The sequence below is a fragment of the Nycticebus coucang genome, chromosome 4 (genome assembly GCF_027406575.1).
Source record: "Nycticebus coucang isolate mNycCou1 chromosome 4, mNycCou1.pri, whole genome shotgun sequence".
In the NCBI taxonomy this organism is placed as follows: domain Eukaryota; kingdom Metazoa; phylum Chordata; class Mammalia; order Primates; family Lorisidae; genus Nycticebus; species Nycticebus coucang.
Genome location: NC_069783.1, coordinates 87905704 through 88127603, shown reverse-complemented (window position 1 = coordinate 88127603; position 221900 = coordinate 87905704). Strand labels below are relative to the sequence as shown.

Genomic DNA, 221900 nt, shown 5'->3' with positions numbered 1-221900 from the left:
GCTTTTTAATGCTACCATTAAAAAGTAAATACCTAAGAAAAATATGAGAAAAATATCCAAGACTACTACATTTAAAACTACAAAGTTTTATTGAAAGAAATTTAAAAAAGATCTAAGTCTTCTTATATTATAAAAATAGGAAATCTCCCAAATGGATTTATAAGTTATGTGCAATGCCATTTGAACCACTATGAGGCTTTTGAGGAAATTGAAATGCTCATTCTCAATTTTACATGGAAACACAAAGGACAATCAACAGCCAACACAATCCTAAAGAAGAAAAACAAAGCTGGAAGAGAGGGTTGGAGTCCCTACAGCAAGACCTACTTTTTTTTTTTTTTTTTGTAGAGACAGAGTCTCACTTTATGGCCCTCGGTAGAGTGCCGTGGCCTCACACAGCTCACAGCAACCTCCAACTCATGGGCTTAAGCGATTCTCTTGCCTCAGCTTCCCTAGTAGCTGGGACTACAGGTGCCCGCCACAATGCCCAGCTATTTTTTGGTTGCAGTTCAGCCAGGACTGGGTTTGAACCCGCCACCCTTGGTATATGGGGCCGGCGCCCTACTCACTGAGCCACAGGCGCCGCCCTAGCAAGACCTACTATTGAGCAATAATAATTAAATAGTATAATATTTGCACAGGGTTAGAAAAACAGACCAGTGGAATAGAATAAAAATTCACTAAACAGACCCTTGCATAAATGATCCCACGAGGGGACAACTGTTGTGGAGGAGGTAGCAAGTAAGAATTGGGTGTCTCAACTAAGTGGCATGACCTCTGCCCTCAGCCATCCTGGGGCTTCCATGACGACCCCAGAAAACAGCCATGGGGGTGTGAGGGGAGGCTACAGACAGTCCTCTAACCCAGACTCATGTGCCGTCCGACCCATCAGCTGCAGCGATGGGTGCTGAGTCACCTGTACTCTTCCTGTGGAGACCCAGCAGTCACTCGGTGGCTGGTTGATCACAGTAGACCCTCTCTACTCTGCAAAGGGCAGCAATTCCTCCTGACTGGGGTTGAAACAAATTCTGGGTAAGGGTTTGCCTTTCCTCACCACAGAGCCAGAGCCAGCACTGCTCATATTGGGAGTGATTTACTGAAGTGAGATCTCGCATTACCTTCCCTCAAATCCAGGGATCCCCATCATGACAAAGAGGGACCCAAGATCATGGGATCTACTGTTTCTGACACATACTGCGTGACCTAGAGTTTCCAGCCTGCCACGGCAGTAGGATGGCCCCTTAAAGATGCAATTGAAGTGCTGATCTGGAGAAAATACCCTATGAAGCTGGAATGCTATCCTTCAAGATGAAGGGCACACCTTAAGCTGACAGGCATAATGTACGCATGTTCTTTACTGGTAGAATTCATTGATATGGCAACCAAATAGTGGAAATGGGAATGGCTTTTCCCACCATTCCAATTGGAGGATTTGAGATTCTATTCCTTACCAACTTCAGATTCTGTGGGCCTAGAAGCCCTGCTTCCCAAAGCCCTGCTTCCACCAGGGGGTATAGGAAGAGTCTCATTAAATTCAGGGCAGTAGATGACAAGGTGCCCACCCGGATCCCTTCGCCAGCCAATGTACCTAGTGCTGTAATAGAGGCTGTTTACAGCTCACAGCTGCCCCCTTTCCAGGGGATTGCTCTGAGATGACAGAGACACTTTCCCTGGGGGATAAACTTTCCTCTTAGGAACAGATCACAGCCAGTGACTGAATGATAGCTAGTATAAACATCAGCCCCCTTTTTCTGGGGGCTATGACACAGTTTGTGCTCCATGGCTGTATCTTGTGGATCAGACCAGGTTAGACTTGACCTGATACCACCCTTGTGTAGATCCTTTTCTCTCCATCCCCTATAGTCTTTCTGTAAAGGACACTCTTTAAATATATCATTTACCCTCCAAATACTGTCTCAGGCTCTGCTTCCAGGGAGCTAAGAACTTTCCTGTGGCTACGTGGGTTAAATAGGAGTGGTAGATGATCTCAGCCAGTCCAATTAGGGCTGACTTCAAAAAACTTGTTGAGCATCAGGTTATATGCCTAGAAGTGCTGACCGCCACTTTGCTCCCAGAATGAAGGCATGCTATGGACAGAGCCAGCACTGAGGAAACTGCAGTGAGGGATGGAGAAGGACAGTGGGACCAAGTCCTCAGGACACTGCATGAGCCCTTAGATTCAGGTAAGCATCTGTCCCTTAACGCACACTTTTTTTGTTCTGCTTAGTAAACCATTTTGATTATGTTTGGGAGGCCCAACTGGCACTCTACGGATGCCATCTCCCTAGGGGCCTTCCCTTCTGCATAGGCACAGCACTCTAGCCTGGGCAACAGAGTGAGACTTTCTCTCAAAAAAAGTAATTAATTAATTGTAAACTAATACAGCCTTTATGAAAAGAAGTATGGAAAGTTCTCAAAGAGTTAAAAGTAGATCTCCACTTGATCCCATAATCCCATTACTAGGTATCTACCCAAAAGTTAAAAAAAAAATTATTTTACCATAAGGACATTTGCAATAGAACCTGCAGCTCAATTCACAATTGCCAAAATGAGGAACCAACCCATGAATGGATTAATAAACAGTGGTACATGTATAGCACGGAATACCATTCAGCCACAAAAAATGATGCAGAATTTACATCTTTTATATTTACCTGGATGGAGGTGAAGAACATTCTCCTTAGTAAAGTATCACAAGAATGGAAAAGCAAGTATCCAACATACTTAATACTAACATGAAAACTAATAGATGAACACCTACAAGCCTACATGAGAGAAAAATACAATTAAACTCAAGTGAGGGGGAGCGAAAGGAGGAGAGGGTAGAAGGGAGGTAAGCTGGTAAGCTCTCGCCTAATGGGCACAATGTAAGGGTATGTGGCACACCTCCTGGGTGAAGGGCTCAACTACAACTTGGACTTTACCTAACAAATGCAAACAATGTAACCTAATCATTTGTACCCTCATAATAATCTAAAATTTTAAAAAATAATAGTTAAATAAAATTAACTATCCCAAATAACAAAGAGTTTAACACATAGGAAAATGGGGTGTAAGATTACTCTTGCTTCTTAGTACATCTAGAGATCAGCCAACACCATCTTACTCAGGGCATAAAGTTGTAAAAATCCTATCCTTCATCTTTTAAGACAACCGTGAGAGGATAGTTGCTCAGGGAGAACCAAGAAGGGGATGAACACGAACAGTTTTACTTACCTTAATGGGAAGAAACTTTCCATCCTCCAAACAAAATTACTCCAGGTAATTGAATTCACCCTGAAAGCCAGCAAACCAATTGGTTTACCAGCCACAGAAATCCATCTCCATCTATACTACAATCCAAGACTGTGGCATCTCCCAGCAGCCGGTATCTGACTCCACTGCTGATGTCCCAGACAGTACTGTGAGCGGGCAAACATCATAATTTATGCATGGAGCTATGGGCAGTCTGCTGTTTCTGCTGTACTGAACGTCCTGCTTATTCACAGGAATAAGAATTGCATTAGAGTCTGAGAAAGAAGCAAGAAGTTTTCATCAATTTAGACATACAAATAGGACTCAACTATGGAGCTTCAAAAAGTTTTGTTGTGGGAAAACTGAAAGGAAATTAGGCCCTGGCACTAACCACAGCCAGATGATGAATTGCTGAGCAGTTTAATTAATTTGGCTTCTTTTTTCCAGTTCCCTCATGTGTGGATGGATTGTCATAAGAATTTGGTTGTTGACTGAATATCCAGTCTGGCTTTTCTCTCTTCTACTGGAGAGAAAGTAGATTTAAATACATACTAGACATTGCCCCAGGTGTTTTCCATACATCATCTCACTTATGCCCCCCAATAATTTCATTAGGTAAGCATTTTTTATTTCTCTCTCTCTCTCTTTTTTTTAGGACACATTAAAATTTGCTTTAATACTGCTTTGAGGAAAAAAAATCACACTTTTAGTGAATGAACAAGAAACATTTTTACGTTACCATGCCATGAATTCATAGGGAAGACGTTCCAGTAGCTCAGGGAGGCACCTTGCCATTGAATGTGACAAAGTGTTGATTGACTTTTGAATTCGTGGGAAATAGGTTCCAGCACCTTGCATCACTGTTACATGGGGTCTATTGGTTATCCTGTGTGCTGTGCTGTACACCTATTATGCCATGAGCTCATAGGGAATAAATAGGTTCTTGCACCTAAAAACATGGGTCCACTGCTACTCCTGTGTGCTATGTTATATCCTTATTATGCCATGAATTCATAGGGAATGGGTTCCAGGAGCTCAGGCTCCTTTCCATTAGTTCTCACAAAGTGGGCTTCTCTGGGTGGCGCAGGCTGGTGCTTTCTCTTTGGCTTCCTTCTTTTTCTGATCATTTTCTTTCACATGTTTGAGGAAGCTATCTCGGCTCTTAGAATGCTTAATATGCTCAATACGAACGTTAAACGTTAATCCTCTTGGCAAGGATCTTGCCCTTAACTTTTTTTTTTTTTGTAGAGACAGAGTCTCACTGTACCGCCCTCGGGTAGAGTGCCGTGGCGTCACACGGCTCACAGCAACCTCTAACTCTTGGGCTTACGCGATTCTCTTGCCTCAGCTTCCCGAGCAGCTGGGACTACAGGCGCCCGCCACAACGCCCGGCTATTTTTTTGTTGCAGTTTGGCCGGGGCTGGGTTTGAACCCGCCACCCTCGGCACCCTACTCACTGAGCCACAGGCGCCCTACTCACTGAGCCACAGGCGCCGCCCTTAACTTGTTTGTTTACAACAATGCCAACAGCATGCTGGGTAACATTGTAGACTCTCTAGTTTTGCCATGGTAACATTTGTGTGGCATGCCTTTTTGAACAGTACCCATTCCCTTGATGTCTACAATATCACCTTTCCTGTAGATTTGCATATATGTGGCCAAAAGAACAACTCCATGTTTTCTAAAAGGCCTAGAGAACATGTATTGGGTGCCTCTCCTCTTTCCCTTTGTGTTTGTCATTTTGGTGAATTACTGGAAGATGGTGTCTTCTTGAATTTTTTTTTTTTTTGAGACAGAGTCTCAAGCTGTTGTCCTGGGTAGAGTGCTGTGGCATCACAGCTCACAGCAACCTCAAACTTTTGGGCTTAAGTTATTCTCTTGCCTCAGCCACCCAAGTGGGACTATAGGTGCCCACCACATGCCCAGCTATTTTTTGTTGTTGTTGTTGTTTTAGCAGGCTCAGGCAGGGTTTGAACCCGCCAGCCCGGATGTATGTGGCCAGCACCCTATACTCTGGGCTATGGGAACTGCCCTATTTCTCTCTTTTAAATTGACAAAAATTGTATATATTTATGGTGTGCAATGTGATGTTTTAATATGTGTATACATTGTGTAATGACTAAGTCAAGCTCTTTAGCACATGCATTACTAGTTAAATATTATTAACTTCACTTTACAGGTAAGGAAACCAAAGCTCACAGAGTTTCAACATTGTGCCCACAACCTCAGAACTAAGTGGGTGGAGACTGGACTCAAATCTACACCTGGATCATATCAAAGAATAGGAAGCAAGAGGAGAACATGACTTGGGTAGGATGTGAGAGTTTTCAGAAAGTATTCCTGTTTCCACTATGGTCACCCAACTCAGAATCCCGGCAGCTGAGACTGTGGGAATATGTGCTCCTTCAGTTAAAAATTCTTCTATCTAGCATTCTTTTTTTTTTTTTTTTGTAGAGACAGAGTCTCACTTTATGGCCCTCAGTAGAGTGCCATGGCCTCACACAGCTCACAGCAACCTCCAACTCCTGGGCTTAAGCGATTCTCTTGCCTCAGCCTCCCGAGTAGCTGGGACTACAGGCGCCCGCCACAACGCCCGGCTATTTTTTGGTTGCAGTTTGGCCGGGGCCGGGTTTGAACCCGCCACCCTCGGTATATGGGGCCGGCGCCAGCTTTGTGAGGGCAAGGACTTTGTCTTTTATCCTCCGTGTCTAGAACATTGCCTGCAACAAGTTCATGTCAAAACGTTGAATGAATGATTGATCCCTTGAGCCTAAGTCATTTCTGGTATTCAAAAGTCTCTGCATCAGTGATCAGTGCTGCCAGGAAGGACAACATGGCCAGTCACTATAATCTCAGCATTAATAAGTTCAGCCAAATGGAAAATCTTTTTGTTATGGTTTTGAGAAATACTTGGAGGGCCATAAAGTCAAGGCACCTGCCTCGAGGTACCTTACAACCTAGTCCATCTATCTGATGTCTTTTGGCTTCCAGAGTGAGATGGCTGAGAGCAGTGGAAAAGTGTGACACACACAAGCAGGGTGGTTCAGCAAATATGTATGTATTACTGAACATTGTATGTATTATATTAAGCAGCAGAGACATCTTGGCATGAGTATTGACATGAAATGAAATGAAACACCCAATCCTTGCATTACCATTGATAAAATTTGTACCTTCTTCCAATCCTTCTGTTCCACAGACATAATTGAGACAAACCATCCCAAGCTCTGTTATAGTCTTGCCCAGGCCTAGTCTGTTATGTAAGTGCAGCATTGAATCGTGGTAATATCCCATTATGGAGAGCTTATTAGATGCCAGAAATGTGCTAAGCTTTTTACATGTCATCTAATTCTCACAATTGTCACATTATTATTCCATTCTTTAAAGATAGAATTTGAGGCCCAGCAAGGTTGGGTAACTTGTCTCAACCCACACAGAGAGTAACTGCAGTTCTGGAATGATCCAGGCCTGGCTGGCCCCAGAGCCACAGGGTCTTTGTCCCTATTACACAGCCTGTGCAGAGTCCCAGGCTCAGAAACAGTCACTTTCCAAAGTTCTTTTTCTAGTTATCAATGCTTAGATAATTGATTCTCAGTCTGTCTTCTTTTTTTAACATATGTACTTTAGGATGCAAATGTCCATTTAAACATAGCTTTACCTCTATCCTACCAGTTTTGATATAACATTATCTTTACTGACATTAAGTCAAAAAATACTTTCTCATTCTGTTGTGCTTTCTTCACTGACTTATAGGTTATTTAGCAGTCTCTAATAATGCTTAATTTCCAAGCAGTTTAATTCCATTTTTGTCCAAGAAAGTGTTTAAATTTATTTCAATCTTTTGAAATTTGGGGGGTTTTTATAATTTGTCACATAGCCAGTTTGGGGAAATTCCTTACACCTTTTTCTTCCAATATTATTACTGTGGCTGTATGTCCCATCTCCAAGAGAAGGATAAGGCACAACTAAATTCCAGGGATGGTAGGAAGTAGTACACATCACTCACTTATTAGCAAGAACATAATAAGAGCATCACTCACTTATTAGCAAGAGCACTATTACCAAGAGCATATTCACATATCCACATGCCAGGCCTAATACTAACCGGGATGGAAAGGTGAATTCTCAGACATGGTTCTCCCTCTGTAAGATAACAAGAAAGGGGCAAGCTGTCCCACACAGATGGTGTTCCATCTAAGCAAATTCAGTTGAAATTAAAAAATGAGCCTTTCTCTATAGTCCTGGTAGAAAACTCCTATGGAGAATCAGATTAGCCTGATTTGGATCACTTTCCTATGTTTTACCAGTCACTATGGCAAAGGGATGTACCACTCCCTCTTGGACCAAGCTTAGATGTTCATTTTCCTGTGTCCATAATGCACAGCATTCATCCCACCAGAGCTACTTAACATGGGTTCCCAGGGGAAAGATGAGTTTTATTACCATGAAAAGGAGATAAGGAATACAGTACAAAACCTAAACAAACAAAAATGGTACTCATTTCAAACAGTGAGAAAAATAGAGAAAAGCAACCCCTGGATTTGGAAATTCACAAGTCACTGCAGTTCCTACTGAGATCCATGGCTATGGAGAGGCAGAGAGGAGCCAACCATGGTACAGGAGTGGGTGGAGAGGAATGAACCCAGCACCGTGAGAGCAGATGTCACTTTCAAGATGATGGCCATCAACAGCAGCAGTATCTTGGGTGGAGTTCCCCAAAGGCGACCATGCAACAAGGATTTGGGGGGAAGTGCAGTAGTTCATTTGGGAGGTGATCCCAAGAAACAGCAGAGGAGTGGTGTAGAGAGTCAGGAAAAGGAAGGAGGTCAGCAGAGGTATAGCTGAGCAAGCTGCAGTTGTGGACAACAGGAGCTTTACCCTACAAAGAACCACTGAAACATGGCCCGGATACCTGCCTTCCTGCAGATTCACTTGAGGGGTGAGGGAGCTCGGACCTTAACGGCCAGCTCTTATCCCTCACGTATGGAGAGCAGTTGGGAAGGTAAGCACCTAGCACTTCTGGGCCTGCCCTATTTCTTCCCTGAGCAAGCTCCCCACAGCCAGTGAAAGCCAACAGATGGAGGCAGTGCCCTCCTGCTCCCCCGAGCAATTTGGGCAAAGACGGAAGGTAGCTCAGCACTTCTACAGTAAAATAGGTAAGTACCACGATCCCAGGAGGAACAACAGGGGGAGAGGTCCCAGAATGTTCTTTCTCTAAAGGAAAGTAAAAAATGTAAGGCGCAGGGCTGACGTGGATACTTTGAGGGAATGTAGTAAGTTTGTGGGAATCTAATAGTTTATCCTTTCTCCGTCCCTCAAATGCACTAAAAGTGGTTTTCTAAAAGGGAGTTAGAGTGGGCTATCAGAACCTAAGGGACTTTACAGAAACACTCCCCTCCACTCAGAAGAGGAAATTCAGGTTGGCAGAAGGGAAAGCGAGCGGCTCAACGTTGGTAAATGGCAGGACTTGGGAGCGGAGTGCAGGGCTCTCCGGGGCCTGTATAGGACTAGCTTCCACCACCGGAGTCTAACGTCTCCCTCCAACCTCTGCCTCCATCCGGGAGGTCTCTGGAAACGAAGGGAGAGCTCGATCTAAACAAAACCTATAGCTGCCTGGAGTTCTCAGTGGTTAATTAAGCAAAGAGGACACAGGATGGGGCCTTAGAACTTTTTGCTTTTGCCCATAAAGAAAATGCAACAGAAGGAAGACTTAGAGCCAGCCTTGCAAAAAAAAAAAAGGATCTTCCACTGGCACCGCCCCCGGGCTGTGACCCCGGGCTCCCGATGGCCTGCCCCCGGCTCGGGCTCCCGCTCTCCACCGCGCAGTCCCGCGGCCGCGGCACGTGGCTCCCACCGGCCGCGCCCCGCAGACTCTCCGCTGCCCAGTAGCCTCTCACACCAGCTCCCCTGCAGGCGCAGGGGAGGAGAGGGCGGGCCGCGCTGACTCACGGGCCGGGGGCGGGGCCGCCGGGGTGGGCGGGCGTCCGGGCAGCGCTCTCCGCTCAGGCGGACGCGCGGGCGCCCGGGCGCTGCGCCGCCGGGACCCGGGAGGCTCAGCCGGCCGGCGCGGGGGCGCGGCCAGAGCGCAGCGGGGCGCCCGGGCGGGGTCCGCGCCGAGCCGCCGCCTCGGCCGGCTGGTCCCTGCGGCGGCTGCCTGGGCTGCCCGGGCGCACGGCCCTTCGCCATGTATACCTTCGTGGTGCGCGACGAGAACAGCAGTGTCTACGCCGAGGTCTCTCGGCTGCTCCTCGCCACCGGCCACTGGAAGAGGCTGAGACGAGACAACCCCAGGTTTAACCTGATGCTGGGAGAGAGGAACCGCCTGCCCTTCGGGAGACTGGGTGAGCCCTTCCGCATTTCCCGCCTCCCGCCCCGGAGCGGCCCTCCGCTCCTCCCACGGCCCGGTAGACTGAGCGCTTTTGTTTTTAAGGTCATAAATCATCTCCTCGGGCGCTTGTCAGGGGGATCAAAATGGTTCCAGAAAGATATAACCCTATAGTTTTTAATGCCTTTGCGTCTCTGGATTCGGAGCTGGAGACGCTGTGCGGCCACCCGGGGACGCAGCTGTCTCCTGACAATGACCGGTTTCTGCAGCCCGGGGACATCAGCCGCTGAGGCTGGCACTTGAGGCCGCGCGTATGCTGGTTCCCCGGGCCCGACGTCCCCAAGTGGGGTAGGTGGGTGGGCCAGGCAGAGCGGAATGGGGCGCGGCTCGCCGGCGGCTGTCCTCCCTCCCGCCGGAGTCACCTTGCAGCTTTTCTGCGTTGACGATTCCTCCCTTCCTGGCGCGCGTGCGGAAGGTATAGGTGTTGAAACCCCTCAGGATTCTGCCACCCGAAGGCTCAGATGAACGGTCAGGGAATTTGGGAAAGACCTCTGGATTCTAAAAACAGGAGCTGCAGGGAAGGATGGAGGAGGTCTGATTTTAGACCTTTATTAGTTTCACCAAAGAATGTGTTTTCACAATTGTACATTGAATAAAGGATTTCCATGAGGCTGGGTTCACCTTGGTCTCTACCCTGATCTCCCTGAGGGAGCTGCCTTCGTTCATATCATGGAAGCTGGCTGGGCACCACCTTTATCCACCTAGGGGGAAAGGCAGCGGAAAAGAGAGGACCAGCGCTCCTTTGTAAATGATGTAATCCAGGAGTTTTCCTTATTGGTTCGGCTCACATCCCACTGAACTGAGCAAAGTCTCAGCCTCCCCTGACTGTGGTCAGGGTAGTGCCATCTCTCCCTGGGTAGCCATGTTCCTCGCCAAAATTCATTAGGGGTGAGGGTGGGTTGTAGTTCAAGGACAGAAGAGGAGACTTGGTACTGCAGAAAGAGTCATCGTTGCTGTTCTGAGCCCAGGAGAGGAAACAGTTTTTAGAAATAGGTGTGGTCAGAGGTTGAATTGAACCAAGACTGAAACCAGGCCCTTGTGAGTTGACTATCCATGAGTGAGTTTACACAGAGCGTTTTACACTTACAGCTGTATAAAACCGAACAGTTTGAGAAATGTTGCTGTGGTGTAAACTTAACTGAATTTTTTTCTTTGTTATACAAGTTTGCAGTGTAGAATGGTGACTCCATGGAGGGGCTGATTTAAACCCCCAGATATCTCAGAATATGGGAAATGTGCCTGAAGATTCTCCTTTGTTTCTCAGCAAAGAGAATACCTCTCTGAAAAGAGGAAAAACTGCTTATAGTTGAAAACAGTTATTTCTTCCTTTCATTGTCCACTTCCCCTCCTGACTTACATTTTTCCTTTTTTGACTTGGTGGTGCCTGCCTGTAAAGGCTTAGGTGGAATCCTAATATTAAAAAAAGGCGGTGGGGGGGGGGGGGGACACAGGCACAGTGGCTCACATCTATAATCTTAGCACTTTGGGAGGCTGAGACAGGATGATCGTTTGAAGTCAGGAGTTTGACACCAGCCTGGGCAACATAGTGAGATTCCTCTCTATCTCTACAAAAAATAGAAATATTAGCTGGGCATAGTACTGTGTGCCTGTAGTCCCAGCTACTCAGGAGGCTGAGGCAATAGGAGCACTTGAGCCTGGGAGTTTGAGGTTGCAGTGAGCTGTGATGATGCCTCTGCACTCTACTCTAGGCAACAAAGGAAGACTCTGTCTCAAAAAAAAAAAAAAAAAAAGGAAAGAAAGAAAAGGAAAAAAAAGAAGAAGTAATGGCTCTACCCAGGTGGAGGCAGGGGTGATTGGCATTGCTGTGCTGTTCAAGCGTAAAGTGAGAAGCAGAAACCTGCAGGGTCCAAATACTAAATAGGAACCATGAATTCAAGAGACAATCAATAAACAGTTGGGTTTTATGGGAAAGAAAACATCATCCCACAATGAAAAATGGTTATATGCCATCACTGTTAGGGATATTTACCTTTTGCTTAAAGCACATTTCAGGAAACCCAAGGAGAGGCTTAGAGAGCCATTTTAGGGAATGCTGGTGCCCAGGGCATGAGAAGGTGGGCAGTTCAGGTGTGAATCGGGTCTGTCTGTACCAGGGAGGCAGGGAGAGCCAGCGAATGCCTGCCTGAAACTTTTGATTTAGATGTATGCCATTCCCAGATGAATTATTCTTAGCTTCGGCAGCTTCAACTCAAAATCTTTCTGTTTGGTCTTACTTTGATTTTGTTACTGGAAATGCATTTTATTAAGATTTTAAGCGAAATAATTTTTTATATTAACTAAGAACTTGGGGTTTTTTGTATCCTTTCTGCTCTAATTTTATAAAGGAGACATGTAATAAGAACCATTGAAAATGAGCTTCCCTGGGGGGATAAAACACAGAAGATAAAGTTCTCAAGTTGCTGATTTTATAAACATGGCCTCTTCACCACCTTCCTTCACCTCCTCGTGGCTCTCCTAGAAGCTTGCAGAGGTAGACAGACATACTTAAGACCATTATAGTTCTGCTGCCTTCCTTGGTGGTTGTAGAAAGATTCGGCCACACTGTACAGAGATTTATAAATCTATAAGTCTTAAACCAAGAGAGGAACGTGATGTGTCTCAGGCCATAGAAAATACTCCCAGCACCCTCTACCCTAACAAGAAAAAACAAAGGTAATGGTGATCTTTGGCAGACCTGCCATGTTGATATTATACCCACAGTGGGGAGGGTGAGATTTGCCAGCAGCATAGAGAGGAAGAGGGACCTTGGGGACAGAGAAATAAAATTGCTGGTTTATAACAACCAGTCCTGAAAGGAGAGAAAGAGAAGCTGGGAGTGGCTCAGCGGTTCTCTCCTGCAAGCTGGTGCTGACACTGTTTTTCCCCACCTGTCCTGTTTCCCTTCTGAGCTGCTCCTTCCTTTGCAGGTCATGAGCCTGGGCTAATGCAGTTGGTGAATTACTACAGAGGGGCTGACAAACTGTGCCGAAAAGCTTCCTTAGTGAAGTAAGTGTTCTTTGAAGACCTGTGTTTTCAACTTTTTTTATTGTATAAATAAAGTATTTAAAGCAAAAATGTGGGTTTGTTTAAAGGGCACAAATACTTTTACTTGAAAATCCAACAAATATAAGTTCTGAAGCCTCCTCTGAGCTGCTTTGATTGAAACAGTCACTTTTTAGAAGGATCTGAGCTTCATTATGTACTGGGCCACTATACTATGTAACGAAGCTCAGATCCTTTTAAAAATTGGATTGCAATTTGGATTGTAGTCTAAGACATTGCCGTCCCATGCTTGATAAAGCTTGTCTTTCTCTTAGGTGAGGTTCCCTAGAAGCAGAGCCTGACTCAGGGTTTCTTGTGATTTCTTCTGGGAGGCTCTCTAAGGAGCAAGGGTAGAGAAAGGGCAGGGTAAGGAAGATCCATACAAAGAGGAGGTTTTGGCTGAAGCCTTGCCTCAGCCTCACTCTGTGAAGCACCACAGTGAATGGTACCGCAGAGTTGCATCTTGAGGCAAGGGGACCAAGTTTGTGTGCTCCATCCAATATCAGTCAGCCACTGGCTTGGGGAGAAGTGGAGGACTTAGCTTCCCAGGCACTTCTGGGCAGGGGCTGGTGCCTGGAGAAGGGCGTGCATAGCCTTAGAAGCCATCTCTCACGGCAGCAAGGAGTGCCTCCAAAAGGATATCTGGGCAAGGTATAACAGTATCCATAGCACCGCCTGTCTCTGAGCAGTTGGATATGGCTAGGTATTACAAGAACAGCATCATAAAGTGGAATTAAACTGTATCACGCAATGATTAAGATGTAGGGCCACGGCTGGGTGCCTGTAGCTCAATGTGTCAGGGTGCCGCCACATGCTCTGGGGCTGGTAGGTTTGAAACCAGCCTGGGCCTGCTAAACAACAACAACAACAAATAGCTGGGTGTTGTGGCAGGCGCCTGTAGTCCCAGCTACTAGGGAGGCCGAGGCAAGAGAATCACCTGAGGCCAAGAGGTTAAGGTTGCTGTGAGCTGTGATGCCATCGCATTCTACCGAGGGTGACAAAGTGAGATTCTGTCTCAACAACAACAACAACAAAATAATAATAATAAGATGTAAGGTCAAAAGCTTGGATTTTAACCTCAGCTCTTCCCCTTACAAATCTCCTTATCCCTCTAAACCTCAGTAAGGCTGTGAAGATTAAATAAAGCAGTGCACATAAAGTGTGTATAGCACAGTGGCCTGGTACATAATGAACGTTCGACTCTGCCTTGATTTTCTTCTCTGTTAAATGAGGGTAATAGTAATAACTACCTCAGGGTTGTGAAGAGGATTGAGTTAATTTATGTAAAGGCTTTGAAGAATGCCTGTCTCATGGTTCACACTGCATGACTGAAAGCTCTCCTTCATTTTGTTATTAGTATTATTATGGTTGTTATTGCTATTTTTGTTGTGGTTTCAATAGGGAAACACTAGGTATGGCTCCTGCAATCAGGCCTGTAGTTAGGTCTCCTGTATCTTTCCAGGATGTCTAGTGATTGTGTATATGTAGACAAATAGATCGGTTAGATAAGAAGGCACTGGGATTTTTGACTCAATGCAAAATGCTCTTTTCCCTACTAATATTTCTTTCTGGCTCTAGATATTTGCTTAGGTTGAGGGCTCATAGGAACATTTCCATTTTTTGTTCAGACCCACTGGCCCTGGTTGCTCACATACCTATGTTCTCTAAGATGGGTTTTTGGAGGCTCACCAGCCACTCCTAAAAAAGACTGAAGCTTCTGAAATCTTCTTGTTAAAATTTATGTAATAGAATGCAAACACCTATTTCACTAGAATAAGGAGTAAAAGTGGGACATGATTGTTTATTTAAATTTTTCATGTAGAAATTTTTATAAACTGTTTATTCAATCTTTTCTACTATGATTTTTTTCCCTAAAGGTAAAGATAGAAGTTTGCTTATATAATTCAGAAGTAGAAGATGCTATAAAAAATAATGTTCTCTATATTTGCATATTAAAAAGCTGGAGTCAAGGCAGGTCTGGGTAGATATCTGTGACCTTGTACAATACCACTCTGAATCTCAGTATCCCATCCTTAGACTAGGGTTGGGTGGTAGTGACAATATCTATCCTTTGCCCCTGGAGGCGTGTGATGTGACCTGTGATGGCACCTTGTGAGTGATGACATGACTTGTGCAGGTTTGAGGTTGTCCTCATTCTGTCTTCCTTCATTCTCTTGGGTGTCTTGCAGTGTCTATAGTAGTTCAAGGAGATGATGGTTCCCTTTGTCAGTTTGTCTGGCTTAGAAGGACTCCAGAGAGTTAGAAGTGAGATCTACCTCATTATTGGACAAAATGGCAGCTTGGAGAGGACAGTTCATGTTGACCCAGGACAGTTCTGAAACATATAGATGGGACTCATGGACAGTGTGGCTGGGTGCCCTCAGCAGGCTGGACCCTGCCCCACCTCACTCCTTCCTCCTGTCACTGCAGGGAGTGTTAGAAATTCTTCAAGGCAGGGGCTACTGTCTCAGAGCCTGGGGGAGTCTTTACACCTCCTCCTGAAGATCAGAGCCTTTCTTTTCCTCTTGTGAGCATTACTCCCTTACAGATGTGAATAAGTAATCACAAGTGGAGGTGATTACTTGTGATTACTTCCCAGCTGGGCTGATGAGGAACAAATGCAGAGGGCTCCCTGCAGAGCCCGGTTTTGGTTCTGAACAAAAAATTGGGGCTTCCAAGCCAAGATCATCTGTTAGACTAGCACTGCCCAACAGAAATAGAATGCTAGCCACATAATGTGATTTTAAATTTCCTAGTAGCCACATTAAAATAAGCACAAAAAAGGTGCAATTAAATTAATAATCTATTTTATTTAACAGAATAAATCTAAAATATCATTTTGGCATATAATTAATATAAGAGATATTTTATGTATGTATTCATTCTGACTGTTCAAACTCTGATGTATATTTTACATTGGTAGCCCATCTTAATTCAGACACGAAATTTTCATTAAAAACCCTTCAACTGAACTTAGATTTCAAAAAATTTATGGTTGAAGTTGTTCCCACATATACAGAAGTACTTCAGTAACTGAACTGAGTACCAAAATTTTTTTTTCTTTAATATTTGCACACACATTGACAAAACCGATTCATCTTTTTTTAGAAGAAATGATTTGACTTTGAAATAAAAGCATGTCGTTTTCAATACTATATCTACCCAAATTAAGGAAATTCACCAGCTCAGTATTAGTGTCACATTCACAGGGGTATTGACTGTATTGAAAAGTAACTAAGTATATAATATTAACAAAGTATTCAAATTTTATTTTAGTTTTTGTAGTCAGTTTTCATAATGCTGTCAATTACAATCAGAATCTTCTGCACACTAAGTCATGTTACAAAAATGTGTGAACTTTTTTGACTTGATTTATGAAGTTGGAACATAAATTCTCATACCTGTCTGGTTAGATCACATTTTTGCCTGCCTTCCTTGGAGCTTTATGTTCAACTTGTTCATATGCAGTGTGGATATAGGGGAGAGATTGTAAATAAAACTACCATTTTAAATCTTTGATTATTGAATGAAATAATAAATTATTGAGCGGGAATAATAAATTATTGAGCGAAAATAATGACTCAGCAAACATTCCATTTATTTCAAGAAAATCTGAATTGGAGTTACAAAGTAAATCTTTGTAAAACTCTTCGGTCTCTTGGGCAGTGAATATTGGCAAAGAACACAGTAGCATTAAATTCATTATCTTCTATTTCTTTCAATAGTTTCATAAACTGGAAAGTCATTGTAGCATTTACAAATATATACTGAACCATTTCAACCACTGTTCCCATGACACTTTCATTGAATCTGCTTCAGAAAATTGAGCACAAATGTTTTCAATTTGTATCATATAGTTCAATGAAACAAATGTTTCCGCTATGTATCCTAGAATAGAATAAGGTAACCAAGGAAACATCAGTCTATGAAAATCCCAGTAAATCCGTATTTTTTTTTTTTTTTTTGTAGAGACAGAGTCTCACTTTATGGCCCTTGGTAGAGTGCCGTGGCCTCACACAGCTCACAGCAACCTCCAACTCCTGGGCTTAAGCGATTCTCTTGCCTCAGCCTCTCAAGTAGCTGGGACTACAGGCGCCTGCCACAACGCCCAGCTATCTTTTGGTTGCAGTTTGGCAGGGGCCGGGTTTGAACCCGCCACCCTCAGTATATGGGGCCAGTGCCCTACCGACTGAGCCACAGGCGCCGCCCTGGTAAATCCGTATTTTAATACAATTTGGCTGAAGTCCTTTCATGATGGAAATTTTTCATGTGTAGGTGAATTCTTTGACAGACATGTAAAAGATTAAAAACTATGTACACTGTGAGTCTGATATATTTCAGGCTATAACTTGACAGTATCTTTTCATATATTTGGAAATCTTTGCAGCATAACATGCCAAAAGGATTGGGCAGCATCTCTTATGTCATACAACTCATCTAAAGCTAAAGAAAAATATTTAGTATTTTTTCAACTTTGATCAATCTTTGATATTGTTATTTAGAAAGATTTTGTAGTCTGTGGGCAATTGTGGCTTAACTGAGGATTGTTAACTTTTTGTAAGATAATCGTTTTAAGTATTATTCTTGAAATAGTTTCTTTCATAATAGTTCCATCTAAAATGGTTTTCTTCTTGTGTAAGGATCTAAGCCATTTTATTGCTAACCAAAGTTACAAACTCAGATGCCGTTAAAATTTTGATTAAAAATTTTTGTATGATATTTAATTGTGCTTTAAGCCACTAATTTCATTGATTTTTGTTGTTGTTGTTGTTGTTGGAAGGAACATACTTATCAAATTCATTATGCATTTGCTAAAAGTGTCTCCTTTATACTTTGAACAAACTTGCTTTTTCACATGGCAATGTTTTATAGTTGCTGTTCTTTGTGACTTTGTGACATATTTTCTTCCAGGTTTTTCTTTTTTCTTTATTGATACAGTCATAGTTCTATGTCCTTGCTCAGTTCCATAGCAGTAATAGGCCTTTATTTTAAATTTTAAAATTTGTCCATGATTTTTAGACTAGAAAAAAAATTATATTTCACCTTTCTTACCAATTCGTGATTTATGTAGCTAGTACTACAGCTCATGTTTTCTGAATAATAAGCACATCATAATGTTTCATTAGTATACAGGAACAAATCACTGATTTGAATCAAACTATTGTCCCCAAAAAGAATAGCGATGTGTCTGTGTGTGATACTAGAGATGACACATGAGCCTGATGTATATACTGGAATACCACAGTACAGTGAAATGTTATCCTACCAAAGCAGTAAAGTTGTGCTTGACAGAAAAACGTTTTACAGTGTATCAGTTTTTAAATTAAAGTTAAATAAAAGTTTGGAGTCATGCTGGCTATATTTCAGATGCTTAGTAGCCATATATGGCTAGTGGTTACCATACGAGATGTTTCAGATACATAATTAAGTTCAGAGAGTTATAAATTTATTTAGTTATTTATTTTTCTTCCTTTGGGTTCACATAACTTTTGTTTTAGTTTGTTTGGTTTGAGACAGAGTCTCACTGTGTCGCCCAGGCTAGGGTGCCATGGCATTAGTCTAGCTCATAACAACCTCAAACTCCTGAGCTCAAGCAATTCTCCAGCCTCAGCCTCCCAAGTAGCTGCCACTACAGGCATCTACTGTGCCCTGGTATTTTTTGTTTGTTTGTTTGTTTGTTTGTTTTTAGTAGCCATGGGGTCTTGCTCTTGGCCAGGCTGGTCTTAAATTCTTCAGCTTAAGGGCTCTTCCTCCCTCATTCTCCCAAAATGCTGGGATTACAAGCGTGAGCCACTGTGCCCCACCAAATTCAAGTAACTTTTAATTTCTTTGCCTTTCACTTTAAAATTTTAAAAGAAGAAATTAACCTCAGTCTAAAATTTCTTTTCATCATTTCTTCCACTTGCTCACTGACTGGGTTTGAGAGTGAATCTTAGCCCAGGCTTAGCATTAGCAGTTCTGTTCCAGACAGAAAAGAGAGCACAGCTTGGGGAAGGCCTGCAGGTGTTTTAGGGTAGATTGCTTCCTGGCTCCCATTCCTGGGAACTAAGGGTAGGGTTAGAGTTAAAACTTAGGAGTTTGGGGCTTGCATCCTGGCTGGCACTTACTACCTTGTTGACCTGGGGAAGTTTGCTTTTCTGTGACCCAGTTCCTAGTTTTTGGATTGTGATGCTAGTGCCTCTGCCTCCAGAGGTTTGATTAGATGCAGTGGGGAGCTCTTGATAAGCTCTTCTTGCCCAGGGCCTGACTTTATCTTCTGTGGGGTTATATTATTTTGGGAGCAGAGGGTATGCTTTATGATGACCACTGGTGTCCTATGCTCCATTTGAAAGATTCCTTCTTTATTGTGTCACTAAATCCAGGCTGAGCTAAAAGTAAAAAATGTGCAGTACATCTTACAAGGGTACATGTGAAACTTAGTAAATGTAGAATATAAACGTCTTAACACAATAACTAAGAAAATGCCAGGAAGGCTATGTTAACCAGTGTGATGAAAATATGTCAAACGGTCTATAAAACCAGTGTATGGTGCCCCATGATTGTATTAATGTACACAGCTATGATTTAATAATAATAATAAAAAAACTAATAGATAAAAAAAATAAAAATAAAGTAAAAAATGAAGGAATAAAAAAAAAAAGCCTTTGGATAATTCAGATTCCCCAGAGAAGATAAGATAATATGTATGTTTTGTTTGTTTTTTTTTTTTTTAGAGATAGAGTCTCACTTTGTCACCCTTGTAGAGTGCTATGGCGTCACAGCTCACAGTAACCTCCAGCTCTAGTGTTTAGGCGATTCTTTTGCCTCAGCCTCCTGAGTAGCTGAAACTACAGGCACCTGCCACAATGCCCAGCTATTTTTTGTTGCAGTTTGGCTGAGGCCGGGTTTGAACCTACCACCCTTGGTATATGGGGCCTGTGCCCTACTCACTGAGCCACAGGTGCTGCCCAAAGATAATATGGTCACTAAACTTTCCTCCATTTCCCACTTCATTTTTCAGTGTAGATTTGGCTCATCCACAACATACTTATTGAAAAGATACTTGCTCAGGATTATGTCAAGCTAGGTTTCCTTAGAGATGCATTTAAAAAAAGAGCTAAAGTTCTGAGCCTTTAAACCATTTAAATTAACTGGGGCGTCTAACATCTAACTTTAACATTGTGTCTAAGAGCCGTTTGCTTCCTAACAGTGCGTTAGAGGTCTGTCCAGGGAAGCCAAGAACAATAAGAGGGGTTAGAAGGAGACTGGGTCTTACCTTGCCTCCCTGAGAAGCTCTAGGGAAAACAGTAGCCTTTTTGAGGAGAGTGACAGAATGCAATAAGAAGGGATGCTGACCCTCTTCTGTCATCTACCAGGCTACTCAAGACGAGCCCAGAACTGGCTGAGTGCTGCACATGGTTCCCTGAGTCCTATGTGATCTATCCAACTAATCTTAAGACTCCAGTTGCTCCAGCGCAGAATGGAATCCAACCACCCATCAATAACTCAAGGACAGATGAAAGAGAGTTCTTCCTGGCTTCTTACAACAGAAAGAAAGAAGATGGAGAGGGTAACGTTTGGATTGCAAAGTCATCAGCTGGTGCCAAAGGTGAGTTGGCATTGCTGTCCCCTTTATGATTCCCTGTAAGTTCCTGTCATGCTTTGTTCAGTGGCACATTAGATTTTAATGATGCATTTAGATGAATGATTCTATTCTAATCTGAATCGTCGAGGGTGGGGACCACGCCTAGTTACATAGTTTTGAAAGCCCACCTTTGTCCTGCTATACGTCTCCTATCTAGGTCTTTGTCTTTAGCTCTAGATCCATTGACACTCTCCCCATCTCTAAAAGCTGCTTCCAACTGAACGTGTCTGACACAGAACTCTTCATTTCCTTTCCAGCTTTGCCCAGCCCAGCCTGCTCCTCTTTCAAGCTTCCCACTTAGTTTATGATCCCTTTCTTCCCCCGGCTTTGAAGCTCCCTAACCTGGGATTCATCCTCCACTGCACCGTTCTTTGTCATCTACACATTCCGCATTAGCACATCTTGTCAGCTCCTTCCACAAAATACATTCTGATTTAGACTTTTCCTTGAAATTTCCACTGTGCCTTCTCAATAAAAGCTCCCATTTTCTCTAGTCGAATTGCAGCACCTGCCCACAGCTAGTCCTCCTCCTCCCAGACAGACTGATGTTTAAAAATAAAAAAAATTAATCTAATTCTGTTAGTTCCTGCTTAAAGGACTTACCAGCTGGCTTCCTAATGTAATTAGAATAATCTCCAGATTCTGCATGTAGCCTGCACTATTTGACTTTTGCCTGTATCTCTGATCTCATCTTCTTCTTTTTTTTTTTTTCCTTGAGACAGAGTCTCACTATGTTGCCCTCAGTAGAATACTGTGGCATCACAGCTCACAGCAACCTTAAACTCTTAGGCTTCAGCAATTCTCTTGGCTCAGCCTCCCAAGTAGCTGGGACTACAGGTGCCTGCCACAACACCTGGCTATTTTTTTTGTTGTTGTTGCAGTTGTCATTGTTGTTTAGCTGGCTAGGGCTGGGTTCGCACCTGCCAGCCTCGGTATATGTGGCTGGTGTCGTAACCACTGTGCTACGGGCACCGAGCCCTAATTTTCTTCTGTTCTCAGCCTTCTTCACTGTACCATACCCACAAAGACTGCCTCATGTCCCTCAAATACTCTGCATTTGTCTGTGTACCTGGAATGTGCTTATATGGATTGTTTTTTGTTCTTCTCAGCTCAGGTGTTGCCTCCTTAGAGACATGCTTTCTGATAAAGTGACCTCTTTGCCCATTGCTTTCTTTCCCTTGCTTTGTTTTTCTTCTTGCACTAACCTCTTCTTAGGACTCTATTACTAATTTATCCATCCATCTCTCTATACATACACAGACTTTGTGTCTTGTTCATCCTTGGACCCTCCTCAAATAATAAATATGTGTGAATGAATGCATTGAAGAAGTGAGATTTATTAAGACAGGCTTGAAGTAGAGGCAATGCAGTGAGTACGTAAGCAGTCTCTCTCTGTGACTACCATCATATGTTCTTTGAAAGCCATTCTATTTTGAGTTTACTTCTTTTATTGCCCGGGAAGGCTATCTGGTCATTGGTACTCATGTCTATTCCTGGTCCGGTGGACCTCACCTTCTTTTCCACCATCCATGAGACAGGAGAGCATTACCTGGAATCCCCTGAAAGACGGCAAATTGGACTCTTGCTACAAGTCAGGTACTTCACCTACTTCTCTCTCCCGTCTTGTGATCTCTTCTTAAGTAATGTCCCCTAGTTTGGTTCTAAAGATAAACGGAGAAATTGGCAGAGCAAATAAACATTTATGACATTCCAGATTCCTTCTGTGGATTTGGACTTAAGAGTCCGGATGGTCATTGGGAGGACACCTGGGTAGCCCCTGGATCTTCCCCAAGGCAAGAAGAATTAAAGGGACACCAAGCAGCTGGGGACGGAGGGTGAAGAGAGTAAATGGTAAAAAAAGAATTTTGCTATAGGAATAAACGAAAGAAAGAAAGAAAACAAGAGTGATCTGTTGCAAGGACATTTACTGCTACATTACATGTAAGGGCAAAAATGTATTTATTTATTTATTTATTTATTTTTTGCAGTTTTTGGCCGGGGCTGGGCTTAACCCACCACCTCCAGCATATGGGGCCGGCGCCCTACCCCTTTGAGCCACAGGCGCCACCCCACAAAATAGTATTAGAAATAATCTCACTTTCCAGTAACCAGTAAACAAATGTATAATTAGTTTACATCCATACAATGGGATATTTTTCTGCCACTAACATTAATCGTGAAGTTAACACTAGAAACAGTGAAAATATTGACAATGTAAAATAAAAAAGAAAATACGAAATGAGTTCGCTGTGATGGAACCAGGCTTTGCCCATGTTGTAAAGAAAGATAATATGAACAAATAAAAATAACTATGTCAGGAAATTAGACAATGGGTAACTTTTCCATTTCACTTCAATGCCATGTTTTTTAAATAGCTGTAGTTTTTAAAAGTTATGAAAATATAGCTATCTTCTTATTTTCCCATTATTTTTTCCAACCTAATATTCCTTTTCAATAAGAAATAATTTACATAAGGAAATAGCACAAGAAAAACAAGGTGGGAGCATATGGGAAGCAATGGGGTTAGGTTATGTAGAGCAAGATATCCGTAGGTGATAGGGATAGTTTGAAGACATTAGCAGGAAAGTGGTATTTTAGAATGATATTCTAAAAGTAGTTTGAAAAGTGCTATAGAAGAAGGGAGATTAAAGTCTGAACTTGAGAATTGGCAAGTGATAATAAAGAGGAACCAAAAATCTGAGTGTGACTTCCAAGGGAGATGAAACAGAATGAGTCATGTGTGTAGGGAAAGGGAACAAGAGAGCTTTTCTAAGTAGATTTGCGGTGTCTTATTCAAGAGGCTAAGCAGATGGTGGAGCAAGTGACAGAAACAGGGCAGTTGAGAGGGGGTTGATTTTAGGAAAGATGGATCCTTGAATTAATGAACTGAATTGAGATGAAAGCATGAGACCTAAATAGAGATAAACTACAAATCTAAAACCCTAAAACATACAGGTGAAAAACCATATCGTTCTAGAAAAGTGAGTTCAGTAGTGTTGTAGGATGGGACATCAACACAAAAAATCAATTGCATTTTTCTATACCTACAATGAAGATATGGAAACCTAAGTCAAAAAGATAGTACCACTTGCAGTCACCGCAGAGAAAATGAGATGCTTAAATATTAACTTAATAAAACAGGTACAGGCTCTGTATGCTGAAAATTACAAAATGATCATGGAAGAAATCAAAGGGGACCTAAAGAGAAGGGCAGACATACTGTGTTCATGGATCGCAGCCTTCAAATGGTTGAGTAAAGATGTCTGTTTGTCCCAGACTGGTCTGTAGGTTTATTGTAATTCCTATCCTGTATCGGCAAGGTTTATATTTAGAAATAAAGCTGTTTCTAAAATTCATACAAAAAGGTGCAGGTCCTAGCATAGCTTAAATGATCTTCATCAAGAGAAGAATAAAGGGGAATTAATTACTCTACATGACCTTAAGGCAAACTGTAGCACCCAGTACGCTGTCGTCGTGGAGCAACAGAAACATAAATCAATGGAACAGAATAGGAAACTCAGAAGTAGACCTAAGCATGTATGTCCACCTGATTTTTGACAAAGGTACAAAAACCATTCCATAGAGGAAGGGTAAACTTTTAAACAAATGGTGCTGGGTGGATACCCAGAGACAAACATTGATTGTGAGCATAAACATCACCCATTACACAAAAACTAACTCAAAATGGATTGGAAACTTACATGTGAAATGTAAAATTATAAATGTTTTGGAAAAATATAGGAGATAGAGCTTAGCAGAGAGTTCTTAAACTTAACACCAATGGTATAATCCATAAAAGTAAAAACTGATAAATTGAACCTCATCAAAATAAAACGTTTGCTTTGTGAAATACCCCATTAAGAGGATGAAAGCATGCATTGCAGACTGGGAAAAAGGATCTTTAAACCATTTATATGACATCAGGAAATAGAATAATGTCTCAGGGTATAAAAATCAATGTCTACAAGTCAGTAGCCTTATATATGTCAATAACAGCCAAGTTGAGGAGCGAATCAAGGGCACAATTCCCTTCACAGTAGCTTCAAAGAAAATGAAATACTTAGGAATATACCTAGCACCGGTCCCAAATGCCGGAGGTGGCGGGTTCAAACCTAGCCCGGGCCAAAAACCACAAGAAAAAAAAAGAATTATGAAACCTTAAGAAAAGAAATTGCAGAAGGCACTAACAAAGGGAAGAACATAACGTGCTCTCCGCTGGAAGAATCAACATTGTCAAAATGTCTCTTCTACACAAAGCAATCTACAGATTCAATGCAATCTCCATTAAAATACCAGGATCATATTTTGAAGAACTGGAAAAAACAGTACTTCGTTTTGTATGTAACCAGAAAAAAACCCATATAGCCAAGGCTATTCTTAGTAATAAAAACAAAGTTGGAGGCATCACCCTACCAGACTTCAGGCTATGTTACAAGTCCACAGTAATAAAAGCAGCACAGTATTGGCACAAAAATAGAGACATAGATATATGGGATAGAATAGAAAACCAAGAGATAAAACCAGTCTCTACTTGCTATCTGATCTTTGATAAATCAAACAAGAGCAAACAGTGGGAAAAGAATCCCTATTCAACAAATGGTGCTGGGAGAACTGGATAAACACATGTAAAAGACTGAAACTCAACCCACATCTTTCACCACTTATAAGAATTGACTCAAGATGATGAAGAGACTGAAATCTAAGACATGAAACAATAAAAATCTTAGAAGAAAGTGTGGGGAAAATTCTTGATGATCTTGAACTGGGGACATATTTTATGACAAAGACTTTAGCAGCCATCGCAACAATAACAAATTAACAAATGGGACTTAAGCCAAAAAACTTCTGCATAGCTAAGAAAACAACAAGAAAGCAAAAAGACAACCTTCAGAATGGGAAAAGTTATTTGCAGAGTATCAATATGACAAAGGATTGATAACGAGAATCTACAGAGAACTCAAATTAACAGAAAAAGAGTAAACAATCCCATTCACCTCTGGGCAAGAGATATGAAGAGAACCTTCTCTAATGAAGACAGACAAATGGCTAACCAACATTTGAAAAAATGCTCATTGTCCCTGATCATCAGAGAAATGCAAATCAAAACCATCCTGAGATATCACCTAAGCCCAGTGAGAATATCCCACATCATAAACTGTGAAAGCTGCAGATGCCGGCATGGATGCGGAGAGAAGGGAACCCTTTTACGCTGCTGGTGGGACTGCAAACTAATACAATCTTGGAAGGAAGTATGGCGAATCCTCAAAGAACTCAAATTAGATCTGCCATTTGATCCTGCAATCCCATTACTGGGCATCTACCCAGAAGAAAAAAAAAATTTTTATCATAAGGACATTTGCACTAGACTGTTCATAACAGCTCAATTTACAATCACCAAAACGTGGAAATAACCTAAATGCCCATGAACCCAAGAATGGATTAACAAACTGTGGTATATGTATACCATGGAATACTATGCAGCCATTAAAAAAGATAGAGATTTTACATCTTTGGTATTAACCTGGATGGAGGTGGAACACATTCTTTTTTTTTTGCACTTTTTGGCTGGGGCTGGGTTTGAACCTGCCACCTCCAGCATATGGAGCCGGTGCCTTACTCCTTTGAGCCACAGGCACCGTCCAGGATACATTCTTCTTAGTAAAGCATCATAAGAATGGAGACACAAACAGCCAATGTACTTGATTCTAATATGAAGGCAGCAGATGAGCTAATACAAGGGCACGGGTAGGGGAAAGAGGGAGCGGGTAGAGGGGAGGTGGGAGGGTGATGGAGGGTCACGGTGTATGGCACACCTCTTGGGGGCGGGATGCAATTACAAGAGGGACTTTACCTAACAACCACAGTCAGTGTAACCTAATTCTTTGTACCCTCAATGAATCTCAAACAATTAAAAAAAAAATTTATATGACAAAAGAATCATCTAGAATATGTATAGAAACAACTTTTGAAACCTAACAGGAAATAACAACAGACACACAGTCCAGTTACAAAATGGGCAAAAACCATGAAACCATATTTTATTGAAGAGGCAATACAGATAGAAAATAAGCAAATGAAAAGATTTTCCATATCATTAACCATTAGGGAATGCGAATTGAAACCATGACAAGCTGTCACTCCACTTGCATTAAAATAACCCAAATAAGAAATGACAACAACAGTAAAGGATCAGTACTTGCTGGCCAGGATCTGGAGGAAATGGATCGTGCTTACACCTGCCAGTGGGAATATAAAATGGTACAGACACTTTAGGAAAAAGTTTGGCAATTTTTCATAAAACTACACATGTAATTCAGTAATTGTACACCCTTGGGCATCTGTCCCAGAGAGATGAAAACATATTTCACACAAAAACCTGTACATAGGGGCGGTGCCTGTGGCTCAGTCGGTAAGGCGCCGGGCCCGTATACCGAGGGTGGCAGGTTCAAACCCGGCCCTGGCTGAACTGCAACCAAAAAATAGCCGGGCGTTGTAGCAGGCGCCTGTAGTCTCAGCTACTTGGGAGGCTGAGGCAAGAGAATCGCTTAAGCCCAGGAGTTGGAGGTTGCTGTGAGCTGTGTGATGCCATGGCACTCTACCGAGGGCCATAAAGTGAGACTCTGTCTCTAGAAGAAAATAAAAATAAAAACCTTATTAGGGTGGTGCCTGTGGCTCAAGGAGTAGGGTACCCATATACTGGAGGTGGTGGGTTCAAAACCCAGCCCCTGCAAAAAACAAAACAAACAAACAAAAAACCTGTATATAGCAGCTTTGTTTTTAATAGCCCCAAACTGGAAAGAGCCCAAATGTCCTTGAAGGAGTCAGTGATTAAACAAACTGGTGAACTGATGCCATGGAGTACTACTTAACAGTAAAAAGAGTGAACTATGAGACACACAACTTACTTAGATGAATCTTCAGAGAATTGTGCTGAGTAGGAAAAGCAAATCCCAAAACACATACTGTCTAATTCTATTTATATAACATTTTCAAAATGACAAAATTATAGAAATAGAAAGCAGATTAGTGGTTGTCAGGGAGGGAGATGAGCGTAGCTTTAAAAAGACAACATGATGTCTATAAGATTTGGCATGATCTGTTTTTTGAAATGATCTTCTATTTTTATTTATAAAAATAAATATTCTCTATTTTTTGAGATTTTGGAAAAAAAAAAGAAGACGTTAACTGATGATCCCATACTTAACCTCAGAGTCAAAGCATTCTATGGTAGACATATTTTTATCTGACAATGTGAATGTTACTGTTTGCATTATTATTATTATTATTGCTCAATATTTCATTGCAGCAATCATCTGATTTATTTTCCAAATGTATTTATCTTTGTTCGTTCTTCACAAGGTTTTTGTTTCTAGTCCTTGTCCTAAATATTGTTATTGCTATTAAATTTTAAGCCTCTTTAATTTTGTGTAGGCAAAAAGTAGAAACCAAATAAACACGTATACTTGTATAGAGAAAAAAAAAAAAGGACAACATGAGGGATCTGTGTAACAATGGCACCATTGAAAAAGGAAGAAGATACTTTCAAATCATATGTCTGGCAAGGGATCTGTCTCCAGAATGTATTAAAGAACTCATAACTCAATAATAAACATACGGTTAATCCAGTCAAGAAACAAACCAGGAGTCTGAGTAGACATTCTCCAAAGAAGATAATAAATAGCCAAGAAGCACAGGAAAACATGTTCAGCATTATTAGTCATTAGAGAAATGAAAATTGAAACCACACGTGATACCACATCATAGCCACTGGGTTGGCTGTAATCTTGACTGATGATAACTGTTGTAAGGATGTGAAGAAATTGGAATCCGTGAACATAGCTGGTGGGAATGTCAGATGGTACAGCCACTTTGAAATACAATTTGGTAATTTCTCAAAAAGTTAAAGGTAGCATTACTGTATGGCTCAGCTGTTACACTTCTGGGTTTATTCCCAAGACAATGGAAAATATAGATCCACAAAAATTTGTATCAAATCTTACAGCAGCATCATTAATAAGACTCAGACAACAATGGCAGCAATCCAAATATCCATCGGTAAATGAACAAACTGTGGTAAACCCATATACTGGATAGTCTTCAGCCTCATCCTTTCATTTGTAGAAAGGAATGAAGTACTGAGACATGAAGCAACATGGATGAACCTTGAAAACTTTGCATTAAATGAAATTAGCCAGACATGAAAGGCCACATACTATATGGTTCCATTTATATGAAATGCCCAGAAGAGGTAAATCCATAGGTGGAGACAGAAAGTAGACTAGCAATTGTCAGGGGCTGGGATGAGGGGAGAATGAGGAATAACTGCCTCTCCCCCCAAACCCTGTATCCATTAGCAGTGAAAATGTTATAAAATCAGACAGTAGTGATACCTGCAAAACCCTTGAATATGCTACAACCCATTGCATTGTACATTTTAAAAGAGTGAACTTGGTGGTATGTAAGTTACATCTCAATTATATGTATGTAAGTTACATCTCAATTATACTGTTAAAAGGGATATGGTATCATTTACTTAATGTTACTGGACAGTTTGAATGTATCCAATTTTGTCTTTTATGCTACAGGGAACATATTTGTACCTATGTCTTTATGCCCTAATCTTCCTGGTATTTCTGAAAGTTTTAGCGTTAGAAGTGACAGTGTACAGTCTTTATTGTGGTAGCCAGTGACCAATAGTGGAATGGTGTTTATAGTTAGAGTGCTTAGACATTTTAAATACCTGTAAAACTGAAATTTCATGGGTATAGCCTGTCAAGCTAGTGTTGACAGTTCTACCTGGGAAAACCGTCGGATAACAACTGTGGCCGCTGTTGTGGGCAGAGCAGGGAATGGGAAAGATTGGAGGAGGGTAGGGAGGGAGAAAGAAAAGAATGAGCAGGCCAATAAAAGCCTCCTGTGGGTTTTTTGTTGTGTTTCCTGTCTGGCTTTGTGGAGAGCTTTTCCTCTTTGAACTGGACTCATTCTGTTTTGCTTTTGCCCTGTTAGGTGAAGGCATTCTCATCTCCTCCGAGGCTTCAGAGCTTCTCGATTTCATAGACAACCAGGGCCAAGTGCACGTGATCCAGAAATACCTTGAGCACCCTCTGCTTCTCGAGCCGGGTCACCGCAAGTTTGACATTCGGTAATGCGTCAGTGTCCGTAGCTCTTGTTTTTATTCATATGAAAAAAATGCAGTGGCGTATGGTGAGGAGGGGAAATGGAATATGAGGAAGTATTTGACTGTGATTAAGTTATTACCCAAATTGAGTACAGCTCACTGGAATTGAGCATCTGTTCCTAACTTTATGTTTTTCTTCTTACTAAGATTATGGATTTTCTTTTTTTTTTTTTTTTTGAGTATTTTATTTCTTAAAAATGACTTGTATGTCTAACGAGAAGAGTATAAATGCATGGGCCTTGTTTACAAAACATGCTAAGAAATGCACATAGAACACATCATTCAGATGTAACAGTTTGCGTGCCCTGTCAAATAATTTGTCTTCATTATTTGTGTCTCATTCTTTATTGATTTCACGAACATACCTCAGGCTTTTGGATTTTAAGTTTCTGGGCAAAGGACCTGGCAAAAGAAGATGTGTGGTGCTTTCTAAAACAGAACAACCCTCTGTGCCCAGCTCATCCCCAGCCTTGCTGTTATCTCCTTATTTAGGCTCTGTCTCCTTGATTTCTTCATGATAACTTGCTGCTGCTTCAACAAGGGTACTAGGTCAAATCAGCTTCAGGATGTTTCTTCTGAGCTTAGTAAAAGAGCAAATGGGCTCAGCGCCTGTAGCTTCTTTAAGTGACTAGGGTGCCAGCCACGTACACCAGAGCTGGCGGGTTCGAATCCAGCCTGGGCCTGCCAAACAGTGACAGCTACACCCAAAAAAATGGCCAGGCATTGTGGCAGGCACCTGTAGTCCCAGCTGCTTGCGAGGCTAAGGCAAGAGAATCACTTAAGCCCAGGAGTTTGAGGTTGCCGTGAGCTGTGACAGACACAGCATTCTACCTAGGGTGACAGCTTGAGACTCCATCTCAAAAAAAGAAAAATAAAATAAAAGAGCAAACATGACAATTGGAGGTTTTACAGGTTAACTATAAAAACCAACCCATCTAGGCTTGGCATCTGTACTCAGTGGTTAGGGCACCGGCCACATACACCAGGGCTGGTAGGTTTGAACCCAGCCCAGGCCTGCTTAACAACAATGACAACTACAACAAAAGAATAGCCAGGCATTGTGGTGGGTGCCTGTGGTCCCGGCTGCTTGGGAGGCTGAGGTAAGAGAATTGCTTAAGCCCATGAGTTTGAGGTTGCTGTGAGCTGTGATGCCGCAGCACTCTACCAAGGGCAACATAGTGAGACTCTGTCTCAAAAAAAAAAAAAAAAAAGGCAAGAAAAATCCCAACCCAGCTAAATCTCTTCAAAATGATGGATGGATCAAAGACTCTTTATTATTTATGGTAAAATGTTTTGTTGGCCTTATTATAGTAAGAACACACTATCTCAGCTAAATTGTGGTTTGCCTCGTATAATTTTAGAACCTACCTCTTTCTCCTAGTCCCCCATCCAAATTCTCCCATACTCCAAAAGAAGTCAAGGTGTGGGATTTTAATATATTATGTAGAAACTTTGGATGACTTGAGTAAACCAGTGTTTTTATTGATTTGCAGAAGCTGGGTCTTGGTGGATCATCAGTATAATATCTACCTCTATAGAGAGGGTGTGCTTCGGACTGCTTCAGAACCATATCATGTTGATAACTTCCAAGACAAAACCTGCCATTTGACCAATCACTGCATTCAAAAGGAGTACTCAAAGAACTATGGGAAGTATGAAGAAGGGAATGAAATGTTCTTCGAGGAGTTCAATCAGTACCTAACAAGTGCTTTGAACATTACCCTAGAAAGTAGTATCTTACTACAAATCAAACATATAATAAGGTAACTTAATTGTGTCTTTTTTCTTTTTTTTTTTGTTTTTTTTATTATTTTTGGCCAGGGCTGGGCTTGAACCCGCCACCTCCGGCATATGGGACCGGCACCCTATCCGTTGAGCCACAGGCGCCGTCCAATTGTGTCTTTTTTCAATTAGGGGTTTCTTCTTGATGGAGCTTCAGCTTTCAAAGAATTGTTTCATTTAAGTTGTAGACAACTTAATGTCTATAATTTTACAACATACAACAAACATACAACTTCATGTCTAATATTAAATTATTTGTTATATTTCTTTCCTTTTACTATGGGTAGGATTTGTAATTATGTCACTTCTTTCATTCCTGATATTGATAATCTCTCTATTCTACTTGGACAGATTGACAAGAGGTTTATCAATTTTCTTTTTTTTTGAGATGGAGTCTCACTTTGTCACCTGTGGTAGAGTGTCATGGTGTCATAGTTCACAGCAACCTCAAACTCCTGGGCTCAAGCGATCTTCTTGCCTAAGTTTTTCATTTTTAGTAGAGATGGGGTCTCACTCTTACTCAGGCTGGTCTCGAACTCTTGAGCTCAAGCAATCCACTCACCTTGGCCTCCTAGAGTGCTAGGATTACAGGTGTGAGCCACCATGCCTAGCTGAGGTTTATCAATTTTATTAATCTTTTTTTTTTTTGTAGAGACAGAGTCTCACTTTATGGCCCTCGGTAGAGTGCCGTGGCCTCACACGGCTCACAGCAACCTCCAACTCCTGGGCTTAAGCAATTCTCTTGCCTCAGCCTCCCGAGTAGCTGGGACTACAGGCGCCCGCCACAATGCCCGGCTATTTTTTGGTTGCAGTTTGGCCGGGGCCGGGTTTGAACCCGCCACCCTTGGTATATGGGGCCGGCGCCTTACCGACTGAGCCACAGGCGCCGCCCAATTTTATTAATCTTTTTAAAAAATCAGCTTTTAGCTTTATTGATTTTTCTCTATTTTTATTTCAATTTCTTTGATTTGTTTTTTATTAATTTCTTCTTGCTGCTTTTGAGGGATTTAATTTGTTCTTTTTTCAGTTGCTTAAGGTAAAAGCTTAGCTCTTTGATTTGAGAGATTTCTTTTTGGAAAAAAATATAAGCACAGATTTTGCTATGTGATGCTTTCATTTTCATTTTATTAAAATGTTTTCAAATTTCCCTGTGACTTCATCTTTGACTCATGTGTAATTTAGAAATTTTTGTTTAATATCTAAATATTTGAGAATTTTCTAGTAATTCCATTATGTTCAGAGAAACATAGTTTGTATGGTTTTGTTTCTTTAAAATTTGTTAAGGTTTGTTTCATGGCCCAGAATGTGGTCCATCTTAGTGAATATTCTGTGTGTATTCTGCTATCCTTGTGGAGAGTATTCTATTAATGTCAGTTAGGTCAAAGTGATTGATAATGTTGTTCAAGTCTTTTATATCCTTGCTTATTTTCTGTTCTACTTATCTTATTTACTTATTTCTTTATTTTTTAGACAGAGTCTCATTGTGTCATCCAGCTCACAGCAACCTCAAACTCTTGAGCTTAAGCAATTCTCTTTCCTCAGCCTCCCAAGTAGCTGGGACTACAGGCACCCACCACAACGCCCAGCTATTTTTTTGTTTTTTGTTTTTCGTTTTGTTGTAGTTGTCATTGTTGTTTAGCAGGCCCGAGCTGAGTTCAAACCTGCCAGCTCCAGTGTATGTGGCTGGCACCCTAACCACTGAGTTATAGGCACCGAGCCATTCTACTTATTTTATTATTGAGAGTAAAAGCATTAAAGTTTCCAAGTATGATTATGAATTTATCTATATCTCCATTCAGTTTTATCAGTTTTTGATTCACATATTTTAAAAATCTGTTGTTAGGTACATATACATTTAGAATTGTTATTTCTGTTTGGGGAGTTGACCATTTTGTCATTAGTAATCTGACTTCATCTCTGGTAGTTGTCTATCTTATCAGATTTTTAGTATGGCCACCCCAGCTGTCTTTTGATTAATGTTTCCATGGTATATCTTTTGCTATCCTTTTGTTTTTATTCTATTCTATACAATATATTGTATCCCGTATCTACTGTACTTAAAGTAGTTTTCTGGTAGACAGCATATGGTTGGGTTTTGTGTTTTTATTTTAATTCAGTATGGTAATCTCTGTCGTTTAAGTGTTGTCACTTAACTTTAATATAATTATTGATTTGGTTGGATTCACATCTACTATTTTATTATTTGTTGTCTGTCTTTCTCTTTTTCTTTTTTTTATATTTTTGGTTTTCATTTTTCAGTTCCTCCTTTCCTGCCTTCTTTTGCAATATTTGACATTTTTTTAGAGTTTAAATTTTCTTTTGAGTATTTGTCTCCGTCTGGCTCTTTTTTGTGATTGCTCTGTGCATTATGCAATATTCATACCTAATATTTCATAGCTTCTTAGGGTTAATAATTTACCACTTTAAATAAATGCAAAAAAGTTATAACTTTATAGTTTACTAGCTCTCCCTCTTTATGTTATAGTTTTCATATGTATTACATCTGTATACAATGAAATCTCTACCACATTAGGTTGTTATTTTTACTATCACCAGTTATGCATTTATATTTTCTGATGAATGATAGGTTATTGGGTTGGATTTTTTTTTAAGTCAAACTATATGCTATCTATAAGAAAACTACTTTAAATATAAAAGGAGAAAAATCTTCTTTTATATTTACCCAGAGATACCATTTCTTTTTTTTTTTCCTTTAGTTCTGAAGATGGGTTTCTGGCTGGTATCATTTCCCTTCAGAGTCAAACTTTCAGAGGAATTTTGCTGGTGATAAATCCTCCTAATTTTCTATCATCTGAGAATGTGTTTATTTCACCTTATTCCTGAAGAATATTTTCATTGGATTTACACAAACATAATGTCAAACAGAAAATACAAAAAAAAAAAAGCTATATTTAAGATATATACAGATGGATTTCATTTATATAGTTAAAAAAACAAGCAAAACTGAATAGTATGGTATTTAGAAGTCTGTACATGTATATTAAAAATATGAAGCAAAACAAAGAAATAATAAACATAAAATTCAAAATACTGGTTATCTCGGAAAGGGAGGCAGGAGGATATAGGGTAGAGGTTTAAAGATACTGGATGGTGGGTATGTGGGGAATAATCAATATTACACATTTTTTAAACTCATAGGACATTTTTATTGTTATACATAGTCAGTATTCATAGTCAGTACACATAGATTTCCCCATACATTTTGACTTTTTATGTCGCTTCTCTTTTTTCCTCCATTTCCTTGCTTTTGTCCTTATTTATCCTTATTGATTAAAAAAAATTCATTTTTAGTACTTTTTAAGTAGGGTCTCCTGGTAATGTTGTCTTGGTTATTATTCATCTGATAACATATTGTATCTGTTGTTTAAGGACCTTTGCAAACAGATTTCTAGATCAGTAGTTAATTTATTTTACCACTTTGAAGGTAGATACTGTTGTCTTTTGGCTTCCAACTTTCTGTTGAGAAGTCAGCTGAAATCTTTGTATTGCTTTTAATGTCTCTTTTCTCTGTTTTTGCGATTCTGTTTCATTGATTTTATAAAGTGTACTAAGAAATGTGTATAGTTTTCTCTGTACTTTTTCCTTCATTGGGCTTGTAGTGCTTCTTGCATCTTGGGTTTGATATGTACATATATTTTTTAACCAGTGTTGCAATGTTCCTGGCCATTATCTTTTCAATTGCACCTCTTGCCCCATTCTACTCTCCTTCTGCATCTCTATAATTACATGGATGTTAATCCTTTACGCTGTTTTCATACTTCTCTTTGTGTATCATTTTATCTCTCCATGATACTACTTATTTTTTGCTTCTGGCTTATCTTTCTATTTGCTAATCTTTTCTTCGCCTATTAAAAACTTAAAAGATTTTAAAATCTACTGTTAAATTCATCTATTGAGTTCTTGATTTTAATTATTGTGCTTTTTAGTTCTGTAATTTTCATTTGTTTCTTTTTTTAAAATTATGATCCTCTTGGGTGACGCTGTGGCTCAAGGAGTGGGGCACCGGCCCCATGTACCAGAGGTGGTGGGTTCAAGCCCGGCCCTGGCCAAAAACTGCAAAAAAAATAAAAATAAAAAATTATGATCCTCTTATGAAATTTTCCCACTTTGTCTCATATTTTGTACATAATGGCAGTTCTTTTTTTTTGAGACAGAGTCTCATTATGTCACCCTCGGTAGAGTGCTGTGGCATCACAGCTCACAGCAACCTCAAATTCTTGGGCTTAAGTGATTCTCCTGCCTCAGCCTCCCAAGTAGCTGGGACTACAGGTGCCTGCCACAATGCCCAGCTATTTTTTTTTTTTTTTTTTTGGTTGCAGTTGTCATTGTTTAGCTGGCCCAGGCCAGATTCGAACCTGCCAGCCTGGGTATATGTGGCTGGTGCCCTGCCCACTGAGCTACAGGCGCCACCATAATGGCAGTTCTTTAGCATCTTTATCTGATAACTCCAGAATCTGGATCACCCACAGCAGATGTCAGCAAACCATATCTTACGGGCCAAATGTGACCTGTAGCCTGTTTTATAAGGTCTGCAAGCTAGTTTTTAATTTTTTTAAGATTTTTTTTTAAGAATATATAGTATGCAACAAAGGCTGTATATAGCCTGTAAAATTTAAAGTATTTACTATTTGGACCTTTGTAGGAAAAGTTTGACAACCCTAGACTTTTAGGTCTATTTCTATTTTCTATTTCTTAATAGACATTAATAAGCCCAGAAATCATTGTTTAGCATTAGTGTTGATTTATTATAGTTTATTAAATCAAATAGAAATTTTTTTTTTTTTTTTTTTTTTTTTTTTTGTAGAGACAGAGTCTCACTTTATGGCCCTCGGTAGAGTGCCATGGCCTCACACAGCTCACAGCAACCTCCAACTCCTGGGCTCAAGCGATTCTCTTGCCTCAGCCTCCCGAGTAGCTGGGACTACAGGCGCCCGCCACAACGCCCGGCTATTTTTTGGTTGCAGTTTGGCCGGGGCCGGGCTTGAACCCGCGACCCTCGGTATATGGGGCCGGCGCCCTACTGACTGAGCCACAGGCGCCGCCCAAATAGAAATTTTTTTAATAAAGTATACAGTTTAGTGAGTTTTTTTTTTTTTAATTGAGACAAAGTTTCACTTTGTCACCCTCTGTAGATTGTGTGGTCTCATAGCTCACAGCAACCTCAAACTCTTGGGTGGGCTCAAGCGATTCTCTTGCCTCAGCCTCACTAGTAGCTATGACTACAGGCACCTGCCACACACCTGGCTATTTTTGTTGTCGTTCAGCAGGCCTGGGCCAGGTTCAAATCCACCAGCCCCAGTGCATGTGGCTGGTGCCCTAACCACTGAGTACGGGCTCCCCCAGTTTAGTGAGTTTTTAATTACACACATATTCACCTAACCATGGTACAAATCAAGATATAAAACATTTATGGCACCCCAAAAGGCTCCTTTAAACTCCCTGACAATATATGTATATTCTCTTCCAACTTTTGTCACCATAGATTCCTTTTGTTTGTTCTTAAGCTTTATGTAAATGGGATTGTGTTTTCTTTTTTTTTTTTTTTGCAGTTTCTGGCCAGGGCTGGGTTTGAATCTGCCACCTCCAGCATATGGGGCCGGCGCCCTACTCCTTTGAGCCACAGGCGCTGCCCGGGATTATGTTTTCTTTTCTCTTTTGTATTCACCTTCTTTCAATGTGTGTCTGCAGCATTCATCCACATTGTTGCACGTGGTAGTTTAGCCTTTGTATTGCTGTGTACACGTAATATTCCACTGTGTGACTATTTCAGTTTATCCCTTCTACAGTTGATAGATATCTGGGTTTTATCTCTTGTATTTAGGCCTATAATCTATCTGGAATTGTTATATGTCAAGTTTCATGTTATCCACATAGATATCCCATTTGACGCAGGGCTATTTGTGGGTAAGACTGTATGTGGTGTGCCTTGGTTGTAAACCAAGTGGCCGTTCATGTGAGGGTCTGTTCCTGTGATCTCTGTTTTGCCCCATTAGTCTGTTTATCCTCCATGTTGTTTCCACTCTGTCTCCACGACTGAGACTTTTTCCTTATTCTTATGTAGAAGAATCTACAGAGTCTAGCAGAATAAAGGGTTTGAAGTCCCATTTCTTCAGGGATTATAGGTCTTTAGAAGTCTCATACCAGATAAACCAAGTATGCTGAAGAAAGAATTCCTATTTTAGGTAAAAGATGTATTAGAAATTTGCTACACCCCCGCCACATGGTTCCGTGTGGCTCAGAGGATGTCGCTGCCTTGGTGCTATAAATGTTCCTCACAGCTCTCATGTTTTCTTTTTCCCCCAGCCAACCTCCCCCTAACTTCCCACTCCAGCCCAAAAAAGATGCACTGTATAAAGGCTCTGTTGAAAAAAAAATTCTTTTAAGTGAATTATTATCTTTAACTTTAGCAGATAAAAAATAATATTTAGTTTTGAATTGATTTTGGCTCTTAGTTTTTCCCTTATGTGTCAGAGTATAATGGTTCTTTGTCCTTTAATTGTTTGGGGTTTTATTAGTTGTTTGTTTGTTTGTTTTGAGACAGAATCTCATTCTGTTGTCCCAGGCTAGAGTGCAGTGACATCAGCCTAGCTCAGAGAAACCTCCAATTCTTGGGCTCAAGCAATCCTCCTGCCTTAGCCTCCTGAATAGCTGGGACTAACAGCTGTGCACCACCATACCTGTTTTGTTAGAGACGAGATCCCACTTTGCTCAGGCTATTTTCAAACTCCAAAGCTCAAGGGATCTTCCCACCTCAGCTTCCTAGAGTGCTAGGATTACAGGTATAAGCCACCACACCTAGTATTTTTCTCTGGCTCTTTTTTTCTTTTTATCATTAGTATCTATTAATCTTTTCTTAATTACATCTTAAATAATATTTTAATTAAAACAAAAGTTAAGGGTATTTTTTTCTTAGAATAAAGTTTTTTTTAATGTGACTTGTGAATGCAGGTTAAAGGTGAATGAAAAAAGAGATTATTATAATTAGTTCTTAAATGGCTTATTTGCCCAAAATAATTTTTTATTTTGGGGCTTATTTTATTTTATAATATTTTATAATATTATATTATATTTATAATATTATAAATTTAATTATAATTTTATAATTATAATATATAATATGATTATATATTATATAATTATATATAATATAATTATAATATTATAAAATTATAATATTATATTATTTTATAATATTTTATTATGGGGCTTATCTGCCCTATAGTAATTTTAAAGGTTTAAACATATCTATAAAAATCATTTTCTTTGGGGAAAAAGAAAAAGAGATTGAAGTTTGTGGTTGGTGGAAAGGAGTGGGAAGGAAGGAGGGCTAGGAGAGCAAGACCCTGGCCCCAAGTTCATAGATATCTTAGTTCTTTTTAAAAGTCATGAGTGAAAACCTGCATGTAGGGATACATCTTAGAGTTAGTAGTTAGTCATGGGAAAGATAGCACTCTGCATCTTTTTTCTTCTGTATAGCTGTGTAGAAGGACAGTTACCTCTGGTTATCCTAGAGTCATTATTAACACATTTTATTTACAAAGATAAATATTTTGCCCCAATATTCATTTGAAGAAAATAATCAAGGAAGATCTTCATAAGACAGAAATGGCATAGGCTTTCTGGGATGGTTGTACTAGATAACAGCTATTTATTATTTATAAATAAGAGATTTATGGTTGTAATGATTTTTTTTCATTTCTTTTTTTTTTTGCAACAGTCTCTCTCTGTGCCCTGAGTAGAGTGCCTTGGCAAGTAGCTGGGACTGCAGGCTCCAGCAACCTCCAACTCTTGGGCTCAAGTGATTCTCTTGCCTCAGCCGCCCTCAGCTGAAACTACAGGCGCCTGCCACAGCACCCAGCTAGTTTTTCTATTTTTAGTAGAGATGGGATCTTGTTTTGCTCAGGATGGACTCAACTCCTGAGCTCAGGCGATCTACCTGCTTCAGCCTACAGAGTGCTAGGCGTATAGGTCTGAGCCACTGTGCCTGACCAATGGTGATCATAATTAATGAAATACACTTTTTCATAAGTAACATCTATTAAATGTTTGTTTGGTTCCAGGAGTTTTGCCAAGAACTGTTTGTAATTACCTAATGAACAATCTCAGCAATAGGAGTAGATGCTATTTTTACTTTATAAGTAAAGAGATCAAAGTTTGAGTTAGAGAGGTTACGAAAACTTGCCTGAGATTCCAGCCTGACCTCAGACCATCTTCATGTACTTCTTCGTTATGCTTCAGAGATTCACTTGCAGCTTTTTCTCTGTATCACTAAGACCCCCTCATTTTTTCAAACAGGAGTTGATGCTAATTGTAATTCTATTCCATATTTTCATATTTATATCAACATGTATAGCTCTTAAGTCTTTTAATCAGCAATAATTTGGCATTAGAATTGGGGCTAGTGAAAGATATTAATGAGGCCACCAATCTTTTTGTGAATTTTGCCCTTCACTAAATGATAGTCAATTTGTTACGTGGCAAGAACACGTGGAAATGTTTTATTTATTCTAAACAAACATAGCAGCCACCCACCTGTTAGAGGAATTCCATTTACAGAGCCCATGCCACTCAGTGTTCTGCTGCTTCTTGAGGCCAGGAACAGCGGCCTTTGCCCAGAAGAACACTAGTGGTTGTAGAATTTTCTAACAAATTTTAGATAAGTAGCATTCTTGTAGATAATTTATTAGTACTAAATCAAAAGGAGAGAATGAAGTCAAAGCTGATGTTTAGACACATTTGATATAAAATCATCCAGGCACATCTCATGTATTCCTTCTCCCTCGACCACCCCATTCTCAGCACATTCTCCCCTCCTGCCCTGCAGAAGCTGCCTCCTGAGCGTGGAGCCTGCCATCAGCACCAAGCACCTCCCTTATCAGAGCTTCCAACTCTTCGGCTTCGACTTTATGGTGGATGAGGAGCTGAAGGTCTGGCTCATTGAGGTCAACGGTGCCCCTGCTTGTGCTCAGTAAGCTCGAATGCCATCATGTTTTAACACTCGGGAAGTTAGTTCTGCAGTTGGAAACATGTCTTGGTAAGGTGGGGGGCTCCCATTCCTGACAGGTGCAAGCCTCTGTCAGGCAGCGTGACACAATGGTAGGAGACCTTGGAGAGATGCTGTCTGGCAAGGGTGCTTTGCTGAGTCATTTTCTTTCCATTTTCCCTCTGTGTTTTGAGCAGTTGGCCCATGCTCAGGTGGGTGGTAGGTGCTGCAGGAGTTTCGAACAAAGCTAATAACTGCCAGAGAGACCATCTCTTGTGACAAGTTAAGTGAGCAGGATGCTGTGAGTGAGGAAGAAAGAAGATTAGGGGCTCCTGGTGAGGGAGGAGTCTGAGAGGCATCATAGACACTGGAGCTGGGATGCCAGGGAAGAGGGTTCAGATGCACCAAAGGGAGGTGGGGAGAGCCTTCAGAAAGGGGCGCAGCACCTACTAGGACCTTGCTCTGTGCACATCTGGGAGATGTACAGAAGAATAAAGCTCCCTGAGAACCTGCTCCTGGGGAGTGTCTGCCCTCCTGGGGAGAAGCTTGCCTGTAGTGGTGTTATAAAAGATGAAGGTGAGAAGACAAGTCAGACCTTTCTTGAAAGGCCCTAAGTGTAACAGAAAGTCATTTGGACTCAATCCTCTTATGCTCTTGGTTCTTCTGAAGATCTACTTTCATCATGCCAAGACCCTTTCATGGTTCCCATCTACCTCTTGGAGAAACTGAGAATTTCGGGTGACTTTTCAAAGGTTTAGGAGATAGCTTGAGCAAGAGCAAGACTGTATCTCTGCTAAAAATAGAAAAATTAACCAAACATTGTGGCAGGCACCTATAGTCCCAGCTACTCGGGATGCTGATGCAGGAAGATCACTTGAACCCCGGAGTTTGAGGTTGCTGTGAGCGAAGCTGGCAGCACTATAGCCCAGACAACAGAGTGAGACTCTGTCTCAAAAAAACAAAATAAAACAAAAAAAGCCAAAAAGGCCTAGGAGAAAGTCCAGTGCCTGCAAGGACTGTCCTGTACACACAAGTTGTTCTTAGGTTAGGAGCTGGGCCTTTGCCTCTGGCCTGATGGCTGTGACAGGTGTGATTCCATCTCATTTGTTAGTCCCTGCAGCTGGCAGTTAGTCACGTCATGTCCCAGGCCATCGATTCACAGTGGGGAGCAAAGAGAGACACAGACCCTGCCCTCAGTGGAGAGAGACTGTGGGCAATACAGGGGACCAGACTGCGATGACAAACTGGGACAGGTGCTTTAATAGAGAGCAAAGGTGGTAAGGCGCCAGCCCCATATACTGAGGGTGGCGGGTTCAAACCCGGCCCCCGCCAAACTGCAACCAAAAAATAGCCGGGCGTTGTGGCGGGCGCCGGTAGTCCCAGCTACTCGGGAGGCTGAGGCAAGAGAATTGCTTAAGCCCAGGAGTTGGAGGTTGCTGTGAGCTGTGTGAGGCCACAGCACTCTACCAAGGGCCATAAAGTGAGACTCTGTCTCTACAAAAAAAAAAAAAATAGAGAGCAAAGGATGTTGAAAGGTAACAATCCAGCACAAGGCTTCCCTTTGGGAAGTGGTGCTTGGCACTGAGACCTGAAGGTAGCGTGTGAGTTAGGGAGGCTAAGCGGAGGCAGACAGGGCTTTGTGTCTTCCCTCACCAAATTGACAGTGGTGTGTCCAGTCTCGGCAGCCACTGTCCTTTCTGTCATGGGTCTGCACCACCGTGGTGCTCTGGGCTGCACCTTCCCCTCTGTCCTCCTGCCTCGCTCGTTTACACTGTCTCCCTCTCTGCTGCTTGTGCACACCCGGCAGACTTTTCCAGCTATTAAAATAAAAATCCTCCCTGATGCCACGTCCTGCTCCAGGGTTCCGGCCTTCTCCCCGCTCCTCTCACAGCCACGTTTCTGGAAAGCAGCCTCTGCTCGAGTCATCCTCTCTCCTTCTGTTCCTCTCTTTCCATCCATGCCCTGCCTGGTCCAAGGCAGGCTGGCTTCCATCCTGACCACCCCACAGAAGTAGTCCTTAGAAGGTCCCCAACCAAGTCCACATTGCCAAGTCCAGCAGCCCATTTCTGTCCTCACTTTCCCAGAACCGTCAACAGCATTCAGGGCAACTGAACGCCCTGTGCTGAGATGCTGTGCTGTGGTGGCTTCAGGCATGCTCTGTGCTTCCTGAGGGAGGTGTGAGCAAGCTGGGCTCATGTCCTTATCAGGTATCTCAGGCCCCAGCCCTGGGTGTCGTCTCCTCTCCCTGCTCTAAGCTCTCTCTATATGATCTCATTCAAGTTTATCATTTTAAAACCACCAGCTTACTTCACAACCCAGAGAGGCAGTTGAGCAACTGCACTGCCCTCTGTGCCATGACATCTGGATGTCCAACAAAGTCTCTTACCCACTCCCAGACTTCCCGTCTCCGTGAGTCCATCACCCTGCCCTCAGCGTGTAAGCCCAACCTTAAGAAGTCTTGCCTTCCCAATCCCCTTGCCCTCAAGTCCTGTCCACAGGGGCTTGAGGAATCAACCAGATTCCACACCACTGCCCTCTGCCCTCTGCCCCCTGTCCTGCCCTCCATTCCCGCTGCTGCTGCGCTGGCACAGGTTGTCTTCCACCGTGGCAGAGAATTTTACAAATAGCCTTCTAACTGAGCTTTCTACTTCTGATAAAGTCCATCCTCTCGGAGTAGCCAGTGTGATAAAATAGAAAACAGACCACCTGTTCTCCAGACTTACCATTATACCTTGGACAGAAACCCAACTTCTCCCTCCACCTGCGAGGCCACTGCCTGCCTGCCTCTCCAGCTGCACCCTGGGCTGCCATTTCCTTGGATTGCTCATATCTACCTGGAGCCTTTGTACCTGCTGTCGCCTCTGTGTGGAGTCACCAGCAGGCTCACCATGGCTGGCTCCTTCTCTACCAAAATGATATTTCAGAAAACCTTCCCTGAACAATCCCATCTCTGATTTTCTCTAGCCAGAGGCTTAGTAGTTTCCTTTATTGCACTCGATGTCATCAGATTAACTCATCAAAAGGGAGTGTGAGTGTCAGTGTGATTTCCCTTATCACAGACAGGCGAGATGGCTCTTAGACACTCTTGAAATCGCCTTTCTAACCTGCCAATCAAAGCAGCAGTTGTCGTCTTGTTCTCCTCCTATAAATATTTGTTGAAGGAATGCTTTATCTTCATGCAGTGCCCTCTGCACTATTTGTATGTACGGTGGCAACTGGTTTATCAATGTGGTCATAAGAAGGAATTTCTAGGGCAGATGCTGGTTGAAAACAAAAAAACAACAAAACTTAGATTTTTATTTTTTGCATGCACCTTGATGAACATCCTCAATGATATTTTCAAAAACACATTTCAGGAAGCTTTACGCAGAACTGTGCCAGGGCATCGTGGACATAGCCATATCCAGCGTCTTCCCACCCCCAGATATGGAAGCACCGCAGACCCCACCGGCCGCCTTCATCAAACTGTGATGCCCAGAGCTGCCTTGGAAAAAGCTGAGGGCCCTGCGCCAGGGGCTGGTGAGATGGCCGAATTGCTCATGACCAAGCCAAAGCGAGGGGAAGGAAGGCAACTCGAAAAGATGGGACGGAAGAGAGCATGTGAGCAGGGAAGGCGACTCCCCCAGTGTAGGTTGCTAGGGGAGTGGCCCAGGTGGAGCTCTCAACAATGCTGCCAAGACTTTTGAAAACTGAAGCAGATGTCTCTGAAGGAAGAGCAAAATATTCTTCTAAGGGGAGACAGCCAGGGATTTGGTTGTTTTAGGTTCTCATCCTTCAAAACAACCTTGGTACTCAAAGGCAGCCTTGTGAGTAGAGAACTTTCCCCTGTCTCTGGGGATAGTGGGCCTCCAGGACCTCTGGTTGGTGCCCCCCACCTGCTATAGCCCCAGTGCCTTAACTCTGTACCCGCTGCAGCTCCGCTGTTCTGGGACTTGGAGTGGACGTCAAAGCATCTTGGAGGTCACCCATGTGTTCCCCGCTCATCCTCTCATGACATCCTGCCCCCTAAACTCTGGACAAGCATGCACCAACAGTCCTTAGTTTCATGCTATGCGCCAGCCTCTTGGCAAAGGCGGTTTTTCTCATCACCTTCCTGATGGTGTTTGGTCAGTTGCCGGTCAGGGTTCCTGTAGGTCAGGCCCAGAGCAAACTGCTGCTCTAGGTCTGCTCTCTGCATGTTTTAGAAACAAAGTGGCAAGTCTGCCCTGAACATGTAAGCATCATATAAGCATGAGAGAGAAAAAACATATCTTGCTTTGCTTAAATAGGTTGGGTGTGGTGGGTCTTTGAAAATATGAGGATTTTTCAGTTATCTTTGTTTTAACCAGAATGCTAAATGCAGCTTTGCAAATTTCCCTTGACTATTTTTTAGATCTTTGTCAAAAAACCTTTAGGAGTCAGGAGAAAGTAGAATTCCAGTCTCCATTCCCCTCCTTCAGCTGGCCCTGCCCCAGACACAGTAGCTGCCCCCTCCTCCCCCCACACACACTTTTGTTCTCCTGTTCTCCTTCAGCAGGGGTGGAAGTTTTGTTCCAGGAAGGGTTCTATGCCTACCTGTACCTGCAGGCACCAGGAGACTGTATGTCTTGCCTAAATGGGAAAGTCTTCTCCAGTGGAAGAGAAGTGGTTTCAGAGCTCCACGCAGTGTTTTGTGAGTTTCAACAGATGTAGCTTCTATGTACTAGACGGGCTAATCCTTTATAGGCTTTTCAAGAGGCCACAGTACTAGCAATGGGAAGAACATGATGTCATTTGTGTTCGACGTGAACTGAGTTAATAGGCCCTTCTTCTGGTGTCCTGGAAACCACAGCAGACCCATTGAACGCTGCACTCCACCCCAGAACACGGCACGTTCTTTCTCCATGCATATGTGTGCTCCAGTATTCGTTTCTACTTGGCCTAGAAAACATTTCTGCAGTCAGATGAGACTTTAACAAAAGAGAAAAAAATGCAACACCTTGAACATGATGAGATATAAGAGCTTACAGTGAGAAAAGGGATAATGATAGGAATTATTTAATAGGTGCACAGTAGGGGGTGATTGGATGTGAGCATGTTACGTTAGGTTAAGTGAAAATGGGCCCAATTGCATTGGCTCTTGTGGGAATTTGGAATTACAAAATAAAATTCCTGGTGGTTACCCAGCATACAAATTATAAAAGTTTGCATGTAGAGCAAAGTAAAAATCATTGGTAATAGTGAATCCTAGAGGCCCAGTGCAGTGATGGATTAGTGCTTGGAAACTTCTGAGAAAGGAATGAGGTCTGATCAGATCACAGGAGTTGCACACCCATTTAGAAAGGATGGAGTACTGGGTCCTTGTCAAGCTAAGTGGGCTGATAACAGGAAAAGCATGAAAGTTTTTGTAATGATGTCATATGCTAATTGCACAAATGTGTAATTATCTTTTGAACCCAAATTATAGGGACATTCAAAAGTTTTCTGGTCTTTCCAGTGACAGAGCTAAGAATTCAGTTGTTAGGAAACCTGTGAATCTTGAAGGATTTTCTAAGAAACCTAAATCAATAGCATATGTGTGAGGGAAGTAAGACTTTAAAAAAAATAGAAAAAGTTATATTTCATTCCTCATGTGACTTCAAATAAGTATCTATTTTCTGCACTTATTTATTTTTAAAATTTTTAAAGAATTTTTTATTTCTATTTTTTTAAATATGTGGGGTCTTGCTTTGTCACGCAGGCTGGAGTGCAGTGACTATTCATAGTTATACTCATATCTCACTGCAGCCCTGAGCTCCTGGACTCAAGCAGTCCTCCAACCCCAACCTCCCAAGTAGCTGGAACTGTAGGCATGAGCCACTGCATCCAGCTTTACACGTTTATTTCTGATTAGGTGAGACAGTTGGCTCAGAGCTCTTCTATACCCTCCAAGGTATCCTTGGCACAGAGGGTCATGCCTGGTTCCTGCCAGGCTTCACGCTTTTAGTATACGTAGGTGCTGCCAGCTGCCAGGGGAGAAGGCATTATTTATTTGGAAATGTCAATTCCAATCTCAGCTCTGTCATTTGACTGCACAGTATGTGTATCAGATGAGCCCCTTAACCTCTCTGTGCCTTAGTTTCTTAGCTTATGAAAGAGATTGTTGCCTGACCCAGGGACTACCTCAAGGGCTTTTAGTGAGAACAAATGAGAGTGAGAAGACTCAAGAGCCTTTAATGCCAAGGTTCTCAGCACCGACTACATGCTGGAATCCCTTGTGAAGCTCTTAAAAATGTGGGTGCCCACACTTCCCCACTTCCTCCACCACTGGCCAGTTAAATCAGAACCTCAGACAACAATATGTCTTAAGATGCCTTGAACCCCTGCTCGAGAAGGAAGGGAAGACACAGTATCACCTTGGAAGAATTGCGTAAGGCTGATGGCTTTTAAAACATCCTTTCTGTTAACACAGTCATCTCTTTACAAATGACCAGATGTTGATAATACGTATTCATCTGTGATCTCAGCAGATTCCCTCTTTGCTTCTCATCGCAGCTTCTGGTGACTCAGGCGTCCTTTCATTTACATAAATAATTTATGAAACTTTCACAGCAAGTGTAAACGGACATGAAATTTTAAATCTGCTAAATATGTGTTGAATCAATGAATTATTGAGAGAAAAGCCCCTTCCCTCACACATAGTTCCTACGGTAATTATAAATCTGTTTTACCAAGGACATTTAAGTGCCTCCGTGCCGTATGATTTACGGGGAGCAGGTGCTGGCATACTTACCAGCTGACGTGATGTTTCCCTAGCTCTTCAGGATGGTAATTACATATGTGGAATATCTGGGAGTGCGGGAGACGGCTGGGATGGTCAGAACCAGCATGTGGCAGGGATGCTACAAAGCACGTTTCATTACATTCTACATTGTGTCAAGTAGAGGGAATCCAGACTTGTGGGTGTGGTGAGGGGGAGAAGGCATTAGCAAAGACAGGGCAGCAGAGTGGGTTCTGTGTAGCGTGTGGGTGCTATAGAGAAAATTCAGTGATACACATGTCTCTGATCCTGGATGCAGAATCTGTACTGAAGAGGAAATGACTTCTGAAATAAGGTAATTTTATGAATGTTTAATATGCCTGGAGCATTCAAGTAAAGGAACGATACTGCAAGTGTCTTCGTCCCCTTTGGTTCTATCATCTTGTGGGTGTTGCTGTCCTGGAATATCACTGGTGGTTTAAATCCATGATCTCATCATTCAAGGGTAAGGAGACTATTTTCTGTAAAGAGCCAGATAGTACATCTGCTAGGCTTTACAAGCCATATAGGGTCTCTCTCGTATATTCTTTGTCTTTGCCCCTAACTCTTTAAAAATGCAAACATTGTTCTAAGCTCATAGGCCATTCAATAGTAGGCCAGATGGTGCCATGGTTTGCTGACCCCAGGATGTTACCCAATACATAAACCAGTAGATCGTGCTTCAGACCTGATGAGCTGCTCTGGAAGCACTGAGACAGTTTCAGCTGCTGAAATCCAGCCCCTCATTTCTCACACGTCTTGTGCATCATCTGCCTCATGACGCAAATTGTGACGTGTGACCCACGCTGTGAAGGAAAGTCATATGTGCATCAAATATGGGGCAGAGGTGGAAGGACGTCCACAATACCCAGAAGGCCAAGAAGTTCTTGCTAAGTATTTCACCAAGGCCAGGTCTATAAAAACCTATAAACTTCACACACCTTATGTACTTGTAAGTAGAAAGGGCTTGATTTATGCAAACTGCCATTAACTTACAACTTCCTGTGCAGTAAACCTGAAGGCTTTGGGCTTCTTTTCCGTGTATGTCTGGCCTGCCTCTTCATGGCTGCTTCCAGTCCATAAATATACTGCTGGCACAGAAGAAAGTCCTTCCATGCCAGAAACCCTAGCATGGGCATCTTACGCCAAACAAGTTTCAATGCAACATGACCCACTCCCACTAGACTTAGAGGAGATTGCACAGACAGAGCGCAGGGACAAGCAGGCGTGGGCCCAGGCAGGCAGGGATTTAGGAGCCTGGGTCCGTAAAAAGTTTTTGGAGGGCTTCATTGAGAGTCTGGTCCAGTTTGCTGTCAGCAGCTGTTTCTTCTCCTTAAAGAATCTGAAGTTCTGGCTTGGCATCAGCCACATACACCAAGGCTGGCAGGTTCGAGCCCAGCCCGGGCCAGCTAAACAACAGTGACAACTGCAACCAAAAAAAAAAAAAATCTAGGCGTTGTGGTAGCACCTGTAGGCCCAGCTACTTGTGAGGCTGAGGCAAGAGAATCACTTAAGCCCAAGAGTCTGAGGTTGCTGTGAGCTCTGACACCATGGCACTCTACTAAGGGCAACATAGTGAGACTCTGTCTTTAAAAAAAAAAAAAGAATCTATCTCCCACAGCCCCAGAAGTTTTCCTCAAGTGTCCCCTGTCTTAGTCCATTTGGTGCTGCTATAATGGAATACCATAGTCTGGGTAATTTATAAGGAAAGTAAATTATTTGGCTCATGGTTCTGAAGGCTGGTTAAGTCTTTGATGGGCTGCATCTCATGAGGACCTTTTTGCTGCACTAGCCCAAGGCAAAAGGCATCACATGGTGAGAAAAGAAAAGGGCTGAACTCATCCTTTTATCAGGAACCTACTTCTGAGATAACCAGCCCACTCCTGCAACCATGATAACATCATTAATCCAGTCACCTCTTAAAGGTCCTACCTTTCAAGGTTGCATTGTGGATTAAATTTCCAACACATCTACTTTGGAGGACACATTCAAACCATAGTAATGCCTAAAGGCAAAGGAAAATAGGTCCCTATCCCATGCAATACTTGATGGCACAATTTGAAGATGTCTGCAAGAAAAGTTCCTTTTAAAAATGCATGAGATTAGGGTGGCACCTGTGGCTCAGTGAGTAGGGCGCTGGCCCCATATACTAAGGGTGGTGGGTTTGAGCCCGCTCCCGGCCAAACTGCAACAAAAAAATAGCTAGGCATTGTGATGGGCACCTGTAGTCCCAGCTACTCAGGAGGCTGAGGCAAGAGAATTGCCTAAGCCCAAGAGCTAGAGATTGCTGTGAGCTGTGACGCTGTAGCACTCTACTGAGGGCAACAAAATGAGACTGTCTCTAAAAAAACAAAACAGGGGCGGCACCTGTGGCTCAAGGAGTAGGGCGCTGGTCCCATATGCCAGAGGTGGCGGGTTCAAACCCAGCCCCGGCCAAAAAAAAAATAAAAATAAAGAAAGCAAAACAAAACATGAGATTAGTAAAGTATCTCAAAATGGAAGAAAAAGTATCCAGTGTACTCAGTACTTTTATGAAAACAATTTATAATCACTCACACTTTAATATGAAAGATAAATCACAACTATAGCCCAGGATGTAGGAGGGAAGAGAAGGGAGATGCGAGGGGAGGGGAGAGGTTTGATGGAAGGAGAATAAACAGTGGGACCACACCTATGGAGCATATTGCAAGGGTACATGTCATATCTACTAAGTATAGAATATAAATGTCTTAACACAATAATTAATGGAGACCGTATATTAACTAATTGGATCTAAGCATTCCAAATTGTATATAAAATCAGCACATTGTACCCCATCAAAGTATTAATGTATACATGATCTATGTGTATATGACTTAATAAAAAAATTATAATAAAAAGATAAAATATTAAAAAAATTTTCTCAAATATAGCCATTTCATAACTCAGGTCATGATTATATGAATTATTATAGTCCAAATAAATAAAAGGAATAAAGACACAATAAAAACATTTTTTAAAAATTAAAATGCATGAGAGGTGGCCAGGCGCAGTGGCTCACACCTGTAATCCTAGCACTCTGGGAGGCCAAGGCAGGTGGATTGCCTGAGCTCATGAGTTCAAGACCAGCCTGAGCAAGAGCAAGACCCTGTTTCTAAAAAAATAGCCAAGGATTGTGGTGGGCACCTGTAATCTCAGCTACTTGGGAGGCTGAGTCAAGGGGATCACTTGAGCCCAAGAGTTTGAGGTTGCTGTGAGCTATGAAGCCACACATTCTACAAAGGGCAACAAAATGAGACTCTGTCTCAAAAAAAAAAAACAAACAAAAAGGCCGGGCGTGGTGGCTCACGCCTGTAGTCCCAGCACTGTGGGAGGCCAAGGCAGGTGGATTGCCTGAGCTCAGAGGTTCAAGACCCATATGAGCAGCAGTGAGCCAGAGTAAGACCCCATCTCTACTAACAACATCAAAAACAGCCAGCACCGCAGGAGAAAGAAGAAAATCAACAAAAAAGGAGTACTTCAAACAAAGAAGAATGAACAAGCACACTGAAATTAAAAAAACAAACAAACAAACAAAAGAAAAAACATGAGAGGATGCCAGTGGTAACAGCTGAGTACAAATCTGAAAAGCCTCTCACATAAAATCAATGAGAACACTTGCAAAACTGGAAATGAACCAGGCCACTATTAATATTCTCATACCAAAATCATGGCTCGCTGCCCATAGCTCAGCAGTTAGGGAGCTGGCCACATACACTGAGGCTGGTGGGTTCAAACCTGACCCAGGCCAGCTAAACAACAATGACAGCTGCAACCAAAAAATAGCTAGGCATTGTGGTGGGCACCTGTAGTCCCAGCTACTTGGGAGGCTGAGGCAAGAGAATCGCTTAAGCCCAAGAGTTTGAGGTTGCTGTGAGCTGTGATGCCACGGCACTCTACCGAGGGTGACACAATGAGACTCTATCTCGAAAAAAAAGAAAAAAAAAGATTCATATGAAAATATAAAGGACAAGGAATAGCCAAAGCAATCTGGAGAAAGAACAACGTTGGAGGAAGTACACTTCCTGATTTCAAAATTTATTGCAATGCTATATTAATCAAGGCCATCCTATATTATTGGCATGAAGACAGACATACAAATCAAAGGAATAGAATTGAGAATCTAAAATAAACCCTTGCATTTATAGTCAGTTGATTTTTGACCAGGGGCATAAGACAATTCAATGGAAGAAAGAATAGTCTTTTCAACAAATGGTGTTAGGACAACTGGATATCCATAAGAAAAGAAATGAAGCAGTATGCCTTTTTTACTCCATATGTAAAAATTGACTCAAGGAGTATCAAGGACTTAAATGTAAGTACTGAAACTATAAAACTCTTAGTAGGAAACATAAGTGTAAATCCTCATGGCCTTGGATTAGGCAACACTTTCTTAAATGTGATATCAAACGCACAGGCAGGAAAAAACACTGCATTTTGTCAAAATTGAAAATGTTTTGCTTCAGAGGACATCAGAAGGAAAGTAAAAAGACAACCCACACTTAGCACTCTGGGAGGCTGAGACAGGTGGACTGCTGGAGGTCAGGAGTTTGAGACCAGCCTGAGCAAGAGGGAGACACACAATATCTAAAAAGGCTAAACATGGAGTTAACATGTGACACAGGAATGTCCATTTCTAACTATAGTACCCATCTCAAAAAAGTAGCCAGGTATTGTGGTGGGTACCTGTAGTCCCAACTACTGGGGAGGCTGAGACAAGAGGATCACTTGAGCCCAGGTATTGGAGGTTGCTGTGAGCTATGACACCACAGCACTCTACTATGGACAACATAGTGAGTGAGACTGTCTCAAAAAAAAAAAAAAATGACAACCAGCAGAATGGGAGAAAATATTTGCAAATCATGTATCTGACAAGGACTTGTATAATCTACATAAAGAATGATGACAACTCAAGATAAAAAGACAACCCAATTTTAAAATGGGCAAAATATCTAAACAGTTGTTTCTCCAAAGAAAATGAAAAGATGCTTAACATCAGTAGTCATTAGGCAAATGCAAAGCAAAACCTCAATTAGATACTACTGCACATACACTATAATATCTAGAATAAAATCCAGACATTAACAAGTACTGTGGCTCAGTGCCTATAGCTCAAGCGGCTAAGGTGCCAGCCACATACATCAGAGGCGGCGAGTTCGAATCCAGCCCAAGCCTGCCAAACAACAATGACAACTACAACCAAAAAAATAACTGGGCGTGTGGCAGGCACCTATCGTCCCAGCTACTTGGGAGGCTGAGGCAAGAGAATCGCTTAAGCCCAGGAGTTGGAGGTTGCTGTGAGCTGTGATGCTACAGCACTCTACCCTGGGCAATAGCTTGAGGCTCTATCTCAAAAAACAAACGAAGTACTGGTAAAGATATAGAGAATTTGGGATTTTATATATTGCTAGTAGGGATATAAAACTATACAGTTCCTTTGGAAAACGGTTTCACAATACCTCAAAAAGTTAAACATAGAGTTAACATGTGATGCAGAAATGTCCATTTCTAGCTCTAGTATCTAAGAGAACTGGAAACATGTCCAAAGTCCTGTGCTTGGGTATTCATAGCAGCATTATTCATAATAATCAAAAGCAGGAACAAGTCGATTGTCCATCAGCTGGTGAATGGATAAACAAAATGTGATATGTACATATAATAGGTTATTATTCACCCAAAGAAAGGAATGAAGTACGATGTATGTTACAACATGAATGAACCTGAAAACGGTGGGAAAACAATGAGGAGGTCAATTCATTTAAGATGTATGGTCTACAGGAGACCAGAGAAATGGTATGGTGGCTGAAAAGGGACAGGGATCAGTAAACTGTTTTTTTGTTTTCAGAGCTTCACCAGCAGGTTTATGTCCTGATGAAAATTATTGCATCTGCAATAATTTCTTTTTTTCTATTTTTATTTATTTACTTTTGATTATTAAATCATAGCTGTGTACATTAATGCGATCATGGGGCACCATACACTGGTTTTATAGACCATTTGGCATATTTTCATCACATTGGTTAACATAGCCTTCCTGGCATTTTCTTAGTTATTGTGTTAAGACATTTATATTCTACATTTACTAAGTTTCACATGTCCCCTTGTAAGATGCACCATAGGTATTGCAATAATTTCTTTATTCTCCTGCCTTCTAGAGTCCTTGGCTAGGGGAGAGGGAATGAGGAAGTATTCCTTAGAAGAGGCAGAGGCATTGTAAAGGGAGGGAAGCAGAACATATGTTACAGCTACACACACCTTGGTAGATTTGTTGATGTCAAAATAAAATAGAACCAAAAGGTAACTTAAAAAAAAAAGTTATATAAGAATGAAAATTACCAGCTAAACTAAGAAAAGATGATGTTGACAGTAGGCAGGGATTCCCAAGGGCCAGGAGGACAGTTTGGGGATTGGTGGATTAATTCATTGTCTCACCTGTGGTGATGGCTTCATGGGTCAAAAGTTAACGTGTAGGCTGGTGCGGTGGCTCACACCTGTAATCCTAGCACTCTGGGAGGCCGAGGTGGGTGGATTGCCTGAGCAACAGTGAGACCCCATCTCTAAAAATAGCGTTGTGGTGGGCCCCTGTAGTCTCAGCTACTGGGGAGGCTGATGCAAGAGAATCACTTAAGCCTAAGAGTTTGAGGTTGCTGTGAGCTGTGATGCCATAACACTCTACGGAGGGCAACAAAGACTCTGTCTCAAAGGAAAGAAAAAAAACTTAATGTGTATACTTAAAATGTGTGTAGTTTATTGTATGCCAATTATATCGCAATACAGCTGTTATAAACATGATGAAGTTGAAAGACATCATCAGGCATTCCCTGATTAGTCGGTAGTCTGAGGGAGGTAAGTGATTAGTAGAGACTCAAAGGATCTTAAAGCTGGAAGTCTATTTGCATGCCTCATTCCCCGACTCTTTCCAGCCAAGAACACCTGACCCCCCCTTCACCTTACCCAGTTCCCCCTCCACTAGGACTCTAGTCCTAAACATGAGGGGAGAAATTTAGCATGAACTGACCACTGTGTGACTGCCCCAGTGACAAGACTTCATACGTTAAGAATTGGGTAGAGAGAACAAGTCAGCCTGATGCCCGACAACATCGACTTTTTTTTTGTTTGTTTAACAGTGTAAGAAGAGTGTTGTTTTTCTTTATTATGGCATTAGGCAAAATTAATCAACTTTTATTCAAGAAATTTCACATGTGGGGCAGCACCTGTGGCTCAAAGGAGTAGGGCGCTGGCCCCATATGCCGGAGATGGCGGGTTCAAACCCAGCCCCAGCCAAAAACTGCAAAAATTAAATAAATAAATAAATAAAGGTGTATTAAAAAAAAAAAAAAAAGGAAAGAAATTTCACATGTGATTCTCCTTCTGCTGTCTATCAAGGGTGCCTTAGTGCCTCAAAGGCTGGAGTCACTGAAGATTTACCTTCAAGATAGCCCCTTTTAATGGTGCAGATCCTCAGTCCACAGTTGTCCTGTCAGCCCCAAAGTCACTTGCCACGATTCTTCTACTTTTTTTTTTTCTTAAGACAGAGTCTTACTATGTCACCCTCGGTAGAGTGCCGTGGCATCACAGCTCATAGCAACCTCAAACTCTTGGGCTTAAGCAATTCTCTTGCCTCAGCCTCCCAAGTAGCTGGGACTACAGGTGCCTGCCACAGTGCCTGGATATTTTTTGACTGCAGTTGTCATTGTTGTTTAGCTGGCCCAGGCTGGGTTCAAACCCACCAGCCTCCGTGTATGTGGCTGGTGCTGTAACCACTGTGCTACCGGCGCCGAGCCGATTCTTTTACTTTTGGTTTCTCTTGTCTCCACCTGAATATAGACATACTGATGAAAACTTAAATTCCCCACCAAGAATCTTCGGGATCTAATTTCTTCAAGCAAGTTACTGTAGGGTCATTTTTACAGTGACTTGGAGTTCCTGTGTTAAGGTTATACACACCATGAAAGCGTATCTGCATGCAGTTGTTTTGCTGGCAATGCTAACAATGGGGGGGGGAGCCAACAGCTCTTGGAAAAATGAATACATTCAATTAGTTCCTAAAAACATCACATTCAGACATCAGTGGGTTATGCCAACCCTTAAGGTAAAAACGTATTAGTTAGGTCTTGTTGATGTCTATCCCAATGGAGCTATTTCTGTAGCCACATATTGTTGGGAATACCTCATAGAGTAACTTTATGGTCTTGCTTTATTCACAGAACTGTTTGTTAGGTCTGTGGGAAGGAACTACAAAATAATTGGTAAAACATCCTTTTTTTTTTTTTTTTTGAAGACAAAGTCTCACTCTGTCACCCTGGATTGAGTGCCATGGTATCATCATAGTTCACAGCAACCTCAAACTTATGGGGTCAAGAGATCCTCTTGTCTCAGTCTCCTGAATAGCTGGGACTAAAAGCATATGCCACAACACCTGGCTATTTTTTCTATTTTTAGAAGAGATGGGGTCTTGCTTTGGTCTAGCTGGTCTCAAACTCCTGAGCTCAAGCAATTCTCCCACATTGGCTTCCCATGCTGCTAGGATTATAGGTGTTAGCCACCAGGCCCGGCTGACATCTGCTGTTTTGATGAAGCCATGACCCTGGCACAGTGTCTCCCCAGGGTCAGAAACAGCATCAGATCAGGAGGTGGTTGAAGACCACTCTCCCCCAATCCTAATTGAGCAAATGACAGCCCCAGCCAGGGGTGAGGAATCTGTGGCCTTAAGGCCCTTAGGTATGGCCTTTTGACTGAATCCAAATTTTATAGAAGAAATCTTTTTATCTTTATTAATACATTTTTGTTCATCTTGCAAATTTTCATTTTTAAAATGAACATTATTTAAAATACCAAAAAGTAAAATAAACTTCAGTGACATAATCCTCCCAGATTGACAGGGACAATTAAAACATTAGAAAGCCATAGGGCTAAATTCTAATTTCCCCTGCCTTATTAACACCACTTCAGCATGAAGCTGTTTGACAAGAGTTTATGGGGATCAAGTAGGCCAGTCTGTTATCAGCTTTTCACAATGGTGCACTGTATTTCTGTTTGAAATGGAATTTGTGAATAGTTGCACAGCTTGACAGTGTTTTTTAAATTTTATCTGCTTAACAGCTGAATAAAAAAATCAAAATTTTTAGTGAGGATTGAGAATTGCAATTTACCTCATTTCTGCTAAAAACAAGATGATTTGCTTGCTTTGTAATATTGCAATACCAACATTAAAGAAATTCAGTGCTCATCAGCATTATAACACTCATAAGGAACACAAATATTTTAAATTAGAGGGAGAAGGATGTAAGTTTGTATTGCAGAAATTAAAACACGAAAAGCAAAAGCAAAGACAATTTTTTCAAGTAGCAATAAGACCTGGAAATAATGCCAAGAAAGCAACTTTTTAAGTAGCTTATATATTCTGGGGGGCAGGGGGAAGGGAGGAGGAAGTCTTCAGTGATGTAGAAATTGTGAGGAAATGGCTCCGAGCTGTGCACAATGGTTACGGCGTTGGCCACATACACTGAGGCTGGTGGGTTCAAACCTGGCCCAGGCCTGCTAAACAACAATGACAACTGCAACAAAAAAATATACGGGCATTGTGGCAGGCACCTGTAGTCCCAGCTATTTGGGAGGCTGAGGCAAGAGAATTGCTGAAGCCCAAGAATTAGAGGTTGCTGTGAGCTGTGATGGCACGGCACTCTACCAAGGGCAACATAGTAAGACTCAGTCTCAAAAAAAAAAAAAAAAGTAAAGAAAGAAAAAGAAAAAAAAAGAAAAAGAAATTGGGAAGAAATGCATTATTAAAGTTGTAGGATGCTTAGGCCCTAGTAATATTCCAAAGTTCTCCTCTTTTAAGGAGAACCATAACTGATTAGCAGCATGAATTAGCCTTCAACTTAACAGAACAACTTCACACAACACTGCAAAAGGAAAATAGATATTATACAGTTGCTTTGGATGAATGGACTGATATTACTGACTTGGTGAAGCTTTTATATGTCATTCTTGTCATAACAGAAGAATTTCTTTGCTACAAAGCATTACTGACTTTGGGTGCTCTTGTGAACAGAACATGGGAAATAAATATCTTCAATAACTTCCACGATAAATGTTGTGAAGTTGGACTGAATCTGATAAACGTCCCAAGTATATGTACAGAAAACATGAAGGGTTTATTGCACAGATTAAAAAAAAAGTATTAACTGATCCAGATGCTGTCATTTTTTTTGTTGTATCTTTCATCAACAAAATCTCTGCCTAAAGCTACTATTTAAAGTGACACTTTATAACAAGTTATAAGTATTGTTAAATATGTTTGTGCAAATGCAACATGGCTTCCTCAGTTTGTCAGTTTAGTAACAAGCTAAGGTTGAAAGATGAGGTACTTGGTGTGGATGTACCATATCATTCTAAAGTGCATTAGCTCTCTGCAAGAACAGGTAGTTAAATTTTATGAAGAACCGAATCAGCAATATGAATTATTGAAAGATTTCTATAGGATTGGAGCTTTTTTATTTTTGCAGTTTTTAGCCAGGGCCGGGTTTGAACCCACCACTTCTGGTATATGGGGCCAGTGCCCTACTCCTTTGAGCCACAGGCATGGCCTGAATTAGAGCATTTCTGTGTGACATCATGTCAAATCAAAATGACCTGAATATTTCTTTGCAAAATAAAACTAAGTCTATATATGCTGTAGCAAAAAAAAAACTAAAACAAGCATTTTTTAAAAAACTATCTTTTTTCTTTTCTTTTTTTTTTTTGAGACAGAGCCTCAAGCTGTCACCCTGGGTAGAGTGCTGCAGCATCACAGCTCACAGCAACTTCCAACTCCTGGGCTTAAACAATTCTCTTGCCTCCACCTCCCAAGTAGCTGGGACTACAGGCACCCGCTGCAACACCTACCCATTTTTTTGGTTGAGGCTGTTGTTGTTTGGCAGGCCGGGCTGGATTCAAACCCACAAGCTTAGGTGTATGTGGCTGGCACCTTAGCCGCTTGAGCCATAGGCGCCCGGCCAAAACTATCTTTTTTCAAAACACTACTTCAAAGGAAATTTTTTTTGTTTTTTGAGACAGAATCTCACTTTATCACCCACAGTAGAGTGCTGTGGCGTCACAGCTCACAGCAACCTCCAACTCCTGGGCTTAAGTGATTCTCTTGCCTCAGTCTCCCCAGTAGCTGGGACTACAGGTGCCTGCCACAACACCCGGCTATTTTTTTGTTGCAGTTTGGCCGGGGCCGGGTTTGAACCTGCCACCTCGGTATATGAGGCCGGCGTCCTACTCACTGAGCCACAGGTGCCACCCTTCAAAAGGAAATTTTGAGCCTAGTGTGATGGCTCACACCTATAATCCTGACACGTTGGGATGCGAGGTGGGTGGATTGCTTGAGCTCAGGAGTTAAGAGACCAGCCTGATCAAGATCCTGTCTCTACCAAAAACAGAAAAACTAGCCCAAGTGTGGTAGTGCCAGTAGTCCCAGATACTTCGGAGGCTGAGGCATGAGGATCACTTGAATTCAAGAGTTTGAGGTTTCTGTGAGCTATGAGGCCATGGCACTTACTCAGAACGATAGAGTGAGACTATTTAAAAAAAAAAAAAAAAAAGGCAGGCAGCGCCTGTGGCTCAAAGGGGTAGGGCACCGGCCCCATGTGCCAATGGTGGCGGGTTCAAACCTAGCCCCAGCCAAAAATGGCAAAAAAAAAAAAAAAAAAGGAAAGTTTGGGTGCACATTTTCCCCAGTTAGCAAAAGTTATTGATGAACAGGATGATACATCTGAATCATTTAAAGAATACGCAGCTATAATATACCTATTACCTGGAGAATATAATGACTTTTAGAATCATGACATCACACACAGATTAGCATTTCAGCCTCACCTAGTGGATATCACCAAGGCATCAAAGAACTACAGATGGAATTGATTCAGCTCTCAGTAGATGACATTTTTAAGTCATAGTTTGATGCTAAGATCCAATTGAAATACGGAAAACTGCAGTAGAATCTTCACGCCTTCAGCAATATACAGGAAAAAGTGATTTCTTGCTTTTCAACCACTTACTGATGCAAATCTACCTTCTCCCACCTAAACCAAATCAAGACGCCTTAAGGCGACAAATGACTGACACCCATGTAAAGGATTAACTCAAACTGCAGACCTCTATGCTGCAACCAGATATTCAAATGCTTTCCGACAGACAGCTGACACAACAAAGTAATTACAAAGTTAACTTTAAAAATTAAGTTTTCAATTTTTTGAATTATTAAGTGCGTAGTAGCTAGAGTTTTACTGAATAATGTACATGTTTAAGTCTATCTAATTGAAGTTTCTTGAATGCGGCCTTTTTTGATCACAGCTAAATTAAAGCAGTCTCCCAAAAGGAGAAGTTTCCCCACTCCCGGAAGCTCTCACGTGAACTTCCGGGGGTGGGGAAGGTGAACTGGGCGTGGAGCCACTTTCGGTCTTTACAGTCCTTCCGGGAGGAGGAACGTGGGTGGGACCGAGAAGGGGAGGGCTTCTAAGTTCTGCCTCCCCCTGGTTTTAACCGGCCCATTTCATTCTATGGTTTTGGATCCCAGTCGGGGCTATAACACCAGAGGGCCAAGGGCGGGCGGAACAGGAGGGAACTGCATTTCCCAGCAGGCCGTGGGCGCCGGGACTCGGCGCTTCCTCGGTGCGCGGGTGAAGTAGCTGGCTACCGTCCTCCGGTGTGCGGGTGCCTGCATGGATCCGGGGAGCCGGTGGCGGAACCTGCCCACTGGGCCTAGTCTAAAACACTTGACCGACTCCTCTTATGGGATCCCGCCGGAGGACCAGAAGGCAGCGTTGCAGGAGCTGACACGGGCGCACGTGGAGTCTTTCAACTACGCTGTGCAGGAGGGACTCAGCCACGCGGTGCAGGTGAGCGCGGCGGCGTCCTCTGCTCCGTTGAGCTCTGCGTGGGTCTGCGTAGCTTTAGCGGCTAGGCCAAGCTGTAGGCCGGCGGGGGTGAAGTCTGGACCGTGTGGGACACAGGCAGGGTGCAGGGTCCCAAAGAGACAGCTGGGAGACCACCGTATAATCTCCAGTACTTGAACTCCTTCATCGTGGGAGAGCAAAATACGTTGAACAAGAGGCAGGGATTAGCCTCATGAGACTTGTAGTTGAGTCGAGTAGGGGAAGATGTATTCGTGATTTCTGGATTGATAAGTGATGGTGAACCGTAATTTGTTTTTGTAGTTTCTGGGTGCTGTGAGCGGGTAAGTGGCCCGTTTGGAGCGTGCTTTCCAAACCATTCACAACGAACACACCTTTATATCACTTGAAAGTCTTGAATATAGTTTTTTTTCTTTTAAGGGCTGGGTAAATTCCCACCCAATGGATACATTGCACAAGTTATGCACACTTCTTGGGTGAAGGACAGAACTTGAATGTGGTGTTGATTGGTTTCTTTAAAGATTCCTTCATTTTGTGAATCAGAATTGCTTTTCATTATTCAGGGGTTCCAAATTTGTAGATGCATCTACTTGGTAAAAGTTTACTTGCAACCTTAAAATTAGTACTTGCTAACATGCTGAGAATGGTGAAAATTTTGCATTGCCCAATGTGCGTATTTCTAGCTGAGGTCCAATAAGGTGATGCTTACCCTTTTCAAGTTCTCAGACTGAAAACAAGGGTTCCTTTTAGCGTCTATTTAGTGCTACATTTTGTACTTTTTGTTGGTGATTTTGCTACTTAAAATGTTCCCCAAACATAGTATTAAAGTGCTATGTAGTGCTGCTAAGCACAGAACGTTTATGGAGAAAATATATACACGTTAGATAAGGTTTGTTCAGGCATGAATCAGTGCTGTTGTAGGAGAATTAAATGTTAGTGACTCAACAATATGTATTAAATAAGGTGTCCTTAAATAGGTTTGCAGGAACCTAACCTTGTAGTTCACGTAGGAGAACTACTACAGTTGTTCAGTATTTGCCAGTTCTGAGTTTATGGCAACTTTATAGAACATAACTGTCATGAATAACAAGGATCAAATGTATTTAGATTTGGACGGCAAGGCTTTGGCTTGAGAAAGTGAATATTCTGATCTCCGTTCTCCCCTTTTTAAATGCTCCATCCTTAAACATGAAATATAAATTTTTTTTTAATAAAATGCTAAATCCTAGAATAATTCCACCTTTGGATTAAATTTTAAAATTTAGGAAAAATCAGTGAACTCATGAGAGTGAAGAACATTTTTGCTATTCTTTCTTGGCTCCATTTTTGATACTCTCATTATTCTAATACTAGGTCTAGTAGATTGTTTATAGTTAATATGAAGGGTAGCTCAGAACAGCCAAGCTTTCGCCGGGGGTGGTGAAAAGAAGCAACTGCTGTAGAAGGGAAAACTTAACCTTGGGCTCGGCACCTATAGCTCAGCAGTTAGCATGCCAGCCACATACACCGGAACTGATGGGTTCGAACCTGGCTTCTGCCTGCCAAACAACAATGACAGCTACAACAACAACAACAACAACAACAATAACAACAAAAAAATACAACAACAACAACAACATTGTGGCGGTCACCTGTAGTCCCAGTACTTGGGAGGCTGAGGCAAGAGAATTGCTTAAGCCCAACAGTTTGAGGTTGTTGTGAGCTGTGACACTGCGGCACTCTACAGAGGGCGACATAGTGAAACTCTCTCTCAAAAAAAAAAGAAGAAAACTTAACCTTGGCCACCATGCTTCCTTTTGCATGCCTCTGGCTTCCATATGAGGTCACCATGGAATGAAATGTACAAATATCAGCCTAAAAAGTGCCATTAGAGTTTTTAGTCCTAAAGCAAGAGGATTTTTCCTTTCCCTATTCAGCATTCTCATTCGTCTTGCTGTGCACATAGACAAGGCAGGCTTTTGGTTCAGAGAGTAAGAGTTTTGTTCTGTTGACGGCTGTATCCTTGAGTCTGCTGTAGAATCTAGGCACTGAACAAAAACTTAAGCTAATGCATTACAGTTTTTAAGTACTTAGTGAAGTTATGAGTAGACTGGAAGTAGCCTTAACTGTCCTTTATAGATGTGTCACGTTGGCATATAGGCATTAGTGTTTGCAGAACACTTGGGATTTGGAAGCGTCTTAGAGAAGAAGTAGCGTCTTGGAAATGCAAGCAGTTTAATGGTATGAATTGTTATTTCAGGCTATCCTGCCCTTTGAATTTGCTTTCAAAGATCAGCGTATCTCTTTCACTATTGTGGATGCTGTTATTAGTCCACCCACAGTTCCAAAAGGGACCATTTGCAAAGAGCTCAATGTTTACCCAGCAGAATGCCGTGGCCGGAGGAGTACCTACCGTGGGAAGTTGACAGTGAGTAAAGAGACAGTCTGTGTGTGGTTCTTGCATGTTTTTGAGAATCCTAAAAGTTTATACTATACCAGAATTCTACTTTCTTAGTGCTGTCACGTAAGAGAGCCCATCTTCTGTATCTAAAGCATAAAGCCATCTGTATGGTCTTCTTCCTCATTCTTTTAAAAGACTTATTTTGTTTTCAAATATTCACACATATTCTTTAAGTAATTTTTTTCCTCTTCTTTTAGGCTGATATCAGCTGGGCAGTGAATGGAATCTCAAAAGGAATTATTAAACAGTCTTTTGGCTATGTTCCAATCATGGTAAAGTCCAAGCTCTGCAATTTGCATGGCCTTCCTCCACAAGCCCTCATTGAGCACCACGAGGAGGTGGAGGTAATCCAGGGACCCAGGCCTAGGCTGGGAGTGAGGAGTCAGCTTTCCTTTCTCTGCTGTAATTTCTAGATAGGAAAAATGGGGCATTAATATCTTACCTGCAAGACAGTGTGTTTCTCATAATGACTGTTAGATGAGACAGTATGAAAAAAGGGCTGTACAATTAGAACATATTATTGGTTGCGGGGAAGAACTGGTAGATTTTTCCCTAATTTTCTGAGTGGTACATATTTAGAGATATACTTCTAGGAAATTCATTTTTTTCAAGCTGTCTTCACTCATAAAACTACTGTCCAAAATGTCTGTCTTAATGGCAGATTCTGTGAGCATTTTGAATGATTCATATACCTTCCCTTCATTTCTTTCACCTGTATTAGGTGGCGTTGCAGTAGTGAATTAAAATAATCAAGACAGACAGATTCTGCCTACAGTACATACGACTGTGTTATACAATAGGGAAATAGCTTTTTTTTTTAAGTGGAAGAACACCCGGTTCTTCGACTTAACCAGCTGTATAGTTTTGGAAATTTTTCTCTGGTGAAAATAAGCATAATTGTTATGAGGATTAAATGTTATAATAACGTAGGGTGCCTAGTATGATGTGCCTATTTCATATAGGCAATTAGTAAAGTAGCTCTTTAACTTACTTGGGAAACCATACTCTTACGGAAGCAAAATGATTACCATTCTAACCTTTAGACTTCTCTTAGGAGTAAAGTGTTTTAATGTTATATGAAGACTAAAATCATCTTAGAGGACAGAAAGGCAAGTTGGTTCCAGTCTGTCTCGTAGAGAGAAGTAGTACACTGTCTTCCTTCCATACTTTTCTCTCATGTCCTTAGGACCTTTTTTTGTTTTTTTTTTTTTTTTTTGTAGAGACAGAGTCTCACTGTACCCCCTCGGGTAGAGTGCTGTGGCGTCACACGGCTCACAGCAACCTCTTAACTCTTGGGCTTACGCGATTCTCTTGCCTCAGCCTCCCGAGCAGCTGGGACTACAGGCGCCTGCCACAATGCCCAGCTATAAACTTTTCTTTTCTTTTTTTTTTTTTTTGTAGAGGCAGAGTCTCACTCTATGGCCCTCGGTAGAGTGCCGTGGCCTCACACAGCTCACAGCAACCTCCAACTCCTGGGCTTAAGCGATTCTCTTGCCTCAGCCTCCCGAGTAGCTGGGACTACAGGCGCCCGCCACAATGCCCGGCTATTTTTTGGTTGCAGTTTGGCCAGGGCCGGGCTTGAACCCGCCACCCTGGGTACATGGGGCCCGCGCCTTACCGACTGAGCCACAGGCGCCGCCCCCTTAGGACCTTTTTAATGTACTTGAGAAGACTATTAATTCACTCATAGACCGTGCCTTTGGGCAATCAGTAGTTCCTTTCATCTCCATATACCTCTTCTTCATGTTGTAATACCTTTCATTGGGAATAAAATACATGTTTATAGTTACATATATTTGTTTAATAAATTAAAATTCATCTTTTTGTCAGGAAATGGGAGGCTATTTTATAATTAATGGCATTGAAAAAGTAATTCGAATGTTGATTATGCCTCGGAGAAATTTTCCCATTGCAATGATTAGACCAAAATGGAAAACCAGAGGGCCTGGGTATACTCAGTATGGTAAGTTGTAGTGATTTATTGGGATGTTCTTTTAGAAAAGTTTAAAACAATTTATTTTTAAGTAAATACATCTAAATGGAGTTTTTGTGATTTTTCTCTTTTTTTGTTGTTTTTGTTGTTGTTTTTCTGTGAAGCATTTCTGTGTTAAGATTTCATTATGGGGGTTGGGAAAGAAATGGAGAGATGTTGGTTAAAGGGTAACAAACCTTCACTTACAAGATGGTTAAGTTCTGGGCCTCTAATGAACACCATAGTGCTTATATTTAATAATGCTGTATTGCTTACTTGAAATTTAATAAGAGTGAGTAGGAATTGTCCTGTCCACACATGCATGCACACACATGGAGTAGTGATTACTGTTTTTTTGAAACAGAGTCTCAATAACTGTGGATAGTGATTACTGTTTTTTTGAGACAGAGTCTCACTGTGTCACTCTGGGTACAGTACCATAGCATCACAGCTCACAGCAACCTTAAACTCTTGGGCTTAAACGATTCTGTTGCCTCAGCCTCCCAAGTAGCTGGGACTACAGGCGCCTGCCACAACGCCCGGCTATTTTTGTTGTTGTTGCAGTTGTCATTGTTTTAGCTGGCCGGGACCAGGTTCCAACCCTTCAGCCTCAGTGTATGTGGCCAGTGCCCTACCCACCGATGGGTGCTGCCAATTGCTGGGAGATTTTTTTGAGACAGAGTCTCACTTTGTCACCCTTGGTAGAGTGCCATGGCATCATAGCTCACAGCAACCTCAAACTCCTTGGCTCAAGTGATTCTCTTGTCTCAGCCTCCCAAGTAGCTGGGACTACAGGTACCCGCCACAACACCTGGCAATTTTTTTGATGCAGTTGTCATTGTTGCTTTAGCTGGCCTGCACCAGGTTCGAACCCGCCAGCCTTGGTACGTGTGGCGGTGCCCTAACCACTGAGCTACAGCCACCACCCTGATTACTGTTTTATCAATTTGATTGTGGCAGTCATTACACAGTGATGTGTATGTTCAAGTTATTCTATACATACAATTTTGATCAATTATTTTAAGTTTATTAAAAATTAAACCAAAAGAAAAAGATTTCACAGTGGGAAACTCACTATTATGTTCTGTTTTTTCAAACTGAAAGAGTACATGTATTTGTTATTTATTGCTTATGAAGATGAAGGCGGGTGGGGGTCTTGGAGGTCCTCTGGCTCCGACTCCCTTCGGCCACCTCGCCTCTGTTTGGGCATTCTGTGACAGTGTCTAGCTTCACAGAGCAGCATGTTCCATTCTTGGGTAACCCCTGTGATTAAACAAATTATCCTAATATTTGAGCTAAAAATCAGCCTGTAATTATTGCCATATATATTATACCAGAAAAACAGCATTACAGGACATCAAAATGTCTAGACATTTTGTTTGTATTAATTGACGTAGTATGTCATAGCAATCTTTGCTTAAAGCTGAGATAGACTTAAAATCTAAAATTCTGCTTTTTCCACTAGAACTTACAGAAAAAGCACCATCTCTTGACCAGACTCCACAGTTTTTTGTTGTTTTTTTTTTTTTGTTTGTTTGTTTGTTTGTTTGAGACAGCCTCAAGCTGTCGCCCTGGGTAGAATGCCATGGCATCACAGCTTACAGCAATGTCCAACTTCTGGGCTTAAGTGATTCTCTTGCCTCATCCTCACAAGTAGCTGGGACTACAGGCACCCGCCACAACGCCTAGCTATATTTTGGTTGTAGTTGTCTTGTTGTTCGGCAGGCCCAGGCTGGATTCAAACCCGCCAGCTCTGATGCATGTGGCTGGCGCCTTAGCCTCTTGACCTACAGGTGCCGAGCCCAGACTCCACAGTTTAGGAGGATATAGACCATGGTCTGAAGGGAAACTCTGAACTTTAGTTAAATTCATCACTTCAATTACTTTATATTTTTCTCAAAATGGAGAGATTTTGTACCCAAGAGGACATTTGGCAAGGCCTAGAAACATTTTTGATTGCCAATCTGGCTAACTTAGTGATTCAGTTCTAATTATATCTAAGAGAGTAAAATAGTTTAAAAAAAAAGAATAATTGAGGCAATTATAATATTACTGAGGGTCTGCTGTTTGTTACAATAGGAATTTCAATGCACTGTGTAAAGGAAGAACATTCTGCTGTCAACATGAACCTTCACTACTTGGAAAATGGTACAGTTACATTGAACTTTATCTACCGGAAAGAACTGTTTTTTCTTCCTTTGGGATTTGCACTTAAGGTAGGACTTAATGGATATATGTCTTCCTTTTGTTAGAAAGAAATTCGTCAGAGTAGTATCCTGTGCATACTAGATGGGTTCTCCTTAAAGTACATGAAAACATCGATAAACATTTGTCTCATAGTTACTGTGAGTCAGAAATTTGGGAGTGGTTTGGCTCAGTAGTTTTGGCCTGCGGTCTCAGGAAGGTGCCGTGAAATGTCAGGCAGGGCTGCAGTCATTTTGAAGACTTGACCAGGCCCAGGGGATCCACTTGCAAGGCTCACTCACAGGGCTGCAGAGTCTAGCTGCCAGTCAGTGTCCTCATGGAGTCCCTGTCCACTTGGGCCGCTTCCAGGCTGCTTGGAGTCTTACCTGTCACCCTGGGTAGAGTGCTATGGCATCACAGATCACAGCAACCTCTAACTCTTGGATTTAAGTGATTCTCTTGCCTCAGCCTCCCAACTAGCTGGGACTACAGGCGCCCTCCACAGCGCCTCACTATTGTTTTTTTGTTGTTGTAGTTGTCATTGTTGCTTAGCTGGCCTGGGCCAGGCTTGAACCTGCCAGCCTTGGTGCATGTGGCTGGCATCGTAACTGTGCTACAGGTGCTGAGCCAGCATTCTCTATTTTAATTCAGCAATAGTAGGTGCTAATTTTTTTAGGTATTAAATTAAAGAAGAGAATTGTGGCTAAATGAATAAAATATTTTCTTATTTGTGAGTGATTAAAAAGAAAACTTATTATTTTCTATTCTAGGCACTTGTCAGCTTTTCCGATTATCAGATTTTTCAGGAGCTCATCAAAGGAAAGGAGGATGACTCTTTCTTTAGGAACTCTGTTTCTCAGATGTTAAGGATGGTAACAGAAGAGGGTTGTTCCACACAAAAACAGGTCCTTAACTATCTAGGTGAATGCTTCAGAGTAAAACTCAATCTTCCTGACTGGTACCCAAATGAACAAGCTGCAGAGTTCCTGTTTAAGTACGTGTGCTTTGCCTACATTGTTTGTGGAGGGGTGGTGGGCTGACAGTAGTGCTTTGAATTGATCCGCAGTTGGAGCTGGTGAGTCATCTACAACTCTGAATGAACCTGGGTCCAGTTCTGATCCTTGCCAGTGCAGACTGCTTTAGTTTCTGTGTCCTCAATACAGTTGCTTTTTTTTTTTTTTTTAATTTTATTGTACTTTTAAACTTTATTTTGAAATAACTTTGAACTTCTAGAATAATGTTCAACTAGTACGTTGAACACATATATACTAATAATATTTTACATTTACTTTATTACTCTCTCTGTACACAGATACGCATTTTTCTTTCTGTAGCTTTTGAAAGTTGCAGTTGTAGGCATCATGTCTCTTTAGTTCCCCAAGGCAAGGACATTGTCTTAAACATCCCCCGTATAATTATTAAAGGAACCAGCTCTAGACCAGCAGTGTCCAACACATAGGCAAAAGGCACATGTTGGGCACTTCAGATGTTGCCAGTATGGCTGAGAAGCTGACTTCAGAATTGTATTTAATTCTAATTAAAGTTGCATGTGGGGTGGTGCCTGTGGCTCAGTGGGCAGGACACTGGCCCCATATACCGAGGCGGGTGGGTTGGAACCCGGCCCCCGGCCAAACTGCAACAATAAAATAGCCAGACATTGTGGCAGGCGCCTATAGTCCCAGCTACTCGGGAGGCTGAGGCAAGAGAATTGCCTCCAATTGCCTCCTCAGGAGTTGGAGGTTGTGAGCTGTGACGCCATGGCACTCTACCAAGGGTGATAAAGTGAGACTCTGTCTCTAAAAAAAATAATAATAATAATTAAGTTGCATGTGGCTGCTTGCTACCATATTGGCCAGCACAGCTCTGCACCTTGTGATTATATTCTGTTCTTATGCTAATGTTGGTGGTAAAGGAGAAAAGCAGTTGTTCCAAGTAAGGATTTTATTCTAAGTCAGCATGACTTGGGGAACTTGGTTAGTAGGAGATTAAATGGTATTGGCAGCAGAATTATTTAAAGCTTTTTCTTTCTGTTTTGACAGCCAATGCATCTGTATCCACTTGAAATCCAATACTGAAAAGTTTTATATGCTTTGTCTCATGACCCGGAAGCTCTTTGCATTAGCCAAAGGAGAGTGTATGGAGGACAATCCTGACAGCATAGTGAATCAAGAAGTCCTCACACCTGGTCAGCTCTTCCTTATGTTTTTGAAGGTAAATCCATGCAGCCTACCCTCTGTCACTGGTACCACTCACTAGAGTGATGTGACTTTATCAAGCAGTGCTGTTTTCAGCCTGTTTTGATTTAGTTTTGGCACTTTGCATAGTCTCTTTTTGTTTGTTCATTTAGCAATCAGGAAACCAAAAATTTTTGCTAATACCAGGTTCAGAAATTTGGGTACTATTATATAGTCAAGAGACCACATCACATCATATTCATAACTTTAATAAGAAATAAATTGGCCTACACACAGTTGATCCTAATTATTCACAGACTCTATGTTTGTGAATTCACTCACTGCCTAAATTCCATTTGTAACCCCAATATATACTCAGCACTTTTGTGATTATTCAAAGACATGAGAACCACAGTGAAAAATCTGAGGCCTGATGCATGTTACCAGTGAGGTCCAGCAAGGAAGGGCTCTGTCTTCTTGTGTTAGGCCTCATGCTGCAAGCAAAGGTCCTTTTTGAGGTCTGTTTAGTGCCATGTTTTTTATTTGTGTGCTTTTTATTGATGACTTTTTCTGTTTCCCGTGGCCTCAAGCATAGTGCTTTCTAGTGTTTCTAAATATAAGAAGCCTGTGCTCTACCTGAGAGTTCAATGTTATTGAATTAGCAACATGTATTAAATAAGGTGTCTTTCACCAGAAACATACGTAAATCAAGGTTATGTATTGATCAGTTGGCAAAAATGTTAAGATCAGAGACCTGCAGGAACCTAGGCCTGTGTCTTCCCCTAGGAGTGATGGTTTAGTGTTCAGTCCTTCAGTAGAACATGACTACTGTGAATAGTGACAATTGATTGTAAATATACATAAAGAGGGAAAGTTAGCAGATGGTACAAAAATGATTTCACAAGAATGTTGATTTGTCAGTGCCCATAGCTCAGTGCGTAGGATACTGGCCACATACACCAAGGCTGGTAGGTTCGAACCCTGCCTGGGCCTGCTAAACAATGACAGCTGCAACCAAAAACTAGCCAGGCATTGTGGCAGGTGCCCGTAGTCCCAGCTACTTGGGAGACTGAGGCAAGAGAATCGCATAAGCCCAAGAGTTTGAGGTTGCTATGAGCTGTGACGTCATGGCACTCTTATGAGGGTGACATAGTGAGACTCTTGTCACCAAAAAAAAAAAATGTTGATTTGGTGGCATTTTATATTTTGCATCTTATCTAAAAAATTTAAGAGATAATGTAGTGGGAAGATGGAGAAGGCTAAAGTAAAAATCTCCTAATTCCTTATGTAATCATTCCTCCTAATTCTTATGTAAATTCTTAGTGGAAAGTAATAACTTTTGTTTTTATCTCTCTATCCATAAAATTAGATTGCCCTGACAAAAAATGAAGTTAGACAGCAGAAGTTTTCTGTTATTGGTGGCCTGTCAAGTAATGGCTAATTCACATTTCCCATCTACTAAAACTGAAGCATGGTGGGTCTTTGTATCCCATGCTGTTCAGAATGTGTCTTCATTAGCAGGGTATTACTAAGGTGACCTATTCCAGCAATAGGGGAAACAAGGGGGAGAATTTGGGCATTTTCAGAGAATTCACTGCTTAAGAGTGTCTCTTTTTTTCCCAACTACATTTAAGTTATAAACCTCTAAGTTGGGAACACAGAACAGTCTTCAGAAAACATATGACCTTGACATAAGATAAATTACAAATTTCTTTTTTCTTTTATTTTTATTTTTTTTGTAGAGACGGAGTCTCACTTTATGGCCCTCGGTAGAGTGCCGTGGCCTCACACAGCTCACAGCAACCTCCAACCTCCAATCCAAGCGATTCTCTTGCCTCAGCCTCCCAAGTAGCTGGGACTACAGGCGCCCGCCACAATGCCCGGCTATTTTTTGGTTTTGCAGTTTGGCCGGGGCCAGGTTTGAACCCGCCACCCTCGGCATATGGGGCCGGCGCCCCACTGACTGAGCCACAGGCGCCGCCCTCTTTTTTCTTTTTTTTTTTTTTTTCTTTTTTTTTGAGACAGAGCCTCAAGCTGTCACCCTGGGTAGAGTGCTGTGGCTTCACAGCTCACAGCAACCTCCAATTCCTGTTGTCACCCTGGGTAGAGTGCTGTGGCATCACAGCTCACAGCAACCTCCAATTCCTGGGCTTAAGTGATTCTCTTGCCTCAATCTCCCAAGTAGCTGGGACTACAGGAGCCCACCACAACACCAGCTATTTTTTGGTTGTAGTTGTCACTGTTGTTTGGCAGGCCTGGGCTGGATTCGAACCCACCAGCTCTGATGTATGTGGCTGGCACTGTAGCCACTTGAGCTATAGGCGCTGAGCCAAATTTCTTTTTTTTTTTTTTTTTTGAGACTCACTTTGTCGCCCTGAGTAGAGTGCTATGGCGTTACAGCTCACAGCAACCTCCAACTCTTGGGTTTATGCGATTCTCTTGCCTTAGCTTCCCAAGTAGCTGGGACTACAGGCGCCGCCACAATGCCTGTCTATATTTTGTTGCAGTTTGGTTGGGGCCAAGTTCGAACCTGCCACCCTTGGTATATGGGGCTGGCGCCCTACCCACTGAGCCACAGGTGCTACCCAAATTACAGATTTTTTTAAATTCACATTTTACATTGAAATAAGCTATGCAAAGTTGATATTTCTTGCCAGAAGTTATGGCCCTATTTTCTGTGCTATTTATAATTTATGCTGGTTTTGCTTTTTATTTTTTACGGATTTTGGCCTGGGCTGGGTTTGAACCCGCCACCTGTGGTGTATGGAGCTGGCGCCTTACTCTTTTGAGCCATAGGCACCACCTGATTTTGCTTTTTAAATCTAGAAGAGGAAGTGGACATAGTGATGAGAAAAGGGAGGAGAAATAGACAACTCAGTTGTCAGTATTCAGGACTTCTAATCTGTCTTGAGTGTGAGGTAACTTGTTTGACAGAAATGTAGCCTCAACAAAGGAGTGGGAACAGCAACAGGCAGAAGTGGAACAAGGCCAAGTTCTTCTGTTGAAACTTGCTCTTTTAGGTTCGCTTGATAAAGACAAAATGCTACACTGACGCCCTGGTTTGGTGAGCTCACAGTTTCTCTCACTCTGGTAGTTCCCTTATCTGTACATTACAGATTTTTCCTCGTCTACTTAAGTCCTACTAGTGAAAAGTCAGTTGTGAGATTCATTGTAAAATTTTACAGTACGTATTCCTTCCTCCCACACCTCCCGAAAAGTTATTCCTTCAAAGTACTGACAACTCAATATAACTGGATCCACAGTGACCCTAAATGCTATAGCTAAAGTGACTGTGAAGGGTGGCGCCTGTGGCTCATATGCCGGAGGTGGCGGGTTCAAACCCAGCCCCAGCCAAAAACTGCAAAAATAAATAAATAAATAAATAAAATAAAGTGAAATGACTGTGAAATTATTCCAGAGTGCCAGTACCAGACAGGATGCAGACATGAAATGAAATGTGGCACTTCAGTGCTATCTTCTGGGAAAATAGGTAGGTCCTTAAAGTGTGAGTGTCCACGCAGTGGTTATTTCATCAGGAGGCTTAGCAATGGCTAATGTATTCAGTGGCCTTTAGACAGAGACTCTCAGTGATTAAGTGACCGATGTACACCTTCCAGCCTTTCCTCCAGATATCAGTTATAGGAGAAAACCTATTTAAAGCATTCCCTGAGGTATTTTCAGTGGTTTCTAAATCACCCGTATGAAGCTCTGACTTGTTGTGTAGAGGTTTTTTTTCCCTTTCCTTAGTTGATGTGTAATAATTGTACATATTTATGGAATACAGAATGGTATGTTGATTCGTATATACAATGTATAATGGTCAATCAGTTCAGGGTAAGTAGCATATTCATTACCTCATGTATCTTTTTTTATGGTGCAAATATTCAGAATCCTGTCTTCTAGCTTTTTGAAAATTATATAGTGAATTACAGTGCACCATTTTCATCCCACAGTGCTGCAGAATCCTGGAGCTCATTCCTCCTGTATCCCTATAATTACATCTTTAGCCCCTTCGCAGGCTTTTCACAGCAGAAATGAGGGACCTTGTGGGTTAGTATGATTGGTTCGGGGAGCTTCTTAGTAAGGGAGAAGGAGTGGGCAATAGTGAAGAGCTGCCCTTTCTGCACTTTTTGACAGATAAGGTAGCCACCACTCATAGTCTCTGCCATAGGATCAGTTCATCTTTTTAGATAAGTGCAATTTTATGCAGTTGCCCTGTGTATCTATAGGTTCCACAGTTGTGGATCCAACCAGCCTCAGATTGAAAATATTCAGAAATAAAATCACAATAAAAAATGCAAATATAAAAGCAATAACAACTATTCACATATCATTTACATTGTATTGGATAATGAGTTATGTAGAGTTGATTTAAAGTATACAGAAGATGTCTGTGGGTTATATGCAAATACTAAGCCATTTCATATAAGGGACTTGAGCATCTGTGGGTTTTGATATCGTGGGGATCCTGGAACCAGTCTCCCACAGGTACTGAGGGACACTGGTTCTCTTACATTGTAGGAATGTTTCTTAGAGGTCTCTTGCTCAGTTCTGCTGCTTATACTATTGTGTCCAGGCTGTATACGTGAGTCTCCATCATTTATCTGTAATTCTAACTTCAAAAAGTGCTAAAACCAAAAACAAAAACAAAAGGTGAATTGGCAGCCAGACCTGACCTGAATTACCAGGAGGCTTTTTTCTTAACTTTCATTATCCTACATAGGATGCATATTTTACTTCAGAAGCACATTTAGTTACAAGTGCATGCCTCAGTCTCCACCGTGGGTGTTAGGTAGTATGCGGTTTACACACCTCTTACCTTTAGTCTAAAGTCTGAAAAGTTCTTAATACCACCATACATTTGGCTCAAGACTGTTTAGTTGTCCTGTAATGTCCTCCTTCCTGAAGAAAAGTTTTTGTGGAGTTTAAATAAATACGCAGTGTCAATTTATGGCGTATGCTGGATAAATGCTAGTTCCGTGCCTTTGTAAGACTTTAATAACTCAAAGAGACAATAGGCAGATCTCAACAAAGGAGAGAATTGAGCTCTTTATTCTCCCAGCCTCCTCCTGGCTCCATGCAGAGCTTTTGCCTGTGTCTGTTTCTCATCTCTGTGGCTTTCTTTACGCTCGCTTGCATTCTCTCTCTCTCTCTTTTTTTGGTTGTTGTCTTTTACTTCTTTTCCATTATATTTCACATTTTATAGCAGAAGAAAGTGTCAGTCTTACCCATTAGTTCATCAGCTATCTTGGATGTTAAATCTAATTTAGGGACTTCGAGTCCTTTTGCTTTAGTCTCAAAACTTTGTTGCTTTTTTCGAGATTGAGGCCATTCCAACTGCTTGACAAGAGCATTTAAATTAAAAACTTCTAAGGTCAAAGCAAATAAGTTTCTTTCTTTCTTATTGTGGGTCATCTAAAGCTGTGGTTCCACCCCCACCGCACCCTCCAAGGGACATTTGGCAATGTCGGGAAACATTTTTGGTTGTTACAACTTGGGAGGGTGCTGCTGGCATCCTTTGGGGAAAAGCCAAATTCACATGCTGCTAAAACTCCACAGTGCATAGCACAGCTCCTCACAGCACAGGCCTTTTCAGCCAAAACATTAACAGAGCTGAGGTTAAGAAACCCTGGCCTACAGTAGTTTGCCTATTCCGTCATAAGAAATGCCAGGCCTGTAGCACTCCATACAGAAGCTATCTTTCAGGGCTGTGGTTTAGATGTTTTCCATGTCAGGTATATAAATTAGTGGACCTTTAAGGATTGTATAGATTAAATATGAAATTTGTGATAATTAAAACACCTGTTCTTTTAAATTAATTTTTTTTTATTTCAGGAAAAAATGGAAGCCTGGTTAGTGTCTATTAAAATTGCTTTTGATAAGAAGGTTCAGAAGACCAATGTGTCCATGAACACTGATAATTTGATGAAAATTTTTACCATGGGATCTGATCTCACAAGACCATTTGAATACCTTTTTGCTACTGGGAATCTGCGTTCTAAAACAGGTAAAATTAAATAGATTGGCTTTACTGTAGTTATGTTTTTCAATTTATTTGCTTACGCTAGAGTTATATGTCTCTGAGAGAGTTTCTTTTTAAAAGTAAATTCCTCATTTTCACTAAAGACAATTAGTCTTTAGTGAGGGTGTAGTAAATTTTGATAACTGTTTGTCAGTCTAAAGCTTATGTAGCTTAAATCCAATTCTATTAACCAAATACATTTCCTGTTCCTCCTGGAAAATACAAAACCACTTAGATCTCTGAGGAAGAATGACCTAATAGGAAGTTGCTGTAGTGCCCACCCTACACCAGTTACCTCAGAATGATCTGGGAAACTTAAAAAGTGATAATTGGGGGCCCAGAAATCTTCATTTTTTAACAGATGTTACTGGTGTGGATTCTTTCATTTGCATACTAACACATGTTGGTGTATCATCCCGCCCTCCCAGATGAATTTAATTACTTGCTACTTTATTATTCCTTTAATGTTCTTTCTCCAGGCTAATGTGATTTGTGACACATGGGGGTTTTTTTCTTTTTTACTATTTTTTGTAAACTCCATTTATCAGAACTAGGAAAGTACTTAAGTTTGCCCTGTTTTTGAGTAATGTTTGTTTTATTAAGGTCTTGGCTTCCTGCAAGATTCCGGACTTTGTGTGGTGGCTGACAAGCTGAACTTCATACGTTATCTCTCCCATTTTCGCTGTGTGCACAGAGGGGCTGATTTTGCCAAGATGAGGACCACCACAGTACGCAGGCTGCTACCAGAGTCCTGGGGCTTCCTTTGCCCCGTGCACACCCCAGACGGGGAGCCCTGTGGACTGATGAACCACTTAACTGCCATGTGTGAGGTTGTCACGCAGTTTGTGTATACAACACCTATTCCAGCTTTGCTCTGCAGCTTGGGTATGTGCAGCAATCAGTTTTGTTTGGCTATATGGCTTTTAATAGCTGCAAACTGTAAGTTAGGCTTCCTTTGAGGATTCAGCAAAGTCAGAATTTCTACAAGAAGTCCTCTTCATTCTTCTGTGAAGGAGTTAGGCTGCTTTCTTGCATTCTCTACAGGAGGTCAAATGTATTCTTTGATAATGAAAAACAGGAGAATTTAAATGTTACAAGCGTTTTGTTCTTTCAAAAGCAAAAAATGATGCCAAAGCATTTGCAGTAGACCAGCTGTTAATATTGGAAGCATAGACGCTATTGTGTAACTTTTGGGGTCACTCTTCTTGCATCTGTCTCCATGCAGAGCTTATGCTCATGTAAGTAGAAAACATTTGCAGGTTTACAGGGAAACAGTTCAAAAGGGGGGTTGTCCAGTCTACTTTGATGTCATCAGACACAGAAGTTTGTTCCTGGTAACCTTGCATCTGGTGTGTCGGCTCTGGCTAGAAAGCTATTTCTCATTATTCTTCTGGGTTTTATATTTGGTTTGCACTTACCTTCATACTTAAAGATGTCAGTTTTTTCTTTAGGCGTTCCATAGTCTTCTAGTCCTGGGATTCTCCTATTGGGAATTGGAAACCAGAAGTGTTCTGTCCTTGGTCTGCAGGCAAGATCTCCAGTGAGATTAATGTTTATGTGACAAATTGTTCAGTTCATGGGGATCAGTTTGATAGGGACTCAAACAACCAGAGGGCAATGAGGCAAAGGTCAAAAAGTTTCTGCTTAAAAGTATTTTTCCCTTGGGCGGCGCCTGTGGCTCAGTGAGTAGGGCCCTGGCCCCATGTACTGAGGATGGTGGGTTTAAACCCAGCCCTGGCCAAACTGCAACAAAAAGTAGCCAGGCGTTGTGGCGGGCACCTGTGGTCCCAGCTACTCAGGAGGCTGAGGCCAGAGAATCGCCTAAGCCCGAGAGCTGGAGGTTGCTGAGAGCTGTGATGCCATGGCACTCTACCCAGGGCGACAAAGTGAGACTCTATCTCAAAAAAAAAAAAAAAGTATTTTTCCCTGTCTCGGCACCTATAGCTCAACCAGCTAGGGTGCCAGCCACATACACTGCAGTTGGCAGGTTTGAATCCAGTGTGGGCCCGCCAAACAACAATGACAACTACAACCAAAAAATAGCCGGGCATTGTGGCAGGCACCTGTAGTCCCAGCTACTTGGGACACTGAGGCAAGAGAATCTCTTAAGCCCAAGAGTTGGAGCTTGCTGTGACACCATGGCACTCTACCCAGGGTGACGGCTGGAGACTCTGACTCAAAAAAAAAAAAAAAAAAAAGTATTTTTCCCAACTAGAAAGTAGCCTAAGAGAATGGAGCCCCAAAGAAAGTAATCAGGAAATAGTCAAGATTCAGAAGATGTAATCAGCCAGGTGCAATGGCTCACACCTATAATCCTAGCACTCTGGGAGGCTGAAATGGGTAGATTGCTTGAAATCATGAGTTCGAGATCACCTTGAACAAGAGCAAGACCTGTCTCTAAAAAACAGCCAGGCATTGTGGCAGGTGCCTATAGTTCCAGCTACTCAGGAGGCCAAGGCAAGAGAATTGCTTGAGCCCGGGAGTTTGAGGTTGCTGTGAGCTCATGATGCACAGCACACTATTCAGGGCACCAAAGTGAAACTCTGTCTTAAAAAGAAGAAAAAAAATTAGAGGTAATCAGTATAATGTGGAAAGTTTACCTTCTAAAATGAAAAGAATTTTTTTTGCTACCAGTGATTGAAAATGTCAAAGTCTAGGAGAAGGTAGGAAAAAAAAAGTGGATAGGTGGAAAACATCCCACTGCAAAAGAAGATGGGAAGGGTTATTTGCTCTGGCACTGAGGAGGAAGACAGAATTGCCTAACTCAGCGGTTCTCAAACTGTGGGTCGCCACCCACAGGAACTTAAAGGGCCACGGCATTAGGAAGATTGAGAACCACTGGCCTAAGTTTTGGTGGAGATAGGCACGTTAGGGTGATAGATGAAACACTGAATGGGTAACCTGTGACCCTCAATACTTGCTGTCTTCAGAAGGTATTTATTGTTCATGGAAGAATTTGTTTTACTTAATTTCAGTTGATTCTCATTGCTTGTAGTACTTGTGTTCTGCAGTCACCAGTGAATGTTGAACCATTTGTTCCTAGGGAAAGTACAGATGTAGGTTTGTGGAGGCCTCTGGTCAAATTTTCATCAGCTAATCAATATGTAGTCTTGTTATCCATAAGAAGTAACTCCTCATCCATTCAGGTTTGATCACGAGATTGCAGCAAGTTAGTCACATCTGCAGGTTCTCCTTTTAATTCTAGTTCCCTTGTATTTTCTCCAGGTCTGCAAGGTCAGTTGTAGTAACATTAATGATTACTAGTCATAGTTCACTATAACAGATTTCATAGCAATGATAATGTTTGAAATATTGCAAAAATACCAAAATCCTGGCATAGAAACATGAAGTGAGCACCTGCGGTTGGAAAAACAGTGCCAATAGACTTACTTGATGCAGGGTTTCCACAAACCTTCAATTAGCATAAAAAAAGAAGAAAACTGTGAAGCTCAAGGAAAAGAGATATGCCTGTACCAGTTTCAGAGACTAGGATAATTAGATATCCTAGAAGCAGCTGCTGAACCCATCTGCAGGGACTTTGAAGCATTGCACAGAGCTCTCTGATGTGTTGTTTTGGTCTGTTCCTTTTCCAGGGGTCACTCCTGTAGATGGAGCTCCCCACCGACCCTATAGTGAGTGCTACCCTGTCCTGCTGGATGGTGTCATGGTTGGCTGGGTGGATAAGGACCTGGCTCCTGGCATCGCACATTCTCTCCGTCATTTTAAGGTGATCCTCTTTGTCGTATCTCTCAGCCTTAGGTTTTCAGTGCTTTCTAATTGATGAGGTCAGCTCCAGGGCAGTTTAGAACGATTGAATGGTCAGGGGTAGAATCTAATTCCAAAGTGTTCGCACATTCCCTTTGGTGAGAGTTTTGCCTTGTATTGATCTTATTGCTGGAGTCAGTGACAGAGTTTCACTGAAGCGCCAATCTGCTTATCTAACACTAAATTTTAATGTTTTTTCCTTTGTTAATATTAGTGCCATAAAGGATCTCAAAATAAAAAGTCAAGTAGAAGGATATTCCTTGAATAACTTACCCCTGGAATTTCCCCCTATCAAAGAGTATTTAATCGTAAAATAATTGTCCTTTTATGTCTCATACTTTACTTCAGATGCTGTTTTTGAGGTTCATCTGTGTTACAGCATGTATAAATTGCATTTAGTTTTAATACTGAATAACATTTCCTTGTATGTGTACACCACATTTTGTTGATCCAGTCATCCATCACTGGACACTTAGGTTGGCCATATGGATAATGCTGCTATGAACATGGGTGTACAAACATCTATTCAGGTTTCTGTTTTTAATTCTTTCTGGTATATACCTAGAAGTGGAATTGTTGGATCATATGGTAATTCTATGTTTAATTTTTTTTTACATCTTTGCTAGGAAATTGCAGGGGGGTTTTCTTTAATAGAGTATATTAATTCATTCTCTAGTAATGATCATTTTCTAATGATATTGATAAATAATGAATCTTCCATTCTTAAATCATAGTTGGTCACTGTATGCTGTTTTATTTATACTTAAGAAATACCAATAATTTCTTAAGTACTAATACTTTACAATTTTTAAAATTAATATTCATGAATGTTCTGCTTTATAAAAGCAATTGGAAGGTTTTTCTTTGTTTTCAGTGTTCTAAAACCGTTTGTGAAGCATTAGGTTATCTGGTCTGCAGTGAACCCATCTGACTTGTGCTTTCTTGGCAGAGTCGTTTCTTTCTTTTCTTTTTTTTTTTTTTTTCATAGTCTCACTCTGATGCCTTGGGTAGAGTGTCGTGGTGTCATAGCTCACAGAAGCCTCAAACTCTTGGGGTCAAGTGATCCTCTTGCCTCAGCCTCCCAAGTAGCTGGGACTACAGATGTGTGCTGTAACGCCCAGCTAATTTTTCTAATTTTAGTAGAGATGGGGTCTTGCTCTTGCTCAGGCTGGTTTTGAACTCAAGCAATGGAGCTCAAGCAATCCACCCACTTCAGCCTCCCAGAGTGCTAGGATTACAATTGTGAGCCATTGCATCCAGCCTAGAGTAGTTCTTACATGGAAATTAGAAATTAGTCTGTATTGATAACCTGTATTTTGTCCATTTCATCTTGGTTTCATAGAAAGTATGTGGAATAGGCTCGGTGCCTGTGGCTCAAGCGCCTAAGGTGCCAGCCACATACACCTGAGCTGGCGGGTTTGAATCCAGCCCAAGCCCACCAAACAACAATGACGGCTGCAACCAAAAAATAGGCATTGTTGTGGGTGCCTGTAGTCCCAGCTACTTGGGAGGCAGAGGCAGGAGAATCACTTGAGCCCAGGAGCTGGCGGTTCCTGTGAGCTGTGATGCCATGGCACTCTACCCAGGCTACAGGTTGAGACTCTGTCTCAAAAAAAAAAAAAAAAAGAAAGTATGTGGAATAGACCTATAATCTTGAAAATTTTGTCTCAGTGGTTTTACTCCCTTGTTTTTTATAATATATTTGTCCCCCACCTCCGTTTTTGATTAAATTAAGTAGTGGATATTGTTGAGTTTTAAGAACCATAAATTTTTGGTGGGGTGGAAAGTTACTCTTCCGTATTTGTTTCCACACATTTTTTTTTTATTTTATTAAGTGTTTTTTTTTTCTTTTTTCTTTTCAATTCTTTTTTTTCTTAATTGTTTGGGATTCATTGAGAAGGACCATAAATTTTGATTCATTAATTTGATCTTTTTTCTGTACTCTAACCTTATTAATATATTTGTATCCCCCACCTCCCTTTTTTGATTAAATTAAGTAGTGCAGGCTTGGCGCCTATACCTCACCGGCCACATACGCCAAAGCTGGCGGGTTCAAATCCAGCCCGGGCCTACCAAACAACAGTGACAACTACAACCAAAAAATAGCCGGGCGTCGTGACGGGCGCCTATAGTCCCAGCTACTTGGGAGGCTGAGGCGAGAGAATTACCTAAGCCCAAGAGTTTGAGGTCGCTGTGAGCTGCGACACCACAGCACTCTACCGAGGGTGACATAATGAGACTCTGTCTCAAAAAAAACAAATTTAAGTAGTGGATACTGATTTTTAAGGACTGTAAATTTTGATTCATTAATTTTATCTTTTTTCTCATTAATTTCAGATTTTCTTTTTTATAATTATGCTTTCTTTTGGTTTATTTTATCCCTTTTTTAGCTTTTAAATTAAAAAGTTAATTCATTTATTTTCATTCTCTCATTCTTTTTTTTTGTGTGGGTGTGTGTGGTGAGAACACTTAAGATCTACCCTCTTAGTAAATTTCAGGTGTACTGTCGGAAGCCATATAAGGTACAGCTCGGCCTTACTTCCTCTTCAAGTAAAAAACAGTTTTACCTTTTCCCGGTAACTTTACCCGGCAACTAGCCAACCAATCACCTTATGCCCCATCTTACTTACTCTAGCCAATTCCCAGTTAACAACTCCTCTGAACCTCCCAACAAGACACACCCACCTTCCCCGTAATGCTTATAAGGCACAAGTTTTTTCAATAAAGTTGGGGACTTGATCAGAAAACTGTCTTGTCTCCCTTTCTCGCGCCCCTTGTTTGTTTTTCTCCTTTAGGTGGTTCCTGCGCCCCCCGTTGCTGTCCCGCGGGTCGGGACAGTGTACAGTATGGTATTGTAAACTATAGTCATTAAATGTACAGTTTTCAGAACGTAATCTTGTGTAAATGAAGCTTTGTATACTTTGATTTATATCACTCCATCTCCACCTCTGCCAAACACCCTTTCATTTTTATTAATAATGGGTTTAGCTATGAATCCCTGTAAGTTCTGATGGTGGATTTTGTCCTTTTTCTTCAAACTTCTGTAATATCATTTTGTATTTCTCCTTTTACCTAGTTTTAGTATTTTTCCTTAATTTCACTTATTAAGTGAAAAGGAAGGGCCTTTTCATGTATTAAGTTTGAAAATAAAGCCAGTAATCAACTGTATGTTAGACACAGGGGGACAGAATTTCATTAGTGTACTACACGCAGATTCTTGGGGAGCTTCCCCTCTACCTGCCTACCAGCAGGTGGGGACTACGTAAAGCACATCACTTACTCTTTATTGAATCTGTTTTTGTTGAAAACAGGTGTTGAAAGAAAAAAGAATTCCTCCCTGGATGGAAGTGGCCCTTATTCCCATGACAGGAAAAGCAAGTCTGTACCCAGGATTGTACCTTTTTACCACTCCTTGTAGACTGGTGCGGCCTGTACAGAACTTGGAATTAGGCAAAGAAGAATTAATTGGAACTATGGAACAGGTACTTAAGTATATGTGATGAGTGCTTGTATACCTTTCAGAGGCTAACTGTTCCTTTTTAAAGGAAGGGTTATTATCATTGTTATAGTAACAATTAGACATTTGAAAGAAAGTCTCATTTATTTTTGCCCACCTCTGTAACTAGCACAAAGCAGTTTCCATGGGTCATCTTGCTGCTGGGAACCTGAGAGAGGGCTGGTGGGCACATGACCTGCTCTCCCAGCCTGCCCTGCTCCCAGAGCTCCTTTGTACCTGGCTCTGCCTGAGCTGTGGAGATTGAAACATTCCCTTAGATTCACTCTTGCTCTTTGCCTACCTGCAGTTGCAGAATTGTGGGCTTTATTCTACTTAAAAGCTATTCTTTTTTCCTATTCCCCTTCATAATTGCACTGGGGTAGATAACAGTGAAATACATAAAGCAGGTGGGTTTTTTTCTTTTCTTCTCTTTTCTCTCTTCTTCTTCTTCCCTCCCCTCCCCCCTTTTTTTGAGACAGAGTCTCACTTTGTTGCCTAGGCCAGAGTGCCATGGTGTCAGCCTAGCTCACAGCAACCTCAAACTTTTGGGCTCAAGCAATTGTTTTGCCTCAGCCTCCCAAGTAGTTGGGACTATAGGTGCCAGTCACCACACCTGGCTACTTTTTCTATTTTTAGTAGACATAGGGTCTCACTCTTGCTCGGGTTGGTCTCAAACTCCTGATCTCCACTATCCCCCTACTGGCCAAGACCGAGGCAGGTAGTATTTCTAACCAGAAACTTCTCTGTTCTTCCTTGTGGATCCCTTCAGCATTCATGATATACTGAGTGGGGAAAGTTTTTCTTCAAGTCTTTGAGTACTGAATTTGGAGAAATAGTAAGAGTTAATATGTTGACACTCATGGTTATTTTGTGCCTTGAACACCTCTTCTCCAGATCTTTATGAACATCGCTATCTTTGAGGATGAGGTAATTGCTGGAGTCACCACACACCAGGAGCTCTTTCCTCACAGCCTGCTGAGCGTGATCGCCAACTTCATCCCTTTCTCTGATCACAACCAGAGTCCACGGAACATGTACCAGTGCCAGATGGGTGAGGTGGAGGAAGGATGGGGTGGTAGTCACATGTATAGAAGAAATGCACTTGTAACTTTTTATTTTCAAATTCAGAGAAAAGTTTTAATAATTGTAAAATATCCATTGATTTGGTTTACTTTAGATTCTTCTTTGAAGAATAGAAACCATTAAGGTCACCCTTATAATTGTCACTTTCTGTGCTCTTCATTCCCGCCTAAAGATTCAGGTTCATCACATAATATTTCCTTTCAGCCTGAAGAACTTCCTTTAACTTTTTTTTTTTTGAGACAGAGCCTCAAGCTCTGGGTAGAGTGCTCTGGCATCATAGCTCACAGCAACCTCCAAATCCTGGGCTTAAGCGATTCTCTTGCCTCAGCCTCCCAAGTAGCTGGGATTAGAGGTGCCTGCCACAGTGCCTGGCTATTATATTTTGGTTGTGGTTGTTGTTGTTTGGCAGGCTTGGGCTGGATTCGAACCCACCAGCTCTGGTGTATGTGGCTGGTGCCTTAGCTGCTTGAGCTATAGGTGCTAAGCCCATTTTTTTTGAGACAGATCTCACTCTGTTGCTGCAGGCTAGAGTGCCATGGTGTCAGCCTAGCTCACAGTAACCTAAAAAGCTCAAGCGATCCTCCTGCCTTAGCCTCCCAAGTAGCTGGGACTACAGGTGCCTGCCACAATGCCCAGCCAGTTTTTCTATTTTTAGTAGAGACAGGGTCTCACTCTTGCTCAGGCTGGTCTTGAACTCCTGAGAGTTCTCTTGTCTTGGCTTCCTTGCACCTGACCCTGACTGGATCATTTTTATTGATCTGTCATGACATTCATTTCTCACTCTGTCAAAATTTTCTTTTACACTAATACATCATTTAATGACAGTCCTTAGTCTGAGACTAAGTCTTTAAGGCAATTTCATTGTCATATGAGCATCAAAGAGTGTACCTCTAACAGATACTCACCAGGGTCAGTCCAGATGCCACATCCTGCACAGCAGTAATTCTGCTGACATAATCCTGTCCCTTCCCTCAGTGCCTCACCCTAGTTCCCCAGGCTCTATGCCAAATGTCCCCTGGCAGACCAAACTGCCCCTCAGAAGAGAATTTAGCTCTTAAGAAGGGTGTAACTTCAAAATACGCTCCTTGGGTAGCCTGGTACACTGGTCTGAGGATTTTTTAAACTAACCAAGCAACCTGAACAAGCCCTGACTGAGACCCAGGCTTGGTGGTATCATGTGAAAATGATATATTGTAATCTTTATAAGTAACTGTCATAGATGGGGATCCTCTGTTACTAAAACATTGTATGTGGCACAAGACTATTTTTCAGTCTAGAATTTCCACTTCTTTCTTTTTTTAGAATTCCCCTTTTCTCTGAGATTTATCTTCATTCACTGTGGGCATATTTTTCTTTACATTTTTGAGCATAGTTTATATAATAGGTGTTTCAAAATTATTGTTTGATAATTGTTTACCCAGAACATTTGGGTTATCTCAGGATCAGTCTCCATTGATTATGTTTTTTCTTGATCATAAGTCATGTTTTACTCTTTCTTTGTATGGTAATACTGGATTGTATTGCAAACATTGTAAATAATAGGTTTTAGAGACTGGATCCTGTGATAGCCCTCTGAAGGGGATTGGTTTTTTGTTTTATGGGGTTGGCCTTCAAATCCATTTTGGGTTTTTTCTTTTTATGTCTTTCCTTAATGTATCATCTATTACCATGGCTTAGTGCATGTCACCAAAAATTCTCCAGGGGATGAGGATTTGTTCTTAGTTTTAACTGGTAGTTAACTTAGGTAAACACAGCAGTTGAAGTACCTTCTCTGAGCCTTAGGTAGGCTACTTACCTCGGTCCCGTGTATGCATAGTTGAGGACTCTACCAGAGATTTGGAGTCGATTTATATTCAGAATTCAAGGATCTCCTTTTGTGGTTCTCTGATACTTGAAATTTGCCCCCTTACTTTGCAGTTGCTGTCATGCTCTGAACTTTGTTCCTTGGTTCTTCAAGCCAATACTAAGTTGTAGTTGCCACATTTCCTGGGCCATCAGGCCAAAAAAAGAAAAACGTTAACAACGTAAAAAACTGGAAAATCACCTAGTGCAGTTCCTCTGTCCAGGTGAAAATTACTCTCAGTCTCTGACTGCTTTTGGTTACTCGCAGTTATATATATGTAGTTGTTTTGAGTTTTTTCTGGATCTTTTACTCATGTGTTGAGGGTGATCTTGTAAGAGTAGCCCTTTTTTCCTGGAAGCTGTAAGTCTCTTATGTTTTTGAAATATTTCACTTGTATGTGTATTTTATATTTTTAAGTCATTTTGTTTGGAAACGATTCTCTATACTGTGAAGTAGTGCAAGGAAGAGTCCTACCCTATGCCCCACTACCAAATATTAACAAATATTGCCATTTTCTTTTGTGTGTATATATAAGAAAGTAATCTCATTACATAATAATTACTGTCTGGAGCGGCACCTGTGGCTCAGTCGGTAAGGCACCGGCCCCATATACCGAGGATGGCGGGTTCAAACCCGGCCCCGGCTGAACTGCAACCAAAAAATAGCTGGGCGTTGTGGCGGGCGCCTGTAGTCCCAGCTACTCCGGAGGCTGAGGCAAGAGAATCGCTTAAGCCCAGGAGTTGGAGGTTGCTGTGAGCTGTGTGATGCCACGGCACTCTACCGAGGGCCATAAAGTGAGACTCTGTCTCTACAAAAAAAAAAATAATCACTGTCTGTTGTTTGCCTTCAAGTAGCAATAGCCTGTTGTATGTCTGTCCTTTCTATCCCCTTTTTATGCTTTTATCATATCTCATCATGCCCATAAAACTCGGTACAGAATTGTTTGGGATGTGTTGTAAATGCACATGTTAAATGTCATCCTGCGCTTTCTCCTCAGCATGGTTTTCATGCTCACGTTGATACCTGTTGGTGTACTTCATTTTCACAGCCAGGTGTTAGCCTGTAGTAAGCATAACTACCGTGAGGTGCTGTTATTTTTTTCATTCCCCTGTGGTGAATATTTAGTTTCCAATTTTAAATATCACCTTTATAATCAAGGTTAAAAAAAAACAAAATGCTAAGATATTATTTTCCTCTGTAGGTAAGCAAACTATGGGCTTTCCACTTCTGACTTTTCAAGATCGATCAGACAACAAATTGTATCGTCTTCAGACTCCACAGAGCCCTTTAGTGAGACCTTACATGTATGATTATTATGACATGGATAACTACCCAATTGGAACAAATGCCATTGTGGCTGTGATTTCTTACACTGGCTATGATATGGAAGATGCCATGGTAAGGTGTAGTTCCAGTCTTTATTTTTTAACTCTTATTTACTGTGAGATGACAGAAGGAATATTTTTGTATCCCCAAGTACCTAGTGTTTGACACATGAATGTTCTATTACGTATTTAGTTCCTGATCTAAATTGAAAGTGAAGAATATTCACTAAATATTCAAATATTGCACATTGAGTGCATACTATGAATAAAAGTTGAATGAGTATAATCTTAAATAATCTTCCTTTTATATTTGTATGTGATTAGGGTTTAAACCATTTATATGTGTCTGGGTTTGATTTGGAAAATGTGGGAAGAATAATTATAAAATCTGATGCCAGTTACCCTAAACCAAGTATTATAGTTCTACCTAATTTTATTTGGAAAACCCTCATTTGGCTTCAGTCTCTTAAATTAACAATTCTTGGACCTCACAGATTGTGAATAAGGCCTCTTGGGAACGAGGCTTTGCCCATGGAAGTGTCTACAAGTCTGAGTTCATAGACCTCTCTGAAAAAATTAAACAAGGAGATGATAGTTTGGTGTTTGGAGTTAAACCTGGTGACCCACGGATTCTGCAGAAGTTAGATGATGATGGATTGCCATTTATAGGAGCCAAACTGCAGTATGGAGATCCATATTATGGCTACCTAAACCTCAACACTGGAGAGAGCTTTGTGATGTACTACAAGTAAGTTGGAGTAGCGTTGCTATTTTTTTTTTTTTTTTTTTTTTTTTGTAGAGACAGAGTTTCACCTTATCGCCCTCGGTAGAGTGCCGTGGCGTCACACAGCTCACAGCAACCTCTAAATCCTTGGGCTTAGGCGATTCTCTTGACTCAGTCTCCCAAGTAGCTGGGACTACAGGCGCCCGCCACAACGCCCGGCTATTTTTTTTTTTGTTGCAATTTGGCCGGGGCTGGGTTTGAACCCGCCACCCTCGGCATATGGGGCCGGTGCCCTACCCGCTGAGCCACAGGCGCCGCCCAGCATTGCTATTTTTTAACAGGTAGTTCTCAGTGGAATTGCTAGAGGTTGGTGAAAGTTATGTTTTAGCAAGAAAATATTTGGAGAAAATATAAGTGGTAGCTTAGTTATGGTCTTAGTCTATCTGTGCTGCTGCAACAAAATACCTAAGACTGTATCACTTACAAGGAACAAAAATTTATTTTTTGAGTCCTGGAGGCCAGGAAGTCCATAGTGAAGGTGCTAGCATTTTCAGTGTCTGGTGAAGACCCATTCCTCACAGATCGTGCTGTCTGGATGTCTTCACATTGCAGAAAGTAAAAAGGCAAAAAGGGGCAAGCAGCTTCTTGCTTCTTTTTTATAAGGCTGCTAATCCATTTGTGAGGGTTCTAACTTCATGACTTAATCACCTAAAGGCTTCATGTCTTAATACCAGCACAGTGGGGTTGGTGGTTAAGTATCAACATGAACTTGGGAGGGAACACCAAAATTCGAACCATAGCCTTTGCCTCATTCATAACTAAATGAGCTTTGCTTCATTGAGGCAGAATTCTTTTTTTTTTCTTTTTTTGGTATTTTATTTTTTTTTATTTTTATTTTTTTTATTGTTGGGGATTCATTGAGGGTACAATAAGCCAGTTACACTGATTGCAATTGTTAGGTAAAGTCCCTCTTGCAATCATGTCTTGCCCCCATAAAGTGTGACACACACTAAGGCCCCACCCCCCTCCCTCCATCCCTCTTTCTGCTTCCCCCCCCATAACCTTAATTGTCATTAATTGTCCTCATATCAAGATTGAGTACATAGGATTCATGCTTCTCCATTCTTGTGATGCTTTACTAAGAATAATGTCTTCCACTTCCATCCAGGTTAATACGAAGGATGTAAAGTCTCCATTTTTTTTAATGGCTGAATAGTATTCCATGGTATACATATACCACAGCTTGTTAATCCATTCCTGGGTTGGTGGGCATTTAGGCTGTTTCCACATTTTGGCAATTGTAAATTGAGCTGCAATAAACAGTCTAGTACAAGTGTCCTTATGATAAAAGGATTTTTTTCCTTCTGGGTAGATGCCCAGTAATGGGATTGCAGGATCAAATGGGAGGTCTAGCTTGAGTGCTTTGAGGTTTCTCCATACTTCCTTCCAGAAAGGTTGTACTAGTTTGCAGTCCCACCAGCAGTGTAAAAGTGTTCCCTTCTCTCCACATCCACGCCAGCATCTGCAGTTTTGAGATTTTGTGATGTGGGCCATTCTCACTGGGGTTAGATGATATCTCAGGGATGTTTTGATTTGCATTTCTCTAATATATAGAGATGATGAACATTTTTTCATGTGTTTGTTAGCCATTCGTCTGTCGTCTTTAGAGAAAGTTCTATTCATGTCTCTTGCCCATTGATATACGGGATTGTTGGCTTTTTTCATGTGGATTAATTTGAGTTCTCTATAGATCCTAGTTATCAAGCTTTTGTCTGATTGAAAATATGCAAATATCCTTTCCCATTGTGTGGGTTGTCTCTTTGCTTTGGTTATTGTCTCCTTGGCTGTACAGAAGCTTTTCAGTTTAATGAAGTCCCATTTGTTTACTTTTGTTGTTGTTGCAATTGCCATGGCAATCTTCTTCATGAAGTCTTCCCCCAGGCCAATATCTTCCAGGGTTTTTCCTATGCTTTCCTTGAGGATTTTTATTGTTTCATGCCTTAAATTTAAGTCCTTTATCCATCTTGAGTCAATTTTTGTGAGTGGGGAAAGGTGTGGGTCCAGTTTCAGTCTTTTACATGTAGACATCCAGTTCTCCCAACACCATTTATTGAATAGGGAGTCTTTCCCCCAAGGTAAGTTCTTGTTTGGTTTATCGAAGATTAGGTGGTTGTAAGATGTTAGTTTCATTTCTTGGTGTTCAATTCGATTCCAAGTGTCTATGTCTCTGTTTTTGTGCCAGTACCATGCTGTCTTGAGCACTATGGCTTTGTAGTACAGACTAAAATCTGGTATGCTGATGCCCCCAGCTTTATTTTTGTTACAGAGAACTGCCTTAGCTATACGGGGTTTTTTCCGGTTCCATACAAAACGCAGAATCATTTTTTCCAAATCTTGAAAGTACGATGTAGGTACTTTGATAGGAATGGCATTGAATAGGTAGATTGCTTTGGGAAGTATAGACATTTTAACAATGTTGATTCTTCCAATCCATGAGCATGGTATGTTCTTCCATTTGTTAATATCCTCTGCTATTTCCTTTCTAAGGAGTTCATAGTTTTCTTTATAGAGGTCCTTCACCTCCTTCGTTAGGTATATTCCTAGGTATTTCATTTTCTTTGAAACTATGGTGAAGGGAGTTGTGTCCTTAATTAGCTTCTCATCTTGACTGTTATTGGTGTATACAAAGGCTACTGACTTGTGGACATTGATTTTATATCCTGAAACATTACTGTATTGTTTGATGACTTGTAGGAGTCTTGTGGTTGAGTCTTTGGGGTTCTCTAAGTATAAGATCATGTCGTCAGCAAAGAGGGAGAGTTTGACCTCCTCTGCTCCCATTTGGATTCCCTTTATTTCCTTGTCTTGCCTAATTGTATTGGCTAGAACTTCCAGCACTATGTTGAATAGTAAAGGTGACAGAGGACAACCTTGTCTGGTTCCAGTTCTAAGAGGAAAAACTTTCAGTTTTACTCCATTCAGTAAAATATTGGCTGTGGGTTTGTCATAGCTTCAATCAGTTTTAGAAATGTGCCACCTATGCCTATACTCTTCAGTGTTCTAATTAGAAAAGGATGCTGGATTTTATCAAATGCTTTTTCTGCATCTATTGAGAGGATCATGTGATCTTTATTTTTGCCTCTGTTAATATGGTGGATAACGTTTATGGACTTGCGTATGTTAAACCAGCCTTGCATCCCTGGGATGAAGCCTACTTGATCATGATGAATGACTTTTTTGATGATAAGCTGTAATCTATTGGCTAGGATTTTGTTGAGAATTTTTCCGTCTATATTCATGAGTGAGATTGGTCTGAAATTCTCCTTTTTGTTTGGGTCTTTTCCTGGTTTTGGTATCAGGGTGATGTTTGCTTCATAGAATGTGTTGAGGAAGATTCCTTCTTCCTCAGTTTTTTGGAATAATTTCTGCAGTACAGGAATAAGCTCTTCCTTGAAGGTTTGATAGAATTCTGGAGTGAAGCCATCTGGACCAGGGCATTTTTTAGTTGGAAGCTTTTTTATTGTTTCTTTGATCTCAGTGCTTGAAATTGGTCTGTTCAGGAGGTCTATTTCTTCCTGGCTAAGTCTAGGGAGAGGGTGTGATTCCAAATATTGATCCATTTCCTTCACATTGTCAAATTTCTGGGCATAGAGTTTCTGGTAGTATTCAGAGATGATCTCTTGTATCTCTGTGGGATCAGTTGTTATTTCCCCTTTATCGTTTCTGATTGAGGTTACTAGAGATTTTACTTTTCTATTTCTAGTTAGTCTGGCCAATGGTTTATCTATTTTATTTATTTTTTCAAAAAACCAACTCCTTGTTTCATTAATTTTCTGAATGATTCTTTTGTTTTCAATTTCATTGATCTCTGATTTGATTTTGGATATTTCTTTTCTTCTACTGAGTTTAGGCTTAGATTGTTCTTCTTTTTCCAATTCCATAAGATCTCTTGTGAGATTGTTGATGTGCTCTCTTTCTGTTTTTCGAATGTAGGCATCTAAAGCGATGAATTTTCCTCTCAAAACTGCTTTTGCAGTATCCCACAGGTTTTGGTAGCTTGTGTCTTCATTGTTGTTATGCTCAAGGAAGTTAATGATTTCCTGTTTTATTTCTTCCTGCACCCATCTGTTATTCAACAGAAGATTGTTTAATTTCCATGCCTTTGGGTGGGGTCGAGCATTTTTGTTAGAGTTGAGTTCCACCTTTAGTGCCTTATGGTCTGAGAAGATACAAGGTAAAATTTCAATTCTTTTGATTCTGTTGATATTTGTTTTGTGTCCCAGGATATGATCAATTTTGGAGAATGTTCCATGGGGTGATGAGAAGAATGTATATTCTTTGTCTTTGGGGTGGTGTGTTCTATATGCGTCTATCAAGCATAGTTGGTCTAAGGTCTCATTTAAATCTCTTATACCTTTGTTTAATTTCTGTTTAGAGGATCTGTCCAGCTCTGTAAGAGGTGTGTTAAAGTTCCCTGTTATGATGGTATTATCAGATATCATATTGCTCAGACTGAGTAAGGTCTGCTTCAAGAATCTGGGAGCATTTAAATTGGGTGCATAAATATTTAGAATTGAAATGTCTTCTTGTTGTAGTTTTCCCTTGACCAATATAAAGTGACCATCTTTGTCTTTTTTGACTTTAGTTGCTTTAAATCCACATGTATCTGAAAATAAGATTGCAACTCCTCTTTTCTTCTGAATTCCATTTGCCTGAAAAATTGTCTTCCAACCCTTGACTCGGAGCTTTAATTTGTCTTTTGAAGCCAGGTGTGTTTCTTGCAGACAGCAAATGGATGGCTTGTGTTTTTTAATCCAGTCAGCCAATCTATGTCTCTTCAGTGGGGAATTCAAGCCATTAACATTTATGGAGATAATTGATAAGTGTGGTAGTATTCTATTCATCTTATTTGGTGAGAGTCCATTGCTTAGTTTTATCTTTTGCATCAGTGTGGAGGTTAGGTTCTGTCCTTTGATTTCTGAGTTCTTACTTTGCTGCTGATCCATTGTGGTGGTCAGTGTGCAGAACAGGTTGAAGTATTTCCTGTAGAGCTGGTCTTGTTGTGGCGAATTTCCTCAATGTTTGTATATCCGTAAATGATTTGATTTCTCCGTCAATTTTGAAGCTTAGCTTAGCAGGGTACAGAGTTCTGGGCTGAAAATTGTTCTGTTTAAGTAGATTAAAGGTAGATGACCATTGTCTTCTTGCTTGGAAAGTTTCATTAGAGAAATCTGCGGTCACTCTGATGGATTTGCCCCTGTAGGTCAACTGGCACTTACTCCTGGCAGCTTGCAGAATCTTTTCTTTTGTCTTGACTTTGGACAGGTTCATCACAATGTGTCTTGGAGAAGCTCGGTTAGAGTTGAGGCGACATGGGGTCCGATATCCCTCTGAAAGCAGTGTGTCAGAATCTTTGGTGATGTTTGGGAAATTTTCTTTTATAATATTCTCTAGTATGGCTTCCATTCCTCCGGGGCATTCTTCTTCCCCTTCTGGAATTCCTATAACTCGTATGTTGGAACGCTTCATAAAGTCCCATAATTCTGACAGTGAACGTTCTGCTTTCTCTCTCTTCTTTTCTGCCTCTTTTACTATCTGAGTTATCTCAAAAACTTTGTCTTCTACCTCTGAAATTCTTTCTTCTGCATGGTCTAACCTGTTGCTGATACTTTCCATTGCATCTTTAAGTTCCCTGATTGACTGTTTCATTTCCTTCAGCTCTGCTATATCCTTTTTATATTCTTCATATCGTTCATCTCTGATTTGATTCTGTTTTTGGATTTCCTTTTGGTTATTTTCCACTTTATTAGCAGTTTCCTTCATTGTTTCCATCATTTCTTTCATTGTTTTCATCATGTGTATTCTAAATTCCCTTTCTGTCATTCCTAACATTTCTGTATAGGTGGAATCCTCTGCAGTAGCTACCTCATGGTCCTGTGGCGGGGTTGTTCTGGACTGGTTCTTCATGTTGCCTGGAGTTTTCTGCTGATTCTTCCTCATGAGTGATTTCTTTTATCTGTTTCCTTGCCCTAATTTTCCTTTCACTTCCTCTTGCTCTTTAATTTCTTGTGCCTGTGGAAGTTGTGGGCGGGTTTAGACAGATTGAACACATGCGACCACTTGCCGGTTTTCCACTGTTTTAGTCCTCCTCTTGGGGTCCAGAAGTCTCTCGCTGACTCCCTGTATCCTCATAGGAGTGATGATAGGCAGTTCCCACCAGCCAGAGATGCCTGGAGTCCTATCTCCCCAGACTCACGGTGCCCAGATGCAAGGAAGCTGTTACTCGGCTGCCATCTTGCTCCTATTCATTGAGGCAGAATTCTGTGTCTGTTGTACTGCCTTTGTTTTTCTACTTTTCTGTGATAATTTTTGAGAGTTATCAGACTTCAAGCTGTATTCAAATTTTATCATCTCTCTAATACATGATAGGATCGTTTCCTAGCCAAAATGTTGAGTTCATTATGCCTCTTATTAAAAATAAATTCTTATTTTAGCTTCTTTTTACAACAATAAAATTGATTTTAGTAGATCTTTGTAATAGTTTTTCAGTTGACTTTCTTTCAAATGGACATAATTCTGTAGTAAACACAATCAACAGCCCTATCTTAAAAGATTTTCAGGGAGACAAACTTTGTTTGTATTAGAGAATAGAGGTAAGAATAAGTTTTGGGAAAATCCTTTATATGAAGCAGTAATTATATCAACAAAACTAAAGTGCGTAGGTTTAAACAAATATAGTAGTTTGACTTTTTATATGGTTCATTTTTTCCTAGGAGTAAAGAAAATTGTGTTGTGGATAACATCAAAGTGTGTAGTAATGACACTGGGAGTGGGAGATTCAAGTGTATTTGCATCACAATGAGAGTCCCTCGGAATCCAACTATTGGGGATAAATTTGCCAGTCGTCATGGACAAAAGGGCATTTTGAGCAGATTATGGCCAGCAGAAGATATGCCTTTTACTGAAAGTGGGATGGTTCCGGACATTCTGTTCAATCCTCATGGTTTTCCATCCCGAATGACCATCGGTATGTTAATTGAGAGTATGGCCGGGAAGTCTGCAGCTTTGCACGGCCTCTGCCATGATGCCACACCCTTCACCTTTTCGGAGAACTCGGCCTTAGAATACTTTGGTGAGATGTTAAAGGCTGCTGGCTACAACTTCTATGGCACTGAGCGGCTATATAGTGGCATCAGTGGACTGGAACTGGAAGCAGACATCTTCATAGGGGTGGTGTATTATCAGCGTCTACGTCACATGGTCTCAGACAAATTTCAAGTTAGGACCACCGGGGCAAGAGACAGAGTCACCAACCAGCCTATCGGGGGAAGAAATGTTCAGGGTGGAATCCGTTTTGGGGAGATGGAGCGGGATGCCCTTTTAGCTCACGGTACATCTTTTCTCCTTCACGACCGCCTCTTCAACTGCTCTGACCGATCAGTAGCCCACGTGTGTGTAGAGTGTGGCAGCTTACTCTCTCCGCTGTTGGAGAAGCCACCCCCATCTTGGTCGGCAATGCGCAACAGGAAATACAACTGTACTCTGTGTAATCGCAGTGACACTATTGATACTGTTTCTGTGCCTTATGTTTTTAGGTATTTTGTAGCTGAACTGGCAGCGATGAACATCAAAGTGAAACTGGATATCATTTAACTAGATCTATTGGATTTTTCAAAATGTAACTTTAGTTCAGTGAAGATGTTATCACTAGATTACTCTTGTGTTTTTTCAAGTAAGTTGGAATTCTCACCCAAGACTTAGGGCTGGGTGCAGTGACTGATGCCTGTAATCCTAGGACTTTGAGAAGCCAAGGTGGGAAGATTGCATGAGGCTAGCAGTTTGAGACCAATGTGAACAAGAGCAGACCCAATCTCAACAACAACAACAAAAATAGAAAAATTAGCTGGGTGCGGTGGTGCACACCTGTAGGTCCAGCTATTCTGGAGGCTAATGCAGAAACCCAGGAAGGGTTGCAATGAGCTATGTTGATACCAATGCACTCTAGCTGCATCACCAGAGTAAGACTCTATCAAAAAAAACAAAGCAAAAATAAATAAATGACTTGGCAACCAAGGTTCTGAGTCTCTCTGGTATACTAACTACTGATGTGGCATTTTGGTATATTTGTTTAAAAATTTCACATGTATCTTCTTTAAAAATGAAATATTGATATGTAGAAGGACAGATGTCTCTTTTCCAGCCAGACGTTCCCTATTCCCTGCTTTTAACAGGCAGTGAGTGACCAGCACATGCCTGTTAGTAGTTAGAACAGAGCGGTACAATACAAATACAATGTAAGCCATGGTGGTCAGTTTGTATGTTCTCATAGCCACGTTTTTTACTTTAGTAAAAACAAAGAGGTAGAGTTCAGGTCAATTCTGACCTTAAAAAAGACAGTATTTTTTTTAAAGCACTTTATTGAAGTGTAATTGTTATACAAAAAACTGTGTTATACACGTGTTTACACAATTTGATGGGTTTGAATATATGGAACTATGTTTATAACTATGATTATCACCACAAAGTTATAAACATATTCATCATCTCTAAAAGTGTCCTTCTGCCCCTTTGCTTTTTTGGTTTGTGTTGTGGTAAGAACACTTAAGATCTCTCTTTTTTTTGAGACAAAGTCTCACTTTTTCAACCTTGGTAGACTGCTGTGGCATCATAGCTCACAGCAACCTCCGTCTCTTGGGCCCAAGTGATTCTCTTGTCTCAGCCTCCCGAGTAGCTGGGCTATAGGTGCCCACCACAATACCCAGCTATTTTTAGAGATGGGGACTCGCTCTTACTCAAGCTGGTCTCAAACTGTGAGCTCAGGTAATCTACCCCCCCTCCCAAAGTGCAAGGATTATAGGCTTGAGCCACCTCGTCTGGCAACTCAAGATCTCTTTTAACAAACTTTTTAAGTGAATAATATACAGTATTAACTATAGGCACCATATTGTACAGCAGATCTCTAGAACTTATTCATATAATTAAAGTTTTTTATCTATTGAACAACACCTCTCCGTTGCAGCCACCCTTCTACCCTGTTGTTCCATGTGTCTGACTATTTTAGAGGTTTCTTGATCCACAATTTTGGAAAAAGCTGTCCCCTTCATGAAGTAGCTTGCTTCAGGGACCTGGGAACTGGCCCTGGAAACCCTTACATTCAGGTCATCTGTAGTGGTGGTCCTCCAATTATCCCAGTGTAGTTTGGTGTGGCATGCATGAATCCAGGAATTTTTTTTTTTGAGACAGTGTTACTTTGTCACCCTCGGTAGAGTGCGTGGCATCATAGCTCGCAGCAAGCTCCAACTCTTGGGCTCAAGTGATTCTCTTGCCTCAGCTTCCCAACTAGCAGGGACTACAGACACCCACCACAACAACTAGCTATTTTTAGAGGGGGGTTCTTGATCTTGCTGGGGCTGGTCTTGAATCTGAGAGCTCAGGCCATCCTCCTGCCTCCGCCTCCCAGAGTGGTGGGATTACAGGCATGAGCCACCATGCCCAGCAGCTAATTTTTCTATTTTTGGCAAAGGGGCCTCACTCTTGCTCAGGCTGGTCTCAAACTTGTAGCCTCAAGCAGTCCTCTTCCCTTGGCCTCTCAGAGTGCTAGGATTGCAGGGATGAGCCACTGTGCTGGCCCTTCAGAGATGTGGTGAGATTTGCAAATAGTGCACTGAGAATAATTTGGTCGGACATGTTGTAAATCCCAACTGTATATATATTTTTCTTAATTATCTCCCATTTGCACATATGTTCCACCTAATGGGAGGTAAATGCAAGCCAAAAAGTTAAAAGAAGAGGGGCCATGGGGAGTCTGTTTGACCCACTATATAATCCCTCTACTAATTATTTACCGACAATTTGTGTTCACTGTCTCTTCAGATTGTGGGGCATCAGAACAATAATAATATCAAACGTGGACAAGGACGGGGTAATAAATGGAACAGGGAAAGGATAGAGAGGGGGCATTTGGCCACATATTTGGGGGCGATACAGTATCCTTAGTGTGGACTGGACAAGGAACAATAGCAATCTTAGAAGGAAGGTGAATAGCTTGTAATAGGGCAGTAGTTACAGGCCCACTGGCAATACAAGTGTCCGAAGTTAAGAAACTATGAGATTTCTAAATTGTGTCAATTGCAAGGCAAACTCCAAAGGCATATTTGGGGTCTTTATAAACAGCAGCAACTTTGCCTTCTGCCAACGTGCAAGCCTAATGAGGGCTATGACATAACTGTCTCAAAGTGTTTTAGGAGAGCTTTTGAGCACGCTGATATATTTTATGTCCTAAGTAACAGTTGTCTGTACCCACTGGAATTCAGACCTAGAGGCTTTACGTCCTCATTTAGCTAGAGTCTTTAGATGAATGAGGGAGTCTATGAGAGCACTCCATTCACAGAATAAAAGAGCAACCTACTGAACAAGGGTGGATCCTTGGGTAAAGGTTATAGAATCTAAATCGGCTTTGAGAATTAGAATATTGAAGGAGACTCAGTATCTCTGAGGTATTCGGGTCTGTGTTAATTATTTCCTTCTGAAGGTGAATGTAAAGCAAAATTGTGAATCAGGGTGTGATAGAATCAAAAAGAAAGCTGAGCAGAGGTCAATTACTATATTATTAAAATCATGTAACTAAAAGGCATGAGTTACTTTTTTTTTTTTTTTGAGACAGTCTCACTTGCTCCCCTTGGTAGAGTAGTGTGGCGTCACAGCTCACAGCAACCTCAAACTCTTGGGCTCAAGCAATTCTCTTGCCTCAGCCTCCTAAGTAGCTGGGACTATAGTTGCCCACCACAACAACCAGTTATCATTAGCTGGATCGGGCTGGGTTCGAACCCACCAACTTGGGTTTATGTGGCTGGCGCTATAACCACTGTGCTATGAGCCAAGAGTCAGAGGTTGCAGTGAGCTGTGATGATGCCACTGGACTCTAGCCTAGACAACAGGGACCCTCTCAAAAACAAAAAGGAAAAAAAGAAAAGTCAGATTCATAGAAGGAGTATATAGATTTTAACTTGCATAGCATGAGGGAATCACAGAATTACTCAATAATTCAGTAAACTTACATGCCCTTTTTCACGGGGGTAAGGAGAGATGAGAAATGTTTACAATTCTTTAGGGGGGGCAATAAATCTTTAGGGAGGACAAGTGAACCTTTGAGGTGGAAGGCAGACATTATGGGAAGGCAAAAGGTAAAGCTACACAGGAACAAAGTTCGTCTTATTATAAAGTCCCACAGGACTTTTAACTCTTAGAGCTACCCCCAGAAGAACAGATAAAAAGTCTGTCAGGGTATCTGGTAATGACTTGCAGTCTCTTCTCAGGTGGTCAGGTGGTTTTTCTTTTATTTTTTGAGATAGAGTCTCGCTTTGTTGCCCTGGGTAGAGTGCCGTGGCATCATAGCTCACAGCAATCTCAGCTTAAGTTATCCTTTTGCCTCAGCCTCCCAAGTACCTAGGACTATAGGGGCTTGCCACAAGGCCCAACTAGTTTTTCTATTTTCAGTAGAAATGGGGTCTCGCACTTGCTCAGGCTGGTCTTGAACTCCTGAGCTAAAGGGATCCACTCCCCTCAGCTTCCCAGAGTGCTAGGATTATAGACGAGAGCCACCACACCTGATCAGGTGCTTGATCTTTCTTTCCTGCTTCTGTGATGAGATCCCTAGAGAGGGCATTTAAGACAACTGCCTTTCTTTGGAAAGAAAGTCTCTTGGTCAGATAAGTTCCAGAGTTCCTCCTTGTAGTTGGGGGTGAAGAACATTTAACAAGACTAGGTTAGAGGGATCTTGATTCTGTGGCTGTTTCTAAGGCTTCTCAGCATGTTGAGGTTCCAGTCTTTGGGGTGCTGTTTTTGAGTACCAACAAGGGCAAAGGATGAGGGCACCGGCCCCATATGCTGGAGGTGGCAGGTTCAAGCCCAGCCCCAGTCAAAAACGGCAAAAAAAAAAAAAAAAAAATTTCATTCTCACAAGAGAGGAAAATCTAAGGATTCAGTCCACAATCAAGCCCAAAGAGTACTCTGTTTCTTCCCATAGACCTGATACTACTGTTGCTTTCCCTTGGTCTACCATCAAACATGCATCTAGAAGTTTTTCAAGAAGGAAAAATGGAAAGATCTCAAGATGTAAAGTTTTCTTTGAATGCCTGTGGTTCTAAACTTACTCAAGTCATCTGAGGCAGATACAGATGGCCAGATACAGATGGTGCAGTCGCTAGGGCAGCTTGTGGTTACAGCCTCTTCTAACAGCTCTCACTTATTCCCAACTCCTGCAGCTCCATTGTCTGTGTTAAACTGTTCACTTGCCCTGTCCCATATGAAGGATGTCATTGCCAAAACTCCCATTTTACAGATGGGCGCATTCAAACTACAAGTGGTTGTCATTTGCTCACCGTCAAATAACTTTTTTTCCTCTTAAACAATGTGATTGACTGCATTTTCTGCTCACTTTGGCTAGTCTCGAAAGATCTGCATATGGACGTCAGGACTGATGCCCAGGGCTGTGTCCAGGTCTCATAAATGGGGAAACTCACACCCAGGTTTAACCTCAGACTTTGCAGACAGAAGGGAAGGGAGGTGGAAACGTCGCTACACCAGGTGGAATATAAATAACCATACCAGGATAAATTACAGAGACGAATAACTTGCCAATGGTCATATAAAAGATTAAAGGCCACATGCGTCTTGACTTTATTGCCTTTGCCAAAGGACAAGGGTCACGTTTTGGGAAACCTAGCACGGGCAGATAGAGGCCCAAGGAAGGGTGGTACGCCTCTTGGCGTGACCTTCCCCCTGCCCTTTGGCTCCGAGCGCTTGCAGGAACCACTGTCCAGGTTGGACGACCAGCGTTTGCGCCAAGACTGATGGTGGCAGTGCAATATTAGGGATTTGTCCCTCCAGCTCTGAGCCCAGCAGCCCGCAGCCACAGCGCCCAAGTAAGCCGCGAACACCATGTGGACGGGAGCTCGCCACCAGTTCCAGTCAGGAGACGTGGAGCGCTCGTGGCTGCGACTTAGCCCGGTGAGGCGCCGCACAGCTCAGCGCCTCACTCGCTTTGGGGCCGAGACACCGCTGTCATTACGACCGCTTACTTCCATTGAACCCGGGCGCCGCCACGTCATGCCAGAAATAGGAAAAGATAAAGCACCTTGGCTGACTGAGAATGGAAGTGGCTACGCAGGGCGCCGCCATGACGGAACGGGCGGAAAAAGAGATAGGGCGCCGCCGTGACGGGCTGGGCCTAAGCGAATAGGATGCTGGTCCACGCTGCTGCTACCGGAAGAAAGGCGGCAGAGAGGGCGGGGCTGGCCGCCTCCAAGAAAACTTGAACCGGAAGAGGCGGGTCGCACCTACCTGTCTGACCCACATCAGCTCTCGTCTCAAGATGTGAGTAGCGGGATCGCCTGCCCCGCAGGTGGCGCCGCGCCCTTCTTACCCAGTGACCTGGACGTAGCCTAGGACCTCGGGAGGTCCTTCCCGATGGTCAGGGTTCAGTGTCTTCCCTCACAAGTCCCAAGCCGCCGCACGCCAAAGCCCCGCCCTCTGAGCTTTTAGGCCCCTCCCCCTTGTCATGGTGGATTAGGACTTCCAGGTCTGGGCTCTTTTGACTCACATTCTGCCCCGAGGACCCCAGTCTTTGCCCCCCAAATGGCAACCCTAGGTCGCCAGATTTGTTTAAGGACATCTAAGTCTCCTAAACTCTTCCTTAGAACTCCAAGTTCCTCCCCTTGGATCACCAAACCTTACCTTTTGGACCTTCCACATCTGCCCAGGACTCCAGACCTTGTCTGCCCAAATCCCAAGAGCTTTATTGTGTGTAGGACTGTCTAGATTTACTGTAGAGCCCCATCCTCACCCAGGGCTTCCAGATTACACCCCTAGGACCCCGAGTCTCATCTCAGGACCCTCAAATCTACCCCAGGGCCTCAGGTTTCACCTCAAAGACTCTGGTCAAGAGACCCTTTCCCAGGACCTGAGACCCCTCCCCCCACCTCTTAGACTTCTAAATCTCACTTTTAAGACCTGAAAACTCCTTTAGGGCTCCTAAGTTCTTTTTCCAGAACTCTAGATCTTACTTCTAAGGCCTTAACTCTTCTCTGCATGACCCCCAAGCCTACTGGGGGATGCCTAGATTTCAAGACTTTTATTCTAGGACTTCCAGGTCCTACCGCAGAATAATCAGACCTTGATTTAGGACCTCAATTACCCTCCAGAAGCTACCACCCTGGTTCACAACCCTCAAGGCCAGGCCTCACCTTCACACTTCCTTGGTGGCATCTCAGAATCCTTCAGACTACCAGATCTTCCCAGGACACCTAGTCCTACTCAGATTACAACTCCTTTGCTTGCCTGCTGCCTGGAATCATCCTCAGCCAACCCTATCCCACAGGCAGGCAGCCCTGGAGATCACTGCTCGATACTGTGGCCGGGAACTGGAACAGTATGGCCAGTGTGTGGCAGCCAAGCCTGAATCATGGCAGCGGGACTGTCACTACCTTAAGATGAGCATTGCTAGATGTACATCCTCTCAGTGAGTGTGGGCAAGTATGCGACAGTATTGGCGGGTGGGCAATGGAGTGGGAGTCTCCCAGGGTCTGAACTGCCCTACCTTCCACAGCCCAATCATCCGCCAGATCCGCCAGGCCTGTGCCGAGCCTTTTGAGGCCTTTGAGGAGTGTCTTCGAAAGAATGAGACAGCTGTAGGCAACTGTGCAGAGCATGTGCGCCGCTTCCTGCAGTGTGCTGAGCAGGTGCAGCCACCACCCTCCCAGACAACTCTGGAGGTAAGGAGAGTATGCCAGTTCATTTCTTCCCTCTGTAATAATTGCCTTCATCCTTCTAGTTGTTCAGGTAAAGACCTTGGAGTCATCCTCAGCCCCACCCCACTACCACACAAACCTTTTCCATGCATCCAGAATGCAGAACATGATTACCTCGTGTCCTCCTACAGGCCCTGCTTTAGTCCAACCAACCCGCTCCACTGCCAGGATACCTGCCTCAGCCTTCTTCCTGGTCTCCCTGAATCTCTCTTCTCTCCATACAATAACCTGAGTAAAGATTTAAGAAGGGAAGTTAAGTCGCATTATGCCTTAGAGCTCTCCAGTGGCTTCCCATTCACACTGAAAACAAAATCTAGGTACTTGTTGGGTTTTTTGTGTTTTTCCTCATGCTGACCTTATCTACCTCCTCCCTTACCCTCTCTTTCCCTTCCTCACTGCTCTTTATACTGGCGGAGGCAGTGGTATGGGCAAAAGGAAATCTTACTCTTTTTTTTTTGTAGAGACAGAGTCTCACTGTACTGCCCTCGGGTAGAGTGCCGTGGCGTCACACAGCTCACAGCAACCTCTAACTCTTGGGCTTACGCGATTCTCTTGCCTCAGCCTCCCGAGCAGCTGGGACTACAGGCGCCCACCACAATGCCCGGCTATTTTTTTGTTTTTGTTGCAGTTTGGCCGGGGCTGGGTTTGAATCCGCCACCCTCGGCATATGGGGCCAGCGCCCTACTCACTGAGCCACAGGCGCTGCCCTCTTACTCTTTTTTTTTTTTTTTTGAGACATAGTCTCACTATGTCTCCCGTGGTGTCACAGCTCACAGCAACCTCCAACTCTTGGGCTTAAGCAATTCTTTTGCCTCAGCCTCCCAAGTAGCTGGGACTACAGGGACCACCACAATGCCTGGCTATATTTTTGTTGTTGTTCTTGTTGCAGTTGTCATTGTTGGTTAGCTGACCTGGGCTGGGCTTGAACCCACCAGTCTCGGTGCATGTGGCTGGCGCCATAACCACTGTGCTACGGGTGCCAAGCCAGAAATCTTACTCTTTTTTAATGCATACAATATGTAAACAGATAGACAATGTATCTGTAATATTAAAATTTCATGGATGGAGCAATTAGAACCAAAATCTAGAAAGTCTCCTGGGGAGGTGGCAGTAATGGATAACAGGTTGCAAACTACTCTTAGATATTTACACTTCCCCTGCTGGACTGTGATCTCCAAAGGCAGAAGTCATATCTTTCTCCACCCCCTTTGAGCACTTCTTCTGTGGTCCTCTTTGTCCCTGCAGCCCTGTCTTCTGTCTTACACTGGACCAATCTTCTCCTAGGCCTCCATACTCCATCTTGCCTTTCATTCTGTTCTCTGTGATAGTCCCAGAGTGATCTCATAGGAAATCTGAACATGTTCTGCTTCTACTTAGAAACTTTTCCATGGTACTCACTTCTACCAGGCCAAATCTCAGAGCCACCACACCTGCAGGCCCTGTGGCAAGCAGCTTCTGTGACTTCTACCCCACCCCTCCCCACTTTCTACCATAAGCTCCATGTTCCAGCCCCCATGAACATGTAGTCACTCAAGTGCCTGCAGTCACTGCTTTTGTCCAACAGTTTCCTCTGCCTGGACTGCCCTTCCTCAGCCATTTCTAGGCTAATTCCTGTCCCAACATAGACAGCATCCCCTTCTCTTAGAAAACCTCTCTAATGCTTCATCCCCATCTTTGGGCTCCCAAGGTTCCTGAGCCCCTCCTTTACAGCTCACATTTTATGCCTTGTAATTATTTCCTTCCCATTGCCTGCTTTGAGGGAGATCTCAGCTAAAGACTAGAGAGATGGTCTTCTAGCCAGGCCCAAGAGTTGTTGATTCTTTTTATAAGGCAGGGATATGTGAAAGGTTCGGACCCTAAGGGGAGAAAACAGCCAGAGGAATTTAATTTTTCTCAGGAAACATTCAGTAATGAATACATACTGTCCACACTAGTTCTTAGTCATGTGCTAGGGACATTTCTTTCTTTCAAGTTTTTTTTTTTTTTTTTGCCATCTGAGCACTTAAGACCTCATCCTCGGCTTGGTGCCTGTATCTCAGTGGTTAGGGCGCTGGCCACATACACCAGGGCTGGCAGTTCGAACCTGTTCTGGGCCTGCTAAACAACAATGACAACTATAACAAGAAAACAGCCAGACATTGTAGCAGGTGCCTGTAGTCCTAGTACCTGAGAGGCTGAGGCAGGAGAATCGCTTAAGCCCAAGAATTTGAGGTTGCTGTGAGCTGTGACAGCATGGCACTCTACCAAGGATGACATAGTGAAACTCTGTCTCAAAAAAAAAAAAAAAAAAATGTAACGAAAAAAACCCAAACCCCATCCTCCTATCCTAGAGCCATTTGCTTTTTCCTCCCTGGACAACCAACTAGCCTTTCCCTGATCTCTCTGTGGCCATCTCTCCCCTGACAGTTCTGGCAGCCAAAGGAGCTTTTAAAAATGGAAATTAGGTCACAGCTCTCCCCTTTAAAACCTGCTTATGACTATCTGATGCACTCAGAGTAACTAACACCTAGCTCCTCCCCACCAGTCTTTTCCTCCTCCTAGTGGTGGCATCCCAATTACAGCTTTTCCTTCTTAGCTGAGGCTGGGAGATTTGAGCCTCCTTTGTTGTCACATCTACACAGTGGCAAACACAGACATTCCCATTTCACACAACGTGATATAAAGACTTGCCAGAACATCTAGCATTCTTATAGCTGACAGTTTAAAGTGCTGCATGTTGGCTGGATACAGTGTCTCAGGCCTGTAGTCCTAGCATTCTGGGAGGCCAAGGTGAGTGGGTTGTTTGAGCCCAGTATTTGGAGACCAGCCTGAGCAAGAGCAAGACCCTGTCTCTACTAAAAACAGAAGGAATAGTTGGGTGTTGTGGTGGGCGCCTGTAGTTCCAGCTACTTGGGAGGCTGAGGCAGGGGGATCCCTTGAAGCCAGGAGTTTGAGGTTGCCGTGAGCTATGATGATACCATGGCACTCTACCCAGGGTGTCAGAGTGAGACTCTCTCTGTCTCAAAAAAAAAAAAGTGGGACAGCGCCTGTGGCTCAAAGGAGTATGGCGCTGGCCCCATATGCCAGAGGTGGTGGGTTCAAACCCAGCCCTGGCCAAAAATTGCAAAAAAACCCGCTAGGCTCAGTACCTGTAGCTCAGCAGTTAGAGCATCAGCCACATACACTGGAGCTGGTAGGTTCAAACCCAGCCCGGGCCTGCCAAACAACAATGACAGCTACAACCAAAAAATCTCCAGGTGTTGTGGTGGCCCCTGTAGTCCCAGCTACTTGGGAGGCTGAAGTAGGAGATTCACTTAAGCCCAAGAGTTTGAGGTTGCTGTGAGCTGTAACACCACGGCACTTTACCCAGGGTAACATAGTGAGACTCTGTCTCAAAAAAAAAAAAAAAAAAGTGTTACATATCCCTCCCCTCCACATCTGCCTCTGCTCTTTACCCTGATTTAGTTTTCATCATAGAATTTCTCACAGGTTAACTTTTTTTTTTTTTTTTTTTTGCAATTTTTGGCCAGAGCCGGGTTTGAACCTGCCACCTCCAGGATATGGGGCTGGCACCCTACTCCTTTGAGCCATAGGTGCCGCCCCATATTTTTGTTCATTTGTTGTGTGTCTTTCCCTACTTTGCTGGCCACACAGGAGGTACCCACAGCAGAATGAGACCTCTCTGCTTCTGGTGACAGTTCCCCACAGCTGCCTTGTTCACATGGCAATTCCTGACTCTCTCTCCAAACTGTGGGCTCTGCAAGGCTGGCCTGGGGGCGGGGGTGGGGGGGTGGTCTGCATAATCTCCCCACCAGGGCCCCAGGGCTGGGCACAGAAGACATGCTAGTAGTGCTGATGTGTTTTCTCCACAGGCACAGCCACTTCCTGCCTCCTGAGGACTCCTTTCACTGCAGGAAACTGGACATGGTGGCTAGTTACTTGACGCCCTCACCCCCACAGAGTGACCAGATGGAGTCTTAAGGGCCCTGGCTGTGGGCCTGGCTTTCCTGGATGTCAGGACTCTCAATAAATAAAGACTCCATACACTGGGCTTTTATTCCTGCCATTAGCACCTGAAAGGTCCCAGAGAGCTGCCTGGACAGAATCCCTTGTCACCTGTTCACAGGAGGACCCCTCTTCCTTTATTAGCTCTGCCAAGCAGCCATTTTTTTGTGTCCTGCTGCATGCACATGGTAAAAAGCCTTTTCTTCTTTCTACATTAGCATTCTTCAGATCTTTATTGCATTTTCTGAAGGCTTGAGGGAGCAATAAATAATATGCTTCTTTCCCTGCTGAATTTAGAACCAGTTAAGGCATCAGGCATTAATGAGGCAGTGGAGATGAAAACAACTACATGAAAGAATGTGGCTTAGAAGTCTGTGTACTGGATTTCTGTTCTGTCTTGCTTTGCATTCCTCCAGAAGCCATCCTTGAGAATTTGAGTGCAGATAGTATATTTTGAATTTGATTCTAGAAACACTAGTAGGGGAGTGAAGAAGGGAGACAGAGAAAAGCAGCTAATAAAATTTGCATTATCAAGCCTGTTATCACTGTGGGCAACTGGGGCTCATCCCACTGGGGACCTCTGGGCACCTGTATAGATCATATCTCCATTACCCTATCAAGGGGCAAGGGAATTGTGTTTACCCACCAGCTCCTCATCTGTCATGGAGGACTATTAGGGGCATTGACTGTCAGACACTTCTGACCTGCACTGTGTGGGAAGAGTGTACTCCTGCCGTCAGACTAGAGCCCTGAGCAGAGTGTAACATGATCAGGTAAGCAGCCTTCAGCATGTGGAAGAGATGCTGAGTAGATCTGGGAAAGTGACAACTCTGGCTGCTGTGGCTTCTTAATGCTGCTTCTTGGGATGTCAGACTCCCTAACAGGGGGAGAGGACAGAGCAGTGGGCAAGTACGCAGGATGCTGAGTTGAGCATGTCTTTGACTTGCACCCAGATTCACCATTCAGAAGAGTCCCTCCTGCCTGGAGGTGATTCCAAACCTCTGGAATTGGAGTAACTTGCTATTTGAAACCTAAGGCTTGTGCTCTGGCTTAGAAAAATGTGCCTGGCCCATAGGAGTCTCTCCTGGGGATTAATCTCCAAGACAAAAAGGAAATTATTGGCTTAGGAGCCCAAGTCTTGTACAGGCAGGGTTGCAAGAGCCACCAGATGCCATGTGGCCAAGATGGGAGGAAATCCAGGTAGTGGAGAGACTGTGATCAATTCCTCTGACTCCCCTAAAAGGGCTGCCTGGGTCATGGTGGCTTTCTGTTTGTACTTCTACTTTCCTTGGGCCATGGATTGAGCCCTCAGATTTGTGTCATGTTTTCAGTCCAGCTTACTTGCTTGAGTAAGCTTGAGTGGGGTTCTGCTTCATACAACTAAAAGAAATATAATTAGAACAGACAAAATGGAAATCTAGATGACATTTTATTTTTATCTTAAGAGAAGAGTTCTCACTGCATAGCCCCAACTGGACTAAAATCCTGGGCCCAAGCAATGGTTCCGCGTCAAACTCCTAAGTACCTGGGACTATAGGCACATTCAGCTTTTTCACATTATTTCTTTAGAACCTCTTTAGGTGTCCTTTTTTCCAATAGGCTAGATCAGTTTCCTTATGTGCTAGTCTCAGGGGTCCAAGAGAGTGAAAATGGTAATCTCAGTCACTTTACCCTTGCGTGGTGAATCACACTTCTAATCCTAGCAGTTTGAGGCGGAGGTGTGAGGATTGCTTGAGGCCAGAAGTTTGAGACTACCTTGGGGAACATAGCAAGATCTCATCTTTACAAAAAAAATAAGAAAATTAGCTGAATATGGTGGCATGTGCCTATAGTTCTACCTAGGTGGCTTAGGGAGGAGGAGCATCTGAGCCCCAGAATTTGAGGTTGGTGAGCTATGATACTGCCACTGCACTCTGGCGTGGGTAACAGAGTGAGACCTTGGTCCCCCCCTCCAAAAAAAAAAGTTTAGAAAAAGACATCACTTTTACCACATTCTATTAGTCAAAGTGATCATGAGTCCAGCCCAGATTAAAAGGATGGGGAGACTTCACTTTTTGATGGCATTTGGCTGCAAAAAATTATTGCCCATATTTAATCCACTGCAAGAACTTTATAGTTTCTATTTCTTCTTGTGTCTATTCTGGTAAATTGTCTTTAGGAACTCCTCACATTGCTACAGTTTGAATGAGTCCCTCAAGTTTCATGCATTGGAAACTTAGTTTTCAAGTTCATATGTTGATGGTATTTGGAGGTGGGGCCCCTGTGGCAACTCAGAAGAGGAATTGAGACTTGAGCTGGTGCACTCTTGCCTCTTGTTATGTGATGGTCTCAGCAGTGTTGCAGGTGCCATGCTCTTGGATTTCCCAGCCTCTATAACTGTAAGAAATGTATTTTTTTTATATAAATTGTCCAATCCATGGATTCGTTTTTTGCTAGTCACAGGAGCAAGCACAGTGCACCACAACCTCAAACTCCTGGGCTCAAACAACCCTCCTGTCTCATCCTCCTGAGTAGTGGGGACTACAGGCAATATGGCACAGTGCCTGGCTCAGTCTAGGTATTCTGTTATAGCAGCAGAAAATGAACCAAGACCCACCTTATTGTACACTCTTCCTTTTTTTTTCTTGATCAATTTTAACAGGGTGGTTATGAGTTTTTTTATTTTTTTTTTTACATAATTTACTTTCGGGTATGTTAACACCCTATTTTGCACTCGTTTTTGAGGGCAAGCCTTTGTTTTTGTTTTTGAGATAGGGTCTCCTTTGTCACCTAGCTGGAATGCAGTGTTGCAATCATAGGTCACTGTAGCCTCAAACTGGGCTCAAGTGATTGCCTCAGCCTCCCAAATAGTTGGGACTACACGTGTGTGCCACCATCACACCTAGATTAATTGTTTTTAATTCAATTAGTTATCTTATTTCCTTCCTTCTTTGGATTTAATTTTCTAATGTTTAGTTCACTGGTGTTCAGCCTTTCTTTTTTTCTAACATAGGCACTTAAATTTCCCACGAAGCATGGCTTTCTGTTTTGATTTCTTCATTGACCTCAGATTATTTAGAAGTTAGAACTACATTTTGTCATTTTTAAACATAAGGGTTTTTTTCTAGTTATCTTGCCAAACTGCAGTTGGTTTGGGAACATTTTATATGATTTAATCTTGAGACTTTATGTCTTGGCATGTGCTCAGCTTTTGTTAATGTGCCATATGTGCTTGAATCCTAAGCCTTGGTTCATGATGCAGTATCTTAGCTTGATTCCCCCAGAAAGAGACAAGGAATTTGGACATGATCCCAGCAAGCATTGGTAGAGTAGTGGGAAGTGACACAGGGACAATGATCTCTTTTTTAAAAAACTTTATTCAAATTAATATGAGGATACAGTATTTAGGTTACATTGTTCTCACTTCCAGGGTAAAGTTCTATTTGTAGAAGAGCCCTTCACCCCGGGGGGGTGTTATACACCCTCACAATGTGCACATTAGGTGAGACACAGGGACAATAATCTTGAATAAAGTTTTCCCTTATTTTTACAAGCATCAAAATAATTTTTTCTTTAACACTTCTCATTTCATGAAACTCTTCTTCCTTTGTCTTTCTTTACACCCACTCTGCACGTTTCCTCCTACCTCTCTGGTTAATCCTCCCTTTCTCTCACCCACCCATTACATGGTGGTATTCTAAAAGGCTTACCCCAAGCCTTGTTCACAGTCATTGTGAATATCAAGAAAATCGTTAGCTCACAGATAGTTATCCCCAGCCCAAGCACCTGCCTACATGGTCTCAGATTTCTCAAAGAGAGCACTAAGCCCCAAAGTGTCCAGAACTGAAGGCATCATCTTCCCCAGCTTGTCATTTTCTTCAGCCACCAAGCTCTTTCTTTCCACCTGCACCTGGAATACTCCTGCTTTCAGTGGTCCAGTTTGCTTAGTTAATTCCTATTGTTTGTTCAGACCCGAGCTCAGTCAAGAGTTCCTTAAAGAATCCTCCCTGTCCCAGCTCCCCTCAGAGGGCTAGATTTTAGATCTGTGTTTTCATGGCAGCACCATAAACTTCTCACACATGGCCCTACTTGAATGAGGAAACGTAAGACAGTATCAAATTGACTATCCCAGAATCTTTAAAAATGTCAATATTATGAAAAAAGTCTGGGGGACAGTACTCAATTAAAAAAGATTGAAGAGGCTGGGCTGGGTGACTCACGCCTGTAATCCTAGCACTCTGGGAGGCCAAGGCGGGTGGATTGCCTGAGCTCAGAAATTTGAGACCAGCCTGAGCTAGAGCGAGACCCCATCTGGGGGTTGTGGTGGGCACCTGTAGTCCTAGCTACCAGAGAGGCAAAGACAGAGGATCGCTTGAGCCCAAGAGATTGAGGTTGCCATGAGCTATGATGCCACAGCACTCTACCAAGGGTGACAAAGTGAGACTCTGTCTCAAAAAAATATATATATTAAAATAAAAAAGGGAGTGGTGCCTGTGGCTCAGTGAGTAGGGCGTTGGCCCCATTTACTGAGGGTGCCAGGTTCAAACCCGACCCCGGCCAAACTGCAACAAAAAAATAGCCAGGCGTTGTGGTGGGTGCCTGTAGTCCCAGCTACTCGGGAGGCTGAGGCAAGAGAATCACCTAAGCCCAAAAGCTGGAGGTTGCTATAAGCTGTGACGCAACGGCACTCTACCCAGGGTGACAAAGTGAGACTCTGTCTCTAAATAAATAAATAAATAAAAATAAAATAAAATAAAAAAGACTAAAGAGACATTGCCTTGCCTGGGCCCTTTGTAAAAAGCATTATTAGGACATTTGGGGAATATTTGAATATGGATTGTACATTAGATGATAGTACTATGCCCATGTTATGTTGTGGATTTGATAATGGAAATGAGTTAATATAGAAGAGTGTTCTTATTCTTAGGAGATACATGTTGAAGTGTTTGGGGTTGGGTCTCATAATAAATGCATCTTATTCTCAAAAAGTTCAATAAAGAAAAGTATGTATATACTTATATTTCACTATGAGGAGACTATTGTTCATACATAAAATATCTGATAATAAAGTTTGTGAACTTGCCACCATATGTTTACGTTGACATCACTGTACAGACAACTCAGTAAGGTTTCATAACCTTGGTACATCAGTGTCTGACAGTTAATTTGTGTCAACGTATGGTTGTGTCCTGCTGAGTGATGTTCATTATTGTGGTTGTGTGATTTTTTTTTTTTTTTTTTTGTAGAGACAGAGTCTCACTTTATCGCCCTTTGGTAGAGTGCCGTAGCATCACAGCTCACAACAACCTCCAATTCCTGGGCTCAAGCAATTCTCCTGCCTCAGCCTCCAGAGCAGCCAGGACCACAGGCGCTCACCACAACGCCCGGCTATTTTTTTGTTGCAATTGGTCAAGGCCAGGTTTGAACCCACTACCCTCGTTATATGGGGCTGGCGCCCTACCCACTGAGCCACAGGCACCGCCCTGTTGTGTGTTTCTGTGTGCAGTGTCGGGAATGTTGGAACTTGAATTTGAGTAACAAACATTCATAAATTTCTTGTTAAACTTGGCAAGAGTGGAAGGGAAATCAGGAAGATGTTAGTCCAAGTTTAAGGGGATAATGCCGTGAAGAAAATGGCAGGGTACAAATGGATTAAACATTTTTTCTGAAGAAAGAGGAAGCATCACTGATGAAAAGAGGTTGAAGTGGCCAATAATGAGCAAAACTGATGAAAACATTGCAAAAATTCATCAAATTGTGTGTCAAAATCTTTGGCTGACTGTGAGAAGAATAGACAAAGTGAGACTCTGTCTCAAAAAAAAAAGACAAACAGGCTTGGCGCCTGTAGCTCAGCAGCTAGGGCATCAGCCACATACACTGGAGCTGGTGGGTTCGAACCCAGCCCCGGCCTGCCAAACAATAACAAATACAACAAAAAAATAGTGGGTGTTGTGGCGGGCACCTGTAGTCACAGCTACTTAGGAGGCTGAGGCAAGAGAATCACTTAAGCACAAGAGTTTGAGGTTGCTGTGAGCTGCGATACCATGGCATTCTACCCAGGACGACATAGTAAGACTCTCAAAAAACAAACAAAAAAAAGACAAATAGAATTCATAATTAAATTATTACATATGTATTTCATTAAATTATTTTTTGCCTTCATTTCAGCAAAATCTTAATTAACTTATTAAAATATAGATTTTCACATAATTTGTGAAGAAGCAAGAAAGTGGGTGGATGGCACTGAGGGGAAGTACTTTACTATGCAGCAGTCTATCAGACTTTTCTGATTCGGATGCAAAATGGTACAATTGCTTTGAAAACCAGTCTGGCAGTCCTCAAAAAGTTTAACGCGAAGTTACTGTATGACCCAGCAATTCCAAAGGTATAATCCACCTAAGAGAGTTGAAAATATATGTTCACACAAAAATGTATACTTGACTGTTCCTAGAAATGTTATTCATGTTAGCCAAAAAGTGGAAACACCTGATGAACAGAAAAACAAAATGTGATACATCCGTACAAAGGAATATTATTCAGTCATAAAATAGTGACATACTGATGTTACAACACAGATGAATTTTGAAAGCATTATGCCAAGTGAAAGAATCTAGTCACAAAGGCCACATATTGTATGAGGATTCCATTTATGTGAATAGCCAGAATGCCCTGTCCAGAGACAGAAAGGTAGATTAATAGTTGCCACGGAGAAAATGGGGAGTGAATGAAAACACTCCGGAATTAGTTATGATGGTAAAACAACCTTGTGAATATACATGTATTATAAATCATTGAATATGACTCTTTAAAAGATTAAATTTTATGGGATGTGACATCTCAAATTTTTCAATTGTTAGAATACACCCCCCCAATTTTAAAAAGCCAACCCAGTCATTTATTCATTTATTCAAATATTTATCAAACATCTACAGGGATCGCTTGAGCCCAGAAGTTCAAGACCAGCCTGGGCACCCTGTCTTTACAAAAAAATAAAAATTTAGGCTTGGCACCCGTAGCTCAGTGGTTACAGTTCCAGCCACATACAACGGGACTGGCAGGTTCGAGCCTGGCCTGGGCCTGCTAAACAGTGATAACAACTACAATAAAAAAAAAAAAAAAATAGCTGGGCATCGTGGTGGGCGCCTGTAGTTCCAGCTACTTAGGAGGCTGAGGCAAGAGAATCGCTTGAGCCCAGGAGTTTGAGGTTGCTGTGAGCTGTGACACCAAGGCACTCTACTGAGGGTGACATAGTGAGACTCTATCTCAAAATAAATGAAAAAATTAAAAAATAAAATAAATAAATAATAAAAATTTTAAAAATTTAAAAAATCGAACATTTAAAATGTGTCAGGCACTGTTTTAAGTTCTAGAATTACATATGTCAGTGAACAAAACAAACAAAAATGCCTGCCCCTAATGTTTAGCTATAGCACCAGAAAGAGGATCCATAAAAAATAAAATGGTTGCAGGTAGCAGTTGCATTTGTTGCCAAAACTGACTAGGATTTTCACAGTGTGGTCTCTATAGGGCCCTATGGTGTTATAATATACATATGCTGGGTTTTTTGTCCATGTTTCCTGGCTTATAAATCCCAGTCTTGTTACAGTCTTTTGTTATAATTTTGGGGCACCCTAGCAGACCTCAGAGAACGGAAACTCCCCTGCTCACTTCTCTTGCCCTCTCATCTGCTTCTTTCTTTCCCCAAGGCAAGACTCTAAACTTCTCTCGCCTTTTTGTCTTGGAGCTAGCCATGAAGAACTTCTCTGACTTACTTTTCTGGATTGCGGAACATAAGACCCCCGTTTTAGAAGGGAGCCTGCCCCACACCTGGGAGGAAGGAACACTACACAGAGAGGCCACAAAGAATCTGAACAGACGGGCTTTGCGGGGTTTCCCCACTCCGTCTGTTAGTATTAGATCACCATACCCCTTTTATCTAATGACATTTCCACCTAGTTGTCTGTACTTCAGTCAGGCCTATCTAGTGAAGTCTCCGTAAAAGGCCCAGGAGAACTAGGTGGGAGCTTCCAGATAGCTGACCACATGGAGATTTCTGGAGAATGGTGCAGCTGGTGAGGGCAGGGAAGCTCCATGCTCCTTCCTGATATGCATCCCTTCATCCGTATCCTTTGTATAATAATGTCCTTTATACTAAACCAGAAAGCATGTTTCCCTGAATTCCCTGAGCTGCTCTAATTAACTGAACCCAAGGAGGGGATCACAGGATCCCCATCTGACAGCCAGTAGGTCAGAAGCACAGGCAAAACAACCTGAGGCTTGCTATTGACATTGGAAGTAGGGGCAGTCATGAGAAACTGAGTCCTCAACCTGTGGGATCTGATACTACGTGCAGGTAAATAGTGTCAGAATTGAACCGGAGAACACCCAGTTAGTATCTGCTGCAGAATTGACTGCTTGCTTATTGGTAAAGAGAAATCTCTACACATTTAGTCACAGAAGTCTTCTGTGCTGGATATTGTTGAGTAAGAGAACAGAAAAAAATACTTTAAGTATGTTTTTCCACTCTCAGAGGCCCAGAAAAAACAATGCTCTCAGGGCCCCTGACAATTACGGTCACTTTCTCAGACTTCTGAAGGCAGGAGAATCACCTGATAGTCTGGCAAAAATGGAAAATGCCAAGAATTATGGTCCCTTAGGTCTGTATCTTTATTTTTTTTTATTTTTTTGTGGTTTTTGGCCGGGGCTGGGTTTGAACCGGCCACCTCTGGCATATGGGACCGGCGCCCTACTCCTTGAGCCACAGGGGCCGCCCAGGTCTGTATCTTTAGTTACAATTTTCATTATGGAAAATTTAAAACAAATACAAAAATAGACAAAAATGATAAATGGTCACCTAGGCTCCTGGAGACAACTCTGGAGACTAACTGCATCAAGGGCCAGTCAGCGCAATAGGCTGGATTGTCTTACACCAGAATTTTTTAAGCCTCATCCCTACTGACATTTGGTGCTAGACAATTCTTTGTGTGGGGGGTTATCCTGGACATTGTAGGGTATATGGAAGCATCCTTAGCCCACTAAGTACCAGGAGCACCCTCACCCCCTGTTATGACAATCAAAAATATCTGGCTTGGCGCCCGTAGCACAGTGGTTGTGGTGCCGGCCACATGCACTGAGACTGGCGGGTTAGAACTCGGCCCAGGCCAGCTAAACAACAATGACAACTGCAAGAAAAAAATAGTTGTGGTGGGTGCCTGTAGTCCCAGCTACTTTGGAGGCTGAAGCAAGAGAATTGTTTAAGCCCAAGCGTTTGAGGTTGTTGTGAGCTGTGACACCATAGCACTCTACCGAGGGCAACATGATGAGACTCTGTCTCAAAAAACAAACAAAAAAAGGTCTTCAGACATCATCATTGTCCCCTGGAGGACAAATGATCAGTCTTGGTCAAGACCTTAGATCAGCGGTCCCCAACCTCTTTTGGCACCAGGATATAGTGTCATGGAAGACAATTTTTCCATGGATGAGGGGGTGGGGGGATGGTTTGGGGAGTGGAAAAACTTTTTTTTGAGACAGAGCCTCAAGCTGTCACCCTGGGTAGTGTGCTGTGTCATCACCGCTCACAGCAACCCCCAGCTCCTGGGCTCAAGCGATTCTCTTGCCTCCGCCTCCCAAGTAGCTGGGACCACAGGCACCCGCCACAACACCTGGCTATTTTTTGGTTGCAGCCGTCATTGTTGTTTGGAAGGCCCAGGCTGGATTCAAGCCAGCCAGCTCAGGTGTATGTGGCTGGCACCTTAGCCGCTTGAGCCACAGGTGCTGAGCCATTTTATTATTATTATTTTGTTGTTGTTGCAGTTTTTGGCAGTTTGAACCCACCACCTCCATTATATGGGCTGGTGTCCTACTCCTTTGAGCCACAGGCACCGCCCGGTAAAACATTCTTAAATGCATTATATCTCCACCTCAGATCATCAGGCATTAGATTCTCAGGAGGAGCACACAACCCAGATCCCTCATGTGCACAGTTCCCAGCAAAGTTTATGCTCCTGTGAGAATCTAATACTGCTGCGGCTGTGGTCTGACAAGGAGGCAGCACTCAGGCAGGAGTGGGAGTGATGGGAGCGGCTGTAAATAGAGATGAAGCTTTGTTTGCTCACTCACCACTCACCTCTTGCTGTGCAGCCCAGTTCCTAACAGGCCGCAGACCATTCAGTACCAATCCATAGCCAGGGGTCAGGAACCACAGCCTTAGATGATACTGTAAGAACTAGTGATATGTTTTTACTGATTCAGACGGTTTCCAATGGCCTAGTCATCTGATCTGTTCCTTACAAAACCAGACTGGTAAATAGAATGCACCCCTCTTTAGGCCACAAACTATGAAAACAAATTATGGTTGATGATTCAGTTGATATATTAGGTTTATAGTTAGGGCTTTTCCTCTGATGAGACTCACGGGTGTCAAGCTGCTGACCCAGCCTATATGGCCCAAGGTAGCCCTTGGATCAATTGTCGTACTGAACATGGCACTATAGCTGCCCCCATAAACTGACTGCTAAATCAAGGACCCTGTCTCTGGTGCAGAAGCCTCCATTACATGCCAGATTTGTGACTTATGCCAAAGGTTGGCCCCTGTTTATCTCACTGTGAAGGAAGCCATATTACAGGGGCACTGGCCCCCTAACTTCAGACAGATTGACTACCTTGGGCCTTTGACCTCTGTGGCCTCCTAGGCTGCTTCAGCACTGCTAGCACTTTTCCAGGCTGTGGTATTGATCAGCCAGTCTGATGAGCCCACTCTGGGCACACCGTTGTGAACCTAGACTGTCACATTTTGGCTCTCTGGGTCATTTAAAGTAGTTTGACAATGGTGTACCTTTTGTAACAAAGCCTGCAGAAGCCCCCAGCAATGGACCGAGTGTCAAGATAATATCACTCTTCATGCTCTCCATCTTCCATAGATATCTAGTGTTGTTGAGCCCTGAAACTCCCTCCTTAATAAAATCTCAGACTCTATCTCCCCTCCTCCCAGTCCACACATCTTAGTAAGACAGTTTGGTCATCGTGATTAATGTCTATAGCTCAGGTTGGACATTTATAAGTGTCACAGTCGTGGAAACCTTAATGAGGGAAGGCCATTCTGCTGAGCCCATGCGTGAACTTCATCATTCTATTAAGGGCATGCCATCTCACACACGGCCTGTTCCATGTACACTATTCCCACTTGTACATGGGTCTAGTTGAGCATTGGCATCACCACCTGGTTAAACTTGTGGAAGCCTATCATCTGAACTTTGCACGCATGAGTTACATTTAGATGTAGCGGGAATTACCATCTGGGCCATCTCTGAAGCTGTTGGTGGTGGTACCAAGAGACAGGGATTCCCCCAGGGATATGGAATCACTTTTTATTTTTGTACCTGAGTGTTGGAGGTGGAATGGGAGCAGTTCCAGGAGCTTTCAGTTGGCCTGTCCCACGATAACAGCCCTTACTCTGTGGATCAGGGAAGAAATGTGGGGATTCTGCTAGTTGTGAAGTATATTTGGTGTGGCTAGAGAAATAACCACAAGATTACTTCACTCCTGCCTGATCCACTGTGAGATGGACTCTCATCAGAACTCTATCTATCGACCTCCTTAAGTCCCCCATCCCCAACCCACACTTTGACTCTCCAGGAATTAGGGTCAGATAAGAGCCAGTGTCCATAACGTAGCCTCTCTAGTGGAATGAGCACAGGCTCTGAAAAAGGTCAGAATCTGAGTCCTGCCCTTATTTTTTTCCAGGTGTGTTTTGAGGGCAGGGGAGTATCTTTAAGCAATCTGATCCTGGATGCTCATCTGCAAAATGGAGAGAAAAAATACTCATGTGACTGTAGTGAGGATACGGTAAGGTTATATACACCAATCAGTACACAGCCTGACAACCATCAGTACGATGTGCTTCTTCTTTTGGGAAAAGGATACAAACCTCAGTCATTACTATTACTTCATCAATATTTTATTTTATTTGATTTCTTTCTTTTTTGGAGGGGGGCAAGGAGGTGGAGCAGAGTATCACCCTTTTGTCCTGGGTAGAGTGCTGTGGCATCATAGCCCTCAGCAACCTCAAACTCTTGGGCTTGAGCAATCACCTTTCCTCAGCCTCCTGAGTAGCTGGGACTGCAGGCTTGCGTCATCACACCTCTCTTCTATTTTTAGTAGAAACATAGAACATTCTTGCTCAGGCTGGTCTCTAACTCCTAAGCTCAAGCAATCTGCCCGCCTCAGCCTCCCAGAGGGCTAGGATTACAGGTGTGAGCCACCACACTAACTTAGTTTCAAATACTTCACGTCATTTAGTTATTCCTGATATTTCTTGGAAGGTGAGATTTTGGACACCAAGTTTCAGAGAATACAAATGACTTGCCCTTATTTTCAAATAATGAGCTATATAAATTAACTTATATTTTAAAAATGCAGGTGTAGTCCTTACCCTATATTTAATTTAGCAAGTTATTATTTTTAAATGTTGATGAGGTTATAGGAAATTATGCTCTAATCATAGCTACTAGTGGTGTAAATTGGGGAAGCATTTCTGGAGAGCAATACAGCAAGACTTGATAAGACCTGGAAAAATATCAATATCTTTAACCCAGCAATTCACAGTCTAGGAAATCATCACAAGGCCAGGTGTGATGGTTCACATCTGTGATCCAAGCACTTGTGAGACCGAACTGGAAGGATTGCTTGAGCTCAGGAGTTTGAGATTGCAGTGAGCTATGATGATCTACTGCTCTGTCTAGGTAATGGAGCAAGCCAGAAACAATCTTAAAAGCAAAAAAGATCATCACAATGAAATGATTTTGAAAATTATCAAAGATTTAGCTACGAAGGTTTGATCACATTGTGGTTTGAAACCATGTAAAGGGGCAGTGCCTGTGGCTCAAGGAGTAGGGCGCTGGTCCCATATGCCAGAGGTGGCGGGTTCAAACCTAGCCCCGGCCAAAAACCACAAAAAAAAAAAAAAAAAGAAACCACGTAAAGGTAGTTATGTAATTATCTTTAAAAATAGGATTGTTGCCAATATAGTAGCTCACGCCTGTAATCCTAGCACTCTGGGAGGCCAAGGTGGGGAGATTGCCTGAGCTCAGGAGTTTGAAGCCAGCCTGAGCAAGAGTTAAGACTCTGTTTCTAAAAATCGCCAGGTGTTGTGTCAGGTACCTGTAGTCCCAGCTACTAAGGAGGCTGAGGTAAGAGGATCGCTTGAGCCCAAAAGTTTGAGGTTGCTGTGAGCTATGACGCCACAGTACTCTACCAAGGGCCACACAGTGAGACTATATCTCAAAAAACAAACAAACAAACAAAAACCCACAATAGGCCAGGTGTAGTGGGTCATGCCTGTAATCCTAGCACTGTGGGAGGCGGAGGCAGGTGGATTGCTTCAGCTCACGGGTTCAAGACCAGCCTGAGCAAAAGCAAGACCCCCATCTCTACTAAAATAGAAAAACTGAGGTAAGAGGATCGCTTGAGCCCAAGAGTTGGAAGTTGCTATGATGCCATGGCAGTCTACCCAGGCAGCAGCTTTGCGACTCTGTCTCAAAAATAAATAAATAGGCTCAGTGCCTGTGGCTCAAGCGGCTAAGGCGCCAGCCACATACACCTGAGCTGGCAGTTTCGAATCCAGCCCGGGCCTGCCAAACAACAATGAGGGCTGCAACCAAAAAATAACCAGGCATTGTGGCGGACACCTGCAGTCCCAGCTACTTGGGAGGTGGAGGCAGGAGAATCACTTGAGCCCAGGAGTTGGAGGTTGCTGTGAGCTGTGATGCCATGGCACTCTACCCAGGGCAACAGCTTGAGGCTCTGTCTCAAAAAAAAAAAAAAAGTAATAAAATACAAATAAAATAAATAAATAAATAAATAAAATAAAGTGGTCCTGAATTTAAAAAAATAAATAAAAATAGGATTGTCTCAATAAGTTTTGGTACACCTATGTAATAGAATGTATTTATAACAATGAAAGATATTAATAGTATATTAGTTGGCAATGCAATATACCTATCCTTAATTTCATTTAGGTTTCTTGAAATGTGCAAGAATGTGGCCAGGCATGGTGGCTCATGTCTGTAATCCTAGCACTCTGGGAGGTTGAGGCTGGAAGATCGCTTGAGCTCAGGAGTTCAAGACCAGCCTGAGTGAGAGTGAGACCCCATCTCTACTAAAAATAGAAAAACTAAATGGGTGTGGTACACACCTATAGTCCTGGATACCCAGGTGTCTGAGATGGGAGGATCACTTGAGCCCAAGAGTTTGAGTTTGCAGTGAGCTGTGATGAGACCATTGCACTCTAATTTATCCAGTTTGGGCAACAGAGCAAGACCCTGTCTCAGAAAAAAAAAGGGAAGAAAGAAAAATTGAGATCAGAAGAGAAATATTCAAGGGGTTCTTACACTCTCTTTGTGTTGTTTGAATTTTTTTCTTTTTACTTTGTCTCCCTCAGTAGAGTGCTGAGGTTGTCATGGTGTCATGGATCATAGCAACCTCAAACTGTTGAGCTCAAGCCAATTCTCTTGCCTCAGCCTCCCGACTAGCTGGGATGACAGGTGCCTGCCACAAAGCCTGGTTATTTTTAGGGATGAGGTCTCACTCTGGCTCAGGCTGGTCTCGAACCTGTGAGCTCAGGCAATCCACACGCCTTGGCCCCACAGAGTGCTAGGATTACAGGCATGAGCCACTGCGCCCGGCCTCTTGTTTGAACTTTTGTTATCATTAATTTATGTATTAATTCAAATATCATTAATTTATGTATTAAGTTATTAGTAATAAACTTAACTTATGTAATTCAAGGTTCTCTATGTCCAAGCTAATAAGGTGGTTTTCATCTTTTTTTTTGCTTCAGGTTAATGTGAAGATACAAACAACCAAATCACAATATTTGAATCTGTTAGGCAGAGTCCCTCTTGTAGCTATGTCCTTCACCTAAAAAGTGTGCCAGACACTCCTGCCTTGTGCCCATTCAGTGGGAGCACCCTAAACTCCCCCTCCCTCTTCTCCTCCCTCACTCTCCCTTTCCCCAACTTGAATTGAAATGAGTTTCTCTCCTATGTGGGTGTGAATTAGATTGTCTACAGGCTTCATATTGAGTACCTTAGATATTTGCTTTTCTATTCCTGTAATACTTTACTGAGAAGAATGGGTTTCAACTCCATCCAGGTTAATAAAAAAGATGTAAAGTCATCATCTTTTTTGTGGCTGAATAGTATTCCATGGTGTACATATACCGCAATCTGTTAATCCATTCCTGAGTTGATGAGCATTTAGGGTGTTTCTACATCTTGGTGATTGTAAATTGAGCTACAATAAATTGTCTTTTTTAAAATACGCTTTAAATATACTGCGAACATACTTTATTTAGTCATTTGGTTTACACTAGAAACTCAGGGAATTCAGTTAGTTTTCTTGCCCGTGAGCTTCTTATAGACACCAGAAAAGGTTTCAACCTTATGTTCCACATTATTCTGCTCTACTTTGACCAAATGAGCTGGCTGCCATCCAGCTTCACGTGGATTCTCTTGCCCACAATTTCATTTCGGAAGACCAAATCCTAATAGATCACATCATGCATGGCTGTCGGAGTGCTGCTCCTGAGATGCTTTTGTTTATTTTTTGCACAGCTTTTATGAGTTGGCTTAGGCAGAATTCTCCTCTGACAGATAAAAACAACATGCTTCCTACTGAACCTTTTCCCCAATTCACATACTAGCCAGATTTTAATTTTGTGGAAAAATTTCAATTAAGCAAGAGCAACAAAGACTGTGATAGGTTTTGGACCACAAACTTCAATTTCTTTGCTGCCATTATATTCAGCTCCCTGAGCTGAGCCTTGAGATCCAAGTTCATCTCCAACTCCAGACATGCCAGATTTGAACTCATCCAGCTTTTTACTATTGGGTTTCTTGGCACTTCAACTGAATATGGCTTTCTCCTTGCACAGTGTTGGCTTAGGAAGAGTGCTTTTTTATCTTTCATTATTACTTATTCCTAATTGTTTTGAATCATGTCGGTTCAATGTCGTCTTCTAATATCTCTATTTTTTTTTTTTTTTGAGACAGAGTCTTACTGTGTCGCCCTCGGTAGAGTGCTGTGGCATCATAGCTTATAGCAACCTCAAACTCTTGGGCTCAAGTGATTCTCTTACCTCAGACTCCCAGCTAGCTGAGACTACAGGCACCCAACACAACACCTGGCTATTTTTAGAGATGAAGTCTTGCTCTAGGTCAGGCTGGTCTCAAACCTGTGAGCTCAGGCAATCCACCTGACATGGCCTACCAGTGTGCTAGGATTACAGGTGTGAGCCACTGCGCCCTGCCCTCTTTTTTATTTATTTTTATATGTTAGCATTGTGTTGATTGGTTTTTTAATGTTAATTCTTCCTCTGTTGCTATTATTTAGTTCTGTTTTTGTTTTTTTTTTTGAGACAGAGTCTCACTCTATTGCCTTTGGTAGAGTGCTATGACATCATAACTCACAATAACCTCAATCTCCTGGGCTCATGCAATCCTCTTACCTAGCCTCCCAAGTAGCTGGGAATACAGGTACCTGCCATGACACCCGGATAGTTTTTCTAATTTTAGTAGAGTCAGGGTCTCACTCTTGCTTAGGCTGGTCTCAAACTCCTGAGCAATTCACCTTCCTCAGCCTACCAGAGTGGATATTTCTTATCCTTCCCCAAAGAGGAAGACAGATTTGACCAAGGGAGTGGTTAGTGGAAGGTGCATTTTTCATTTTGCATAATTCACCCCCCCCAATTTCAAACTTTTGGGAGCTCACTGTTAAAAGTGCACATGAAGTAAACTTACAGCACCCCAAACAACTTTGAAACAAAATTAAGGCTAAGCAAGGGCGTTTCCTAACGTGGAGGTTGCGTGTAATTCTGAACGGTGCTTGCTCCTTCTCTGCCCAGGAGGTGGCGCTGTTCCGTGGAGCCCAGAGAGTTGTTTCCACATGAGGTTAGTGGCTGGGAACTACAGCGTGATGATTTTTGAGTGTGTCTTTGACAAAGACACATAATTCTTAGAGAGCATTTATTTAGTGTTCTTGGGGGGAATAAACCATTATGCTGAAAAAAATTGAGTCATTGCAAAAAGTAGTATAGCTTTAGTCAACTGAATAGTCATTTTGTGCAGATAAGTCAATATCTCAATTTTCTTTCTCTCGATTTTTCTTTTCTTTTCTTTCTTTTTGAGACAGAGCCTCAAGCTGTTGCCCTGGGTAGAGTGCCGTGGCATCACAGCTCACAGCAGCCTACTGGGCTCAAGCGATTCTCTTGCCTCCGCCTCCCAAGTAGCTGGGACTATAGGTGCCGTCACAAAGCTCGGCTATTTTTTTTTTTTTGGTTGTGGCCATCATTGTTGTTTGGCAGTCCGGGGCTGGATTTGAACCTGCCAGCTCAGGTGTATATGGCTGGTGCCTTAGCGGCTTGAGCCACAGGTGCTGAGCCTTTTTTTTTTCTTTTCTTTTTCTTTCTTTCTTTTTTTAGACAGGATCTCACTTGGTCGCCTTAGCTAGAGTGCAGTGGTGTCATCATAACTCATGACACCTCAAACACCTGTAATCAAGTGATACTTTTGCCTCAGCCTCCTCAGTAGCTGGGACTAAAGGTACCTCCACAACTCTGAGCTAATTTTTCTATTTTTACTAAAGACATGGTCTAGCTATTGCTCAGGCTAGTCATGAACTCCTAAGCTCAAGGGATCCTCCCACCTCAGCCTCCCAGAGTGCTATGATTATAGGCATGAGCCATGGAGCCCGGCCATATCTCTACATTTTAAAGGTATGGAGATATAGTTTATTCCTTCTGCGTCTTAGGTTAGAAACTGACTCCACAAACGTTTACCGTATTATTTTAAAAAACGCAAAATAAATAAAGGCAGTCCATGTATAGAAGATAAATGAGAGTATATTATGGCAATGAGATTTTGATCAGTTCCAGGCTGGGCTCTTAAGGTATAAAAATTAGAAAGAAGGAATTAGTGAAATTAAAACTTCATGTTAATTAAATAGGAAATGAAAACAAAGTAAAGAATAGTTGAAAGAATGAATCCCAAATTGCTTATTACAGAATGAAATGTGTGTGCCCTTCGGGAGCTGGTTAAGGATAAAGAAAGTAAAAGGTTAATAGAGATGCATTTAAAATCAGAAAAGAAATGTAACCAGAAGTTGTCTGGAGGCTACTGTGTACCACTTTAGTGAAAATATTTCCTGGTGAACTTCTAAGGAAGATATTTGACACAAGAAGTATAAAATATGAATATCCCAGTTGTACAAAAACCAACTGTATATAGCATTCCCTCTGAGTATACTCAGATTTCCTACTATTAATATTTTGCCTCATTTTATTGCATTCTCTCTTTCTGTTGTATGTTCTTTTTTCTTTGAGACAGAGTCTCACTCTGTAGTCCTGGGTAGAGTGCCATGGCATCATCACAGCTCACAGCAACCTCAAACTCGTGGGCTTGAGCAATCCTCTTCTCTCGGCCTCCCAAGTAGCTGGGACTACAGATGCCCACCAAAACACCTGGCTAGTTTTTTCTCTTTTTAATAGAGATGGGGTCTCACTCTTGCTCAGGCTGATTTCAAATTCCTGAGCTGAAGCAATCCACCAGGCTTGGTCTCCCAGAGTGCGAGGATTACAGGTGTAAGCCACCGTACCCTGTCTGTTGCATGTTTTTAAATTTTTTTTTCCTGAGCAATATGCAAATAATTTGCAGGCACAATGAGCCTTTTCTCCTGATGCAATGCAGACTGCACTGGTGAGGGAGGTTCTGGTGTTCTGGCAAACCTGGTGGTGGAGTCCTCCAAAGGCCAGGAGTGACAGTGGGGTGTGATACCATTGAACTCAGCTCCCTGGTGTTAATGGGAGCAGCAGCATTCTGAAATAACAGAGGCAGGTGACTGTAGCTACTGTAATGGAGTGGCAGCCAGGGTGCCTTGATATGGAGGTGCTGTGGTAATGGCCGTTGATCCACAGCATTCTCTGGGGAGAGGGATTAGGGAAGCTGACTAGAGTATTATTTGGATAACAAAAAAAGGAGGAGGAGGGGAGAAGGAGGGGGAAGGAAGAGGAGGAGAGCTGGGGAACAGGATAAAAATTACAAGCCCTCATTCAGTGTCTAGATCTGAGTCAATTCTTAAACTCAGACCCTCTTGAGAGAAAGCCGGGTCAATTCCCTGTGAGGAGGAACCCAACAAGGCCACTAAAATATATGTACAATAAGTATTCCTGTCGTTCTTCCTGAAAGGGGCCTATAGCTGTTTTCTAGAGTAGCTGTCCACACAGCAAGGGCAACATTCACATTTCTTGAGGGCTGTGGAATACCGAGTTCTGCGGTGAAACTGATACCAGAAGATCTGAAATGCCACTGTGGCTCCCTGCCAAGAGTGGACCCCCATGGAGGCAAGCGTCCATATGGCTCCCCCCTTCGGTGACTGACTGCCTGCATCCCATTTTGGCTAAGGAGATACCTAAAACTGAGTTTCTCCTCATAAGAAAGAAGATTAGACATGTCTCATCATGTCCCTCTCCCTGCGTAGAGATGTCCTTTGTGACTCATTAATAGGCCTAAGACTATGCAAGACCTACCTGCTATGCACAATGAATCAGTTAAGTTCAGTTTGTCTCTGATTAACAGACCCTTATCTTAACTCAAGCATTCCTCTTCACTGACTCTTGGTCTATTAGACAAACCCTAACTATTCCAGCCAATTGTCAACTAAAGAATCTTTAGACCCACATGTAAGCCCCCCTCCTGGTTTGAGATGTCCTACCTTTTCAGGCCAAACCAATGATGTATGCCATCCATGTATTAATTTATGACTTTACTTGTGATTCCTGTCTCCCTGAAATGTATAAAATCAAACTTCAACCCCACCACAATGAAACCTTGAGACTTCATGGGTGTGGCTCCGGGTCATGGTTCTCAAATTTGGCTGAGAATAAACCTCTTTAAATGATTTTACAGAGTATGACTTCTTTTCCATTGACAGTAATAAATGGAGTCCTGTCTCACATTTGTTTCGTGTTTGTCTAGTGGGCTCAGAGGTCCCTCTTGCAGTTATTTCTCAGTCTTAAACAGGCAGACCAGCAGAACTTGTATAAAAGCAGACATGGCCTGCTTTTATTTATTTTGTGTTTTAAAAACATAATCCTTCACTGATTATGTTAGGAAGATGCAAACGTCAAGTGTTGAGATGATAATGAAAAAGCAATGCCACAGCTAAGGAAGAATTGCACCTCCATCAAAGACTAGAGCTGCAGGGTTGGTGGTTCCCATCATAGCCCCTTTTGGTTCACATGTATAAAACCCATACGGATTGTGGTGATGTCTGTGGACTTCATCAGCTTAACCAAGTGATGCACTCAACAGCCCTGTGGACAGAATGACTTATCTGGTGGGTATCAGCTGTCAAGAGTTGGTTTGATTGACACAGGAGGCATGGCCCTGGTGGCAGTGGTGTATTTGGTGCCCGGGCCCAACAGCATGGGCTCCATCTCTTCAAGGCTGATCGAGCTCAACATCTAAGCTGGGGATGAGCATTGTATGATGCAATACCACCTCTTGTAGATACCAGCCAGCTTCCTGGTAGCATATTGATTATATCAGTCCTCTTCTATCCTGGAGGGGACAATGATTCATCCTTACTTAAATTGGTACCTCCTCCAACAAAAAACAAGAGCTATGTTTTAGATTAGACAATTTACCCTGTTTCCCCAAAAATAAAACATCCTCTGAAAATAAGACCTACTTACAGGAAAGATAAGACATCCCCTGAAAATAAGACCTAGCGCATCTTTGGGAGCACATCTTAAAATAAGACACTGTCTTATTTTCTTATTTTCGGGGAAACAGGGTATTACTTACATAGACAATGAATGCTTGAGTAGTCAGAGGTGCTAGATACCTGTGGCCCTTGTAGAGAGCAATACCAAAGCCAAAGGGGCCAAATGACAGCAACATGGGTGACAAGTGGACCCCACATCCTACTGCAGCTTTATAAAGCCATGTGCCTGCTCAAAGGTGGGGTATGCAGAATTTTAAGATGGCCCTAAATACCCACGCCCTGGTGTACATCCCTTTATAATCACCTCTCCTAGGGTATGGGTGCTAATTCTCAACTATAGCCAAGCACATTACAGTCTCAAAGGAGAACATTACACACTCAAGGGAGGACAAGGCTTAGTGTCCCATGTCTCGTGGGAACCAGGGAGGTAGGGTGATAAACTGGCTCACGACAGTTCCTTAGAAGATGATCTTGGGCGGCGCCTGTGGTTCAAAGGAGTAGGGTGCTGGCCCTATATGCTGGAGGTGGTGGGTTCAAGCCCAGCCCCGGCCAAACACTGCAAAAAAAAAAAAAAAAATGATCTTGCCATGTGCCAGGGGGCCAGGTGTTCCTCCAAAACAGGAGTCAGACTGCGGTTGAGTCTTGTCTACATGGCCTATGTGGAGACAAGCAAGGTCACCAGGGCACCGTGGTGGAGGCTTTCTACATCCTGAACCTTCCACACATCCTGCTCAGAATTCTTCTCGGAAATATAGGCCATACTATCAAATACCTTAGTTAGCTGCACTGATAGGGGCTTGGACCATATCCTTTTTCTTTTTCTTAGGCAACGTTAAATAACAATGGCTATGATTATGACTCCCTGTAGGATGATTAAGCCCACTTGGAAGAATATATGTTGCAACCATGCAGAGCCAGGCCACTCAGACATGTCAGTAGTTTAGGTGTTCTACTTGACTGGCTGGCAGAAAATCCAGGGCAATGTGATCGTCCATCACCACTCCCACTAGATAGTTCAGCTCTGCTGGAGCACACCTGAAGAAGTACCATTCATTGATGCAAAATGGTATTAGAAATGGAACTACATGGCAGTCATAGCCCAGCCCAGTCTCAATACTATGTCCTGCTCAGGGTGAATTGGACTCTCTTTATGGGTTTGGGGACCTCAGCAGCAGTATAGTGCTGATGTGTGGTCAAGGTCCAATTTTTACAAGACTTTATCAGGATTGATAAAGAAAATGTAAGTATCAGAAGTTGTAAGAAGGGATATTCCTGGAAGAAAACTTCCAAAGTGTCCAAAGGAGAAGGTGTTAAGGGTTTGACAGTAGGGTCGTGAGGGGTAAGATAGCTTGAGCAATATGAGGAAATTTTATGTTTTTTTTTTGTTTTTTTTTAAGGTGGTGGAAGAAAACCAGAAAATACCATCAGTAATAAGGATCAGACTAAGTAGAAACATTAGTGTTGAGAAAATTAATTTATTTCTGATGTCTTGGGCAGAAGTCCTCCACTTCTAAAGTCCTCAAATTGGGGTCACTCTCTCCCTTTTTTTTTTTTTTGAGACAGAGTGTCTATTGCCCAGGCTAAAGGGCAGTGGTTTCAGCCTAGTTCACATCAACTTCAAACTTCTGGGCTCAAGAGATCCTCCTGCCTCAGACCCCTGAGAAGCTGGAACTATACGCACCTGCCACAATGCCCAGCTAATTTTTCTATTTTTAGTAGAGACAGAGTCTCTACTCAAGGCATTCTCCCACCTTGGATGGAGAATCACAGGTGTGAGCCATGGCACCTGCCCAGGCCACCTTTCCAGGCAGCAACATGACTCCTTTGATGCCTGGTGACCTTAGTCTGCCTAGTAGCCAGTCACTGACACTTGTAGCTTAAAAGGCTCATTGGCGCTACCTGGTCTGAGCAGGAGGGCAGTCTGTGCAGCCTGCTGGACACTGCTCTTAAGCATTGCCTCTGCCAGTTCTTTCATCATTGCCATGGTCTCTGCCTCCCACCCCCATATGACTTCACCCCCACATCATGTGGCTGGATGCACTCTCATCCCACTGCTGCTTCCCTCATGGTAGCATTTTCCCAATGGCAACATCCCCGACCATGATAGACAGAAGTATTACACGTACTTGGAACAGTCTGTGTGTCCCCACACTGGGGAGGGTGCATGACCTTGAGTAAGACTGTTCCGTGGACCAAGGTAATGCTTGGAAGTGAATTCAACTGTGAGGCTTTGGCAGTCCATACTCTAGCAGCTCATGGAATGGTTGCATTGGTCCTGATGGGGGGATATTGGAGGTATCCATGGGTCCACTATCCCCTAAATTCATAGGTATTGAGTCCATGCTGCTATGGTAAGTGAGGCTGCAGGAGGCCATTCTGCCATTCAGTGAAGCTGTCTGCTGCTAGGAGATGTGACATGTAGGAAGGCCAGGGAATTCCATGGCTGTGTGGCTTTTGCTTAACATCTTTTGTTATGAAAATCTGTCCTGCTGGCCAAATAACTTGTAGGACACCGTTGTAATTGAATAAGCATTTGTAAATCTATGAATAGTGGCCCTGGCAGAAGTGCTGTGGGCAAAGTAAGCAAATCCACTCTAGAATATGTTTGTGTTAACCTGCCTTTGTTCTTCACCACCATTTGCCTTTTACACTGATGAAACAGGTGAAGTAACTGCAGATGTTATGAAAATCACTAGCCCTGTATCTTTCAAATCTTTATGGACTAATTTCTGCAATGTCCCCAGAGGCACAGAATTATTTTTACGCTTGGCTGTAGGTGACCCATTCAAGGACTCCAGTTGGCCATTCCTACCCTAACAGGCCTCACTCCTCTAGTAAGGGAAGCAAGGTTGCCAAAATAGCCAAATGCTGTGTCTGGCATCCCACTTGGCCTGCTCTGAGATGGACTCTGTCCAAGGCCTATCGACCCCCTCCCCAGTGAATGCAGAGACTCCAGGGATTAGGCTCAGATAAGCATCAGTATCTAAAAATGTGGCTTCTAGTAAAATGAGCACAGACTGAGATTACAGAACCCAATTCCTGCCTGTCTGTTTCTGAAAAGGTATATATCAAGCAAGATCTTTAAGCTCCCCAAGCCTGCTTACTTATCTGTAAGTTAGAACAAAGAAATTCTTCTGATTGTTTGTGGCTTGTACTGATAAGACTACACAATGAACTTTACATGTTGCCTAACGACATAACTACCATTCACTTCTGCAAAGTGTAAAGAGGAACAGAAATTATCTGTACTACTCATCAGTATTTTAATAACTCATATTTTATGTACTTTTAATTATTCTTATGTATTTACAAATAGAATTTAAGGATAAGAATTTAGGGCAAGACCAATGTGCTTTTCTTTTCTTTTCTTTTTTTTTTTTTTTTTGAGATAGAGTCTCAAGCTGTTGCCTTGGGTAGAATGCTGTGGCGTCATAGCTCACAGTAACCTCCAACTCTTGGGCTCAAGCGATCCTCTTGCTTCAGTTTTTCTATTTTTAGTAGAGATAGGGTCTTGCTTTTGCTCAGGCTCGTCTTGAACCCATGAGCTCAAGCAATCCACCTACCTCGGCCTCTCAGAGTTATAGGATTACAGGTGCGAGCCACCGTGTCTGGCCAAGGCCAGTGTGACATTAATATTCTTTTTATTTTTTTGAGACAGAGTCTCACCATGTCGCCCCTGGTAGAGTGCTGTGACGTCACAGCTCATAGCAATCTCCAACTCTTGGGCTTAAGAGATTCTCTTGCTTCAGCCTCCCAAGTAGCTGGGACTACAGGCGCCCACCGCTATGTTTTTTTTTTTTTTTTTTGCAGTTTTTGGCTGGGGCTGCGTTTGAACCTGCAACCTCCAGCACATGGGGCCGGCGCCCTACTCCTTTGAGCCACAGGAGCTGCCCAAGCTATTTTTTTTATTGTAGTTGTCATTGTTGTTTAGCAGGCGCAGGCCAGGTTCAAACCCACCAGCTCAGGTGTTATGTGGCCAGCTCCCTAACCACTGAGCTATGGGCGCCGAGCCGATATTAATATTCTTTTCTTTTTTTTTTTTTTTTGTGGTCTTCGGCCAGAGCTGGGCTTAAACCTGCCACCTCTGGCATATGGGACCAGCTCCCTACCCCTTTGAGCCACAGGCGCCATCCGATATTAATATTCTTATATGACAGATTGGAAGTAAGCCCAGAGACTCAAATGACTAGATTTTATTTTCAAACAGTTAAGCTGTAAGATTTTTATGTATAATGTGTACTCTTGTCTCAGATTTAATTTGGTAAAGATTTTTTAAAAATAGGTAAGATCATATAAAGTATGTGCTTCTGACCATAGTTGGTAGGTAGTCATGTGAATGGGGAAAGCATTTCTGTACAGCAGAAGTTCTCAAACTTCATCGTGCATCAGAACCTCCTAGAAGGCTTTTTAAAACACAAATTGCTCATCTAAGCATGGTGGTACAGGCCTGTAGTCACAGCTACTAATGAGTCTGAGGTGGGAGGATCGCTTGAGCCCAGGAGCTTGAGGCTTATAGTGAACTATGATAGTGCCTGTGATTAGCTGCTGTGCTCTAGCCCGGGCAATACAGCCAGACTTCACACACACACACACACACACACACACACAAAGAATGAACAAACAAACCAACCAAAAAAAAAACAGGTTTCACACCATAGCTCAGTGGTTAGGGCGCTGGCCACATACACCAGGGATGGTGGGTTTGAACCCATCCTGGGCCTGCTAAACAACAATGACAAATGCAACAACAAAAATAGCCAAGTGTTGTGGCATGGGAACTTGGCAAGAGAATCGCTTAAGCCAATGAGTTTGAGGTTGCTGTGAGCTGTGACGCCATGGCACTCTACCAAGGGCAACATAATGAGACTGTCTTAAAAACAAACAACCAACCAACCAAAAAGATCAGCAAAATCCTGCACAGATTGGTGGGCCCCAATCTAGAGTTTCTGATCTAGTAGGTCTGGGACAGGGTGTAAGAATTTGCATTTCTGACAAGTCCCCAGATGCTGCTAGCCCATAGACCATTAATTAAAGCCAGAAAAAATACTCAAAAATACTCATAAACTTTGACCTAGGATACAAGTTTAAGATGAGCTGCTCGACATCCTTTAGGAAGCAAAGTGAAGGGCGTGACTCATCCAGGCAGGGTGGGCCCCCATGTGTGAGGACCAAGGGCTCTGAGCCCCAGGTTCCTCAGGGTCCAGAGAGGCAACCCAGGGAGAGCAGTAGGCACCAATCCCCAGCTCCCTTACCTTGCTTAAGGCCTTCCCATCACACCATCCACAGCTAACATGTCATGTGTTTGGCCGGGCACAGTGATGAACACCTGTAATCCTAGTATTCTGGGAGGCTGAGGCAGGTGAATTGCCTGAGCTCAGGAGTTTGACACCAGCCTGAACCACAGTGAGACCCTGTCTCTAAAAATAGCCGGGTGTTGTGGCAGGTGCCTATAGTCCCAGCTACTAGCGAGGCTGAGGCAAGAGAATCACTTGAGCACAGAGTCTGAGGTTGCTGTGAGCTGTGATGCCATAGCACTCTACCAAGGGGACAAAATGAGACTCTGACTCAAAAAAAGGTCACGTGTTTGCTTGATTCTCCTCATGTATCGCCTAGCTCCTTGCCCTACATTAGAATGTAAATTCTCCAGAGCAAGGAATTTTGTGTGCTTTGTATAATAACAGTGCCTGAATCAAAGCAGGTGCTCCAGTACTGACTGCATGACTATATATATTTATCTGTATGATCATAACACTATTCTGGAAGAAAATGGCAGCAGATTTTCTGTGGGCAAGGAAAATTGGGAAAAGAATGAGAGTTGGCATAACTTCTTTTTTTGAAAAAAATTTTTTTTTCTTTTTTTTTTTATTGTTGGGGATTCATTGAGGGTACAATAAGCCAGTTACACTGATTGCAATTGCTAGGTAAAGTCCCTCTTGCAATCATGTCCTGCCCCCATAAAGTGTGACACACACTAAGGCCCCACCCCACTCCCTCCCTCTCTCTTTCTGCTTCCCCCCCCATAACCTTAATTGTCATTAATTGTCCTCATATCAAGATTGAGTACATAGGATTCATGCTTCTCCATTCTTGTGATGCTTTACTAAGAATAATGTCTTCCACTTCCATCCAGGTTAATACGAAGGATGTAAAGTCTCCATTTTTTTTAATGACTGAATAGTATTCCATGGTATACATATACCACAGCTTGTTAATCCATTCCTGGGTTGGTGGGCATTTAGGCTGTTTCCACATTTTGGCGATTGTAAATTGAGCTGCAATAAACAGTCTAGTACAAGTGTCCTTATGATAAAAGGATTTTTTTCCTTCTGGGTAGATGCCCAGTAATGGGATTGCAGGATCGAATGGGAGGTCTAGGTTGAGTGCTTTGAGGTTTCTCCATACTTCCTTCCAGAAAGGTTGTACTAGTTTGCAGTCCCACCAGCAGTGTAAAAGTGTTCCCTTCTCTCCACATCCACGCCAGCATCTGCAGTTTTGAGATTTTGTGATGTGGGGAGAGTTGGCATAACTTCTTACCAACTCTTCACAGCCCTTTGAATTTTTCCTACCTACATATATTACCTAGAGAAGCAAAAAAGGCAGATCCTGGCTGGGCATGGTGGCTCTCGCCTGTAATCCTAGCACTCTGGGAGGCCCAGGCAGGTGGATTGCTTGAGCTCAGGAATTTGAGACCAGTCTGAGCAATAGTGAGACCCCATCTCCACTAAAAAATAGAAAAACAGGGGCGGCACCTGTGGCTCAAGGAGTAGGGCGCCCGTCCCATATGCCGGAGGTGGTGGGTTCAAACCCAGCCCCAGCCAAAAACAAAAAATAGAAAAACAAGCTATTTGGGAGGCTGAGGCAAGGTGATCACTTGAGCCCAAGAGTTTGAGGTTGCTAGGAGGTACAATGCCAAGGTACCCTACCCAGGGCACAGAGTGAGACTCTGTGAAAGGGAAGGGAAGGGTAAGGGAGGTGGCCGTACCACACCTGATCTCAGAAAGGAAAGGAAAGGAGTGGAGAGAAAAGAAGTGGAAAGAAAAGAAAAGAAATAAATGAAAGAAAGAGAAAGAAAAGAAGTGGAAAGAAAGAAGAAAGAAAAGAGAAAAAAGCACAATAGGAAAAAGCATAAGAACCTCTCCCTGCCCCAAGTATGCTGAGACCCAAACGTGGTTAAATCTTTGTGCAGGGCTGTGTGAGAACACCTGAAACCAGCCTGAAGTAGCTCAGTACTGACTGAGCATCCTGCTACCCCCAGCCCCACTCTGGGCCTGGCTCCATCCCAGGCTAGCTCCAGGGGGTCCCAGAAGCCCCTCCTAGGCACCAAAAGTTTCCGGTCCTTGCAGCTGCCCCTCCTTAGTTACATGTACATGTGTCAATTAACAGCTAATAGTTCAGGGGTTGTGGGGAGACACTCCTGTGGCTACTTCAGAAAGGAGAAACTTGAACTCAAGGTCGAATGAGAATCCAGATGCTCAAGAGGGAGACACAGGAAATATTTGAAGAGAGAGGAGGGAGAGAGGGCTGTGACCTAGATCTGATGTGATCGGTAAGCATCTCAGAGGGAACCTGGGGTAAGGCTGAGGAACTAGGGGAGACGCATGGGGACCCCGAGGATGGATGCGCTGGGAACTGGGAAACCCAGGCAGAGGGGCCCTGGCTGTTAGAGGGAACTGAGAAAGAAGGATAATAAACCGTAAAGTTGTTCTCCCAAACAAAAACAGGAGACGTTTCTACCACAGGAAACTGATGGCCTATATTCAATAAATATTTATAAGCACACTACTATACGAGTCCCTAGTCAGAAATAGCATTTTTATTTTATTTTTATTTTTATTTTTGAGACAGAGTCTGACTATGTCACCCTTGGTAGAGTGCCGTGGTGTCACTGCTTGGGCTTTAGCGATTCTCTTGCCACAGACTCCCAAGTAGCCGGGACTACAGGCACCTGCCACAATGCATGGCTATTTTTTATTGCAGTTGTCATTGTTGTTTAACTGGCCCAGGCTGGGTTTGAACCCACCAGCCTCCGTGTATGTGGCTGGCGCCTTAACCACTGTGCTACCGGCACTGAACCTTATTTTATTTTATTTTTATTTATTTATTTTTTTTTGTGGTTTTTGGCCGGGGCTAGGTTTGAACCCGCCACCACCAGCATATGGGAACGGCACCCTACTCCTTGAGCCACAGGCGCCGCCCTTTATTTTATTTTTTAATAGAGATGGGGTCTCACTATGTTGCTCAGGCTGGTCTCACACTCCTCACCTCAAGTGATCCTCCATCCTCCACCTTCCAAAGTGCCAGTATTACAGGCCTGAGCCACTGTGCTGGGCCTGGAAAAAGCCTTTTGTTTTAATGCAGACTTGTGTGACCCCAAACTATCTTCCTAGTGACCTTTTTGGAGGCACTGACACCACTAGGAGAGTCTCAAGTCTTCCCCCAAAGGTGGCAGGAAAGCAGAAGCCTGCACCTCCTGCATTCCCACCCGCCGCACCACGTGGAGATAGGCCAGGGGCGTCTCCTTCCCTTTGACTTGTCTGTGGTCTCAGGCCACGGCAGCTTCTGTGCTTGCCCAGCAGAGGGCAGCCTGAGCCCAGGCATGATCTTCCCAGCCTACTAGGAAACTGGGCAGATGGATACCGAGCCCCCTCTCTGCCCACCGAAGGTTGGGCATGGTGCCCACTTGCTGCCGCAGCAGCACCAGAGAAACAGGATTCACCAGAAGGCTGTAAAAAAGGCTGTTTTGAATTCTCCCTAAGCTGTGTCAGCTCTGCCTGGCAGATGCTCGGCCCTGGCACCCTGCCATGCTCCCCCTCTCCAGGATCCTGGGATGAACGAAGGATTGTCTTACTGTCATCCCAGTGCCGGCTGCTCATCCTGTTTCTAATCACTGTTTTTCCAGAGCTGGAAGGGACTTGGTTGCCCCTAGTCCAGGAGTTGCCATTTTACATAACTTTAAAGGGCAGGCAGGGAGCCTAAATTTGTAAAGCTGACTCTGGGTAAGATGGTAGGAATGGTAGTTTCCTAACAGTGAGTATAATAAAATGTGGCCATGAGCTGAGCTGGGACACTGGCTGCCAGTTTCTCAATGGCCCAATCCACTTCTTCATCTTATAGGTGAGAAAACAAGGTCCAGAAAAGGAAAGTGATATGCCCAGGATGGCACCCAATTCCCCTTCTCACCAGAATCCAGTGTCTTTAGTGTTGCTTGTGCCTTGGGGGCCTGGGGCAAATATTAGGCAGCACAGTCAGGCACTGGGTGGACTTCCAGGCCTGCCCGTCCCGCCCCATGGCTGCTGAGCGGTCTTGGATTGCTTCATTTCCTTCCTTGGCCGCAGAACCCGTTTGGAGAAAGCAGCCTCCCCCAGAATACAGGGCAGTCCTTTTCCTCAGAGTGAGTCACAGCCTCTGAGCTGACTATGGACAGCTTGACTCCAAGACAGAATGCTCCCCTCCCACTGCTTTTTCCAATAAATACCTCCAGCAGTGGCCCTCCGCTTCCTCTGGCCACCTCCCTATGGCTGGGCATTTTTATTTACTCAGGTTTTTCACTCTTAAAATGAGGTCTTATGGAGAAGTACCCAGGGGCCTTTTGACCTTGATTCTTCAGATCTCACTAAGAAATACAGTTTAGAAGCATGAAGCACTGTTTTCCCATCACGTGTGAAGGTGGCAGGAGTGCAGCAGATACTTGTAGTGACTGTGCAAGTACTGAGGGTGGTTTTTCAAAAATCCACCCTTACAGGACACCATCTCTGTCTTCAGGAGGATCAGCAGGCCACATTCAGCTTGGTGGGATGCTTCAGTAGGGTGGGGAACTTGGGCCTCAGCCTCCTGAGAAGCAGGAACTGGGTTGTGGCCCCATTACCAACATAGGGACACCTTGGGGAACTGGGGTAAGTACTTATGATAGAGCTAGTCATGGGAAGAATGTCAGCTCATCCTCCCCAAGTCTAAGCTGTGTGAGGATTAGTATCAAACTAACACCATCGTCAAGGAGCTCCTGCCTGCCCAGTACCTCCCAACCACCATGTGGAAAAGATGACTGGGGTCTTGGACAACTGGTTTCAGGGGAAAACTGTCTCAAGAATACCTTTGAAGGCCTGGCATGGTGGCTCACACCTATAATCCCAGCACTCTGGGAGGCTGAGAGGATGGATTGCTTGAGTTCACAAGTTCAAAACCAGCCTGAGTAAGAACAAGATCCCATCTCTAAAAAATAGCCAGGAGTTGTGGTGGGCACCTGTAATCCCAGCTAGTTGGGAGGCTGAAGCAAGAGGATTGCTTGAGGTATGACACCGCAGCATTCTATTGGGTGCAAGAAAGTAAGTCTCTGTCTAAAAAAAAAAAAAGTCAGGGTGGCTCACAGCTCACCTGTAATCCTAGCACAATGGAAGTCCACAGCAGGCGAATTGATTAAGCTCAGGACACTAGCCTAAGAAAGATCGAGACCCACCTCTACCAAAAATAGAAAAACCAGGTGGTGCCTGTGGCTCAGTGGGTAGAGCACCAGCCCCATACACCGAGGGTGGCGGGTTCAAACTGCAACAAACAAAAATAGCCAGGCGTTGTGGCGGGCGCCTGTAGTCCCAGCTACTCGGGAGGATGAGGCAAGAGAATCGCCTAAGCCCAGGAGTTGGAGGTTGCTATGAGCTGTGTGACACCACGGCACTATACCTAGTGCTTTGATAAAGTAAGACTGTACAAAAAAAAAAAAAAAAAAATATATATATATATATATATAGAAAAACTAGCTGGGCATTGTGGCGGGCACTTGTATTCCAGCTACTTGGGAGGCTGAGGCAGCAGGATCTCCTGAGCCTAAAAGACTGACGTTGCTGTGAACTATGATGACGCCATGTCACTCTATCCAGAGAGATACAGTGAGACTATCTCAAAAATAAAAATAAAAATAAAAAGAATACCTTTGAGAGGAAAAACACAAGAGCATTTACCAGTTTGTTCAAGGATGAAAAAGAAACAGAAAAAAGCAGAGACTAATAAGCTTAGTTACCTGCAGGGCATGGTAGGAACAGGATGGAAAGAATAAAAGGAATGAAACTTGTCTGAGTATCTCTTTTTGTTCTAACTCAACTTTTGGAACCATTTAAACACTTCACATCTTGAAATAAATATAGATAAAATGAAATAAAACTCACAAGGATGAGTTTTATTTCTTATCCAGGCCTTCAATGGTATTCTTGAGACAGTTTTCCTCTAAAATTAAATATAAACAGAAATAAGCTAATAAAAAAGAATGCCTTTTGACTTTTCTCTTACCACTTTATAGTAAAAAATACTCAACTCTTTACTACAGGTTAAACATTTCCCTGCAGTTTCAGTTAGCATTTGTGACATTCCTAAGGGGTAGGTACCATGACTATCCTAGTTTTGCAAGAGGGGAATTTGCACTTTAAGGAAGCTCTTAAGGTCCTGGGTCTTGAACTCAGGTTTGATTCATTTAGATTTGATTCATTTAGATCTCAGTTCTGAAATCCTATTGTATACTCAGCTCTGGGCTCAGCACAAAATGTTGAGTTAGTGTTCCTCGCTTCCAAGAATCTGCGATCTCTGTGATAATAAAGATTTAATATCATGAGGTTTTACATAAGGGAATGAATGATTCTTTTTATCATTTGTAAAGCTTTAAAGGCCATAAATGTTTCGAGATTTCTGAGTACTCCATGTGGGCCAGCTTTCTGAAGTACATGGGATTTGTGCTAAACCTTTTTTTTGAGACAGAGTTTCATTTTGTCACCCTCAGTAGAGTGCTGTGACATCACAGCTCACAGCAACCTCCAACTCTTGGGCTTAAGCGATTCTCTTGCCTCAGCCTCCCAAGTAGCTGGGACTATAGGTGCCTGCCACATGCCTGGCTATTTGCTGTTATAGTTGTCATTGTTTAGCTGGCCCGGCTGGGTTGGAACCTGCCAGCCTCAGTGTATGTGGCTGGCGCCATAACCACTGTTCTACGGGGCACCGAGCCAACACCCAGCTATTTTTAGAGACAAGGTCTTGATCTGGCTTAGTCTGATCTCTAATTCCTGAGCTCAAGCAATCCACCTGCCTCAGCCTCCCAGAGTACTAGGATTACAGGCATGAATCACCTCGCCTGGCCTTTAAGCTAAACCTTGTAGGCAGAGTTCAAGTAGGTGTAAAAAGGGAGTGTGAGCTAAAATAAAATCTTAAGGTCCCCGCCAAGCAACTGACTAATGACCCCCTATTGGCCAAGGGCATCCCGAAGTTGATAGCCATGAGAAAGGAGATCAGACTCACTGAGCCTCATCATGCATCTGTCCCTTCCTTTAGAGATGTCCTTTGTGGCTCATTAACAGGCCTAAGGCTATGCAAAACATACCAGCAGGCCCCACATACATAACAAACGGCTTGATTCCGGGAATACTTCCTATAGTAGTTTGTCTCTGATTAACATAACTTTCATTTTGGCTGGGTGCCCGTGGATTAGTGTTTAGGGCACTGGCCATATGTTCTGGGGCTGGTGGGTTCAAACCCAGCCTGGCCCTGCTAAACAAACAAAAACAAAACAAAAAATAGCTGGCATGTGTCTATAGTCCCACATACCTGGGAGGCTGAGGCAAGAGAATTGCTTGAGCCCAAGATTTGAGGTTGCTGTAAGCTGTGACACACAGCACTCTACTGAGGGCAACAAAGTGAGACTCTGTCTCAAAAAACAAACAAAAAACCCCTTTCATTTTAACTCAAGCATTGCTTTTTTGCTGACTGTTATACAAAGCAAACCTCTTCTAGCCAATAGTCAGCTAAAGAATCTTTAAGCCCATCTATAACCTATAGGCCCCCTTGCTTTGAGATGTCCCACCTTTAGGGGCCAAACCAATGTATGCCTTCCATATACTGATTTTTGGCTTTACCTGTAATTCCTGTCTCCATAAAATGTATAAAATCAAACTGTAACCTCACCATTGTGAGTCCACCTGCTCGAGGTTTCTTGGGTGTGGCTCTGAGTCATGGTCCTCAAATTTGGCTCAGAATAAATCGCTTTAAATTATTTTACAGAGTATGCTTCTTTTCTGTTGACAGGTGTGAGGGAATTCCAGGAGCAAAGACACAGAAGGGGGCTTGGTGTACAGGCAGCAGAGAAATTCAGCTTCTGTGCCAGCATAGACGCACAGGAGCATGACTCTCCTGGGGACCTCTGAAAGTTCTAGGTCAAGGCAAACGTCACGGGAAGAAGATGTCCTTAACACAACTAGGGTGAATATGTATTATGGACATAAACTGTAGCCCTCAGATAGATACATAGAGATAGTGGATGTTTGCCAAGTCCCTTTATAATTTCTAGGCCCCAAGAGATTACCTAGGAAAAGTGAGATCCCATATTCTGGATCTACAACTAAAAAGTATTTTTGCATAAAAGGGAAATAAAATGCTAGCTCCTTTGGTTTTGTTGTTTTGTTTTTCTCTTTTATCTCTGCTTCCTAAGCCATTCCCTGTTTGTTGAGCTGAAAAGCAAGCTCCCAGCCTTGCTGTGTCTGTCTAAAGCCAGCTGGCCTGCAGCTCCCCAGAGTAAGGAGAGGTGTTAGAGGGAAACACTTCTCTCTCTATGTGTCCCTTCTGCCACACACACTGGAGGGTTGGTGCTCAGTAGGGGTAATGAGAGGAAACGAGAAGAGAAAGCAAGAAGGCTTTGTGGGAAAGGAAGGTTGCCTGACACCAAACTGGGTCTAGCTAGACAGTAAGGAGGAAACCAGAAGAAAATCAAAATATGCATAACTCCGGTTGGGCACCCATAGCTCAGTGGTTAGGGCACTGGCCACATACACCGGGAGGTTTGAACCCAGCCTGGTCCTGCTAAACAAACAAACAAAGAAACAAAAAAAGCCGGGCATTGTGGCAGGCACCCTGTAGTCTCAGCTACTAGGGAGGCTAAGGCAAGAGAGTCTCCTGAGGCCAGGAATTTGAGGTTGCTGTGAGCTATGATGCCACGCACTCTAATGAGAATGACAAAGTGAGACTCTGTCTCAATTAAAAAAAAAAAAAAAGCATGATTTCCATCAGAGCACTGGTTCACTGTACCCTAAGTTGTAATCAGGGCCAATGTTCAGATAAACCTGAAAAATCCTCAAAACAGGGGGCGGCACCTGTGGCTCAGTCGGTAAGGCGCCGGCCCCATATACCGAGGGTGGCGGGTTCAAACCCGGCCCCGGCCAAACTGCAACCAAAAAATAGCCGGGCGTTGTGGCGGGCGCCTGTAGTCCCAGCTACTTGGGAGGCTGAGGCAAGAGAATCGCTTGAGCCCAGGAGTTGGAGGTTGCTGTGAGCTGTGTGAGGCCACGGCACTCTACCAAGGGCCATAAAGTGAGACTCTGTCTCTACAAAAAAAAATAAAAAAATAAATAAATAAATCCTCAAAACAGGGACAAAGATGACATCTGGCTCTCAAGTCCCTGCCCTCCATTGTCATCCCCTTCAGAAACAACAACAAAAATAATCTTAAAGTCCCCATTAGGATAAAGTCAACATCTGGCCTCTTTTAAAATCTTTTCCTTCTTGTCTGTTATCACTGTTGGCCCCACATCCTTCCTGGCACCCCTGCCCAGGCCTTGTCCAGCAAGTCCCTTGTCCCCACATCAGGCCACTGCAGCTCTGTGCCCACCATTCTCTACCCCACCTGGAACTCTGCCTCCTCTTCCTTCCCCATGCAGCTCTGGGCCTCTCCCTCCTCCAGGAGCATTGGTGGTGACTCCTCTTCCTAACACCAGGCACTTTGACGCCCTCTGTCACTGTGGTTTCACATCCTGTCCTAGTGGGATGTTTATCTTCTCCCCCAAGATTCACAGCTTCCAAAGTGCAGGAGCAAGACTTGCTCTTTTCTTTACCTTAAAATAAAATAGTTTCTGTTTGTTTCATATTTGATGAATGAGTGTTTTCTCTTAAAGCAATGTTTCTTAAACTTTTTAAACCCCAGCCCACAGTAATAAATACATTTTATCTTACCCAGACACACACACACACACACACACACACACACACACACACACACACACACACACACAACTTAGATTGATACTTACCATGTTGGATGCACTCTGATATTTCCTCTTACTTCACTGCTTTATAAAGTGCTTGCTGAGACTTGTAGGTAGAAAGCCACAGTCCTGAGTGTGGAGAGAAGCTGTCGTTGCTAACGGGAAAAGAGCTCTGCTTCCAAGACAGGCTCAGATTAGAATTAATCTGTAAACAAATAAGGGCTTTGGCCTGCTTTGATCTGCAGACCAAGAGAGTGTGGCCTCATTAAGAAGCAGAGGTGACTGACCTTGCTGATGGTCTTCATGCTCTGGACAGGAACTGGGGCCTGCGCCTGCTTTCTGCGGTTTCCCTGTTCAGGGTCTCATACCTTTCCTTTACTCCTACAGCACACTCAACTTTGTCCCACTAAGAGCTGTCCAGCCCCTGCCTGCTCCCTGACTATATTCTTTTTTTTTTTTTTTGGCCAGGGCTAGGTTTGAACCCGCCACCTCCGGCATATGGGACTGGCGCCCTACTCCTTGAGCCACAGGCGCCGCCCCCCTGACTATATTCTATGTGCATCCTGTGATGGCTTCTGTCATACTATGCTGTAATGCAATTGGCTCTTAGGTGGTTGGCTGCTCAGCTGAGCTTCTAGAGCAGTGGTTCTCAACCTGTGGGTCGTGACCCTCAGGAACTGTATTAAAGGCTTGCAGCATTTTAGGAAGGTTAAGAACCACTGTTCTAGAGGGAGGCAGGCTTGGGAAAACTGGCCAGCAAGAGTTTGTGAGTGAATGGGAGGAGAGGGATTTCTGTTTCTTGCAGTCTACAGGTGCCCATCTCTTCCCTATTCTTGTGTGGGCAGGGGGTCACTGCTGGCTCAGGAACTACCATAAGGAGAAGCAGGTTGGGGATCTTCACTTTGGAGCAGGATGGTAGGGGCTGCCCAGGGCCAGGGAGCAGTAACTGGGATTTAATTTACAAAACTCAGCTATCCCCTCACGTTGTATAGAAACTGCACAATTTTAAAAAATTAAGAAAATAAACCTGGGCTTCAAAGGTGACCTCTAGAACTCAAAAGTAGGTTCTTAGAGTGGGTGTTGAAGGACAACTGACTAGCCAAAGGGAATAATGGCAGGTGACTAACTACTCAAGTGTGACAGTTAACCCAACTCCAGAGCCTTCTGGAACATCCCCTTCTGTCTGTTGTGGCTCTCCCCTGTACATGTGGTGAGTGGACACAGGGTAGGGGAGGAAGACTAGGCCGGCAGTGCCCCCATCATCCCAATGTAGCAATATCCCAGGGGTAAGACTTAGTTGATCACAATCAGAAATGACACAGGTACCCTAATGGGAACATTCCAGCCAGGGTCTGCCTGTGTCTGGGCTTCATTTGCACTGTGTCTTTGCTCCTTCAACCTTATCAAATGCCTTCTAGGAGGGCAGTGTTATGCTATCTGCTAAGGCAGAGGAAATTCAATTTTTAAAATGAATTTGAGGCCAGGTGTGGTGGCTCATGCCTGTAATCATAGTACTCTGAAAGGCCGAGGCAGGTGGATTGCTTAAGCTTACAAATTCAAGACCCTGTCTCTAAAACTAGCCCAGTGTTGTGGTGGGCCCCTGTAATCCCAGCTACTTGGGTGGCTGAGACAAGAGGTTTGTTTGAGCTCAGGAATTTGACATTGCTGAGAGCTATGATGACACCATGGAACTCTAGCCATGGCAACAGAGTGAGACACTGTCTCAAGAAAAAAAAAAAAAAATTGGAGCAACTTTATAGATGAAAAAAAAAATAAGGAATGGTTTTTCATGTACGCTGATCCCTGCTTTTTTGTATACTATAGTCATAGTCCATGTGCAATTGGTGGAATGTTTGTATCTTCCCCAATTCAAATGTTAATACATAAATCCCAAAGGGATGATGGTATTTGGAGGCAGGGCCTGTGGGAGATGATTAAATTGTGAGGGTGGGGCCCTAAAGGATGGGATCATTGACTTTATTAAAAAGCCCCCCCAGAGAGCTCCTTCACCTTTTTTTTCCATGTGAGAACACAGTGAGAAGTCAGTTGTCTATGAACCAGGAAGCAGACCCTCACTACACGTCAAATCTGCCTGTGCCTTGATCTTGGACTTCCCAGCCTCCAGAACTATGAAGAATGCATTTCTGTTACTTAGAGGGCACCCGCTTTATGATGCTCTGTAATAGCAGCCTGAATGAACTAAAGCACCATTTTTTTTTCTTTTCTTTTTTTATAGTTGGGGATTCATTGAGGGTACAAGAAACCAGGTCACACTGATTGCATTTGTGAGGTAAAGTCCCTCTTACAATTGTGTCTTGCCCCCAGAAGGTGTGTCAACACACCAAGACCCCCCCCTTCCCTCTCTCTGTAAAGCACCATTTTCAAACAAACAAAAAAAAGCATAACCTAGCCCATGTTCCCAGGAGCTTCCAGCTTTCATTTGAATAGGGTAACGTGGGGAGACCTTGAATTTCAGAGCATAAGGGACTTAAGCTGAGACTATAGCTCTCACATGCATAGCCCTGTGGTCTGGAGAAGTAACTGACTTCTTCTGAGCCCGACTTTCTCCTCATCTGTGGAATTATGGGAGCTAGGCTACTCCCAGGCTTGCTACAAGGAAGGAAGGAAGAACTATCGCTCACGGGGAAGTTAACCACGTGACCCTTTGCTTCAGTGCACAGGAGCGAGGTGGTGGTGACAAGCTGGACTCAGCAGAGAGATTTTCCCTGTTGTGGAGCAGTGGAAAATAAAGCTGGGTGGACAACAGAGGGCCTGGCATGGAAAGCCCCAGCCAGACGGAATCGTCTGGGGTCTGTCCTGTGGGCAGAGGTGGTGGGGAAAGACTTAGAAAGCAATGGCTCAGCATATGTGTCTGGCTACCTGTGGAGGCCAGGAAATACCAGGGAGATGCCAAGGGTGAGTGCTGCACTTAGGCTGGGCCAAGTGGGCAGGCAGGGGTGGGAGACAGGCCACTGGAGGAGTCAAACCTGATTTCCTGTTTTCCCCTTGGATTCTCTCTGTCTCTGCCTTTTTCTTCTGATCCTTTATCTCATCCCTGCCCGGCATCCCCCCACCCCATTCCACTGAACTCAGTGTGTAAATGGGGCTCACCAAGTGCTTCAGATGATAAAGAGACTGGGTAAACTCAGGTTTACCAGGCGTTGAGCAGGTCATGTGTGGAGGAGGGGCAGGCCCACTCTTTCTTTAGTAAAGGAGTGAGAAAAGCTGCTGCCGGTTAGACCTCACGGGGCAGCACCTGATGTCAGGTTCGGCACAGCCGGCTGGGTGAGAAAAGGAGCTGACACCTCTGGGCTGGCAGGCAGCCGGATGCTCCTTCTGCTTCAGGCCAAGGCAAGGAAATCAGGTCACCCTGCCCCATACACTCTGCCAGACGCTGAGGACGGAAGACTGCTTCTGGGGATCGACCATAAAGGAGAATTTATGGAAGAGCTGCCAGGACCAGGAACCTGGCTAAGGATCTCTACCTGGGTCCATTCACAGATGGTTTGATTGTCTGGCCAACACAGGCCCTTCTAGTCTCTGTGATATGATACATATCATACACTTTGCTCCCTGTCTACCTCATGTATTTGCCTTCCATGTCTTGCCCCTGAACTTATGAATTTATCAACCCCCCCCAGCAGGGAATGAGGAAATACAAAGGCCGTCCAAGAACTTCTGATGCTGGGAAAACAAAAGCAGTACACGGTAGACCCACTGCAGGGGGCAGACATGGGGCCTTTTGAAACTGAATTTAGATGTGAGATCTTCTCCCACAGGGACAGAGGGACAAATGGAGGTGAGGTGCAAAGTGAGCTTGGAGAGAAGAGAGAAGTTCCACCGGGTGAAGGACACAAAGAAGTGAACTGGAGACAGTCTGCATCACGAGGGACCTTTGAGGTGTCTGCACAAGGAAGAGGTTAGGAAGGCGTGTGGGCAGAGTACAGGAGGGCTGGTTCCACCCAGGGCTCCAGAAGCCAGGAGAAGAACAGAGGTGGGAGCTGAAAGAGGCGTTGATTTGGGGGAAATCTCAAGAATGTAAAGACTGACACAGCACAAAAGCTCAAGGATTCAAAGGACGTGAAGCTTGAAAATTCAGTGCATCTAAGAAAGATGCAGCTCTAGTTATCAAAGCAGAGGAGTCATGAGAGGGCGGCTGCTCAGGGTGGGAGGTGAGAAGCTGGGAAATTTTTGTTTAACTGCATTACATTTGACAGAGAAGATACACGGCTGGCATTTAGAACTGTAGACCAGGAGATGGAGGTTTGGTGGAAATGTGCATGGGGGAGGTAATTTAGGGTGAGGATGGATTAAATGAGACCCCAAAGCAGATGCAGAGAGAGAGGCACTGGGATGGGGACAGAGACCACCCGGGAGTGCAGAGGTGGAGTGTACACAGGTGTCAGCGAAGCAGCCTGAAGGAAGTGCTCCATCGGTGTTCCCAGTGGCAGTGGTTTCAGAGAGAATGAGCACCCAGGAGGTGCTGGGGTTTCTGCAGCTAGGAGGAGAGAGGGATTTCAGCAGGGCTAGGGAAGGCGGCAATCAATTGCAGAGTCAAGGAGAGCAGGTGGAGGGGAAGGAGGGTAATGGGTGAAGACCAGCATCTCAGGGAGCATATGGCAGGCAGAAGTGATGTTTGGAGGCAAAAGAGGAAGAGACAGAGAGACAAACACTGAACCTGCTGAGAAAGAGCCCAGTGAGGTGGAGGGGTAGGCGGAGATGCTAATTGTGGATTTCAGGAAAGGCTCTATCCCCATCCTGTGCCAGGTCTGCCAGCCTATGTCTGGTCAGTCCCCTGAAGAGCCCTGGTCTATATTCTTTTTGCAGTTTGGCTGGGGCTGGGTTTGAACCCGCCACCTCCGGCATACGGGGCCGGCACCCTACTCCATTGAGCCACAGGAGCCACCTTTTTTTTTTTGAGACAGAGTCTCATTATGTCACCCTCAGTAGAGTGCTGTAGCATCTGGGCTTAAGCGATTCTCTTGCCTCAGCCTTCCGAGTAGCTGGGACTACACACACCTGCCACAATGCCCAGCTATTTTTTTGTCATTGTTGTTTAGCAGGCTTGGGCAGGGCTCAAACCTGCCAGCTTTGATGTATGTGGCTGGCGCCCTCCTCACTGAGCTATGGGTGCCAAGCCCCTGGTCTGCATTCTTTAAGGTTAGACAGCAAAGGGAAGCCAGGGAGCTGGAAGGGCCAGGCACTCTCTGGGAATGGCCAGGTCTTCTCAGCCCAGGGCTCAGCCCTGAGCATCAAGAATTCTCTGTTTTCCTTTTGCCACCTAGTCTCCCTCCTTTCTCTAATAGGGCCCATTCAGAACTGGTGGCTACAAGTCACTCAAAGGGTTATAAACATCAGTGAGTACTCCCAAGAGTGGCCCCTGTTTTCGGCACCCAGGCATAAGCAGACAGTTGGCAAGTGAAAGTGGGTAAGAGTTTGGAGCAGCAAAGCTGTGTCTCTCAGGCTTTGGTTACCCACGCTGACCCCATAACAACCACCCTGCCAACAGCAGGGAACATCAACAAGCGAGGAGGCGACAGTGAGGATGACCTCACTGGAAAAGCAAACATACCTCCCCAACACTTCAGGAAGGAGACCTTATCAACAGGACTGGCTGTGGGGGGCTGTTCCGGAGACTGCAGGCTGGGAGTGGGTGGACAGAACGGAGCAGGTCAGTGTGAAGGGACAGACTGGCTTGTTCAGGAATGAAAGTATGGAGCTGGAAGGGAAAGACAAAGAGGAAGCCACATTGCTGAGATTCAGACTCCAAAAGCTTTATCCTGCTGAGAGTTAAAGAGATGCTAAAGAGGGAGGTTGATGTTAGCAAAGGAGATGCAGATGGACCATTAGGCAGCCACTCCCGTGTGCAAAGTGAAGGAGACCAAAAAACACCCCCCAGCCTAGAGACTGGCATTTTCTCTTATGTGCTGGGTAGGCATTTAAAACTAGAACAGTTTGGCAATACCATATAAAATGAAACATTCAAACGAGTAAACAGGACAGAGGATTATGCTGTCCTTAAAAACATACAGCACCACGTAGGAAATAGACTGATCCCAACAATCTTATTAATACTAATGTTCCTCATGAAATAAAGGTTCAAAAGGAATTTAAAGAAAAATTTCCTGCCTCTCCCGCCAAAGGGAAACACCAAAATGTAGTGTTCCTCCTGATTTAAGACACCCCCATCCAAGTATGTAAAGTACATACAATAAAACAGCCTGATTACAAAAAAAAATTAAAAATAAAAATAAAATAAAATGAAACATTCACACAGCCCATGACCTAGCTAACCCATTTGCGCATGTGCGCGGGTACAAGGACACCCGTGAGTACAAACACACATGCACACTTTATAATGGCCTATCATGCAAATAAAATAAAAAAATCAGAAAGCTCTCTATGCACAGACATGCAAAGGTATCTAAGACAATGTTACATGAAAAGAACAAAAGGTTGTAACACTCCAAGGTATGATTTCATTTGACTAAAAAAATAAAAATGACATATATCATATACTAGAGAAAAATAAAAATACCTTATATGTGTATACATCACAAGGAACTGTTAATAGTAATCACTTTGGGCCAGGTGCAGTGGCTTATGCCTGTAATCCTAGCACTCTGGGGGGTGGAGGTGGGACGATCCCTTGAGCAAGAGTGAGACCCCCATCTCTACTGAAAATAGAAAAAATTAGCTAGGTGGGCTTGATGTCTATAGTCCCAGCTACTTGAGAAGCTGAAGCAAGAGGATCTCTTGAGTTCGAGGTTGCTGTGAGCTACAAGGATGCCACTGCACTCTATCTGGAGTGACAGAGCAACATCTGTTTCAAAAAAAAAAAAGTAATCACTTTGGGGTTTAGAGTAGAAAGTTGAGGAGCTAGTGGCCTGACATAGTCTTCTGTACTCTGGAAGTCTGCTGAGAGACTGAATGATAAATAGGGTGTATGGGAAGAGGGAATCCTGGCCAGTCCTCAGTGTGCAACTAAAGACAAGGAGTTTGTGCCTTGGGAAGGCATGGGCTGGTCTAACTTGCTGAGCCTAGGCTGGATCCACAGCAGGCTGTTGGTGGCTGAAGGAATGAATGAATGGAGGGTGAGGGAAGCACACAGGGCCTGAGGGTGTTACCCTTCACCTCCTCCAGGGGATGACTGTGTGGATGACTCACATCCTACGGCCTCCTCCCTTTCTCAGCCTAAAAATCACAGTCCTGAAGTGTGGGGGCAGCGAGCTGACCCTCTCCTCTCCTGCCACAGGATCTTCACCACACAGTACCAGCAACTTGAGTTTCTGAAGAGTTGCCTTTCTTCTGCATTTATGAGCTGAGAAAGCTTGGGGAAACAAGAAGTCCTAGTTTAGGTTTCCAGAAAGGTCTTCCTGAAGATGTACTCAGGAAGCTGTGCTTGCTGTCTGGAAGCCAGCTCAGAGGAGGACCAGAAAAACATCTGGACCATTTCAGCTCTAGGAACTGTGTTTCTGCTCCCTGTCTGGCTCCCAGGCTGTATCATGCCCACACATGTGAACTCACAACCAAGCAAAGAGACCAGGCAATGAGAGACTAGCAAGGCGAGACATAAAGTCAAAGCGGATGGCCACCTCACACATGCCTGTGTTGGGCAGAGACATGACCCACCAGTGTACCCGGCCCAGCCCAACTCAGCTCTTTCTTGCTGTGGGGCACTGGCCTGAGATCAGCCTCAACCAGTGCATCTCCACACCAGAGCCTGGCTGTCTGGGTGCGTGATAGCACCCCAGCTCAGGTTCTCAGCTTCCCCAGGACCTTGCCAGGGCAGAGCTACACATGCTGGGTGCCCAGCTCTGTTTAGTAGGGAGGGGGGCGTGAAGAAAACAGGAATGTCTGGAGACAGAGAGACCAGCCACATCCAAAGCACATGGGAAAGTAGTGGTGATGACTGGTCCCTGTTGAAAACATTATTTTGAACCTATTTCCTGTAGGAATTGACCATAGGCGGGTTTCATTTTACAAGACTGCTTTCCTTTCTTGTGAAGTCTCAGGAGAACAGAGTTTGCAGGAATTCTAAGACATGGTTAGGTCAGTGCGACAACTTTATTTCTGGGAAGAACATGTGGTCTGGCTTCCTGACTCCTCCTACTCTGGAGAAAATGGGGCCAATCTTGGAGACCTGTCTCCTAGAAATGCCCTTTTCTACTGCAACACATAAAACACAGGCCATAAAGGCAACAGAGAGTTAATCAAAAAGAGGAAAGGAGGAGGAGGTTATAAACGTGTTAAGTGCAAATAAGAGTTAACACCTAGGGCTATCATACTTGCTTCTGCACTTTTTGGCACTCTGGTAAAAAGCACTCATAATGTTGAAATTTGTTAGGTTCTTCACTGCTTTACCTGTGACTTCCTTCTCTGTGCTTTCCTTCCTTCATCTGTAAAATAAGGTGAAAGTGCCTCAGCAGAGCTTTATTGAGTGTCACATGAGATCATGTATGTGGAGCACCTGGCGCAGAATAAGCATTTGACTGCATGGCAGATACTATTATTACCACCTCATGCATCTGAGGATGGGGTGGGGACTGATGTGTAGACAGGAGATGGTTCTTCTTCACAGGACGGCGCCTACCTTCTCTTCCTTGAATATCCTCCCCCTCCGACCTCCCATCTGAGTCCTCATGATGGCCTCTGAAGCTGCCTTTGTTCCTGGTCTGGCTCTACAATGTGTCTAAGCCCAGTGAATCCCCCTCCTCCAAGCAGACTATTTCTAGGATGCTGACTTCGTGCTCAGAGAACAATGACCTCAGATGCGTTTCCTCAACTGTGTCACAAAGTGCAAAAGTGGTATTGTCTCCTCTTTTTCCCTGGACTTCCTCAGGGCTGGAGGAGCTGGGCTTGGGTGGGGTTACCTTTCCTACCTCTCAGCAGATCAAGTTTACCCTATGAGTTAGTGAGGGGTGGAAATATCCCCAAGAAAACTCCAAGCCCACAGTGCCTGGCTTGCTGTTCTATGGCATGTGGCAGGTTGTCTTATTCTATCCTGAGGGTTAGGGTGGGGAGGGACCTTCAGGCTTATGGTTCATTAGCAGGACTCATCAAAGATCTCCTGGGCAGTAAAGGTCTGGGCCAGGCCAGTAAGTTCATTCATGTACCGTATACCACAACCTTGTCTCTCTTCCTCTGGCAATAGCCCTTGTGGTCCCTCACGTTATTAGCAGCAGGAAAAGCTGGGCCCAGATGGCAGGAGGAGAAGAGGTCTTCTGATACACATACTTTATTTATTAAGACAGAGTCTCATTCTGTCACCCTAGGTAGAGAGCCATGGCATCATAGCTCACAGCAACCTCAAACTCGGGCTCAAGAGATTCTCCTGCTTCAGCCTCCAGAGTAGCTGGGACTATAGGTGCCTGCTACAATGCCCGCTTGTTTTTGTATTTTTAGGAGAGATGGGGGTCTTGATTTTGCTCAGGATGGTCTTGAACTCCTAAACTAGAGCAATCCTCCCACCTTGGCCTCCCAGAGTGCTGGGATCACAGGCGTGAGCCACCACACCCGGATGTACTTCATTTTAAACACAATCTATATGCAGTAGGTCTTCAACTAGTTGCTGAATAATGACAGTGAGAGTCCTTTAGAAGGACTTTACATATGCTGATTTATTTAGTCCTCACAACAGCCCTGTGAGGTAGGAACTCTCAATCTCTCCCTTTTATAGATGAGGAAAGGCAAAGAATTTACTTACAGTCACATGACTAGTGAGTTAGCAGAGCAAGTTTTATAGTCTGTGTGTTTAACCACTAGACCAAAGGCCTCCCTAAGACCCCAAAGAGTATTTGTACCAATGACTGGATTTTAATGGCGATTAGATATCTTTCGGCCCTCTTTCCTCAGGATTCACAGAAAAGGCCAGGACCAATGACATTTGTTCTTGAACTGGTAGACCTCATATCTCCTCTTTCTTTCAGTTTTCAAAGCTCTCCACAGGTAGATAGAGCCTTATTTCTTCTTCCCTGTGGGAGGATGAAGGTGTCCAAACCAAGGCCAGGTCTGTAAGGGACATTCTCCACAGTACCCTTCTCTAGAGGTAAGGCAGCAAATGGCCCATTTTCCCTTTCTACCCTGAGGCAGAGGCACTCAGTGAGTAGGAAAGATAAGGATTCCTTCTTCAGGAGGAAAGATAAGGCATTCCAGGGCCTGCAAATGGTGACAGAATTCATTTACAACACAAGGGAATTTCCTCTGAATCTCCACCCTAGCTCTCTTTGGGTAAACTCACTCACCCCAGGGGCCTGGAAGGTGTGTTCACACTGAGATGAATAGTCACCTGGCTGCCTCACAGTAGAGGTCCAGCGATTGTTTGCCAGCTTTAACTTCTGCTACACAGACCATCGAAGGTGTGGAATGAATCACAAACACACACACACATACATGTTCTAGGTAATTTCCTTACAAACGACTGCTTTGAAAATTACTGCTTTAAATGGTAGAACATGAAGGACCTTTAACAGATCAGTTTTTTTACTTAAAATTTTCATAACCTTGAGGGAAGGTGGATGGAGCATTACATTCTAAGGCAGGATCACTGCTCCTGGACACGAACTTTCTTTTTCAGACATGACCTTGGGACCTAGAGTTTTCTAAGTTACTCAAACAAATACAACTAACTCTACCACGTCGGATTATGTAGATTAGAGGATACTCAGGTTGAGTTTAGGCCTCTAAAGATGACTCAGACAGCAAAAATTTACAATGGCTTTGTTTCTGTTATTCAGTGCCTAATAGCTAGAGATGGCAAAAAAGGGTGGGGATGACTTCAGATCACTCTAAAGCCTGGTGAGTACTTCTGGCTGGAATTTTTTAATCTCATTACAACCCTGAGAAGAGACCAAGGCCATAATCTCCAATGGAGTGACTAGTTTTAGTCTTGATCTTAAGTGGTATAAACGAAATGCCCCTAAATGTGCAGAACGAATCTTAATATCAAAATTACACTATATACAACGTGGCTTAAAAAAAGAAAAAGAAAGCTTCCAGGACGCAAGGAGAACACCACCTTATACCCTTTCCTACATCCTCAAACAGGCTTAGTCAAGGAAAGAGCAAAGCGGAATTAGCACTTCCTGAATATCCACTGAGTTCTACTCACGTTCACACGCGTTAACTTATGTAATTTCCCCTCAAGGTAGGCACTGACTGCTAACATTTTAGCTTCCTGAGACTGCAGGCCGAGAGACGTAGGACTTGCTCAAGGTGACACTGCAGCAAGGCATCACAATTTGAATCTGAAGCTGTGTCCTTCCCCCGGCCATCGCCGCAAATGGCAAACACAGGTCCGACATCGGGAAATTAATGACCCACAGCCATTCAGCAGCTATGCGCCATAAGTGGAAAGACCGGCTGGTTCTCGTGACTCTTTGGTTCTCCTGTTTCCACTCTGGTGCATGACTGCGGGTGCAGAGCCACCACGTGAACGTCCTCCCCCGACCTCAGGCCAGGGACAGTGCCTGGCCAAGGGCAAGTCACAGGTGCTATAACGTGCCAGAACTGGATCCGGAGCTTCAGGGCGCAAGCTCTCCTGCAGTGTCACCCGGCAGACAGGAAGGGTGTGGCCACCGGGTGCAGCAGTGCCCGAGTGCGCAGAAAGTGCAGCCTGAGGCGCAGCAAAACAGGGCCCACGAGGGACGAACTAGGAATAACCTTGGTCGCAGCCTCTATAACCCGTATGATGACCTCTGGGACAGGGCGAGGGTCTCCCACAGTTTCTGCGATCCGCAGGACGGTTCTCCCAGGCCGCTGCCAAGCCGAAAGAGGGAGCTGCCCCGCCCCACGTGGACCAGCTCCTTTCTGGGGCGTGGCCGGCGGCGCAGGACGGACCAATGAGCGCCTTGGTTGGGCTCACCCGGCTGGGCTCGCCCGGCAGACGGGCTGCGTCATCTCGGGGGCGGGGCTCCAGGGCCGGCTCGAGGCGCGGCAGGTCACGCGGGTCGCAGCGCCGCCTATAAATACAGGCCGGCGGCGTGCTCCACCAGAGTGATGGCTGCCGGCGCGCGCTGCGTGTTTTCTCTTCTCAGTTGCTGAGGCGCCTGCTGCCCTCGTGGGTCAAGAGCCCCGCAGGGCCGTCGCCAGTTCCGCGGCCTGGGCCGTCTGTTCGCCGGCCGCAGGTGCGCGTGTCCGTATCTCCAGCCCGCTGCTGCAGCCTCGGTCTCCTTGTCTCCCGCTCCGCCCTTCTCTTCTGGTGAGTGGCGCCGCCGCCCAGAGGGGCTCGCTCTTCACCCCTGTTCCGAGCCCTACGCGGCGGCGCGGGAGGCGGCCGTGCGGGCCAGTGCGGACGGCCGGGCAAGCTCTGGCTTGTTGCTGTCCGCCTCGCTCCCCTACCCCGCCCGCTTGCCCGCCCGCGGGCATTTTTTGGCGGTCCCCGAGCGGCGCGCGCGGGAATGGCCCTTTTCCGGTTCGCGCGCCCATCGCGAGCGCGGGCGGACGGCTCGGCAGTCGGGCTGGGCGTTCGCCGGGCAGCGGAGGCCCCGGCACCACGTGCCTCGCTGCGTCGCGGGTCCTACGGGGGAAGGGGCAGGGGCCGAGAGCGGAGGGTAGAGCTGGGTGCCGCCACCGCTATTGTCATTTTCTCCCCCTCCCCCAGGATGAACTCTCGTCCTTTCTCCTCTCCGCCATGGAATTCCGCTCCGTGCTTCTAGCCCTCCAGAGCCAAAGAACCCCCAGACAACAGACGTCCATACGCAGTGTATAGCAGTAACTCCCCACCTGGGTTTGTGTGCCGTAGTTTACAGTATTTAATTTTATATAATATATATTATTTATTATAGCATTTTTGATACCTCATATTGTGTTTACACATCTTGAAAGCCGCTCGGTAATTCTCTTCTTAATTAAAAAACCACTATAGAGAATGGAAACTACCGTACCAACGCTGAGCACCAGTACTATAGCTGCTACTACCGCTTCTGGTTCGTTGCACCTATGGATCCTCACCTTAGGCTTCATCATTGCATTTGTCTTGGCATTCTCTGTGGGTGCCAATGATGTAGCAAATTCTTTTGGTACAGCTGTGGGTTCAGGTGTAGTGACCCTGAAGCAAGCCTGCATCCTAGCTAGCTTCTTTGAAACAGTGGGCTCCGTCTTATTGGGGGCCAAAGTGAGCGAAACCATCCGGAAGGGCTTGATTGACGTGGAGATGTACAACTCGACCCAGGGGCTGCTGATGGCCGGCTCAGTCAGTGCTATGTTTGGTGAGTTCTTGTGTATTACCCCGTTGATAGTGGGTGAGCAAGTTTTGTTTCGGATCGTCCCATTTTTGTGCTGCACCTTGCTGATTATTGCCATCAGAGTGCACTGCGTACATAATAGAGTTTTTTCATTTACTTAATAAAACTTGGCTGTTTCAGGTTCTGCTGTGTGGCAACTAGTGGCTTCGTTTTTGAAGCTCCCCATTTCTGGGACCCATTGTATTGTTGGCGCAACCATTGGTTTCTCCCTCGTGGCGAAGGGGCAGGAGGGTGTCAAGTGGTCTGAACTGATAAAAATTGGTATGTTTGATTCTGAATGCTGCTTCATTTTTGTTTTTGTCATATGTTACTATGGCATTGTGTATGGGAGTTTATGGTATAAGGTGGAGGGACAAATTTGAGAGTTTTGAAAATAGAACATTAACATTTAAAGTGTTTTTTGGTTTCTGATTTTCCTCATTTAACATTTTTTCTTAATGTGTTTTATTCCAGTGATGTCTTGGTTCGTGTCTCCACTGCTTTCTGGAATTATGTCTGGAATACTATTCTTCCTTGTCCGTGCATTCATTCTCCGTAAGGTAACCCTTCTCCCCGCTATAGAGAGGACCTTTCTTGGGTCCCACTCAAACCCAGTGACATTCTTGCAGGTGTGATTGGTGTGTGGCATGTGGCTGTGGAAAGTTAAAGTTATTTGTTCTGCACATTTGTTGTATTTTGTGGAGCTCTCAAAGGCACGTTTTTAGTAGTACTGAAGAGGCCATTCAGGAAGGAAAAATTGAATATTGCAGTGTGTCAATAAACTGGAAGTGAAAAAAATAAGGAAATTCATTTAGGTATAGGCAGGTTATTACTTTCTATAAACTGCTATTACATTCAGGCCGGTTTGAAGTGTATGCTTGGGGTTTAACAAGTCATTGGCTTTTACCAAGCTGCCAGTTTAAATGGGTCTTTACGGTGCTGATTAACCTAACCAGTTTATAGGCTGTTAGATGAGGACAATCCCTCTCATAGTGACTCTTGTCTAGTTTCTCAGAATAAGTAAAAAGAACCAGTAAAAGGTAGTTTTTGCCCCCCCCCCCCCCCCAAGCAGCAGCCTTTTCCTGTCCATTGGAAAATCCCTTTTGAGAGACCAGATAGCATTTCTCTTTCTAAGGAAGTCATGCTGACTCCAAAACAGATGAAGACACGAAGGGATTATGTTGGCATTGGGCTGAATTACAGTAAGAATAAATGCATTTTTCTCAGGAAAACAATGTTGTCCTTTTTCTAAGGTGAATGGCTCTAAAGGGTCCATTGTTACTTCTTAAAAATGTCCCTAAACTGTAGAAATCTAGTGAAGGGAGATAGGTAGCTTAGGCCCAGGATGTAAGAATGTATTCAGACTCACAAATGTGGTTTTAAGTTTCTCTAGGGAGGCATTTGTCTCTTCTCCATAGAAATTCTATGCCTGGTAAATTGTTTCAATGAGAAGTTTAACACTTTGAAAACTTGACATACATAGCTTGGTATAATTTTCTTTTAATTAAAAATTTTATTTATTTTTTTTTTTTTGAGACAGTCTCACTTGGTCACCGTTGGTATAGTATCATGGGGTCATAGCTCATAGCAACCTCAAACTCTTGGGCTTAAGTGATTCTCTTGCCTCAGCCTCCCAAGTAGCTGGGACTACAGGCACCTGCCATAACGCCTGGCTCCTCTTAGAGACCAGGTCTTGCTCTGGCTCAGGCTGTTCTCGAACTCTTGAGCTCAGGCAGTCCACCTGCTTCAGCCTCCCAAGTGCTGGGATCACAGGTGTGAGCTACTGCACCTGGCTACACTGACTTTCTGTGGCATCACAGCTCACAGCAACCTCCAGCTCTTGGGCTTAGGTGATTCTCTTGCCTCAGCCTCCCGAGTAGCTGGGACTACAGGCACCCGCCACATCTCCCAGCTATTTTTTGTTGCAGTTTGGCTGGGGTCAGGTTCCATCCCGCCACCCTTGGTATATGGGGCCAGCGCCCTACTCACTGAGCCACAGGCGCCGCCTTACACTGACTCTATAAATTATTAGGAAGCAAATTGTTCTAGTTCTGGAGAGGCTTTGTGTATCTTACCTCAAATTAAACTTGTCTTTTTTCTTGGAGAAGGAATGGTAGTGCTCTGAGGTGTAAAGGGATTTTTCAGGTTCCCCCAACCTCTCATTTGAAAATGCATACCAGGTATTTTTACCCTCACCCTTTTGTGTTTTTGTTTTTGAGACAAGGTCTTGCTCTGTCTCTTGACTAGATTGCAGTGGTACTATCCTAGTTCACTGCAATCTCTGGGACTACAGGTGTGTACCACTACACCTGGCTGATTTTTGTGTTTTTTGTGGAGATGGGGTGGGAGGTTGGAGGGGTCTACTTTTGCTCAGGCTGGTCTCAAACTCCTGAGCTCAAATAATCTTCCCCCTCAACCTCCCTGAGTAGTAGGATTACAGGCATGAGCCATCTTGCCCAGCACTGAACTGAGTATTTCCTATATGGGTATAGGGATGGAGATAATCAGATGATTGAGAGTGATTACAATAATATTCAAAATAGGCTTGGCACTGGCATAGTGGTTACGGCGTCAGCCACATACACTGAACCTGGTGGGTTTGAACCTGGCCTGGTCCAGCTAAACAACGACAACTGTAACCAAAAAATAGCCAGGCGTGTGGCGGGTGCCTGTAGTCCCAGCTACTTGGAGGCTGAGGAAAGAGAATTGCTTAAACCCAAGAGTTTGAGGTTGCTGTGAGCTGTGACACCACGGCACTCTACTGAGGGCGGCATAGAGAGACTATCTCAAAAAAAAAAAAAAAAAAAAAAAACGTTTAAAACAATATTGATCGGGTGGCGCCTATGGCTCAAAGGAGTAGGGCGCTGGCCCCATATGCCGGAGGTGGCAGGTTCAAACCCAGCCCTGGCCAAAAATTGCAAAAATAAAAAATAATAAAATAAAATAAAACAATATTGATCAGTCCGGGTGTGGTAGCTCATGGCTGTAATCTCAGCACTCTGGGAAGCCAAGGCAGTGGGTATTGCTTGAGCTGGAGGAAGACCCTGTCTTTAAAAATAGCCAGGCACCTGTGGCTCAGTGAGTAGGGCGCCAGCCCCATATACCAAGGGTGGTGGGTTCAAACCCAGCCCCGGCCAAACTGCAACAAAAAAATAGCCGGGCATTGTGGCGGGCGCCTGTAGTCCCAGCTACTCGGGAGGCTGAGGCAAGAGAATCGCCTAAGCCCAGGAGTTGGAGGTTGCTGTGAGCTGTGTGACGCCACAGCACTCTACCAAGGGCGATAAAGTGAGACTCTGTCTCTACAAAAAAAAAAAAAAAAAACAACAACAACAACAAAAAAAAATAGCCAGGTATTGTGTGTGTGTGTGTGTGGGGTTTCTGTAGTCCCAGCTACTTGGGAGACCGAGGCAAGAGAATCGCTTGAGCCCAAGAGTCTGAGGTTGCTGTGAGCTATGCCATGGCTCTCTACTGGGGGCAACAAAATGAGACTGTCTCAAAAATAAAGTATTGATCATCCTATATCTTATGCAGACCACACACACACTTGCATGCCAATTTCTTGGTAACAGATGGGAGTTTTTAGGTGATGAGTTTAAATATTTCTGGTTACTGTTAGGCATTTACTTATTTAATTATTTATTTATTTATTTTGAGACAGAGTCTCACTATGTCGCCCTAGGTAGAGTACCCTGGCTTCACAGCTCACATCAACCTTAAACTCTTGGGCTTAAGTGATTCTCTTGCCTCAGCCTTCCAAGTAGCTGGGACTATAGGCACCTGCCACAATGTCTGGCTATTTTTTGGTTGTAGTTGTCATTGTTGTTTAGCAGGCCCGGGCTGGGTTCTAACCCACCAGCCTTGATGTACGTGGCTGGTGCCCTAACCACTGAGCTGTGGGCACCGAGCCAGGCTTTTAAGTTTCAAGGAAGCACGCTGCTAAAGTATGAATATTTCACCATTGAGATTTATCCCAATTCTTAAAATTCAAATTAAAAAATTAAGATTAAAGTAGCATTTTAAAAATGTCAACCAAATTGCATTTAAAAATTTTTCTCTTTTCTGAATGTTTGTTCCAATGATGTTAATAACCTAATAGGAGAAGGAGGTAAGGTGCTTCTGTTAAGGGTGATATCTTTACACAGAAGGAATGGGCCTTGATACTACTGATGAGTATCTTTGAATTCCAGTAAAAAAACCCCAGAGATTTTAGTATCCTCTTATTTGTTAGGGATCATGTTAAATGCATCTAGGATGTCTGTCTTTTCTTTAGACGAAAACTTACAGGAACATCCAAATGTAAAAAATAAATCATCTGGTGAAAGGGAGGATCTGAAAACCCCTTTCCATCCCACATAACTAGAGGATGAGGTATTGACGTTATTTTCAGGTAAAGTCTAAGTGTGTGAGGTGGATTAAACAGTGATAAAAGCTGTTTCATGAAAATCATTAGTGCTGGATCCTTCCTGGGGGAGATAGGAAAGAACTAGAGAGGGAGTTAAAGGGAGAGACCTTTTTAGTTTTATATTTTTCCTAGATCCTTGGGAACTTTGATGTAAACCACGAGCCTGTATTTCATAAGTAACTCTTAGTAGTAGTGTTGTTCATTCTCCTACCTCATCCCAGCTACTTTTTTTTTTTTTTTTTTTTAAGAGACAGAGTCTCACTTTGTCACCCACGGTAGAGTGCCATGAGCCACAGGCGCCGCCCCCAGCTAACCACCCTTGGTATATAGGGCCGGTGCCCTACTCACTGAGCCATAGGCGCCGCCCCCAGCTACTCAGATTTTTTTTATAGCAGGGAACTCTTCCTTGGGCTGTACAGGAAAATAAATACATGGGTTGCTACTTCTAAATTCTGACCAGTCAATACAGCTAAATCTATAGAGGGCACATTGCCAAGTAGTCTTTGAAAATCTGTTAGGGTTTTACTCTTTGAAGGTGTTGGGGTTTTGGGGGGAGAATTTTCTTAAGGCTGTGGATAGTCTTTAAAAGAAAAATGTACACTTCATGTTCATAACCTTGTTGACTGCTCTCTGGGTGTGACCTCTGCTTTACTCAGGCATGTTTAACCCTTCCTAGTTTCTGTAGAGTGGTGTTTTTGTTTTGGCAACTTCACCTCCTGTTAAGCATTTTTGTAAACAGTATATGAGAGTTAAAATTTAAAGTGGTTTTCAAAGAGGGCTCATCTCTGCTGATTTGGACGGGCACCTTTACTCCACACAGGTCTGTGAGCTTGGTCTTGTTTCATGTTCTTTTTTTTTAGAGACTGAGTCTCACTTTATGGCCCTTGGTAGAGTGCTGTGGCATCACACAGCTCACAGCAACCTCCAACTCCTGGGCTTAAGTGATTCTCTTGCCTCAGCCTCCCAAGTAGCTTGGACTACAGGCGCCCACCACAACGCCCAGCTATTTTTTTTTTGTTGTTGTTGCAGTTCGGCCGGGGCCGGGTTTGAACCCGCCACTCTTGGTATATGGGGCCAGCACCTTGCTGACTGAGCCACAGGCGCCGCCCTTGTTTCATGTTCTTAAGCCACTACCTTCCTCTTCCCAAAGTGAGTATTCTTGTCAGAAGCTTTAGGATCACTTGGGTCTTTCCTTCCCCAAGATACTCCATTGGAATTGTGATCAAGTAGGCATTAAACCTATAGGCCAAGCTCTTTAAAGTTTAGTCTTCACATGTATTTATTCAGATCTATGCTACCCTTCTTTAAGTGTTTAACTTGGGTGTTTTCGTATGTACCTAATATAGATTTGTTGTTGTGGAATCTTTTCACTTTCAGTCACACTGGCTTTCTTGAGGTTCCTTAAATATGTCAAGTTTTTGCCTCAGGGCACTTGCTGATACCCATGTCTGGAATATTCATCCCTCAGATAAACAGGGGGCTTACTTCTTCTCTTCCCCTAGTTAATATACATGGCTTGTTGGCTTAATATCGTCATGTTATGTTCACCCTTAACACCCCACCAAATTAAAACAGGTTCCTCTTTCCATTACTGTCCCCTTACATGTCTGATTTCCCTCACAGTATTTGTCAACATTTTATATTATTCCATACTAGATTGGGAGCATCAGTTCTGTGAGAGTAGGAACTTGTCTCATTTCCTTGACTGTTTCAGTTTTGAGATTTGTGATTGATTTAGTCTGTTGAGTAAGTGGATGACTTTTTTGTGCTGTTGATTTTTATTTTTGCACTTTGATGAAGCATTAATTATGGCATATATATTTTTCAGATGTTTAGACGAGATGGTTGTAGCACGTCTGTTCTGCTGTGTGTTTTATTTCTAATCTTTGAAGGTATGAAGTCAGGTATGCAGTGTTCTGAGAGCTCATGCCCTGTTTCTTTTCTCTTTTCTTTTTTTTTTTTTTTTTTGGAGACAGTCTCACTATGTCACCTGTAATAGAGTACTGTGGCATCACGGCTCACAGCAACCTCAAACTCTTGAGCTTAAGTGATTCTCTTGCCTCAGCCTCCCAAGTAGCTGGGACTACAGGTGTTTGACACAGTGCCCTGCTATTTTTATTGTTGTTGTTGTTGTTGTCATTGTTGTTTAGCCCACCAGGGCGGGGTTTGAACCCGCCAGCCCCACTGTACATGGCCAGCACCTTAACCACTGAGCTATTGGCGCCAAGCCTCATGCCCTGTTTCTTTTTTTTTTTTTTTTTGTAGAGACAGAGTCTCACTTTATCGCCCTTGGTAGAGTGCCGTGGCCTCACACAGCTCACAGCAACCTCCAACTCCTGGGCTTAAGCGATTCTCTTGCCTCAGCCTCCCGAGTAGCTGGGACTACAGGCGCCCGCCACAATGCCCGGCTATTTTTATTTTTTGTTGCAGTTTGGCCGGGGCTGGGTTTGAACCCGCCACCCTCGGCATATGGGGCCGGCGCCTTACCGACTGAGCCACAGGCGCCGCCCCATGCCCTGTTTCTTACATGTGGGTTTCAGTTACTTTAGAACACGAGTATGGAAGGTGATTATTGAGGTAGTTATCAGTTAACAGTATGGTAGCCTAGTTACAAATAGCAAAAAATAAATTACCTTTGGGTAGAGGGTGGAATGAGTCTTTGCAGGGAGACTTTCAGGCACAAATGCAGGAAAAGCCCTCTTTGCCTTAGGAACCACCGTGGAGGAATAGTTATTGGCACTGTAATTCTCAAACTGGCCCTATTACAAGGTTCTGTGGAAATGGTTAACAGCTTTTAAGATACTTCTTCTAATGTTTTACAGGCAGATCCAGTTCCTAATGGTTTGCGAGCTTTGCCAGTTTTCTATGCTTGCACAATTGGGATAAACCTCTTTTCCATCATGTATACTGGAGCACCATGTAAGTACATACTAAGATATTTAAATGTGAATTTAAAGTTGTTTCCAAAACTTGCATTAAATGCCCAATTTACCCTTTTTGCTTTACAGGGCTGAAATCTCCTAGAAGGTGGCTGGCCTGCGCCCATTTCAGAAGGCTGCAGGCTAGTGTATGCTGAGTTAACCTAGATAGTTTTTCAACCAAAGAGACCTGCTCAGATTCTAAATCACTACAGACCTTTCCTCTTTAGTCTTCACAGGATCCATCGATAATATGATCTTCTCCCTCCTTTTCTCCTATCTATGCCAAAAATCTGGAATTGATACTGACCTCAACTACTGAAGAGTCATTAGTTATGTCTGGTCTTCAATAATCAGTCGTTGAGGACTGGTTTGCTGGATATTCTCATTTTTCTCTCCCAAATGGAGCTCCTTTTATTTCTAAGAACTAAATTTACTCCCTTTAATCTGCTATTGAATGAGAAGAGTTGAGATGTTTAACATTTGCTCTAAGTGCATTTGGAATTAGAATTCATGCAGCTAAGAGGAAAAATAATCTATGAGCATGTAAATATTATTTCGAAGTTTGGGAGTATGACAAAGCATGGATTAAATTATGGTGCTGTGTGTTCATTTTAGCAACTACAAAAGATTGATAATAGGCTTTGGTATCTACAAAGGCTCATTTAGCTTGATAGTCTGTGACTACAAATACGTAGTCAGTGGGTTCTATTCTTCTGACTAAACAAATATAGGGCATATATATAGAGAGATTAACTGTCATGAAGCCACTTACCCTTATGTGCCATGCATTCATATTTTTAAATTTTCTTTTTAGTTATTTTAATTCTCATTTTGCCCCACCTTCCTCACCATTACACCATTTTGCACTAATGGGTCATGACTTTCTTTTTAAACCTCACTGAAATAATAAGCTGCTGGCCAAAAATGGCATTAACTAAGTGTTTTTAATCTTGCCTTTGTTCTTGGAATAATCAAGGAAAGAGACTTTATGAGAATATTTTTCTTACTTAGGGGTTACTGGTTACTGAATTTTTTGTGCAGGTGAAGAGAAGTTTGTATGACAAATTTTCATTCTATTGGCTGGCCACAGAGGTGGCTCACACCTGTGATTCTAGCATTCTGGGAGGTGGAGGAGGTTAGACTTTTTAAGCTTTGGAGTTCAAGACCAGCCTGAGTAAAAGCAAGACCCCATCTCTACTAAAAATAGAAAAACTAGCCAGACGTAGTGGTAGGTGCCTGTAGTCCCAGCTACTTGAGAGGTTGTGAGGCAAGAGGATCGTCTGAGCCCAAGTGTTTAAGGTTGCTGTGAGCTATGATGCCATAGCACTCTACCAAGGGTGACAAAGTAAGACTCTTTTTAAAAAATTTCATTCTGTTGTACATTAAATTCTTAATGTTAAACTAAAATGAGACTTCTAAGTACATATGGTTTATGTGGTAGTAGCAAAGCTTGTAATTCAGTAAAATTAGAGAAATTTCCGTTGTTTTGAAAATGAGAAATTTTGATGTTTTTGTTTTGTCCTTTACACACCATTTTATAAGAAAAACTTTATTTCTCCTTTGGCATGGAATATAGAGAAATTTTGATAGGGACAATTAAATTTTATGTATGTTTTTGTACAACTACACAATTAAAATTGAAAGCAGAATTTTTTTTTTTTAAGAGACAGAGTCTTACGTTGCCCTGGGTAAAGAGCCGTGGCGTCACAGCTCATAGCAATCTTCAGCTCTTGGGTTTAGGTGATTCTCTTGCCTCAGCACTACAGATACCCACCACAACCCTTGGCTATTTTTTTGTAGCAGTTTGGCCGGGGCGTGGTGTGAACTGCCACCCTCGGTATATAGAGCTGGTGCCCTACTCACTGAGCCACAGGCACCGCCCTGAAAGCAGAAATTAAAATGAAAAGACTTAAAGTCATTATAGAATTTTAGTGTTGGAGGGACCTCAATTTAATTTCTTTTTTAACAAATATCTCATTTTGGCTCAGCATCCGTAGCACAGAGGTTATGGCAGCAGGTTCGAACCCGGCCTGGGCCAGCTAACAACTGCAACCCAAAAATAGCCAGACATTGTGACAGGTGTCTGTAGTCCCAGCTACTTGGAGGCTGAGGCAAAGAATTGCTTAAGCCCAAAAGTTAGAGGTTGCTGTGAGCTGTGATGCCATGGCACTCTACCCAGGGTGACATAGTGAGACTCTGTCTCAAAAAAAAAAAACAAAGAAAAAGAAAAAAATCTCATTTTTAAAGACTAATAATTTTTGAGTGTGATAGAATTTCCATTGTACAAGTACAGATGGTTCCTGATTTACAATGGTTTGCTTAATGGTCTGTTGACTTTATGATGGGCTTATAAGTATGTAACTCCATTGTAAGTTGAGGAGTATGTGTAATTATATATATAAAAAGCAAATAAAGCAAACAAGCAGGAGTAACTAAGCTATTCCTGGATCAACTACAGATCATTATGACATGTTTTAGACTTTACTGGTTTGCTTTCTGTGTTTAGCATAGGCTAATAATTTGGAGCCTTGGCATGTAAGTGACAAGTACATAATGACTGATACTATGTAAGCCATATGAAACCTATTACTAGGCAAGTCTCTTTTAAGGTGGCTTCTTAGTGCAGTTGCCACTAAATTTTTTCTTTTGCGAAAGACAATTTTTTAAACTATTATTTTTGGGATTCTGTATGTTAGTTTGATAATGCTTTCAAAGAGATAATTTTGTCAAAGGATTTTACTGAGAGCTATTACTATAGATGTTATACCTTTTCCACAGGGGGAATTCTATCAGCAAAACAAATGTCACTGAATACTGGGGCACTTCCCTTTTTTACCATTAAAGTAAATTTATGTGTATCAGTGTTATTTATGGCTCTTAGGGATCAGGAGCTGGGGAGTGGAATGCTTCTGTTTTTTACATAGCTATAGTCATAGGTCTTCAGAGTATAGTGATTCTCACTGTCTTTTAAAGTGAAGAAAAGAAAACCACATGAAAAACCTTAGGACACTTGAATCTAGGAGGTGTTTTAAGTGGGCCAGGATGGCGTGGGTTTCAGATGATCATTGGATCTTTCTCCCAAATTTGTGTGGCCGTTAGCACAGGACATCCTGTGTAAATAAAGCTGGCAGTGGTTGGTAAGAGTGATGGGCTGGCTTGGGGACCCCTCAGTACCCGAGGAGGGTTTACACAGTGTTGCAAGGGGCTGTTGCCCTGGGGTTTTCAAGATGCACCATTTTATCTCCTAGTGCTGGGCTTTGACAAACTTCCTCTGTGGGGTACCATCCTCATCTCGGTGGGATGTGCAGTTTTCTGTGCGCTTATCGTCTGGTTCTTTGTATGTCCCAGGATGAAGAGAAAAATTGAACGTAAGTAATAGCAGAAGTTTAATGTGCTTATTTATCTTTTGTTTGGCCATCTGTAAAAATCCACCATTTGGATAGATTGGCAAAGTAAGATTTTAAAGGGAACTTTGAGGGTGTGGGTTTGTTCAAACTGTTCCTAAATGGACTTAAAATGACCTGAGACCCAGTCATAAAGAATATTTGACCTATGCCATAGAATAAGCTGGGTGTTTGATTTGTTTCTCAATGTACCTTGGTCAGTTGCCAGTGACATGATAGAGAATTATTGCATCTATTATTTGAGAAATATAAGGGTACTATAATGAGAAATAAGGAATAGGTAGGTACATAATATTTTCTTAGAGGAAACCTTTGCTTCCAACTACTTGTACGTATAGTTTCAGATTGTGAGAGGCAAAACTAAGTCTAATGTGCATATGTTGTATATGTGCTAGAATACATCTATACGTTGTATTATATTTGGGCTAGAGTTGGAGTCCACATTCTAGAAGTAGAAATATTGAACTAACAGGTGAGGAAATTGTTCAGGCCATTACAGCACATTGTACTGTAGTGTAAATACCAAGTAAATTTTGGTCAGTTTTCATCTATGTAATGCTAGGTTAGCAAGTTAAAGTTTCTGTAGAAGCTGAGGGATGCACAGACTGCAGTGGCATTAGGAAGAATGCTGCGTCACTGCAGCTGAACTGAGGAGCCTCTGAGAGTTCTCTGCGAGTATGGCTGTGTTAAGTGCATGGTGGGAACAAGGCTTTCAGGACTGTCTGACCTCATTTTTCCCTCAGTCTGGGAGATGAGACAAGTCTTCCTTTAATGCTAGTCTTTAGTTTGACTGAGGTACCTGAACATGCAGGTCGATACTGAGAGCACTGGTATGATAGCAGAAGATATTTTGGTCTATTCATGGCATATCACAGTTGTTTAGAAGTAGAAATTAAAGTTGTCATCTTCAGTTGCCTGTATTGAGTGTGTCACTTTGCTTGAACTCTCATATTGAAATTTGGATTTTTTTTTCTCTTAAACAAACAAACATAAATTAGGTGCAGTTCAGATTTTTACTCTGTCAGGCCCCTGTTTGAATTACCTCCCACTACAGAATGGGTCAGCAGGGAGCTAAGAAGGGTTCTTAACATTTGTAAAGGGTTGTAAAAATAAAAATAAGAACCTGCAGCAAAAGCCTGCAAAACCTAAAATATTTACTGTCTGGCCCTTTACAGAAGTCTGGGACCCCTAGTATAGGGTATTCTGCATTGCTGGTTTGTTCTCAAGTGAAAGATGACTTGCTGGCAAATAATAAGGCATATGGGAAAATTATCTTGAATTGTAACTTAAGTTTACATACATTCTTACTTGAGTGGATATTTTAGGGTGGGAGAAAAAGGAGATATGGAACCAAGGTAGTATGGTCAAAACCAAACCCAAACCCCTTTTGTTTCCTAGGAGAAATTAAATCTAGTCCTTCTGAAAGCCCCTTAATGGAAAAAAAGAATAGCTTGAAAGAAGACCATGAAGAAACAAAGTTGTCTCTTGGTGATGGTGAAAACAGGAATCCTGTTTCGGAGGTAGGGTCAGCCACTGTGCCCCTCTGGGCTGTGGTGGAGGAGAGAACAGTTTCATTCAAACTTGGAGACTTGGAGGAAGCTCCAGAACGGGAGAGGCTTCCCAGCATGGACTTGAAAGAGGAAACCAGCATAGACAGCACCATGAATGGTGAGTTGGGATTCCTAGTTTCATTTTGTTAGCACTAGTGGTTGGAAAGCTTACTGTTTTGGACTTGATGCTTTTTGTACTCAATGTTACTTTTTTTTCTTGGCTAGGTACAGTGGAGTTGCCTAATGGAAACCTTGTCCAGTTCAATCAGACTGTCAGCAACCAGATAAACTCAAGTGGCCACTATCAGTATCACACTGTGCATAAAGATTCCGGCTTGTACAAAGAGCTGCTTCATAAATTACATCTTGCCAAGGTGGGAGACTGCATGGGGGACTCTGGTGACAAACCCTTGAGGCGCAATAATAGCTACACTTCATATACCATGGCTATATGTGGCATGCCTCTGGATTCATTCCGTGCCAAAGAAAGTGAACAGAAGGGTGAAGAAATGGAGAAGCTGACATGGCCTAACACAGACTCCAAGAAGCGAATTCGAATGGACAGTTACACCAGTTACTGCAATGCTGTGTCTGACCTTCATTCAGCGTCTGAAATGGACATGAGTGTCAAGGCAGAGATGGGTCTGGGCGACCGAAAAGGAAGTAGTAGTTCTCTAGAAGAATGGTATGACCAGGATAAGCCTGAAGTCTCTCTCCTCTTTCAGTTCCTGCAGATCCTTACAGCCTGCTTCGGATCCTTTGCCCATGGTGGCAATGATGTCAGGTCAGTCAACTGAATCTTACATTGCTGACTGTTTTTAAACCATCTTATCTTTTTTTTTTCTTTTTATAGAGACAGAGTCTCACTTTATGGCCCTCGGTAGAGTGCCATGGCATCACACAGCTCACAGCAACCTCCAACTCCTGGGCTTAAGCGATTCTCTTGCCTCAGCCTTCCGAGTAGCTGGGACTACAGGTGCCCGCCACAACGCCCAGCTATTTTTTGGTTGCAGTTCAGCTGGGGCCGGGTTTGAACCCACCACCCTCGGTATACAGGGCTGGCGCCTTACCGACTGAGCCACAGGCGCCGCCCCATTTATCTTTTTTATAAGCCTGTGGTTGTTGTACTGGTACTCACAACACCCAGGGCACATCGAATAATTTAGATAGGATGTGTGAGGTCATAGCAGTTATTGACTTAGAAAAATTTTTTTTTTTTTTTTTTTTTTTTTTAGAGACTGAGTCTCACTCTGTCATCCTTGGTAGAGTGCTATGGTGTCATAGCTCACAGCAACCTCCAGCTCTTGGGCTTAAGCGATTCTCTTGCTTCAGCCTCCCAAGTAGCTTGGACCACAGGTGTCCACCACAATGCCCGGCTATTTTTTTGTTGTTGCAGTTCGCCCAGGGCTGGGTTCCAACCCACCACCTTCCATATATGGGGCCGGCACCCTACTCACTGTGCCGCAGGTGCCACCTGACTTAGTAAAATTTTATTCTTAGAGGAATTACAGAGTATTTCTAACTTTATTTCTCTGTGTAATAAATATAGACAGAGATGTCTTTCATAGAGAAGCCTTTTGTCTATCAAGATAGCATGTAGTTCTTTGATAGTATATTGTGGGGTATAAGATGAAAAACTTAAAATCTCTGCCCTAGAGCAACTCTGTAGGTCATTTGCCTTAATTCAGTAGTTTGTAAACTGCTGATGGGACTTGAGTGTTGATTTAAGCTCCTTGTCAGAGGAAAGAGGCACTACGTGTGTGGGACTCTCTCCATCAGAGCTTCATTCAATTTTTTCTGTTACATATGTTGGGGTCCCATTCATTTTCTTTCTTTTTTTTTTTTTTGGAGAGTCTCACTTGGTCATCCTTGGTAGAGTGCTGTGACATCCTAGCTCACAGCAACCTCAAACTTTGGGCTCAAGTGATTCTCTTGCCTCAGATTCCTGAATAGCTGGGACTACAGGCGCCCGCCACACCACCTGGCTGTTTTTTAGAGATGGGGTCTCACTCTGGTTCAGGCTGGTCTCGAACCTGTGAGCTCAGGCAATCCACCGTCTTGGTCTCCCAAGTGGATTAAATTCATTTTCTTCAAAAGCTCCTTTGCGGCTTGGCGCTCATAGCACAGTGGTTACAGCACCAGCCACATAACGGAGGCTGGCAGGTGCGAACCCAGCCTAGGCCTGTTAAACAACAATAACAACTACAACCAAAAAATAGCCCGGCAATGTGGCAGGTTCCTGTAGTCCCAGCTACTTGGGAGGCTGAGGCAAGGGAGTTGCTTAAGCCCAATAGTTTGAGGTTGCTGTGATGCCATGACACTCTACTGAGGGCGACATAGTGAGACTGTCTCAAAAAAAAAAAAAAAGCTCCCAGGGTGGTGCCTGTGGCTCAAAGGAGTAGGGTGCCGGCCCCATATACTGGAGGTGGTGGGTTCAAACCCAGCCCTGGCCAAAAAAAAGGCTCCCTTGCTAAATAAGCTTGAAAGTTATACTTTATAGACAGTTTGGTAAGTCATTCAGCAACTTGGATCTTGCTAAGCTCTAGTTCTACCTGAAAAAATAACTTTCCTTCTTGTTTTTCTTCTAGCAATGCCATCGGTCCTCTGGTTGCTTTATATCTGGTTTATGAAACGGGAGATGTTTCTTCAAAAGTGGCAACACCCATATGGCTTTTACTCTATGGTGGTGTTGGTATCTGTATTGGCCTGTGGGTTTGGGGCAGGAGAGTTATCCAGACCATGGGGAAGGATCTGACACCAATCACACCCTCTAGGTAAGTAGGTAAAGCAGGTCTTAGGGAGGGTAGTGCTCATTTTCTTTGGAGATCTCATACTGCAGAATGCTAGCACACAGATCTCTCTAGTTAAAGTAACTGAATTTGTATAAGTTCCTAACGTTATTGTTGGTGTGAACTTTCTGCATGTTGTTTACTGTGTGGCCCTTAAACATTTTGGTCGCACATTTTATTCACTAAATTTTTCAAAATAAAAGTGAAGGCTTTAATTAATAATGGACTTCTAGAAGAATATAGAACTTTAAACCTTGGAATAAGGAAAGTGGGCATCCCTTGGCCTTATTTCAGGAATAGATTTCGGAAATTACAGCAAATAAAGGTATTAGTGGAGGTTTTGATACTGAGTAGAACAAAGCAGAATTCTGTGAACTTGAGGTAGTGTTAGCTTATCCCCCCCCCCCCCCAAAAAGCCTACATTCTTGACTGTAATCTTTTTATGTCTATAGTGGCTTCAGTATTGAACTGGCATCTGCCCTTACTGTGGTAATCGCATCAAATATTGGCCTGCCCATCAGTACAACACATTGTAAAGTAAGTGTAATATAAATGTCATATGTCTTTTGAATGGTTCTAATAATGTAAGAGTTTTTTTACTTTGATTCTTTGATTTAGGAAGTTTTTTGCAGTTGTTGGAATCTTGAAGAATTTATAAATTTAGGACAAATGATGAGCATACAGCCTTATGTTTTTCAATTTCATGTGTCTATTTAAGCAGTTAAGCATATATTCTCATCAAATAATGGAAAGGTTCTTTTATTTAGAGCTAGGTATGATTTCTGGCCCTGAACCTCTTCCTTGGTTACTTAATCCTCATTGTAATAGCTTTCTAAATTTTTTTAATCTTGAGCATTTCTACTTAGGACTATTATATTCTTTTTAGCAGTCTGGGTATGTGTGCTGATAGGCTGGCTAGCTATTTAATTCTGACCAGGTGAGTTTCTGCTACCATGTGTAGTGGCTGAAGGGCTGGTTTTAATAAGTCCCTGAGGCTTGTTGGACTATTGGAAGGGTAGGGTGTTTATAGAAAGCAGGACCTCTCAGGATTAAAGTACTGAGAGATGTATTGAATCTTAAGGTGCTTGGTGACCATTTTAATTACAGGATAAGGAAGAAACTAGCTTCCTTAAGAGAATTTAAACTGCTGAGTCATCCCTTTTCTACCAAGATGTCTCTGCTGGCATTTGTCTATTTATTTATTTACATTTTTTTGAGACCATCTCACTCTGTTGCCCTGGGTAGAGTGCTATGGCGTCATAGCTCACAGCAACTTCAAACTCCTGGGCTCAAGTGATCCTGTTGCCTCAGCCTCCTGAGTACCTGGAACTATAGGCTCCTTCCACTATACCTGGTTACTTTTTTTATTTTTAGTAGAGATGGGGTCACACTCTTGCTCAGCCTGGTCCCCAACTCCTGAGTTCAAGCAATACACCTGACTTGGCCTTCCGGAGTGGTAGGATATAGACATGAGCCACACTGCTTGGCCAGCATTTGCCTTTTTCAGTTTTCTTTCTTTCTTTTTTTTTTTTGAGACAGACTCAAGCTGTCGCCCTGGATAGAGTGCTATGGCATCATAGCTCACAGCGACCTCCAACTCAGGCTCAAGTGATCTTCTTGCCTCAATTTTTCTATTTGTTTTTTGCAGTTTTTGGCCAGGGCGGGATTTGAGCCCGCCACCTCTGGCATATGGGGCCTTTGAGCCACAGGTGCTGCCTAGTTTTTCTATTTTTAGTAGAGATGGGGGTCTTGCTTTTTGCTCATGCTGGTCACGAACTTCTGAGGTCAAACATTCCGCCCTCCTTGGCCTCACGGAGGCGTTAGCCACTGTGCCCAGCCACCTTTTTGGTTTTAATATCAGCCTCCTTCTAAATGGTCTTTGGAAAACCTAAAACTTAATTAATTCTGTGGGGGGAGATAGCCTTACTTTGTTGTCCGTGGTAGAGTGCTGTGGCATCACAGCTCACAGCAACCTCAAACTCTGGGCTCAAGCCATTCTCTTGTCTTAGCTTCCCAAGTAGCAGGGACTACAAGGCACCTGCCACAACGCCTGGCTATTTTTAGAGATGAGGTTTCACTCTGGCTCAGGCTGGTACCGAACTCCTGAGCTCAGGCAGTCCACCCTCCTTGGCTTCCCAGAGTGCTAGGATTAGAGGGGTGAGTAACCACACCTGGCCCAACTTAATTTATTATTAAAAGCAAAACACGTTCATTAAGTTGTGTAGTTCAGAAGGGAAGAAGGACATGTTCTTCATGTGTCATATTTTACCATAGGTAGTACAGATTTAATAATGGGATTTTTATATTACCTTCATCTTCCCACAAGTAATCTTAATTTGTTATAGACTGGCTTTTATGGACTTGGTCTCATCCAGTTGTGTGGGGCATCTTGCCTAAATGGGTCTCAGGTATCTATTTGCAGAATACCGTTGACACTTCAGTAATTAGTTGCTTTGGTCTGTTTCTTTCCTAGGTGGGTTCTGTTGTATCTGTTGGCTGGCTCCGATCCAAGAAGGCAGTTGATTGGCGACTTTTTCGTAACATTTTTATGGCCTGGTTTGTCACAGTCCCCATTTCTGGTGTTATCAGTGCTGCCATCATGGCAGTCTTCAAGTATGTCATCTTCAGAGTGTGAAGCTGTTCAAGATTAAAATTTGCATCAATGTTGGGACCACCTTACCCATTCCTGCTCCCTTGCATAATGATTACAGTGTTACCAAAGACTGATGAGAGTCTTTAAAGTTTGGGAGCCAGGGGAGGGAAGTGTTACTTGTGCTATAATTGCTTTTGTGCTAAATATGACTTGTCTCAAAATTAGCTATGTACAAGAGCCAGGTTTCCACTGGTTCCTGCTGAGGTCCCCTTTCCTTCTGGGCTGTGAATTCCTGTACATATTTCTCTACTTTTGTATGAGGCTTCAGTTCCATTATGTTTTGATGATGTCTCTGAACATAACTTGTGATTTTTTTTTTTTTTTAAACCATGCAGAGCCATTTGACAGAGTGTACTTTGCTTTGTTGGTTTCACCAGCTTCTGCCCTAACATGCACAGGGATTAAACAACAAAAAAATGTACTTAAGCTTCCATTGTAGTCTCTTATATAATAGAGTCATTGGTACTCTGTCCTCCTGTCGGTAGTGGCAGGTTGTATTGGCAGATGTGGGAATTTCTTAGAGGGATGAGGTTCTTTGAACACAGTGAAAATTTAGGTTTGTAACTTCTTTGCAAGCAGTTCATTGACTATTGCTAAGAAGAAGTAAGAAGAAAAGGCCTTTGGGCAATCTTGGTTCATTCTTTAAGATTTCTGGCAGTGTGGGATAGATGAATGAGTGGAATTTGAACTCTGGGTAAGTTAAATGGGACAGCCTTCCATGTTCATCTGTCTACCTCTTAACTGAATAAAAAAGCCTACAGTTTTTAGAGAATTTGTTCATGTGGTTTTTGTTTGTGTTTGAATCATCTGGGTTCTGTTAGCCTAATGCCATTCTTAGGAGAATATGAATGTCTTAACAAGTGGGAGCTGCTCTGCAACCTAGATTTCTCCACCCCTCCCTGTTTCATGTGACCCCAAAATGTGCATGACCTTATTCCATAGGGGACTATTATAGCAATTTGGCATATTCCTTTTTAATAGCATAACAGAGACATTTTCAAGTTAGTATACATAGATCTACTCATGGTTTTTAACAGCCAAAGTTTTCCTGTTTGAATAAACTATTTTATTTTACTGTTTTAGTATAACTTTTATTTTATGTATATTGTTTCCAGCTTTGATATTACAGTTGACCCTTGAACACAGGGTCACCCCCTCTCTGCAATTGAAAAGCCATTTATAACCCACCAAAACTTAACAGTAACCTACTGTTGACCAGAAGCCTTACCAATCACATAAATTGTGAATTAGTACATACTTTGCATGTTATGTGTTATTACATATACTGTATTCTTACAAGAAACTAAGGTAGAGAGAAAATGTTGGAAAATCAAAAGAGAAAACACATTTACTATTCATTATGTGGAAGTGAATCATAAAGGTCTCCACCCTCATTGTCTTACTTTGAGTGGGCAAAGGACGAAGAGGAGGGGTTGGTCTTGCTGTCTTGAGGGTGGCAGGGCTGGAAGAAAATCTTAGTATAAATGGACTTCCACAGTTTAAATCCATGGTCCTGCCATAAACATCTACAGTGCATGGGGCAGCCTCCACAGTAAAGAATTATATGGGCTGAAATTTGAATGATGCTGAGGTTGAGAAACCTTCACATAGAGTGGTCTGACTGAACAGTTTGCTGGGGGAACCCCAGAGAAAACTTGGGAGGGTAAAAGCCAGACGGCTCAAAGTTCAGGGACTCAGTGGGGGATGAGTTCACTATGTATTTTAACCTCTTTAGTCTTTCCTTTGCGTGGCTCCACTAGGCACAGTTTTCAGTTACCTCAGTTACCTCGGTGAACAATAGTCCCCTGACAACACAGTTCATACTTCAGTTACCATGGTTTATTAACTAATTGCACGAAGTACAAACTTTAAAAAGCTAGCTCTTTTGTCCACAAATCACGTTTAGAAAATAATGCATATCATGATCAGTGCTATATTCACAACATCTTTTGTATTTTGTAGACAAAATACAATTTTCAATTGCAGGATCTGGCTCTGTTGCCCAGGCTAGAGTGCCATGGTGTCAGCCTGGCTCACAGCAACCTCAAACTCCAGGTTCAAGTTTCCTCCTGCCTCAGCCCCAGAGTAGCTGGGACTACAGGCACCCACCACAATGCCCAGCTAATTTTTTTTTTTCCTGTTTTTAGTAGAGATGGGGTCTCACTCTTACTCAGGCTGGTCTCAAACACCTGAGCATAGGCAATCCACCTGCCTCTGCCTCCCAGAGTGCTAGGATTACAGGCATGAGTCATCGTGCCTGGCCTATCATACCATTTTTCAGTCTGTTGATGGTTGGTAACTGTCTGTTACTCAGTTGGGTTGGGTTGTCTCCTTAACTGCCAGCCGTAGAGATACTATAGGCTTCCTTTGAGCACTGTCGTTGGATTATGCTCAAAGGTGAGGCTTGAATGAAAATGAAAATTTGTTTTTTTATCAAACACAACTTTCATTAGTCCAGCCAGAGGACAAAGGTTATATAAGATTTTAAAGCTTATTAAAAACAGCCTTGCATAGGCTGTTGATGCTACATTGAAAGATCTTACAGTTTCTTTAGCTGAGGTTTGGAAGAAAATGAAATCATCACGGAAGAAATTAACAGTAACTTATTTTCTTTTCTTTCTTTTTTTGAGACATAGTCTCTATTGGCCTGATAGAGTGCCATGGTGTCATAGTTCACAGCAACCTCCAACTCTTGGGCTTGAGCAATTCTCTTAGCCTCCTGGGACTACAAGTGTACATCTCTATGCCCAGCTAGTTTTTCTACTTTTAGTGGAGAAAGGTGGGTGGGTGGGGTCTCTTGCTCAGGCTGGTCTCAAACTCCTGAGCTCAGGCAATCCACCCACCTCGGTCTCCTGGATTATAGGTGTGAACCACCGCGACTGGCCACAAATTTACTTGTTGATTGTGAGATCCCTCTACACAAAGTGAGGACTCTTACTTGCCTGCTATTTCTCAAACCATCTGCCCTTTCCTACCCTTTATAATATAAACTTTCAGCCCAATGCCATGTGGGAGACAGATGCCTGACATTATAACATGGAGAAAAGGATCCTAGGGCTTAACTCTGTTGCTTACAAACATTTTTCATTATGGAAATGTTCAAAATATCCATAAAAGTAGAGTATAGGAACTCTGCCTATACAGCTGTAAGAACGTGCAACTTTCGGCTTGGTGCCTATAGCTAAACAGCTAGGGCACCAGCCACATACACCAGAGGTGGCAGGTTCAAACCCTGCCTGGACCTGCCAAACAATGACAACTACAACAAGAACAACAAAAAATAGTCGGGCGTCATGGCAGGTGCTTGTAGTCCCAGCTACTTGGGAGGCTGAGGCAAGAGAATCGCTTAAGCCCAAGAGTTTGAGGTTGTGTGAGCTGTGATACCCTGGCACTCTACTGAGGGCAACATAGTGAGACTTTGTCTCAAAAAAAAAAAAAAAAAGCAACTTTCTGCTATTCTTGTTTCCTTTATTTCTTCTTACAATTTTTTTTTTTTTTTGCTTTGGAGTATTTTGAAGCAAATCCCAGACACCTCATTTGTGGACATGTCTAAAAGATACAGTGTTGTTTTCTGTTGTTTGTTTTTTTGAGACAGAGTCTCAAGCTTTCGCCCTGGTAGAGTACCTTGGCGTCATAGCTCACAGCAACCTCCAACTCGGGCTCAAGTGATTCTCTTGCCTCAGTTTTTCTATTTTCAGTAGAGATGGGAGTCTCGCTTTTGCTCAGGCTGGTCTCGAAATTGTGAGCTCAAACTGTCCACCTGTCTCGGCCTCCTAGAGTGCTAGGATTACAGGTGTGAGCCACCGCGCCCAGCCAAGATACAGAGCCTCAAGCTGTTGCCCTGGGTAGAGTGCTCCAACTCCTGGGCTCAAGCGATTCTTGCCTCCGACTCCCAAGTACCTGGGACTACAGGCGCCCACCACAACGCCCGTCTATTTTTTGGTTGCAACTGTCATTGTTGTTTGGCAGGCCCGGCCTGGATTCGAGCCCGCCAGCTCAGGTGTATGTGGCTGGAGCCTTAGCAGCTTGAGCCACAGGCGCCGAGCCAAGATACAGTGTTTTTTAAAAATGTTAACCAAACTACAAAAAAAGTCACATTCAATACAATTGATTAAAATGTTTTGCAGAGCCAAGTTCTTGCTATGTTGCTCCGGCTGGTCTTGAACTCTTAGGCTCAAGGGATCCTTCCACTTCAGCCTCCCAAAGTGCTACGATTACAGATGTGAGCTACTGTACTTGGTTAGCTCCAATACAATTAATAGTAGTTCTTTAATATCATCTAATACATCATCTTCCCCAAATTGCTTCTTAGACTTTTCAATCTGTCTGGCTTTAAGCGCCTTCATTTCTCTTTCAGGATACCTGATGCTCCAGTTTCTAAGCATTATATGGGCCAGCTTAGCTTCAGCCTTCTTGGGGTTGCAGGAGTCTTTTCCATAATTTTGAGGGTTTTGTCTCCTCACTTGTTCACTATGCTTTTATAGTATTCCCTTACTGCTGTCTTGATGGTGTTTCAAAGGGAGTGAAGGTAAATGTTGCAATATGTCTTTACCCAGTTAATATTTTAGTATTATTTTTAAAAAGTGTCAGAATGTTTACATTGAAAAGTGTTTTCTTATTGTTGTTGCAGTTTGGCTGGGTTCGAACCCTCTACCCTCGGTATATGGGGCTGGCGCCCTACTCGCTGAGCCACAGGGGCCACCCTGAAAAGTGTTCTTGAATAATTAGGTGTACAAATGGAAAATGAATGAACCTTAACTTGTATTCTCCTTTGAAACCACTGTCAATAATTTGCATATCTTCCTAGGCATTTTGCCTGTGCAAATGTGTACATATGTGCTTGCAGAATCTTTCTTCCTGAGAGATGAAGCTGTTTATTCCTTGGAATAAAGCCCACTGGCTCAGCACCTGTAGCTCAAGTAGCTAAGGCTCCAGCCACATATACCAGAGCCAGTGGGTTTGAATCCAGCTCGGGCCTGCTAAACAACAATGACAACTAAACCAAAAAATGGACAGGCATTGTGGTGGGCGCCTGTAGTCCCAGCTACTTGGGAGGCTGAGGCAAGAGAATGGCTTAAGCCCAGGAGTTGGAGGTTGCTGTGAGCTGTAATACCATGGCACTCTACCCAGGGCGACAGCTTGAGGCTCTGCCCCCCCCCCCCCGCCAAAAAAAGAATAAAGAATAAAGTCCCCTTCCTCTATAGAAATTAAATGACTTCACAGAATAAGCACTAATGTTAAGACATCTAATTAACCTACTGTTGTACCTGAGAACTAGCTACATGTTACACAATCACACTTGTGTTCACTTGTAAGTTGCTATGAGCATTACAGGCTGGGGCTAAACTTTGGCCCAAGCTAGTGCTTTTGACAGTTCATTTCCTGAATGGCAGGGAATAAAAGGATTTTTTTCTTACTCTACACCTCACTGTTTTACCTTCAGACAATATAAAGCTTCTTTTAAAGAACAAAGGTACAAACTTAAGACTTGCTTATTAAAGCTGGGTTGTGGTGTTCCCTATAAAATCTAATGGTACTGGGATGCCTGGTCTATTAAAACTCTTTCTCCACTATAATGTTTGTGCAGAGTGTCAGATATAAGGCAAATATCTTACTGCCAATGATTTTCTTTTAGCTCCCACCAGTGTCTTGTTTAGTGCTCTAAATTTTGATAAGATTACTAAACTCCTACCCCCTGGTGTGAAAGTTGTTTCTCTTTTTAACATTATTCTCTGCTTTTATTTTTACTTCTACTTGAGAGAGATGTAGATTATTTAACCTTCCATTGTTTCACTTGATACAATGAGGCCCTATGTTTGAAAATCTGTGAAGGGTCAGCTTGCTGGAAATTGTGGAGTTGTTGGTACCAAACCTATTGTCTGTGACAAGTGTAGACCTTGGAGATTTTATAGTAGATTTTAAAAATAACTACTAAAATACATTAGAACTGCTCATTGGCAGTAGTACTTGCCTTTCTAATGATCAAGATTTTTTATAAATCCCTTTTGTTATATTTGGAGATGTTGCTGGGTTTCTGAGTCTCTTCTGAATGTACCGTGGTACTGTGCCGAATGCTACTGCAATTATGAAAAGGAACAAGATGGTTATTTTCTGGGAACTGCTGAAATGATAGCAAGAGTTCCCGTCCCAGGGTATTATTTCTAAAGACCTAGATAGCAGGTCTCTACTTCCTATTCAGTCTATTTCTAGAAGCAAGCAAATGTTCCCTAATTGCAGGCTTGGGCTGAACGCCTCAGCAGTGTTTCCCACTGTGCTAATTGGAAAAATATAATTTTCAACTAACTGTGTCCTGCTTTGCAAAATAATAGTTGGCAGCTGAACTGCCAGTTTGGTTCCTAAAGTGAACTAGTATTGTTCAGTTTAGCACTAAGGATAATGGACCTTCAGAAATCCCAGAGAGAGTTGAGTTGTACAAGGACCATTAGAGATCTAACTTCAGCCTGTATACAGTGGGTCTCAACCTTCCTAAGCCCGCGAACTTTTAATGCAGTTCCTCATGTTGTGGTGACCTCCAACCATAGAATTATTTTCATTGCTACTTCATAACTGTAATTTTACTAACTGTTATGAATCGCAGGATGTATTTAGGCAACCCCTGTGAAAGGGTCGTTTGAACCCCAAAGGTTTCGAGACCCACAGGTTGAGAACTGCTGGCCTATAAGTAAGAACAAGTATCTATTGATTTCTTTTCTTCTCTCTTTTTTTTTTTTTTTTTTGAGACAGAGTCTCACTATGTTGCCCTTGGTAGAGTACCATGGCGTCACAGCTCACAGCAACCTCAAACTCTTGGGCTTAAGCGGTTCTCTTGCCTCAGCCTCCCAAGTAGCCGAGACTACAGGCGCCCGCCACAACGCCCGGCTATTTTTTGTTGCAGTTGTCATTGTTGTTCAGCTGGCTTGGGCCAGGTTTGAACCCGCCACCCTTGGTGTATGTGGCTGGCACTGTAACCACTGTGCTACAGGCACTGAGCCTTTAATAGAGAATTTGATAAAGTTGCTAACCAAGTGTAAATTGTTAACTGGGTAACTGAAACGGCAGGAAATGGACACCAGGGAATCATGGCCGCAGCATCTATAGAGGCTGGAAGAGTTTAGAGAAAAGGTTGGAATTTACAACTTTACAGTCTTTGAGAAAGACCCCCTGTGAAGCTACAATTCACACCTCTAAGGAAGAGGCACTGCCTGGCTGGTGCTGGTGTGGCAACTTGGAGAGTCCCAGGGGCCTGGGCCCCAGACCACTGAGGAAGGCATGCTGGCAGCTGGTGACTTGCGAGGTACATGAAGAGACTGGTTCAGTGAGAGCTGATGAACTGCACACAGGATTCAACAGCTGTAAGAGAAGGAACTGCTGGTGTCAGAGTGAAGAAATGAACAGGAGTTAAGCTCCTTTTCTTTCCTGTGGTCTCCACAGAGCTTCCCCTATTGGCAGAGCGAAGTAGGGGAGCCTCTGGCAGGCAAGTACACTTAGAAGAGTCCCAGCCCCAGCCTGGCAGCACAGTACAGAGGGCTGGGTTTAAAGCCAAGACACCAGTGTCACAACTGACACGAGTGGTGTCGGCCAGGTTTCCCCACTGTAAAAGTGTCTTTTCCCCTTGGAATTAGTGCATTCTCTTAGGGAATGATACCTGAGGTTGTGCGAATGTCTTGTGCCCTGGCCAATTTTCACCCAATGGCCTTAGTATCCATTGCTGAATTTTGCCTGAATCAACTATTACTAAGGTAGTTGTAAAGTGATTTCCTATTTTTCTCTTTCCTCATAAATTTATTAGTTGTCATTCTAAGGTAATGTATAGCTTTCCCTTCTTCATCCTGTCCTTGGAAATGTGGCCACATATCCAGCAAAAAGTTAGAGCACTAAAGGACCAGAAGAACAGACCCTGCTGTAGGCAGCTAGCACTCTGTCACAGGCCTAAGTAGTCTTATTACTGCAATTGAATCCATGGTTAACTTGGATGTTAAAGACTTAAGTAATTAAAGTTTTACATATTGAAGGATGGGGAAGGATAACCTAAATTCACAGGTTGGACTTACCTGGAAAGCATAGGCCTGCATCCTGGACAGTGTGATTCAATGGTATAGTTGTGGCCTAGACATTGAGATTTTTTTTTTTTTAATTTTTTTGAGACAGTTTTACTATGTCACCCTTGGTAGAGTGCTGTAATGTCACAGCTCACAGCAACCTCCAACTCTTGGGCTTAAGCAATTCTCTTGCCTCAGCCTCCCAAGTAGCTGAGATGATGGGCTCCCACCACACCACCTGACTATTTTTGTTGTCGTTGTTGTTCAGCAGGCCCAGGCCAGGTTTGAACCCACCAGCCCTGATGTATGTGGCCGGTGCCCTAACCACTGAGCCACAGACGCTGAGCCGACATTGAAATTTTTAAAAGTTCTCTTGGGTTCCCAGTATGCTTATAGGTTTGAGGATCCTGAAACAGGCAGCCTCAACTGGCCACGTGGGATAAATCAGTGCTCCCTGTTTCAATCTAGGAATGAAGAACTTGGACTTGAACAAGGATATTGGTATGTCTTGATTTCAAATCAGCATTTTCAAAAATCTGTCCACTGTTAGCATTTGACCACATGGTATATTTATAGATTTGATTTCTTGCCTTCAAAAAAGAAAGGCACTGTTCTCAAAAGCCAATTTAACTCAGCTGGTCAAGATCTGGGTAACCAGATTTAGAGTGCTTTCCATGAATTTAGTCACACGCTCATTTGAGTGTCTGTAAAAATGGAAACACCTTTTTGTATCTGAAGGATGGAATGAAGGAGAGAATCTTGAGAGAAATGACAAGGGGTGGACTTCTGAGTAAAAGTGACAGCAGTCACTGCTGTACATCAAGCCTTTGCTGAATTACCTGTATTGTGCTACATACTTAAAGCCAGCCTTTAAAACTTATATATATATATAGGCTGGTCATGGTGACTCACACCTGTAATCCTAGCACTCCAGGAGGCCAAAGTAGGTGGATTGCTTGAGCTCAGGTGAGACCAGCCTGAGCAAGAGTGAGAACTTATCTCTAAAAAAAATAGCCAAGTGTTGTGGGGATGCCTATAGTCCCAGCTACTAGGAAGGCTGAGGCAAAGAATTGCTTGAGCCCAAGAGTTTGAGGTTGCTTTGAGCTATGATGCTATGGCACTCTACCCAGGGCAACAAAGTGAGACTCTGTCTCAAAAACAAACAAAGCAAAAAAACTTTTACATATATTGTGAAATATATCAGACATAGGAAAGAATTTCAGACATACTAAGTAAAATAATGAGCACTTTTTTAAATTTTTTTTGGAGATTTTTAAAAGCTCTCTTGGGTTCCTACTATGCTTGCAGGGTTGAGGATCCTGAAATAGGCAGCCTCAACTGGCTACCTGGGGTATATCAGTGTTCTGTTGTTTTTTTTTTGAGACAAAGTCTTACTTTGCCACCTTCAGTACAGTGCCGTGGTGTCATAGCTCTCAGCAACCTCAAACTCTTGGGCTCAAGCTATTCTCTTGCCTCAGCCTCTCGAGTAGCTGGGACTATAGGCGCTGGCCATAACACCTAGCTATTTTTAGAGATGGGGTCTTGCTCTTGCTCAGGCTGGTCTCGAACCTGTGAGAACAGAAGCCAATCTCACCGCCTCGGCCTCCCAGAGTGCTGGATTACAGGCATGAGACACCGCACCCAACTACATGTTCATTTTTTTTTTTAGACAGAGTCTCACTATGTTGCCCTTGGTAGAGTGCAATGGTATCACAGCTCACAGCAACCTCAAACTCTTGGGCTTAAGCAATTCTCTTGCCTGTGCCTCCCAAGTAGCTGGAACTACAGGTGCTCACCACAATGCCTGGCTACTTTTTTGTTTTTGTTGTTGTTGTAGTTCTCATTGTTGTTTGGCAGGCCTGGGCCAGGTTTGAACCCGCCAGCTCTGGTGTATGTGGCTGGCGCCCTAGCTGCTGAGCTACAGGTGCGGAGCCTACGTGTTCATTTTTAATCTTATCAGATATTGCCAGATTAGTCCCCAAATTGAACTAGTTTAAATGCTCATCAGCAGGGTCTCAGTTCTGTGCCTTTGCCACCACTTAGTATTGTCAGACTTTACAATTTTTGTCAAATGCATTATTTCTTAATTCTCCCAATAATCCTATGAGGTAGACTTCTAATTTCAGGAGAAGAAATTGTCAGATATTAAGCATCTTGTCCAGGCTCGGCGCCCATAGCACAGTGGTCATGGCATCAGGTACATACAACTGAGGCCAGCGGGTTTGAACCCAGCCGGGCCAGCTAAGTAATTGCAACAGAAAAATAGCCGGCGCTGTGGCGGGTGCCTGTAGTCCTGGCTACTTGGGAAGCTGAGGCAAGAGTTAAGCCCAAGAGTTTGAGGTTGCTGTGAGCTGTGACACCATGAACCTACCTAGGGTGACATAGTGAGACCCTGTTTAAAAAAAAAAAAAAAGCATCTTGTCCAGAGACATAGCAAATAATTGATAAGAGTGGGTTCTGTCCCAGGTCTGCCAGATTCCAAAGCTCTTGATTAATATGAAGTCACTGGAATGTAGGGGAGCTTTGGAACCTGGAACGAGATGAGTATCAGTGGGCATGAGAGAAAGGCACAGGACCAGGGACTGAGAAGGATTAAGACGGAAAAAGAATATAGGGAAGTATGTAGGCAAGAAATGGTGGTAAGGACTTTATCTGTGGCACCAGCATGCAAGGCTGGCATAAGAAAAAGGTAACTGTGACAGTTTGAGAATGGCCACAGATTCTTTGACCCTCATCCCATGGAAGTTCGGTCTATATGCCCTCTCCTTAAGGCTAGGTAGGTTCTAACTGCTGTGATCCATAGGATTTGGCGGAAGTGTCTGCCAATTTCCAGGTCTAAGGCATAAGAAGCTGGCAGCTCCCACTTCCTGTCTCTTGAAACACCTGCTTTACAGAAAGATAGTTGCCATCAGAGAAGTCTGACTACCCTGAGGCTGCTGTGCTATGAGGTAGCCTGAGCAGATTCATGGAGCAGCACCAAGATCTCTCCCTTCCCCTCCCCTCCCTGCCAGCAGCCTTGGCAGAGCTGGTGTCCAGCAGCTGGCCCTAGCCTGCAGCTGTGTCACCAAGCCATCTTGAAGGGTGATCTCCCGTCCTGCAGCTGATGCCATGTGAACAGAGAAGAACAGCCGAGCCCTTCTCAAATCCCATGTCCTCCGAGTGTGGGCAAAATAAATTGCTTATTTTAAGCCACTGTATTTTGGGATAGTTTGTTATGTAACAATAGCTAAGGCAGAAGCTGAAGGGAAGATTTTTTTAATCTTTCACAGATATCACAAAATACGGGTATTTATTGTATTTCTAAATTGTAAGTCCACCTCATACAACTCTTTCGAGTTTACTTTTCCCATGTTATTATATATAAGCAGTACATTATAAATCACCTACTCATGATTCCCAATCTACTATTTTCATTTTCCACGTTCTGTACTAGTCTTTGCTTTCAGTGCATATTTAATATGTAATTACATGTGTAATTATGGAATAGGTATAATTTAGATTTCCTGTGTTATGTAATTTTTAGATGGGTTTGGCTAAAGGAAACTAGACAATAATTAGGGTAGTGCAAAATTAGTCATAACTTGCCTTAATTTAACATTCACCTGTTTTAACTCATTTACTCCTCACAATAACTCAATTGGGAAGTTATACCTTACAGATAAGACGAAAGAGGTTAGGAAAGCAATCCAAGGTCACACAGCTAGCACACGAGGGAACTTGTCATTGCAGTGATGGAGAAAGTGAAAGCAAAGCAAGGACAGTTTATCTGGTGCCTCCACACAGAGAAAACACCCTACAAGCAAAACTTCCAAATAAGAGATAAACGAGACTGCTAGATGCCAGGTGGATTGCCCCTCCTGAAGTGAATGAATTCATGGAAAATTATTTAAGGACCATTGAAATGACCTTTCGTGTCTGCTTTGGCAATAGCTCCTTCAGAGAAGCCTGCACCAGCAGAAGATCTGGATGCCATAGAAACACAGAGCATCCTGAGATGTCTACTTGTGCGCAGAGAAGGGAGGCCCTCCATGAAACCTGTGGGTTGTGCTTCTGGGGTCTTCAAAGGCAATAAAAAAGTGGATGACTGAAGGAGAAGGAAAAGAAAGCACAAAGGAGGTTATTTTATATTTTTATTTTATATTTTGTTTTGTTTTCTGAGACAGAATTTCATCTTGTCCCCCTAGGTAGAGTGCTGTGGCATCATCATGGCTCACAGCAATCTCAAAAGCTTGAGCTCCAGCGATCCTCTTGCCTCAGCCTCCTGAGTAGCTGAGATTATAGGTGCCTGTTGTGACACCCATCTAGTTCTTTTATTTTTAGTAGAGACAGGATCTCGTTCTTGCTTTGAACTCCTGAACTTAAGTTATATACCCATTTTGGCCTTCCAGAGTGCTGGGATTACAGGCTTGAGCCACCATGCCTGGCCCTGAAAGCACACGGGAGGTTATTTTTGACTTTGTAGAAGGTAGAGATATCTCTGTTACCCATTTCTGGGATTTTATGGTTGGGATCTTGTACTCTTGTTAAGCTCTTTCATATAAATGAACTAGGGTGAAATGCTGGACTAAAAAAGCCTGATTTGTGAGCATAATTATAATGATATTGATATTACTATCATTTTCTGAATGTCTGGTGTGCAATGCTGGCTTTCCCAGTGCAACCCCATGGCCTGTCACAGCTTGGTCTACCCGGACTGCAGGGGGAAGCTTGAGGCATGATGGTACCATGACAGGCTAAGCCTGGTTTGCTCCTAGCTTGTAGGGAAGAGGGGGCTCATCTCCTACCCTAATAACCCCTACCCCCATCTTGCAGAACTTTTTACAAAATAGCAGAGTTCTTGGGTAGGAGCCACTGACCTACTTGATGGGCTGATGCAAAATTTCTGGGACATGTGATGAGAAACATGTTTTGGAGAGATAGGGCAGCCGTTCCAGGCATTGCCTTGCAAAGCTGTTGGCCTGACACCAGGCTAGGGCTCCTGGCACCCTGGAGCAGCCAAGCATCTCAGGATGGGCAGTGGCTATGGCAGGCCAGCTCTCTTCCTCAGGGTACTTTTTGCTATAATAGCCACAATTTGTTTCTCAGACAAGACACTTGTCACATGACCCCTTTGAGCTTTGCATGTACCCTTTATTGAGGGGCTGGCTAGAACATACAGCAAGAACCTGGCTTTGCCAGACACTGGGGCTGTAGTTCCTGATGTAGGTCACATATATGTCCAGTGCTTACCTTTTTCTGGCTGTGACCTGAGGCTGATAGGGTTTTTGAGTCTTCAGCCTGGGAGGAAATTATAAAGGCATAAAAAAGACAAATGATGTTTGAGTCTATTGAAGATAGAGGAGGCAAAGTTTCTCCAATGCAGCAAGCATGTCAAACCTTCTCTTCCTGTTCCTTCAGAAAGCCTCGCACACTGGACACTTGTGGGTATCCTAGCTTCCACTCCCTCCTCCTTTCCCACTTCCCCGTGGTCTCAGATTTCCAGAGGGAGACTTCTGTGATTCCAGCTCTAAGTCAATCAAGACAAGCCCATTCTGCTCTCCTGCAGGATGGACAGAGGAGCAGCTCTGGTCTGTTCAGTGAGTCTCAGGACTTTTTGAAAGGATTTTAGGGCAAAAAATTTTCTGCCACTCTTGAAAGGGAATCACGCAACTCAGGGTGTCTATCTAAGAGCAGCAGAATCCAAGCCCTTATCAACAATGCCACTACTGTAGGGGACATAGTTAGCACAGAGTCAGGGAAAGAACAGGTACTGGTAACATTGTTGTGTCCCTGTGGACTGTCCTGTGATGTGACCTATTCATTTCTTTTTTCTATTTAAACCAGTTTGAGATGTGTTTTCTGTTTTGTGTAACTAGAACCATCCTAACTGGTACCCTTGAGATGCCAGTCACTTCTTTGATCTGAGCTGTTGGACAGTCAGAGACAGAGCCCAAGCCCCTGCCATAGTGGGGAGACCACCTGGTAGCCATAGCCAGGCCCTGCTGAGAAGATGGAGCTGAAAATGCTAGAACCTCTAGGCTGTGTGCTTCTGGGGAAGGCAACCCTGAGTGTTCATCCCAACAGTCTTCAGCAGAGGCAGAAGCCTCCTTCCCAACAGTGAGGGGGATCTGAGTTCTCTGTCCCGAGGGAGGGTACCATCATCCATACCCACTAGAATAAGACTCCTCCACTAAACAGAGGCTTAAAGGACTACTTCCCAGGCTGAATGTGGTGGCTCACAGCTATAATCCTAGCACTCTGGAGGCCAAGGTGGATGGATTGCCTGAGCTCAAGAGTCTGAGACCAGCCTGAGCAAGATCAAGACACCCGTCTCTACTAAAAATAGAAAAACTGGCCAGGTGTAGTGGCAGGTACCTGTAGTCCCAGCTACTTGGGAGGCTGAGATAAGGGGTTGCTGTGAACCGTGATGCTATGGCACTCCACCCGGGGCAATAGAGTGAGACTCTGTCTCCGAAAAAAAGGGGCGTCTACAGGATAGTATTCAACTCTTCATGGAACAACAGATGTCTCGATGCCCTGAAAATAATTGCGGATGTCCTGCCCCCTGCTCCAGCCGTCCACACCCCCACTTCGGAATGCCCCATCTTCCTGTTTTGTTTGCCGTAGCTCCTTCTGTCCGGTTTTACTAGCTGACCCTGGAGATACGGCTTCTAGGTGCTATGGGCGCCCTTTCCCCTATCAGTGTCCTTTCCCCTATCAGCCTTCAGCAGCCATGTCTGCTGGCCTCACCCAGCAAGCATCTCCTTGACACAAAGGTGGGGCCTCCCCTTGCCCCATTTTCTGCCTGGGTCTCTCTTGCTTCATTCTCACCTGATAGCTCTATAAGATTAAGTGTCCTCTGTGGAGGATTAAAAAAGAGAGAGGCTGGGAGAGCAAGAACATAAAATGATTTAAAAGTTAATACAAAACCACAATAATGAAAGTAGTTTGATAATACGAGTCTAAGAACAGACATTAACTCCTTGGAACTGAATGGAAAGGCCTGATGTAGACCTGGTGTATATGATATTTAAGAATTTACTGCGTGGTAAAAGTGGCTATTTCAAATCACTGGGGGAAGGGTAACATCAGTGGTCCTCAACTGGGTGTGATTTTGCTTCCTGGGAAGCACTGGGCAACGTCGGGAGACATTTTTGATGGTCACAATTGGGGGGATGCAACTAGAATCTAATAGAGGTCAGGGATGCTGCCACACATCTTACCTTGTGCCAAGTAGCTTTCCACAACAAAGAATTATCCAGCCCAAAATGTCCAAAGTGCCACTGGTTTGAAACCTAAGAATAAATGGAATGATTGGAACAATTGACTAACCATTTGAGGAAAGAAAAAACAAAATTAGATTCTGAATCATACCACAACTAAAATAATTTCAAGTCAGACAAAAATTTAAATAAGTGGAATACTTGCCATGATGTTTAGTAAGATTTAGAATAAGGCTTGGGAGGGTGCCCATAGCTCAGTGGTTAGGGTGCTGGCCACATACACTGGGGCTGGTGGGTTCGAACTCAGCTGAGGTCTGCTAAACAACAATAACAATTACAACAACAACAATAAAAAATAGCTGGGTTTTGTGGTGGGTGCCTGTAGTCCCAGCTACTTGGGAGGCTGAAGCAAGAGAATCACTTAAGCCCAAGAGTTTGAGGTTGCTGTGAGCTGTAAGGCCACAGCACTCTACCGCTGTCTCAAAAAAAAAAAAGAATAGTAGAAGGAGGCTTGGCACCTATAGCTCAGTGGTTAGGGTGCCAGCCACATACACCGAGGCTGGTGAGTTCGAGCCCAACCCAGGCCTGCTAAACAACAATGACAACTGCAACAAAAAAATAGCCAGGCATTGTGGTGGGCGCCTGAAGTCCCAGCTATTTGGGAGGCTGAGGCAAGAAAATTGCTTAAGCCCAAGAGTTTCAGGTTGCTATCTAGGACAATGGAGTGAGATTCTGTCTCAAAAAAAAAAAAAAAAAAATGATTTAGAAGAAAATACAGGTAATTTTATCCTTATGGTGTAAAGCCTTTTCGCTAATCACACGAAGCAGAAATGGCAAAGGAAATACTTAAAGGATTAACTCCATAATCATGAAAAAACACCAAATAGACAAAATAAAAAACTAACAGGAGCTGTAACATGTGAGACAATGGATTCATATTCTTAATATACAAAGACCTCTTAGAAATAATTAAGGAAAAGACAATAGACTGCAATAGAAAAATGAGCAAAGGAAATGTCTGACTAGGAAGGTTATTAAAAAATGAAATATATATGGCTAATAACCCATGAACCGTGTTCAATTTTCTGCAGTAAGCAGAGAAATGGAATTTCTACCTATTTAAACTGTAAAAGATGAAAAAAGTTATAGAGCCCCATCTGTGTTAGGGAGGGCTGAAGAAATGAGTACTCTCATGTATGGCTGGAGGAGGGTGAAGTCACAACATTTTGGAGAGCAGTTGTCAAGATCATGGATTGCTTTAGAAAGGCAATAATTATGAAAGTGAACAAAAAGGTCTCCTATTAGGATGTTCTTTGTAGCAGAAAACTGGAGAAAATCTAAAATTTAAGTCTTAAATGTTCAATAGTCAAGGGTCAGTCACACAATCCATTCAGTATAATACTTTGCAGTCATGAATAACTACAAGGGGGAGGGGAATTCAGAGCAGGAAAAATTATAAAATATTATAGTAGTATTACATTTGAGAATGGCCCACATCACAAAGTCTCAAAGCTGCAGATGCTGGCGTGGATGTGGAGAGAAGGGAACACTTTTACACTGCTGGTGGAACTGTAGACTAATACAACCGTTTTGGGAAGGAAGTATGGAGAATCCTCAAAGAACTCAAATTGGACCGGGATCCCCTTTGATCCTGCAATCCCATTACTAGGCATTTACCCAAAAGAAAAAAAAAATCCTTTTATCATAAGGATATTTGCCCTAGACTGTTTATTGCAGCTCAATTTACCGTTGCCAAAGTATGGAAACAGCCTAAAATGTCCACCCACCCAGGAATGGATTAACAAGCTGTGGTATATGTATACCATGGAGTACTATTCAGTGCTAAAACAGATGGAGACTTTACATCTTTTGTATTGACCTGGATGGAGGTGGAACATATTCTTAGTAAAGCATTACAAGAATGGAGAAGCATGAATCCTATGTACTCAAAAATTCTAAGATGAAGACAGCAGATGAGCTACTACAAGGGGTGGGGGAGGTAGGGGAATGAGGGAGCAGTGAAAGGGGAGTAGGGAGAGGGGGGTACCCTGGTGTACGGCACACCTCTTAGGGGTGGGACACAACTATAAGAGGGACTTTATCTAACCAGTGCAATCAGTGTAACCTAATTCTTTGTACCCTCAATGAATCCCAAACAAACAAACAAAAAAAATTTAAAAAATGCAGGTATGTTCACATGAGTAGAAAAAGGGCTATTTAATAAAGACACCAAATGGGTAACTGTTCTGTGATAAGCAAATAATGTTGATTTAAAATGTGAAAGCAGGGCAGCGCCTGTGGCTCAAGGAGTAGGGCGCCGGTCCCATATGCCGGAGGTGGCGGGTTCAAACCCAGCCCCGGCCAAAAACCACCAAAAAAAAAAAAAAATAAATAAATAAATAAATAAAATAAAATAAAATGTGAAAGCAAAGAGATTGTAGAGTGCTAACCAGATACAAAGTGCTCTCCCTAGGCATCTGCAATCTTGGTTTCCAATCTCTGGACCAGCCCCTTCTCCTCCTCTTCTGTGGCCTTAGTTCTTTGACCTGGAAAGTGGGGTTTGGATGGTCTTAGACTCCTAAGTGGTTAGCGTTCATGGCTGCTTCTGTTGAAGGTTGATGATCCCTGTGAGGATTTTGTGCTAAAACATTTGCTCATTTTTCTTATCTGTTAATAGTCAACAATGTGGCCTCACACATTTCTGACAGATGATTTACCCACAAAAAACTTACATGCATGTCTGTTCTTCACTGAGCCCTGTCCCCAAAGTAAACACAAGGACAGCTGGTGAATGGGCCTATTTTTTTTCTTGAGACAGAGTTTCACTTTGTCACCCACCCTCAGTAGAATGCTGTGGTGCTCAAACTCAAACTCTTGGGCTTAAGCAATTCTCTTGCCTCAGCCTTCCAAATACCTGGGACTACAGGTGCCCCCCACAATGCCCAGCTATTTTTAGAGATGGAGTCTCACTCTTGCTCAGGCTGTCTGGAGCTCCTGACCTCAGGCGATCCACCTGCCTCTGCCTCCCAGAGTGCTAGGATTGTAGGCGCGAGCCACTGAGCCTGGCAGAATGGGCCTATTGTAGATCTGAGCAGGCTGAAATCCAAGGGGATATTACTTGGGTTTGGTGCATTCCAGCCCAGGGCCACTTTACCTGGATCTCAGGGCCTTGGTACTGACAGGGAATCCACAGCTGCTCTATTATCAGGTCACTGAAGAAAACTGGGCAGAGTCTGAAGGGAGAAAGAATCTGAGAGTGACAGAAACAAAAGCAGTTTTATCAACATAAAAGCTAATTTAAAAAAGGTATTTGGAAGTAACTGTTTGGACAGAAAAGCCCCCAGACTACTGGGAAAATGATGATCTTGCTGGTTGATCATCCGGGCCTTAGGCTCTTTATCTGCATTGGACTAGCTGATCCCTTTGGCTGAAAAATTCCAAGGCTTGTATGTTTGACTGGGGTTTGCCAAGCCCTCCTCCAGGCTGTGCTCACATTCTACAAGATTCAGGGGAAAAGAAGCAGAAGAAATAGGATCCTAATAACGCCATCCATTCGAGTAGCTCTTTGCTGTGCCGTCTGTTTTCTAAACCAGCATTGTCTAATAAAACTTGTAATGCGAGCCCATATGTAACTATACTTTTTCTAGTAGGCACATTTAAAAAAGTTTAAAAAAGGCCAGGTGTGATGGCTCACACCTATAATCCTAGCACCCTGAGCACCCTGGCTAGTCAGACATCACAGCACTCTAGCCTGGGCAACAGAGTGAGACTCTGTCTCAAAATAAAATAAATAAGTAAATAAAATAAAAATAAATAAGAAACAGGTGAATTTAATTGTAATGATATGATTTAACCCAAGATATCAAAAATATTATTTTATCCATTCAAAGTTGCAGGTCAAAACAAAAAAGGAAAGAAAAAGAGAAAAAAATTATTCTAACACATAGTCAACATTAAAATTATTGATGAATTTGACATTCAACTTTTGGCACCAGTCTTTGAAAGCTGGTGTGCATTTTACTTCTAGGGCATATCTGAATTTAGACCAGCCATGCTTTAAATGTTCATTAGCCACAGTGGCAGGTGCCTGCCACAGCTCTAAACCCTATGGGATAGGCAGGGCTTATTTTATCCCTATCGCGGATAGAAAAAAAGAGCCTCTGAGGCTGGTAGGTTATCCCTGGCAGAGCAGAGATGAGGCCCCAGGCTTCCATCTCCATGTTGGCTGTTCCTCCCATTCTCCCACTTCTTGCTGCAGCCTGAGGCACAGCCCCGGCCTCCCTGGAGCTCACAGGCAAACTGGGGAGACGGAATCAAGTTCAGCTCTAGTGGGGTGACCGCAGTGCCTGCAGTGCAGTGGGGGTTCAGAGCAGGAAGGGGGTGGGGAGGGTAGGAGGAGGCAAAGCCAAGTTATCTCTCAGTGACAGAATGTCTTTGGCTATGGACCTTGGATGGGCTGGTCTCTCCTCCCCAACAAGCTGCCTGACCAACATACTCCCTGAGTCCTTCCCTATGAACCACCTGCTAACTTTTCTTTTTTTTTTTTTTTTTTTTTTTTTTGTAGAGACCGAGTCTCACTGTACTGCCCTCAGGTAGAGTGCCGTGGCGTCACACAGCTCACAGCAACCTCTTAACTCTTGGGCTTACGCGATTCTCTTGCCTCAGCCTCCAGAGCAGCTGGGACTACAGGCGCCCGCCACAACGCCCGGCTATTTTTTGGTTGCAGTTTGGCCGGGGCTGGGTTTGAACCCACCACCCTCGGCATATGGGGCTGGCGCCCTACTCACTGAGCCACAGGCGCTGCCCCCACCTGCTAACTTTTCATACCTTTGACTTGTGTTGGTCATCTACACACAGCATGTAGAGTTGCTGTGATGGTTGGCTCCTCCAGAGAGACTCAGAAGTGCCCAGTAGAAAGAAGAGAGGTCATCATAAAAATAACAATGGTAATATTCCCACTAATATGATAGTAGTGTCCATCTGCCCGGGGCACAGTATTCTTCAGCATCGCTGGGACTCGAGTGGGATACACATTATTTCCCATATTGGGGGGGGTCTTTCCCCACTGTGCCCAGGCACTGTATTGGCCTTCAGGGGGCTTTATTTTTTTTTATGTTTGGTCAACTCTCATTTATTAAAACAGCAGTAAATCATTTTTTACAACTATTAATACCAGCAAGTAACTTTTGACACACTCTGCAACTGATAGTGACACACCAGTGGGTCTCTATTCCTTAGGGAGAACTGCTGGTATTCCTTTTTCTTTCTTTCTTTTTTTTTTTATTAAATCATAGCTGTGTACATTAATGCAATCATGGGGCACCATACACTGGTTTTATAGACCGTTTGACACATTTTCATCACACTGGTTAACATAGCCTTCCTGGCATTTTCTTAATTATTGTGTTAAGACATTTACATTCTACATTTACTAAGTTTCGCATGTACCCTTGTAAGATGCACTGCAGGTGTAATCCTATCGATCCCCCTCCCTCCGCCCCCCTTCCTCCCCTCCCTTTCCCCCTTCCCTCAGGGGGCTTTCTTTGGGGTCTTGCTGTCTAGTTGGTATCTATAGGTGGGTTTTCCTTGTACGTGGCCAACTGAGAAATTATTTGATGAGATCCATGAATTTAGAAGCTTTTTCTAATAAAAACAAATGCCAGCCAATCGTAAGCTCTTAGCTCTATAGACAAAAATGTAAGCCAAGGAACAGTGGGACATACATGAGGAGACTGTCTACACAGTGAACAGGGGAGACCGAGAGTGAGTTTGACGTCTGAGCTTGGCCCTCCATGCCACAGGGAGACTTCAACGATGCCTCTGTGAATATCACTAAGATCTGAACATGTCGCAGGTAATTTTGATAACGTAGCCAACTCTATCTAACCATGTCAAACAGCATTAGTCAATGAAGTAGATCTTTAAAGTGGAACTGATTCACAATTTTACAGCATGACCTTGAGCCTAGGTAATAACATATTCCCTGTCTTTAATGTTGCTGTGAAGATCAAATGTATTAGTTTAAGTGAAAGCGTTCTGCAAATCAGGAGGCTACAGATACATGTAGGTTGTCATTAAGATTAATTGTTATTATTTATTTATTTATTTATTTATTTTTTTGAGACAGAGTTTCACTATGTTGCCCTCAGTAGAGTGCCGTGGCATCACAGCTCATGGTGACCTCTAACTCTTGGGCTTAAGCGATTCTCTTGCCTCAGCCTCCCAAGTAGCTGGGACTATAGGCACCTGCCACAACACCTGGCTATTTTTTTGTTACAGTTGTCACATTGTTGTTTAGCAGGCCCTGGGCTGGGTTCAAATCCACCAGCCCTGGTGTATGTGGCCGGCATCCTAACCACTGAGCTATGGCTGCCGAGCCAAGATTTATCATCATTATTCACATTATGATTTATCTTTTTAAAATCTAGCTTCAACTGATGTTAGTCTTTGAAACTTCTAAGAATCTTCTAATCAAAAAGCCTTTGCAAGGTCAGGAGCTGTGGCTCACATCTGTAATCCCAGCTTTTTGGGAGACTGAGGTGGGAGTACCACTTGAGCCCAAGAGTTCACGACCAACCTGGGCAACATAGCAAGACCCTGGTTCTATTAAAAAAAAAAAAAAGCCTCTGTAGTCTTAAATTCCCTAGATAAAAATATTATTTTGCCAAAAAAAATAATATATATATATATATTATTTTGCCCTTACTCTGGAATCTATGTTTTCATTCTGGCCTATATGAGTAGACCTTTAGCTTCCAGGAGCTGGCTGGGGGCAGAACTCACTGTAACCTTTCCCTTTTGACCACACCTGTCTTTACAGTCAGGGTAAGGTGTTCCCCACAGGCCTTCCCACCCGGCTCCTTGGCCTCTCCTGCCTTTTGAAGTCAGGAGTGGATGGTAGTTACTCTTGGGCTGCCCTGCCTTTCGCAGGACTTGGTGATCAATAATGGGTAGGGCCTGGGTTCATGACTCCACCAGCAAGATGAGGGCAAAGGCCAGGGTCCCTCCTGGACTCTCTTCCACTCCCAGAACAAGGGTGTTGGTTGGGTCAGTGCTTCAGGGCTCTGATGCTTAAAGGCTCTGACAGCACAGGGTGGAGCCCTCTCAGGGTGGGTCAGCTGGGAGGTAGAAACAAGCATCTGTCAAAAGCCATCAGAGGAGTTATTTTCTTGGGTCTGCCTGGGCCCTGCAGGAAGGGTAGGGAGAGGAGACTCACTTCTCTTTGCTGGCCTGGTCTTTGGTGCCCACATATAGGATATGAGGAGATGGATAGAAGCTTTGTTTCTTCTCTGAGACACTTAAAAACTTGGCCTCAGTTTAGTCATGCCCTGAGTACAAACGGACAACACAGTAGTCACACTCTTCCATCATTCGTTCATTCCCAATACGCACACTGTAGCCCCAGCTACTCCAGAGGCTGAGGCAAGAGGATCATGTGAGCCCCGGAGTTGGAGGCCAGCTGGGCAACATAGCGAGATCTGTTCCTAAAAAAATCCCAGAGAGTTACTTCAATATTAGGTCTTTCAAAAAACACCTACTTTATTGGGGTTTTCTTTGCATACAATAAAAAGCACCCATTTTAAGCTGAGAGTAAGATGAGTTTTGACAACTGTACACATGGGTGTAAACACCAGCGTAATTGAGTGAGAGAATGTTCTTGTTATCCCCCAAATTCCCTCTTGTGCTTCTGCAGTTGATCTCTCCGCTCTTGCTTTCTGTTGGTATAGTTTTGCCCTTGCTAGAGTTTTATATGAATTTAATCAAACACTATGTGTTCTTTTGTGTCTGGCCCCTTTAATCACTAGAATGTCTGTGAGATTCTTGTATTCGCTGTGTGTATCCATAGTAGTTTACTTTCTATTGCTGAGTAATATTTCATTATATAGCCATATCACAAGTTTTTAATGGCTCTGTTTTCTGACCTTGCAACACATGGTCTTTCCATTCTTCCCCCACCCCCAGCCTCCATAGCGATGACCCTGAGGGCCATTGGAGGCTTTCCAAGTATACACTGGATTTTTATCTCCCACCTATTCCTGATGACCTGGACAACTTCTGTCCCCACCCTGCCCCTTGCCTTGTTTTAGGGCTGCTCCAGAGAAAAGCTACCCTTCTGCTGGTCATTCAAGATTATTAAAAAAAAAAAAAAATCATTTATTGCACAAGTAATATAAAGCAACATCAAGACGTGCCAGATAAAAAACTACAAGAAAAAAACAAAAATGTGTGCAGTCCTGACAACCTACCAAATTAAGATTCTCAACTGATGTTAGCAGACTACCAATTCCTTACCACTTGCTTTTTCCAAAGGTTCTGCCTTTTGCCAGAATGTATATTTTACTTTATCATCTCTTATGTAGACACTCTGATATATTTGCAGATGTATTACATTTTTTTAAAAATAATTACTTTAAACTTTAAAAACATTTAAGATAATATATGAATATGGTAAAAAAAAATTCATTAGTAGAGAGAATGTAAAATGAGGAGAAAAAGTCTTCCTCCCAATATCAGCTGCCAGGGGCAGCTACTGGGCACAGGTTGGTGAGAATCCTTCCCAATATTCATAATGTCTGATATGCACGTTGTATGTGATCCATATAAAACTGGGTGTCCATGTTCTTGCCTTAGCACAGTGATGTGGTCAAAAGAAATTTGGCCTCATTTTTGAACTAGTATAGGTCTTCTCTATGTCTTGAATAAAGGTCCCTTGAGAGCATGAAAGAGGGAGGTGCTGTGTACATGTGTCTCGGTCAGGATTTGTTGCTGCAAGCAACAGAAATCACTGTTTTCTGTTAGACAATAGTGATTGTCAGAGAATTTCTGGGTATTTCATAGCTGGGAGGCTGCCCAGATGAGAACAACCCCAAAGGTCAGGTTGCAGAGTTGCTCTGGTTAAAATATGATCACTGACATGGCCCCGGTGGCTACAGCTTGCAACACCACGACACCCACTGTGGACCACGGTTGCCAGCTTTGACGACTGCTGCATCCCGGGGACTGCAAGTATTGCCAGCACTGCCACTTCATGGACAGAGTGCTTCATGCCACTAATTTCTGATTCAGACATCTGACTGATGGAGCTATGTGTTCAAACCCTCCTGCAAGGGAAACTGACAATGTGAGTCTCTGGCCTTGTCAGCTTGTATTGTGAAGGGGATTCTGCCTTCTAAAGAGGGGTTCCTTTAACATAGACAAGAGTTCAGATACTGGCTGGCCCAAAAGAATGAAATCGCCTTCTACAATAACTCCCTACGAAAGTCTCTTGCTTTTAGGTTTCCCCTCTCCTTCACGCCCTGTCTTGATTACTACACTTTTCCCACTGCTGTGTGGAGCTCCCTTCTTCCTTAGGGGTTGGTGTGGGCATTCCAAATGCTTATGTTTTAATATTTAAAATTTTAATAATTTTGTCCCTGCTACATATACATGTGGAAGGACCAAAATCTGTGTACATGTTTTTTACACAAGTGATGTCATACTCTGCACGATGTTTGGCACTTGTTGAGCAGCACAGATGGAGACCATTCCATTTTCATATAAACAGAGCACTGCCTTATTCTCTTTCATGGCGGAGCAGTGAATGAACTGTGATATCTTTAGTACATCTTCTCCTGATGGGCTTTAGGTTGTCCTCAGTCTTTGGGACTTGAAACAATGTTCTCAGTCTTTGGGACTTGAAACAATGTTCCGTGCATGTTAACTTGCTTTTGGAAATGGGCACTTCAGTCAGCTCAGATGTAGAATTCCAGCCCTTAATGTCCATGGTTGAAGTTAGAGAGGGTTGGGTAGGGCTCCCACAGCCTGCTTCTAGCGAAGTCTACATATGCCTTGTGGGTGGATGTAGAAATCAGAGCAAGGCTTGGCAGGAGATCTGAGTGAGAAATGTCACAACCCAAACGGTAACTGCATACACAGAGCTTTACGTGTCCTGTTCCACTATGATCAGCAGCCATTATGACCTGGAGCTACACACTTGATGAAAGCCCCAGAAACGGATAAATTAGAGGAAGTGCTTGGGACTTGTTTGGAAATATGATGCAATATCTTTTAGAGACATTTTTAAAGGCACTGAGCAATTCACATCCTCATTTTTAAGGATAGATTCAGAGACTGGTCTTTCTACGCTGGGGCTAGAATGAAGAATTCTGGTCATCTGCCCTTCCATATTCACTTTCTCTTCTGAATGCAGCAGCAGCCCCATTTCCTTCCAGGGAATTACACATCCAAGGTCAGGTGTCTTCTCCGGAGAAGCGTTCCTTGACTCCATCTGGGCCAAACAGACCCTCTCTGCTGGACTCTGACTGCTGAGTGGAGTGAGGCTAGAACCAGAGAAACCTGACTGGTGCTGACTCATCCATTCTACAGGTACCTTGAAAAGTCAACTTCCTGCTGAGTGGAATGTTAGAGCTGGTCAGTTCATGTCGCCAGAAACCAGCAAGCCTGAACTTGACCTCTGGCTTTGGCAGTGAGGCAGCAACAGTATCCCAGGCAACCCCCTCCCCAACTCCTTAGGCTCCATACCTGCCTAGCTACTCCTGCCTGGGCCCAGCATGGCTGTGACCTGCACTCTGTCTCTGCTGTCTGCCCAGCCCCCCTGCCACCCCAGCATCCTCATCCAGCAGTGACCTTGACTTGTCCCATACCTCCCTCACTCATGCACCCATGTGGGAGCTGTGGCCAGAGCCAGCCAAGGCTCTGCCTGAGCACATTTTTGCTCTCCCTCCAAAGCTCCGTCTCTGGGGCCTCATCCAGATTAAATGCTGGAACCATTTCATCCTGAGTGCTTGGGGTCAATTTCTCCCCAGTCCCGTGACTTCTGCCTCTGGTCACTCTGAGGATAGGTGGGAGGGCCCTGGTAGGGTAAAGCTGGGTGGGGAATGAATGGGCACAGGGGAGAAGAGGGAGAGAGGGCAGAGGTGCCAGGGAAGGGAATGAGTGTGTGGCCCTGGGCAGAGAGGCTCTGCTGCTAAACACCCAGATGCTGGAGTTTAAGGGTCCAGAAAGTTTTCCCTGCTTAGCACTAACTACCCTGTTTCCCCGAAAATAAGATATCCTCCAAAAATAAGACCTACTTACAGGAATGATAAGACATCTCCTGAAAATAAGACCTAGCGCATCTTTGGGAGCACACCTTAAAATAAGACACTGTCTTATTTTCGGGGAAACAGGGTAGCTCTCTAACCAGCCTGGGTTAATATAGGACTTTTGAAGCCCTTGAGAAAATAAAAATATTTAAAGGTGAACCTGTTGAAATCCAGACACTCAGGCACTGTCATTTGGATTTGTTTATCACTAAGACCCAGCACAGCTCAAGCACCAAGAGGATGAGGCACAGGCCAGGCGTCTGAGAAACACGTGCGTGTAGAAAAACAAACCAGAAGGCACCCTGGGAGGCTGAGGCAGGCAGATCACCTGAGCTCACACGTGCAAGACCCCGTCTCTAAAAATAGCCGGGTATTGTGGCAGCTCCTGTAGTCTCACCTACTTGGGAGGCTGAGGCAAGAGAATCACTTGAGCCCAAGAGTCTGAGGTTGCTGTGAGCTATGACGCCACGGCACTCTACCGAGGGCGACATACTGAGACTCTGTCTCAAAAGAAAAAAAAAAAGAAGAAAAGCAAACCAGAAAATTTGGATTACGGAGTAACCTTAAACAAGGTATTTGATTTTTCCACACACCAATTCCTTTGTCTATACTGGGCCTCTTTGTCTGGAGAATATCAAGATGGTGAGGAAAACAATGGTCTGGAAGTGCAGCCTGAGGGGCAGTCTCCCCTCCCTGTGGCTCCGCAACTCCCTAGGCTGCCCCCAGACTCATCTCCCTGCCCCCACTTGTGTCTCCACACCAACGAGGAGAGGCAGGGGCCCAAGGTGTGTGTCCCTGTGTGTCCACAGCTACTGCTTGGAGAAAGCATAAAGACTCGCTTAAGTGCCAAAGCATCAGCATCTCCTGAAGGTGATAACCTGGCTGTAAAATAAGTAGCAGGTGAGCAGGTAAAATGACGTAGGCCCAGGAGAGAATTATTACTCATCCTATGGAGACTTTTGTGACCAGAAAGGGCAGAAATGATGCATTATTTAACTAGAAATCTGGCCCAGCCAGTATTGGGAATTCTCTCGGCTTCCAGCTGGCCTCACGGGGCCCCTGGCTGTTCCTGCCAGCTGGGTTTTGCGCACTCAGAAGTTTTCAAATGAAATAGTGTCCTGGGCTCTGGAAGGCCTGTGGGGCCTCCAGTAGACCCCCATGCCATTACTTCTGCGTCCCTGCCTTGTCAGAGACTAGGAGGCATGGACTGAGAAGGGAGCCTAGCTGGGGCAGGGTGGAGGTAATTGTTGCCAGGCTGTCCTGTTCAGGAGATAGTAATGCATTGCGGTTTTACCGGGTTCTTCCTCCTTTCCCTGGAAGGCCTTTGCTGACCGCATGGTTTTTAAACAAATGGCTAATGCATTTAAAAATGTTGATCCCTGACCTTCAGGAATTTGTAATATATGATAAAGTTAATTAAGGATACAAATTAGAGACATTCTTGACGTCAAAAGAGTGAGATTTTAAAGTCAATACCGTTTTAGTTATAAAAGTAATACCTAGCTCATGGAGAACACAGAATCCTTGCAGGTTGTTGGTGAGCATGTAAAAGGGTATAGCTTCTGTAGAAAGAATAGTGTGGTGGTTCCTTAAAAAATTAAACATAGAGTTACCATATGATCCAGCAATTCCCCTTTTAGGTTTGTACCCAAAAGTATTGAAAGCAGAGACTCAAAGGTAGTTATGCACCCATGTTCATAACAGCACTATTCACAATAGCTATAAGTGTGGGACACAATAACCCATATGTCCGTCCATCACAGTCCAGTGGATGTGCAAACACAACATAGTGCACAGCAGTGGGGTATTGTCCAGCCTTCAAGGGGAAGGAAATTCTGAAACATGCTACCACATGGATGAACCTAGAAAAAAAATTATACTAAGTGAAATCAGCCAGACACAAAAGGCCAAATATTGCATTCTACTTATATGAGGTAGGTGGGCAAGTCCATAGGGAAAGAAAATGGGGAAAATGAGGTGTAGAGTTTAATGGGTACAGAGTTTCAGTTTGGGAAGATGAGATGTTCTGGAGATGGTTACTGGGAATGGTTGCATGCTATGTGCTTAATGCCACAGAAACATACACTAACAAATGGTTAGAAAGTGGTACTTTTTTTTTATTATTAAATCATAGCTGTAACATTAATGCAATCATGGGGCACCATACATTGGTTTTATAGACCATTTGACATATTTTTATACACTGGTTAACATAGCCTTCCTGGCATTTTCTTGTTATTATGTTAAGACATTTATATTCTACATTTAGTAAGTTTCACATGTACCCTTGTAAGATGCACAGCAGTTGTAATCCCACCAATCACCCTCCCTCTGCCCATCCTCCCCCCTCCCTTCCTTTTCCCCCTTCCTCATATTCTTAGGTTATAATTGGATTATAGCTTTCATATGAAAGCTATAAATTAGTGCTATAAATTACTTTCATAGTAGGGCTGAGTACATTGGATACTTTTTCTTCCATTCCTGAGATACTTTGCTAAGAAGAATATGTTCCAGCTCCATCCATGTAAACATGAAAGAGGTACAGTCTCCATCTTTCTTTAAGGCTGCATAATATTCCATGGTATACATATACCAGAAAGTGGTACTTTTATGTTATGCATATTCTACTACAATTAAAAAAACCCAAAATAGTAATGAATGCACACAATAACATAACATACAAAAAATAAATTTTTTCCAATTGGCCTTCCTGCCTGCTTTCCTTGAGTCCCTTCTGAGTTGCCCACAGGTAGCAGGTGGTTGTGGATCCTTCCAGACATTTTCTGTAGACACATTTGACCTTTATCATACTTTGTTTTTACACAAATAGAATTGTGCTATTCTAAAGCACAATTTGCACCCTAAACTGCAGCCCTAAACTGCACCTTATTTTTACACCTGATAAAATCCCAGCCATCTTTCTAATTCAGTGTAGATTCATCTCCCTCATTCTGAAGAGAGTTTCATTTTAGGATACTCTATCATTTAACTGGTTCTCTGTTGATGAACATAGCTACTGATGAACAGTAGCTTCCAGATTTTTACTCTGTAAATTACTATGCTGCATACCTATCTTTATACAAGGTTGGACAATTAAGTTTGCGAACTCATCCTAGAAAAAGTGCTACTTACCTCCTTGCTGAATGTCACTACAGTCTCCAGATGGCCAAAAGGAGTACTTTGAAGGTGACTGTAGTGATATTCAGCATCGAGGTATGTCACAATAATTATCTTTTACATAGCTTAGGGAATATATCTGCTAGCTAAATTCCTAGAGAAGACACTTCTGGGTGAAAGGACATATGTATTAAAAATACTGATAGATATTGCAAAATCGCCCTGCACAAAGGGTGCACTAATTTATAGACCCTCCAACGGCTAACTTATTGGCTGTCCTTCCACCTCTCCTTCCTTTCCTTCTTTCTTTCCTTTCTTCCTTCTACCTAACAGACAAATAAAACTTCATTTTTTTTCGTAGTAACACAACAGAAATAAAAATAAAATATTTACTGTTTCTCATGGTTTCGTGATTCTGATTTGGTGTGTTTATATGATACATTTTCTTGAAATGTTTGAGTCTTATGCATGCCACTTGTCGATACAAATTTAAAAATACACACACACTATATATATATATATTTTTTTTTTTATTTTGAGACAGAGCCTCAAGCTGTCACCCTGGGTAGAGTGCCATGGCATCACAGCTCACAGCAACCTCCAACTCCTGGGCTCAAGCGATTCTCCTGCCTCAGCCTCCCAAGTAGCTGGGATTACAGGTACCCACCACAATGCCCAGTTATTTTTTGGTTGCAGCTGTGATTGTTGTTTGACAGGCCTGGCTGGATTTGAACCCGCCAGCTCAGGTGTATGTGGCTGGTGCCTGAGCCGCTTGAGCCATAGGCACCAAGCCTAAAAATACATATTTTATTCTAAGGAATGACTGTTATTGTTGGGTTTGGGTTGTAATTGCATTTTCTTCATATGATAATTTTCCTATTTTTTTTTTTTTTTTTGAGACAGGGTCTCACTTTGGTGCCCTTGGTAGAGTGCCATGGTGTCACAGCGCACAGCAACCTCAAACTCTTGGGCCCAAGCCTCTTGCCTCAGCCTTCCAAGTAGCTGGGACTGCAGGTGCCCACCACAACACCCAGATTTTTTTTTAGAGATGGATCTTGTTCTTGCTCAGGCTGGTCTCAAACTTGTAAGCTCCAGCCATCCACCTGCTTTAAGCCTCCCAGAGTGCTAGGATTACAGGTGTAAGTCACCGTGCCCAGCCCTTTCCTATATTTTTAAATTTAATTTTTTGAGTAGGTAATACTCAATACATGGCTCACAATTCAAAAATAGCAACAAGTGAACTGTGAAAACTTGATTTCTCTTATTTCCTGTCTCTAGTTTCTACCATCTTTCCTGTTCTCTGAAATCTTGTTTTTAGTTTCTGAGGTATTCTTCTAGAGCAGCGGTTCTCACTCACAGGAACTGTGTTAAAGGGCCGCAGCATTAGGAAGATTGGGAACCACTGCTTTAGAGTTTCTTTATCCAGATGTAAGCAAATACAAATACAGATTCTTTTTTACGCAGCATGTAGATATTCGTTGTTGCAGCCTCCCCTCTCTGCCCTGTTATTGGTGTGTCTTGGAGATGGTCTTTTTTTTTTATCAGTAGATGGATAGCTTCCTCATTCTTTTTTTAAATTGAGCTATGATGGAATACAAAAAGTTGTGCATATTTAACGTGTATGTCTTGATGAGTTTGAAAATAATTACAAACCCATGAAACTGTCACCATAACAATGCCATAAACTTAACCATCAAGCCTAAAATTTCCTCCCTCACTTCCTTATTTTTTTGCATGTGTGGTAAGAACATTTAACTTAAGATCTATCTTAAATACCATCCAGTATCTCTTAAAAACAATACAATATAGACAGGTGGGGTGGCTCACGCCTGTAATCCTAGCACTCTGGAAGGCTGAGGCAGGTGGACTGCCTGAGCTTATGAGTTCGAGACTAGCCTGAGCTAGAGTGAGACCCCCGTCTCTGCCCAGGCGTTGTGGCAGACACTTGTAGTCCCTGCTGCTTGGGAGGCTGAGGCAAGAGAATTGTTTGAGCCTTTGTGGTTGCTGTGAGCTATGTGAGCTGTGATGCCACAGCACTCTACCCAGGGTGTCAAAGTGAGACTCTGTCTCAAAAAAAACAAAACAAAACAAAACACCAAAAAGCCAATACTAATATACATACATACATATCTATATATCTATATATATATATATATTTTTTTTTTTTTTTGGAGACAGAGTCCCACTTTGCCACCCTGGATAGAGTGCCATGGTGTCATCATAGCTCACAGCAACCACAAACTCTTGGGCTCAAGTAATCATCTTGCCTCAGCCTCTTGAATAGCTGGGACTATAGGTGTTTACCACAATGCCCGGTTATTTTTAGAGATGGGGTCTTGCTCTTGCTCAGGCTGGTCTTGAACTGCTGAACTCAAGCAATCCACCCTCCTTGGCCTCTCAGAGTGCTAGAATTACAGGCATGAGCCACCTCGCCCAGCCACAATACAATATTTTTAACTATGTGTAATTATGCTGCACGGTAGATCTCTAGGACTTACTCACTTTGCATAACTGAAACTTTCTACCCTTTGACCAACAATTCCCTGATTTCTCCTTCCTTGAATCCCTGGTAACCTCCTCATTCTTTTTCATAGTTGTGTATATAGAAGATATTGCATTACTGTGGGGCTTTACTTTATTTACCTAGCCCTCTATTGATGGGTGTATGCTACCTGTTTTACTATTATAAACAGTGTTGCAATCAGCAGGCCTGTAAATGTGTGTGCATCAATCTGAGGTGTAAAAGTGGAACTGCTGTGTCAAAGAATTTATCTTAATTTTGATAGATGTGGCCAAATTGCCTTCTCAAAGGGCTTGTACCAATTTACACTCCCACAAAGAATGTGTGAAAGTTCCTCTTTCTCTGCAAATTCACCAACAGACTGTGTTATCAACTCATTGGATTTTTGCCAATCCGATAAGTGAAAATTAGTATCTGTAGTTTTAATTTGCAGTTCTCATATGAATGAGTTTGATGATGTTTTGATAGATGATGTTTTGATACATTTGAGGGCCACCGTATTTATTTTCTTTGAATTATTTGTTCATTTTTTTTTCTTACTGGGTTACTGATCCTTTTCTAGAACCTCTTTACCTGTTTGGGAGATGTGATCCTTTGTCTGTGATGTGAGAGGAGTTGCAAGTTCCCTCCCTCCAGTTTATCACAAGTCTTTTTTGGCTTTGCTTATGGTGTATTTCATCATTGCTCTTTTACTATCATCAATTAAATTTTCTTTTTAAGTTTCTTTTTTTTTTTTTTGAGACAGAGTCTCACAATGTCGTCCTCGGTAGAATGCTGTGGCATCACAGTTCACAGCAACCTCAAACTCTTGGGCTTAAGTGATTCTCTTGCCTTGGCCTCCCGAGTAGCTGGGACTACAGGCACCCGCCACAAGGCCCAGCTATTTTTTTGTTGCGGTTGTCATTGTTTATTTTAGCTGGCCCCGGCTGGGTTCAAACCCATCAGCCTTGGTGTATGTGGCCGGTGCTCTACCCGCTGAGCTATGGGCACCACCTGATTTTTTAAATTTGAAAATAATTTTATTTTATTTATTTATTTTTTTGTAGAGACAGAGTCTCACTTTATGGCCCTTGGTAGAGTGCCGTGGCCTCACACAGCTCACAGCAACCTCCAAATCCTGGGCTTAAGCTATTCTCTTGCCTCAGCCTCCTGAGTAGCTGGGACTACAGGTGTCTGCCACAACGCCTGGCTATTTTTTGGTTGCAGTTTGGCCGGGGCCGGGTTTGAACCCGCCACCCTCGGTATATGGGGCCAGTGCCTTACCGACTGAGCCACAGGCGCCACCCTGAAAATAATTTTAGACTTAAAGGAGAGTTATAAAGATAGTGCAGAATTCCCTCATGATCTTCTCCCAGGTTTTCCTGATAGACTTCATAATCAGTGTACAGGGACTGAAACCAGAAAAGTGACATTGACTCCAGACTGTTAACTCATCTCTAGACTTTGGTTGGCTTTTTTTTCATCTAATGACTGTCCTCTTTTTGTCCAGGACCCAATCCAGGATCCCATTTTGCATTTAGTTGTCATAGCCACTTCTCCCATCTGTGACAGTTTCTCAGTCTTTTCTTGTTTTTCATGACTTGGATGGTTTTCAACAGTCATGGTCAGATAATATTCCTTGCTGCAAGCCTGTCTGATGTTTTCTCATGATCAAATTAAAGCTATGGATTTGGAGAAAGAATAACATAAAAGCAATGAGCTTTAGTCAGTGCTTGTATCAGGGTACATGATATTAACTTTGACTACTTGGTTAAGGTAGTAAGTGCCTGGTTTCTCCACTATAAAATTTCTATTTTCCCTCTGGTAATTAATAAGTATTTTGGGGTAATTAATAAGTATTTCAAGCTACTAAAATATCCTGGTTTCCCTCAAACCCCTACCCACTAATTTCAGCATTCCTTTGTGAGTCTTGCTACAAACTGTACCAGCTACATAATTTGTAGGGCCCTGTGGAAAATGAAAATTCAGAACTCCCTTTTCAAAAATTATAAGGAGCCAGGTGTGGTTGTTCACACCTATAATTGTAGCATTCTGGGAAGCTGAAGCAGGTGAATATGCCTGAGCTCAGGGGTTTGAGACCAGCCTGTGTAAGAGTGAGATCCCGTCCCTAGTAAAAATAGAAAAACTAGCCAGGTGTTGTGGTGGGCACCTGTAGTCCCAGCTATGTGGGAAGCTGAGGTAAGAGGATCATTTGAGTCCAAAATTTTGAGTTTGCTGTGAGCTATGATGCCATGGCACTCTACCCAGGGTGACAGAGTGAGATTTTATCTTAAAAAAAAAAAAAAAAAAGAATATTCAGGCTTTGGGGTGGTGCCTGTGGCTCAAGGAGTAGGGCACGGGCCCCATATACTGGGGGTGGTGTGTTTGAGCCCAGCCCCAGGCAAAACTGCAGAAAAAACAAAATTCAGACTTTGTCTCAAAAGAAAAAATATTGAGACTACGTCTCAAAAAACAAAAGGTGGACATAGCAGAGAATTAAACAAAAGGTGAGGCTTAAATTAGTGTAGTTCTAATGGTGATTTTACTGTTTTTCCTCACTATTTCTATACTTATGAATTGGAATTCTTCTATAAGGAAGAACTGTCCCTTCTCCTCCATTTATATATTTATTAATTCATTTATTTATGCCAGTATGAATATGTAGATATTTATTTCATTCTTTGGGTTATAAGTCAATAGTGCTATTATTTATTTATTTTTCCCTGCTCTCCTTCCATTTACTTATTTATTTATTTATTATTTCAGGTTAGTGTGAGGGTACAAATAACCAGGTCACAAAATTTAAATTTGTTAGGTAAAGTCTCTCTTGTAGTTGTGTCCCGCACCCAAAAGGTGTGCCATACACCCCCACATTGTTCAATTACTAAATTTTGGTGTTTGTGAAGTATCAATCCACACACGGACATATGTTATTGCACCTATAGAGATATTTAACAAAATGAGTTCATAGTGATAGCAACAACCCCGCATCATAGAGTTCATTCTGGCCTTATCCTCTTGCTTATTTGTAACTATTTTTTGTCTCAGTTGTTACTTCTTAAAAAACATATTTTTTTTTGAGACAAAGTCTCACTTTGTCACCCTTGGTAGAGTGCCATGGCGTCATAGCTCACAGAAACTTCAAACTCTTGGGCTGAAGTGATCCTATTGCCTCAGTTTTTCATTTTTAATAGAGACGGGATCTCACTCTTGCTCAGGTTGGTCTCTAACTCCTGAGCTCAAGCGATCCACCCACTTCAGCCTCCCAGAGTGCTAGGATTACAGGTGTGAGCCACTGCACCCGGCCAAAAAACATATTCTCTCTGTTTTTTTTTTTTTTTTTTAAGAGACAGAGTTTCACTTTATGGCCCTTGGTAGAGTGCCATGGCATCATACAGCTCACAGCAACCTCCAACTCCTGGGCCCAAGTGATTCTCCTGCCTCAGCCTCCCAAGTAGCTGGGACTACAGGCGCCCGCCACAACGCCCGGCTATTTTTTGGTTGCAGTTCAGCCGGGGCCGGGTTTGAACCCGCCACCCTCGGTATATGGGGCCGGCGCCTTACCGACTGAGCCACAGGCACCGCCCCAAAAAACATATTCTTAATGAAAATTTCAAACACACACAAAATAGAGAATAATGTCCTCTATTATGCCACTTTGGTAATTATTAACATTTTGGCAATACTAGAGCAGTATTTTTCAACCTTTTTAATCTCATGGCACAGTTGAATCTATAGTCAAATTTCTGTGGCACACTTAAGGTTGATTAAAAAAAAAAAGTAAAGGAAAAAAAAAGGAGGCTCAGCGCCTGTAGCATAGCAGTTACGGCGCCAGCCAGTCACATACACCGAAGTTGGTGGGTTTGAATCTAGCCCGGGCCTGCCAGACAACAATGACAATGTTTGGGCAGCACCTGTGGCTCAAAGGAGTAGGGCGCCAGCCCCATATGCCAGAGGTGGTGGGTTCAAACCCAGCCCTGGACAAAAACTCCAAAAAGAATATACTTTGCTTTGGACTTCTTTTGAATATAATTTAATTAATTATCTTTAAAAACTTTCTCAGCATACCTAAGATTCTCTCATGGCCCACCAGTTGAAACATCACTGATCTGGAGGTTTTGTTTGGAGTATTTTAAACAAAATTCCAGACCTCATAGCACTGTTACACTCAGAAAGTTTTCACAATCATTTGCTTTTAAAAAATGCGTACATTTTATTTGTAAAAGCACTTTCAGGCTCATATCAAAATTGAGTAGAAAGTACAGAGAGAGTTCCCAGGTTGCCACTGTCCCCACACCTGCACAACTTCCCTCACTGTGGCAAACTCCTGCTAGAGTAGCACATTTGTTATAATTGATGAACCTGTACTGACACATTGTTATCATCCTAAGTCCATAATTTAAATTAGGGTTCACTCTTGTTGCTATACATTTTATGGTTTTTTTTTTTTGTTTTTTTTTTTGAGACAGAGTCTCACTTTGTTGCCTTTGCTGGAGTGTCAGGCAGCAACCTCAAACTCTTGGGCTTAAGCAATTCTCTTGTCTCAGACTCCCTGGGACTAAAGGCACTCGCCACAATGCCTGGCTATTTTTAGAGTTGGGGTCTTGCTCTGGCTGCGGCTGGTCTTGAACCTGTGAGCTCAGGCAATCCACCAGCCTCAGCCTCTCAGAGAGCTAATATTACAGTTGTTAGCCACCACACTCAGGCTTTTTTTTTTTTTTGAGATGGAGTCTTATTTTGTCACCCTTGGTAGAGTGCTGTGGCATCATAGCTCACAGAAACCTCAAACTCTTGGGCTCAAGTGATCCTCTTGCCTCAGCCTCCCAAGGAACTGGGAGTACAGGCTCCCATTCTAATACCTGGCTATTTTTTAGAGACGGGGGTCTAGCTCAGGCTGGTCTCGAACTCATGAGCTCAGGTGATCTGCCAGCCTTGGCCTTCCAGAGTGTTGTGATTACAAGCGTGAGCCCCCACACCGGCCCTGATTTTACGGGTTTTGACAAGTATGTAATGACACGTAACCATCATTATAGTATCATACAGAACAGTGTCGCTGCCTTCCACATCTGTGTTCTGCCTATTCATCTCTCTCTCCCCCTAATCCGTGGCAACCACTAATCTTTTTTCTGTCTCCATAGTTTTACCTTTTCCAAAATTTATTTATTCATTTACCAATTGAAGGTCATCCTCATTGCTTCCAAGTTTGGCAATTAAGAATAAATCTGCTATAAACATCTATGTGTAGGTTTTTGTGTTGACATAAGATTTAATTCATATGAACACATACCCAGGGGTCTGACTATTGGATTGTGTGGTATGAATATGTTTCATTTTGTAAGAAACTGCCAAACTTTCTCCCAAAGTGGCCGCGCCATTTTGCATTCCCACCAGGAGTGAACGGGAGTTCGCGATGCTCCACACCCTCTGCAGTATTTGCTGTGGCCAGTGTTCTGGATTTCGGCTGTTCTAATAGTTGTGCATTGGTAGCTTATTATAGTTCTCCAATGATATATGAGGTGGAACAACTTTTCATAAGCTTTCCATATGCTTATCTTCTGTGGTGAGGTATCTCTTGAGGTCTTTTGGCCATTTTAAAACTGAGTTATTTCCTAATTGCTGGGTTTTAAGAATCCTTTATATATTTTGGATAATAGTCCATTATCAGATGTGTCTTTTGCAAACATTTTCTACAAGTCTTTGGCTTGTCTTATTTTCTTGAAATTCTCTTCTGGTATCATTGCTTTTACTCAACACTTGAAAATCTTTATGGAAGTGTTTTAAACTTTATTTTAAAAGCTTTTTCCTTTTCCTTGACTAGGTCTTTTGGTTTCTGTCTTCTCTCCTCCTACATGTACTTAATCACAGCTTGATTCGGTCAGTAAGTGAACACCTACTGTGTGCCAGTTCCTGTGGGTAGAGTATTGAACAGGCCAGGTAAGATCCCCGCTCTCTTGAGTCTGCCCAAAGGGTCAGATCTACCATATACATATCAATTTAAGAAGAAATACATGCTTGTTATTTTAAAAAAAGAACAAAATTAAAGTGTATAAAGTTGGATGTGAATATTCTCTCCACTCACCCTAATTCTACTCCCTTGAAGTCGCTTCAGTTAACAGATTGAGGTGAAGAATTTGATGGTAGCCTTGGCTAAACCACATCTGTGTGATGTAGAGGTCACAGGGAAATTGAGGTATAAAAGCTGAGTCCAAATCTCCCTATTTCAAAATTTTTTGCTTTCAATAGGCCTACCTGACTGTTGCCTGCTGACCTTGGAAGTAATGGAGGCTATGTTTCCCAAAGTGTGCTCCTTGGAACCCTGGCTAGGATACTATTCTGAAAGAAAAGATTCCATAGTCAAAGGAGTTTAAGAAGCATTGTCTGTTGTAGTCCCTTCTTGGGCAGTCATTATGCATATCAAAATATTAAAGCTCTGAAAAGTCCTGCAGTTGCATATCCTATTTATTCCATTGTTCCCCGAACTTATTTAATCACTTCTTCTTTGTTCTACGGAAATCTAGTAACATCTTGCTGATCTCAGTTTCTGTAGAATATACCCCAAAGCTTGGGAGCTTGTGTTAATCCATCTGGGTGAGGCCCTCGCACCGAGCTTAAGCAGGTAAGTAAGCAAGGTGCTCCAGATCAGTGCCCTGTGCAAATGTGCTGTGAATACAGTATTTCTCCAGGGCTTTTGGGGTCTTACCAGGGTGAGGAGAAGGCCTCCAAGGATGTGAGTTTCCCCTGACAATCCCCATAGGAGGTGGCCAATGGTGTAGACCACCCTCACCATGACCCATGCTAGGACATTTCATATGTCAGCCCTTGGGATTTCTACAAAGGGAACTGCTCACAGCAAGCTTGTGGTACTCTCTGGAGCAGCAGTTAGCATGGGAGGAGGGCAAAAGAGAGGTCTGGCAGCGGATGGCATGGCAGGCAGCCCCATCTGTAGTGCATGAGCTTGGGGGAATCTCTGACCCTTGTCTCGCCACTTCCTTTGCTCATGCTGCTACTCTCCTTCTGTCTCCTCCTTTTCTTCCCTTCTCTTTACCTCCCTTGACTCGCGCAAGAGAAGTTCAGCCCTGTCTTTTGATCTCACCATCCTCCCAGGGTCTTATTTGGCAGGCAGTGAGGAAGGGTGATTTGTACAACCAAATGAAGTGACTTGGCCTCTTGGAACATGAACTCTTTTTTTTTTTGAGACAGAGTCTTGTTTTGTCACCCTAGTTGAGCGCTGTGGCGTCATGGCTCACAGCAATCTCAGACTCTTGGGCTCAAGTGATTCTCTTGCCTCAGCCTTCCAAGTAGCTGGGACTACTGGTGCCCACCATAATGCTTGGCTATTCTTAGAGATGGGGTCTCAGGCTGGTCTGGAACTGTTGAGCTCATGCAATCCACCCACTCTCTAGGCCTCCCAGAGAGCTAGGATTATAGGCATGAGCCACCTTGCCCAGCCCATGAACTCTTTTTTAATACTTTGTAACTGTTAGTATCTGCTCTTCTTGGGCAGAAATGTATATGTATTTCTAGTGCTTTCTGGAAATTCTGCTTTCTTTGGCTGTAGGTATAGGAATCAGGGCATGTCTCAATAGGGAACAATGGAGGAAGAATAGGGAGATTGTGTGACATGAGTGGGAAAGTACAATTTTTAATGGGAAAAACATTTTTGGAAAGTTAATATATAGGCTGGGCGTGGTGGCTCATGCCTGTAATCCTAACACTCTGCGAGGCTGAAGGGGGGTGGATTGCTTGACCTCAGGAGTTGGAGACCAGCCTGAGCAAGAGCACGAGCCCATCTCTAAAAAAAGCCCAGCATTGTGGCATGTGCCTGTACTTGGGAGGCTGAGGCAAAAGGATGATTTTAGCCCAAGAGTTTGAGGTTGCTGTGAGCTATAATGCCACAGCTCTCTACTGAGGGCGACAAAGTGAGACTCTGTCTCAAACAAAACAAAACAAAACAGAAGAAGAAAAGAAAGAAGAAAAGTTAATAAAAATACAAAGAAAACAATTCAAGCTATACGAAAGAGTTCACAGTGAAAGCAGCCCTTTCCTCCCTACCTTCAGCCCCTTAGTTCTCTTTCCTAAAATAGCCATTTTTCATTAGCTTCTTATTCATCTTCTGGGAATTATTTCATGCGTATATACACATAAATGTATATGTATTATCCCCCTTTAAAAAATAAACGGTAGCAAGGCAGTGCCTATGGCTCAAAGGAGTAGGGCACTGGCCCCATATGCCGGAGGTGATGGGTTCAAACCCAGCCCCAGCCAAAAACTGCAAAAAATAAAAATAAAAAGGTAGCCTGCATAGCCATGGCCAATTGTTATTTGCACTTCCAGTTATCTTTTGTTCACTCTGTAACAGGATTCTGTACCCTACCCCCCTCTTGTGACTGGGAGCACCTCCCCTGGAAGGAGTGTGCTCTCTCACCTCATTGGCTTCAGGCTTGGCCATAGGGCCTCCCTGGGCCAATGGGGAGTGAGTAGGAGTGACACTTGCCAAGTTTAAGCCAAAGCCCTAAGGGCCAGGGCAGGCTTTTGCTTCATACCCTTGTTCTTGTCCAAGAGAACAGAGATAAGAGCTGGGCTGTTCCCTTCAGCTTGGGCCTTAGAATATAATCTTATAAGTGATGTAGATGAGAAACAAACCTTGATTTTTGTAATCCCCTAAAATTCTGGGCTGTTTCTTACAGCAGCCTAACCTGGTAAAAGCAGACTAATGCTGGGAAACAGTGCTGGGCTGTGTGTGACTAGTTAAAGTCCCCAGATGGCTCTGAGGAACTGGTTACCTGCTAACAAGGGCCTCTGTATTTGATCAGGATCTACCACCAGTTGACAAAGAAGCCCTGGTTGTTATTACAGGAACCAAGATCTACCAGGGGCAGTAGAATATCTTGTACTCTACTGCCAATTGCTGTGAACGTGCAGGAAGTGATTTGGCAATGTACAATAAGAGTCCTAAATAATTTTTACTTCTAGAAATCTAGCTCAAGAGAATAATCAGAGATGTGCAGGCAGGTTCATTATGGAGTTATTTAAAAATTTAGAAACCACCTAAATTCCCCACCACAGGGGAACAGTTTATACATTATTCTGTATGATGAATATTATGAAGCCATTAAAAATTAAGTAGCTGAATATTTAATGACGGGGGAGATGTGAGGTTTTAATACTGAGTGAAATAAGCAGGATACAGAAAACTATATACATATGACCATCCTAATTTATATAACAAATTTAGGATCATGTAGTGTATTATTTTGTATCTTTTTTCACTTACATTGGGTGAATAAGCACTTCCTCCTTGATTGTCAAATGTATAAATACGGAGGGTGCCAAAAAAAGGTATACACATTTTAAGAAAAAGAAATTGTATTAAATTTGTAATACTCAAGTCACATTTGACTTCTGCAATTATAAGAGGTGCTCAGTGTGACTTGTGTTCATCTTTATCCGTATATTTTGAGTATACAATTTTAATACAGTTTCAGTTTTTTCCTTTTCTTAAAATGTGTACACATTTTATACCTTATGTATGTATAAAAAGAAGACAGTGAGAAAATGAGCACAAATAGTGCTTATCTCTACCAGGTAGCATTTTCTTTTCTGTACTCTCTATATTTCCAAACCCTTTTATGGTGAATATGTACTACTTTTAAAATCACAAATAATAACTGCTACTTAAAAATGAGAATTATTCCGGTCACCTCTAAGGCTGTGCCTTTGTGCTGTGGCTACCAAGGGGCCTTAACTGGGGCTCGTTGTCTAAGAATAAGTCTGTGTGTTTAATTAGGTCACTCTCCTGCCAACCTAGAATCTCTGCACGGGGCTTAGCTTGTGCCGCCCAGAACCCCCAAGGAGATGCACCTCCCAGGGGACTCTGAGCTTCTCATTGCAGGCACTGACTGTGCTTCTGCCTATTGAGCTTAGAGTGAATTTGAGGAATTTGTGACCTGTCCCCTCAATGGAACTGCTACTGCTCTCCCACCTCTCCAACCTATCTTCTTTAAACATTAATTTAGATCTATCTCACCAGAGAGAGAATGAAGACTTAAGAAGTAAACATTTAAACATTTGGGGATGGTAATAAAATTCATTAATTCACCATTCTGCTATGTCAGGCATTGTACCCTGTTGGTCTTCCTGTTGTGTCCTGTGTCACATACTTCAGGCCCTGGACTGGCGGATGGAAGGAGGAGGAGCATTCTCAGAAGTTGAATTTGCCCTGGGGAGGATCTGCTCCCGAGGGAAAAAGGGGCCCAGCACAAATAACTTGACCCTGCAGCAAGGCTGGGAGTGTTGACCTCCTCATCTACTCCCCTGTGTTCTGTTTCACTCAGATCTTTATCCAGACTTGGCCCTCAGGAGGGTGTGCAGCATGGTGTGTGGCTTGTGGTGTGGTGTGCACATGTGTGTGGCTGTGTGTGAGTGACAGAGAGTCCACAGCGTCCACAGTGTTGGACAACAGATCCTGCCATGGAGTTGGGGGAGAACTGGGGACAGCCAGGGGAGGGGCAGCTGGACTACGCAGACTCATGGGAACAGAGCCTGTGAAAAAAATAGTACAGCACCAGCCACTTCCTTTTTTTATTTTTCAACATCCACTTTCAAAAATAGTTTTTCGTAGCTGTTTTACAATATTCCTGTAAACTACCAAGTGACTTCCCATGTCCATGGAGCACACTGTTCCCTCTCTTTCTGATATCTGTCAACTTCACTTGGATCTGCCTTAGCCCCATGCTGCAAGCCGACACCTTGGCTCTTGTTCTCCCTCGACTGACTGCTCCACCACTGAAACCTTAAATTTCATCCTCTTTAGTTCTTTTAAATTCAAGTATAAGGTACATACAGCAAAGTACATTCATCGCTACGCCCAACAGAACATCTCTGAGATTCAGCTGTGCTATTGCGGGTAGCATAGTTCATTTTTCTTTGTTGCCGATTCCCTGGATGGACACGTCACCATTTATTGATCCATTCTGGTGCTGATGGATGTTGGGGTTGGTTCCAGTTTGGGAAGACGATGGATAAATACGCTGTGAACATTTTATACATGTCTTTTGGTGGACACATGTCTTCTCTGCTAATCCACTTTCCTTCCTGCAGCCTCTTTGCTGCTCACTGAGACCCTGGCTCTGCAGCCACACTGGGTTTGGTTGTTGCCTGGTCTCATTTCTTTCTTGGCCAAGACTCCTGCAGCAGTTGCCTTTCACATGCTGCTTCCCTGACCTTGTCCTCTTCTCTGCCTGACGCCCACCACATCACACCACAGGCATCCACTGGCCAAGGCCCTCTATGACTGACCTGTTGCCAAATGTGGGGACATTTGGGCTTTCCCTCAATCGGCCTTTCTGCAGCACTGTCCTGCTTACAGGCTCTGAGACAGTCCTTCTCCTGCTCCCTCTCAGCCTCCTTTGCTGGGTCCTCTCCTGTTTTTACCCCTACCTTGTTCCCGAGGCTCTGTCCCCCCTGACGGGCCCTCTTACTGGGTCCTTAGCTGCCATAGATATAGATGCTGATGCAACGATCCTCATCCTTCATCCCTAGATCCAAAAATCTAGGAGATTTTCCAAACTCCTTTGGTGGCAAACCTTGCCAGGCCCCGACAGAGGTTATTTACCGTCTCTATGCTCCCACTTCGTGTGAATGAATATTCATGTGTTGGCTGCAGGAATGTCAATGTGTTTGATTGTGGGTTGCTGCTCCAGGCCCCAGCAAGCGTGTGATCATGCATATAGACGGGAAATCATGTATTACCTTCTTAGACTCAGAAAATATTGAATCTGAATATATCGGTCTCAAAGGTTTCAGATGAGGGAAACGTGGACTTGAAATTCCCAATCTGCCCAGCCCAAGCCTCCTCAGCTCATGAATGGTGCCATCTGCTTCCTGGTAAGCCCTCTTCCTTCCTCCTGACATCTCTGGGTGGGTGGCCCCATATTCCTCTGGCTCCTCAGCGTTCCAGCCTCTTCCCTTTCCCAGATCCCCTACAATAAATTTATCCCCGAGTCCTGAGTCTCTGGCCTGTCCCACTCCCTCCATTTCCCGTTCATTCAGGCTCCAGCTTGGGCTGCTGCAGTGGCTTCTCCACAGCTCTGCTTTATCCTAGCTCACCAGTACTTTCTCCCATCGACACCAGAGGCAGCTTTAAAAACAAGGTGCAGTGCATCCCCACCCCATTCAAAATGCTGCTGGGCTTCCCTCCACGTCCAGGGTCAAGGTCAAGCTCTTTAGTGGGAGGTAGGAGCCTTCATGCTCTGGCCTCACTCCCTTCTCCTGTGCCCTGTGGCTGTGGGCTGACCACACTCTCCTCCCTTTCACGCCCATGGCTACTCTGCTAAGATTTCTTCATGTGAAGAAATACCTGGGAATATACCTAATTAAAGAGGTGAAGGACCTCTACAAAGAGAATTATGAAACCCTAAGAAAAGAAATAGCAGAAAATATTAACAAATGGAAGAGCATACCATGCTCATGACTGGGAAGAATTAACATTGCTAAATGTCTGTACTTCCCAAAGCAATCTACAGATTCAATGAAATCCCCATTAAAATACCAACATCATACTTTGAAGATTTGGAAAAAATAGTTCTTTCTTTTGTAGGGAAACAGGAAAAAATAAAACTGTATAGCTAAGGCAATTGTTAGTAATCAAAACAAAGCTGGGTGCATCACCCTACCAGATTTAGGTTATATTACAAGTACATAGTGATCAAAATGGCACGGTTGGCACAAAATTAGAGACATCAACATTAGGAACCAAATAGAAAACCAGGAGATGAAACTACCATCTTACAGCCACCTGATCTTTGATAAACCAAACAAGAGCATACACTGAGGAAAAGAATCCCTATTCATGGCTCAGCACCTGTAGCACAGTGATTACAGTGCCAGCCACATACATCAAGGCTGGTGGGTTTGAAGCCAGCCCGGGCCAGCTCAACAACAATGATAACTGCAACAGAAAATAGCTGGGTATTGTGGCAGGCGCCTGTAGTCTCAGCTACTTGGGAGGCTGAGGCAAGAGAATCACTTAAGCCCAAGAGTTGGAGGCTGCTGAGAGCTATGTTGCCATGGCACTCAACCAAGGGTGACATAGTGAGACACTGTCTCAAAAAAAAAAAAAAAATCCCTATTCAATAAGTGGTTCTGGGAGATCTGGATAACCACATGTAAAATACTGAAACTGGACCTGCACCTCTTACAAAAATTGATTCAAGATGGATAAAAGATTTAAATCTAAGGCATGAAATAATAAAAATCCTAGAAGAAAGTGTGGGAAAAACTCTTCAAGATGTCTGCCTGGGGAAAGATTTTATGAAGAAGACTTCTATGGCAATTCAACAACAAAAATAAATAAAAAGGACTTAATTCAACTGAAAAGCTTCTGCAGAGTTAAGGACACAACCAAAGCAAATAGCCATCAGAATGGGAAAAGATGTTTGCATATTATGAATCTGACAAATGTTTGGTAACCAGGATCTACAGAGAACTCAAATTAGTCAACAAAAAAAGGGCTAACAATCCCATCTATCATTGGGCAGGAGACATGAACAGAATCTTCTCTGAGGAAGACAGATGAATGGCTAACAAACATATGAAAAAATGCTCATCATCCCTAATGATCAGAGAAATGCAAATCAAAACCACTCTGAGATATCACCTAACCTCAGTAAGATTAGTCCACACAACACAGTCCCAAAGCTGCAGATGCTGGTGCTGACGTGGATATAGGGGAACACTTTTACACTGTTGGTGGGACTGCAAACTAATACAGGCTCTTTGCAAAGAAACATGGAGAATCCTCGAAGAACTCACATTAGACCTCCCATTTGACCTCCCATTACCACTACTAAGCATCTACCCAGAAGAAAAGACATCATTTTAGCATAAGGACATTTGCACTAGATTGTTTATGGCAACTCAATTTATAATTGCTAAGATGCGGAAACAACCTAAATGCCCATCAACTCAGGAATGGATTAACAAATTGTGGTACATGCATACCATGGAATACTATTCAGCCATGAAAAAGACAATGACGGGCAGCGCCTGTGGCTCAAAGGAGTAGGGCGCTGGCCCCATATGCTGGAGGTGGCGGGTTCAAACCCAGTCCCGGCCAAAACTGCAAAAAATAAAAAAAGAAAAAGACAATGACTTCACATCTTTTGTATTAACCTGGATGGAGTTGAAACCCATTCTTCTTAGTAAATTATCACGAGAATGGAAAAGCAAGTATCCAATATATTCAATACTAATTTGAAGCCGGTAGATGAACTAATGCATGCCCACATAGGAGAAAAACTCATTTCAATTCAAGGGGAGAGGGAATGAAAGGGGTGTGGGGAGTTCCCACTGAACGGGCATGGTGTGGGAGTGTTTGGCACACTTTCTGAGTGCAGGACATAACTACAAGAGGGACTCACCTAACAAATTAAAATATTTTGACCAGGCTTGGCGACTGCAGCACAGTGGTTATTGAGGGTGGCCGGTTCAAACCCAACCTGGGCCAGCTAAACAACGATGAAAATGGCAATAAAAAATAGCCAGGTGTTGTGGCACATGCCTGTAGTCCCAGCTACTTAGAAGACTGAGGCAAGAGAATCTCTTAAGCCCAAGAGTTTGAGGTTGCTGTGAGCTGTGATGCTACAGCACTCTGCTGAGGGTGACATAGTGATACTCTGTCTCAAAAAAAAAAAAAAATTTCAAATATTTTGACTTGGTTTTGTACTCTCACATTAACATGAAATTAAAAAAAAGAAAAAAAAAAAGAATTCTTCCTATATCTGCCCAGGGAATTCTCGTTCATATTTCAAAAGAAGGTGGGCATCACCTTCTATCGGAACTGCCCTCACCCTAACCTCTACTAAGGCCTGTTGGTGGTGAAACACCAATCTCCAGTTGCTGTCCTGCTTCTAAACGTTGCTCCCAAAGCCCCAGCTCTATAGGAGCTGGACTTGTGCTCTCAGTGTCACTTCACTGGAGCCCCATACCAGTGGCATCTCCCAGTCTTCTACGTACCCACCACTGCTCCCAGCACCCTGATTAATGACCTCCTCTACTTATAGCCTTGGGATGGTATCTCTGGAGGAACTTAAGTCTAGGACAGCTGCCCAGGCTCCGCCACTCCTTCCTGGCCAGACTCAACGCTGCCAGCTTATGATCTGATTGCAGCCCAGAACTCGCCTGCTTGAGGCCTATGTCCCTGAGGGCCTCTCAGTCTGTGTCCTGCGCTGAATCACCATTGCCCCTCTCAGTCCACACCTTGACGCCCTCCTCTGAGCTCCGCCCCAGCAGCTGTGCCACCTGCCTCCTGCAGATGGACGGGCTCTTCTGTCCCTTGTCCGTCTGCAGGCCAGCAAGGTTTGCTTCCTCCGTGTGTCTCCATCTGCTCCCTTCCCAGCATCGCTTCTGCCAAGCTCAGCTTCAGGGTCTAGCATCTCTTGCTCTACTCCCTATCACGGTCTCCCAACTCAGCCTCCTGTCAACCCCTCCATGTGTCTTCCTCCAGCCAGGCCAGTGCACGTGACCAGCTCACTCTCTCCTTACCACCCTCCGAATGCGACCCATCAGCTACCAGAGGAAGTCTCTGGAGGCCGGCCCTCGTGTGCCTCTTGTGCCCTTTGGCTGCGATTCCAGCTGTAGGCCTCCCTGCTGGCCAAACCTGGACACCTTGGAATAAACAATGTGTTTTTTTATTTTTATTTTTTGAGACAGAGTCTCACTATGTTGCCCTCGGTAGAGTGCTGTGACTCACAGTTCATAGCAACCTCAAACTTTTGGGTTTAAGTGATTTTCTTGCCTCAGGCTCTCAAGTAGCTAGGCAGGCGCCCACCACAATGCTGAACTATTTTTTTGTTGTCATTGTGGGTTAGCAGGTCCAGGTCAGGTTTGAACCCACCAGCCCTGATGTATGTGGCTGGCGCCCCAACCACTTAGCTACTTTAAAAATTGTTTTTCTAGTTTGGAAATGATTACAAGTTTATGAAAATTTGTAAAGATAAAAGGTAGTACAGAGAACAGCCTTATACCTTTACCAAGATTCACCTGTCGTTAACCTTTATTTTCATTTGCTTTGTCATTCGTTCCCTCTTCATGTGCACACACGGATGCACGCATGCATATACACATGGTTGTTTTCCTGAACTGTTTGAAGGTGAGTTACAAAATCTTGAACCTTTACACTAAATTCATCAGGGAGTGTTTCCGAAGTACAGGGATATTTTCTTATATTCCCACAGCATCATCACCAAATTCATAGGTTTGGCCTGAGACGGTACTTTAACCCACCACTTATTTTCCAGTCTTATATGTTGACTTAATAGCATCCTTAGCACCATATGCCCTGCAGCACAGGCCCGGTACTGTGTTCATTCCCCATGGCTCTTTAGTCTCTTTTAATCTGGAACATTTTCTGCCTTTCTTTGTCTTTTATGACATTGAAAAGTCAAAGAGCTTTTGTGAGGGACCATGGTAGGGATGGTTTTGCCTGGTGGTTAAGAATAGATGCTGACTGCCTGCCCTCAGCCCCACTTGGCTTTATTAGGTTTGGAAGAGTGAGTGAGTTGCTTACCCCCTTTGTGCCTTGGTTTAATCATCTGTAAATTCAGAAGAACAGCTGGCTCACCTTGCGGGGTTGTTACGAGGCCTGGCACACAGTACAAAGAGGGCAAGTATTCATTGCACTGATGACAAGCCTCCTCTTCCTGAGGGCTCCAAGGGCATCCAGCCCCACAGCACTGGCTCAGGGATCGGGGCCAAGGTGGCCCTGTGACAGCCCGTGGTCTTCTCTGGTTGGTTATGCAGTTAGCCCAGGGCTCTGTGGTTGGAACAAGCAGCCGTATCCTAGGGTGGCATGCCAGCTGAAGACTAAACAGGACCACCAGCAAGCAATGCCCTTCCCAGTTGCCAGTGTAGCTGGGCATAAACCCCACGTTGTTCAGTTAATCTCAGGGGATCACCTGTGTATACCTGGAGAAGTGCCCTAGAAACCACCGAAGTGATGGTGTGTGTCTGAACGTGGCTGGATGGCTCTCCTGCCCTCAGCTGCTTGGGGATCTTGAGATCGGCCCTAAGTGCAGCTGTAGGAAAAGCAGGTTACATGTTGTGCATCTGCCATGTTAACGCCCAGACAGTTTCCAGAGCCTCCTCCTCCTCTTTTCTCATCTACAGGGGGAACAAAGCAATGAGGGACAGGCCTTAAAGGGCCCCCATGAGAGGAGCAGATAGCACAGTATTGTGGGTGGTGGGGACTCTAGTGCCATAGATAGGCAGTCTAGTGTCTGGGAAGGGGGGAGGGGAAGGGTGAGATAAGGGCACAGCAGGCCCAGGGCAGGGGCCTACACGGCAGGGCCTGGGCCCTGAGAGTGACCAGGTGTCTCTGGGCAGTTGGCAGGCCCTTCACTTGGTGGCTGTGCTGATGCCATGTGTGTTGGGTCTCTGCCTGCTCTGGGAGGAGCTCTGGAGGCTGACCTGAGGGCACGCGATGTCTAACACTGATTCCCACAAATACCTTGGAGCACTTTCTAGATCCCAGCTT

General features: G+C 43.2%; 4 protein-coding genes, 1 non-coding gene and 1 pseudogene across 6 annotated transcripts; 5 read left to right on the top strand and 1 right to left on the bottom strand.

Annotated features, from left to right (window-relative positions):
* Positions 1-9229: 9229 nt before the first annotated feature.
* Positions 9230-133489, top strand: TTL (tubulin tyrosine ligase). Of its 2 annotated transcripts, XR_008379710.1 has the most exons (8): positions 9230-9575; positions 12547-12625; positions 20017-20249; positions 29292-29427; positions 30957-31226; positions 40091-40234; positions 43606-44324; positions 133476-133489. XR_008379710.1 is itself a non-coding variant. In XM_053589833.1 (7 exons), exons 1-7 carry the CDS (start codon positions 9419-9421, stop codon positions 43718-43720), a joined length of 1134 nt encoding a protein of 377 aa, XP_053445808.1. In that variant the 5' UTR covers positions 9230-9418; the 3' UTR covers positions 43721-50533. The 2 variants fall into 2 exon arrangements, 1 of the variants encoding a protein (XP_053445808.1); XM_053589833.1 differs by lacking the exon at positions 133476-133489 and having other exon boundaries at positions 43606-50533.
* Positions 55120-55251, top strand: LOC128585247 (small nucleolar RNA SNORA18). Its single transcript, XR_008379969.1, has one exon. It is a non-coding gene; the product is annotated as a small nucleolar RNA SNORA18 (small nucleolar RNA).
* POLR1B (RNA polymerase I subunit B) lies at positions 59608-97561 on the top strand. Its single transcript, XM_053589830.1, has 15 exons — positions 59608-59887; positions 62142-62309; positions 62540-62686; positions 64173-64305; positions 66394-66530; positions 67269-67492; positions 68538-68709; positions 74508-74679; positions 75298-75579; positions 78288-78421; positions 81771-81941; positions 82850-83006; positions 86083-86279; positions 86701-86954; positions 93704-97561. The coding sequence occupies exons 1-15, from the start codon at positions 59711-59713 to the stop codon at positions 94581-94583; spliced, it is 3405 nt and encodes a 1134-aa protein (XP_053445805.1). The 5' UTR covers positions 59608-59710; the 3' UTR covers positions 94584-97561.
* Positions 100164-105767, top strand: CHCHD5 (coiled-coil-helix-coiled-coil-helix domain containing 5). Its single transcript, XM_053589835.1, has 4 exons — positions 100164-100304; positions 101308-101448; positions 101536-101701; positions 105589-105767. Coding segments are annotated over exons 1-4 (333 nt in total). The 5' UTR covers positions 100164-100302; the 3' UTR covers positions 105613-105767.
* Positions 121062-125144, bottom strand: LOC128584353 (40S ribosomal protein S7-like; annotated as a pseudogene).
* A 20007-nt stretch (positions 133490-153496) lies between the features above and the next one.
* SLC20A1 (solute carrier family 20 member 1) lies at positions 153497-173194 on the top strand. The gene is made up of 12 exons (XM_053589832.1): positions 153497-153682; positions 154085-154210; positions 154349-154691; positions 154848-154988; positions 155181-155266; positions 161931-162027; positions 165278-165397; positions 166832-167101; positions 167209-167767; positions 169572-169757; positions 170225-170309; positions 172246-173194. Exons 3-12 carry the CDS (start codon positions 154352-154354, stop codon positions 172405-172407), a joined length of 2046 nt encoding a protein of 681 aa, XP_053445807.1. The 5' UTR covers positions 153497-153682; positions 154085-154210; positions 154349-154351; the 3' UTR covers positions 172408-173194.
* Positions 173195-221900: the final 48706 nt, after the last annotated feature.

Coding starts and splice junctions, on each gene's coding strand:
- SLC20A1 (XM_053589832.1), top strand. CDS start 154,352: ATGGAAACTACCGTACCAACGCTGAGCACCAGTACTATAGCTGCTACT. Junction 154,989..155,180: donor GTCTGAACTGATAAAAATTG/GTATGTTTGATT, acceptor GTTTTATTCCAG/TGATGTCTTGGTTCGTGTCT. Junction 165,398..166,831: donor GATGAAGAGAAAAATTGAAC/GTAAGTAATAGC, acceptor TTTGTTTCCTAG/GAGAAATTAAATCTAGTCCT.
- POLR1B (XM_053589830.1), top strand. CDS start 59,711: ATGGATCCGGGGAGCCGGTGGCGGAACCTGCCCACTGGGCCTAGTCTA. Junction 59,888..62,141: donor GACTCAGCCACGCGGTGCAG/GTGAGCGCGGCG, acceptor TTGTTATTTCAG/GCTATCCTGCCCTTTGAATT. Junction 78,422..81,770: donor ATTCTCTCCGTCATTTTAAG/GTGATCCTCTTT, acceptor TGTTGAAAACAG/GTGTTGAAAGAAAAAAGAAT.
- CHCHD5 (XM_053589835.1), top strand. Junction 101,449..101,535: donor GCTAGATGTACATCCTCTCA/GTGAGTGTGGGC, acceptor TACCTTCCACAG/CCCAATCATCCGCCAGATCC. Junction 101,702..105,588: donor CCTCCCAGACAACTCTGGAG/GTAAGGAGAGTA, acceptor TTTTCTCCACAG/GCACAGCCACTTCCTGCCTC.
- TTL (XM_053589833.1), top strand. CDS start 9,419: ATGTATACCTTCGTGGTGCGCGACGAGAACAGCAGTGTCTACGCCGAG. Junction 20,250..29,291: donor GTCATCAGCTGGTGCCAAAG/GTGAGTTGGCAT, acceptor TTGCCCTGTTAG/GTGAAGGCATTCTCATCTCC. Junction 40,235..43,605: donor GGTGCCCCTGCTTGTGCTCA/GTAAGCTCGAAT, acceptor AACACATTTCAG/GAAGCTTTACGCAGAACTGT.